Raw genomic sequence first — 268,024 nt, forward strand, 5'->3', positions numbered from 1 at the left:
TTTGGTGATATCAGCTGTCTTAACTTCTACACAGCTCCTCTCTGCTCACTGCTGCAGCTCTGTCTCACCCCGTCTGTGACACAGTGTGTCTGCTGATTGATTGATTGATCATGACTTCTAACCAATCAGATGTGCTGCTGTAGGCGGGACATTGAGCCAGACTACAGAGTGTAGTTATGTATTATACTGTACAGTGTATAATGATCTAATATATGTATAGTATATACATAGTACAGCACTGTATAAGTTTGAAGTTTTTAATATTATTACCATTGTCATTATTATTACATTTCATAACTATGGTGATAATTACAGACAGACAAAGATCAAAGACAAGTGCGTTTTTAAAACAATTTAACCCTAATCCCACCACTTTTTTCTTTTTTGCTGATCCGAAAAATGATCCAATCCGTGACTCAAAACTGTGATACGATCCGTGAGCATCCTGTGTGTGTGTGTGTCTCACTCTGCATACACCTCTCATAAGTTACAGCCACTAGTTAACCACACACAGTGTGCTGAGGGGGAAAAAATGTCAGGCTTCTTTTTGTTTCTATATGTTTCTTTTGTCACGGGCAAAGTGCATTAGAGATCTGTATCATTTTACTGTCGAGTGAGTTGCAGTGTTTTTCCTATGTTTCTAGAGGCAATGAGGCATAGGCTGTTATTTCACTAAAACTATGCAATGTACATGCATATTCACATAATTTTGGACTATTACAGTATGAATACAACAACAATAATAATTAGAAGAATTTGAATTGTGATTTTCTCAACTTCTCATTTAAACATATCAGTACTTGTTTCTAACATTTGTATATATACACACAAATTCAATATAATATACATAAATATAAAATATATAGCTTTTATAACCTTGCTGTCTTGCGCAAAGTGGATAGTCAAACTGAATAAAAGCACAAATACATTTAAATACATGATTTCTATATCATTTAATTATTTTTTACTTTATTCTTAGCACTACGAATAATAAAGGGCAGATTATGAATCAGCACCATGGAGCAAATCCGTGGCCCCCTTTTAACTTTGAGCACCTGCCCCTCCAAAGGTCTCTGCACGGCCCTGCATCACCTCATTCTATCCTGGTAGATATATGTCTGAAATGTTGTCATAATTAGTGTATGAATTCTTGAGTTATGGCCTAAAACAAGTCTAATCAGTTCATCTTTGAGTCCAAGTGGTCTTTCATTCAGTATGAAGAAATTCCCTTCAAGCATGCTTGAGATACTTTGTTCCCAAGAATGGGATGACATGAAAACCTAATGCCTGTGGCTGTCTCTGGCTTCTAGGCATAAAAAAAATTTTTTTTTCAAGGTTTTCCCAAAACTGTGAATCACAGAGGTCCTTCAGCATATAGTCATGAATGTGCTCAAGAAACACAAGGCTGATTGGTCCAGTAGTATGGTCCTCCAAATAATAATAATAATAATAATAATAATAATAATAATAATAATGATAATAATGATAATAATAATAATACAAATATAGAAAAAGTCAATTGAAAACAATAAATTCTATATTCTAAAGTGAATGAATCAGCCAATGCAGAAACACTGTATAACGACCATATCATCTAGCAGACACTCATGTAATTTGTTCCATTTATTTTTTGCAAAAAAGCTTAAAGCTAATTTACCCAGATCAGAATTGACCTGAGGAGTATTTGATGACAAATTGATTTGGATTTTAAAAGAGAGGTGATATAGAAGGGTAACTTGCCTGTCAGTGCCTTTCCCCTCCATGAGAGAAATCATGATACTGGAAGTAATATTGCACATGATATTGATATTAATCTTCTTATTGTCAAATAGCTGCTATGCTGCATTCATGTCAGGAATAACACTGGGAGATTCTATGTGTAATGTTTCAGCAGCAGCAGCAAAGCAATGCAAAGCCATTTTAAAATCTTTTTCTAAACTCTGTCAATAATTAATGCAATGTTGGTTTAAGGGTACTAAAAGGCAGAATATAGATGTAAGATTGTTATTTGAACAGTGGGTGGGTCAGTTTTCCACACAGTGGAATCAGGTTTCAGTGATGAAGCCAAACATTTACACACTGGAAGACAAACGTCACCATCACAATTACTCTAATGTAATGTGATGTGAAAGCAGACTTGGAACGGGTGAGGATGATCATCACAAAGGAAACTCTCCATCAACTGTGACAGAAAGGAACACTCAGAAACTGATTAGTGCAAATGTGAAAGAATACACTTGAATGTGACAGTCAGAGTTGCTGAAATTAGAAGATTTTTCTTAGTTAATCTGTTTATCTCATTCTCCTCTCACATAAAGACTTGCTCCCGTTTCCTCCCTCACTGGTTTATGTTTTCCAGGAGGTTGAAATGAGCCATGTGTCCCGTCCAGCAATCCAATTTTCTTGTTTGCTCAACCACCAGGCCCTGTCATCTTGCTGTGGAGTAAACAAACATGAACATCTTTGGAAGAGATGACTCACACAGAGTTTTTTCTTTTACACTTTACATTTCTGTAAGTTAATTACATTCTGGTGAATGACAGAGAAGCTATTCAGGGCAGTGTCCTGCATACTGAATAACCTTTGGCATTTAAAAAACACAAACTTTTAATCTAATTGGTGACTTCTCAGCTCAGTCAAATGTTTGCTGTGCGACTAGAGTGAGAAAAATCACTGCAGTTCATCACAGTCTTGTCATTTCCTTAAGTAGACATGTGACATGTCTAACTTAAAGGAGCAGTGTGGTGTTTAGTGGCATCTTGTGGTGGGCTTGCATATTGCAAACACCGTATCTCACTCTCCCCTTACAAGTCTGTAGGAGAACTTACTGTGGCTGCAAAACTCAAAAGACAATATCCAGAGCCTGTTTTTGGATTGTCTGTTCTGGGAGTTACTCTAGAAACAGTTAGCAGTTAGTGTTAACAAGTTAGCACTGGTTAGCCCAGAGGTCACAATGTCCATGATTTCTGAGTACAATCTGACATGTGGATTTGTCAGGCCACAGCACACTTTAACTTTAATCAGTCCATTGCTGATGAGCTCAGGCCCTGAAAAGGCTGCAGTGTTTCTGGATGTGGTTGGACAAACGTCACAGGTATTCATTGTTGAGTTTCCGCCTTGCTCCTTACATGCAGAGAATTCTCTGGATTCTCTGAATCTTTTAATGATACTATGGCGTGTAAATGGTGAAATCCATAAATTCCTACAGTTTTATGTTGAGAAATGTTGTTCTTAAACTGTTGGAATATTTAACAACAAAGTTTTTTGCAAAGTGGTGAGCCTCACCCCATCCATACTTGTGAATGACTGAACCTTCCACTTTAGTACCCAATCATACTATCACCTGTTACCCATGAACCTGTTAACCCGTTGGATCTTCCAAACAGGTGTTTTTTGAGTGTTCCAAAACTTTCCCAGTCTTTTGTTGCGCCTGTCCCAACTTTTTTTTTTTTTTTTTTAAATATGCTGCAGGCATCAAATTCAGAATGAGTTTACCAGTTTGAATATTAAAGCCTCAGTGCTGTATTCAGTTGAATACAAGTTGAAAAGTATTTGCAAATCATTGCATTCTGTTTTTATTTTTTTAATTCAAGTTTTACATAGCGTCCCAACTATTTTGGAATTGGGGTTTTATAAAAGGGTCACTCTAAAGAAACAAAAGCACAGCAGTTCTTATTTTCATGATTATACACCAATTAAAACATACTTATTATTTTATATTATTTCTTTGCTTTGTGGCAAGGTGCATTATCCTGCTGAAAGAGGCCACAGTCTTCAGGGAATACCGTTTCTATGAAAGGGTGTACATGGTCTGCAACAATGCTTATGTAGGTGGTACGTGTCAAAGTAAAATCCACATGGATGGCAGGACCCAAGGTTTCCCAGAAGAACATTGACCAAAGCATCACACTGCCTCTGCCGGCTTCCCATGATGCATCTTAGTGCCATGTGTTCCCCAGGTACATTCTTTCATTGCTCTGTGTTCCAGTTCTGATGCTTACGTGTCCATTGTTGGCGCTTTCGGCGGTGCACAGGGGTCAGCATGGCCACCCTGACTGGTCTGTGGATATGCAGCCTCATATGCAACAAACTGTGATGCACTGTGTATTCTGACACCTTTCTATCAGAACCAGCATTAACTTCTTCAGCAATGTGAGCAACAGTAGCTCGTCTGTTGGATCGGACCACACGAGCCAGCCTTCGCTCCCCACGTGTATCAGTGAGCCTTGGCTGCCCATGACCCTGTCCCCGGTTCACCACTGTTCCTTCCTTGGATCACTTTTGATAGATACTGGCCACTGCAGACCAGGAACACCCTACAAGAGCTGCAGTTTTGGAGATACTCTGATCCAGTCGTCGAGCCATTACATTTGGCCCTTGTCAAACTCACTTAAATCCTTATGCTTGCCCATTTTTCCTGCTTCTAACACATCAACTTTGAGGACAAAATGTTCACTTGCTGCCTAATGTATCCCACCCACTAACAGGTGCCATGATGAAGAGATAATCAGTGTTATTCACTTCACCTGTCAGTGGTCATAATGTTATGCCTGATCGGTATATGTTGTACACTATATGCCTGGAAGTTTTGTAAAGTTAACTATATTTGGTATATTTTACAAACTTTGTGGAGTTTTATCTCGGACACAGTTTTTATGTTACCTGGTGTCATGTGTCAAACTGAGTGGGATATATTTTATGTTATGATACATACTGCTACTGAAGAAGTGTCCTTTACCTGTCCATGAACTTATACTGATTGCATTATTAGTTAGCTCTTATTACATGGCTTTGTTAAATACTTGATTCTGATTGGTTAATTACAACATTCTATGGTATGTCCTTTCTTTATAGCAGACTGTTGCAATATAAAACAAACTGTTGCTATGAAGAGTAGTCCATTGCTATGGACACAGTTCTAATTTTACAATCTGGAGGACCAATAAAATCACTTTTAAAATCAACAAAATCAATTTTATTTTGAATCAATACTTTGTGTCAAAGTATTGATTGAAGTATGTATTTTGGTGTGAATATTTTGGTAAGAAAAGACCCCGACACAAAACATCACTGTATATTATCCCTTAAATATTGATGAAATATTACTCATACATATGTATTTTTAAAGCTTAAAGGTATAATGTTTTTTCTGACCAGTATAAGGCTGATGGTTACATTCAAGTCAGTAAAACAAAGTTTTCCTAAAAATAAATATCAGTCAAAAAAGGTTGTATGGCTGCACTTACAGATGTTTAAAGATATTTTAAATTTGTAAATGTTTGTTAGATGCCAGATAAGTGGAAATCCCCTAGGATAACAAGAACCTCAAACAGTCTTTGAATTTGATGAGAAAACAAAGGTTTGGCTTCAGCACACTCAGTTCCTGCAGCTATCTTCCAGTGTGTGCTAGCATGAAATTCCTCCCATTTTATCTTGGCTAACACCCAGCGCAAACAAGCTAGTGTGCCTAAAAATCCTGGACGGGACATTATCAGCATGCACACATCTCATTTTCACTGTCCCTGTTCTGGCCTGCAGAATACCCACCAGATATTTAAAGCAATTTGAGACTTCACACACAGTTTTTACATTTTGTCATACATTTTATAAGACTAAAAGTGAAATATTACATTTTGGAATACATATTGGTTGGCATAGCCTTTCTAGTACTTATTATACATGTTTGTCATCACATCCTGTTTGCTCCATCCACTTATAATAAAAGAGTTAAAGTGTGCAAACACTGCTGTAACAGACATAAGCCAAGATAAGTTGGCAAACTTCATTAGTGGACACACACACACAATGTTGATGCATTATTAAAGTGAATGAAATGAATGAAAAGTAAATGCTATTGAATATGTAATTATTATCATTTTAAAAATTAAAGTGACGGGTAAAAATAGATTATGACGGGATTTTTATGACCCTGTCAGTCAAAATGACAGACAACGAAAAAGTCTAGCGCAACCTCTGCTCCAAGCTGACAGGACACAACACACAAGACTCTTAAAGGACAAGGGGAGGATGACGCTGTGTTTTTGCATCAGTGATGACCATTTGATGCTCAAACACAGTCAAAGTTGATGGACGATGTGTCCCAGATTCTGAAGTTTTAATGTGAAAATATCGACCATATTATCATCACAATCTTGTTGCTGCTGTTCACTTACAACCTGAAGCAAATTCATAAAAATACACTCCAGAAAGATTATTTTATTTTATTGTGTTTTGCATTTTATTTTATGTTTTATTTTATTCCACTCTGAGTTTAATTGATTACCTGTATATGTTGTATTTTGTGTGTAGCGTGAAGGAACTGCAACTCTCATTTCATTGTACAACGCTGTGTTGTATAATGATATTAAACGACCTTGATTCCTTATTGTAAGAGCAGCACTTCCCAGACAAGAGAACATTGTTAAGCCACACTACAGTGGCTTCAATGCAACACTCCACCAATACAACCATGTCAGTTTGTGTTGTTAGTGTTACATCCATTATAAACTCATGTGTCACAGCCATAATCATAACATCCAAAGTGCAGCCATGGCTACAGCCACAAACTACGCAATAGCAATGGCCAAAGCTCTGTCATCTCATGGCTAAAAATCACAGCTACAGCCTGCTTCAGACAGCCTCAGCAGCAGTTGGTTACAGAGCTAGGTTAAATAGGCCTGGTGGATATCTGTAGTGATACACACATGCTCCTAAGCCAGCCACAGCCAAAGGTGTGCTCCCTTTTGCTATGGTCACAACCAGCAGGTAAAAAGTATGTCATAATATAGCTCAGCCCTCAACTACGCTCAGTTTTTAACTGAAAAGTAACTTGTGACTGTAGCCTTTATATAAATGTCAAGTAAATTTCAAAGACCTAAAAACAGCTCTTGACTTAAATACAATACATGAATAAATACATTTTAAAATTAATCTTCATTTACACTATATCATATATTTGTGGAACACTGTAATTTGTCTTTCTTTTGCATCTATTACTCTCGTGCCAGTTCCAATAAAGAAAAAAAAGAAAAAATTCCGGATTCTGGAACCATATGATGTTGCCATAGTTCTACTCCTTTTGATGACATCATATCTGCAGATACCTTAAATATTACATAGATCTCAGAATAAACTCATAATTCAAACGTAGACACAGGTGTATCAAACCTCTTGCTGAAACTGCATGTTGACTACGAGCAATGAAAGTACGACAACGAAAATGGATGACACATTTAATAGACAAGGTACCCATGAGGCCATGGATGAGGATCTAACCCAACCGGAAATGTCAATGTTTCCCTTTGAGTATCAAGATTTTCACATTGATCCCAATTATATAAACTACGCTCTAGACCTGTTGGATAATTCTGACAAAGATTCTGATGAGGAGAATGATGAAATCTTCCAAGATGACGATAAAGAAGTTGGTGCTGAGGCAGAGATTGAGGTCAGCCAAAATGCTGGTGCTCAGGAAGAAGAAAAAGAACACACACCCCTTGGAGGGTCCAAGAAGAGGGCTAGGGAGGAAGATGAAGATGAGAAAGAAAGAATCCTCAGACGTTTCAGATGTGACTGCAACCAGCCAACAGTTTGTACTGAGGCTGGCATGGAAGCCAACCAGTCTGATGCAGACATGATGGACGACCCTCTGCTTGGACGATCCAGGAGATGGTCATGTAAAGACAATGCTGTGGATGAAGAGGACAGTAAAATGTTCAGATGGGACTGGTATGATTTCCCCTTGAGCTGTTCGGAAAGCAAAGCAGAGTGTGATACAGACGATGGTTGGGTGTCCTACAACAACACACAAAACCAGCCAACGGTTGGTACTGAGGCTGGCATGGAAGCCAACCAGTCCAATGCAGACATGATGGACGACCCTCTGCTTGGACGATCCAGGAGATGGTCACGTGAAGACAATGCTGGGGATGAAGAGGACAGTAAAATGTTCAAATGGGACTGGTATGATTTCCCCTTGAGCTGTTCGGAAAGTGAAGCAGAATGGGATACAGACGATGATTGTCTGTCCTACAACAACACACAAAACCAGCCAACGGTTGGTACTGAGGCTGGCATGGAAGCCAACCAGTCCAATGCAGACATGATGGACGACCCTCTGCTTGGAGGATCCAGGAGATGGTCACGTGAAGTAAATGCTGGGGATGAAGAGGACAGTAAAATGTTCAAATGGGACTGTTATGATTTCTGCTTAAGCAGTTCGGAAAGTGAAGCAGAATGTGATACAGATGATGATTGTCTGTCCTACAACAACAACACACAGATCCAGCCAGCAGTTGGCACTGAGGCAGGCATGGAGGCCAACCAGTCTGATGCAGATATCATGGATGACCCTCTGCCTGGAGGATCGAGGAAAAGATCACATGAGGATGATGATGAAGATGACGAGGACAGTAAAAGGTTTAAATGGGACTGGGATTATATACCCTTACCTGACTCGGAGGATGAACAACTCACTGGCTAATGTATGGACTGTACAGTCCACAGGAGTTTGCATGTTCTCCACATGACTGTCTGTTAAGGTTTCCTCAGACAGTACAAAGACATGCAGGTATGGTTAATTTAAAAATTATAAATAAATGATTGCAAAGAAAAAAAAAATCATTTGACTTGCTGACTCATTATTTTTGCTTATCAGTTAAGTAGGTTATGTCATTTATCAAGATTGTAATGATTTGTGGAGGGATTTGCAGATTTAATTATTTTATATCAGTGTAAAGTGCATGTCAGGGTTTCCCACAGCTCAGGCAAAGTGTATCTGCTTAACTTCAGTTGAAATAAAAAAAACAGAACAAACCAAAACAAACAAACAACAACAAACAAAATACGTGAAAAGGTATTTTCAATTTTCCTGGAAGAAACCCTAAATGTTTTTGGGTTTTTAACTGCTGGTTTGACAAGTTTCAAAATGTCACCTCAAAACCCCATGTATATAGCATCAAATAAGTAATTTATCAGAAAAATAAACACTTGAACGTACATCAGTGTGATAAGAACTACCTAAAATGACAGAAACCATCTTTATAGTTTTTGGTTTGGTCCATGTCCTATCAGCTAAAATGTAGGACCTATACTGCAGCCAGCCACCAGGGGTCAGCCAAGATGTTACGGCTTCATGTTTGTGGAGCTGTCATGTTGTCCATCTTTATATATATATATAAATGGTTGAAATACACACAGTGGTGTCTGCCCTTCTAAAGTACAGCAGGACAGTAAATCCCAGGGCTAAAATGTTTTCAACTTGATTTGTTTATTTGTCTGTCAGCAGGGTCACTGACTACTACAAGCCCAAGTGTAGCATGGGCTAAAGAAGAACCTTCTGAATTTAGAACAGATCCGAATCACTGGGTAGATAACACAAATTATTTCTCACTTTTGTTAACATTGCAAAATATTAAGAGATTTGGCCTTGGGAGAGGTCTGCACACTCTGATTGCCTTTAGTTAGACGTAATGATGAGTGAGGATAGAAGAGGTATAGATCTCACATGACAGGAATCATGACCTGGTTTTAACTAGATCTCTGACCAGAAATGGAACCAAACTATTAGACAGAACAAGTGAAAGGGATTAACTACATTTTTTCTTCTCTTGACTTGATAGTGATGACTACTGTATATGGTTTGGAGCAGGTGTGGCTGGTGCAATGCAGCTATACCAAAAATCAGTTAATACTAAGGTATATCATCAGTGTATTTAAATAAAAGAGGTTTATATTTACTGAGCTGAACAAATATAATTAATCATACTTTGTTAAGGGGTGCTTGGATACCTCAGTTGGTAGCAGCCGTGGGTTCGACTCCTGCCCATGGCCCTTTGCTGCGTGTCATTCCCCGACTCTCTCTCCCCATTTCCTGTCACGTCTTCAGCTGTCCTGTCATTAAAGGCACAAAAAGGCCAAAAAAAAGAGTAAGAAACAAAAAAACAAAAAAAAAACATACTTTGTTAAGATAGGTTAAGGTACTTGACAGCTGAAATCAATTTTGCCATACAAGACTTGTGTACTTACTTACTAAAATACGGTTTTAACAAAGGACTTGTAGTGGAGTTTTTTCTCTGTGTGGTATTAGTGCTTAACTAAAAGCAATGACCTATATAAGCAAAGAAGACCATCAGTGAGAAGGCTGGCTATTCTATATTCTTAAAGCCTGCCACCGGGTCCAATTCTCCATGAAATGTGATGAAACGGGCCTGTGTTAACATTTTCCCAGGCAAAGTTAGAGTGAGTAGTGTTTTGGCCACTTACAATAAAGCAGGATGCCATTTTTATTTCCATATTTTTATTTGTGACACTATATTTTGTGGTTATGGTGATGGAAACACAAGAACTCTTGTCCACACTACTTTCTAAGAGTATAATGCCTGTTGTTGGATTATGGGCAGGCTGATCGGTCGGCCCCTCCTCCCCAACTCAACCAATGAGCAAGACAGCCAGAGAGAGACAGCAGCTGTGGTTGTGTTAGTACGTGAATCAAGAGGCGGAGCGTCATTATCGAGAACAAAGCAGTGAATTACAGACATAAAATGTTATTTTCTGATTGTTTCATTGTGGTTAGTGTGCGTGTACCTCAGCACTGCCCTCAGTCAAGCAGAGACAGCAATGTAACCTGGTCACTATGTTTTTTTTTTCTTTTGAGTTCCAACCTCCCACCCTGCATGGGTTCAGTTGTTGATTCTGATTGGTCAATTACAGCAGACTGTTGCTGATCATAGACTCTGAAGAAGCAATGACATCATTTTTTAATCCATGCAATAATTTTTAAATTAATATTTTGTATCAAAATGATGATTTTGTTTGGTTAGTGACAGTGTAATAAGCACGATAGTGTACAGAGAGCAAGTCATTATTGTGAGTAATTATGTCTTATTAAATGAATAAGGATGTGGGAAGTGGTAGCGGGGCACCCTAGCACCCTCTATTGGCCAGCTGCCACTCTTTTGGTATCTCCTTACTTTGCCTTATTATTCCCCCTCTTGTGAGATTAGGCCCTTTTCGTATAAACAATCACTTTGAATATGCCTGCTGATTATTTCTTCCTTGTTTATCACTGGAAAGCAGGAAGAAGCATTCTCAGTACAATACTGTGATGAAGCCATAACAGCAGGAAATGGTTACATTCCCCCAGACTCTAAAAACCCAACCCAAACCATCACACAGGGTTTTACTGTACACAGTAAAACACCCTCCAAGCGTAGTTTGTTTTAAATACTGAGTGCTTGAAAAGTTTTTGGTTTTCTCATAAATCTGACTGTTTCCAAGGTCTAGCATCACATGGTAGGTGGAGACTGTTTTCAGCATTAATTTGTGGTAATGTGTTCACTGAATTTTTTGGATGGTTGCATCCTACATGACTGTGGACTGAGATATCAAATATATACTATATTCAAAGGTTCTTTGTGTGTCCTCTAATGTGGATTATGGAGCCAGCAGTTTCATGGGAATCCCCCGTTTTAAAACGTTGGAGGCTTTATGCTGGAAAAGTTTCCTTTCACACATCCAGCTGGGCACTGCTGGCAGTCAACACATTTTTTTCTTGTGCGAAAGCTGCTTGGAGCAAATGACAAAGGCTCATTATAGAGACAGTTTTAGTGCTGTAGCACACATGGGTCTTTTACAGAGTCACGTGTTCCTTACAATAAGGGAAAAACTACAACTGACACTGTTGTCTCATTCTTTCTTGTGTGACAGATTTTGTGTTTTTGTTAACTATTCTCAAATTAGTTAACACAAATAAAATTAAAATACATGAACTGCCAGCCCTCCTTGCATAGTCTGTCATTTTTAATATATTCCATTCATTCCACATAACCCAACTGTCCTCTGTCTGTCCTCACAAGAAAAATGACAGCATCAGTCATTCCAGCAACAACATATGTTTATATTCAAATCACAAAGTGGCTGCAGGAATTACGAATCCGTGAATCCGTCTGGAGCAACAACATAGCATTTTGACATGGGAACCCGCTGTCTGATTTCCGTTTTCTACCAGCCATCAGTGTTGGTTTCTTTTAACCATTACCACAATACTTTCCAAACCCACGCCAAGTCGTTTTGTGCCTAAATCTAGCCAAACCTTAACCAATGTGGTTTCAGATCGGAAAAAAAAGAAATTTTCTGACAAATGACTGAAAAATTATGTCCCTGTGCCCACTGGCGTACATAGAGGATGTTTACAAAAGATGTATTTTTTTTGTCAGCTTTTGGACAACTTCTTGCATTACCCACCTAGTAGGTTATAGGGCTGGATCATATATTGTTAATGTGGTGGTCAAAACTGCTAGCCACATTGCTAGACCAGTGAATGGTAGAGTCTTTGATGTCATTTATCATTATTATATCCAATTTTAACAATCTATGTTTCATGACAAGTGGTTCAGAATTAAGCTACAGTTGATGTTAAAGTGCAGTCTCTCAATAATCAGTGTTAGCGCATCTTGACCTCACCAATATGGCAACCATGCCAACGCATAGGAGTACAACAGCAGCATCCAATCAGGTATCTTTTCTGGCTTCAAGGGTACAGTCAAGATGAGCAAGAGAGACTTATTCAGAACAAAAACTTTTCTATGGATATTGTTTTTTTGAACCAGAAAGGCCAAAATGTGGGCTATGACATCAGGTGAGGCACGCGCTATTTTTAGCTTAGCAGTTGTTGACCGTGAGTGAGGAGTCTGGGGATGATGAAAATGTCATATGTAGTATGTGGTAGATATGAGATGTGACTTGAAAACTACATTGCAACTACTGCTGTTAGGTGAACAAAACACATTCCCAGCATACATGTGAGAATCAGTTAATTTGAAAACCAGCTGGGAAACGATCAGCAATTTGTAATAAGATTCTATGTATCTCAAATCTGTAACTGTTTATCTATGCTTCAAGCCACTGACTGACAGACAAAAACACAATTATTTACACTTTCTTCCGCTCAATTACAGCTAGTGAAGCATTTCACTTACCAAAAATGATCAGCAAATTCAGAATTCATTCAGAATTCATTTTGAACTATTCAGTTATTATTATTAATATTTGAAAGAGTAACAACCAGTGGGGAAATTACAGCACAGCCGACCAATGGTCTAACCTCATCACTGACTCAGTAAGTCAGTCAAACTTTTGGGTTTACAGGGCTGGGCCTGCGCTTTGCTGCGGTTGAGCAAAAAAAACAAAAGAACAAAAACGTTTAAGCTTGTCGTTCCTTGTCTGTTAGTTTCAAAGTATCTTGCTTAGACTTAAATATAATTGACAGCACTGCCTCTAATACTATGTGAAAGTTAATAAGTGACACGTCTCTGCTATACTCAACACCAATACTAAATAATGTGGTTAAACACTTACAGAAGGAATTTGATGATTTGTGATATACTACTATTCACTTTCTTGCTAAGAGTTAAATCAGAGCAGTGTTTCTCAAACTTTTTACAGTGTACCACCTCAAAAAATGTTAGGTTCTCTAAATACTACCATTACAACTGATAAATACAGTACTGTAGGCCCACGCAGCAGGAGGCCAGTTATTTCCAAATAATGTTATTTATTGTTGACTGTTATTACAGCTACAGCCACACTGCCTTCATGGTAAGGCAGTGGCTTACTACCATTACAGTTTCATTCGTAACTAATTGTGGATGACATATATGGATGCTATGTGCATGAATGTGACTACGTAGCAGATATTGCAGGAAAGATAAAATTACATTTCAGCAATCACATATTTTAAGTATTTTCATTTTTTAAATTTTAAGAGATTCCCAACAAAGGTAAACTTGAATACCACCAGTGATACTAGCACCTTAATTTGATATATGAGGTATTAGAGGATTGATACAACTCTCATGTCTGTATGCTAAATATAAAGCAGTGATTTAGCTTACCTTATCTTAAAGACTGAAGTAGGAAACAGGTCACCTGGTTCTGTCTTTTTCAGTACAGATTAATCAAACAATAGCTATATAATGTGTCAATTAAGCTGCACAAGCTGTTTCCCTGTTTTTTTAGCTGTGAAATTATATTCTAAGAACAGATAGAAATCAACTTTTGTTTTTTGTTAAGTATATTTCCCCAAAATGTTGAAGCATTGTTTTTAACATTTTGAATACAATACACTTGACATTCAGCTTGGCTAGACACATTTAGATGGACATATGTATTGAAATTATTGCAAGAATAGCAGTAAGGAAGTCTGGGTGATTCCTAACATACATTAGGGCTGTGTATTGGCAATAATCTAGCGATATGATATGTATCATGATTCAGCAGTTATGAGTCAATATATTGCAACACTGATCTTTCTTTTTTTTTTTTGAAAAATCAGACTTTAGAGAAAACTGTCATATTATAAAGAACTCACCACCATAACACAACACAAAATGAACTACTGCCATGAATCTTAAAATGTATCACAATATTACCATGCAGTGTTTTTGAGAATTGATATAGTATCACAAAACATAATATTATGACACTAAAGTGTATTAATATTTTCTTACATAGTATTTATGAAACCCTCCCCTTCAGTTGATTGAATCCCTTTAGCCATCTGCAGGCAGCAGGACAGATGTGAGTGACATCTGCAGCCTTGAATTTGAAATGCAGCACTAGTGCACAGCAGCATTATGTGCAAAGATTTACCTTCACTGTGAACCACATGTTCCAAATAACCACACACACTTCTGTACAGCACAGCAGTATACCAGCTTCATGTTGAAAATGATGGGGTGTAGGACAGGGACATCTTGGGAAAGAAGTTTGATAGGAAAAATCTGAATAAAATTTAAAGTTCCCTGTACACTCCTTATCACTGACCATCCTCAGGGTGCAGTGTTCCCACAGACACTCTCCAAAAGCACTGGGTTACTGGGGGCAACAGCTGTGTGCATCACTGAATTCTTTCCAAGTTGTCTGGCAATAGGGCTCAGCCAGAAGATCTCTTGCACTGATTAGGCTGTAATCAGTTCATCTCTCAGAGAGTATAAACAGGCTGGCAACGGCTTTTTACACTGACTACAGATGGGTGATGTTTATCGTGCTGAGTCATGAATTGAAGGAGTTTCACTAACTGGGCTTGGAGAAACACGAATAGACTTCTCCATGTCTGAATGAAAGAACTCCAAATTGTGCTGACACGCCTTAGCTGAAAAAAAAGCAAAAAAACAAAACATAATAGGTCTAAATATCATCCCATAACATTATAGTCCTCAGACTTTGATACATCTGCAATAGGTTTGACCATAATTTCCATTGGTCATGCTTACAGTATACTCATCAGGCTAATTTGCAGAGATCTGGGAACCAGATCCATCTAAAATGTGACCACGTTGCTAAAAATAAGTGTAATTTGGAAAGAAACTCACACTCAGACGCAAACTTATTTGGAAGAGAAAACTAATGTCAACTATGAAATTCTCATCCAATATGTCCACTGTAAACATCCATAACAGTCCAGACTTTGACCAACCATACTTGCTGTACTTGTGCATGCACACAGACTTCATGAGCAACTGGAAGAGTGCACTCAGTAAAGGAAAGAGGCAACAGATGGTGAAGCACCTACTGCACTGTCGCTGCAAATACCAGATGCAACCAACATTAACATGACCCCCACGTACATTGTCCCGAGCTGAAACAAGATTTCAAACAGGCAGTTGTTGATCACTTGCGGCCCCAAGCGGCAGGAGGAAGAAGAAGAAGAGTGAGAAGTCAGCTATCGATGGTCGTATAAAACGGAGCAATCAGAGCATAGAATTACTGCCTCGCAGTTGTTTGTCTCCACCAACCAGTCAAGTCACAGTTTACATCCATGTCTGTCCAGACTCATTGTACGTAGTAAAGATTTTGAAGCAATTTAATACGGAACTTTCTACTATATTGATCTGTAGCTTTGAGGGAATTTAATAAAAGGTGTTAAATGTTTTTTTTTTTTTTTTTTTGCCAAAATGTGGGTTCTCACTAAACACATTTAGACATTACAGTGAATAATTTCCAGCGAGAAACATGCCGTCTTCACTTAGAGACTATTTTTACAGAGGAGCAGAAGACTGATGAAGAGCTGAATATTATGATGTCACAGTGAAGTTGACCTTTGACCTTTTGGATATAAAATTTCATCATCTCATCATTTTATCCCATTTGTGTGAAATTATGTCTGTATGAATGTATAATGTCTTGAGTTATAGCTAAAAATATGTTTAGTGAGGTCAGAGCAAATTTTGACGACAGAAAAAATCTGATCAGTTCATTCTTGAGTCCAATCAAACATTTGTGCCAAGTTTGAAGAAATTCCCTCAAGGCATTCTTGACATATCAAATTTGCATAATGCCTCTGGCCATGGCTGTTGCTACGTGGAGCCATAAAAAAGGTTTTCCAAAGTTTTTCCAAAGTTATTAATCACAGAGCTCCCTTAGCACGCAGTCATAAATGTGCACAAAACAATTAGGCTGATCGGCCCAGTCGTATTGTTTGTTCATCATGCATGCACACACTCATGCATGCTTTTACGCAGTCATGCATGCACACACACCCAGACACACACGCACACACACAGAAAAGCTATTTACGTACACCAGACATGACATATAGCGCTGCACTTTGCATCTGCAAGTCTCTGCATCCCCTCTTGTGGCAGCTCAAAATGTAAAGTTGTAAATAAGGGTGTTGATTCCCAGCGGGATTGTCTGCATTATGAGACCTAACATGTAACCAAAGCATCGTGTTTTACTGTAAAAAAAAGTTGCTTAGTGTGGCCTTAAAGCTTGAGCTAAGTGGGTTTTATGTGGTGTAGGTGTTAATGGGTATGTCATTAGAAAATACTCCTTGTGAGACCTTGATACTTCTTAAATAATTTCCTATAAGGCCACTTGGAAAAATGTTAGCACTTAAGTCAGTTTTCAGGTCATACAAGGAAGGACCAAACTAGAATAGAAAGTATTTTACTACAGAACACATCTGGAATTAGGCACTAGAGGAAGCATGAAATAGAGAAGACAAACAGAATGCACTCCAAGATTGAGTGTCCAATGGATGTGCAGTGACACACTTAAGCACCGCTACAATTAGGAAAAATAGTTAGAGAGAGTAGTCAAGGTTCAACCACTGAGCCATGCTTATCCAAACTGGAGAGTGACCCTTGGACCTGCAGTCAAACCATCATCCTGAAGTGGTTGTTCTTTCTTAAATACAGCACTGAGAGCAGAACCAAATGCGGCTCTGGAATATACAACATAGCAATCGGTCCTTTCAGAGTGGTGTTTGCTTTACTTCCATGTTGAAGCGTTTGTAATGCCTGTGCCATTACGTAACAGCTGCTTCCCCAAGCGAACCTGTAAAGCAGAACATCCGAGGTCTTAAACATTATTCCACTCTGTCAGACGCTTGGCTACATCCTCTCCACCACACTGTACACCCTGCTACATAGTAAAGGCTTTTCATGATTACATGGTACGGATTGTAGGATACCTTTTGTGTCATGACAGTGATTTGGATGCTCTTTTAAAATGAGTCATCTTGGGTTGCAAACTTTGTCCAGCTGCAAACAGCTGGCTCAACTTTAGTTTGATTTACAGCAGGAGTTGAATACATATTGCATGGTAACAAAACGAAATGGAGTTTTAAAGAGCGTAATGCTTCAGATTTGCATAACTATCAATTTTAAGCATGTCAGCAGTCAAGTCTTGTTATCTAATCCCTCTTTATCCCTGCCTCAGTAGTGTGAAACACAGCACTGTTCTTGACATTAAAAGAAATGGGAGAACAAAACCGTAAGCCTGATGAGAAAAAATTATTCCCAGATGTCAAGCGAGGCAACTCATTTATCCAAATCATGGAAATTATAACTTCTCAAGGTAAATACCACTCGTGGACCAGGGGTGGAAAAGGCGACGGTATAGTGAGTCAGCCTCTAAACATCTGCAACTGTGAAGGGCCTTTTCAGGACAACTTTAGGACTATGAGACAGAGCCTGACCATGTTTCCATCTAAAATGTGGCTGAAAATGCATTTTCATTCATGAATATGTACGTATGCAATTTATTGTGGAGTAGCCATGGCTACTGGCTACAGCATTAATATATTCCAGCTGTCAATTAAAGACACCCATTGAGAGTTCAATGGTGGGCATTGTTCGGTTGGATTGGTGAGTCAGAGAAACACCGGGGGCGGGGGGGACTGTGCGGCTGCACTTGGCAGAGCAACAGGGAGATGTGATACACCAGAAGCAACTTAGAGCAACAGTTAAGTGTTGGAAAGACATTTAGTCCCTGCCTCTTTTGTGGGGACGAGTGGGAGCCAAAGAAACTGCAGCCACTTTTTTTGCAGAATAGACATTTGTGGCAAGCTCATATAAGAAACTAGGTATGCCCTTGAGTTATCAGAACCATAAGTTACGATTTGCCTAAATATCCAAATGGAAAACTATTATTAACTCTAATTCTTCAGGTAACATGTAGTCCACAAGATAACTTTGAGGGATTTACTATTGATTGTACATTTACTGTATCTGGTCCTGTTTTGAGTTTACCTCCCAGTGAGATTGAGTGGGTGTTGTGGGAAGAAGGTGTGGTTAGTTACTCCATCGTTGTCATGTAAGAGGAGGTGTAACAGGGGCCTGAGGTTGGCCATGGGAAAACTAAGAGAGGAATATTCCAGAAGGGCTTTCCAAACCCAAAATGGCTATGGAAATATGTGTGTATCACGTGACTGGCCATGTTAGTGAGCTCTTTAGCACAAAGCGGTTTGCTGGAACAAAAAAAATACTGTGGAGCCATGTGAATGTATTTCAAAGAGAAATAATTGAGTACTGACATTTGGATGGAGATGACTTGCATTTTCTACGGCAGTAGTAATCCCCTCATCCAAGTAAAAATCCAGACAAGAGACATATAAAAGTTAAGTCTTTTAATTTAGTTAAAGGATTCACTATCAGAGTTAACGCTCTTCTGTGTAACACAAATGCATAGCGACTAAACCGTTGAATTAAGGGTCGAAAATATTTTAAATATGTCTCAAAAATCACTATGCAGTGCTAAATTCAAGTGCTAAATTCATAGTGTGGCTGCCACCACTTTTATGACCAAATAGCTGCAAAAATAATAAAATTCCCATCAGGCGCATGTACTTTGTGTATTTAGTGCATGCAAACATGCAATGTAGGATGTTGAAGATGATGAACATAACTACTCAGCATCAGTCTTTCAGAATTGTCATTAGGAGCATGTAAAGACAGAAATATACTTGTCTTTAACTATGCATTCGCAAACACACCCCTACGCATCGCTACGCTTCATGGCTGCCTCGCGCATCCTACGTCTATTTGGAGCGATGGTTGTGCACGTCCTCAGAAATTAACGCTACAGATATGCGAATGCAAACGCACGGTTAAACAGCAAGTATATCTCCGGCCTTAGCGTGCTGATGTTAGCATTTAGCACTAAGCATTGCTGTCTATGGATGTATAAAATAACTAGATTTTGAATTACTTCTTAGCCTTACGTCCAGATTTTCTCTTTGGCCACTCAGGGCATTGCAGTGAAAAATTCCCCTGTGGCCCAAAAAGCGTTTTTCTCATAAGCCACGATTATAAAAGCGACCTCAGTAAAATTGTTAACAGGACACCTTGAACTTCCATGAAGGTCAATTATGGTTCATTTTATTATATAATAAGTTAAAGTTTATTTCCGCTTAAATGAAGTTTCACCACATAAAAAAGCCTTCATTGTCATCAGCCACATTTTATGTAACTTTTGAATGAGCTTTGATGGTTTTCATTCAAAGCCAGACCTCAGTTTGCAGGGTTACTGTCAGGTTCTTTCTTTTAATTGAATTCTTTGACTATATAATTTGTATTCTTTAAAGCTTATTAATGACACATTTGAGCACAAAAGGTTGAAAGGTTGAACTCAACTGAAACAGTAGCTATACTTCACTTTCTTTTCCCGTTTGAGTTTGTATTACCTTACTGTTTTGCAGTGTCAGCACAAATGCGGCAGGCCGAAGATCCGGTACGGTAATAAAAAGCCACGTCACTGTGATGTCCACCAGCGAGGATCATATGGACTGCCTGGTGTCATTCCAGAATACCATTGTTTAATCCTGATAAAGAGCGAGTGAAATCAAAGGAAATGGGATCAGTGAGGGATGGTACGCAGCTGTGCTCCTCATGTGTGCAACACATTTCCATTTTATAACTCCTTGTGGGCCTAAACATTTTTGCTTTTGCTTTTTTCCTTCTCTTGGCCAGCTGTTTGGCTGTCTGCTTCCTATTTAGCTTGTGTCTTTCAAAATTCCTCCATTTCTTAGTGATATAGATCAGTTGTTCCCAACTGTTGTTTTTGTACATACCCCCACCATAAATTCAGCTACCCCTTGGAGGGATAGTTTGGATTACTTTAGACGGGGTTATAGGAGGTGCTTATCCATGGTCGATGTATTACCTACAGTTGACATGCCTTCAGTTAGGAGAAGCAGCAGGAGTGCAGGTGTAGGAAGTAAAGAAATTTACTGCTATGGACAGGGTCAGCAGCAAACATATTTTATCCACCTGAAAAAAAAAATCAGCATAAGTGTATTTTATATTTACAATATTTCAGCTGCTTTACCTTGACATCAGACAACCTTTTCTGACAGGAAACAGCCGATAAATATCACTGTCTCAGACTCCATTACCAAAAACAGCAATTTTACCACAGAACACAGGAGTTTCTGGTCTACACAAATGAACTGAACTGATCAAGGCAGCAGAAGACCAGCAGCTCTACAGTTCAGGTGAGGAAAAATGACTGATTTCACCAAAGGAATCAGGTTTAGTGACAGAGAAAGTAATATTTGGCTTATATAATGGTGGTTTTTCATCGGAAAAAGCTGCCTGACAGCAAAGTAAACAGTAAAAATATTCTAGATATAGTGTTCACTTAAATCCATTTAGCTGCTGACATCATCATATCACGAAAGCCATGCTCTATGATATGATTTTGTTTCGCTGCGTGAAAGAATGTTATGTATTAGAATATTTTATTTCTCAGCAGTAACATGCATCCTTACTCTATCAAACTCTCCTCATGACTGAAACCAAATGATCTACACAGTTAATGAATAATTAACAGCTCAGTGCAGATCATGGATCATTCACATATGTTTAAAGACACCCATGTTTTTCCAATTGTGGTTGCCATTGTTTATTTCACAAACAAAACAACATGCCTAAAAAATAAAAGACTTTAAAAGCCCCAAATCAGAGGTAAGTGGGAGCCTCCCACTGTGCAGAAATAGCTAAATAAAAGACTGTTGTATGCCTTCCTCCTACTTTAGTAATGATTATATGTTTCAGTGTTTGTCTATAACTTCTTCAGATGTTGAAAAGCTGAGCCTTAAAGTTCAGGATGACAAAGCAGAAAAAGGGACAAGCCTCTCTGTGCCTCTCTCTGATCGCCTCTGCTGATGTGAAGAAGTTCAGATAAGATAAAGTGCAGCTTTCTGAGGATATGAGATGAAACAGATGCTTACTGTGATGAGTTCATCTACAACAGAATGTCAAGTCTTTTGGCAGATTTAACGGGCTGGGTTCATCCCTGCAGAGGAAATGGCCTGTATAAATAGTTTTTTGCCTTTTTTTTTTCTGGGCTTGTCCCTTAGCAACGCCTCACACACAGAGACACAAACACAATGACAAACACATATGCATTAAATGCAAAAACATATGCATAAATACGCACTGACAGTTTCACACACAAACATTTCTAGGTCTGTACTTGTGAGTATCATGAATCACTTAAAAGGACAGTTCGCATAATTTGAAGTGGGGTTGTCTGAGTTATTTAACCATAGTGAGTGCGTACCAAAAAGAAAATCTTGTTTCTCACAACATGTCTTATCTTATGAGACAAAAATAAGATTCTTATTTTGAGCTTACTGAAGTCTCATCTATTCCTCCAAAACCTTAGCTGAGGAGAAACAGGGAGCAAAACAAAAGAAAAGTAGGAGCTCTTTTGCTGAGCTTATGGGTGTCTCAGAGGGATCTCATGACGACCATATGGACCAACAGTACTTTAATTTGACTACTGAGACAAATTTAAGATGAAGTAAATTACTTTGGCTTACATAATGTCAGTCTTCCATCAAAAAGGCTGTCTGACAGCAAGGTAAAGTGGTGAAAATACTCTAAATATAAGCTAATCCTGCCCACAGCAGTACATTGCTTAGCTTCCCACACTGGTTCTCCTGCTGCTTCTCCGAACTGGGGCCTTGTTGACAACCATCTACTGGAGGCAATACAATGGATAGATACCTGCATTCTTCGACCCTAACCTTAGAGGAAAAGTTTGATATTTGGGGGAATACACTTATTCACTTTCTTACTGAGAGTTATATGAGATAATTGATAGCGCTCTCATTCACTCTTGTTAAATTATGAAGCTGCTGCCAGCAGCTAGTTAGCTTAGCTTAGCTGAAAGACCTGAAACAGGGGGACAAAAAGACAGTCTGGTTCTGTCCAAATGTAGCAAAATCCAGCTACCAGCACCTCTTAAGCTAATTTATTACCACACTATATGTCATGTAGGTAATGCAACATATTACATTGTTCTGTGGCAGTGGTGGATCAGGCTGTCTGAGGGGCGGGGGCGAAAAAATAAAAAGGGCACCACCTATATGTGCTGGGGCACCAACACAGCGCAAATCATTATGCACTTAAGGTAAAAAGTTCCACTTCCTGGTTCAGATTAAAGTTGTTTAATTGTATAACAGCTTCAACTTTAATAAAAACACAAAGGCAACTATTTAACTATTTAAAGGCACACAGAGGCCAAATAATTTTCAGCCTATATGGCACTGCATTGTGTTTTTTCCACTGGAAGGGCACCCTAGAGGGCACTTTACCATATTTTGTCCCTTAGAAAAGAACCTTACACAGCACTTTATTAAGTTTTATTATTTTATTTATAAATTTAGACCACTATTAAACTATTAAATTATTTAGTGTTAAACTAATGTTTTAGATCATAACAGACAGTGCTACTGTTGAATCTTGATAAATGTCTTATCATGATCTTATTTTCCATCATAAGGCAAGCCAAGACGTCTGGCCAGAATGACCTCGCTTGACAAAAATGTTGTTATTTTAACGGTCTGAAACCAAAATTGGTTTACATAAGGATAGCAAAACACTCATGCGCTCAAGTACAACCCATATAGAAACACGAATACAAGCATTCACAAGCACAAACTACAGTTAAAGAGAGATTGCAGATTTGAAGTTTTCAACAAATGCCTGTAAGGAGAGATACATTTCTGTTTCCTCACTCAGGGTGGAGCAGTGTGTGTCCCCCCCCCCGCCTCTGCTGCCTTCCGCTGGTCTCTGCTCTCCCTAACAGTGTCATCTGTAAGCAGTTTACCTCAACACCTGAACACACACACACACACACACTGGTGCACATCTGGTGCATCTGTCAGAGTTATGAGGTCCGTCCAACTCTGTATCTCTAGCCTAATGGAGATTGCAGACGTGAGTAACAGCTTTAGGGTAAACTTAGTAAGAGCACTGAAAAGTATTTACATTTCAGCTTTGTTGTACATTTTTGCTGTGTCAATTATTTGTGTCAAAATGAGATAAGATGAAAAGTAAATGATAAGCATTATATTCAGCAGTACTATATTTACTTCATTGCACCACATTTAACTTTTATGTCCATTTGCTTCCATGAAAACATTTTTCTTTAAATTTATTGTTATACATTATATTTACAAGGCCTGTCAGTAAAGCAACATTAAGTGGATTTGGGGCATAGTTCAGTGTATATTTTGGTTATTTGGGTGTGTCGCTTGTCAGGAAGTTTGTTTTTTTCTGAGCTTCTGTGACTAATCAGAAGTGTGTGACTTTAATAGACAGATTAACAGATAAACTGCAGGGGTTTCCTCACCAGCTCAGTGTCTGCAACTCTGCACAGTCTTGATAAGAGAAATGTGCTGATAAAATGTTTTATGCCTTCACAGCAGTAACTAATTACTTGTTCCTCGTGGCTTTGTTAAAGGGACAGTTCACCCAAAAACAATAAAAAATACATGTTTTTCCTCTGGCCTGTAGTGCTGTTTATCCATCTATTCTGTTTTGGTGCAAGTTTCCTAGTTTTGGAGATATCGCTCATAAGAGTATTCTACCTTGTCTCCAATATAATGGAACTAGATGGTGCTAGTCTTGTGGTGCTCAAAGCACCAAAAATAGATTTATTGTGAGCATTTTCACCTAGAAAATGCTTTCTTTCTGTAGTAGAATCTACTGGGACTTTGGACCATTGAGTCATGATTTTTTTTTTTTACGAAAGAGAGACTGGTTTTGAATTTTTCAGATGTATTTATTTATTTATTTATTTTGCAGCTTTGAGCACCACAAGTTAGGTGCCATTTAGTCCCATTATACTGGAGAGAAGGCAGACATCTCTACAGCTGATATCTCCAAAACTAGATGGACAAACTGCACTATGGGTGTAGAAAAATCATGTATTTTTTTATGTTTGGGGTGAACTGTCCCTTTAAATGCTCCATTCAGATAGGTCTGTTGGTGATCATTGGTCTGATGATCATAGACTCTGAATGAGCAATAAAAGAATTTATAAATACATAAAATCATTTGACTTTGTTTGGTCAGTAACCTTGTAATAAATGACATAATGTACACTTAGAAGGACCTGCATCATGCTGTCGGGGTCTAATCCACAATAATGACCTGCTCATCCCACATTATATATTTTCCCAAAATTAGTTCCTGTGTTTTCAACAAAATGCTGTGCACTCATTCAGTTTTGTGAAATATTTCCCAGCAAGAGGATTTTAGAGATGTCACTATTTTTATTTTATTTTAATTTGTGATATCTACGGTGAAATGTATTTCTTTACTTTAGTGTTGTCCATCACAAGTCCCTTATTCAAAAAACAAAACACAATAAAGCTAAACAAAACATGAAACAATGAACAGGCCTGTGTCATATTTTAGCCAAACCATCTCATTGTTGAACAAATCAAATACACAACAGAAAGGAATGGAAAACACTGGAAGGCATAGCTCTCTGCTTTTGTTAGGACTAGCCACCTCGCCACCGTCTCAGCCCCATTCTAGACCAGTCTGTCCACCGAACGCACAGAGCTGAAACACATTCAGCTCCTCATAAGACAGCAAACAAGTTGGCCTCTGGAGATCTCTGGAGTGTTACTGTATTGCAGGATGAGAAACTAAAGTGGAAATTATAAACTACCGGTTACTAAAATAGTGTTTGCAAGCTAGCAGCCTGCAGGTTTTAGAGAGAGCTGCATCAGGTGAAAACTGAGGGATGTCAAGTCACTTATTTATATAGCGTCAAATCATAAGATAAGTTATATCAGGGCACTCTTCATTTACAGCAGGTCTAGACCACACTCTTCATTTGAATATACAGAGATCCAACAATCCCCAACATGAGTAAGCATTTTGCAACAAGAAAAAACTTTTAATGTCTGTGTAAATGGAAAAGGGAGCTTTCCTTCTAAATAAATTACACATGTTAGAAAAGAGTCGCTGACATGTGAAAAGACTGAGAACTATGTAGTACTGAATTGTCGAGTTAGATCCATAAACTTTTGTTCTGGATTTTGGATCTGAAACATGGTGACGTGCCGGAGCCATGGTCCCCAACACTACGTAAATGAATCAACACACAAACAACACCACCTCCACCTCCCCTCATCCTGCCTAATGGTCAGTTATGAACATACCTTCAGTAACTCTCTCAGTTCAGTTCCATCCAGCAGTTATTCAGCTCACTTCAGTTTCAACAACTGGACATGGAAGAAAAAAAAAAAAAATATCTCGTCACCGTCCTCTGGCTCTGGTGGTGCAAGTGGGTTTTAACATGTCCAATAAATCTGCTAGACAGAGTGTCCATGTTTCAGGTCATAGTGGAGTTTGATACTGAAACAATGGAGCGGACACACCACCAGTGTTTCAGAGCAGAGAAAACTGATGATTTTTCCATGACTTTGAGACCTAATTTGATGTATTTAGTGTTTTTTTAATCATTCAAATATGGCTGGTGAATAACATGTGTCTGTGGTGTAACAAACTAACTTTTATTGTTGCTTTACACAGTTTTTAACAGGCAGAAACCTCATGCTGAACCAGGCTCTTGGTGGTCAGCCATCTTCCTCACTCAGTTGGGTTGACTGAGAAAAAGAGAGAGGGGGAGTAATTCATATTTTTGCCTAATGTTTCACACTCTTCAATGTTTCCACACTCATTAAATGTCTATTGTCCAATCATATTACTTGGTTTGAACTAACTGCTGTGTAATAATGTATGAATTCAGTGTTAATTGTGTTTTCATTTGACAACATTACAAATTTGTCAAGGTACTCTCAATTCTTCCCGGGGTGAAACACCTTTCAGTGTATGAAAAGGAACCAAGTCACTGTTTTGTAAGTCTCAAATAAGTCTCAAGTATTTGCACTCAAGTCACAAGTCAAGACAAACAAATTTTAAAATATGAGTTTTGAGTGCTAAACAAGCCATAATGCAACAGTGAGTTTCCAGCCTCATTGATTTCCAAAGTTACTTAGCTCTAAAGTTAACATTATATAAGCATTATTGTGCTCATTGTCATACAAACTTTGGAGATTTTGCATCTGTAATTTTCTATCCATACATTTTGCATTTGCAATTTATGTTTTGTTGAACACCATGCAGTTTTGATACTTGAACAAAATTGTCTTTGGTATCATTTTTTGCAACTGGAGCTCACTAATGTAACAATTGTTCTTCGTGGGTCTTGTCTGTAACTTGATTGGATGCTGTCTGATTGGTTCAAGTGATTGGTTGATTCAGAAAATGAAAAGAAATGAATTCATGGCACACTTTTTAACATAAAATAACATACTTTTAAATCTTCAGGTATCAAATATTTTCATGTCAAAATGTCCATGTTCAAGTGAAGTCCATGTCAAGTTGGCTTATTTGATTTTGTCAAGTTGAGTCTAAAATCAATAAATTCCACACCTCTGCCCAGAATATCTTGTTAATATTTGTATAATGTACATCAATTAATTGCTGCTTTAACACCATGCTCAAATTGCCCCTCAAACAACGTAAAAGTGTCTTCAGTGCTAGCTTGGACTCTATCACCCTGTCAGGCGACCCTGGAGTGACTACTCAGCATTTTACTGCGGATGAATGAAGCCTATAATCTGGCTACTTATTCAAGTCAGGGCTCAACAGAATTGTCTTTAGATAAGTTCCATATTTAGTCTTATGCCTCGGCTTGCATGTCCAGATGTGATCGCTAGATCCCACTTCAGGAAATGAACAGTAGCCTGGTTTCTGGATATGGCCACCTGCTGGAAGCACAAAAAAGTAACTTAAAGTCCCACCCGCCCTGCTTGCTTATAGTACTTTTATTGTCTTTATTCATTATTCTGATCAGTGCATTACCACATGTACCAACCCAGTACTAGCGCCACTTCTAGAGTTCATTGTGCTGCATGATGGCTTGAAAAGTAAATATATCCTTTTGTAAAATAACAAACAGTGCTTGTCTCATATTTTTATGACTCATTGGGTGTTACTGAGTCAAAATCATTCAGAAAGTGGAAAGTACAGCACATGTGCCGGTCAGTATCATACCATGCAGGAATATGAAAACCACAGAAAAGATCTGACTATGATGAGTATGATTTTGTGTTGCAGCCATCCATGTTTCTGCTCTTCTGTCAAACACAGCAGACCAGTATGATTACTCAAATGGTTATTATGGACTATTTTGTTGGATTTAAGCTGACTTGAGGCTTGCACTGTCACCCCATAAGAGACTGAGCAGTAATGCTTGTATGATCCAGCTCAAAAGAATAAAAAGCAGATCACCTCACCAGGCCTAACGCTGGCTTTGATTTAAATGCTCTGCAGAGCTCTGGCGTACTTTTTGGCCCAATCTAAACCTGAATATTTGGCATCTGACCTCCTACCCTGAACTTTGTTAGCTCATCAGCACACACACATTTGTCACTTTTTTCATTGCAAGCTGATTTTGATTATGTCATGCTGTCCAGTAGATCTCTGATTACATGGTTTTGAAAAGTCTTTTCATTTCATTTTGAACTGAATGTTCTTATGCAGTAATGTTGTATTCAAATCTTACAGTACAGTGTGCATCATAGTGTACATTATATCTGCCTTACGAAACATAACTAAAGTAACACCTTTACAATCTACACTATTTTTTATTGCTTGTAGAATTTAGTTTTAGAACTTAGTAACTTTGCTTATTAATACTTTTCTCACCTTTCTTGGCTGCATAAATGAGAAATTCTGGGTTTACTTGATTGTGGTTTTTAAATATATGTTTAGAACATTGGCCAGTTTTGCCTGGCTCTTTTGGACTGGTGTGAAAGTTGTCATTTGAACTCTGATGGGGACTAAATGACTGGATGGCAACCACATGAAAAGGAGGGTCAGAGTTACAAGTGGAGTCGTGTGCAGTTTCTTTGTGGTGTGAAAAAGAAATGGGCAAACCACAGGACTTAATGAGAGTACATGTGTTATTTACCATGAATTTAAAAAAAAGACATATACGACAAATACATCTAGCTGCTGATTGTGAACATAACACACAGATGTATATCTTCGCTTGGTTCAATATACTTACAGCCTTAAAGTCATATTAACAGCTTAAAAATTTAAAAACTTTAGAAATTCTGTAATCAGTGACTTGCCTTCACTCTTAAAACCTGTAAAAAGAGGAGAAAATACTGTTCCCAGTTCCCTCTGCAGATTGTCCTTATGCTCACTATGCATTTCTATTGGGCAGAGGTGTGGACAACATGACTTGGACTTGAGTCATGAATTTGATTACTTCAGACTTGACATGGCAAAATCAAAAAAGACTTGCAATTTGGACTTTAACTCATGATTTGGGCTTTTGACTTTAAAATACTTGATACCTTCCCCCAAGCCCAAAAAAATCTATAATTTAAAAAGGGTGAATCCACCAAACCTTTTTGATTGCCACTTGTTTCACCTGTCTGATTAATTCCACCTGGGTCTGATTAGTTGCTTGTGTATTTAAACCTTGTATTCCTCTGTTTCGGTGTCAGTTTGTCATCTTCCTTGTGTGTCATCATGTTGACTCTGGTCATGCTTTCATATGTTGGACCTGGTATTCGTTTTCTTAGACTGTTTGTGCATTTTGCCCTCTGTGGAATCTTTATGGTTTTTTGGACTCTGGTTGTGGCCTGACTGCCTCTATGTAGGCTTTTGATAATTTTGTTTTCTTAATTAAATAAATCTGAACTGGTTTCTGCTTCGCTCTTTGCATTTTGGGTTCCACCATCTTATTTTATTTTGACATATTCTGACAGTTTAACGCTATTCATCCTCAGCATGTTGACACTTAATTCATTAGATCCACTTTGTTTGAACCAGTCTGACTGCATCCAATCAAGTTGCAGGAGTGAACTGTGAAGAGCTGACGTTATGTTTCTGAGCTCCAGTTAGAAAACAATGATACCAAAGATAGTTTGTGTACAGAAACTACGAAGTGATCAACAAAAAACTAATTGCTCTATGTAAAATGTGTGGGGTGTGTGACAGCCCTACTTGGGACTTGGTACCACCTCTGTAGTTCTATGTGTGTACGAATTAAGGGAGGAAGCTGTCTTAGTGTTGTTCTCCCGTTTGCACCTCCTTCTGTTGAACATTTACCGTTACTGTAAGTATTAATACTTTCCTCATCACACGGCTGGAGTGAGGTAAGGCCAATCCATCTCCACCCACGTGTTTGCCAATGCTTCAGTGGAAATACGTGTGTCGTGGAATGAACACATGCATTTCCCTCAAAGTGGCTGGTGAACAGTTTGTTCCAAACGGTAACGTCTTCACAGGCGAGGAAAGGAGCTTCCAGATTGAATACTCCAGTTATGTGGAGGGGAGTCTCCTGCTTTTATTTAGGACTAGAATAAACACTGACTGTGTGTTCACGGTTTTATAGAGCTTAAGGACACATTTCCTATGCTTTTCATAATTTCCACATACTGTAGGAACCTTGTGACATACTACAGCCACACCCAAAACACAATCTAGTTTTTGTGTTTGAAGTGATAAAAAGTTGAGTGAGTCTGTCTTACGTCACATACCTGTCTGTAGTATGAGAGCTGGCAGTTATTAATGAGAGAAACAAGAGTCAGGGCAGCTTTTAAACGCATCACAGGAAACAATCTGCACTTTCATCCGCCCACATGAAGTCACCTTGGTGGCATGCATCAAAGAATCCCTTAATCGCAGATGTCAGCTCTGCCCTGCCTTGACACCTCAGACAATTATTAAAAGCTGTGAGTGTGACAGCAACATCACCCAACAATTTCATTATTAGCCTTTGTCACAGTGCGAGTGTGAAAGGTTTTGATTTTGAAGGGCCTGTGCTGGGTTAGTGCTGCCTCACAAGGGAATATATGTAAGACATGTTTCCTAAATGATGAAGGAATATTTGATCTTAACTCACAACATGACTGCATTAAATAAGAATAGATTTTACCAACACGTAGTCACCAGCTTTTGTTCACAAAGCAGTTTTGGGACAGTTTTGCTGCTTATCAGATCTTCATGTTCTCTGAGAACATATAACAGCTTGTAACTCAATGAATATTACAACAGTGGTTGCCTAGCACCACCATAACAGCGCAGAGCTTTGCAGGAAATATTGGTGGTGTGAGTAATGACCCTCAGACAACAGAACATGGATGCAATGGGCCAGTGTTATAAATACTTCCATATGGTGCAGTTTGGAGTTTTTTTGCATTGATCATTTAAGAGATACAGTATAATGCAAAGATAGCTCAGTAGTAGTTACCTTGCCTGGTAAGTACCCAGTGTTAGAGCCCAACTGTAAAGGAGTTAATTTCACAGTGTACTGTCCTCTTGAAACATAGTCTGTTTTAGCTCACTGACAGTAAAATCCGCCCTTTATCTGGCATGGACTTCAGCATTTTTTTTCAGTTCAGCAGCAAAGTCCTGCTGAGGGTTCTTTCCTGTTGACATTTAGAGTATTGTGCAGTCAACTGTGTATATTGTAACACATTCATGCATTCTTTACTTTTACTTTTTTTGTTAAAAATAGCTCATTATTAGATTTTCCCAATGTACCTGTTGTGAGTCAATATTGGTGAGTTCACACATAAATTGAAGGAGACTGTCATGTGAAAATGTTGGTAAAATAAAGACTGAAATGTCTTTTGCATTATGGCTGTGAGTGTGGGACTATTTTCTCCCACAACCTGTGTGTTTTCATGGTGTGCACCTCATCAGTATTGGTGTGTGTTCCTCCTTCCAGCTAATCCATACAGAAATTGAATAAATTTTCACCTAACCCTGGCACCGAAGGTGTGTGTTCGTGTCCAGTTCAGCCTCTGACAGAACTGCGCATTCAGAGACTCCAATTTTTTCTATTATTTCCATCCATTGCTTCCCCTACTGTACTACTACTACTACTACTCTACTGTTGGTAGAATCATGGGCATTATCAGGGCAGTCTAAATACCTGATATATGAACACTTCACACATCACACACCAATGATTTGTCACTGCCCCTCAGCATTTGTTATTGAAGCATGAGGTACCCTTTAGCATCAGAAAGCTGTTTTAACATGTGGTTAATGTTGTGAAATGGTTGCAGTTTGGTTAGGTTTAGGGATATAAAGGTAGGTTTACGACCCTGTTTGGAGTTACCATAACTATATTATTTTACATATGTCACATGACGTCACTGAAGCGATTGACAAGACAAAAGCCAAATAACAAAAGTCACATGACAAATGTCACTGAAGTGACTAACAACACCAAAGTCACATGATACAGATAACATTATGCACCTTGAAACTTTGAATAATGCTTTGCTTTCAGCTGGGACATAAACCTCACTCTCGTGGGCGAAAGTGCTACATTTGTTTGAACCATCTCCAAAACACGCCAATTCACACTGAAACTATCTAGATGGATGAATGGCACTATAGGTAAGATGAATAATATGTATTTTTTTTTATTTTTGTGGTGAATTATACCTTTAAAAGCATTCATATGTTTAAATCTGCCAGAACACGGTCTTATATGCTCATGCTGCATGTTTTTGAGTTAATGTGTTTAATGTGTTGAGACAAATACAATGAGACAACATGTCATACTGACCAGCTGTCGAGACCATGGGATGTAAATTGACACAGTATATAACCAGTCATTGATGAAGCATCTTAAGATGAACTTATGTTGTGTAAATCATTTTATCAATCAATGGTAGTTACTAAACCACAAAGTGTCATTTCAGTGTAATAATGAAAGGAAAGGGTGGGAAACCTGCAACAACTTGATTTTTTTTCTTTGGTTTCTGACACAAAAAAACAAAAAGAAACTCCAATGTAAGATTGAAAGTGTAAGAAAAAGGGCCCTACAGAGGTTGATGGAGAAATGGCAAAATGAAGGAAAAGGTAAGCAGAAATTCCCGCTCCGGATTTGTGACATCATCCTCCCCACTGCTCACATCCAGACCAAACAGGGCTATGTGTCTGGTTTTCATTTTCATCCCCCCCTCTCGCTCCTGCTCACACTCTCCTCTCCCTCCTCTTTTTCTTTTTTTTTCCCCTTTCTTTAGAGAAAGTGGGAGGAGGAAGAGAGAGGTGGCAGAACTCCAGGAGTTTGGAAGTTTGTCCCATCCCAGCCTTGAACTCAGCACCACAGCTCCTCTGGTTTGAGACCGGGCGGGTGTCTGCCTCTTTCTGTCTCAACCGTTTCCTCCCTTCACTCAGGACCCCTCTCTCTCTGCACATCTCCTATCAGTGACCTTATCACTGCCTTGTTCGGCAGCCTTCCTCTGGGAGGTGCTGGAAAAGCCAGCAGGGGGAATTTACCAGGAAGATAATGACCAAAAGTCCAGCTTGCATTCTAAATAACTGATATTTTTTTCTTCAAAAACAAATAGTGTGGAGTACAGCTCCGTCAGCTCAGGGTAAGTTTGAAATCTGCTCTGTTCTCTCCTTGCAGAAAGAGGTTTTACAAATGCATACTTGTTTTTACTTCTCTAAGCACTGACCTTGATTGCACTCTAAGTTGATTATAAATAGTGCACTGACCATAGCATAGTTTCTAGTCATAGCATGTAAGCTTATGACTGGTGTCATAATCACAGGGTTGCACAGAGTTTTTGGCTTATAGCTCATAAATATCAGACAGCATGCGTTTAGCAGCTTGGCTGGAACCTATACTTTAGTGGTGAGAGTGCTGCAAGGGCAAGAGGTGAGCCGCAGTTAGGGTGAAGAAGGAGACCTCAGCAATGTTATGTACGCTGCATGTGAGTGTAGAGGGGTGTGTGTGCTCTCTTTTTCTCTTCAAATGCCTCCATTCTGTCGGACATTCTTGGTTTGAGCAAAGTTTAATTTGTTGCACAGGTGTCAAGTATCTGGTGAGAGAAAAAAAGATGCTCAAAAGTGTCAAGTTGTGACCCCAGACCTGTGTTGCTCTGAGCAATTTATTTGTTAATCTGCTAAATATGTTGTACACTGTAAAAATCCTGTCTGGTTGAGTTGACTGAATTTGAAAAGACAAGTTTGGGTAGTCTTTTAATGACTGAAAACAAACAAACTTTTCTAGTCAAATAAACTTAACATTCAATCAGTTGTACTTGAGAAAACATGTTCAGTCTCTTCAGTCACACTGACAAACATTACAACCAAATTGAATTTCCTTTCCTTTTTTTTCATTTTTTAAGGGGTAGTTCTTCATGTCAATCTGCTAATATGATGAACATGTTTCTGTAGAATCAAGTTGATTGAACTCTGTATGGTACATTCTTTCAACTCATCAATTCAAGTCAAAAGACTTCATGTTTATAACTTTTGAATTGTTCTGACAATAGATACTGGAAATTAACTAACTCAAACAAATAAAACTTGTATATTTATGTTAAGTTAATGAGAAAAGATTAGTTCATTCCACTGAATTCCTGTATGTTGTTTTTGCAGTGTATCTTATGTCGAGAAATGTTTGGGTGGTGCTTTTAAATGCTCTTTTTTGTGCACTTAATTAGTCTTCCGTGATGATCTTTTGCTCATTCAATTAAATCTAAAAAGGGAATCTGTTGGTAATGGTGCAGTCGCATCCAAATGTTTCAAATCTCCACACCCACATGTGAGCTCTAAAGAAGACTAGCTGGATGGCTAGATGTTTCCACTGCAGCAGTAGCCCAAAAAAACCACACCCTCTCTGAAACGAGTACAAGAGTGGAAAAGTGTGAAGAAAGTTTTTTCCACACTACTGGCCAGATGAACCAGGAGAACCAGAAGGGGTTTGGTCCATTGGACAAAAGAGGCGGAGTGGGTGGTGGTGGTGGTGGTGGTGGCAGTGGGCTGCAGGGTTTAGTGGACCAGGTGTGAGCCATTAATCTTCCACCTCTCCTACAAAGGCTGTCCGAGCAGGGCCAGAGGAATTCAGCTGTGTCTTCAGTGCAGTGTTTCATTGCAGGCATGTGGGATTTGATGCACAAATTAAGTTATTTTATCCCTCCAAGTCACACTTTAATGACATTAGATTGGACACTTGTCATGAAATATGTCTCATGAGCTACCGTTTCCATGTAGTTTTATGTTTGCATGTAACCCGTTGCTATGATACAGAGAGGAAGAGCTTGGTCGTCGTTCAAACGCGAGAGGAAACTTGGTGTGCGCTCCAGATTTGGTTTTTATGTGTTTGAAGTATTTTCACATAATTTACAACCTGCATTATGTTGTAACTCCCCTTGGAAGCTAGTATCTAGAATCTTATTGGCACAAGGAGGATTTTTTAATAACAAAGGACTTTTAGATATATGTATAAATCAGCATCACTTTTATTACTGCTCTGCTCTGTGCAGATTTTAGTTTTTTTTTTTTTCCATGACGCAGCACAGATGTTGGAACAGTTTTCAGAAAGGTCTAGTCTCACTGAACAACTCCTCCAATGTTCTCTTTTTAAGGAAATGATAATTGTAAGGGATGTAAATGAGGACTAACCATTCACACTGATATGTATTGGTTATAGAGCATCAAGTTTGTGGGTGTTGATGGCACTTAAGGGAAAAATATGCAGGATTTTCCCAAAAAACAAAAAAAATAATCCCTCTCAGTCATCACCCAAAACCCATCAGAAGTGTGTGGCAGTGCCTGCATCCGCAGAGACCCCGTCCTCCGTCTGTACCCTCTTATTTTCTCATTATTTTGCTGTGCTTAGAACAATTTACATTGCAAATGCAAACATTGTCCCTACTTAAATTAAATTGTGACTGTAGCTTAATTCATACTAGTCTTTTAATTTTAGTTGCTTATACTGAGTTTCCAGTATTTTTTGCCCTCATGCTTGTTTCATTCTGTAATATTTTCTTGGTTTTTCTGAGTAAGTTGGTGGCAGTAATGCACAACTTGACAAAGTTATGTTTTTTTTTTACTTACTTTTCCAAAGGTTATCAGTGTCCTATTTTTTTTTAAGTAAACTTAACTTTCAAATTTTCAATGTACCAACCCAAAATATCATTGACATCCTGGGAATGAGACTCATAAATGAACAACCTGACAAATCCTGCATATTCTTTCTTTAAGGTTGGGTAAGCAAGCAGATCACTTCTATTGGGTCATATGTAATGATTGAGAAGGACTATATTTCTGAGTTTATATACTGTATCATCAACATTTGGGGGTAAAATGCCTTCAAATTGACCATAACTACCACCATTTATTCCTCAATTAGACAGGAAATTCTAAAATTTAGTAAGTTACTGGTTTTCACTTAAAAAAAACTTTCAAGATTCAGTGACACAAGTTCTAGTCCAGTTGCTTGATTATAGATATACATCTTTAATAAATGTATTGATTTATAAAAAAGTCAAAAAGCTTTATTCAATACAGTCAAGTGGACAAGATGCTTTGTACAGGTTGCTAGGCACGGCTGCAGCTAATTCTGATGAACTGAAATAGATATCTGACACAAAGAAGTTAAGAGGTAACATTATTAATAAAATAATGTTACACTTGAATCACTTGACCCTTGTGAGGAACAGTTTTCTTTGGCAGTGCTATTAATGAACTAGTCATCTCATGTCATGTTTAATACTTGAACCTATCGCTGAAGGCATAGATTTGCCATGTGTGCCTGAACACACATCTGCTAGGTGTCAGACGGACTAACACACACCAGCTGTGTGGAAACGCCCGCGCAACCTGCCGCCCCCTCTCTCCCTTAACTTGATCATTGATCCTCCTCTCATCTGTACAGCACATGTCATGTCACCATCCTTCTTCCAGCTGAGGGGTGGGTTTGGTGGGTGTGCTGGTCCACACAGCCTATTTATACATGTGGAGGCTGACTGCTCACACATACAATATGTGATATTTCCTTGCATGGTGCCAGTGAGTGGCAGTGTCGAGTCGTCTCACCCTCAGAGGCTGCGTTGCAAAGTAGAAATGACTCACATACCCTGTGACTTCACTTATTTAACTGATCACTTGATTCATGCATGTGGTACTCAGTAAGTGCTGTTGACAGTATAATTGATATAAACAAGGCTGCAGTCTGTAATCAGGCATTAAGGGAGCTGCTAAAGTTGAGCCAATTTGATGATATGGCCTCTTAAGCCCAGAGGATAATATGTGCACTGCACATTAAAGGGATAGTTTGGTTTATTTGAAGGGTTATATGAAGTACTTATCCATAGTCAGTGTATTACTTTACTCACTTTGAAGAACCTGTTGGAGTACTGGTGTAGGAAGCTAAGCAATGTACTGCTGTGAACAGGGTCAGCAGCAAAACGTATTTTAAGTGTATGCTATATTTATAATATTTTCACCACTTTACCTTGCTGTCAGACAGCCTTTTCTGACAGGAAACTACCATTACGTAAGCCAAATATTGTTCTCTCCAAACCACCCAGGCCTCTACGTTGCAGGACATGGGAGTTTTTGGTCTACTGCTGCCTCGATCAGTTAGTTAGTAAGTGCTATTGTGTGACTTTGGTGTTTTACAGAGCTAGTGGTTGATTACACTGGGCACGGCACCCACCCACGGTTCTTTTGACTTGCTCAGATTTCGTTGATTTGGTCCACTTTTCTTGTTTTGTTGTGCGCCTACCTTAGGTAAGAAGGCTCTGTAGTTCAATGGTTTCTTTTTTTCCATTTTTTTTTATTATCATGAGTCTGTATGGGGACTTGTATTTTGAAAACTGACCAGATTCTTTATGTATTTTCTGCATCTGACTTCCTGCCCACTCAATCTGCCTTGTGCACACTGAGGCGCAGCACCTGTCAAAAATATGCTTGACGCACATGTGAATTGGAGTGGAGAGCCACTTCTGGGAGGCGTTGACACACTGCTGGCAGAATCACAAGAACTGTACTGAATGGCATTGATCAGCAACCTTGTGGAATTCACAGATGTCACGCGATAATTCTGGCTGGCTTTCAGTTCATCATCTTCATTTTGTTATGTGTGGAAATTTTGATGTTTGGGTGTGAAGTCTCTATCATCTCTATCTTGTAGATTTAGCACAGTGTCATCTGAGGCTATATACACAGTACTACTAGTCCAGATTGGTGTTTTAGCACCATTTCAGCAGTATCCTCCATCCATACAAATGTCCCCCCCTGCCATGTCATGGTGTCCACAACATGTCATGGTGTCCACAACATGTCATGGTGTCCACAACATGGCAGACAGTCGAACAGTGTTGCTTGCAGCTAATTGAACTTGATGTCAATTATGTTGTTTTAGTTGCCGTCAGTGGCTCAAAATGGCTGGAATGAGACCCAGTTAGTCCAAGAGTGATGCTGAAATGTAGATCAGTTGTTGGTCAGTTGTTCAGCAACCTCGGAATAGATGAACGTGTCTTTTCTTTGTAAAACAGTAACATTAGATAATGGCGGCTGTGGCTGTTGACTCGGCTGACAGCAAAGTCCAGAATGGGTTAATCAAGGCACAGATTACAAGATAGATGAAGATCAGTTACAAACTTGACTTCCGGAGACATTTTTTGAGAAAGCACTAAGATCTGTAGCTTGTGGTGTGGTCAATCAGGGAATGACATGTTGTGACTGATAAGAACCAATCAGGAAGCCTGAAGAAGTGTCTGCATCATTGTTTCTAAAAGTCTCTGTTTCTGCCTGCCCAGACTGAAACAGAACCCCAGAGTTTTTAAACTGAAACAGGGCTGGCTGCATTTCTAAATGTCTCCATCTTAGTGTGGATGTAGCCTGAAGGATGCATTTGGTCTGACTGTACTTAAACCAGTGTTGTTTAGCTCCCTTTAAGCACCTTTTGTTGGTGTGAGGTGACTGAGCCACTTCCTTCCTCTTAACCTTGGGGGGTCCACTTGGAAGAGTTGTTGAACTGGTATCTTGTCACTGAAGCTGATGGAGTTTTGTGCTGCACTGCACTGCAAGCTTGTGTGAATGTGTTTATGTATGTGCATGTTTGTGTGTGGCCTTTGCTATAAATGAGTGTGTGTGAGGTCCAGCTGGTAACATGCTTCAAAGTGCTCGTAGGCACAATGCAGTTTCTATCTTGCTCTGTAAATGCAAACCGACAGTGTTAACTCTAAATAATACCACTGAGCCAGACAGTGTTCTAGGCAGGAGGCCTATGTTCTGCTCACTGTACAACATAAACTCTTCACTGCTACTGCTTCTACTCTTTGAAGCCTGTCATTTCAGTGGTGGCTGGCTTACATATAAAGATTAAGTGGTGACTCAGTATATAGAGCAGAGGTTCTCAATCTTTTTTTTTTCAGCCACAGACCCCTTACAACATACAGAACACAGGGGACCCTGTCATGTATGTCCTTTCATTTTAACACTTCTGTAGTCTGAGTTACGTGAAAGAACAACACAAGAGAAATGTATTAGAAAGATATTAGACACTCATTAAAACATTTCAACACAGAATACCACTGTTACTAAACAAAATATCAAAGGCAACTCAACAGAAAGTGGCTAATTTTAAGGGCATTTCTGAACATGCATACATAGACAGAAAGTGTTTCACTCTTAGTGCATATATAAGATAAATAAAATGCAGGCTTCATTGCTTTTTTGGTGAGATACTGCAGACACAGAACTCGGCTCCCTTAATCCAACAAAGCCACACTGGAGATGCTCATCATCGTATTTCCACACCTCATCATGCCTCATTTCTTACCATAACCATATGTTTTAAAAATTTGCCCATCTTTGTGATTATCAATCTCTGACTGGCTACATTGTTGTTTCCATGGCAACGGGTGACGAATGCTCGAATGGAGGGAGTGAAGATTTTAAGCCTTGGATTAGAACATAATCGATTTTTCCATTTAATTATAACTCCATTTTAATAAATAAATAAATGAATAACTAAATATAAATAAAATGTATGAATCTGAAAACTTTTCACAGATCCCCTGCCACAGACCCCACTTTAGGAATAACTGTCATAGAGACAAGTGGACCTCAGCAGGAGGAAAAAAAAACAACTCCTACGTGTGAGTTAAAAATGTTCTGGTTTTGGCGACCCCTAGTGGTAATAACAGAAAAGACACTCTAATAAACTGCAGTGCATGCTGATATCCCCCAACATCATATGGGTCTTGGCTGATGACACTGATGTGGAATGAGCTGAGAGCAATTGCACTACTTGTTACTGTCATTGTCTGATTTTTCTCAAGATAAAAACTTCAGAATAACTCTTAAGACACTCCTCATGTAGTGGCTTTACGTTTGGAGGGGTGGTGGTTTTGAGGCTGTGACCTGTGTCTTATATGTGGCTGAATGGTGCATACAGTGAGCGAGTGAGAGTACAACTGACACACAAGTTTTTCTGGATGAAGAACATCTTAACAATGGAGTCATTGAGTTCCCGAGGAATGTCAGAATGCATGTTTGGTGCAAATGATTTGGGCTGAGACCTCATAATCATTTTGGGACGCTGACAGGGAGTGAAATTTATACCAGACAGTATATGTAATAATAAAATTAATCGGTGAGGAAATTAAAATAGTTTTTTTTTTTTTATTTAAGCAGCACTTCTAAATATTTTTTATTGAAAAGGATTAATAGAAAGGGATTCCCCATAGTGACAAACCCATAAAGAATTATCAACCTGCTCTGCTCTTGATCGTATTTTTGCATCAAACCAGCATCAAACAGCAGACAGACGCAGTTAGCAACTAGCTGGTGAATGCAGTTGAGCATTTAACAGCTAAAGAGACAGATGTTTCCCTCAGGAGTTGGTGAGGACCAAAAGGTTACCATAAACACAGTCCAAATGAACGCTAATGTTGACATGACAGCTTTACTTAAGGTGTCAAAAAAAATGTACATAATGTCCAGCTGGTTTTAAAGTTCTGCTCCCAAATGGAAAAAACAACTAATCTTTAAAGGGAAAATTCACCCCCAAATGGAAAGTACATATTTTTCCTACTACCTGTACTGCTATTTGTTCACCTAGATAGCTTTGGTGTGAGTTGCCAAGTTTTGAAGACATCGGCATAGAGTCTGCCTACTTTTTTTTTTAAAAGAAATTAATTCCTACATGAAACACATTGAGGTCTGTGGATCATCTTGAGTAGGTTTTTTGGTGCTCTGAGGGCCGTGTGCCAGGTTCCCTCAAGTTCCATTATCATCAGAGAGAAAACAATAGCTGATATCTCTGAAACTCTAAAACTCATGAAAAAAAAAATGTAGATGGATAAATAGCACTGCAGGTAAAAAGGAAACTATGTAGTTATGATTTTTGTGTGACCTGTCCCTTTAAGATAGTTAAATAATTTGGACAGAGCATAATTTTACTTTCTTTCTTCAAATAATCCCCTATTCTTCCATTATTTTGGCTGCACTTCTCAGTGACAACAGGACTCGACTGTGCTATGATGTTTTCCTCTGTGGCGGCGAGGGGAAGCCATAGTGTTGACACATTGGCCAGGCCTGGCGAACGCTGCAGAGAAGTGGCTTTTGAGTGACCTGAAATCACATGAGCATGAGTGGAGAACACAAACATCTGTTGCAGTGTCCAAGAGAGCTTAGATTTCCTTGAAATAAAGGAACTTAGTGATTTAAGCCCTATATCTGGACAGTGACAGCACAGGGGGACGGCAGGGACACATATTTCTCACTGCAAGTGGGAATTCTGTCTAGAGGACACTTTTAAACTTTCTTTGCTTGGTTGAATATATTCTCCAAGCACTTTACATGTTTGTTTTATAAGGAAAAGATTATCAACTAAGCAGTCATCACAGTCTTGTTGGCACTATAGCATGACCACACCCAGTTCTCAATGTGTTTGCTGTACACTCTAAGAATAACTGGCACTGATATTTAAAGGAGAAATCTGTAGTATATTTACTATAACTTATTATAAAATGACCATGACATGCCACCAGAGATTAAGGAAACATGCAGAGTTGAAATCCTTACTTATTCTGTCACGGTGTCCTATTTGGAATTTTTTATTGTGGGATGGAAGTTTTAGTTTGCCCTAACTTTACATTTACAGACAACTGACAGTGATGAACAGTTGATCAATTTAAAACAGAGGACTTGGCATCGCTTGTTATTGTCAATTTACAATGGTGCACTTGTCTTGCACTCCTGCAATGTTCCTGCAGCCTGCCTAAACTTATTCACATCTGGGGGTGAAGGGAAACAACTCGCTTCAACCAAAGATCTTATATTAAATAGGGATTCAACCTATTCAGTATATCATCTATGGCTCCAACTCGCTATTTGAACTGCTGTACTTATTTTTGAGAATGCAATTGCTACATATTCCTTTAATGTGACACAACTCTGCTTCTGCCGTCTAATTTTTTCAGTTTGTTAATTTATGGTCATCCACTGAATGGCTGCTGCAGTTTTTTAAGTTTTGTTTGGACTGTGTGTTTTGATGAAACACAGCCTGTCTAAAAATGAGTACAAATACACTGTTAGTTTTTTCCTCCCACTAATCCATCAACTTCATCAGCAAAGTGTGGCTTGCATAAACAGTGAACACAGCAATGTATAAACACATTGACTCCAACGATCGAAAGTCACTGCAGCGCTGCATTTAAAACAACAGCCATGTGTTTATCATTAATTATTGCTGTGTATTGTGCATGGCTTTGATTCAAGCCTCAGTGACCTAGGCTTTCCTATCCCTGTGAAAGGGTCTCTTTTACTCCAGAGCAAAAAATCGTTTGATTTAAATAGGATTGAGGTGCACATTTGGTAAGATCACAGACTGACTTGGTCCAGACTCCGCTGTGTGCAGGGACATTTTACACTACTGAGAATTAATAATATTTGTATGGGTTGTTGGCCAAGATTTAGAATCAGACACAAAATAAAGTAAGCAACATCACTGTTTTCTATTTCAGTGCATTACATGTGCAGCCTGCACCCTGTCATAATTTCCTCTCTCTCAGTTTTCATTTACATTAGCTGCAATGAGAAGCCCAATTAGCAATTTGAAAAACACTAGATGTGATTCAGTCATAGAATCTTTGTGCCAGAATTCATTTTGTTGTGTTCATACTACTGTCAGTTTTTCCTTGATCTCCTTTGGGCACAGGTGGAGTAGCCTAAAGTTTAGGGAAGCAGACTGGAGGGTTGCCAGTTGGACCCCCGGACCTGCAGGATAAATCTGGGTCAGGGTGGTACCCTTGAGCAAGGCCCTAAATCAGGGGTTCTCAAAGTATAGCACATGGGGCAATAGTGAAGCCCCAGAGCCTGACTTGATACATTATATTTTAATCATCAGCCCATTTCAGTATTTCACTTTCACCTACATCAATGTTACCAGATATACAATAATTATCATCAAGGGCCACCACTTAATCATGTTTTCTGTATCACAGGGGGATCGAAGAGGACACTTTTGCTTCTTGCTGTAACAGCACATGATGTCACTGGTGCAGTAGGGTCTCATATTCAACCCCACTGAGAATAATTGTTGTAGAAAGCACAAAGTAAGATGGACAGAATTTTCAAAGTGAATCTTCATTCTGTAAGATTTGCATTCATATCATTTTGTAGCCTCACAAGTCCAATTTTCTGTTACATCAGCCTCATGGTTAATTCATATCCCATCAAATAAACTCACAATAAAAGACAGATGAACAGAACATTATGAGCAATTTTATGTGATACTAGCTTGTGGAAAATGAGGCTCTATCACACTCTGTTATACCCACAATATCCAGTAGAGGGCATTAGTATTTTTGTGTTGTCACAGTTGTGCTTCATGATGCCCTCCTCCATCAATGGATAAAGAGAACACAAATTTGTAAATATTTTTCGGCACCGGAAAATGCAAACATCTTCCACATTCTGGAAAAAGTTCTCTTTTATTCCCAATAAAGTAGGCGTACATTAAATTACTCACATACCGCTTTTCCTACAGTGCACATTAGAGCTGCCCCTAATTTTAAGCTTTTATTGTGTCTGTGCCAGCAGGAACAGAGGCTGTTAAAGAGAGTCCTCTGGCTCCCTAAGAGTTGTCTACCGTCACTCTCCTGTCCTAGTCTAATGGTGAAGACTTTGTTGGTCATTTCAGGCCATTTTGTTTTTTAGGATTCCTTCTTTTTTATATGTATATAAGTCTGGGGTTGCCAGGTCACAGTTAGATGTTTGTGGCATTTGTGTTTCTCAGATCACAGTTTTATGTTTGTTCAGTGTGTTAAAATGTAATTGCCCTTGTTTTTTTTCCTATAAAAATGCTCTTGTGCTCCTGCTCTGGCTGCTCTTGTGTCTTTTTGGACTTATTTTATCCCCTCAGTGTGGTCTGAGATTTAAAAGGTTATGTGTGTGTTTCATCAGCCGACTGCCTTTGTGAGGACTGTTGTGAGTCGATACCAAGAGAGTGAGAAAAGTGAGGGCAATCCTCCCTTCTCAAAGGGCTGTTTGAGGGGTAAGACTTGGTTGTAGGTTAGGGTTAAAGTGAGGATTGGTGTGTGCCAAATATGTGTGGAAAAACAGCTGTATGATCAAAAAGTGAGGCTGAAAAAGCACGTGTATGCTCATGTGGGGGTGCAGCTGCTCCGTTTGCTCCATTACTCGGGCACCTATATTATTTGCAGTATTTGATCATATGTGAGTTAGGATTAGATTTAATGATGGAAATATTTCCTGTACTATCAGCTAAATATCTCTTTCTCCTTCCCACCTCACACAGTTACTGTACGTGTTTGCATACTTTCTATATGAGCTATATTTATAAGGTCAGCGGTGAGCCATATGTGACCTTCCTTTCATTTCCTGTGACATTACTTAACATCACAATGGAGGAAAATCTGACTAAATAGAAAACACACACCCTGCTGTGAAACCCGACTTTCCAGTCCAACACCCCTCTTAAGAACACATTATTTTGTGAGTTGGAAAATACAGTCGTTGCCAAGCAGAGTTCATTACAAAAGCACATTGGCTGGTAGTTTTAACAGGTGGTTTTCATCATTACCACTCTGCAGGTCTGCTACTGATATACTGACACATGCTGAAGCTCCCTCACTTACAAACCAAAAAGTTGGAAAAGTGCTGGTGATTTAATTTTACTTCATGATTCAAACATGGCAGACTTTAATGACAGATATCATGCATGTTTTTAAGCTTGGGCAGGGTGTGCACACCTTCTTACTGCCTGGCGTTGATGTGAAATATGAAAAAATGCTCATCCCAGTGTTATGAAAACTGGGACATGATGACACTTAAGCAGTAGCAGCAATAGGAGATCTCATATTCTTGCACACACTGCAAGAAAGGCAGACAGGAGGCATGTTTTCTTTCTCTCGTGCGGTGTGTCAAAGATTAAATGCTGCAACACTTGGCCGATGAAACAACCTCATGCAATGCTGTGTGTTATATTTAGAGAGGCAGTGCAGCAAAAATAGGGAGTACAAAAAAACAGGATATCCCTAAGTCAAACTATTCTAGAAATACAACTGCGTAGAGCTGTGAAAAAGCACATTAAAAATGTTAAGGGGATAGTTTGGATTATTCAAGTGGACTTGTATTAGATAGTAATTGATAGTATTATGTACAGTAGGTGGCGGTCGAGTACCTGCATGGAAGCTAAGCGATGTACTGTTTTGGAGGGGACAGGGGCAGAAAGTATTGTAACATCCAAGCTTGGTCAGAGCCCAAGCTGAATAGCCAAGGGTTGAGACCTCAAATGATGCCTAGACTAGAGGCACAACTTGGGGGACTTCCGTGACCAGAGAGATGGCACTGGAGAGATCCAACCGCTGGCACCATTGTAACATCTGAGCTTGGTTAGAACCCATCCCGAAGAGCCAAGGGTTGAAACCTCAGGTGACTGGGGATCGAACTGAGGTTCTCTCATAGCACAAGCAGCTGCAGCATCCATCCAGCTGGAGGGCCAGGCCCATTAGGGAATCGTCATGCAGCTGTTTTCATGTGTTATAGCCAAAAAAAAAAAAAAAAAAAATCCATATCAGTTTAAGTGTATGTTATGTTTAGAATATTTTCACCACTTTACCTTGCCATCAGATAGTCATTTGCAACAGAAGAACCACCACTGTATAAGCCAAATATTGCTCTCTCCAGAGTGACCAGAAACCTGAAGGAAAAACAGTAATTTTATCTTACTGTACACAGAAGTTGCTGGTCTCCTGCTGCCTTGATCAATTTACTTCAGTGATTTAGATGTCCCAAAAACAAACTTACCAATCAAGGCAACAGTGGTCCAGCAACTTCTGCATTCTGCGAGGTGAAATGACTGTTTTTTGCCAAAGGGCTCTGGTTGCTTTGGAGAGAGCGATATTTTGCTTATATAACAGTGCCTTCCTAAAAAAATCATAAACCGACATTGACTTTTGGGTGGACCTTTTTTAAGTGGCTAAAATATATTTTACGGTTTATCTTGTCAACAGCAGATCATTGCTTAGCTTCCTGCTGCTTCTTGTAACGGAGTGCATGTCAACCCCCCATTTATTGTAGGTAGTATACTGACTATGAATAAGTACTTCTTACAACCCCACTTCAAATAATCTAGACTATTCCTGTTAGTCTTAAAGCAGGCCTAGTTTATTCTGGGACATATTTATGTAAAATGTATACCATGTAGACACAAAATAAGAATATTTTACCTTAACTGACACTGGCTCATTAAACTTTTTCAGTAGACTGAAGTATGGGATGGGGCTTTTGGTATTAAGATAGGACTAACATATGTGCTTTCTTTTTTAAATTCATTCATATTTTTTTCTGTTTTACAGGTGACCCCTTTGCTGTTTTGGTGGTAGAAGATGAGGAGGCATCGGTTGTTACCGTTATGTGCCCTCCTGGGCGTCCTGTTCGCAGGACTCCTCCCTAACCTCGATGCTCAGGATGGTAAGTTGAATTAAAGTTAATGTGCTTGTTTTGCAGATAATACATCTGCTTACAATTCTTTTTCCAGTTCTCAGCAATGCTCAGGGGGATTTGTGTCATGTTTTTGCTCTTCTAGAAACATATAATCTACTTCAGAAGAAAAATAGGATTTATCAAAGCACTTACCACACCCTAGCAAACTGGTTATTTTTAAATAATTATTGTCTTAAAATCTGGTTATAAACTTTGTATATTAAGGTGGAACAAAATATTAAATAAAATCCTCAGGAGTGTTAGAGGAGTGCAAAGTCCAGTCAGATGCTTTTTATGTAAACAAACTTAGAAACAGGAAGTTTTTCCTCATGACTTTCACCTTAGTGCTGGTGTTTGGTGGGAACTGTTGGGTCTCTGTAAATAATATTATAAAGAGGGTGGTCTAGACCTGCTCTATATGAAAAGTGCCCTGAGACACCTTGTCATTCAATTTCAAATCAGTTATGTTTGTGTAGTGCCAAATCATAACCAAGTTATATCAGGGCACTTTTAAAGTAAAGCAGGCCTCTACTGTGCTCTTCATAAACCCAGTTGTTCCCACCAAGAGCAAGCACTGAGGCGACTGTGGTGTTATGATTTGATATTACACACATAAAATTGACATTGATATTGACAATTACCAAACACCAAGCATCTTTTCACTTCTGTCCTCCAAACACTCTCTTCTGAAGATTGTGCACGAGGGTTGGCAGCTGATATATACTTTCTAGTGGATTCATCCTGGAGTATTGGAGAGGAGAACTTTGAGCATGTCAGACAATTTCTGTACAGCTTGACACAAGCACTGCACCAGGTTGGAGGGGACAGGTTCAAATTTGCCCTTGTGCAGTACAATAACAGGCCTGAGACTGAGTTCCAGCTGAACAGCTACCCGACAACACAGGGAGTCCTGGCACACATCAAGGCTATGTCTTACCGCGGTGGGGGCACCCGTACTGGCCTGGGCCTGGATTTCCTCATTCGTACTCACTTGACCACTGCTTCGGGCAGCCGTGCTGCTGACGGAGTCGCCCAGGTGGTGGTGGTACTAACAGACGGGCGTTCCCAGGATGACGTGGCCGTTCCAGCTCAGGTGCTGCGGCTGGCAGGCGTGGAGCTGTTTGCAGTTGGCGTTCAGGATGCAGTGGACTCAGAGCTCAGGGAGATGGCTAGCCAGCCCTATGACACTCATGTGTTCAATGTAGACTCTTTCCTTTCCTTGCGGGCTATAATTCAAGATTTAGTAGTGGGGCTTTGCGGCGCAGTGACCCGGTCAGGGGGTGCTCCGGTGGCAAACGAGGCCCCCGTGGCTGGAGGAGGGACAGGTAATGAAATGGGACCAGTGTCACTACCATACTAATGTGTCTACATGTGCAGGAAGAAGCTGCTGCATATGTGGTCGTGACTGGATTTTATTATTAACACAATCAAGTATTTTTTTTAACCACAATAACCTTTCACTACCCACCTGCAAAATTAACATCACTTGTTTTGTCTTAATATGCCCTTAACGCTTTAAAAATCACAATAGGATCTGCATGTGATTGACACCCTTACGGCATCTTAGATTAAGGTGCTCAGTAGGGTGTAACAGTGGCACAGATATATGCTATATGTGCAAAGCCAAAACAAATATAATGAGTGTGGACTGAGAGAAAGACATTTAAGCGATGATGGTGCCTTTAAATTTGTTAGTGATTTAAGTTCTGTGTTGGCATACTCATAATTTAGACACCATTTTTTGATGATGCCTGTATACATATATATATATATATATATATATATATACAAGAGGGGGAAGCAGGAGAAGCAGAACAGAAGCTAAGCAATGTACAGCTGTGGACAGGGTCAGCAGCAAAATGTATTTTAGCACCTAAAAAATCAACACCAGTCATTTCTGATGGGAGACTGAAGTTATATCACTCATTATGTTGCTCTCTCCAAAGCAACCAGACTCCTTTGACAAATAGTAATTTTACCCCACAAAACACAGGAGCTGCTAGTCTACCATGCCTCAATTGGTTAGTTTGTTTGTGTTATTGTGTGACTTTGGTATTTTAACAGGTTATTTCATATTCACCAAAGTAACAGAAACACAAAAAATCATACTAATTGTGGCAGCAGTACACATCACCTCCAGTGTTCTGCAAGGTAAAATTTGTCGTTGTTTTTTTTTTTTTAGCAACGGAGTTGGGTTACTTTGGAGAAGGTGATATTTGGCTTATATAATAACAGTTTCTTGTCATCAAAGGCTGTCAGCAAGGTAAAGTCATGAAAAATATTCCAAATATAGCATACACATAAAAATGATCTATTTTTTTTATGTGACTAAACTACGTTTTGCTTCATCAGGGATACCTCTCTTCTTAAAACCTCACATCTTACAATCCAATAAGGAGCTTTTAACAATAGCTAACCATGCACAGCTGCTTATGTGTCTTGCATTTTGTATGTTTGTCTTTATCAATCACAATGTCTATCTGTGTACAATATGTGCAATATTCTGTATTTGAAACAGTGATGAACCTGCCAGAACTCATCCTTGACCTGCAGAAGAAGTACTTTGAGAATGACTATAGATGTGCAGAAATGTTGTATACTGGACATTATTGGGATGAGAAAATGCATTCCTATGAAAGTACCCACATGAAAAGTCATGTGTCCAAAGAAGAACTCACCTTTCCACACATGATTAAAATTAAAATGAATTGGAGACAAATTTGTATTCATTCTCAAGTACTTCAAACTTGTAGGCACCAAGGATGAGCCACAGGATCATGACTGGTCACTTTATCTGAGGTCCGTAACAAGAGTCTGCATGGGATGGCTGAACTCAGTGGAGCTTATTCAAGGGACGTAAAATATAAAACAGCTTAATTACATTTTTCTTACATGCATAGTTTTGGGTTGTATTGTAGATGTCATAGTATGACCTCATAATGGATTACCCTTGGCCCCCGACCAATTGTGGATGATTTTGTCCTTTTTTTTCAAGTATAATTTTAGTTATTATAACTATTATTATTATTATTATTATTATTATTATTATTATTATTAAATTTAAAAGTGTTTGAAAGATCAAACTGCAATAATATGCTATAGTGTATCATTTATGTTTATAAGAAATTATTCCATTTCAGAAACTTAGAACTTATAATTTGCTATACTATGCTGGAGCATCTCTTAAATCAAATTTAATGGCTTCAATGATGCATTATAGACTCAATCTTCATATAACGTTTTACTAAAAAAAATCTTATTTCAGTGGTTGCTACAGACTACACCAATACTGTACTGTACCTAACCAGCCAGTGTGTCAGTACAATTAATATCTAATCCAAATAAGCATTCTGTCATAGGGTAAAATCACACTCCAACTTACACAGTCTTGAAGAATGAAGGGGGGGTTGTCAACAAATTAGATCACTTTAGGACTTCTCCTTGGTTCAGCCTACATGCAGTATGATGTGTTTTGCAATGTTGTTATTGATTTGTTCACTTTGAATGTCACTTGACACATGCAATGATTTGCTAGCACGTGTTCTTGTCTCTGTCTCACTATGTTAACGCTTTCACAAGTTCCATTTTGTTTTGTTTTCTCTCTCTCTCCTTAAAGCACAAGATTCAGCTGACCTAGTACTCTTAATTGATGGATCACAGAACGTTGGAGCAGCAAACTTCCCCTTTGTGCGTGATTTGGTTTTGAGAATCATTGAACCCCTTGATGTGGGCAGGGACACTGTTCGGGTGGCCTTGGCCCTGTACAACGGCAGCCCAGAGATAAAGTTCTATCTAAATAGCTATGACAGCAAAGCATCAGTCCTGGAAGCCGTGAAAGGCCTGGCCTACCCAGGGGGCGACGAATCTAACCTTGGGGCTGCCCTGGAAGAAGTGGCCGAGAGCCTTTTGAGCCAAACAGCTGGGGGCAGGGCAGACGATGGGGTGCCCCAGATGTTGGTGGTTGTCAGTGCTGGGCCATCCACTGATGATACTGGTGCTGGTGACCGGACCCTTAAAAGGGCCAGCGTTATCACATTCGGCGTGGGGATTGGTGACACTGCCACTACAGATCTGGAAGCAATTGCTACAGATAAAAGCTTTGTCCTGTCAGCCCCTGATTTCAGAGCAGTGTCAAACATGGGCGACCAGCTGCTTCCATACATTAACGGGGTGGTCCAGCGCACCATTATAGTTCAGAATGAGTTCACAGAAGGTATGTAACTTCTCTGTAAATGTTGGCGGGACATTGTGGTTGTGGAAGGGGAATTAAAAAGATTCAAAGGCCCATAAAGCTCATAATGACTGTAATTCAGTGTGCAAGGTAAGATATGCTTGTGTTAAACAAGAATTTACAGTCTTCTCAATTATAATAGAGTGCTGTAGGGCTTACACATTTTTGTGGGTCAACCTGGAAGTAAACATTGCGCTGGTTCCCCCTTCTGGATCAATTTCCATTGGATTTAGAAAAGGTTATGGTAGTTGCACACTGTGTTTAGCAAGATACTCACTACTTTTATCTACTACTTTTTTTAAGCATAAATGTAATCGCCAGAATTAAAAAGCTGACGATAGTCTATAAATGAACTACACCTCAAGTGCACAACCTCACGTCACCACCACTAAGTGACTAGTGTCTAGTGTGATGACATTTTTAATGTCCTCGACCACCTGTGTATTTTCATTTAGCCACTTGTTAGCAAAAGCCTTTTTTAAAGCCACATAAACGCCTTAAAATTTACAAGTCAGATGTTTATTGATGTATTTTATGTCACAGAACAAAACACTTCAGATCTCTTAAGCTTACCTGATCAGGCCATTCCTGCAAAGACAGCCTCACTCCCAGTGAACTCTCCTATGAATAAATAAAGATTAAAAAAAACAAAAAAAACAGGTCATACTCACCCTAACTTGTGAAATACTGACATTTTGTCGCCATCCCTCAGTGTCTTCTACAGGCACACAAGGTACTCTTGAGCATCTGTATAAGGCACAGCCAGAAAGCCTTTTTAACAAGTGGTTCACATTTTGCAACAGGTTGCTTTTGGGTAGATGTTATCACAAAAACTACTTAGGCAGGATAAGATTGTGTTTGGGGTTACATCACCTAAGTTATGTTATTTTCCTTACTGAAGCAACTCATAAGATGCAAGTCACATTACAGTCATGTGATGCACATAACAATGTACCTTAAAACTAGGGCTAGACAATTAATTGCAATTGCAATAAAATTGCAATATGGCCAAGTTCCATATCCAAATTGCAGAACCAGACCCAAATTGCATTTTTTTGAAAACAGCCTTATAATGAGGTTCTGGCATTTTCTCAAGATGAATAAAACATGTTTGCCTGGTACAGACCTCAATAAATATCACATCATCAGTGAACATAAAAACTGTAATACAAAAGTGGTCATTTCCACCAATTGTGTTCCATATTGCAGTCGCAATTTCAGTCGAAATCATTGCAATGTGACTTTTTTATCAAATCATGCAGCTCTAACTTAACTTTTAAAAAATGTTTATGTTGTCACATCGTGACAAACTTTGGTCTCTGAGTCAAAGTCCTGTTTACTCAAGCCATCCATCCACTCCACCTCTTCCGGACACAGACTTTCTCCCTCTTTATAATACATTGACAATCTACCTATCAGTGATGGTATATATTGAAAAGATGGACAATGTTTCCCCACTTCCTCCCACTGTACAACACTGAAACCAAAGTATCCTGGATACGAGCGCTGCCATATTGCACTGGTGATGTCATTTGGAGCCAGAGTCTGTGCAGTATCGACCAGGGTCGGAGGCACGGTAGCTTCCACTCACACAGCTGGCCAACTCAATTGCAAATAGAGCTGTCATGGCATAAAACCCTGTTTCATCAAATAACTAATTAATACAAACTGATTAGAAAAACAAAGACTTAAACATCAGTCAATTTGTTTGATGTGTACTTATGTTTTTTATTTTGTGTTCTATCTACTAACTTTGGGAGACAGGAATTATGACTTGTACTGCAACCTCCCACCAGGGGGCAACTGTGCATTTCTAATATATGCCATTGGGGTTTACCATTAAGTCACTTGAAAGCCATCACTCTCCGCTCTGTCACAGCAGCACAGAAACAAAATGTCTGCATTTGACAAGTTGGGAATAAGAATGAGCTAGTTGACCACAGACCCTTTTTTGGGCATCTAATCAAAAACACATTTAAAATACCCATTGATTTTGAGAAGAGGGAATCAGAGGTTTTATTCTTGCAGCACTCTATACCGGCTTTTAACAGTCAGCAATAACACAGTAAAGGAGAAAAATATTAATTATTATTAATGTTCTGTACTTGGAATTTGAATTGGCTGACTAAGCTGCTGCAAATTTCTAAATTTACAAAGTTTGATTAACAATCCCTTGTAAAAGTAAATAGCCTAATTGTTAACAGACATCCTTCAAAGAAAAGGACTTTGAAAGAGGCTTTGCCACCTTACTATACCTTCCAGAATCTGGTTTATCAAACAGTATATTTTTTGAAGTGGTGGGACGTCATTTCAGCTACTGCAAAATAATGGAAAATAGTATTAAAAATTTGTTTTCATGGCTATATGGCAAATGATTGATTTAAAAACAAGCTCACAGTGACAAGCTTTTACTTGTACTCCAATGACAGTGTGGTGAACATGTTGTCAAACACTTGTCTTTACCACACACAAAAATATCTAGGTCTGTTTGCCTTGCCAAAAGTTTGATGCTTTAAATCAGCTACTCGTTAATACCAGCACTCCGCCATTTTGTGCTGGCAGGTAGAGTACAATCGGCTGGTGTGAGCTTGTGATGTGATGGGACATGTTACCCACAGTTTTTTTTAATGTGGACCCTGTGGGCGTCTTACCACACCTACTCCAGGCTCAACTAAAAAGCTGAAGCTGAATTGGAGAATGGGTTCTGCATCATATACGTTAATTGATACAGCATTAAGTATTTCATAGTTAGATGTTCCTGTATTCAAGTAAATGTGTGTGAATGCAAAATGTGTGCAATTTACTTTTCAGTAGTTTTTAGTTGTCAAACAAGAAAGCTGAAAAAGATGAGAAGGTTCCAACAATCATGGCAAACACAAAACAAATGCAATTTAAATCCATGGCCAACCTATAGAACCTTTTAGTACCTCACAGTGTTAGCTGGAGGCAAATCAAGGTATTAGTAGGCCACATAGCCAAGCAAAAAAAAAAGTCATCCTGCCATGTTGCTGGGTTCCAGAATCTAAGTAACAATGGTTTATTGCAAAGTTTTATTGCAACTGCCACTGCCAGACAAAACAATTGAAGACAATTATGGTTAAATGAGATAAGACAATAGGTGGAGATGTGATCGTGTTGCAACAAAATTAACAAAAATAAACTCACAAAATCACTCTCCAATTTAATACAACCAATCACTGTGAATTCAAATTTCTCTTTTTTTACCACAGACAAGCTTTAACTGCCTTTAGACTCCCTACAACATAGTAAACAAAAACGCTTAAAAGACAGAAACAAATACTGTTTTCTAAACAATCACCAACTCTGCTTTGGTGGAAATAAATCCTAAATTCACTGTGTTGGATGTTAAAATAATCTGTCTCTTCAGGCTGTTTTCCTCTCACTCTAGCACAATGCACTGCCCTCAAGACCTTTGGGTGTGGACTGTGCTGCTGATCACCTGTCACTCGTGTAGATCATTAAATTGGCAATATAAAATGATAAAAATCACCCCCAAAAAAACAACAGGTGATAGACTTAGCCAAATGTAGATAGCTGACATATTTGTCCATCGACTGAAAGAACATGTTTGGGTTGGCCAGTCAAGTCCTACTGGTTAATATCAACTTTTTCAAATAACACTCGTGGTCCTGGAGAGTCAATGACCATATATATTCAGAAGAGCTCACATTTTGTTCAGCTATTGTCAAGAAACAAGCAAAAAAAAAATTGCAAGCCCAGAAAAAAGTTCTAATATTTATCCACAGAAAAAGGGTCTATATTAGGCCTTGTGAAATAAAATGATTTTATGAATTATATGAATGATTGAAGACATAAAAATCAGCTACCACCAATGGAAATAGTAATTCACTAAGAGCCACTGCCATGCAAGTCTCTGCAATATATGTTTATTTACAATTTTGCTGATTAATCATTAATGTTATTGAACATTTTTATTCATATTGTAACCTTAATTGATACCTTCTAGGGAACCTTATGAGATTCCATCTTTAAGATAAATCATTTAGAAAGTTTTCATCTTTTCTTCTAGTATTTTCATATTAGTTAACACACAACCCAAATAATCAAATGTAAATATAACATATAAATAAATAAATTACAAGCTATATTTGGTTGGCTTTGTTAGCAGTTACTATTTAAAGATTTATTTTTAGAAAATGTATTAAAATGAGACTTTATTCTCGTATTAATGTTTTTCTTCTCTTCTCAGTCTTGACAGTTGAAAAACGAGACATCATTTTCCTCATCGACAGTACCATGGGTTCACAGAGCGTGAACGCAGTGCGTGAATTCATCAGGCGGTTTATCGACACCATGCCAATTGGTCCAGATGAAGTTCAAGTGGGTGTGGCCCAGTTCAGCAATATCCCCCGATTAGAGATGGATCTCAACTCTCATGCAACCAAGGAGGGAGCAATTAATGCTCTGGCCGGTATCAAGCCAAGACCTGGACAGGCAATCAATATCGGAGCAGCCTTGGATTTTGCACGAATCAATATGGTGCGACCTGACAAGGGCAGTCGTCTTCAACAGGGGGTGCCCCAGCTCTTACTGCTGCTGACCAGTAAAACATCCAGTGACAGCGTGGAAGAACCTGCGCAGGCCCTGCAGCGAATGGGTGTATTAACTCTAGCTGCAGGCTCCAAGACTGCTAATGAAGAAGAACTGAAACAGATTGCCTTTGCTGAAAGTCTTGTGTTCATGCTGAAGGACTTCCGTGGACTGCTTCGCAATCCAAAAGCAATTCTTAATGCACTCACAACACTAGCTGGGATTGTGGTGACTGAAACGCCTACCGAGCCAGGTAATACTTTGTTTTCTAACCACATTCAGTACTTCTTTCAAGAGTAATTCAATGAATGAATGGTCTGATCTTGATTAAATGAATAGAAATAAACAAATGAGTGTCAGATTTAAGTAAAACCATGTTAAAATTGAACATGTAGGAAAATCTGAAACATGTCATATTATTTCCCCCACTATCACTACCAGACTACCAAAAGAGGAAACCCTATGAAACATATGTATACTGTGAGACAGAAGACATAAAATACCATCAAGCAAGTTAATTCTGAGTAACAGATCAGAGCACTTTGATCTTTGATTCATTGTGCTTTCATTTTATTTTTAATTTTTCTTTTCAAATCAGTTTAGTCTCAGTTCCTTTCCAGAGTGGGTTGTCTCCTTTCAGTTTAGTTTTTAAATTGTTAAAAAATGTTTAGTTTTATTATGTTTATTTGACTATATTTGTAATGAGACAGATTAAAGAATGTCAAAATAGATATTACACTACAAAGGCATGTGGCATCCCAGTCTTGCACAGATTCCACCTAATGCTGTTGTGCAGAAAGATTTGACCGATATTTGACTGAAGACTCAAACTTGAGACAGTTCCTTTATGTTTTTATTTAATTCAGTTAGTTTTGTAAGTACACACTATATAGTTTCAGAAAGTTTTTGTTCTTATAGGTAGTCTATTTTTCATTTTATTACACTAAGGTCAAATGTTTTATCACACCTAGTTTCACTTTTTACGTAAAGTCCCTATGAAGTCCAACCAGATGTTTTGTGTTTTTATCACCATGGGTCTTGCACTCTAGACCATCCCAGCGACTGCATTGTCTGTTCTGCCATGTAGCGGTCCACGCTGTGGTGTCACTCTCGGTGTCTACTTGTCATATGGGAACCCAAGTTTTGCAAAACTCTTCTGAGATCTTTTGCGGTTCTGGGCTTTCCTGCTACTGCCTGATGACAGTGACAGCATGAATAACTGAACTGATGACGTCAGACTCTGACCTTCAGTAACTGATGAGGGGTTTTTGGATTGACAAGGACATTTTTGGATGGCAATATTAACGTCCTTAAAACTTTACATAGTTGTTACACTTTGGTTGAGACAATAGCCAGAAATAAATAATGGAGAAATAGAGAAAAAAATGGACCAGCTATGCCACATTAAAGTGAACGGTGCTGTGTAGTAAATTTTAAAATATGATTTCCTGTTTTTCATAGCTATTAATGGTTTTCAGGAAAAAGTCTTTTTTGTTAACACTAATGCGGTAATAGCAGCTTTGTTTACCTTCAGTACTTCCCCGGATTCATCTATACATGACCTATACACCAGTATCTGGCCAAACAATGACAAAAAAACATGATTTTGTAGGTATACCTAGGTGTTTTCAATGGTATTTCATAGTCTTTCATTAACTGCCAAATGATTTGAACTTGTTAATAACTCACCCTTCACCTAGTAAATTTGGGACCAGTGACACACTCTCTGCTTTATGAAGCAGTGGAGCATAGAAGGACAATACATCTGTTCACCAGAATGCATTGGAGTGTGTCTAGGGGACAGGCCTCACTATACAAAAGGACAATTTTATAACTTTACTTACAGATTTGGAAAAAACAGGATCATATTGTGTGGAAAAAATATTTTCTGGTTTCTCTCAGTTATTTAATTAGAGAATTTCCTGATGGACAGATGGCTTTATTTTACTTGTTGCTAACGTAGCTGACTGGTCACCGTGATGAACACAGCTTCTGAGACTGACAGGGAAATAAGTAAAGAGATTGTTCAGATTAGAGAGTCTCCTAATAGAAAGATCAAGCTGACCTCCATCATAGAAAGGTCAAGCTGACCTCCATCACTGTATGGCTATGTATAGTCATGGTCCAGCTGTGTTCACTGAGAGGCTGCTGAGCCTTTTTTCATTGCCCACAATAAATGCTCCAACAGTAAGCTGAGCTGCAGATCTGGCCTGACGCAAGTGTTGCCACTAGTATTGCATCATCTAGAGCCTGAAATGATACGCATGCTGTGTTAAACAGAGGATAATTTTTTGTTTTTGTGCTTTTTTACAGTGGTGGAGATAACCACAGTGCAGACTCAAAAGGTGGTCCGAGACATTGTCTTCCTTGTGGATGGCTCAGACTACATTGGCAGTAGTAACTTCCCCTATGTGAGAGACTTCATCATCAACGTGGTTAACCAGCTGGATGTACGTCCTGAGAGAGTACAGATTGGTCTCCTACAGTTTGCTGATCGTCCAAGAATTGAATTTTATCTGAACAGTCACAGCAACAGGCAAGATGTTGTGGACAAAGTCTCTCAACTAAGGCTCACTGGAGGCTCAGTTTTGAATACAGGAGCTGCCATGAATTATGCCCTTGCCAACATGTTCCAGCCATCAACTGGCTCACGCAGGAGGCAGGGAGTCCAGCAGGTGTTGGTTCTTATCACAGGTGGCCCAGCACAGGATGAGGTTAAAAAAATAGCTGATAATTTGGCTGTGGCTGGTGTTTTGACCTTCACAGTCAGTTCTGGGCAAGCAGATGATACCCTACTGAGATCAGTGGCCTTTGTTCCAGATTTGGCTTACCATGAAACAAGATTCTCTAATTTACCAGCACTGGCTGAACAAATCATGCCGAAGTTGATAACTGTGGTTGGCGATACAGATGTGACATTACCATTTCCTGGGGAAACTGAAATTGGTGAGTTTAGTATTTTTCTGTTTATATTAATAAAATACATGTGATACACATAATGTTTGACTGGTAACAATTCTTTTTTCGCCCTCAGTTGTTCCTGGATCTGAAAGGGATGTCGCCTTCCTCATTGATGGCACAGACAGTGTTGGAGCAGATTTTGCCTACATCCGGGATTTTATCATTAAAATAATTGAACCGCTTGACATTGGGATCGACAGGGTACGAATTGCTGTGGTTCAACACAGTGAGAGGCCCACTCCAAATTTCTACCTTAACACTTATCGCACCAAAGATGAGGTGATAAGAGCTGTCAATGCATTGACACTGGCTGGTGGGCGTACTCTAAACACAGGATTAGCTCTAACATTCATGAAAGACACCATCTTGTCTGAAAGGCAAGGTAGCCGGGCTGCGCAAAATGTCCCTCAGTTTCTGATCGTTTTGACTGGAAGCCGGTCCAGGGATAACGTGAGGGATCCTGCTGGTGAACTGAAGACAGGGGGAGTCGTACCATTTGGTGTTGGTGTCAAGGATGCAGACCCAAGGCAGATCGAGGCCATTTCACACAACCCTTCGTTTGCCTTCACTGTGAAGGAATTCAGTGAGCTTAGCACCATACCACAAAGGCTCAACAACTACGTTGGCCTTCCAACAGAACAGCTGAACCAAGTCCTACTGCAAGGTAAGACATTTTTTTTTATTGGCGTTGGTGTGCTTGCTGTAAGAAAAACATTTCTACTGATATTTTTGTTGTTTTACCAGAATAACTGAATCTTATTTGTTTTGTCTCAGTACAAAGCAATGCTGTAAAAAGAGATATTGTGTTCCTGCTTGATGGCTCTGATAACACAAGAAATGGATTCCCAGAGATAAAACTCTTTGTTAAAAGCATAGTGGAGAGCCTCTCTATTGGTGAGAGCCAAGACAGAGTGTCTGTGGTGCAGTTTGCTGATACCCCTGAAGTCAACTTTGATCTGAATTCTCACAAGGAAAAGAATGACATTTTAATTGCCATAAATAATTTAAGGCACAAGGGTGGGATGCGCCTTAATATCGGGGGAGCTCTCCAGTTTGTGAGGCACAGTGTCTTCACCTCCTCAATGGGCAGTAGAAGACTTGAAGGAGTGCCCCAGATTTTAATTCTTCTAAGTTCTAAACCATCCACTGATAATGTCAGAAGCCCAGCTTTTGCTCTTAAAGAGCATGACATTGTGTCAGTGGGGGTTGGAGTGGGAGATGCTAAAGTTTCAGAGTTGGAAATGATTGCCTTCAAACCTGGTTTCATATACAAGGTCACTGATTTCTCCAAGTTGCCCTCAATCAAATCACAACTTGTTGCTGCACTGAACATAAACAAAGACACTGAGGAAACCTTGACTGGAATCTCTGATTTAGTAGGTAAGAATTCCACATTTAAATACATGCCTAAAATTATAGTGCAACATTACATTATTTGTCTTCAGAATAACAAGTTTAACTCTCTAATATACTTTTTTCTCTCAAGAATATTTAACATAAGTTCCAAGTGTTATGATAATTCATGATTCATACATTAATAAACAATAATGAAATGTTTTGGCACATTTGTTTTGCATTGTATTCATGATTGTCTGAAAATCTATTCTGTTGTTCAATCAACTGCTCTTTATTTCTTTGGCTTTCAAGAACGTAGCCTCCTTTATACCACTTTCCTTTTTGCAGTGTCCACCTCAATGTTGAGGATGAGTCTACAAATCTTTCATACATCTTTTTGATAAAAAGATGGTTCCTTAGCAATTCTGCTTGAAGTAACCGTTTCAGAGCTCATCTTTCTTTTTATTTCTCTGAACTTGCTCATGCTGATAAATATTTATCAGGATGAGCGTAGAAAAGACTTCAACACACAGATCATGAATTCTCTTTTTATCTATCAATGTATCACCTTGTTGATGCAGGGAGCAACAAGAGGGACATAGTATTTCTTCTTGATGGGTCGGATGACTCCAGAAACGGACTACCAGCTATTCGAGAGTTCATCAGAAGAATGGCAGAGGAGCTGGACATACATGAAGAGAAGGTTCGAGTCGCTGTTGTACAGTATAGCAATGAGGCCACAGTTTACTTCAACCTACAAACTCATAGATCTAAAAAGGCTATCATCTATGCTATAAGAAGTCTTCGACATAAAGGAGGAAGTCCTCGGAATACTGGTGCTGCTCTACAGTTTGTGCAAGACCATATTTTCACGGCTTCATCTGGGAGTAGACGCCTGGAGGGAGTCCCTCAGATTCTGTTTTTACTGACGGGTGGGAAATCTAATGATGATGTGTCCGGACCTGCATTAAACTTAAAACAAATCGGTGTTCTGTCTTTCGCCATTGGAATGAAAAACACCAAACAGGAGGAGCTTCAAAAAATTGCCTTCTCCCCCAGATTTCTTTTCAACCTTCCTGTCTTTGGTGAACTTTTGTCCATTCAGCCCGAGATGGCTGCATTTGTCCAGGCAGAAATACAAACTGAGCCTCCCACTGTTGTAGGTAAGAATTGTCACTCATAAGTACGTGAGAATCAAACTGACTGCCTGCTTATATTTTAGTATATTTGATCTTGCATAGTTTGAATTGCAATGAAACTGCATCAACATCTGAAGAATGTCACTCGATCAGTTTCATGTCTCTCAAACTGTCGCCACTGGCTAGAGACATCTTCATGGTTATCTTGTCTCTTGTTTGGCTCTCATTCTTCCTTGTTTAGTGCCCTTGAGAGTCTTTTCTTGACAGCTCCAAGTCAGCGAATGTCCTTTCTGTCTATTCTAAGCTCTTCCTTGAGCCAATGATAATCACATCATTGACCAAATCTTTAGAAATTAGAATATTGATTTTTTTTCCCCTGCTTTCTCCATCTTTCATTTGTGAAAGAGGAATATGCTTATCTTTTAGTTATTTCCAAGCTTCTCAATAATTTCTTAATCTACCAGTTTTCTTAAATGTTCTGGCATCTAACACCTTGTTCACTTTGTTTGAATTTTGATTACCAGCTCTTATGGCTTTACCAACCATGTCATGTGAAATGCTTTTATCACAATATGTTTTAGCTCATGCTATATGACTGATTCTTGAACAAAGTTTTCCTATTCTTTTCTAGTTGAATTAGAGTCCCCACAAAGAGACATAGTGTTTCTATTGGATGGGTCCGATGATACACGAAGTGGCTTCCCAGCAATGAAAAGTTTTGTCCAAAGAGTTGTAGAGGCACTCAGTGTTGGTGAGAACAAAGACCGTGTTTCTGTGGTCCAGTATAGCAGAGATCCACAGACAGATTTCAGTTTGAACATCTACACAGAAAAACAAGATGTACTTGCTGCTGTCAAGCAGCTGAACCATAAAGGGGGCCAACCGCGCAACACTGGTGCAGCTCTCAACTATGTGAGGAATAATGCTTTTGCTGATTCTTCTGGGAGTCGCCATCAAGAAGGTGTCCCTCAGATACTGATTCTGTTGAGTGGGGGAAGATCTCAAGATGATGTCGCAAGTGCTGCTGCAGCTCTAAAACAGGACAAAGTTGTTTCATTCTGTGTAGGTACAAGAAATGCTGACATACTTGAACACCAAATGATTGCACATAACCCTTCCTACGCCTTTTCTGTGCTCCGGTTTGATGATATTGGGAGCATCCATCAGCAACTTGTGTCATTTGTGAAAAGGGTGCCTCGACAGCAGCCAAGACCAAAACCACAGAATGGTCTAGGTAAGACTATCTATCTATCTATCTATCTATCTATCTATCTATCTATCTATAACTTGATGTGTAACTCTAACTGAGGATCATTCTTGTGTCTGTCAAAGTTTCTGCAGCTCAAACAGAATCCATTCAGCGTGATATTGTAGTTTTACTGGATTCCTCGGATGAAATGCAAAATGACTTTGAAGCAATGCTTGGCTTTGTTGAGAGAATGGTGGAGAAACTCAATGTGGATGAGAACAAAGATCGTGTTTCAGTAGTGCAATACAGCAGAGAGCCCTCTGTTGAATTTTTTCTGAACACACATAAAACACAGCAGAGTGTTATTGACAATGTGGGAATTCTGAGGCATAAAGGAGGCAGACCCCTCAATACTGGTGCAGCCCTTCAGTATGTTAAGGATAATGTTTTTACAGCCTCTTCTGGAAGTAGGCATCAACAAGGTGTCCCTCAGATTTTGGTTCTCTTAACTGGTGGACGGTCCAGTGATGATGTCCAAAATGCTGTCGAAAACCTGAAAGGAATTGGTGTGATGGTATTTGTGGTTGGAACAAAGAATGCAGATACCCTTGAAATTCAGTCTGTGTCACAGGAAGCTAGTCGTACTTTCTTTGTGGCAGACTCCAGTGATCTACCAGACGTTGAACGACAAATACTTTCTGCCATCAAAAAGGGTGACACTCCTGCTATCAAACCAGCATTGTATGGTAAGACTGTAATAACTGTAATGACTTCATGTTGTATGTTGTATGCATGCATAACGTCATGCATTGTCAGATTATCGTAAATTGGGCTAGGTTAAAAAATCAATGAAGGGATTCAATTTTCCATTGTCATTCAATTGGTCCAATATGAATTCATAAAATCCCCAAATCAATCTTTTAATATGTCTTTTCTCATGTGGTATAGTCTGCAGTTTTAACCCCACTAGTCTCGTGTCGCCAGCCGTTGAGGCTGATGCACTGCAAGGTGGTGGGAGGGGGTTGACCACTACATGGCTCCGGTCAAAAACCAGAGTCATCAGTTGTATTTCAGCTTTTTCGTGCATATTTGTGACTTGTAACTGACATTAGCATTAACTAAAGCACTTTAGGGCTGTAAAGTGAGAGCTGCATACTCTCTGTGTAACTATGTGAATACTAAACAGCTGCTTCAGTGACCACATTAACTGTGTGTTCACAGTGATACTGAGCAAGCTACCTGGGCAAGCCAGTTAGCTTATCACTTGGTAAGGCAAATTTCCACAAGATTAATTATTATTAATTATTAATTACTGAAATAAGTCTGTACAGACATTAAAGTTATCACTGTGAAAAAATTAATTAAGTTAATACTTGTCATTTAATAATGATTGTAACAGTTAACATTTTCAACCACTTTCCTCTATTCACCATTGTTGGCCCACTTCAATAATGATGAAAACCAAGCTAAGCAAATCAAGCTTATCATTTTGGTCACAGTAACTGTTAAACTAGACTTCTCCTCCATGCTGTTTTGGCAGTTTCATCCAAGTTTGTCAAGCAAAGAAACTGCGGCATTGTTTGTCTCAATAAAATTGTGCACTAAAATAGCAGAGCAAGTTACTTGCAGGGATTAAACATTTTTCATTACAAAATTGCAACATCACCCAATTTGTTTGAATGCCTGTGTGATTACAGATCCCAGCAGAAGAGACATTGTTTTTTTGCTCGATGGCACTGATGATTCTCAACAAAGATTCCCAGACATTAAAGACTTTGTGCAGAAAGTAATGATGGACCTAAACATTGACGCAAACAAAGATCATGTGGCTGTGGTCCAGTACAGCAACACAGCAGAGACTAATTTTAACTTGAGACGTTACACAACAGAGGATGATGTTCTTGATGCAATAAGAGGCCTGAGTCACAAAGGAGGTTATCCTCACAACATTGGAGCAGCTCTTCAGTATGTGCGGGACCATGTATTTACCTCTAATTCAGGAAGTAGACTCCTTGAGGGAGTTCCACAGATACTCATACTGCTGAGTGGTGGAAGATCTGAAGATGACATAAGAACCCCTGTCAGAATGCTGAAAGAGATTGGTGTCATTCCAATTGCCATTGGAACAACTGATGCTGACACCCTAGAGCTGCAGACAATATCTCATGAGCCCAAATATGCACTCTCAATAAGTGATTACGAGGAGCTTCCAACTGCTAAGCAGGATTTGTTTTCATTGCTAAGAGAGGCTTCACACAATGTAGAGCAACCCACTCTCACAAAGGGTTTTGGTAAGATGTTATGTTGTTAACTTTTAAACTTTTAAACTGATTATTGTTTGGGCTAATGGCTTAATTATGGGGGACTGTCACTGTAGCCACTTACCTGTTAACTGCAGAAAATCACAATGGCTTTGTTTCTACACTTTTGTCTTCGTTGCAGATTCTAAGAAACAAGATGTAGTATTTCTTATTGATGGATCATATGACTCACGAAATGGTTTTGAAGACATACGGAGTTTTGTTGAAAAAGTTGTTGAAGGTTTAAATATAGGTGAGAACAGAGACCAAGTGGCTGTTGTTCAATACAGTCGTGATACCACAGCCAATTTCTATTTGAATTCCTATTCATCCAAGAATGATGTGCTCAATTCCATTGGAACAATGAGGCATAAGTTTGGAAGACCCCTCAACATTGGCAAAGCACTTCAGTTTGTCAGAGACAATGTCTTTTCCGCTTCAGTTGGAGGCAGACATGCAGAATCAGTCCCGCAATATCTGTATGTATTTAGCGGTGGGAGATCAGGGGATGATGTCAGAGGACCAGCACAGTCACTCAAAGAAAACGAAATTAAGACTTTTACTTTTGGAACAAAGAATGCAGATACTTTGGAAATGCAAACCATCTCTTTCACGCCAGCACACTATTTTCATGTCACAAACTTCAACAATTTGCAAAACATCCATCCATCTGTGGAAGCCACATTAAGGGGTGCTCAAGAAACAACTGAATTTCCAACTGTTATTGGTAAGAAGTAGAGACATAATTTACATTTTAACATTCTAGAGATATCTTCTACATTGACATGAAAGTTGTATTGTTATATACCGTGGGTTTTAAATGGTCTCTCTTTACAGCAAAGATGTTGGTTTTGTAAAATGTATGTTTCATCCATTTCAGACTCTTCCACAATGTCAGAATTGGAAGTTAAGAGTGCTGATATTGTTTTTCTCCTTGATGGATCTGATGATGTGAGAGCAAAGGAAAGACAAATTTTGGATTTTGTCAGAGAGTTTGTGAAGCAAACAGAAATTGGGCCAAGCAAAGTGCAAGTTGCTTTGACTCAGTACAGCACAGAGCCCACTACTGATTTTCTCCTGAACACATACTCACAGAAGGACGATGTATTGAGTCATTTGAGCAATGTCAAACTGAAAGGAGGATTCAATTTGAACACTGGTGTAGCCCTTGATTATGTGACGAACAATGTGTTCACTGCTTCATCTGGAAGCAGAGCCCAGCAGGGAGTCCCACAGATACTGATACTCTTAAGTGGGAGAAAGTCAGAAGATGATGTCTTTGGTCCAGTGGACCGACTGAAAAATGCAGGAATTGTCCTTTACAGTGTTGGAGTGAATAATGCGGATAGTTTGGAGATGGAGCAATTAGCACACAGTCCCAGAGCCAAGTATTTTATCAAGGAGGTTACTGACTTTCCTCTTGTGAGAGAGCAGTTACTCTCAGGCATTGCATCTCACAAAGCCATCGTCAGCCCTGGTGTAGGTGAGTGAAAGCAAGTATTAATTCATTGATAGTATATATGTACAGATTCCTGCTGAATTGTTAACTAACGCAGTTTACACGATTGTGGACTTTTCTAGGTTCCACCTCCAGAAAGAATAGAGATATCGTCTTTCTCATTGATGGATCTGATGACGTCAGGAGTAGATTCTCTGCTATACGTGAATTTGTTGCAAAAATGGTCGACAGCTTAGACCTAGACCAAGGAAAAGATAAAGTTGCTGTTGTACAGTATAGCAATAATGCTGAACTCAATTTCAATCTGAATACTTACAATACAAGAAATGATGTCCTTAAGCATGTTGCCAACCTAAAACCAAAAGGGGGAAGGCCTCAGTACATTGGCTCCGCACTGCAATTTGTGAGGGATAATGTATTTGTTTCAAATGCTGGAGGTCGGCAACATGAAGGTGCTCAGCAGATACTTGTTATACTGGCTGGTGGAAGATCTAGAGATTCTCCCCGAGGCCCAGCAAGTATGCTAAAGGCTGCAGGGGTTATCACATTTGCAGTTGGGTCAAGAATGTCAAATTCAGCTGAGATGCAAGTCATTTCATCTGACCCTAATTATGCTTATTCGGTCCCTGACTTTGTAAATCTCCCTCGTATTCAACAAAGTTTGATGAGTCGTCTCAGTCAAATGGGAGTTGAGGAGGAAACTACAGCAGGTAAGCATTTAGATTATTTAAATATTTTTTAAATAAATAAACTTTAGCTGTGAATGTATTTTTAATGATTGGGACTAACATAATAAAAAATGCATCTTCTCATCAACAGAGCAAAGTGATGCAAAAGGAAGGGACATAGTCTTTCTTTTGGATGGATCTGATAATACAAGAGATGGATTTTCAGCCATTCAAGATTTCCTGTATAAAGTAATAGAAAGACTTGACATTGGACCAAATAAAGACAGAGCTGCTGTAATTCAGTACAGCAATGTGGCACTAGCCAATTTCTTTCTGAATTCATTCATGAGGAAGGAAGATGTCCTATCTGCTGTCAGAAGGCTCTCACACAAAGGTGGAAGACCTCTCAAAATGGGTGCAGCTCTAAAATATGTTGAAGAAGATGTATTTACGGCTGCTTCAGGGAGCAGATATACTGCAAATATACCACGAATCCTTGTTGTTTTAAATAGTGGGCCATCAAGTGACAGTGTGGATTTGCCTGTTGCTTCTCTAAAAGAAAGTGGTGTCACAATACTAACCATTGGAACAAAAAATTCTGACCACAGGGAAATGGAGAAGCTATCACATGATCCAAGTTACACTTTATCAGTTTCTGAAATGGCTGAACTTCCAATTATACAAGAGCAAGTCACTGCTGCAATTACAGGAGACAAATTGAAAAATGAAATTTCAAAAACAGGAGTGACTGGTAAGAATAATAATAAGAATTGTTAAGCATTTATTTTTCACTATCTTTTGTTCAACCCAATTTAACACATGACCATTTTTAAATATGAAAAACAAGTATCTGATGTATGAGTTCTCAGAACTAATTAAGTGATCATCAGAGGTGAGACCAAGTCATAGTTTTGCAAACCACAAGTAAATCTCAAGTCTTTCAACTCAAGTCTCAAATCAAGTCCCCTGTCCTAAACTTTTGGTTTTGAGACCTAAACCATTTATAATGCACTTCTTCACCAAAGCTAATGTCATTTCCATGACAGAGCCTTTACTTATTTCAAATGTCAAAGTTTTTTGTTGACCATTGCACAGTTTTTGTTCATGATCAAAATTATCTTTGGTATCATCTTTTCCAACTGGAGCTAAGTAATATAACATAAGTTTTGATGGTTCTCTTCTGAAACTTGATTAGATGCTGTCAGATTAGTTGAAACAAATTGGATCTACAGAATTAAGTGTTAACTTGCTAGGAATGAATAGCAGTAATGTTAGTTCATTCAGGAAATTTATAGAAATTAATTGATTAATGGCACACTTTTTAAACAAGATAGTTATAATCACTGGGCTTGGGGGAAAGAAGCTAACAAGTCATTCAAAGTCAAAATTCTCAAGTCTAAGTTAAGTCATGAGTCATTGGTGTTAAAAGTCTAAGTTAGGTTGCAAGTCTTTTTTATTTTGCGAAGTCGAGTCTAATGTTATCAAATTTGTGTCATGCTATGTCATGTGAATCCTGTGACTTAAGTTCACACCCCTGGTGATCACAGTGCAGTAGCGGCAGCAGCAGAGAGACAAATAGGGTGTGTTCTATTTTTTCAGTATCCATACTCAAAACAAGTATTGGTTGTATAATTATTGACCCACCTACCCCTAAAGGAAGATGTGTGAGGGTTACACTTTCCCTTGACCAAGAAATATGTTTTTGAGTTAGAGCATGTTCCCAGAGAAAGGTATGAATAGATTTTTACATGGGAAACACTGGACATGAACCTAAATATGTCTCAAATTTTATGTTCCCCAGAGGAGAGGCGGCCACAAGGAAGGGATGTTGTGTTCTTGTTGGATGGCTCTGATAGTTCTAGAAGTGGGTTCCCAGCTATGCGAGAATTTGTCCAAAGAGTAGTAGAGACACTTAGTGTGGATGACAACAAAGACCGTGTCTCAGTGGTTCAGTACAGCAGAGATCCAGCTGTCCAGTTCTATCTGAACACTTACACAACGAAAGGCGATGTCCTTGACTCTGTCAGAGGTTTGAGGCACATAGGTGGAAGACCTCTCAACACTGGAGCAGCCCTCCAGTATTTGAGGGACAACGTCTTCACGGCCTCTGCTGGAAGCAGACGCCTGGAAGGAGTTCCACAGGTCCTAATATTGCTGAGTGGTGGAAAGTCTGCTGACAGTGTTGATGAACCGGCCTCTGCTCTCAAACAGATGGGTGTCTTGACCTTTGCAGTTGGAACCAGGGGCTCTGATAGTAGAGAACTGCAGAAGATATCCCACAGTCCCAGTTATGCTCTATCCGTATCTGAATTCACTGACCTTCCCAGTATCCAACAGCAACTTCAGTCCTCCGTGGAGGATGTGGTTATTGATGTCACCCCAGAAACACCACCCGTAACTGGTATGTTGAAAAGCACAGCCTTTGTTGGCCTGAAACGCCACCTGGCTTGTTCCTCCTACACAGAGTTAAAAAATGTGAAGTCTGATTCCTGTTTAGCTCCACATGTGCATTAAGAGAGAGGTGCTAGTCTGCTTTGCTACCGTATAAAATTGAAGTAGGCGGTGCTAGTTGCTTTCAACAAAGTTGTCCACAATTCCATGATCAGTCCAGCAGTGTCAGTTTTGCAAAGGATTTTAATTTTTGTCCTCCTGTCTTTTCTCAGTTGACACAGCCAAAAAGGATATTGTGTTCCTTCTGGATGGTTCTGATAGCACAAGGAATGGCTTCCCTGCCATGCGTGATTTTGTTGAGAGAGTTGTGGAGAAGCTCAATGTGGGACAAAACAAAGACCGTGTCTCTGTGGTCCAGTACGGCAGAGATGCCGAGGTCAATTTCTATCTGAACACATACACCACAAAAGAGGATATTGTGGATGCGGTCAGAGGGCTGAAACACAGAGGAGGCAGACCCCTTTACACCGGGGCAGCCCTGCAATACGTCAGGGACAACGTCTTTACAAACTCCTCCGGGAGTCGACGCCTGCAGGGCGTTCCACAGATGTTGATCCTGCTAAACGGCGGAAGGTCTTCCGACAATGTAGATAGCCCGGCCTCTGCTCTCAAACAGGAGGGCATCGTTGTGGTTGCCATTGGAACAAGAAGCTCCGACATTAGGGAGCTGCAGAAGATATCATATGAGCCTAGTTATGCTCTGTCAGTGTCTGACTTCACTGACCTCCCAAATGTCCAAGAACAGCTCTCCTCTGTAATGCAGACCGTGATTGTGAGAGCCACACCCATCACACCAACAGTAACTGGTAAGGAAGTGACCCATTTTTATATTCCAACATCATGGTAGTGCGCAAATTGAACTTTGTTAAGGTGTATTTTACCAAGTCGAAGTCAGCCAGTGCCACTTTGACAAAACAGATGTGCCAGCATTAATAGAGCATGATAAAAACGCTGAGATTAGCTTTTGTCTTCTGACTTTTACCTAAGAAACACTGGACATGAACCTAAATATGTCTCAAATTTTATGTTCCCCAGAGGAGAGGCGGCCACAAGGAAGGGATGTTGTGTTCTTGTTGGATGGCTCTGATAGTACTAGAAGTGGGTTCCCAGCTATGCGAGAATTTGTCCAAAGAGTAGTAGAGACACTCAGTGTGGATGACAACAAAGACCGTGTCTCAGTGGTTCAGTACAGCAGAGATCCAGCTGTCCAGTTCTATCTGAACACTTACACAACGAAAGGCGATGTCCTCGACTCTGTCAGAGGTTTGAGGCACAAAGGTGGAAGACCTCTCAACACTGGAGCAGCCCTCCAGTATTTGAGGGACAACGTCTTCACGGCCTCTGCTGGAAGCAGACGCCTGGAAGGAGTTCCACAGGTCCTAATATTGCTGAGTGGTGGAAAGTCTGCTGACAGTGTTGATGAACCGGCCTCTGCTCTCAAACAGATGGGTGTCTTGACCTTTGCAGTTGGAACCAGGGGCTCTGATAGTAGAGAACTGCAGAAGATATCCCACAGTCCCAGTTATGCTCTATCCGTATCTGAATTCACTGACCTTCCCAGTATCCAACAGCAACTTCAGTCCTCCGTGGAGGATGTGGTTATTGATGTCACCCCAGAAACACCACCCGTAACTGGTATGTTGAAAAGCACAGCCTTTGTTGGCCTGAAACGCCACCTGGCTTGTTCCTCCTACACAGAGTTAAAAAATGTGAAGTCTGATTCTTGTTTAGCTCCACATGTGCATTAAGAGAGAGGTGCTAGTCTGCTTTGCTACCGTATAAAATTGAAGTAGGCGGTGCTAGTTGCTTTCAACAAAGTTGTCCACAATTCCATGATCAGTCCAGCAGTGTCAGTTTTGCAAAGGATTTTAATTTTTGTCCTCCTGTCTTTTCTCAGTTGACACAGCCAAAAAGGATATTGTGTTCCTTCTGGATGGTTCTGATAGCACAAGGAATGGCTTCCCTGCCATGCGTGATTTTGTTGAGAGAGTTGTGGAGAAGCTCAATGTGGGACAAAACAAAGACCGTGTCTCTGTGGTCCAGTACGGCAGAGATGCCGAGGTCAATTTCTATCTGAACACATACACCACAAAAGAGGATATTGTGGATGCGGTCAGAGGGCTGAAACACAGAGGAGGCAGACCCCTTTACACCGGGGCAGCCCTGCAATACGTCAGGGACAACGTCTTTACAAACTCCTCCGGGAGTAGACGCCTGCAGGGCGTTCCACAGATGTTGATCCTGCTAAACGGCGGAAGGTCTTACGACAATGTAGATAGCCCGGCCTCTGCTCTCAAACAGGAGGGCATCGTTGTGGTTGGCATTGGAACAAGAAGCTCCGACATTAGGGAGCTGCAGAAGATATCATATGAGCCTAGTTATGCTCTGTCAGTGTCTGACTTCACTGACCTCCCAAATGTCCAAGAACAGCTCTCCTCTGTAATGCAGACCGTGATTGTGAGAGCCACACCCATCACACCAACAGTAACTGGTAAGGAAGTGACCCATTTTTATATTCCAACATCATGGTAGTGCGCAAATTGAACTTTGTTAAGGTGTATTTTACCAAGTCGAAGTCAGCCAGTGCCACTTTGACAAAACAGGTGTGCCATCATTAATAGAGCATGATAAAAACGCTGAGATTAGCTTTTGTCTTCTGACTTTTACCTAAGAAACACTGGACATGAACCTAAATATGTCTCAAATTTTATGTTTCCCAGAGGAGAGGCGGCCACAAGGAAGGGATGTTGTGTTCTTGTTGGATGGCTCTGATAGTACTAGAAGTGGGTTCCCAGCTATGCGAGAATTTGTCCAAAGAGTAGTAGAGACACTCAGTGTGGATGACAACAAAGACCGTGTCTCAGTGGTTCAGTACAGCAGAGATCCAGCTGTCCAGTTCTATCTGAACACTTACACAACGAAAGGCGATGTCCTCGACTCTGTCAGAGGTTTGAGGCACAAAGGTGGAAGACCTCTCAACACTGGAGCAGCCCTCCAGTATTTGAGGGACAACGTCTTCACGGCCTCTGCTGGAAGCAGACGCCTGGAAGGAGTTCCACAGGTCCTAATATTGCTGAGTGGTGGAAAGTCTGCTGACAGTGTTGATGAACCGGCCTCTGCTCTCAAACAGATGGGTGTCTTGACCTTTGCAGTTGGAACCAGGGGCTCTGATAGTAGAGAACTGCAGAAGATATCCCACAGTCCCAGTTATGCTCTATCCGTATCTGAATTCACTGACCTTCCCAGTATCCAACAGCAACTTCAGTCCTCCGTGGAGGATGTGGTTATTGATGTCACCCCAGAAACACCACCCGTAACTGGTATGTTGAAAAGCACAGCCTTTGTTGGCCTGAAACGCCACCTGGCTTGTTCCTCCTACACAGAGTTAAAAAATGTGAAGTCTGATTCTTGTTTAGCTCCACATGTGCATTAAGAGAGAGGTGCTAGTCTGCTTTGCTACCGTATAAAATTGAAGTAGGCGGTGCTAGTTGCTTTCAACAAAGTTGTCCACAATTCCATGATCAGTCCAGCAGTGTCAGTTTTGCAAAGGATTTTAATTTTTGTCCTCCTGTCTTTTCTCAGTTGACACAGCCAAAAAGGATATTGTGTTCCTTCTGGATGGTTCTGATAGCACAAGGAATGGCTTCCCTGCCATGCGTGATTTTGTTGAGAGAGTTGTGGAGAAGCTCAATGTGGGACAAAACAAAGACCGTGTCTCTGTGATCCAGTACGGCAGAGATGCCGAGGTCAATTTCTATCTGAACACATACACCACAAAAGAGGATATTGTGGATGCGGTCAGAGGGCTGAAACACAGAGGAGGCAGACCCCTTTACACCGGGGCAGCCCTGCAATACGTCAGGGACAACGTCTTTACAAACTCCTCCGGGAGTCGACGCCTGCAGGGCGTTCCACAGATGTTGATCCTGCTAAACGGCGGAAGGTCTTCCGACAATGTAGATAGCCCGGCCTCTGCTCTCAAACAGGAGGGCATCGTTGTGGTTGGCATTGGAACAAGAAGCTCCGACATTAGGGAGCTGCAGAAGATATCATATGAGCCTAGTTATGCTCTGTCAGTGTCTGACTTCACTGACCTCCCAAATGTCCAAGAACAGCTCTCCTCTGTAATGCAGACCGTGATTGTGAGAGCCACACCCATCACACCAACAGTAACTGGTAAGGAAGTGACCCATTTTTATATTCCAACATCATGGTAGTGCGCAAATTGAACTTTGTTAAGGTGTATTTTACCAAGTCGAAGTCAGCCAGTGCCACTTTGACAAAACAGGTGTGCCATCATTAATAGAGCATGATAAAAACGCTGAGATTAGCTTTTGTCTTCTGACTTTTACCTAAGAAACACTGGACATGAACCTAAATATGTCTCAAATTTTATGTTTCCCAGAGGAGAGGCGGCCACAAGGAAGGGATGTTGTGTTCTTGTTGGATGGCTCTGATAGTACTAGAAGTGGGTTCCCAGCTATTCGAGAATTTGTCCAAAGAGTAGTAGAGACACTCAGTGTGGATGACAACAAAGACCGTGTCTCAGTGGTTCAGTACAGCAGAGATCCAGCTGTCCAGTTCTATCTGAACACTTACACAACGAAAGGCGATGTCCTCGACTCTGTCAGAGGTTTGAGGCACAAAGGTGGAAGACCTCTCAACACTGGAGCAGCCCTCCAGTATTTGAGGGACAACGTCTTCACGGCCTCTGCTGGAAGCAGACGCCTGGAAGGAGTTCCACAGGTCCTAATATTGCTGAGTGGTGGAAAGTCTGCTGACAGTGTTGATGAACCGGCCTCTGCTCTCAAACAGATGGGTGTCTTGACCTTTGCAGTTGGAACCAGGGGCTCTGATAGTAGAGAACTGCAGAAGATATCCCACAGTCCCAGTTATGCTCTATCCGTATCTGAATTCACTGACCTTCCCAGTATCCAACAGCAACTTCAGTCCTCCGTGGAGGATGTGGTTATTGATGTCACCCCAGAAACACCACCCGTAACTGGTATGTTGAAAAGCACAGCCTTTGTTGGCCTGAAACGCCACCTGGCTTGTTCCTCCTACACAGAGTTAAAAAATGTGAAGTCTGATTCTTGTTTAGCTCCACATGTGCATTAAGAGAGAGGTGCTAGTCTGCTTTGCTACCGTATAAAATTGAAGTAGGCGGTGCTAGTTGCTTTCAACAAAGTTGTCCACAATTCCATGATCAGTCCAGCAGTGTCAGTTTTGCAAAGGATTTTAATTTTTGTCCTCCTGTCTTTTCTCAGTTGACACAGCCAAAAAGGATATTGTGTTCCTTCTGGATGGTTCTGATAGCACAAGGAATGGCTTCCCTGCCATGCGTGATTTTGTTGAGAGAGTTGTGGAGAAGCTCAATGTGGGACAAAACAAAGACCGTGTCTCTGTGATCCAGTACGGCAGAGATGCCGAGGTCAATTTCTATCTGAATACATACATCACAAAAGAGGATATTGTGGATGCGGTCAGAGGGCTGAAACACAGAGGAGGCAGACCCCTTTACACCGGGGCAGCCCTGCAATACGTCAGGGACAACGTCTTTACAAACTCCTCCGGGAGTCGACGCCTGCAGGGCGTTCCACAGATGTTGATCCTGCTAAACGGCGGAAGGTCTTCCGACAATGTAGATAGCCCGGCCTCTGCTCTCAAACAGGAGGGCATCGTTGTGGTTGGCATTGGAACAAGAAGCTCCGACATTAGGGAGCTGCAGAAGATATCATATGAGCCTAGTTATGCTCTGTCAGTGTCTGACTTCACTGACCTCCCAAATGTCCAAGAACAGCTCTCCTCTGTAATGCAGACCGTGATTGTGAGAGCCACACCCATCACACCAACAGTAACTGGTAAGGAAGTGACCCATTTTTATATTCCAACATCATGGTAGTGCGCAAATTGAACTTTGTTAAGGTGTATTTTACCAAGTCGAAGTCAGCCAGTGCCACTTTGACAAAACAGGTGTGCCATCATTAATAGAGCATGATAAAAACGCTGAGATTAGCTTTTGTCTTCTGACTTTTACCTAAGAAACACTGGACATGAACCTAAATATGTCTCAAATTTTATGTTTCCCAGAGGAGAGGCGGCCACAAGGAAGGGATGTTGTGTTCTTGTTGGATGGCTCTGATAGTACTAGAAGTGGGTTCCCAGCTATGCGAGAATTTGTCCAAAGAGTAGTAGAGACACTCAGTGTGGATGACAACAAAGACCGTGTCTCAGTGGTTCAGTACAGCAGAGATCCAGCTGTCCAGTTCTATCTGAACACTTACACAACGAAAGGCGATGTCCTCGACTCTGTCAGAGGTTTGAGGCACAAAGGTGGAAGACCTCTCAACACTGGAGCAGCCCTCCAGTATTTGAGGGACAACGTCTTCACGGCCTCTGCTGGAAGCAGACGCCTGGAAGGAGTTCCACAGGTCCTAATATTGCTGAGTGGTGGAAAGTCTGCTGACAGTGTTGATGAACCGGCCTCTGCTCTCAAACAGATGGGTGTCTTGACCTTTGCAGTTGGAACCATGGGCTCTGATAGTAGAGAACTGCAGAAGATATCCCACAGTCCCAGTTATGCTCTATCCGTATCTGAATTCACTGACCTTCCCATTATCCAACAGCAACTTCAGTCCTCCGTGGAGGATGTGGTTATTGATGTCACCCCAGAAACACCACCCGTAACTGGTATGTTGAAAAGCACAGCCTTTGTTGGCCTGAAACGCCACCTGGCTTGTTCCTCCTACACAGAGTTAAAAAATGTGAAGTCTGATTCTTGTTTAGCTCCACATGTGCATTAAGAGAGAGGTGCTAGTCTGCTTTGCTACCGTATAAAATTGAAGTAGGCGGTGCTAGTTGCTTTCAACAAAGTTGTCCACAATTCCATGATCAGTCCAGCAGTGTCAGTTTTGCAAAGGATTTTAATTTTTGTCCTCCTGTCTTTTCTCAGTTGACACAGCCAAAAAGGATATTGTGTTCCTTCTGGATGGTTCTGATAGCACAAGGAATGGCTTCCCTGCCATGCGTGATTTTGTTGAGAGAGTTGTGGAGAAGCTCAATGTGGGACAAAACAAAGACCGTGTCTCTGTGATCCAGTACGGCAGAGATGCCGAGGTCAATTTCTATCTGAATACATACACCACAAAAGAGGATATTGTGGATGCGGTCAGAGGGCTGAAACACAGAGGAGGCAGACCCCTTTACACCGGGGCAGCCCTGCAATACGTCAGGGACAACGTCTTTACAAACTCCTCCGGGAGTCGACGCCTGCAGGGCGTTCCACAGATGTTGATCCTGCTAAACGGCGGAAGGTCTTCCGACAATGTAGATAGCCCGGCCTCTGCTCTCAAACAGGAGGGCATCGTTGTGGTTGGCATTGGAACAAGAAGCTCCGACATTAGGGAGCTGCAGAAGATATCATATGAGCCTAGTTATGCTCTGTCAGTGTCTGACTTCACTGACCTCCCAAATGTCCAAGAACAGCTCTCCTCTGTAATGCAGACCGTGATTGTGAGAGCCACACCCATCACACCAACAGTAACTGGTAAGGAAGTGACCCATTTTTATATTCCAACATCATGGTAGTGCGCAAATTGAACTTTGTTAAGGTGTATTTTACCAAGTCGAAGTCAGCCAGTGCCACTTTGACAAAACAGGTGTGCCATCATTAATAGAGCATGATAAAAACGCTGAGATTAGCTTTTGTCTTCTGACTTTTACCTAAGAAACACTGGACATGAACCTAAATATGTCTCAAATTTTATGTTTCCCAGAGGAGAGGCGGCCACAAGGAAGGGATGTTGTGTTCTTGTTGGATGGCTCTGATAGTACTAGAAGTGGGTTCCCAGCTATGCGAGAATTTGTCCAAAGAGTAGTAGAGACACTCAGTGTGGATGACAACAAAGACCGTGTCTCAGTGGTTCAGTACAGCAGAGATCCAGCTGTCCAGTTCTATCTGAACACTTACACAACGAAAGGCGATGTCCTCGACTCTGTCAGAGGTTTGAGGCACAAAGGTGGAAGACCTCTCAACACTGGAGCAGCCCTCCAGTATTTGAGGGACAACGTCTTCACGGCCTCTGCTGGAAGCAGACGCCTGGAAGGAGTTCCACAGGTCCTAATATTGCTGAGTGGTGGAAAGTCTGCTGACAGTGTTGATGAACCGGCCTCTGCTCTCAAACAGATGGGTGTCTTGACCTTTGCAGTTGGAACCAGGGGCTCTGATAGTAGAGAACTGCAGAAGATATCCCACAGTCCCAGTTATGCTCTATCCGTATCTGAATTCACTGACCTTCCCAGTATCCAACAGCAACTTCAGTCCTCCGTGGAGGATGTGGTTATTGATGTCACCCCAGAAACACCACCCGTAACTGGTATGTTGAAAAGCACAGCCTTTGTTGGCCTGAAACGCCACCTGGCTTGTTCCTCCTACACAGAGTTAAAAAATGTGAAGTCTGATTCTTGTTTAGCTCCACATGTGCATTAAGAGAGAGGTGCTAGTCTGCTTTGCTACCGTATAAAATTGAAGTAGGCGGTGCTAGTTGCTTTCAACAAAGTTGTCCACAATTCCATGATCAGTCCAGCAGTGTCAGTTTTGCAAAGGATTTTAATTTTTGTCCTCCTGTCTTTTCTCAGTTGACACAGCCAAAAAGGATATTGTGTTCCTTCTGGATGGTTCTGATAGCACAAGGAATGGCTTCCCTGCCATGCGTGATTTTGTTGAGAGAGTTGTGGAGAAGCTCAATGTGGGACAAAACAAAGACCGTGTCTCTGTGATCCAGTACGGCAGAGATGCCGAGGTCAATTTCTATCTGAATACATACACCACAAAAGAGGATATTGTGGATGCGGTCAGAGGGCTGAAACACAGAGGAGGCAGACCCCTTTACACCGGGGCAGCCCTGCAATACGTCAGGGACAACGTCTTTACAAACTCCTCCGGGAGTCGACGCCTGCAGGGCGTTCCACAGATGTTGATCCTGCTAAACGGCGGAAGGTCTTCCGACAATGTAGATAGCCCGGCCTCTGCTCTCAAACAGGAGGGCATCGTTGTGGTTGGTATTGGAACAAGAAGCTCCGACATTAGGGAGCTGCAGAAGATATCATATGAGCCTAGTTATGCTCTGTCAGTGTCTGACTTCACTGACCTCCCAAATGTCCAAGAACAGCTCTCCTCTGTAATGCAGACCGTGATTGTGAGAGCCACACCCATCACACCAACAGTAACTGGTAAGGAAGTGACCCATTTTTATATTCCAACATCATGGTAGTGCGCAAATTGAACTTTGTTAAGGTGTATTTTACCAAGTCGAAGTCAGCCAGTGCCACTTTGACAAAACAGGTGTGCCATCATTAATAGAGCATGATAAAAACGCTGAGATTAGCTTTTGTCTTCTGACTTTTACCTAAGAAACACTGGACATGAACCTAAATATGTCTCAAATTTTATGTTTCCCAGAGGAGAGGCGGCCACAAGGAAGGGATGTTGTGTTCTTGTTGGATGGCTCTGATAGTACTAGAAGTGGGTTCCCAGCTATGCGAGAATTTGTCCAAAGAGTAGTAGAGACACTCAGTGTGGATGACAACAAAGACCGTGTCTCAGTGGTTCAGTACAGCAGAGATCCAGCTGTCCAGTTCTATCTGAACACTTACACAACGAAAGGCGATGTCCTCGACTCTGTCAGAGGTTTGAGGCACAAAGGTGGAAGACCTCTCAACACTGGAGCAGCCCTCCAGTATTTGAGGGACAACGTCTTCACGGCCTCTGCTGGAAGCAGACGCCTGGAAGGAGTTCCACAGGTCCTAATATTGCTGAGTGGTGGAAAGTCTGCTGACAGTGTTGATGAACCGGCCTCTGCTCTCAAACAGATGGGTGTCTTGACCTTTGCAGTTGGAACCAGGGGCTCTGATAGTAGAGAACTGCAGAAGATATCCCACAGTCCCAGTTATGCTCTATCCGTATCTGAATTCACTGACCTTCCCAGTATCCAACAGCAACTTCAGTCCTCCGTGGAGGATGTGGTTATTGATGTCACCCCAGAAACACCACCCGTAACTGGTATGTTGAAAAGCACAGCCTTTGTTGGCCTGAAACGCCACCTGGCTTGTTCCTCCTACACAGAGTTAAAAAATGTGAAGTCTGATTCTTGTTTAGCTCCACATGTGCATTAAGAGAGAGGTGCTAGTCTGCTTTGCTACCGTATAAAATTGAAGTAGGCGGTGCTAGTTGCTTTCAACAAAGTTGTCCACAATTCCATGATCAGTCCAGCAGTGTCAGTTTTGCAAAGGATTTTAATTTTTGTCCTCCTGTCTTTTCTCAGTTGACACAGCCAAAAAGGATATTGTGTTCCTTCTGGATGGTTCTGATAGCACAAGGAATGGCTTCCCTGCCATGCGTGATTTTGTTGAGAGAGTTGTGGAGAAGCTCAATGTGGGACAAAACAAAGACCGTGTCTCTGTGGTCCAGTACGGCAGAGATGCCGAGGTCAATTTCTATCTGAACACATACACCACAAAAGAGGATATTGTGGATGCGGTCAGAGGGCTGAAACACAGAGGAGGCAGACCCCTTTACACCGGGGCAGCCCTGCAATACGTCAGGGACAACGTCTTTACAAACTCCTCCGGGAGTCGACGCCTGCAGGGCGTTCCACAGATGTTGATCCTGCTAAACGGCGGAAGGTCTTCCGACAATGTAGATAGCCCGGCCTCTGCTCTCAAACAGGAGGGCATCGTTGTGGTTGGCATTGGAACAAGAAGCTCCGACATTAGGGAGCTGCAGAAGATATCATATGAGCCTAGTTATGCTCTGTCAGTGTCTGACTTCACTGACCTCCCAAATGTCCAAGAACAGCTCTCCTCTGTAATGCAGACCGTGATTGTGAGAGCCACACCCATCACACCAACAGTAACTGGTAAGGAAGTGACCCATTTTTATATTCCAACATCATGGTAGTGCGCAAATTGAACTTTGTTAAGGTGTATTTTACCAAGTCCAAGTCAGCCAGTGCCACTTTGACAAAACAGGTGTGCCAGCATTAATAGAGCATGATAAAAACGCTGAGATTAGCTTTTGTCTTCTGACTTTTACCTAAGAAACACTGGACATGAACCTAAATATGTCTCAAATTTTATGTTCCCCAGAGGAGAGGCGGCCACAAGGAAGGGATGTTGTGTTCTTGTTGGATGGCTCTGATAGTACTAGAAGTGGGTTCCCAGCTATGCGAGAATTTGTCCAAAGAGTAGTAGAGACACTCAGTGTGGATGACAACAAAGACCGTGTCTCAGTGGTTCAGTACAGCAGAGATCCAGCTGTCCAGTTCTATCTGAACACTTACACAACGAAAGGCGATGTCCTTGACTCTGTCAGAGGTTTGAGGCACAAAGGTGGAAGACCTCTCAACACTGGAGCAGCCCTCCAGTATTTGAGGGACAACGTCTTCACGGCCTCTGCTGGAAGCAGACGCCTGGAAGGAGTTCCACAGGTCCTAATATTGCTGAGTGGTGGAAAGTCTGCTGACAGTGTTGATGAACCGTCCTCTGCTCTCAAACAGATGGGTGTCTTGACCTTTGCAGTTGGAACCAGGGGCTCTGATAGTAGAGAACTGCAGAAGATATCCCACAGTCCCAGTTATGCTCTATCCGTATCTGAATTCACTGACCTTCCCAGTATCCAACAGCAACTTCAGTCCTCCGTGGAGGATGTGGTTATTGATGTCACCCCAGAAACACCACCTGTAACTGGTATGTTGAAAAGCACAGCCTTTGTTGGCCTGAAACGCCACCTGGCTTGTTCCTCCTACACAGAGTTAAAAAATGTGAAGTCTGATTCCTGTTTAGCTCCACATGTGCATTAAGAGAGAGATGCTAGTCTGCTTTGCTACCGTATAAAATTGAAGTAGGTGGTGCTAGTTGCTTTCAACAAAGTTGTCCACAATTCCATGATCAGTCCAGCAGTGTCAGTTTTGCAAAGGATTTTAATTTTTGTCCTCCTGTCTTTTCTCAGTTGACACAGCCAAAAAGGATATTGTGTTCCTTCTGGATGGTTCTGATAGCACAAGGAATGGCTTCCCTGCCATGCGTGATTTTGTTGAGAGAGTTGTGGAGAAGCTCAATGTGGGACAAAACAAAGACCGTGTGTCTGTGGTCCAGTACGGCAGAGATGCCGAGGTCAATTTCTATCTGAACACATACACCACAAAAGAGGATATTGTGGATGCGGTCAGAGGGCTGAAACACAGAGGAGGCAGACCCCTTTACACCGGGGCAGCCCTGCAATACGTCAGGGACAACGTCTTTACAAACTCCTCCGGGAGTCGACGCCTGCAGGGCGTTCCACAGATGTTGATCCTGCTAAACGGCGGAAGGTCTTCCGACAATGTAGATAGCCCGGCCTCTGCTCTCAAACAGGAGGGCATCGTTGTGGTTGGCATTGGAACAAGAAGCTCCGACATTAGGGAGCTGCAGAAGATATCATATGAGCCTAGTTATGCTCTGTCAGTGTCTGACTTCACTGACCTCCCAAATGTCCAAGAACAGCTCTCCTCTGTAATGCAGACCGTGATTGTGAGAGCCACACCCATCACACCAACAGTAACTGGTAAGGAAGGAAGTGACCCATTTTTATATTCCAACATCATGGTAGTGCGCAAATTGAACTTTGTTAAGGTGTATTTTACCAAGTCCAAGTCAGCCAGTGCCACTTTGACAAAACAGGTGTGCCATCATTAATACAGCATGATAAAAACGCTGGGATTAGCTTTTGTCTTCTGACTTTTACCTAAGAAACACTGGACATGAACCTAAATATGTCTCAAATTTTATGTTCCTCAGAGGAGAGGCAGCCACAAGGAAGGGATGTTGTGTTCTTGTTGGATGGCTCTGATAGTACTAGAAGTGGGTTCCCAGCTATGCGAGAATTTGTCCAAAGAGTAGTAGAGACACTCAGTGTGGATGACAACAAAGACCGTGTCTCAGTGGTTCAGTACAGCAGAGATCCAGCTGTCCAGTTCTATCTGAACACTTACACAACGAAAGGCGATGTCCTTGACTCTGTCAGAGGTTTGAGGCACAAAGGTGGAAGACCTCTCAACACTGGAGCAGCCCTCCAGTATTTGAGGGACAACGTCTTCACGGCCTCTGCTGGAAGCAGACGCCTGGAAGGAGTTCCACAGGTCCTAATATTGCTGAGTGGTGGAAAGTCTGCTGACAGTGTTGATGAACCGGCCTCTGCTCTCAAACAGATGGGTGTCTTGACCTTTGCAGTTGGAACCAGGGGCTCTGATAGTAGAGAACTGCAGAAGATATCCCACAGTCCCAGTTATGCTCTATCCGTATCTGAATTCACTGACCTTCCCAGTATCCAACAGCAACTTCAGTCCTCCGTGGAGGATGTGGTTATTGATGTCACCCCAGAAACACCACCCGTAACTGGTATGTTGAAAAGCACAGCCTTTGTTGGCCTGAAACGCCACCTGGCTTGTTCCTCCTACACAGAGTTAAAAAATGTGAAGTCTGATTCCTGTTTAGCTCCACATGTGCATTAAGAGAGAGGTGCTAGTCTGCTTTGCTACCGTATAAAATTGAAGTAGGCGGTGCTAGTTGCTTTCAACAAAGTTGTCCACAATTCCATGATCAGTCCAGCAGTGTCAGTTTTGCAAAGGATTTTAATTTTTGTCCTCCTGTCTTTTCTCAGTTGACACAGCCAAAAAGGATATTGTGTTCCTTCTGGATGGTTCTGATAGCACAAGGAATGGCTTCCCTGCCATGCGTGATTTTGTTGAGAGAGTTGTGGAGAAGCTCAATGTGGGACAAAACAAAGACCGTGTCTCTGTGGTCCAGTACGGCAGAGATGCCGAGGTCAATTTCTATCTGAACACATACACCACAAAAGAGGATATTGTGGATGCGGTCAGAGGGCTGAAACACAGAGGAGGCAGACCCCTTTACACCGGGGCAGCCCTGCAATACGTCAGGGACAACGTCTTTACAAACTCCTCCGGGAGTCGACGCCTGCAGGGCGTTCCACAGATGTTGATCCTGCTAAACGGCGGAAGGTCTTCCGACAATGTAGATAGCCCGGCCTCTGCTCTCAAACAGGAGGGCATCGTTGTGGTTGGCATTGGAACAAGAAGCTCCGACATTAGGGAGCTGCAGAAGATATCATATGAGCCTAGTTATGCTCTGTCAGTGTCTGACTTCACTGACCTCCCAAATGTCCAAGAACAGCTCTCCTCTGTAATGCAGACCGTGATTGTGAGAGCCACACCCATCACACCAACAGTAACTGGTAAGGAAGTGACCCATTTTTATATTCCAACATCATGGTAGTGCGCAAATTGAACTTTGTTAAGGTGTATTTTACCAAGTCCAAGTCAGCCAGTGCCACTTTGACAAAACAGGTGTGCCATCATTAATACAGCATGATAAAAACGCTGGGATTAGCTTTTGTCTTCTGACTTTTACCTAAGAAACACTGGACATGAACCTAAATATGTCTCAAATTTTATGTTCCTCAGAGGAGAGGCAGCCACAAGGAAGGGATGTTGTGTTCTTGTTGGATGGCTCTGATAGTACTAGAAGTGGGTTCCCAGCTATGCGAGAATTTGTCCAAAGAGTAGTAGAGACACTCAGTGTGGATGACAACAAAGACCGTGTCTCAGTGGTTCAGTACAGCAGAGATCCAGCTGTCCAGTTCTATCTGAACACTTACACAACGAAAGGCGATGTCCTTGACTCTGTCAGAGGTTTGAGGCACAAAGGTGGAAGACCTCTCAACACTGGAGCAGCCCTCCAGTATTTGAGGGACAACGTCTTCACGGCCTCTGCTGGAAGCAGACGCCTGGAAGGAGTTCCACAGGTCCTAATATTGCTGAGTGGTGGAAAGTCTGCTGACAGTGTTGATGAACCGGCCTCTGCTCTCAAACAGATGGGTGTCTTGACCTTTGCAGTTGGAACCAGGGGCTCTGATAGTAGAGAACTGCAGAAGATATCCCACAGTCCCAGTTATGCTCTATCCGTATCTGAATTCACTGACCTTCCCAGTATCCAACAGCAACTTCAGTCCTCCGTGGAGGATGTGGTTATTGATGTCACCCCAGAAACACCACCCGTAACTGGTATGTTGAAAAGCACAGCCTTTGTTGGCCTGAAACGCCACCTGGCTTGTTCCTCCTACACAGAGTTAAAAAATGTGAAGTCTGATTCCTGTTTAGCTCCACATGTGCATTAAGAGAGAGGTGCTAGTCTGCTTTGCTACCGTATAAAATTGAAGTAGGCGGTGCTAGTTGCTTTCAACAAAGTTGTCCACAATTCCATGATCAGTCCAGCAGTGTCAGTTTTGCAAAGGATTTTAATTTTTGTCCTCCTGTCTTTTCTCAGTTGACACAGCCAAAAAGGATATTGTGTTCCTTCTGGATGGTTCTGATAGCACAAGGAATGGCTTCCCTGCCATGCGTGATTTTGTTGAGAGAGTTGTGGAGAAGCTCAATGTGGGACAAAACAAAGACCGTGTCTCTGTGGTCCAGTACGGCAGAGATGCCGAGGTCAATTTCTATCTGAACACATACACCACAAAAGAGGATATTGTGGATGCGGTCAGAGGGCTGAAACACAGAGGAGGCAGACCCCTTTACACCGGGGCAGCCCTGCAATACGTCAGGGACAACGTCTTTACAAACTCCTCCGGGAGTCGACGCCTGCAGGGCGTTCCACAGATGTTGATCCTGCTAAACGGCGGAAGGTCTTCCGACAATGTAGATAGCCCGGCCTCTGCTCTCAAACAGGAGGGCATCGTTGTGGTTGGCATTGGAACAAGAAGCTCCGACATTAGGGAGCTGCAGAAGATATCATATGAGCCTAGTTATGCTCTGTCAGTGTCTGACTTCACTGACCTCCCAAATGTCCAAGAACAGCTCTCCTCTGTAATGCAGACCGTGATTGTGAGAGCCACACCCATCACACCAACAGTAACTGGTAAGGAAGTGACCCATTTTTATATTCCAACATCATGGTAGTGCGCAAATTGAACTTTGTTAAGGTGTATTTTACCAAGTCCAAGTCAGCCAGTGCCACTTTGACAAAACAGGTGTGCCAGCATTAATAGAGCATGATAAAAACGCTGAGATTAGCTTTTGTCTTCTGACTTTTACCTAAGAAACACTGGACATGAACCTAAATATGTCTCAAATTTTATGTTCCCCAGAGGAGAGGCGGCCACAAGGAAGGGATGTTGTGTTCTTGTTGGATGGCTCTGATAGTACTAGAAGTGGGTTCCCAGCTATGCGAGAATTTGTCCAAAGAGTAGTAGAGACACTCAGTGTGGATGACAACAAAGACCGTGTCTCAGTGGTTCAGTACAGCAGAGATCCAGCTGTCCAGTTCTATCTGAACACTTACACAACGAAAGGCGATGTCCTTGACTCTGTCAGAGGTTTGAGGCACAAAGGTGGAAGACCTCTCAACACTGGAGCAGCCCTCCAGTATTTGAGGGACAACGTCTTCACGGCCTCTGCTGGAAGCAGACGCCTGGAAGGAGTTCCACAGGTCCTAATATTGCTGAGTGGTGGAAAGTCTGCTGACAGTGTTGATGAACCGGCCTCTGCTCTCAAACAGATGGGTGTCTTGACCTTTGCAGTTGGAACCAGGGGCTCTGATAGTAGAGAACTGCAGAAGATATCCCACAGTCCCAGTTATGCTCTATCCGTATCTGAATTCACTGACCTTCCCAGTATCCAACAGGAACTTCAGTCCTCCGTGGAGGATGTGGTTATTGATGTCACCCCAGAAACACCACCCGTAACTGGTATGTTGAAAAGCACAGCCTTTGTTGGCCTGAAACGCCACCTGGCTTGTTCCTCCTACACAGAGTTAAAAAATGTGAAGTCTGATTCCTGTTTAGCTCCACATGTGCATTAAGAGAGAGGTGCTAGTCTGCTTTGCTACCGTATAAAATTGAAGTAGGCGGTGCTAGTTGCTTTCAACAAAGTTGTCCACAATTCCATGATCAGTCCAGCAGTGTCAGTTTTGCAAAGGATTTTAATTTTTGTCCTCCTGTCTTTTCTCAGTTGACACAGCCAAAAAGGATATTGTGTTCCTTCTGGATGGTTCTGATAGCACAAGGAATGGCTTCCCTGCCATGCGTGATTTTGTTGAGAGAGTTGTGGAGAAGCTCAATGTGGGACAAAACAAAGACCGTGTCTCTGTGGTCCAGTACGGCAGAGATGCCGAGGTCAATTTCTATCTGAACACATACACCACAAAAGAGGATATTGTGGATGCGGTCAGAGGGCTGAAACACAGAGGAGGCAGACCCCTTTACACCGGGGCAGCCCTGCAATACGTCAGGGACAACGTCTTTACAAACTCCTCCGGGAGTCGACGCCTGCAGGGCGTTCCACAGATGTTGATCCTGCTAAACGGCGGAAGGTCTTCCGACAATGTAGATAGCCCGGCCTCTGCTCTCAAACAGGAGGGCATCGTTGTGGTTGCCATTGGAACAAGAAGCTCCGACATTAGGGAGCTGCAGAAGATATCATATGAGCCTAGTTATGCTCTGTCAGTGTCTGACTTCACTGACCTCCCAAATGTCCAAGAACAGCTCTCCTCTGTAATGCAGACCGTGATTGTGAGAGCCACACCCATCACACCAACAGTAACTGGTAAGGAAGTGACCCATTTTTATATTCCAACATCATGGTAGTGCGCAAATTGAACTTTGTTAAGGTGTATTTTACCAAGTCGAAGTCAGCCAGTGCCACTTTGACAAAACAGGTGTGCCAGCATTAATAGAGCATGATAAAAACGCTGAGATTAGCTTTTGTCTTCTGACTTTTACCTAAGAAACACTGGACATGAACCTAAATATGTCTCAAATTTTATGTTCCCCAGAGGAGAGGCGGCCACAAGGAAGGGATGTTGTGTTCTTGTTGGATGGCTCTGATAGTACTAGAAGTGGGTTCCCAGCTATGCGAGAATTTGTCCAAAGAGTAGTAGAGACACTCAGTGTGGATGACAACAAAGACCGTGTCTCAGTGGTTCAGTACAGCAGAGATCCAGCTGTCCAGTTCTATCTGAACACTTACACAACGAAAGGCGATGTCCTTGACTCTGTCAGAGGTTTGAGGCACAAAGGTGGAAGACCTCTCAACACTGGAGCAGCCCTCCAGTATTTGAGGGACAACGTCTTCACGGCCTCTGCTGGAAGCAGACGGCTGGAAGGAGTTCCACAGGTCCTAATATTGCTGAGTGGTGGAAAGTCTGCTGACAGTGTTGATGAACCGGCCTCTGCTCTCAAACAGATGGGTGTCTTGACCTTTGCAATTGGAACCAGGGGCTCTGATAGTAGAGAACTGCAGAAGATATCCCACAGTCCCAGTTATGCTCTATCCGTATCTGAATTCACTGACCTTCCCAGTATCCAACAGAAAATTTGGTCCTCCGTGGAGGATGTGGTTATTGATGTCACCCCAGAAACACCACCCGTAACTGGTATGTTAAAAAGCACGGCCTTTGTTGGCCTGAAACGCCAACTGGCTTGTTTCTCCTACACAGAGTTAAAAAAAAAAGAAAAAAAAAAAAAAGAAGTTTGATTCTTGTTTAGCTTCACATGCGCATTAAGAGAGAGATGCTAGTCTGCTTTGCTACAGTTTAAAATTGAATTAGGCGGTGCTAGTTGCTTTCAAAATTGTAGTCCACAATTCCATGATCAGTCCAGCAGTATCAGTTTTGCAAAGGTTTTTATTTTTTGTCCTCCTGTCTTTTCTCAGTTGACACAGCCAAAAAGGATATTGTGTTCCTTCTGGATGGTTCTGATAGCACAAGGAATGGCTTCCCTGCCATGCGTGATTTTGTTGAGAGAGTTGTGGAGAAACTTAATGTGGGACAAAACAAAGACCGTGTCTCTGTGGTCCAGTACGGCAGAGATGCCGAGGTCAATTTCTATCTGAACACATACACCACAAAAGAGGATATTGTGGATGCGGTCAGAGGGCTGAAACACAGAGGAGGCAGACCCCTTTACACCGGGGCAGCCCTGCAATACGTCAGGGACAACGTCTTTACAAACTCCTCCGGGAGTAGACGCCTGCAGGGCGTTCCACAGATGTTGATCCTGCTAAACGGCGGAAGGTCTTACGACAATGTAGACAGCCCGGCCTCTGCTCTCAAACAGGAGGGCATCGTTGTGGTTGCCATTGGAACAAGAAGCTCCGACATTAGGGAGCTGCAGAAGATATCATATGAGCCTAGTTACGCTCTGTCAGTGTCTGACTTCACTGACCTCCCAAATGTCCAAGAACAGCTCTCCTCTGTAATGCAGACCGTGATTGTGAGAGCCACACCCATCACACCAACAGTAACTGGTAAGGAAGTGACCCATTTTCATATTCCAACATCATGGTAGTGCGCAAATTGAACTTTGTTAAGGTGTATTTTACCAAGTCCAAGTCAGCCAGTGCCACTTTGACAAAACAGGTGTGCCAGCATTAATAGAGCATGATAAAAACGCTGAGATTAGCTTTTGTCTTCTGACTTTTACCTAAGAAACACTGGACATGAACCTAAATATGTCTCAAATTTTATGTTCCCCAGAGGAGAGGCGGCCACAAGGAAGGGATGTTGTGTTCTTGTTGGATGGCTCTGATAGTACTAGAAGTGGGTTCCCAGCTATGCGAGAATTTGTCCAAAGAGTAGTAGAGACACTCAGTGTGGATGACAACAAAGACCGTGTCTCAGTGGTTCAGTACAGCAGAGATCCAGCTGTCCAGTTCTATCTGAACACTTACACAACGAAAGGCGATGTCCTTGACTCTGTCAGAGGTTTGAGGCACAAAGGTGGAAGACCTCTCAACACTGGAGCAGCCCTCCAGTATTTGAGGGACAACGTCTTCACGGCCTCTGCTGGAAGCAGACGGCTGGAAGGAGTTCCACAGGTCCTAATATTGCTGAGTGGTGGAAAGTCTGCTGACAGTGTTGATGAACCGGCCTCTGCTCTCAAACAGATGGGTGTCTTGACCTTTGCAATTGGAACCAGGGGCTCTGATAGTAGAGAACTGCAGAAGATATCCCACAGTCCCAGTTATGCTCTATCCGTATCTGAATTCACTGACCTTCCCAGTATCCAACAGAAAATTTGGTCCTCCGTGGAGGATGTGGTTATTGATGTCACCCCAGAAACACCACCCGTAACTGGTATGTTAAAAAGCACGGCCTTTGTTGGCCTGAAACGCCAACTGGCTTGTTTCTCCTACACAGAGTTAAAAAAAAAAGAAAAAAAAAAAAAAGAAGTTTGATTCTTGTTTAGCTTCACATGCGCATTAAGAGAGAGATGCTAGTCTGCTTTGCTACAGTTTAAAATTGAATTAGGCGGTGCTAGTTGCTTTCAAAATTGTAGTCCACAATTCCATGATCAGTCCAGCAGTATCAGTTTTGCAAAGGTTTTTATTTTTTGTCCTCCTGTCTTTTCTCAGTTGACACAGCCAAAAAGGATATTGTGTTCCTTCTGGATGGTTCTGATAGCACAAGGAATGGCTTCCCTGCCATGCGTGATTTTGTTGAGAGAGTTGTGGAGAAACTTAATGTGGGACAAAACAAAGACCGTGTCTCTGTGGTCCAGTACGGCAGAGATGCCGAGGTCAATTTCTATCTGAACACATACACCACAAAAGAGGATATTGTGGATGCGGTCAGAGGGCTGAAACACAGAGGAGGCAGACCCCTTTACACCGGGGCAGCCCTGCAATACGTCAGGGACAACGTCTTTACAAACTCCTCCGGGAGTAGACGCCTGCAGGGCGTTCCACAGATGTTGATCCTGCTAAACGGCGGAAGGTCTTACGACAATGTAGACAGCCCGGCCTCTGCTCTCAAACAGGAGGGCATCGTTGTGGTTGCCATTGGAACAAGAAGCTCCGACATTAGGGAGCTGCAGAAGATATCATATGAGCCTAGTTACGCTCTGTCAGTGTCTGACTTCACTGACCTCCCAAATGTCCAAGAACAGCTCTCCTCTGTAATGCAGACCGTGATTGTGAGAGCCACACCCATCACACCAACAGTAACTGGTAAGGAAGTGACCCATTTTCATATTCCAACATCATGGTAGTGCGCAAATTGAACTTTGTTAAGGTGTATTTTACCAAGTCCAAGTCAGCCAGTGCCACTTTGACAAAACAGGTGTGCCAGCATTAATAGAGCATGATAAAAACGCTGAGATTAGCTTTTGTCTTCTGACTTTTACCTAAGAAACACTGGACATGAACCTAAATATGTCTCAAATTTTATGTTCCCCAGAGGAGAGGCGGCCACAAGGAAGGGATGTTGTGTTCTTGTTGGATGGCTCTGATAGTACTAGAAGTGGGTTCCCAGCTATGCGAGAATTTGTCCAAAGAGTAGTAGAGACACTCAGTGTGGATGACAACAAAGACCGTGTCTCAGTGGTTCAGTACAGCAGAGATCCAGCTGTCCAGTTCTATCTGAACACTTACACAACGAAAGGCGATGTCCTTGACTCTGTCAGAGGTTTGAGGCACAAAGGTGGAAGACCTCTCAACACTGGAGCAGCCCTCCAGTATTTGAGGGACAACGTCTTCACGGCCTCTGCTGGAAGCAGACGGCTGGAAGGAGTTCCACAGGTCCTAATATTGCTGAGTGGTGGAAAGTCTGCTGACAGTGTTGATGAACCGGCCTCTGCTCTCAAACAGATGGGTGTCTTGACCTTTGCAATTGGAACCAGGGGCTCTGATAGTAGAGAACTGCAGAAGATATCCCACAGTCCCAGTTATGCTCTATCCGTATCTGAATTCACTGACCTTCCCAGTATCCAACAGAAAATTTGGTCCTCCGTGGAGGATGTGGTTATTGATGTCACCCCAGAAACACCACCCGTAACTGGTATGTTAAAAAGCACGGCCTTTGTTGGCCTGAAACGCCAACTGGCTTGTTTCTCCTACACAGAGTTAAAAAAAAAAGAAAAAAAAAAAAAAGAAGTTTGATTCTTGTTTAGCTTCACATGCGCATTAAGAGAGAGATGCTAGTCTGCTTTGCTACAGTTTAAAATTGAATTAGGCGGTGCTAGTTGCTTTCAAAATTGTAGTCCACAATTCCATGATCAGTCCAGCAGTATCAGTTTTGCAAAGGTTTTTATTTTTTGTCCTCCTGTCTTTTCTCAGTTGACACAGCCAAAAAGGATATTGTGTTCCTTCTGGATGGTTCTGATAGCACAAGGAATGGCTTCCCTGCCATGCGTGATTTTGTTGAGAGAGTTGTGGAGAAACTTAATGTGGGACAAAACAAAGACCGTGTCTCTGTGGTCCAGTACGGCAGAGATGCCGAGGTCAATTTCTATCTGAACACATACACCACAAAAGAGGATATTGTGGATGCGGTCAGAGGGCTGAAACACAGAGGAGGCAGACCCCTTTACACCGGGGCAGCCCTGCAATACGTCAGGGACAACGTCTTTACAAACTCCTCCGGGAGTAGACGCCTGCAGGGCGTTCCACAGATGTTGATCCTGCTAAACGGCGGAAGGTCTTACGACAATGTAGACAGCCCGGCCTCTGCTCTCAAACAGGAGGGCATCGTTGTGGTTGCCATTGGAACAAGAAGCTCCGACATTAGGGAGCTGCAGAAGATATCATATGAGCCTAGTTACGCTCTGTCAGTGTCTGACTTCACTGACCTCCCAAATGTCCAAGAACAGCTCTCCTCTGTAATGCAGACCGTGATTGTGAGAGCCACACCCATCACACCAACAGTAACTGGTAAGGAAGTGACCCATTTTCATATTCCAACATCATGGTAGTGCGCAAATTGAACTTTGTTAAGGTGTATTTTACCAAGTCCAAGTCAGCCAGTGCCACTTTGACAAAACAGGTGTGCCAGCATTAATAGAGCATGATAAAAACGCTGAGATTAGCTTTTGTCTTCTGACTTTTACCTAAGAAACACTGGACATGAACCTAAATATGTCTCAAATTTTATGTTCCCCAGAGGAGAGGCGGCCACAAGGAAGGGATGTTGTGTTCTTGTTGGATGGCTCTGATAGTACTAGAAGTGGGTTCCCAGCTATGCGAGAATTTGTCCAAAGAGTAGTAGAGACACTCAGTGTGGATGACAACAAAGACCGTGTCTCAGTGGTTCAGTACAGCAGAGATCCAGCTGTCCAGTTCTATCTGAACACTTACACAACGAAAGGCGATGTCCTTGACTCTGTCAGAGGTTTGAGGCACAAAGGTGGAAGACCTCTCAACACTGGAGCAGCCCTCCAGTATTTGAGGGACAACGTCTTCACGGCCTCTGCTGGAAGCAGACGGCTGGAAGGAGTTCCACAGGTCCTAATATTGCTGAGTGGTGGAAAGTCTGCTGACAGTGTTGATGAACCGGCCTCTGCTCTCAAACAGATGGGTGTCTTGACCTTTGCAATTGGAACCAGGGGCTCTGATAGTAGAGAACTGCAGAAGATATCCCACAGTCCCAGTTATGCTCTATCCGTATCTGAATTCACTGACCTTCCCAGTATCCAACAGAAAATTTGGTCCTCCGTGGAGGATGTGGTTATTGATGTCACCCCAGAAACACCACCCGTAACTGGTATGTTAAAAAGCACGGCCTTTGTTGGCCTGAAACGCCAACTGGCTTGTTTCTCCTACACAGAGTTAAAAAAAAAAAAAAAAAAAAAAAAAAAGAAGTTTGATTCTTGTTTAGCTTCACATGCGCATTAAGAGAGAGATGCTAGTCTGCTTTGCTACAGTTTAAAATTGAATTAGGCGGTGCTAGTTGCTTTCAAAATTGTAGTCCACAATTCCATGATCAGTCCAGCAGTATCAGTTTTGCAAAGGTTTTTATTTTTTGTCCTCCTGTCTTTTCTCAGTTGACACAGCCAAAAAGGATATTGTGTTCCTTCTGGATGGTTCTGATAGCACAAGGAATGGCTTCCCTGCCATGCGTGATTTTGTTGAGAGAGTTGTGGAGAAACTTAATGTGGGACAAAACAAAGACCGTGTCTCTGTGGTCCAGTACGGCAGAGATGCCGAGGTCAATTTCTATCTGAACACATACACCACAAAAGAGGATATTGTGGATGCGGTCAGAGGGCTGAAACACAGAGGAGGCAGACCCCTTTACACCGGGGCAGCCCTGCAATACGTCAGGGACAACGTCTTTACAAACTCCTCCGGGAGTAGACGCCTGCAGGGCGTTCCACAGATGTTGATCCTGCTAAACGGCGGAAGGTCTTACGACAATGTAGACAGCCCGGCCTCTGCTCTCAAACAGGAGGGCATCGTTGTGGTTGCCATTGGAACAAGAAGCTCCGACATTAGGGAGCTGCAGAAGATATCATATGAGCCTATTTACGCTCTGTCAGTGTCTGACTTCACTGACCTCCCAAATGTCCAAGAACAGCTCTCCTCTGTAATGCAGACCGTGATTGTGAGAGCCACACCCATCACACCAACAGTAACTGGTAAGGAAGTGACCCATTTTTATATTCCAACATCATGGTAGTGCGCAAATTGAACTTTGTTAAGGTGTATTTTACCAAGTCGAAGTCAGCCAGTGCCACTTTGACAAAACAGGTGTGCCAGCATTAATAGAGCATGATAAAAACGCTGAGATTAGCTTTTGTCTTCTGACTTTTACCTAAGAAACACTGGACATGAACCTAAATATGTCTCAAATTTTATGTTCCCCAGAGGAGAGGCGGCCACAAGGAAGGGATGTTGTGTTCTTGTTGGATGGCTCTGATAGTACTAGAAGTGGGTTCCCAGCTATGCGAGAATTTGTCCAAAGAGTAGTAGAGACACTCAGTGTGGATGACAACAAAGACCGTGTCTCAGTGGTTCAGTACAGCAGAGATCCAGCTGTCCAGTTCTATCTGAACACTTACACAACGAAAGGCGATGTCCTTGACTCTGTCAGAGGTTTGAGGCACAAAGGTGGAAGACCTCTCAACACTGGAGCAGCCCTCCAGTATTTGAGGGACAACGTCTTCACGGCCTCTGCTGGAAGCAGACGGCTGGAAGGAGTTCCACAGGTCCTAATATTGCTGAGTGGTGGAAAGTCTGCTGACAGTGTTGATGAACCGGCCTCTGCTCTCAAACAGATGGGTGTCTTGACCTTTGCAATTGGAACCAGGGGCTCTGATAGTAGAGAACTGCAGAAGATATCCCACAGTCCCAGTTATGCTCTATCCGTATCTGAATTCACTGACCTTCCCAGTATCCAACAGAAAATTTGGTCCTCCGTGGAGGATGTGGTTATTGATGTCACCCCAGAAACACCACCCGTAACTGGTATGTTAAAAAGCACGGCCTTTGTTGGCCTGAAACGCCAACTGGCTTGTTTCTCCTACACAGAGTTAAAAAAAAAAGAAAAAAAAAAAAAAGAAGTTTGATTCTTGTTTAGCTTCACATGCGCATTAAGAGAGAGATGCTAGTCTGCTTTGCTACAGTTTAAAATTGAATTAGGCGGTGCTAGTTGCTTTCAAAATTGTAGTCCACAATTCCATGATCAGTCCAGCAGTATCAGTTTTGCAAAGGTTTTTATTTTTTGTCCTCCTGTCTTTTCTCAGTTGACACAGCCAAAAAGGATATTGTGTTCCTTCTGGATGGTTCTGATAGCACAAGGAATGGCTTCCCTGCCATGCGTGATTTTGTTGAGAGAGTTGTGGAGAAACTTAATGTGGGACAAAACAAAGACCGTGTCTCTGTGGTCCAGTACGGCAGAGATGCCGAGGTCAATTTCTATCTGAACACATACACCACAAAAGAGGATATTGTGGATGCGGTCAGAGGGCTGAAACACAGAGGAGGCAGACCCCTTTACACCGGGGCAGCCCTGCAATACGTCAGGGACAACGTCTTTACAAACTCCTCCGGGAGTAGACGCCTGCAGGGCGTTCCACAGATGTTGATCCTGCTAAACGGCGGAAGGTCTTACGACAATGTAGACAGCCCGGCCTCTGCTCTCAAACAGGAGGGCATCGTTGTGGTTGCCATTGGAACAAGAAGCTCCGACATTAGGGAGCTGCAGAAGATATCATATGAGCCTAGTTACGCTCTGTCAGTGTCTGACTTCACTGACCTCCCAAATGTCCAAGAACAGCTCTCCTCTGTAATGCAGACCGTGATTGTGAGAGCCACACCCATCACACCAACAGTAACTGGTAAGGAAGTGACCCATTTTCATATTCCAACATCATGGTAGTGCGCAAATTGAACTTTGTTAAGGTGTATTTTACCAAGTCCAAGTCAGCCAGTGCCACTTTGACAAAACAGGTGTGCCAGCATTAATAGAGCATGATAAAAACGCTGAGATTAGCTTTTGTCTTCTGACTTTTACCTAAGAAACACTGGACATGAACCTAAATATGTCTCAAATTTTATGTTCCCCAGAGGAGAGGCGGCCACAAGGAAGGGATGTTGTGTTCTTGTTGGATGGCTCTGATAGTACTAGAAGTGGGTTCCCAGCTATGCGAGAATTTGTCCAAAGAGTAGTAGAGACACTCAGTGTGGATGACAACAAAGACCGTGTCTCAGTGGTTCAGTACAGCAGAGATCCAGCTGTCCAGTTCTATCTGAACACTTACACAACGAAAGGCGATGTCCTTGACTCTGTCAGAGGTTTGAGGCACAAAGGTGGAAGACCTCTCAACACTGGAGCAGCCCTCCAGTATTTGAGGGACAACGTCTTCACGGCCTCTGCTGGAAGCAGATGGCTGGAAGGAGTTCCACAGGTCCTAATATTGCTGAGTGGTGGAAAGTCTGCTGACAGTGTTGATGAACCGGCCTCTGCTCTCAAACAGATGGGTGTCTTGACCTTTGCAATTGGAACCAGGGGCTCTGATAGTAGAGAACTGCAGAAGATATCCCACAGTCCCAGTTATGCTCTATCCGTATCTGAATTCACTGACCTTCCCAGTATCCAACAGAAAATTTGGTCCTCCGTGGAGGATGTGGTTATTGATGTCACCCCAGAAACACCACCCGTAACTGGTATGTTAAAAAGCACGGCCTTTGTTGGCCTGAAACGCCAACTGGCTTGTTTCTCCTACACAGAGTTAAAAAAAAAAGAAAAAAAAAAAAAAGAAGTTTGATTCTTGTTTAGCTTCACATGCGCATTAAGAGAGAGATGCTAGTCTGCTTTGCTACAGTTTAAAATTGAATTAGGCGGTGCTAGTTGCTTTCAAAATTGTAGTCCACAATTCCATGATCAGTCCAGCAGTATCAGTTTTGCAAAGGTTTTTATTTTTTGTCCTCCTGTCTTTTCTCAGTTGACACAGCCAAAAAGGATATTGTGTTCCTTCTGGATGGTTCTGATAGCACAAGGAATGGCTTCCCTGCCATGCGTGATTTTGTTGAGAGAGTTGTGGAGAAACTTAATGTGGGACAAAACAAAGACCGTGTCTCTGTGGTCCAGTACGGCAGAGATGCCGAGGTCAATTTCTATCTGAACACATACACCACAAAAGAGGATATTGTGGATGCGGTCAGAGGGCTGAAACACAGAGGAGGCAGACCCCTTTACACCGGGGCAGCCCTGCAATACGTCAGGGACAACGTCTTTACAAACTCCTCCGGGAGTAGACGCCTGCAGGGCGTTCCACAGATGTTGATCCTGCTAAACGGCGGAAGGTCTTACGACAATGTAGACAGCCCGGCCTCTGCTCTCAAACAGGAGGGCATCGTTGTGGTTGCCATTGGAACAAGAAGCTCCGACATTAGGGAGCTGCAGAAGATATCATATGAGCCTAGTTACGCTCTGTCAGTGTCTGACTTCACTGACCTCCCAAATGTCCAAGAACAGCTCTCCTCTGTAATGCAGACCGTGATTGTGAGAGCCACACCCATCACACCAACAGTAACTGGTAAGGAAGTGACCCATTTTCATATTCCAACATCATGGTAGTGCGCAAATTGAACTTTGTTAAGGTGTATTTTACCAAGTCGAAGTCAGCCAGTGCCACTTTGACAAAACAGGTGTGCCAGCATTAATAGAGCATGATAAAAACGCTGAGATTAGCTTTTGTCTTCTGACTTTTACCTAAGAAACACTGGACATGAACCTAAATATGTCTCAAATTTTATGTTCCCCAGAGGAGAGGCGGCCACAAGGAAGGGATGTTGTGTTCTTGTTGGATGGCTCTGATAGTACTAGAAGTGGGTTCCCAGCTATGCGAGAATTTGTCCAAAGAGTAGTAGAGACACTCAGTGTGGATGACAACAAAGACCGTGTCTCAGTGGTTCAGTACAGCAGAGATCCAGCTGTCCAGTTCTATCTGAACACTTACACAACGAAAGGCGATGTCCTTGACTCTGTCAGAGGTTTGAGGCACAAAGGTGGAAGACCTCTCAACACTGGAGCAGCCCTCCAGTATTTGAGGGACAACGTCTTCACGGCCTCTGCTGGAAGCAGACGGCTGGAAGGAGTTCCACAGGTCCTAATATTGCTGAGTGGTGGAAAGTCTGCTGACAGTGTTGATGAACCGGCCTCTGCTCTCAAACAGATGGGTGTCTTGACCTTTGCAATTGGAACCAGGGGCTCTGATAGTAGAGAACTGCAGAAGATATCCCACAGTCCCAGTTATGCTCTATCCGTATCTGAATTCACTGACCTTCCCAGTATCCAACAGAAAATTTGGTCCTCCGTGGAGGATGTGGTTATTGATGTCACCCCAGAAACACCACCCGTAACTGGTATGTTAAAAAGCACGGCCTTTGTTGGCCTGAAACGCCAACTGGCTTGTTTCTCCTACACAGAGTTAAAAAAAAAAGAAAAAAAAAAAAAAGAAGTTTGATTCTTGTTTAGCTTCACATGCGCATTAAGAGAGAGATGCTAGTCTGCTTTGCTACAGTTTAAAATTGAATTAGGCGGTGCTAGTTGCTTTCAAAATTGTAGTCCACAATTCCATGATCAGTCCAGCAGTATCAGTTTTGCAAAGGTTTTTATTTTTTGTCCTCCTGTCTTTTCTCAGTTGACACAGCCAAAAAGGATATTGTGTTCCTTCTGGATGGTTCTGATAGCACAAGGAATGGCTTCCCTGCCATGCGTGATTTTGTTGAGAGAGTTGTGGAGAAACTTAATGTGGGACAAAACAAAGACCGTGTCTCTGTGGTCCAGTACGGCAGAGATGCCGAGGTCAATTTCTATCTGAACACATACACCACAAAAGAGGATATTGTGGATGCGGTCAGAGGGCTGAAACACAGAGGAGGCAGACCCCTTTACACCGGGGCAGCCCTGCAATACGTCAGGGACAACGTCTTTACAAACTCCTCCGGGAGTAGACGCCTGCAGGGCGTTCCACAGATGTTGATCCTGCTAAACGGCGGAAGGTCTTACGACAATGTAGACAGCCCGGCCTCTGCTCTCAAACAGGAGGGCATCGTTGTGGTTGCCATTGGAACAAGAAGCTCCGACATTAGGGAGCTGCAGAAGATATCATATGAGCCTAGTTACGCTCTGTCAGTGTCTGACTTCACTGACCTCCCAAATGTCCAAGAACAGCTCTCCTCTGTAATGCAGACCGTGATTGTGAGAGCCACACCCATCACACCAACAGTAACTGGTAAGGAAGTGACCCATTTTCATATTCCAACATCATGGTAGTGCGCAAATTGAACTTTGTTAAGGTGTATTTTACCAAGTCCAAGTCAGCCAGTGCCACTTTGACAAAACAGGTGTGCCAGCATTAATAGAGCATGATAAAAACGCTGAGATTAGCTTTTGTCTTCTGACTTTTACCTAAGAAACACTGGACATGAACCTAAATATGTCTCAAATTTTATGTTCCCCAGAGGAGAGGCGGCCACAAGGAAGGGATGTTGTGTTCTTGTTGGATGGCTCTGATAGTACTAGAAGTGGGTTCCCAGCTATGCGAGAATTTGTCCAAAGAGTAGTAGAGACACTCAGTGTGGATGACAACAAAGACCGTGTCTCAGTGGTTCAGTACAGCAGAGATCCAGCTGTCCAGTTCTATCTGAACACTTACACAACGAAAGGCGATGTCCTTGACTCTGTCAGAGGTTTGAGGCACAAAGGTGGAAGACCTCTCAACACTGGAGCAGCCCTCCAGTATTTGAGGGACAACGTCTTCACGGCCTCTGCTGGAAGCAGACGGCTGGAAGGAGTTCCACAGGTCCTAATATTGCTGAGTGGTGGAAAGTCTGCTGACAGTGTTGATGAACCGGCCTCTGCTCTCAAACAGATGGGTGTCTTGACCTTTGCAATTGGAACCAGGGGCTCTGATAGTAGAGAACTGCAGAAGATATCCCACAGTCCCAGTTATGCTCTATCCGTATCTGAATTCACTGACCTTCCCAGTATCCAACAGAAAATTTGGTCCTCCGTGGAGGATGTGGTTATTGATGTCACCCCAGAAACACCACCCGTAACTGGTATGTTAAAAAGCACGGCCTTTGTTGGCCTGAAACGCCAACTGGCTTGTTTCTCCTACACAGAGTTAAAAAAAAAAAAAAAAAAGAAGTTTGATTCTTGTTTAGCTTCACATGCGCATTAAGAGAGAGATGCTAGTCTGCTTTGCTACAGTTTAAAATTGAATTAGGCGGTGCTAGTTGCTTTCAAAATTGTAGTCCACAATTCCATGATCAGTCCAGCAGTATCAGTTTTGCAAAGGTTTTTATTTTTTGTCCTCCTGTCTTTTCTCAGTTGACACAGCCAAAAAGGATATTGTGTTCCTTCTGGATGGTTCTGATAGCACAAGGAATGGCTTCCCTGCCATGCGTGATTTTGTTGAGAGAGTTGTGGAGAAACTCAATGTGGGACAAAACAAAGACCGTGTCTCTGTGGTCCAGTACGGCAGAGATGCCGAGGTCAATTTCTATCTGAACACATACACCACAAAAGAGGATATTGTGGATGCGGTCAGAGGGCTGAAACACAGAGGAGGCAGACCCCTTTACACCGGGGCAGCCCTGCAATACGTCAGGGACAACGTCTTTACAAACTCCTCCGGGAGTAGACGCCTGCAGGGCGTTCCACAGATGTTGATCCTGCTAAACGGCGGAAGGTCTTACGACAATGTAGACAGCCCGGCCTCTGCTCTCAAACAGGAGGGCATCGTTGTGGTTGCCATTGGAACAAGAAGCTCCGACATTAGGGAGCTGCAGAAGATATCATATGAGCCTAGTTACGCTCTGTCAGTGTCTGACTTCACTGACCTCCCAAATGTCCAAGAACAGCTCTCCTCTGTAATGCAGACCGTGATTGTGAGAGCCACACCCATCACACCAACAGTAACTGGTAAGGAAGGAAGTGACCCATTTTTATATTCCAACATCATGGTAGTGCGCAAATTGAACTTTGTTAAGGTGTATTTTACCAAGTCGAAGTCAGCCAGTGCCACTTTGACAAAACAGGTGTGCCAGCATTAATAGAGCATGATAAAAACGCTGAGATTAGCTTTTGTCTTCTGACTTTTACCTAAGAAACACTGGACATGAACCTAAATATGTCTCAAATTTTATGTTCCCCAGAGGAGAGGCGGCCACAAGGAAGGGATGTTGTGTTCTTGTTGGATGGCTCTGATAGTACTAGAAGTGGGTTCCCAGCTATGCGAGAATTTGTCCAAAGAGTAGTAGAGACACTCAGTGTGGATGACAACAAAGACCGTGTCTCAGTGGTTCAGTACAGCAGAGATCCAGCTGTCCAGTTCTATCTGAACACTTACACAACGAAAGGCGATGTCCTTGACTCTGTCAGAGGTTTGAGGCACAAAGGTGGAAGACCTCTCAACACTGGAGCAGCCCTCCAGTATTTGAGGGACAACGTCTTCACGGCCTCTGCTGGAAGCAGACGGCTGGAAGGAGTTCCACAGGTCCTAATATTGCTGAGTGGTGGAAAGTCTGCTGACAGTGTTGATGAACCGGCCTCTGCTCTCAAACAGATGGGTGTCTTGACCTTTGCAATTGGAACCAGGGGCTCTGATAGTAGAGAACTGCAGAAGATATCCCACAGTCCCAGTTATGCTCTATCCGTATCTGAATTCACTGACCTTCCCAGTATCCAACAGAAAATTTGGTCCTCCGTGGAGGATGTGGTTATTGATGTCACCCCAGAAACACCACCCGTAACTGGTATGTTAAAAAGCACGGCCTTTGTTGGCCTGAAACGCCAACTGGCTTGTTTCTCCTACACAGAGTTAAAAAAAAAAGAAAAAAAAAAAAAAGAAGTTTGATTCTTGTTTAGCTTCACATGCGCATTAAGAGAGAGATGCTAGTCTGCTTTGCTACAGTTTAAAATTGAATTAGGCGGTGCTAGTTGCTTTCAAAATTGTAGTCCACAATTCCATGATCAGTCCAGCAGTATCAGTTTTGCAAAGGTTTTTATTTTTTGTCCTCCTGTCTTTTCTCAGTTGACACAGCCAAAAAGGATATTGTGTTCCTTCTGGATGGTTCTGATAGCACAAGGAATGGCTTCCCTGCCATGCGTGATTTTGTTGAGAGAGTTGTGGAGAAACTTAATGTGGGACAAAACAAAGACCGTGTCTCTGTGGTCCAGTACGGCAGAGATGCCGAGGTCAATTTCTATCTGAACACATACACCACAAAAGAGGATATTGTGGATGCGGTCAGAGGGCTGAAACACAGAGGAGGCAGACCCCTTTACACCGGGGCAGCCCTGCAATACGTCAGGGACAACGTCTTTACAAACTCCTCCGGGAGTAGACGCCTGCAGGGCGTTCCACAGATGTTGATCCTGCTAAACGGCGGAAGGTCTTACGACAATGTAGACAGCCCGGCCTCTGCTCTCAAACAGGAGGGCATCGTTGTGGTTGCCATTGGAACAAGAAGCTCCGACATTAGGGAGCTGCAGAAGATATCATATGAGCCTAGTTACGCTCTGTCAGTGTCTGACTTCACTGACCTCCCAAATGTCCAAGAACAGCTCTCCTCTGTAATGCAGACCGTGATTGTGAGAGCCACACCCATCACACCAACAGTAACTGGTAAGGAAGTGACCCATTTTCATATTCCAACATCATGGTAGTGCGCAAATTGAACTTTGTTAAGGTGTATTTTACCAAGTCGAAGTCAGCCAGTGCCACTTTGACAAAACAGGTGTGCCAGCATTAATAGAGCATGATAAAAACGCTGAGATTAGCTTTTGTCTTCTGACTTTTACCTAAGAAACACTGGACATGAACCTAAATATGTCTCAAATTTTATGTTCCCCAGAGGAGAGGCGGCCACAAGGAAGGGATGTTGTGTTCTTGTTGGATGGCTCTGATAGTACTAGAAGTGGGTTCCCAGCTATGCGAGAATTTGTCCAAAGAGTAGTAGAGACACTCAGTGTGGATGACAACAAAGACCGTGTCTCAGTGGTTCAGTACAGCAGAGATCCAGCTGTCCAGTTCTATCTGAACACTTACACAACGAAAGGCGATGTCCTTGACTCTGTCAGAGGTTTGAGGCACAAAGGTGGAAGACCTCTCAACACTGGAGCAGCCCTCCAGTATTTGAGGGACAACGTCTTCACGGCCTCTGCTGGAAGCAGACGGCTGGAAGGAGTTCCACAGGTCCTAATATTGCTGAGTGGTGGAAAGTCTGCTGACAGTGTTGATGAACCGGCCTCTGCTCTCAAACAGATGGGTGTCTTGACCTTTGCAATTGGAACCAGGGGCTCTGATAGTAGAGAACTGCAGAAGATATCCCACAGTCCCAGTTATGCTCTATCCGTATCTGAATTCACTGACCTTCCCAGTATCCAACAGAAAATTTGGTCCTCCGTGGAGGATGTGGTTATTGATGTCACCCCAGAAACACCACCCGTAACTGGTATGTTAAAAAGCACGGCCTTTGTTGGCCTGAAACGCCAACTGGCTTGTTTCTCCTACACAGAGTTAAAAAAAAAAGAAAAAAAAAAAAAAGAAGTTTGATTCTTGTTTAGCTTCACATGCGCATTAAGAGAGAGATGCTAGTCTGCTTTGCTACAGTTTAAAATTGAATTAGGCGGTGCTAGTTGCTTTCAAAATTGTAGTCCACAATTCCATGATCAGTCCAGCAGTATCAGTTTTGCAAAGGTTTTTATTTTTTGTCCTCCTGTCTTTTCTCAGTTGACACAGCCAAAAAGGATATTGTGTTCCTTCTGGATGGTTCTGATAGCACAAGGAATGGCTTCCCTGCCATGCGTGATTTTGTTGAGAGAGTTGTGGAGAAACTTAATGTGGGACAAAACAAAGACCGTGTCTCTGTGGTCCAGTACGGCAGAGATGCCGAGGTCAATTTCTATCTGAACACATACACCACAAAAGAGGATATTGTGGATGCGGTCAGAGGGCTGAAACACAGAGGAGGCAGACCCCTTTACACCGGGGCAGCCCTGCAATACGTCAGGGACAACGTCTTTACAAACTCCTCCGGGAGTAGACGCCTGCAGGGCGTTCCACAGATGTTGATCCTGCTAAACGGCGGAAGGTCTTACGACAATGTAGACAGCCCGGCCTCTGCTCTCAAACAGGAGGGCATCGTTGTGGTTGCCATTGGAACAAGAAGCTCCGACATTAGGGAGCTGCAGAAGATATCATATGAGCCTAGTTACGCTCTGTCAGTGTCTGACTTCACTGACCTCCCAAATGTCCAAGAACAGCTCTCCTCTGTAATGCAGACCGTGATTGTGAGAGCCACACCCATCACACCAACAGTAACTGGTAAGGAAGTGACCCATTTTCATATTCCAACATCATGGTAGTGCGCAAATTGAACTTTGTTAAGGTGTATTTTACCAAGTCCAAGTCAGCCAGTGCCACTTTGACAAAACAGGTGTGCCAGCATTAATAGAGCATGATAAAAACGCTGAGATTAGCTTTTGTCTTCTGACTTTTACCTAAGAAACACTGGACATGAACCTAAATATGTCTCAAATTTTATGTTCCCCAGAGGAGAGGCGGCCACAAGGAAGGGATGTTGTGTTCTTGTTGGATGGCTCTGATAGTACTAGAAGTGGGTTCCCAGCTATGCGAGAATTTGTCCAAAGAGTAGTAGAGACACTCAGTGTGGATGACAACAAAGACCGTGTCTCAGTGGTTCAGTACAGCAGAGATCCAGCTGTCCAGTTCTATCTGAACACTTACACAACGAAAGGCGATGTCCTTGACTCTGTCAGAGGTTTGAGGCACAAAGGTGGAAGACCTCTCAACACTGGAGCAGCCCTCCAGTATTTGAGGGACAACGTCTTCACGGCCTCTGCTGGAAGCAGACGGCTGGAAGGAGTTCCACAGGTCCTAATATTGCTGAGTGGTGGAAAGTCTGCTGACAGTGTTGATGAACCGGCCTCTGCTCTCAAACAGATGGGTGTCTTGACCTTTGCAATTGGAACCAGGGGCTCTGATAGTAGAGAACTGCAGAAGATATCCCACAGTCCCAGTTATGCTCTATCCGTATCTGAATTCACTGACCTTCCCAGTATCCAACAGAAAATTTGGTCCTCCGTGGAGGATGTGGTTATTGATGTCACCCCAGAAACACCACCCGTAACTGGTATGTTAAAAAGCACGGCCTTTGTTGGCCTGAAACGCCAACTGGCTTGTTTCTCCTACACAGAGTTAAAAAAAAAAAAAAAAAAGAAGTTTGATTCTTGTTTAGCTTCACATGCGCATTAAGAGAGAGATGCTAGTCTGCTTTGCTACAGTTTAAAATTGAATTAGGCGGTGCTAGTTGCTTTCAAAATTGTAGTCCACAATTCCATGATCAGTCCAGCAGTATCAGTTTTGCAAAGGTTTTTATTTTTTGTCCTCCTGTCTTTTCTCAGTTGACACAGCCAAAAAGGATATTGTGTTCCTTCTGGATGGTTCTGATAGCACAAGGAATGGCTTCCCTGCCATGCGTGATTTTGTTGAGAGAGTTGTGGAGAAACTCAATGTGGGACAAAACAAAGACCGTGTCTCTGTGGTCCAGTACGGCAGAGATGCCGAGGTCAATTTCTATCTGAACACATACACCACAAAAGAGGATATTGTGGATGCGGTCAGAGGGCTGAAACACAGAGGAGGCAGACCCCTTTACACCGGGGCAGCCCTGCAATACGTCAGGGACAACGTCTTTACAAACTCCTCCGGGAGTAGACGCCTGCAGGGCGTTCCACAGATGTTGATCCTGCTAAACGGCGGAAGGTCTTACGACAATGTAGACAGCCCGGCCTCTGCTCTCAAACAGGAGGGCATCGTTGTGGTTGCCATTGGAACAAGAAGCTCCGACATTAGGGAGCTGCAGAAGATATCATATGAGCCTAGTTACGCTCTGTCAGTGTCTGACTTCACTGACCTCCCAAATGTCCAAGAACAGCTCTCCTCTGTAATGCAGACCGTGATTGTGAGAGCCACACCCATCACACCAACAGTAACTGGTAAGGAAGGAAGTGACCCATTTTTATATTCCAACATCATGGTAGTGCGCAAATTGAACTTTGTTAAGGTGTATTTTACCAAGTCGAAGTCAGCCAGTGCCACTTTGACAAAACAGGTGTGCCAGCATTAATAGAGCATGATAAAAACGCTGAGATTAGCTTTTGTCTTCTGACTTTTACCTAAGAAACACTGGACATGAACCTAAATATGTCTCAAATTTTATGTTCCCCAGAGGAGAGGCGGCCACAAGGAAGGGATGTTGTGTTCTTGTTGGATGGCTCTGATAGTACTAGAAGTGGGTTCCCAGCTATGCGAGAATTTGTCCAAAGAGTAGTAGAGACACTCAGTGTGGATGACAACAAAGACCGTGTCTCAGTGGTTCAGTACAGCAGAGATCCAGCTGTCCAGTTCTATCTGAACACTTACACAACGAAAGGCGATGTCCTTGACTCTGTCAGAGGTTTGAGGCACAAAGGTGGAAGACCTCTCAACACTGGAGCAGCCCTCCAGTATTTGAGGGACAACGTCTTCACGGCCTCTGCTGGAAGCAGACGGCTGGAAGGAGTTCCACAGGTCCTAATATTGCTGAGTGGTGGAAAGTCTGCTGACAGTGTTGATGAACCGGCCTCTGCTCTCAAACAGATGGGTGTCTTGACCTTTGCAATTGGAACCAGGGGCTCTGATAGTAGAGAACTGCAGAAGATATCCCACAGTCCCAGTTATGCTCTATCCGTATCTGAATTCACTGACCTTCCCAGTATCCAACAGAAAATTTGGTCCTCCGTGGAGGATGTGGTTATTGATGTCACCCCAGAAACACCACCCGTAACTGGTATGTTAAAAAGCACGGCCTTTGTTGGCCTGAAACGCCAACTGGCTTGTTTCTCCTTCATTCAGTGAAGGAAATAAAGTATGATATTCGTTTAGCTCCACATGTGCATTTAGAAAGATGTGTTAGTCTGCTTTCCTACCATTTAAATTTGAAGTAGGTGTTACTTGGACCTTTCAAAAAAGTAGTCCACAACTTAGTGACCACTACAGCAGTGTCATTTTTGCAAAGGTTTTTATTTTTTGTCCTCCTGTCTTTTCTCAGTTGACACAGCCAAAAAGGATATTGTGTTCCTTCTGGATGGTTCTGATAGCACAAGGAATGGCTTCCCTGCCATGCGTGATTTTGTTGAGAGAGTTGTGGAGAAGCTCAATGTGGGACAAAACAAAGACCGTGTCTCTGTGGTCCAGTACGGCAGAGATGCCGAGGTCAATTTCTATCTGAACACATACACCACAAAAGAGGATATTGTGGATGCGGTCAGAGGGCTGAAACACAGAGGAGGCAGACCCCTTTACACCGGGGCAGCCCTGCAATACGTCAGGGACAACGTCTTTACAAACTCCTCCGGGAGTAGACGCCTGCAGGGCGTTCCACAGATGTTGATCCTGCTAAACGGCGGAAGGTCTTCCGACAATGTAGATAGCCCGGCCTCTGCTCTCAAACAGGAGGGCATCGTTGTGGTTGGCATTGGAACAAGAAGCTCCGACATTAGGGAGCTGCAGAAGATATCATATGAGCCTAGTTATGCTCTGTCAGTGTCTGACTTCACTGACCTCCCAAATGTTCAAGAACAGCTCTCCTCTGTAATGCAGACCGTGATTGTGAGAGCCACACCCATCACACCAACAGTAACTGGTAAGGAAGTGACCCATTTTCATACTCCAACATCATGGTAGTGCGCAAATTGAACTTTGTTAAGGTGTATTTTACCAAGTCGAAGTCAGCCAGTGCCACTTTGACAAAACAGGTGTGCCAGCATTAATAGAGCATGATAAAAACGCTGAGATTAGCTTTTGTCTTCTGACTTTTACCTAAGAAACACTGGACATGAACCTAAATATGTCTCAAATTTTATGTTCCCCAGAGGAGAGGCGGCCACAAGGAAGGGATGTTGTGTTCTTGTTGGATGGCTCTGATAGTACTAGAAGTGGGTTCCCAGCTATGCGAGAATTTGTCCAAAGAGTAGTAGAGACACTCAGTGTGGATGACAACAAAGACCGTGTCTCAGTGGTTCAGTACAGCAGAGATCCAGCTGTCCAGTTCTATCTGAACACTTACACAACGAAAGGCGATGTCCTTGACTCTGTCAGAGGTTTGAGGCACAAAGGTGGAAGACCTCTCAACACTGGAGCAGCCCTCCAGTATTTGAGGGACAACGTCTTCACGGCCTCTGCTGGAAGCAGACGGCTGGAAGGAGTTCCACAGGTCCTAATATTGCTGAGTGGTGGAAAGTCTGCTGACAGTGTTGATGAACCGGCCTCTGCTCTCAAAAAGATGGGTGTCTTGACCTTTGCAATTGGAACCAGGGGCTCTGATAGTAGAGAACTGCAGAAGATATCCCACAGTCCCAGTTATGCTCTATCCGTATCTGAATTCACTGACCTTCCCAGTATCCAACAGAAAATTTGGTCCTCCGTGGAGGATATGGTTATTGATGTCACCCCAGAAACACCACCCGTAACTGGTATGTTAAAAAGCACGGCCTTTGTTGGCCTGAAACGCCAACTGGCTTGTTTCTCCTACACAGAGTTAAAAAAAAAGAAAAAAAAAAAAAAGAAGTTTGATTCTTGTTTAGCTCCACATGCGCATTAAGAGAGAGATGCTAGTCTGCTTTGCTACAGTTTAAAATTGAATTAGGCGGTGCTAGTTGCTTTCAAAATTGTAGTCCACAATTCCATGATCAGTCCAGCAGTATCAGTTTTGCAAAGGTTTTTATTTTTTGTCCTCCTGTCTTTTCTCAGTTGACACAGCCAAAAAGGATATTGTGTTCCTTCTGGATGGTTCTGATAGCACAAGGAATGGCTTCCCTGCCATGCGTGATTTTGTTGAGAGAGTTGTGGAGAAACTTAATGTGGGACAAAACAAAGACCGTGTCTCTGTGGTCCAGTACGGCAGAGATGCCGAGGTCAATTTCTATCTGAACACATACACCACAAAAGAGGATATTGTGGATGCGGTCAGAGGGCTGAAACACAGAGGAGGCAGACCCCTTTACACCGGGGCAGCCCTGCAATACGTCAGGGACAACGTCTTTACAAACTCCTCCGGGAGTAGACGCCTGCAGGGCGTTCCACAGATGTTGATCCTGCTAAACGGCGGAAGGTCTTACGACAATGTAGACAGCCCGGCCTCTGCTCTCAAACAGGAGGGCATCGTTGTGGTTGCCATTGGAACAAGAAGCTCCGACATTAGGGAGCTGCAGAAGATATCATATGAGCCTAGTTACGCTCTGTCAGTGTCTGACTTCACTGACCTCCCAAATGTCCAAGAACAGCTCTCCTCTGTAATGCAGACCGTGATTGTGAGAGCCACACCCATCACACCAACAGTAACTGGTAAGGAAGGAAGTGACCCATTTTTATATTCCAACATCATGGTAGTGCGCAAATTGAACTTTGTTAAGGTGTATTTTACCAAGTCGAAGTCAGCCAGTGCCACTTTGACAAAACAGGTGTGCCAGCATTAATAGAGCATGATAAAAACGCTGAGATTAGCTTTTGTCTTCTGACTTTTACCTAAGAAACACTGGACATGAACCTAAATATGTCTCAAATTTTATGTTCCCCAGAGGAGAGGCGGCCACAAGGAAGGGATGTTGTGTTCTTGTTGGATGGCTCTGATAGTACTAGAAGTGGGTTCCCAGCTATGCGAGAATTTGTCCAAAGAGTAGTAGAGACACTCAGTGTGGATGACAACAAAGACCGTGTCTCAGTGGTTCAGTACAGCAGAGATCCAGCTGTCCAGTTCTATCTGAACACTTACACAACGAAAGGCGATGTCCTTGACTCTGTCAGAGGTTTGAGGCACAAAGGTGGAAGACCTCTCAACACTGGAGCAGCCCTCCAGTATTTGAGGGACAACGTCTTCACGGCCTCTGCTGGAAGCAGACGGCTGGAAGGAGTTCCACAGGTCCTAATATTGCTGAGTGGTGGAAAGTCTGCTGACAGTGTTGATGAACCGGCCTCTGCTCTCAAACAGATGGGTGTCTTGACCTTTGCAATTGGAACCAGGGGCTCTGATAGTAGAGAACTGCAGAAGATATCCCACAGTCCCAGTTATGCTCTATCCGTATCTGAATTCACTGACCTTCCCAGTATCCAACAGAAAATTTGGTCCTCCGTGGAGGATGTGGTTATTGATGTCACCCCAGAAACACCACCCGTAACTGGTATGTTAAAAAGCACGGCCTTTGTTGGCCTGAAACGCCAACTGGCTTGTTTCTCCTACACAGAGTTAAAAAAAAAAAAAAAAAAGAAGTTTGATTCTTGTTTAGCTTCACATGCGCATTAAGAGAGAGATGCTAGTCTGCTTTGCTACAGTTTAAAATTGAATTAGGCGGTGCTAGTTGCTTTCAAAATTGTAGTCCACAATTCCATGATCAGTCCAGCAGTATCAGTTTTGCAAAGGTTTTTATTTTTTGTCCTCCTGTCTTTTCTCAGTTGACACAGCCAAAAAGGATATTGTGTTCCTTCTGGATGGTTCTGATAGCACAAGGAATGGCTTCCCTGCCATGCGTGATTTTGTTGAGAGAGTTGTGGAGAAACTCAATGTGGGACAAAACAAAGACCGTGTCTCTGTGGTCCAGTACGGCAGAGATGCCGAGGTCAATTTCTATCTGAACACATACACCACAAAAGAGGATATTGTGGATGCGGTCAGAGGGCTGAAACACAGAGGAGGCAGACCCCTTTACACCGGGGCAGCCCTGCAATACGTCAGGGACAACGTCTTTACAAACTCCTCCGGGAGTAGACGCCTGCAGGGCGTTCCACAGATGTTGATCCTGCTAAACGGCGGAAGGTCTTACGACAATGTAGACAGCCCGGCCTCTGCTCTCAAACAGGAGGGCATCGTTGTGGTTGCCATTGGAACAAGAAGCTCCGACATTAGGGAGCTGCAGAAGATATCATATGAGCCTAGTTACGCTCTGTCAGTGTCTGACTTCACTGACCTCCCAAATGTCCAAGAACAGCTCTCCTCTGTAATGCAGACCGTGATTGTGAGAGCCACACCCATCACACCAACAGTAACTGGTAAGGAAGGAAGTGACCCATTTTTATATTCCAACATCATGGTAGTGCGCAAATTGAACTTTGTTAAGGTGTATTTTACCAAGTCGAAGTCAGCCAGTGCCACTTTGACAAAACAGGTGTGCCAGCATTAATAGAGCATGATAAAAACGCTGAGATTAGCTTTTGTCTTCTGACTTTTACCTAAGAAACACTGGACATGAACCTAAATATGTCTCAAATTTTATGTTCCCCAGAGGAGAGGCGGCCACAAGGAAGGGATGTTGTGTTCTTGTTGGATGGCTCTGATAGTACTAGAAGTGGGTTCCCAGCTATGCGAGAATTTGTCCAAAGAGTAGTAGAGACACTCAGTGTGGATGACAACAAAGACCGTGTCTCAGTGGTTCAGTACAGCAGAGATCCAGCTGTCCAGTTCTATCTGAACACTTACACAACGAAAGGCGATGTCCTTGACTCTGTCAGAGGTTTGAGGCACAAAGGTGGAAGACCTCTCAACACTGGAGCAGCCCTCCAGTATTTGAGGGACAACGTCTTCACGGCCTCTGCTGGAAGCAGACGGCTGGAAGGAGTTCCACAGGTCCTAATATTGCTGAGTGGTGGAAAGTCTGCTGACAGTGTTGATGAACCGGCCTCTGCTCTCAAACAGATGGGTGTCTTGACCTTTGCAATTGGAACCAGGGGCTCTGATAGTAGAGAACTGCAGAAGATATCCCACAGTCCCAGTTATGCTCTATCCGTATCTGAATTCACTGACCTTCCCAGTATCCAACAGAAAATTTGGTCCTCCGTGGAGGATGTGGTTATTGATGTCACCCCAGAAACACCACCCGTAACTGGTATGTTAAAAAGCACGGCCTTTGTTGGCCTGAAACGCCAACTGGCTTGTTTCTCCTACACAGAGTTAAAAAAAAAAGAAAAAAAAAAAAAAGAAGTTTGATTCTTGTTTAGCTTCACATGCGCATTAAGAGAGAGATGCTAGTCTGCTTTGCTACAGTTTAAAATTGAATTAGGCGGTGCTAGTTGCTTTCAAAATTGTAGTCCACAATTCCATGATCAGTCCAGCAGTATCAGTTTTGCAAAGGTTTTTATTTTTTGTCCTCCTGTCTTTTCTCAGTTGACACAGCCAAAAAGGATATTGTGTTCCTTCTGGATGGTTCTGATAGCACAAGGAATGGCTTCCCTGCCATGCGTGATTTTGTTGAGAGAGTTGTGGAGAAACTTAATGTGGGACAAAACAAAGACCGTGTCTCTGTGGTCCAGTACGGCAGAGATGCCGAGGTCAATTTCTATCTGAACACATACACCACAAAAGAGGATATTGTGGATGCGGTCAGAGGGCTGAAACACAGAGGAGGCAGACCCCTTTACACCGGGGCAGCCCTGCAATACGTCAGGGACAACGTCTTTACAAACTCCTCCGGGAGTAGACGCCTGCAGGGCGTTCCACAGATGTTGATCCTGCTAAACGGCGGAAGGTCTTACGACAATGTAGACAGCCCGGCCTCTGCTCTCAAACAGGAGGGCATCGTTGTGGTTGCCATTGGAACAAGAAGCTCCGACATTAGGGAGCTGCAGAAGATATCATATGAGCCTAGTTACGCTCTGTCAGTGTCTGACTTCACTGACCTCCCAAATGTCCAAGAACAGCTCTCCTCTGTAATGCAGACCGTGATTGTGAGAGCCACACCCATCACACCAACAGTAACTGGTAAGGAAGGAAGTGACCCATTTTTATATTCCAACATCATGGTAGTGCGCAAATTGAACTTTGTTAAGGTGTATTTTACCAAGTCGAAGTCAGCCAGTGCCACTTTGACAAAACAGGTGTGCCAGCATTAATAGAGCATGATAAAAACGCTGAGATTAGCTTTTGTCTTCTGACTTTTACCTAAGAAACACTGGACATGAACCTAAATATGTCTCAAATTTTATGTTCCCCAGAGGAGAGGCGGCCACAAGGAAGGGATGTTGTGTTCTTGTTGGATGGCTCTGATAGTACTAGAAGTGGGTTCCCAGCTATGCGAGAATTTGTCCAAAGAGTAGTAGAGACACTCAGTGTGGATGACAACAAAGACCGTGTCTCAGTGGTTCAGTACAGCAGAGATCCAGCTGTCCAGTTCTATCTGAACACTTACACAACGAAAGGCGATGTCCTTGACTCTGTCAGAGGTTTGAGGCACAAAGGTGGAAGACCTCTCAACACTGGAGCAGCCCTCCAGTATTTGAGGGACAACGTCTTCACGGCCTCTGCTGGAAGCAGACGGCTGGAAGGAGTTCCACAGGTCCTAATATTGCTGAGTGGTGGAAAGTCTGCTGACAGTGTTGATGAACCGGCCTCTGCTCTCAAACAGATGGGTGTCTTGACCTTTGCAATTGGAACCAGGGGCTCTGATAGTAGAGAACTGCAGAAGATATCCCACAGTCCCAGTTATGCTCTATCCGTATCTGAATTCACTGACCTTCCCAGTATCCAACAGAAAATTTGGTCCTCCGTGGAGGATGTGGTTATTGATGTCACCCCAGAAACACCACCCGTAACTGGTATGTTAAAAAGCACGGCCTTTGTTGGCCTGAAACGCCAACTGGCTTGTTTCTCCTACACAGAGTTAAAAAAAAAAGAAAAAAAAAAAAAAGAAGTTTGATTCTTGTTTAGCTTCACATGCGCATTAAGAGAGAGATGCTAGTCTGCTTTGCTACAGTTTAAAATTGAATTAGGCGGTGCTAGTTGCTTTCAAAATTGTAGTCCACAATTCCATGATCAGTCCAGCAGTATCAGTTTTGCAAAGGTTTTTATTTTTTGTCCTCCTGTCTTTTCTCAGTTGACACAGCCAAAAAGGATATTGTGTTCCTTCTGGATGGTTCTGATAGCACAAGGAATGGCTTCCCTGCCATGCGTGATTTTGTTGAGAGAGTTGTGGAGAAACTCAATGTGGGACAAAACAAAGACCGTGTCTCTGTGGTCCAGTACGGCAGAGATGCCGAGGTCAATTTCTATCTGAACACATACACCACAAAAGAGGATATTGTGGATGCGGTCAGAGGGCTGAAACACAGAGGAGGCAGACCCCTTTACACCGGGGCAGCCCTGCAATACGTCAGGGACAACGTCTTTACAAACTCCTCCGGGAGTAGACGCCTGCAGGGCGTTCCACAGATGTTGATCCTGCTAAACGGCGGAAGGTCTTACGACAATGTAGACAGCCCGGCCTCTGCTCTCAAACAGGAGGGCATCGTTGTGGTTGCCATTGGAACAAGAAGCTCCGACATTAGGGAGCTGCAGAAGATATCATATGAGCCTAGTTACGCTCTGTCAGTGTCTGACTTCACTGACCTCCCAAATGTCCAAGAACAGCTCTCCTCTGTAATGCAGACCGTGATTGTGAGAGCCACACCCATCACACCAACAGTAACTGGTAAGGAAGGAAGTGACCCATTTTTATATTCCAACATCATGGTAGTGCGCAAATTGAACTTTGTTAAGGTGTATTTTACCAAGTCGAAGTCAGCCAGTGCCACTTTGACAAAACAGGTGTGCCAGCATTAATAGAGCATGATAAAAACGCTGAGATTAGCTTTTGTCTTCTGACTTTTACCTAAGAAACACTGGACATGAACCTAAATATGTCTCAAATTTTATGTTCCCCAGAGGAGAGGCGGCCACAAGGAAGGGATGTTGTGTTCTTGTTGGATGGCTCTGATAGTACTAGAAGTGGGTTCCCAGCTATGCGAGAATTTGTCCAAAGAGTAGTAGAGACACTCAGTGTGGATGACAACAAAGACCGTGTCTCAGTGGTTCAGTACAGCAGAGATCCAGCTGTCCAGTTCTATCTGAACACTTACACAACGAAAGGCGATGTCCTTGACTCTGTCAGAGGTTTGAGGCACAAAGGTGGAAGACCTCTCAACACTGGAGCAGCCCTCCAGTATTTGAGGGACAACGTCTTCACGGCCTCTGCTGGAAGCAGACGGCTGGAAGGAGTTCCACAGGTCCTAATATTGCTGAGTGGTGGAAAGTCTGCTGACAGTGTTGATGAACCGGCCTCTGCTCTCAAACAGATGGGTGTCTTGACCTTTGCAATTGGAACCAGGGGCTCTGATAGTAGAGAACTGCAGAAGATATCCCACAGTCCCAGTTATGCTCTATCCGTATCTGAATTCACTGACCTTCCCAGTATCCAACAGAAAATTTGGTCCTCCGTGGAGGATGTGGTTATTGATGTCACCCCAGAAACACCACCCGTAACTGGTATGTTAAAAAGCACGGCCTTTGTTGGCCTGAAACGCCAACTGGCTTGTTTCTCCTACACAGAGTTAAAAAAAAAAGAAAAAAAAAAAAAAGAAGTTTGATTCTTGTTTAGCTTCACATGCGCATTAAGAGAGAGATGCTAGTCTGCTTTGCTACAGTTTAAAATTGAATTAGGCGGTGCTAGTTGCTTTCAAAATTGTAGTCCACAATTCCATGATCAGTCCAGCAGTATCAGTTTTGCAAAGGTTTTTATTTTTTGTCCTCCTGTCTTTTCTCAGTTGACACAGCCAAAAAGGATATTGTGTTCCTTCTGGATGGTTCTGATAGCACAAGGAATGGCTTCCCTGCCATGCGTGATTTTGTTGAGAGAGTTGTGGAGAAACTTAATGTGGGACAAAACAAAGACCGTGTCTCTGTGGTCCAGTACGGCAGAGATGCCGAGGTCAATTTCTATCTGAACACATACACCACAAAAGAGGATATTGTGGATGCGGTCAGAGGGCTGAAACACAGAGGAGGCAGACCCCTTTACACCGGGGCAGCCCTGCAATACGTCAGGGACAACGTCTTTACAAACTCCTCCGGGAGTAGACGCCTGCAGGGCGTTCCACAGATGTTGATCCTGCTAAACGGCGGAAGGTCTTACGACAATGTAGACAGCCCGGCCTCTGCTCTCAAACAGGAGGGCATCGTTGTGGTTGCCATTGGAACAAGAAGCTCCGACATTAGGGAGCTGCAGAAGATATCATATGAGCCTAGTTACGCTCTGTCAGTGTCTGACTTCACTGACCTCCCAAATGTCCAAGAACAGCTCTCCTCTGTAATGCAGACCGTGATTGTGAGAGCCACACCCATCACACCAACAGTAACTGGTAAGGAAGGAAGTGACCCATTTTTATATTCCAACATCATGGTAGTGCGCAAATTGAACTTTGTTAAGGTGTATTTTACCAAGTCGAAGTCAGCCAGTGCCACTTTGACAAAACAGGTGTGCCAGCATTAATAGAGCATGATAAAAACGCTGAGATTAGCTTTTGTCTTCTGACTTTTACCTAAGAAACACTGGACATGAACCTAAATATGTCTCAAATTTTATGTTCCCCAGAGGAGAGGCGGCCACAAGGAAGGGATGTTGTGTTCTTGTTGGATGGCTCTGATAGTACTAGAAGTGGGTTCCCAGCTATGCGAGAATTTGTCCAAAGAGTAGTAGAGACACTCAGTGTGGATGACAACAAAGACCGTGTCTCAGTGGTTCAGTACAGCAGAGATCCAGCTGTCCAGTTCTATCTGAACACTTACACAACGAAAGGCGATGTCCTTGACTCTGTCAGAGGTTTGAGGCACAAAGGTGGAAGACCTCTCAACACTGGAGCAGCCCTCCAGTATTTGAGGGACAACGTCTTCACGGCCTCTGCTGGAAGCAGACGGCTGGAAGGAGTTCCACAGGTCCTAATATTGCTGAGTGGTGGAAAGTCTGCTGACAGTGTTGATGAACCGGCCTCTGCTCTCAAACAGATGGGTGTCTTGACCTTTGCAATTGGAACCAGGGGCTCTGATAGTAGAGAACTGCAGAAGATATCCCACAGTCCCAGTTATGCTCTATCCGTATCTGAATTCACTGACCTTCCCAGTATCCAACAGAAAATTTGGTCCTCCGTGGAGGATGTGGTTATTGATGTCACCCCAGAAACACCACCCGTAACTGGTATGTTAAAAAGCACGGCCTTTGTTGGCCTGAAACGCCAACTGGCTTGTTTCTCCTACACAGAGTTAAAAAAAAAAGAAAAAAAAAAAAAAGAAGTTTGATTCTTGTTTAGCTTCACATGCGCATTAAGAGAGAGATGCTAGTCTGCTTTGCTACAGTTTAAAATTGAATTAGGCGGTGCTAGTTGCTTTCAAAATTGTAGTCCACAATTCCATGATCAGTCCAGCAGTATCAGTTTTGCAAAGGTTTTTATTTTTTGTCCTCCTGTCTTTTCTCAGTTGACACAGCCAAAAAGGATATTGTGTTCCTTCTGGATGGTTCTGATAGCACAAGGAATGGCTTCCCTGCCATGCGTGATTTTGTTGAGAGAGTTGTGGAGAAACTTAATGTGGGACAAAACAAAGACCGTGTCTCTGTGGTCCAGTACGGCAGAGATGCCGAGGTCAATTTCTATCTGAACACATACACCACAAAAGAGGATATTGTGGATGCGGTCAGAGGGCTGAAACACAGAGGAGGCAGACCCCTTTACACCGGGGCAGCCCTGCAATACGTCAGGGACAACGTCTTTACAAACTCCTCCGGGAGTAGACGCCTGCAGGGCGTTCCACAGATGTTGATCCTGCTAAACGGCGGAAGGTCTTACGACAATGTAGACAGCCCGGCCTCTGCTCTCAAACAGGAGGGCATCGTTGTGGTTGCCATTGGAACAAGAAGCTCCGACATTAGGGAGCTGCAGAAGATATCATATGAGCCTAGTTACGCTCTGTCAGTGTCTGACTTCACTGACCTCCCAAATGTCCAAGAACAGCTCTCCTCTGTAATGCAGACCGTGATTGTGAGAGCCACACCCATCACACCAACAGTAACTGGTAAGGAAGGAAGTGACCCATTTTTATATTCCAACATCATGGTAGTGCGCAAATTGAACTTTGTTAAGGTGTATTTTACCAAGTCCAAGTCAGCCAGTGCCACTTTGACAAAACAGGTGTGCCAGCATTAATAGAGCATGATAAAAACGCTGAGATTAGCTTTTGTCTTCTGACTTTTACCTAAGAAACACTGGACATGAACCTAAATATGTCTCAAATTTTATGTTCCCCAGAGGAGAGGCGGCCACAAGGAAGGGATGTTGTGTTCTTGTTGGATGGCTCTGATAGTACTAGAAGTGGGTTCCCAGCTATGCGAGAATTTGTCCAAAGAGTAGTAGAGACACTCAGTGTGGATGACAACAAAGACCGTGTCTCAGTGGTTCAGTACAGCAGAGATCCAGCTGTCCAGTTCTATCTGAACACTTACACAACGAAAGGCGATGTCCTTGACTCTGTCAGAGGTTTGAGGCACAAAGGTGGAAGACCTCTCAACACTGGAGCAGCCCTCCAGTATTTGAGGGACAACGTCTTCACGGCCTCTGCTGGAAGCAGACGGCTGGAAGGAGTTCCACAGGTCCTAATATTGCTGAGTGGTGGAAAGTCTGCTGACAGTGTTGATGAACCGGCCTCTGCTCTCAAACAGATGGGTGTCTTGACCTTTGCAATTGGAACCAGGGGCTCTGATAGTAGAGAACTGCAGAAGATATCCCACAGTCCCAGTTATGCTCTATCCGTATCTGAATTCACTGACCTTCCCAGTATCCAACAGAAAATTTGGTCCTCCGTGGAGGATGTGGTTATTGATGTCACCCCAGAAACACCACCCGTAACTGGTATGTTAAAAAGCACGGCCTTTGTTGGCCTGAAACGCCAACTGGCTTGTTTCTCCTACACAGAGTTAAAAAAAAAAGAAAAAAAAAAAAAAGAAGTTTGATTCTTGTTTAGCTTCACATGCGCATTAAGAGAGAGATGCTAGTCTGCTTTGCTACAGTTTAAAATTGAATTAGGCGGTGCTAGTTGCTTTCAAAATTGTAGTCCACAATTCCATGATCAGTCCAGCAGTATCAGTTTTGCAAAGGTTTTTATTTTTTGTCCTCCTGTCTTTTCTCAGTTGACACAGCCAAAAAGGATATTGTGTTCCTTCTGGATGGTTCTGATAGCACAAGGAATGGCTTCCCTGCCATGCGTGATTTTGTTGAGAGAGTTGTGGAGAAACTTAATGTGGGACAAAACAAAGACCGTGTCTCTGTGGTCCAGTACGGCAGAGATGCCGAGGTCAATTTCTATCTGAACACATACACCACAAAAGAGGATATTGTGGATGCGGTCAGAGGGCTGAAACACAGAGGAGGCAGACCCCTTTACACCGGGGCAGCCCTGCAATACGTCAGGGACAACGTCTTTACAAACTCCTCCGGGAGTAGACGCCTGCAGGGCGTTCCACAGATGTTGATCCTGCTAAACGGCGGAAGGTCTTACGACAATGTAGACAGCCCGGCCTCTGCTCTCAAACAGGAGGGCATCGTTGTGGTTGCCATTGGAACAAGAAGCTCCGACATTAGGGAGCTGCAGAAGATATCATATGAGCCTAGTTACGCTCTGTCAGTGTCTGACTTCACTGACCTCCCAAATGTCCAAGAACAGCTCTCCTCTGTAATGCAGACCGTGATTGTGAGAGCCACACCCATCACACCAACAGTAACTGGTAAGGAAGTGACCCATTTTCATATTCCAACATCATGGTAGTGCGCAAATTGAACTTTGTTAAGGTGTATTTTACCAAGTCCAAGTCAGCCAGTGCCACTTTGACAAAACAGGTGTGCCAGCATTAATAGAGCATGATAAAAACGCTGAGATTAGCTTTTGTCTTCTGACTTTTACCTAAGAAACACTGGACATGAACCTAAATATGTCTCAAATTTTATGTTCCCCAGAGGAGAGGCGGCCACAAGGAAGGGATGTTGTGTTCTTGTTGGATGGCTCTGATAGTACTAGAAGTGGGTTCCCAGCTATGCGAGAATTTGTCCAAAGAGTAGTAGAGACACTCAGTGTGGATGACAACAAAGACCGTGTCTCAGTGGTTCAGTACAGCAGAGATCCAGCTGTCCAGTTCTATCTGAACACTTACACAACGAAAGGCGATGTCCTTGACTCTGTCAGAGGTTTGAGGCACAAAGGTGGAAGACCTCTCAACACTGGAGCAGCCCTCCAGTATTTGAGGGACAACGTCTTCACGGCCTCTGCTGGAAGCAGACGGCTGGAAGGAGTTCCACAGGTCCTAATATTGCTGAGTGGTGGAAAGTCTGCTGACAGTGTTGATGAACCGGCCTCTGCTCTCAAACAGATGGGTGTCTTGACCTTTGCAATTGGAACCAGGGGCTCTGATAGTAGAGAACTGCAGAAGATATCCCACAGTCCCAGTTATGCTCTATCCGTATCTGAATTCACTGACCTTCCCAGTATCCAACAGAAAATTTGGTCCTCCGTGGAGGATGTGGTTATTGATGTCACCCCAGAAACACCACCCGTAACTGGTATGTTAAAAAGCACGGCCTTTGTTGGCCTGAAACGCCAACTGGCTTGTTTCTCCTACACAGAGTTAAAAAAAAAAAAAAAAAAGAAGTTTGATTCTTGTTTAGCTTCACATGCGCATTAAGAGAGAGATGCTAGTCTGCTTTGCTACAGTTTAAAATTGAATTAGGCGGTGCTAGTTGCTTTCAAAATTGTAGTCCACAATTCCATGATCAGTCCAGCAGTATCAGTTTTGCAAAGGTTTTTATTTTTTGTCCTCCTGTCTTTTCTCAGTTGACACAGCCAAAAAGGATATTGTGTTCCTTCTGGATGGTTCTGATAGCACAAGGAATGGCTTCCCTGCCATGCGTGATTTTGTTGAGAGAGTTGTGGAGAAACTCAATGTGGGACAAAACAAAGACCGTGTCTCTGTGGTCCAGTACGGCAGAGATGCCGAGGTCAATTTCTATCTGAACACATACACCACAAAAGAGGATATTGTGGATGCGGTCAGAGGGCTGAAACACAGAGGAGGCAGACCCCTTTACACCGGGGCAGCCCTGCAATACGTCAGGGACAACGTCTTTACAAACTCCTCCGGGAGTAGACGCCTGCAGGGCGTTCCACAGATGTTGATCCTGCTAAACGGCGGAAGGTCTTACGACAATGTAGACAGCCCGGCCTCTGCTCTCAAACAGGAGGGCATCGTTGTGGTTGCCATTGGAACAAGAAGCTCCGACATTAGGGAGCTGCAGAAGATATCATATGAGCCTAGTTACGCTCTGTCAGTGTCTGACTTCACTGACCTCCCAAATGTCCAAGAACAGCTCTCCTCTGTAATGCAGACCGTGATTGTGAGAGCCACACCCATCACACCAACAGTAACTGGTAAGGAAGGAAGTGACCCATTTTTATATTCCAACATCATGGTAGTGCGCAAATTGAACTTTGTTAAGGTGTATTTTACCAAGTCGAAGTCAGCCAGTGCCACTTTGACAAAACAGGTGTGCCAGCATTAATAGAGCATGATAAAAACGCTGAGATTAGCTTTTGTCTTCTGACTTTTACCTAAGAAACACTGGACATGAACCTAAATATGTCTCAAATTTTATGTTCCCCAGAGGAGAGGCGGCCACAAGGAAGGGATGTTGTGTTCTTGTTGGATGGCTCTGATAGTACTAGAAGTGGGTTCCCAGCTATGCGAGAATTTGTCCAAAGAGTAGTAGAGACACTCAGTGTGGATGACAACAAAGACCGTGTCTCAGTGGTTCAGTACAGCAGAGATCCAGCTGTCCAGTTCTATCTGAACACTTACACAACGAAAGGCGATGTCCTTGACTCTGTCAGAGGTTTGAGGCACAAAGGTGGAAGACCTCTCAACACTGGAGCAGCCCTCCAGTATTTGAGGGACAACGTCTTCACGGCCTCTGCTGGAAGCAGACGGCTGGAAGGAGTTCCACAGGTCCTAATATTGCTGAGTGGTGGAAAGTCTGCTGACAGTGTTGATGAACCGGCCTCTGCTCTCAAACAGATGGGTGTCTTGACCTTTGCAATTGGAACCAGGGGCTCTGATAGTAGAGAACTGCAGAAGATATCCCACAGTCCCAGTTATGCTCTATCCGTATCTGAATTCACTGACCTTCCCAGTATCCAACAGAAAATTTGGTCCTCCGTGGAGGATGTGGTTATTGATGTCACCCCAGAAACACCACCCGTAACTGGTATGTTAAAAAGCACGGCCTTTGTTGGCCTGAAACGCCAACTGGCTTGTTTCTCCTTCATTCAGTGAAGGAAATAAAGTATGATATTCGTTTAGCTCCACATGTGCATTTAGAAAGATGTGTTAGTCTGCTTTCCTACCATTTAAATTTGAAGTAGGTGTTACTTGGACCTTTCAAAAAAGTAGTCCACAACTTAGTGACCACTACAGCAGTGTCATTTTTGCAAAGGTTTTTATTTTTTGTCCTCCTGTCTTTTCTCAGTTGACACAGCCAAAAAGGATATTGTGTTCCTTCTGGATGGTTCTGATAGCACAAGGAATGGCTTCCCTGCCATGCGTGATTTTGTTGAGAGAGTTGTGGAGAAGCTCAATGTGGGACAAAACAAAGACCGTGTCTCTGTGGTCCAGTACGGCAGAGATGCCGAGGTCAATTTCTATCTGAACACATACACCACAAAAGAGGATATTGTGGATGCGGTCAGAGGGCTGAAACACAGAGGAGGCAGACCCCTTTACACCGGGGCAGCCCTGCAATACGTCAGGGACAACGTCTTTACAAACTCCTCCGGGAGTAGACGCCTGCAGGGCGTTCCACAGATGTTGATCCTGCTAAACGGCGGAAGGTCTTCCGACAATGTAGATAGCCCGGCCTCTGCTCTCAAACAGGAGGGCATCGTTGTGGTTGGCATTGGAACAAGAAGCTCCGACATTAGGGAGCTGCAGAAGATATCATATGAGCCTAGTTATGCTCTGTCAGTGTCTGACTTCACTGACCTCCCAAATGTTCAAGAACAGCTCTCCTCTGTAATGCAGACCGTGATTGTGAGAGCCACACCCATCACACCAACAGTAACTGGTAAGGAAGTGACCCATTTTCATACTCCAACATCATGGTAGTGCGCAAATTGAACTTTGTTAAGGTGTATTTTACCAAGTCGAAGTCAGCCAGTGCCACTTTGACAAAACAGGTGTGCCAGCATTAATAGAGCATGATAAAAACGCTGAGATTAGCTTTTGTCTTCTGACTTTTACCTAAGAAACACTGGACATGAACCTAAATATGTCTCAAATTTTATGTTCCCCAGAGGAGAGGCGGCCACAAGGAAGGGATGTTGTGTTCTTGTTGGATGGCTCTGATAGTACTAGAAGTGGGTTCCCAGCTATGCGAGAATTTGTCCAAAGAGTAGTAGAGACACTCAGTGTGGATGACAACAAAGACCGTGTCTCAGTGGTTCAGTACAGCAGAGATCCAGCTGTCCAGTTCTATCTGAACACTTACACAACGAAAGGCGATGTCCTTGACTCTGTCAGAGGTTTGAGGCACAAAGGTGGAAGACCTCTCAACACTGGAGCAGCCCTCCAGTATTTGAGGGACAACGTCTTCACGGCCTCTGCTGGAAGCAGACGGCTGGAAGGAGTTCCACAGGTCCTAATATTGCTGAGTGGTGGAAAGTCTGCTGACAGTGTTGATGAACCGGCCTCTGCTCTCAAAAAGATGGGTGTCTTGACCTTTGCAATTGGAACCAGGGGCTCTGATAGTAGAGAACTGCAGAAGATATCCCACAGTCCCAGTTATGCTCTATCCGTATCTGAATTCACTGACCTTCCCAGTATCCAACAGAAAATTTGGTCCTCCGTGGAGGATATGGTTATTGATGTCACCCCAGAAACACCACCCGTAACTGGTATGTTAAAAAGCACGGCCTTTGTTGGCCTGAAACGCCAACTGGCTTGTTTCTCCTACACAGAGTTAAAAAAAAAGAAAAAAAAAAAAAAGAAGTTTGATTCTTGTTTAGCTCCACATGCGCATTAAGAGAGAGATGCTAGTCTGCTTTGCTACAGTTTAAAATTGAATTAGGCGGTGCTAGTTGCTTTCAAAATTGTAGTCCACAATTCCATGATCAGTCCAGCAGTATCAGTTTTGCAAAGGTTTTTATTTTTTGTCCTCCTGTCTTTTCTCAGTTGACACAGCCAAAAAGGATATTGTGTTCCTTCTGGATGGTTCTGATAGCACAAGGAATGGCTTCCCTGCCATGCGTGATTTTGTTGAGAGAGTTGTGGAGAAACTTAATGTGGGACAAAACAAAGACCGTGTCTCTGTGGTCCAGTACGGCAGAGATGCCGAGGTCAATTTCTATCTGAACACATACACCACAAAAGAGGATATTGTGGATGCGGTCAGAGGGCTGAAACACAGAGGAGGCAGACCCCTTTACACCGGGGCAGCCCTGCAATACGTCAGGGACAACGTCTTTACAAACTCCTCCGGGAGTAGACGCCTGCAGGGCGTTCCACAGATGTTGATCCTGCTAAACGGCGGAAGGTCTTACGACAATGTAGACAGCCCGGCCTCTGCTCTCAAACAGGAGGGCATCGTTGTGGTTGCCATTGGAACAAGAAGCTCCGACATTAGGGAGCTGCAGAAGATATCATATGAGCCTAGTTACGCTCTGTCAGTGTCTGACTTCACTGACCTCCCAAATGTCCAAGAACAGCTCTCCTCTGTAATGCAGACCGTGATTGTGAGAGCCACACCCATCACACCAACAGTAACTGGTAAGGAAGGAAGTGACCCATTTTTATATTCCAACATCATGGTAGTGCGCAAATTGAACTTTGTTAAGGTGTATTTTACCAAGTCGAAGTCAGCCAGTGCCACTTTGACAAAACAGGTGTGCCAGCATTAATAGAGCATGATAAAAACGCTGAGATTAGCTTTTGTCTTCTGACTTTTACCTAAGAAACACTGGACATGAACCTAAATATGTCTCAAATTTTATGTTCCCCAGAGGAGAGGCGGCCACAAGGAAGGGATGTTGTGTTCTTGTTGGATGGCTCTGATAGTACTAGAAGTGGGTTCCCAGCTATGCGAGAATTTGTCCAAAGAGTAGTAGAGACACTCAGTGTGGATGACAACAAAGACCGTGTCTCAGTGGTTCAGTACAGCAGAGATCCAGCTGTCCAGTTCTATCTGAACACTTACACAACGAAAGGCGATGTCCTTGACTCTGTCAGAGGTTTGAGGCACAAAGGTGGAAGACCTCTCAACACTGGAGCAGCCCTCCAGTATTTGAGGGACAACGTCTTCACGGCCTCTGCTGGAAGCAGACGGCTGGAAGGAGTTCCACAGGTCCTAATATTGCTGAGTGGTGGAAAGTCTGCTGACAGTGTTGATGAACCGGCCTCTGCTCTCAAACAGATGGGTGTCTTGACCTTTGCAATTGGAACCAGGGGCTCTGATAGTAGAGAACTGCAGAAGATATCCCACAGTCCCAGTTATGCTCTATCCGTATCTGAATTCACTGACCTTCCCAGTATCCAACAGAAAATTTGGTCCTCCGTGGAGGATGTGGTTATTGATGTCACCCCAGAAACACCACCCGTAACTGGTATGTTAAAAAGCACGGCCTTTGTTGGCCTGAAACGCCAACTGGCTTGTTTCTCCTTCATTCAGTGAAGGAAATAAAGTATGATATTCGTTTAGCTCCACATGTGCATTTAGAAAGATGTGTTAGTCTGCTTTCCTACCATTTAAATTTGAAGTAGGTGTTACTTGGACCTTTCAAAAAAGTAGTCCACAACTTAGTGACCACTACAGCAGTGTCATTTTTGCAAAGGTTTTTATTTTTTGTCCTCCTGTCTTTTCTCAGTTGACACAGCCAAAAAGGATATTGTGTTCCTTCTGGATGGTTCTGATAGCACAAGGAATGGCTTCCCTGCCATGCGTGATTTTGTTGAGAGAGTTGTGGAGAAGCTCAATGTGGGACAAAACAAAGACCGTGTCTCTGTGGTCCAGTACGGCAGAGATGCCGAGGTCAATTTCTATCTGAACACATACACCACAAAAGAGGATATTGTGGATGCGGTCAGAGGGCTGAAACACAGAGGAGGCAGACCCCTTTACACCGGGGCAGCCCTGCAATACGTCAGGGACAACGTCTTTACAAACTCCTCCGGGAGTAGACGCCTGCAGGGCGTTCCACAGATGTTGATCCTGCTAAACGGCGGAAGGTCTTCCGACAATGTAGATAGCCCGGCCTCTGCTCTCAAACAGGAGGGCATCGTTGTGGTTGGCATTGGAACAAGAAGCTCCGACATTAGGGAGCTGCAGAAGATATCATATGAGCCTAGTTATGCTCTGTCAGTGTCTGACTTCACTGACCTCCCAAATGTCCAAGAACAGCTCTCCTCTGTAATGCAGACCGTGATTGTGAGAGCCACACCCATCACACCAACAGTAACTGGTAAGGAAGTGACCCATTTTTATATTCCAACATCATGGTAGTGCGCAAATTGAACTTTGTTAAGGTGTATTTTACCAAGTCGAAGTCAGCCAGTGCCACTTTGACAAAACAGGTGTGCCAGCATTAATAGAGCATGATAAAAACGCTGAGATTAGCTTTTGTCTTCTGACTTTTACCTAAGAAACACTGGACATGAACCTAAATATGTCTCAAATTTTATGTTCCCCAGAGGAGAGGCGGCCACAAGGAAGGGATGTTGTGTTCTTGTTGGATGGCTCTGATAGTACTAGAAGTGGGTTCCCAGCTATGCGAGAATTTGTCCAAAGAGTAGTAGAGACACTCAGTGTGGATGACAACAAAGACCGTGTCTCAGTGGTTCAGTACAGCAGAGATCCAGCTGTCCAGTTCTATCTGAACACTTACACAACGAAAGGCGATGTCCTTGACTCTGTCAGAGGTTTGAGGCACAAAGGTGGAAGACCTCTCAACACTGGAGCAGCCCTCCAGTATTTGAGGGACAACGTCTTCACGGCCTCTGCTGGAAGCAGACGGCTGGAAGGAGTTCCACAGGTCCTAATATTGCTGAGTGGTGGAAAGTCTGCTGACAGTGTTGATGAACCGGCCTCTGCTCTCAAACAGATGGGTGTCTTGACCTTTGCAATTGGAACCAGGGGCTCTGATAGTAGAGAACTGCAGAAGATATCCCACAGTCCCAGTTATGCTCTATCCGTATCTGAATTCACTGACCTTCCCAGTATCCAACAGAAAATTTGGTCCTCCGTGGAGGATGTGGTTATTGATGTCACCCCAGAAACACCACCCGTAACTGGTATGTTAAAAAGCACGGCCTTTGTTGGCCTGAAACGCCAACTGGCTTGTTTCTCCTTCATTCAGTGAAGGAAATAAAGTATGATATTCGTTTAGCTCCACATGTGCATTTAGAAAGATGTGTTAGTCTGCTTTCCTACCATTTAAATTTGAAGTAGGTGTTACTTGGACCTTTCAAAAAAGTAGTCCACAACTTAGTGACCACTACAGCAGTGTCATTTTTGCAAAGGTTTTTATTTTTTGTCCTCCTGTCTTTTCTCAGTTGACACAGCCAAAAAGGATATTGTGTTCCTTCTGGATGGTTCTGATAGCACAAGGAATGGCTTCCCTGCCATGCGTGATTTTGTTGAGAGAGTTGTGGAGAAGCTCAATGTGGGACAAAACAAAGACCGTGTCTCTGTGGTCCAGTACGGCAGAGATGCCGAGGTCAATTTCTATCTGAACACATACACCACAAAAGAGGATATTGTGGATGCGGTCAGAGGGCTGAAACACAGAGGAGGCAGACCCCTTTACACCGGGGCAGCCCTGCAATACGTCAGGGACAACGTCTTTACAAACTCCTCCGGGAGTAGACGCCTGCAGGGCGTTCCACAGATGTTGATCCTGCTAAACGGCGGAAGGTCTTCCGACAATGTAGATAGCCCGGCCTCTGCTCTCAAACAGGAGGGCATCGTTGTGGTTGGCATTGGAACAAGAAGCTCCGACATTAGGGAGCTGCAGAAGATATCATATGAGCCTAGTTATGCTCTGTCAGTGTCTGACTTCACTGACCTCCCAAATGTTCAAGAACAGCTCTCCTCTGTAATGCAGACCGTGATTGTGAGAGCCACACCCATCACACCAACAGTAACTGGTAAGGAAGTGACCCATTTTCATACTCCAACATCATGGTAGTGCGCAAATTGAACTTTGTTAAGGTGTATTTTACCAAGTCGAAGTCAGCCAGTGCCACTTTGACAAAACAGGTGTGCCAGCATTAATAGAGCATGATAAAAACGCTGAGATTAGCTTTTGTCTTCTGACTTTTACCTAAGAAACACTGGACATGAACCTAAATATGTCTCAAATTTTATGTTCCCCAGAGGAGAGGCGGCCACAAGGAAGGGATGTTGTGTTCTTGTTGGATGGCTCTGATAGTACTAGAAGTGGGTTCCCAGCTATGCGAGAATTTGTCCAAAGAGTAGTAGAGACACTCAGTGTGGATGACAACAAAGACCGTGTCTCAGTGGTTCAGTACAGCAGAGATCCAGCTGTCCAGTTCTATCTGAACACTTACACAACGAAAGGCGATGTCCTTGACTCTGTCAGAGGTTTGAGGCACAAAGGTGGAAGACCTCTCAACACTGGAGCAGCCCTCCAGTATTTGAGGGACAACGTCTTCACGGCCTCTGCTGGAAGCAGACGGCTGGAAGGAGTTCCACAGGTCCTAATATTGCTGAGTGGTGGAAAGTCTGCTGACAGTGTTGATGAACCGGCCTCTGCTCTCAAAAAGATGGGTGTCTTGACCTTTGCAATTGGAACCAGGGGCTCTGATAGTAGAGAACTGCAGAAGATATCCCACAGTCCCAGTTATGCTCTATCCGTATCTGAATTCACTGACCTTCCCAGTATCCAACAGAAAATTTGGTCCTCCGTGGAGGATATGGTTATTGATGTCACCCCAGAAACACCACCCGTAACTGGTATGTTAAAAAGCACGGCCTTTGTTGGCCTGAAACGCCAACTGGCTTGTTTCTCCTACACAGAGTTAAAAAAAAAGAAAAAAAAAAAAAAGAAGTTTGATTCTTGTTTAGCTCCACATGCGCATTAAGAGAGAGATGCTAGTCTGCTTTGCTACAGTTTAAAATTGAATTAGGCGGTGCTAGTTGCTTTCAAAATTGTAGTCCACAATTCCATGATCAGTCCAGCAGTATCAGTTTTGCAAAGGTTTTTATTTTTTGTCCTCCTGTCTTTTCTCAGTTGACACAGCCAAAAAGGATATTGTGTTCCTTCTGGATGGTTCTGATAGCACAAGGAATGGCTTCCCTGCCATGCGTGATTTTGTTGAGAGAGTTGTGGAGAAACTTAATGTGGGACAAAACAAAGACCGTGTCTCTGTGGTCCAGTACGGCAGAGATGCCGAGGTCAATTTCTATCTGAACACATACACCACAAAAGAGGATATTGTGGATGCGGTCAGAGGGCTGAAACACAGAGGAGGCAGACCCCTTTACACCGGGGCAGCCCTGCAATACGTCAGGGACAACGTCTTTACAAACTCCTCCGGGAGTAGACGCCTGCAGGGCGTTCCACAGATGTTGATCCTGCTAAACGGCGGAAGGTCTTACGACAATGTAGACAGCCCGGCCTCTGCTCTCAAACAGGAGGGCATCGTTGTGGTTGCCATTGGAACAAGAAGCTCCGACATTAGGGAGCTGCAGAAGATATCATATGAGCCTAGTTACGCTCTGTCAGTGTCTGACTTCACTGACCTCCCAAATGTCCAAGAACAGCTCTCCTCTGTAATGCAGACCGTGATTGTGAGAGCCACACCCATCACACCAACAGTAACTGGTAAGGAAGGAAGTGACCCATTTTTATATTCCAACATCATGGTAGTGCGCAAATTGAACTTTGTTAAGGTGTATTTTACCAAGTCGAAGTCAGCCAGTGCCACTTTGACAAAACAGGTGTGCCAGCATTAATAGAGCATGATAAAAACGCTGAGATTAGCTTTTGTCTTCTGACTTTTACCTAAGAAACACTGGACATGAACCTAAATATGTCTCAAATTTTATGTTCCCCAGAGGAGAGGCGGCCACAAGGAAGGGATGTTGTGTTCTTGTTGGATGGCTCTGATAGTACTAGAAGTGGGTTCCCAGCTATGCGAGAATTTGTCCAAAGAGTAGTAGAGACACTCAGTGTGGATGACAACAAAGACCGTGTCTCAGTGGTTCAGTACAGCAGAGATCCAGCTGTCCAGTTCTATCTGAACACTTACACAACGAAAGGCGATGTCCTTGACTCTGTCAGAGGTTTGAGGCACAAAGGTGGAAGACCTCTCAACACTGGAGCAGCCCTCCAGTATTTGAGGGACAACGTCTTCACGGCCTCTGCTGGAAGCAGACGGCTGGAAGGAGTTCCACAGGTCCTAATATTGCTGAGTGGTGGAAAGTCTGCTGACAGTGTTGATGAACCGGCCTCTGCTCTCAAACAGATGGGTGTCTTGACCTTTGCAATTGGAACCAGGGGCTCTGATAGTAGAGAACTGCAGAAGATATCCCACAGTCCCAGTTATGCTCTATCCGTATCTGAATTCACTGACCTTCCCAGTATCCAACAGAAAATTTGGTCCTCCGTGGAGGATGTGGTTATTGATGTCACCCCAGAAACACCACCCGTAACTGGTATGTTAAAAAGCACGGCCTTTGTTGGCCTGAAACGCCAACTGGCTTGTTTCTCCTTCATTCAGTGAAGGAAATAAAGTATGATATTCGTTTAGCTCCACATGTGCATTTAGAAAGATGTGTTAGTCTGCTTTCCTACCATTTAAATTTGAAGTAGGTGTTACTTGGACCTTTCAAAAAAGTAGTCCACAACTTAGTGACCACTACAGCAGTGTCATTTTTGCAAAGGTTTTTATTTTTTGTCCTCCTGTCTTTTCTCAGTTGACACAGCCAAAAAGGATATTGTGTTCCTTCTGGATGGTTCTGATAGCACAAGGAATGGCTTCCCTGCCATGCGTGATTTTGTTGAGAGAGTTGTGGAGAAGCTCAATGTGGGACAAAACAAAGACCGTGTCTCTGTGGTCCAGTACGGCAGAGATGCCGAGGTCAATTTCTATCTGAACACATACACCACAAAAGAGGATATTGTGGATGCGGTCAGAGGGCTGAAACACAGAGGAGGCAGACCCCTTTACACCGGGGCAGCCCTGCAATACGTCAGGGACAACGTCTTTACAAACTCCTCCGGGAGTAGACGCCTGCAGGGCGTTCCACAGATGTTGATCCTGCTAAACGGCGGAAGGTCTTCCGACAATGTAGATAGCCCGGCCTCTGCTCTCAAACAGGAGGGCATCGTTGTGGTTGGCATTGGAACAAGAAGCTCCGACATTAGGGAGCTGCAGAAGATATCATATGAGCCTAGTTATGCTCTGTCAGTGTCTGACTTCACTGACCTCCCAAATGTCCAAGAACAGCTCTCCTCTGTAATGCAGACCGTGATTGTGAGAGCCACACCCATCACACCAACAGTAACTGGTAAGGAAGTGACCCATTTTCATACTCCAACATCATGGTAGTGCGCAAATTGAACTTTGTTAAGGTGTATTTTACCAAGTCGAAGTCAGCCAGTGCCACTTTGACAAAACAGGTGTGCCAGCATTAATAGAGCATGATAAAAACGCTGAGATTAGCTTTTGTCTTCTGACTTTTACCTAAGAAACACTGGACATGAACCTAAATATGTCTCAAATTTTATGTTCCCCAGAGGAGAGGCGGCCACAAGGAAGGGATGTTGTGTTCTTGTTGGATGGCTCTGATAGTACTAGAAGTGGGTTCCCAGCTATGCGAGAATTTGTCCAAAGAGTAGTAGAGACACTCAGTGTGGATGACAACAAAGACCGTGTCTCAGTGGTTCAGTACAGCAGAGATCCAGCTGTCCAGTTCTATCTGAACACTTACACAACGAAAGGCGATGTCCTTGACTCTGTCAGAGGTTTGAGGCACAAAGGTGGAAGACCTCTCAACACTGGAGCAGCCCTCCAGTATTTGAGGGACAACGTCTTCACGGCCTCTGCTGGAAGCAGACGGCTGGAAGGAGTTCCACAGGTCCTAATATTGCTGAGTGGTGGAAAGTCTGCTGACAGTGTTGATGAACCGGCCTCTGCTCTCAAAAAGATGGGTGTCTTGACCTTTGCAATTGGAACCAGGGGCTCTGATAGTAGAGAACTGCAGAAGATATCCCACAGTCCCAGTTATGCTCTATCCGTATCTGAATTCACTGACCTTCCCAGTATCCAACAGAAAATTTGGTCCTCCGTGGAGGATATGGTTATTGATGTCACCCCAGAAACACCACCCGTAACTGGTATGTTAAAAAGCACGGCCTTTGTTGGCCTGAAACGCCAACTGGCTTGTTTCTCCTACACAGAGTTAAAAAAAAAGAAAAAAAAAAAAAAGAAGTTTGATTCTTGTTTAGCTCCACATGCGCATTAAGAGAGAGATGCTAGTCTGCTTTGCTACAGTTTAAAATTGAATTAGGCGGTGCTAGTTGCTTTCAAAATTGTAGTCCACAATTCCATGATCAGTCCAGCAGTATCAGTTTTGCAAAGGTTTTTATTTTTTGTCCTCCTGTCTTTTCTCAGTTGACACAGCCAAAAAGGATATTGTGTTCCTTCTGGATGGTTCTGATAGCACAAGGAATGGCTTCCCTGCCATGCGTGATTTTGTTGAGAGAGTTGTGGAGAAACTTAATGTGGGACAAAACAAAGACCGTGTCTCTGTGGTCCAGTACGGCAGAGATGCCGAGGTCAATTTCTATCTGAACACATACACCACAAAAGAGGATATTGTGGATGCGGTCAGAGGGCTGAAACACAGAGGAGGCAGACCCCTTTACACCGGGGCAGCCCTGCAATACGTCAGGGACAACGTCTTTACAAACTCCTCCGGGAGTCGACGCCTGCAGGGCGTTCCACAGATGTTGATCCTGCTAAACGGCGGAAGGTCTTCCGACAATGTAGATAGCCCGGCCTCTGCTCTCAAACAGGAGGGCATCGTTGTGGTTGCCATTGGAACAAGAAGCTCCGACATTAGGGGGCTGCAGAAGATATCATATGAGCCTAGTTATGCTCTGTCAGTGTCTGACTTCACTGACCTCCCAAATGTCCAAGAACAGCTCTCCTCTGTAATGCAGACCGTGATTGTGAGAGCCACACCCATCACACCAACAGTAACTGGTAAGGAAGGAAGTGACCCATTTTTATATTCCAACATCATGGTAGTGCGCAAATTGAACTTTGTTAAGGTGTATTTTACCAAGTCGAAGTCAGCCAGTGCCACTTTGACAAAACAGGTGTGCCAGCATTAATAGAGCATGATAAAAATGCTGAGATTAGCTTTTGTCTTCTGACTTTTACCTAAGAAACACTGGACATGAACCTAAATATGTCTCAAATTTTATGTTCCCCAGAGGAGAGGCGGCCACAAGGAAGGGATGTTGTGTTCTTGTTGGATGGCTCTGATAATACTAGAAGTGGGTTCCCAGCTATGCGAGAATTTGTCCAAAGAGTAGTAGAGACACTCAGTGTGGATGACAACAAAGACCGTGTCTCAGTGGTTCAGTACAGCAGAGATCCAGCTGTCCAGTTCTATCTGAACACTTACACAACGAAAGGCGATGTCCTTGACTCTGTCAGAGGTTTGAGGCACAAAGGTGGAAGACCTCTCAACACTGGAGCAGCCCTCCAGTATTTGAGGGACAACGTCTTCACGGCCTCTGCTGGAAGCAGACGCCTGGAAGGAGTTCCACAGGTCCTAATATTGCTGAGTGGTGGAAAGTCTGCTGACAGTGTTGATGAACCGGCCTCTGCTCTCAAACAGATGGGTGTCTTGACCTTTGCAATTGGAACCAGGGGCTCTGATAGTAGAGAACTGCAGAAGATATCCCACAGTCCCAGTTATGCTCTATCCGTATCTGAATTCACTGACCTTCCCAGTATCCAACAGAAACTTTGTTCCTCCATGGAGCATGTGGTTATTGATGTCACCCCAGAAACACCACCCGTAACTGGTATGTTAAAAAGCACAGCCTTTGTTGGCCTGCAATGCCAATTGGCTTGTTTCTCCTTCATTCAGTGAAGGAAATAAAGTATGACATTCGTTTAGCTCCACATGTGCATTTAGAAAGATGTGTTAGTCTGCTTTCCTACCATTTAAAATTGAAGTAGGTGTTACTCGGACCTTTCAAAACAGTAGTCCACAACTCAATGACCACTACAGCAGTGTCATTTTTGCAAAGGTTTTTATTTTTTGTCCTCCTGTCTTTTCTCAGTTGACACAGCCAAAAAGGATATTGTGTTCCTTCTGGATGGTTCTGATAGCACAAGGAATGGCTTCCCTGCCATGCGTGATTTTGTTGAGAGAGTTGTGGAGAAACTCAATGTGGGACAAAACAAAGACCGTGTCTCTGTGGTCCAGTACGGCAGAGATGCCGAGGTCAATTTATATCTGAACACATACACCACAAAAGAGGATATTGTGGATGCGGTCAGAGGGCTGAAACACAGAGGAGGCAGACGCCTTTACACCGGGGCAGCCCTGCAATACGTCAGGGACAACGTCTTTACAAACTCCTCCGGGAGTCGACGCCTGCAGGGCGTTCCACAGATGTTGATCCTGCTAAACGGTGGAAGGTCTTACGACAATGTAGATAGCCCGGCCTCTGCTCTCAAACAGGAGGGCATCGTTGTGGTTGGCATTGGAACAAGAAGCTCCGACATTAGGGAGCTGCAGAAGATATCATATGAGCCTAATTATGCTCTGTCAGTGTCTGACTTCACTGACCTCCCAAATGTCCAAGAACAGCTCTCCTCTGTAATGCAGACCGTGATTGTGAGAGCCACACCCATCACACCAACAGTAACTGGTAAGGAAGGAAGTGACCCATTTTTATATTCCAACATCATGGTAGTGCGCAAATTGAACTTTGTTAAGGTGTATTTTACCACATTGAAATCAGCCAGTGCCACTTTGACAAAACAGGTGTGCCAGCATTAATAGAGCATGATAAAAACGCTGAGATTAGCTTTTGTCTTCTGACTTTTACCTAAGAAACACTGGACATGAACCTAAATATGTCTCAAATTTTATGTTCTCCAGAGGAGAGGTGGCCACAAGGAAGGGATGTTGTGTTCTTGTTGGATGGCTCTGATAGTACTAGAAGTGGGTTCCCAGCTATGCGAGAATTTGTCCAAAGAGTAGTAGAGACACTCAGTGTGGATGACAACAAAGACCGTGTCTCAGTGGTTCAGTACAGCAGAGATCCAGCTGTCCAGTTCTATCTGAACACTTACACAACGAAAGGCGATGTCCTTGACTCTGTCAGAGGTTTGAGGCACAAAGGTGGAAGACCTCTCAACACTGGAGCAGCCCTCCAGTATTTGAGGGACAATGTCTTCACGGCCTCTGCTGGAAGCAGACGCCTGGAAGGAGTTCCACAGGTCCTAATATTGCTGAGTGGTGGAAAGTCTGCTGACAGGGTTGATGAACCGGCCTCTGCTCTCAAACTGATGGGTGTCTTGACCTTTGCAATTGGAACCAGGGGCTCTGATAGTAGAGAGCTGCAGAAGATATCCCACAGTCCCAGTTATGCTCTATCCGTATCTGAATTCACTGACCTTCCCAGTATCCAACAGCAACTTCAGTCCTTCGTGGATGATGTCATTATAGATGTCCCTCCATACTCACCAACTTTACCTGGTAGGTTAACAGACACTCTCTATGTCCTGATCGGTTTTCCTCATTTTGGCATTAAGATATACTCTCTTCCCAATATAGCTGGAAATAACATTCAGGGTGCTGTTGTGTGTTGGTGATAAAACCATGGTAAACTGTTTCATATTTCCTTAATTTTGTGTGTCAGTCAAATGAGGAAGGTCAACTGACTTCTTTGCTTTTTGATGGAAATTTCATCTAAGAAAGGCTAATAACAGATCTGTCAAAACTATGTAAGGTTCTCTAACTGTCACTTCATTTTGGTGATATGATACAGGGACCATTATGTCTTGAAGGAACCTTTCAAATGTCATCGAACATAATTTAAACATGCAAATGAAGGATCTTAACTTCCCACCGTTTTATGGAAATACAGCAGGAACCGTCTGCATATATTGCTGGACCTTTTTTTAAAAATATTATTTAAACTGTCTGTCTTCCATAGCTGTATTCAATTCAGGTTTGATAAATCTCATCAGCCTCCTATTTGAGATGTTTTGCAATGTAGCGCTGTAGTGTTCTATATTTTTCCGTAATTACATGCAAACAACCTGTTAATGCCTGTTACTTATTACTTTTATTATTATTATTATTATTATTATCATTATCATTATTACTTGGTTTAGCAACATTTCATGTGAGGGATTCCAGACTCCCAGGACTGATTACTGTTAATCTGTTTGGGGATGGCATCACTTCCAACGTTATTCGTAAAAGTAATGCCCTATGTTTCTGAAATGCATTGTAATGCCACTTTGAAACAATTGTGGTATCTACAGCAAAACAATTAGTTGTGTGTTTTCTGCTTCATCCAGCCCTTTTGCATGTGTCACCACTGCACCTAATGAATGCTCACTTTTAATCATTAGTTTTTAATATGTTACATTTGTAGTTTGTTTTTTGTGATCTGTCTTGTTGGCATCAAAAAACATTGCCTTTTTTTGGTCAAGAAAAGGTGATATAAAGGGCATTTGAGATCAGAACTCTTCAAATGATCTGGATATTCTTGAGTCTGAGGATGCTTTTGATTCTTAGAGAGACAGCGGTGCAAACTCATACAAGGACATCTTTTTTACCTAAATGTTTTCCGTTGGCATAAACTAATTGTTCACTTAATTGTAATAAATTATGATTGTTGTCTTATTCGCTCAAGAGGGCAATCTTAATATTCTTTCCATTTCTGGAAACATTGTCAGGAGTCCTGTCTCTCCGCATTCAAGCCATTCTTCAGAAAGATCTTCTTTGATCTTTTCATTTCTTTTTGCAGTTTCATTTTTGAATTATGCACAGAATAATTCAATATACAGGTTATTGTTGTCAGGGGTGGATAGTCCAATAAATATGTTTATTTGTATTGACAATTTTTTTTTTTTAATTGTAGTGTTTATTTTATACAGGAATTATTTTGTTTTCTAATGATAGTTTAAAAAGTGTCCAGTTTTCTATTTTCATTCAGCAGAGACTGTCAATATAAATAATACAAAATATAAAATATGACTAGAACACTAATAGGCCAAGCCTGGGACTTAAATATAAAGACAGAGACAGTTTCCACCATTAATGAATGACGTGTGGGTGAAGTGTATATGACCGGTATATATAAGATTTATATATAAATTATATTTATTTAGAGTATCTAAAAATAAAAATAAATAAATCATAACAAATAAAAGAATAATAATAATACAAATTAATAAATAAATCATGTCAGTTCAAATGGATCTCTGAAACTTTTCACAAACCCCCAGGCAGAGGCACCCCCATTTGAGAACCAGTGTTTTAAAGAATTGATAATAGGGTTATCAAAGTCTGGGACCACAGATAAATGTGGAGCCGGTATAAACTTTGGAGCAGGTTGGTGCTTTTTAAGAATTAGCTGTAGCTCATTGGTGTTGTAGATGTGCTACCTGAAATATGAGAACTTGCTCTGACATAAAACCTTCTCAACACACAATACACTTTGCTTTTGCTTTTGCAAAGCAGATAAGATGGAAGTTATGCATTAATGTCATCACAAACTCCCACTAAGAGCACAACAGCAGCATTTGGCACTAACTGAAGCTATGTAGTTAATCCACTAAAATCTTTTAATTTTTTCAAGTAAATTCTAAAGTCTACAGCACCTTTATTTTAAGTAGTTTATAAGGTTTAGGATTATTTTGTATGAGAAATGTCAATCAAAACCCCTTTCCATAGCTAATTGGTCAGAGTTCCTGCTATCAGGGTCAGACTCTGTCAGTGGATATTTTCTTGTCTAAGGTAATGAAAACTTTGTCAGTAGGATTTGCCAGGCTTCTTCCCACATTAACTACATACACCACCCCCACCAAACCCCCTCCCATTGCAACAAAGGCAGCTAAGAATATATTTTCACTAAAGGATAATTAAAGACAAACACCTGAGGACGCACCAAATTACCCCAAATTTGGAAATAAAACAAACTGTATATATGGAGCAGATTCTGGGTTTCAGTTTTCTCTGTGTTATCAAGCCAAACGCAGTGCAACACTCTATTAAAAGACTATTACACATTGGTTGCATCAGTTACTATTGCTATGATTTCCTTTGACCTTTTTATCCCATTATTTTGATAATTTCTGTAGCAAAACATGTTGTTACCTTTTGTCCTTTTCTTTCAGCTGAGACACAGGGCCCGCGGAAGGATATTGTTTTCCTTGTTGATGGATCTGATGGTGTTGGACGGGAATTCCCTATCATCCAGGAGTTTATCCGCAGGATCGTAGAGAGTCTCAATGTGGGTGAGAATAAGATCCGGATTGGCGTGGTCCAGTACGGAGACTATGCTCAGGCTGACATGTATCTGAACACACATACGACCAAAGAAGGTGTTTTGAATGCCGTTAGAGGAATGAGGCAGCGAGGAGGAAGACAGCGTAATCTTGGTCAAGCCTTGCAGTTTGTCAATCAGGATATTCTGACAGCAGCACGTGGTAGCAGGAAGCAAGAAGGTGTACCGCAGTTTGTGATTGTCGTCTCCAGTGGGTCTTCAACAGATGACATCAGTCGTGCAGCCTCTGCCCTCAAGAAATCTAGAGTTCTTCCCTTCAGCATTGGAACCAGGGACGTTAACCCCTCAGAGCTCCGGGTGGTGTCATACGTGCCTAACTATGCTTTCACTGTGGATGACCTCCCTGGCCTGTACACTGTCCAAGAAAACTTAATCACTACTATCACTGAGTTGTCAGATGATGACATCGCCAGGATGCGTCCAGTATTCCCAACAATTGACGGTAATTTTACATTATCAAATTGTGTAGAAAATAATTTACTGCCTGAACACCTCACTTACTTTACTACAGTACATGTTGAAATTAAATTCCACATGTGACTTATTACTGCATTACTTAATACTGCATGTCCTCTAAATCTATTAGGAACTCTGTAATTTGTAATCATACCATGTTACTGTACTTGCATTCTTTCTGAGCAGTACCAGTACCAGTACCCACAGGAGGAGAAAGGAGGGATGTTGTGTTTCTAATCGACGGCACAACAGCAGTGCAAAGGGAGTTCCCTGCCATCCGTGAAATGATAAGAAGAGTCGTGGAGAAGCTGGATGTAGGATTGGATAATGTCCGAGTTTCAGTGGTACAGTACAGTGATGACCCAAAGCTAGAATTTCTTCTGAATGAATTCTCCACAAAAGAAGAGGTACGCCAGGCAGTGTCGAGACTTCGAAGCAAAGGAGGGAACCGTCTCAACACAGGTCGTGCTCTTGAGTATGTCTCCAGAAACATCTACCAGAGGTCAGCGGGTAGTCGCATTGAGGATGGTGTGCCCCAGTTCCTCATTGTAGTTACAGGTGGCAAGTCCACAGATGATGTTTCCATTGCAGCTGACCAACTTAAGAGAAACAAGGTTGCACCACTTGCCATTGGTTCTAGGAATGCAGACACTGATGAACTGAGACAGATTTCCCTGAAGCCCGAACTTGTATATAGAGTTGACAGTTTCCAGCAGCTTCCAAGAGTAGAGACACAGCTCATTGATTCAGTCAAAACAATATCCGCTGCTGATATCGTCTATGAACCTCCCACAGTGGACTTAGGTAAGCTCTATAATCAAGGTTTAAATTAATGTATAGTTTTATGTGCTAAAAGCCATAACTAACAGTTTTCATAATTTGCTTTTTAGTATTATTTTTCATTTGTCATGTAACTAAAATAAATAATTATGTCATGCAGGGGTAAAGTTCCTACCCACCAGTGCAAAGCCCCCAAGCTTGATTCTATTACAAAGTTCTATTACAGTACATGTTTAAAAAATGTATCAGTCATTTTCTTATATATCTCAAAATAAAGTATATATCCCTTTCCCCTTGTGCTTATTTTGCAGCCACCCTAAATCTTGGGAAAAAGGATATTCTCTTCCTTATTGATGGTTCAGACAGTACGGGTCCTGCTGGCATCGCTCATATCCGTGACTTCATCCACAACATTGTCCAACAACTTGATGTTCGGCCTGATCAAGTGCGTGTGGGTGTTGTCCAGTATGCAGACAGAGTTAAAACAGAGTTCTCACTCAACTCACACAACAACAAGCAAAATGTTTTGTCTGCTATCAAAAGACTTCGTCAGATGGGTGGCCGATCATCAGATCTGGCTGACGCTCTTAGGTATGTTATAGAGAATGAGTTAAAACCCTCTGCCGGTGTTCGTCTGGCTGACGCCTCTCAGCATCTCGTGGTTCTCACGGGTGGACGTTCACCCCAAGATGTTTCCATCTATGGACCTCTGCTTAAGGGTTCCCGGGTCAACTGCATTGGTGTTGGAGCTGGTGGTGCTAACACAAAGCAGCTAGCCCAAATTACCACCACCCCAGAAGATGTCCTTCAGGTTCCTACGTTCCCTGGCCTGCCAGCACTAACGGAGAGGTTCATTACCAGGTTGAGTGGAAGCTTGCCAGACCCACTAGGCCCAGACGACTATGAAGGTCCCAGTAAGTTGTGCAGAAATGTACACATGTTACAGATAGTTACACGTGTTTACCCTCAGCTAATTATATAATAGTATAGTCTAAGAATGTTAAAATCTAATGAATCATCCTTCTCCATTTCTTCTTTTGGTCTCACCTTTCTTCTCCTTGTCCTCCTCAATATTCCACCTTTCTTTTCACAGCATCAGGCCTGCCTCCTCCCAAAAAGGCTGATATAGTGTTTTTAGTGGATGGCTCCATTAACTTGGGCAGAAGCAATTTCAATGAAGTGATGTTGTTCATCAGCAACCTAGTTGATCTGTTCTTCAGTGAGAGAGACAACCTGCGGATTGGCCTGGCACATTATGCAACAGATGTGACTGACGTCTTCTACCTCAACACGCACAAGAACAGGCAAGACATTGTAGATGCCATTGGCCAAGCAGAGTACAAAGGTGGAAATAAAATCAACACCGGTGCAGCCATTCGCCATGTTCAAGATGTTCACTTTACCAAAGAAAAGGGCAGCAGGAAGGATGAGGGAACTCCTCAGATCTTAATGGTTATCACTGCAGGGAGCTCAGCTGATGACAGCAAAACAGCAGCCCTTGGTCTGAAGCAAAAGGGTGTGAGAGTCTTTGCTGTAGGAGTAGGCGACACTGAGAATGAGCTAGAAAACCTAGCAAGTGAGTCCTCTACTGTGGCTCGAGCAAGGACCATTCAGGAACTTTCAGAGCTCAATGAGCAAATCCTGGAGACTTTGGATGATGAAGTGAAGGGGAAGCTGTGTGTTGGAGCGCAAGAACCTGCTAGAAGTAAGAGGCATAGAATTTTTTTCTTGTTAAAGGATTTAATAGCTGAGCTGTTTCACATTTAATTTGCAACTTACAATTCAAAATGTCAGTTTGCAGATGTTTTGTGTATTTCACAAAAAGTGTCATGTTTTACAGCCTGCGAAATCGAAGTGTTGGTGGGCTTTGATGTCTCTGCCCAGAACATCTTCAATGCTCAGACCAACCTCCAGAGCAAAATGGGTGCCATTCTGCAGAGAATTTCCAAAATGGCAGCCATCAGTTGTTCATCTGGGCAGATTCCGTCTGTGCAACTGGGCATGCTGGCCATGGACTCTGCCTCTGAACCTGTTCAGATAGACTTCACAAATAATGCTGATGAGCTCTTTGAGGCCTTCAGAGATCTGCGGAGCCGTGGTCCCTTTGTGCTCAATGGCAAGACTATCCAAGCTTACACCAATAGGTTCAAAACCAGACAGGACACCGTTGTCAAGGTGGGTTACTGAAACAGTTTAAACTAGAGATATCCTGAGCCAATCCTCAGCATGGGGGGCAATTTTTAAGGGATCAGTATTGGCTTAAATGAAGCAGACTCAAATAAGATAATTTCCTCACTGAACTCTGCTGTGATAAGTCTGCCTCAGAATACTAGTGTAGTAGTATGCATTGTTTTTCTCCTTTACAACAGCCTGGCTGTACACTGCTGCAGTAAAATTATATATTTAAGCATATTTGTGAGTGACTCACTAGTCGAAGAGCTCTAAACTCCAGCTCTCTCTGTATCATTTGCAGAGGGTAGTGTACAAATCATCTAGGTTGAAGCCTGCACCTGTTTTCATCACTTTAGTGGATTGCAGGAGTCTCATTTTCCATTTTATCTTTCATTCACATCAAAAATTTAAGATTATCAATTTAACAGTTTTGAATCTGGACCTTCAGTAATTGGATCTAATACCTCATTAAAAATAAGGAATGCAAACATTTATAGCTCTACAGCAATTATTTCAAGTATTTAATCAGTCACAAAATCTGCAGATACCTAATATCTATAAGGTGTCAGATCAGGATTGCATCCAAAAACCACATCAGGACATCTGTAGTCTAAACTTACCAGAGAAACTCATTGGGAAATGTAAGTATGAAACTGAATTGTGCTCTTCCACTGTAGGTTGTCATTCATCTGACTGATGGTCTTGACGGTCCATATGCTGACATGCAAAAGCGGGTTGAGGAACTTCGGCTGTCAGGTAAAAAGATGATACAGTACAAACAGGCCTTGATGACTCTATATCCTTCAACTTCTGTTAAACTATAGCAATATCACATTCAGAAGTCATGGGTGAGTATACATCTGTTCCTGAAACTGTTTGTGCAAAACAGGAGTGAACAGTTTCATCCTGGTTGGGTTGGAGCGGGTGCCAAGATTTGAGGAGGCTTTGCAACTCGAGTTTGGTCGTGGCTTCAGGTACACTAGGCCCCTACGAGTCAACATCATGGACTTGGACTATGAGCTGATGGAAGAACTGGTGGGTATCAGGAGGACAGAAAATGTTTGTTAAATGTATGTTTATTTCCCCCCTTTAATTCCTTAACTTTTGTTTTCTTTTGCTTTATAGGATAATATTGCAGAGAGGGAGTGCTGTGGAGTGCCATGCAAATGTATCGGCACTAGAGGAGACAGAGGAGGAGTTGGCCTTTCTGGGTCCAAGGTATCTAATGTGAAATTTCTTTTTGAAAATGTACTTCAAATATAAAAAGACCCCTCCTTTAACCATAACGGAAAATAAGTATTTATCAGAAACTAACACTTGGCTGTTTTGTTTGTCAGGGAAGTTCAGGATTACCAGGAAGCCAAGGACATCCTGGAGATGAGGGTGGACCTGTAAGTTTGAATGCCTTGCTTACATATGTAGTTACAACATAACCATTGTTGGGTTTCCATGAGAAGCTTTGAGATATGTGTTGTAAACTGCCCATATCTATAGATGCCTTTTGTTCTCAAGGAGAATCTCATGTTCTTCATATCGCGACCTTCCTGTAATTGGTCAACATGTTTCACTGACTTCATTCTGTGATGACAGGGAGAAAGAGGTCCTCCTGGTGTGAATGGAACTCAGGGTTTCCAGGGATGTCCTGGACAGAGAGGTGTCAAGGTAAAGACTTTGACATTAGTTTCAACCTTAAACCCAAACAAATTTGTTATTGTAAACTGTCATTATTAGCATTATGTCATTATTTCATATAATGTTGTAACACAATTTTTTTGTTTTGTTTTGTTCAGGGTGGTCGTGGATATTCAGGAGAAAAGGTGAGTTTGTTTTTCTTCCTATTGTCAAGTTCTCATTATTAGATACAGCTCTAAAAAAGGGCTAATGCACTGATTATCTAACCAACTGCTACCATGTTGCAGGGTGACTATGGAGAAATTGGGCTCGATGGAATCAATGGAGAGGAGGTAAGTGTGTGTTTTGTTGTGATAGCATCATGTGTGATCACTTCTCATCTTTAGCTGTGTGGCATGGGAGTCCCATTGATGTCTTCTTATGAATATAAATCTGATCTGGTTTATGGATGATTGTGGGCTCTAACTGGCATCTGCTGTATGTTTTCAGGGCAAGAGTGGAGTGGCTGGACCCCCAGGAGACAGAGGAAATCCAGGCAGAAGAGTGAGTGTCTAGATGCATTTTTTTCTAACCATTTTAATCTTTTAATTTTATATAGTCAGTGTTCAGTAATGAATGTTCGCTAAACATATTTATTGCATTTAGGGTCCCAAAGGTACCAAAGGACATGCAGGAGACAGAGGAGAAATGGGAATCAGGGGAGACCCAGTAAGTATTACAGAAATGGATTACAGTGCCATTTACTGTCTCAACAACTATATTACATATCGTGTTAAACTGATTAATAATTACCAACTAAATGCAAAAACAGTCACAGCTGATTGACAATATTTTTCCAGATGTAGAACTTTCAATGTGAAGACGTCCACCATATTATCATCACCATGTTGTTGCTGTGTATACCATAAAGGGACTACAACTGTCATTCATTGTGCAACCCTGTGTTGTATAATGATAATAAATTACCTTGATACCTTGAACTAGGGATGCACAATAACAGTGGCCCGTCATTGGTATCGGCTGATAAAGACTTGAGCATCTGCCCTAAATTTCTGCTGATATGACAGGCCAATAAATTGTTTCTTTAATTATGCACATGTGACATGAGTGAGCCTGCAGGAAGGTTTTTGAAGTGTGCAAATGGATATCAGAGTTGCTGTTTGGAGCAATTGCTCAGTGTTGGTAATAGCGGAGGAGCCAGGTCTCATTCCTTCAACACTACAGAATTTATTGTCCATCTTAAGAGCTGTCATCCAGATCATTACAATGAATTTATGAAGAAGAAAGAGAGAAAAGCCTGTCAGCAGTAGTTTCCTTTTTTGCCCAGTGAAAGCATACATTTTTAAAAGCACTACAACAGACTTGATGTTCTCGCAATTAGGGGGAAAAATCTGGGAATATATCGGTCGTGGCGATTGGATAAATTCAATTGAAAAAGATTAGCATATCAGATATCAGTCAATTCAATCTAATATCGTACATCCCTAACCTAAACTGATCTTGGCTTATTATAGAGTAGTATTATGAGCATTATTTGTTGAGTGTTTGCAAATCTGTCTGTATTCATCATTAAGTCAGAGAAGCATGTTGTTTCTAATCACCTATTTCAAATTCCCAAACTAGTTTAGATTGCCATTAAGTTACATTCATCCATTCCTTGATGGCCCCTGTTCTACTTCAGTTGACCCAGACTCTCATTAGCAAGAAGTAAAGAAGTAAATATTCCTCTGTCTTTGTACAAATGAGAATGTCTTCTTGATAGGGATTTAATGGTAAAAAAAAAAAAACTACAAAAATACCACAATAAAAAAGTCAGAGTATTTATTGTGACATGAAATGATTTAAATGTGAAAGAAAAATGATTATTAAGTGTATATCAAGTGTTTTATCTGCTCTTTTTGATCATCCCTCCTGGGAAAAATGTGTTTTAGGGTGTTTCAGTGCTGAAACAGTGAAACTGAAAAAGTGATATCTGTCTAACAGGGTACAAGTGGACTAGATAACAACCGTGCAGGGCCTAAAGGAGACCCTGGTGATGCTGGACCAGCGGTAATTTTTTCCCTTCACACATTGTATGGCTATAGAAAAAAATCCTGTCAATGCATTTTCAACAATATACTTTATGCAGTTCACATTACATGGCTGTGTCTGTATGAGTTTGTCTAACTTTGATATCTGCTCTGAAATGCTAGGGAGAGCCTGGTGAGGATGGAAACAGAGGAGGAGCTGGTGAACCTGGAAGAAGGGTAAATAATTTTACCACGCATCATCTTTGCTAAATGCCAACTTACTTACTACCAGTTCTTTTTTGTTAATCAAGATTTATTTCTACTTGCACTTTACTAGGGAGCTGATGGCAGAAGAGGCGCACCTGGACAAGCTGTAAGTCCCTTTACAACATACTTTGTTAGACACTTATTGCAGTAACTCTTGTAATGGCAGTACTGTAAATGTTACATTTTGTTGCTGGCATGTCATTAAAGGGGAATCCCGGAAAGCCAGGAGCTGATGGTGTTGCGGGAGAGCCTGGTATTGGAGGATCTAGAGTAAGACTGACATTCTTTTCATTGTATTTTACACATCATTCAATCTTCAGATGCTCTGGCCAGAACACATATCATAGCGAATGTTGCAATTACTGTTAATACTTTTCTTGGCTGCATTAGCAGAATGACAAATTGTTTTGACTGGACTGTGACTGGATTATTTATATATCTAAAAATGTGGGTTCATTATTTACTTGTGGGTTTCAAGTTCATGCGCAATATGCAAGACACTGCTCTGTCTTTTTTTAAAGGGTCCACCTGGACCACCAGGTGCACCAGGATCGAGAGGAGAAGATGGGAACCCTGGACCCAGGGTGAGTGTAGCTGTTGGATGCACTTTATTAAAGGAGAAATATGTAATATACTTACTGTATAAATCATAAAATGCCCATGATATGTTGTGACATATTGAGGAAACATGCTAAATTGACATACTGACTTCTACATACAACAACACTAAAGCCAGCATGTATACCTTTTACATTTTTGTTTGTTTCACATTTATTAGAGTTCAAATTAATGCCAAAGTTAATTATAAGAAGTTATAAGAAATCAGCAATAATCCTTTAGGAGTAGGTGTTTAGAACAGTTAAATTGAGCAATATGTTAATGGAGTCTGGCAGGCTATAAGGCAGGCAGTCACTGAATTCCAACTCCAGAGTGTGTATTTTCAGAGGAGTGGGCTTTTGTTTTTAGATTTACATCGACATAGTTATAAACAGCTGATCAACTTACATTTTAAGAACCGTCGCTTGTCAGTCTCAAGGCATAATGTTGTTTAGCCATAGATCATATATTAAATAGGGATTCAACTAAAGCTGCACAGCTTGATGAAATAATGATTAATCGACTATTAAATTAATCAACAACTATTATGATAATCAATTAATCAGTTTGAGTCTTTTTTTTTAGGAAAAAATCTCTAATTCCAACTTCTCAGATGTGAATGTGAATATTTTCTGGTTTCTTAAGCCCTTTATTACAGTAAACTGAACAGCTTTGGGTTGTGGACAGGACAAGACATTTTAGGACGTCATCTTGAGCTTTGGGAGAGAATGATCAACTTTTTTCACCATTTTCTGTCATTTTATGGACCAAACAACTAATCAGTATAGAAAATAATTGACACATTAATTGATAATGAAAATAATTTTCAGTTGCAGCCCTAGATTCAAGCTATTTAATATACAGTATAGGATTCCAAGTTGCTATTTGGACTGCAGTACTCAGTTTTGAATGCTAGATCTGTGAACATTTCTCTTTTAAATAAAATCTTTTGCTTTACGTGTCACATATTAAACACATTAATTCAAGTCCAGCATAAGTTTTAAAGCATCGAAAAACACAGATAAATTGAAATGTCATTTCCCACAAACAAACAATAAGTTGCCACAACTGCAGTAGCACACTGGTAACTGATTAAAAAATCATGTGCACCATGTACATAATTTTGAGAAAAGGAATTGCTCCTAATGTTTTGTTTTCCAGGGTCCCGGAGGAAGCCCAGGTGCAAGCGGAGAAAAGGGAAGGAGAGGAGCTCTTGGTCGCAAGGTATTGAGTGGAACATAATTTGGCTTATTTCTTCCATAACAGCCTTGTTTCATTTATAAACACACTGGCCTAAGCTGAGCTCTCTCGAATTACTGGACACACATGTGTAGTTGATTTGAGCAAACATGAAAGAGCTATAAGAAAACATCAAGGCTCTGTTTGAGATCTGCTGCAAAAAAAAAGCATATGAATGTAATTAAATCTATAGAAACTGAACCGCCTGCTTAAAGAAACATTTTACTCTCTGAATCTTTAACTATTTCCGTCTCTATCTCTGCCTTTGTAGGGCGAGCCTGGAGAGCCAGGACCCAAGGGTGTTGTTGGACCTCTTGGTCCCCGTGGAGAGCCCGTAAGAATAAAAACACATCTTCTTTGCATGTGTCATGATGTAAAACTCATGAAATATGAGACTTATGTGGTTAGTCATATTGTTGGTGAAACCACATGTCTATATGTCATCATATAGTGGATGGTTATTTGATAATCTACTTAATAATTGTCACTGTGAAAGAGAGCACCTTTGGCAGAACTTCTGCTTCAGGCCACAAGTTGGAGAATCTTTTCTTTGTGGTTTATAGCAAGATGTATGTGGCTGTTCTGTTCTGTCTAAGAATGCATATGGTGTGTTTTTAATCAGGGAAGTGGTATTGCTGCTGAGTTTTTTCTTGAATGAGTACCATAAAATTGCTTAGTATTACATAACAGTATATAACACAGTTATGTTGAGATGAACAGGAGGGGGAGGAGGTGTTGCTCTTGTTTCCCCTTTACTACCCCTTACTACCAAGACTGTATGTAGCTGAATGAATAGCTCTTTACAAAGAAAACAAAGTGGTTTAGCAATCTTGTTTTTCTTACAGGGTGAAGATGGTGGAGATGGTTTTGGTGTTGCAGGACCTAAAGGAAGAAAGGCAAGTGAATTTTGAACTCTAGTAATAAATGGTGATCAGGCAGTGTCTCCTCATTTTGATTAAGATTATTGTTAAAATTAGATTTAGCCTCAGCTGTGCGTAGGGCACCAAGTGCCTGAGGGTGGAGTCCTGCCCTGGGTCAGGTACATGCAGTTACCTGAAGGGTGACCCACAAAAATGTCTTGTAATGGGTAAAAGAAAAAATGTATATAAATTCATGGGAAATAGCAGGTGGGCACCAGGCAAGAACCATAATATAACACATACAACACAGTAATATGTTTTTTTTCTCTAGTGAAATTATAAATGAAAATTATTACACAGTATTTTTAACATTTATATCCACCAGTATAGTAATATCAAGCCTAACAAGCCAGGAGGCTTTTATTGTGAAAGCCTGCAACACAACCTTTAACCCCACTTGATTTGACAGTGATGCAGGCTATCTGCTGGCTAAAACTGATGTCATACATACAAAATTAGCCAGCGGAGAATACCACATTTTGTACAATACATCGTCACAGGCCAAGTTGAACATTTGGGAGGATCATCATGCACTCAGCAAATGTCAGAATAAAATGTCAGTGACTGCTGATTGGAAAATTTTTCAAAAAGTATTAGCTTTTAATAGCTGCGAGTGAGGTTTGTCGTCACTATGGAAACTCATCGACAGCTACAGGAGCACAGGCGCTGCTCCAAATGAGAAGGTGTAGGTTGGGCCATGCACCGTTCCAGGCAGGTGCAGTTTTGGTTGAGAGATAATTGCAGGCAACAGGTCAGTTCTGAATCTCAGCTTTGTAGGTGTGGGGTTGGGCAAGTTTGCAAAGCAGTACTCGTGCAGGATAACAGCCCCTCACAGCTCTACTGCACTCTGCGGGAATGCCCTTGACATGCCAGCTTGTCAGGAAGTTGCTTAAATAATGCTGCAATCATGCAGTTTTGGGCTCTTTTTTTGTGTCCAGCATGAATATGTTGTTTTTGCGTATTTAAAAAAATTGAATTTGAACATTGTTGGAATATCATAAATTGGATCTGATTGGAAAGCCGAGACGGTTGTGGATTCAAGAACCCCAACTCTATTCATGTGTGATGATGTTAGTGTCCACAGTGGTGGTACTATTGCAGCAAGAGCAGACTTTGAATCTTGACTCACACTGTGTTACATTTTGCACCAAATCTGTGTAATATGATATCAACCTAAAAACTGCTGCAAAAATGTATAAAATATGATAGAGCATAGAAATGGACATTATACTTTAATTGCAACATTCTTAGCCCTAATATAACCAAATAAAACATTTATTACAGATTTATGACTAGTGGTGGGGGACACCACAAAACAATTATGCTTAAGGTACCCAAATGGCCAGTAGCCAGCATCATAAAGAATTCCATGGCTCTAACCCATTTGAACCATTACACAACTCTCAAGACAAAAGCAGTAATAAGCAGCGGGACAATAATGATACAAATAATACTTAAAGTTTGAATGTTTTTTCCTCAACAGGGTGATGAGGGCTTCCCAGGATTCCCAGGACCAAAGGTAAAAGAAAACACTGACCTGAAAGTGAAATTTCAACAGAGCTTGCAAATTACAGTGTTACATTGCACTGGACCTACCCACTCATTCTCTTTACCTTCATTATTTCAGGGGGCTGCTGGTGACCCCGGCACTAAGGGCAGACCTGGACCCAGAGGAAATCGTGGACAGAGGGTAAGTTCTTAGACCCCAGTCAGATTAGGTCAGTCTGGCAACAGCACTGTGTGGTTGGAAACCAATGGCCACATGTGTGTTGTGAAACACTTGAGAACCGGTTTTGCTTTATTTTTCAAATCTATAGTATGTAGTTTTGGCAGTGAACAAACTCAGTGAGCAAGTACATTAATGTTGACATAGTCTTTGAAATGTGTGAATCTTTTCAGTCAAACTCTTTTTTTGAACTGCTGACAGTAAATTCTTCTCTTACGGTTTATTCTTTCCAGGGTGTTTCTGGGAACATTGGTACACCCGGACAAAAGGGAGAGGTTGGATATCCTGGGCCATATGTAAGCAACTTAAAATTCTACTCTTTCCTTGTAAGCTGTGTAAATTTCATATAAGTAACATGGTGCCACCCTGTGATTTACAATAAGCTATATACTAATCTGAGTTGGAATCACATCTGTCAGTCTTATGACACATAGTATATAATGCACAATGTAATACTGTTTAAATCTTAAAATGATGTAACAAAAATAACATGTTATACAAGCAATACAAAAAATAAAGTGTTGGCCATGTCCAAGTGTTAACACACCTATTTTTGTTCCCACAGGGTCAGAAAGGACCAAGAGGACCAGGTGTCGTGGTATGTGCTCATTTATCAAACTGTTGAGAATTGTATTGAATGAACAGAGCAGAACTCATCTCTGGTGCCTCTGACCAAAATCTTTCAACATTTTTCTCCAAATTTCTCTTTTTCCTCAGCAATGTGAGCTGGTCAAGAAAATCAGGGATAACTGTCGTAAGTATAATTTAACAACAATCAATAATGTCATTTCATGACAATGAATTGTAATGATGTTTATGTGTTGTGTGCTACAAAAATGCCTCACCATGTTTTGTGTCTTTTTTTCTACCAGCTGGCTGTCATGGTAAGTACAAAAAAATTAGTATCAATTTATTTAATGACTGTTTTAATTACTGTTGATGTACCAGAGGTGTGGACTCGAGTCACATGACTTGGACTCAAGTCAGACTGGAATCACGAATTTGAAAACTTTTAACTTGACTTGACCAGACAAAAAAAGACCTGAAACTCGACTTGACCTTTAATACTAATGAGTCATGACTTCACTTGGACTTGAGCCCTTTGACTTGAAAAGAGTTGATACCTACAGATGGAGACACAAGTTTTGGTTTCATTCGGCATTTGAAGTAGAACAGAGAACAATACAGCTTGATTTGGGACTTTCCTGTCTTGACTTTGGACTTGAATGCAAAGACTTGAGGAATTGCAAAACAATGACTTCGTCCCACCTCTTGTAGATTCAGTGGCCATTACTATACAGTAAACAAAATCCTCTGTGTGTACACCATTAGGTAATCAGGAATGCCCACTCTACCCCACTGAGCTGGCCTTTGCCCTGGATGTCTCTGAGGGCAATGGCCGCCCAACCTTCAACAACATGCGTGACACAGTCCTGCGCCTAGTCAGAGACATCGCCATTTCAGAGAGCAACTGTCCAAGAGGAGCTCGTGTTGCTTTGACCCTGTATAACGACGAAGTGACCACTGAGATCCGGTTTGCTGATGCAAAGAAGAAACGCGCCTTGTTGCAGCACATCGAAGGACTGCAGACCCTGCAGACCAGGAAGAAGCGCAACTTGGAGTTGGCCATGAGCTTTGTGGCCCAGAACACCTTCAAGAGAGTGCGTAGTGGTTTCCTTATGAGGAAGGTGGCCATCTTCTTTGTCGGCGGGCCAGTCGGCCAGGCACAAACACTTACTAATGCAGCCCTTCGCCTTCATGATGCTGGAATTGCCACTCTGTTCTTGGTCAACCGTGAGGACAGAGCTCTCGGCAGAGCACTGCAGGTAAAACAAAACAAAAAATATCGAGATAAAATCGAGAGAAAAAAATGATAGGTGATATTTTTAGAGCAGAAGACCAGAGACAGAGATTAAAATAATGAAAGAATTTTGACTCCAGACTAAGCTGTTTGAGATTATTATGAAAACATAAATTTAATTATTACAGCCTCGACTTGAGGTCAAAGAGTGTCATTATGCCTGAGTAATTTGCAACCCACCTGCCCATTTTGGTGATTATAGAGCTTAGTTTTAGTGGAGGAAAAAGAAATGTTCACAGGGCAATCTTCGACTGATATGACCTAAATGAGCACTTGAAAAATATACCACATGCATGAATTGCTACGTTGTTGGCAAGTAGGATTTGACCACCTGGGGATTTGAACCTGGACACATGGTTTTCACACACCCTCTCACAAGCTGAGGCAATGATACCACACCATTTTTGTCTCTGACACTGACACCAGTCAAAATGTTGTTGACAAATTCTGAACAAAATCATGTCATTTTGCTGGTCAAATACTTTGGTGAAGTTTAAATCAAACATTTTGTGAAACAGAACAAAATTCAATATGGCAGAAAATTGATTTAGGCTCAAATAGGCATGGCTCATATGAATAACTTTTTCTTGAACTGTTTGTCTGGATTTGTCTGTTGCTGGGATTTATGATTCAGAAATTATGGGCCATCTTTTTCTTCTCTTTGTACACCAGGTCAACAACACAGCACTTGCCCAGGTAATTGTCCTTCCCAACCCCGGCAGTGCACAGTACAATTCAGCCATCCAAAAGATTATGAACTGCCATGTCTGCCTAGGTAAGAGCTTTGTGTTTGTGAACCAAAAATGACAACACAACTGTTTACTTTACTTTAATGTTGCTATTTTCCACCCAAAATATTGCCTTTTTGATCTGATTTTATTATAGATTTGAGAAAATTGAGATTATGAAAAAAACTTTTCTTTTCTTAAAAGTTTGAAAATTGAGGATTTTTTTTTTTTTTTTTGTATTATTCAATATTTTATCCCATTCTAAATTTTTAATTCTGTTACAAGCAAGTTTGGAGAAAGATAGTTGATTGCTGAGTTTCATTTCCTGGTCATCAAATACTGGGGCTTTGGGTTGGTGGCCAAAGAGTTGCTTGTAGCAGTTTTTTGAGTAAACTCATGTATATTGTCAGATTGTCATTTACTGTAATTATTATTTCTAACCTTGTATGACATAATCATTGTACAAAGAATCCCAGTGGTATAACAATACACTGATTTAAGGAAAATGTAAATATATCTTTTATTGATCTATTACCCCATGTAGCAATGAAAGTTACATTTCATGTTTTCCTTCTCTAGACATCTGCGATCCGGACCAAATGTGTGACTATGTGCCTCCAGTAACTAGCCGAGACAGGAGGTCCTCCACCACAGACGTAGACATCGACATGGCTTTTGTCATGGACAGCTCTGATTCTACTTACCCAACATTCTTCACAGAGATTAAACGCTACATAGCGCAGATAGTGGAGCAGCTCCAAGTGTCCTCAAATCCCACATCATCCATTCACCATGCTAGAGTGTCTGTGATCCAGCAAGCACCTTATGAGTTCATCCACAACCACACTGGCTCTCCCATCCAAGTGGACATCGGTCTGACCGAGCACCAGTCAGCTCAGGATATTGTCAAGTTTCTGCTGGACAAGACGCCGCAGTTAGAAGGTGGCCGGGCACTGGCAGCAGCTATCGAGGCGACAGTGGAGCAGGTGTTTGAGAAGGCGCCTCTACAACGTGACAGGAAAGTGCTGGTGCTCTTTGTAACAGGCAGTGTTGAAGAAGAGGAGCAGCAGCTGATTCGTATTGCCACTGAGGCCAAGTGCAGAGGCTTCTTCCTGGTCATCCTGGGTGTGGGTGAGAAGTTGAGTGCAGGAGATGCACGTGTCTTGTCACGCATGGCAAGCGAGCCATCAGATGTCTTCTTCAAGCGGTTGGAAAGCATCTCACAGTTTTACGACAAACACATCCTAGCCTTCGGCCAGCTGATGCCAAAATATATCAGCAGTAAGTTCAAGATATATATCAATCTGTCACTTGTTGATTTTCAGTTGTTTATCCTTAAAGGCATAGGAGTTTGCCTTTAAGGAATTTTTACCATTTTAACTTACTGTCAGACAGCTTTTTGCAACATAAACCTGACACTGAACACTGACTATCATTAAGTGCCTCATACAATTCCACTTCAGATAATCTAAACTAACCCTTTAATGTCATTAATTTAATCAGTTTAATTAGTCCTGTGAGTGACATGCTGTGTTCTGTCTCATTTTTCTTTGCAGTTGAAAATGCTTTCTACATGTCCCCTGAAGTCTCCAAAAACTGCAAGTGGTTCCAGAGTGACCAGCCACTGAAAAACCCCTTCACATCACCACAGCAACAGGAGTAAGTGTGGAGATTTTATGACATATCATTGGTTGCTGTTAATTTCTTGGACACATTGATGGTTTTATTCACTATTTGTTGATCAATTTATAGGAAGCATCAGAAACATCATGAAAATAACCAAGTAGTTCATCAAAGAAAACATAAAGGTAAGACGTTGGATGTGCTAAAATTAACTTAAAGCTACTACAAGGATTTTATTGGTATATTTTGTGGTTATTACAGTGGAAACACTACCACTTTTGTCCACAGGGGGCTCCAAAATCAATAAAAGACAAAGATTCCTTGTAGTAGCTTTAAACTACATCAGTTTAAAGTTGGACTGGTTGATTCTGTTTTCTTCCTCATGAGTCATGCAAAGCTAACTGCTAAGACTGACTGCCCATAAATCACTGTTCAGTACCATTGGCTACACTTCTGTTTCTTTTGTTTTCCGCAAACTGTGAACCTGTTCTGTTATTGTGCAACTTCCTGCTTTGACACCACTTTATCTTACCCTCTTTAGACACAGATGAGCTGCACATCTCCAACGTCACCTCCAGCAGCTTGAAACTGCGTTGGAGCAGCCCAGACCCCAAGCTCTTCGTCTACTTTGAGGTGGTGGTGACACGGTTGCACGATCATGCCCTGATGCTGAAGACCAACGTGTCAGGCACCGAACTTTCCGTGGACAACTTAGAGAGTTCTCAAACTTATCATGCTGTGGTCACTGCCTACACTGCAGAGGGTCGAATTGTCTCCACCCGCAAAGGCATCATGACTACCAGTAAGTCCACAAACACACCGACACAAATATGTTATTGGCTTACTTTAGATCCCACAAGATGATACATTATGTAAAAGAGCAATAGGAAACATTTTCCATGCACCGTAACAAATAAGATGTAATAAATATGTGGATCTACAGTAATTTGATCATCACCACCAGGTAATACAATAAGATGTTGGGGTTTTGAGACTCACTTTGCAGCTTTGTTTTTGAAAAATTGGTGAAAACTGACAATTGCAGACAAATTTTCCTTCTTCTTTTTTAACTCCTTTAATACAGGGGTAACATTTGCCTGGGAAAATGTAAACTCAGGCTTGTTTCATCTGATGTCAAAGAGAATCTGAGCTGGTGGCAACCATTAAGAATAACGACATAGAAATAGCCTTTTGATGGCCACTGTTGGTCTCATACTGTTTAATAATCATTTTAGGGCAACTAACAATTATTTTAATTGTCAGTTAATTTGTTGTTTATTATACCATTTAATCAACTACTTATTTGGTCCAAAAAATGTCAGAAAATGGTGAAAAATGTTGATTCGTATTCCCCCAAGTCCAAGTTGACATCCTCAAATCCCTTGTTTTGTTAACAACCCAAAGATATTCATGTTACTGTCACAGCGGTGTAAAGAAAACAGAACATATTTACAATTTAAGAGGCTGAAGTCTGAAAATGTTGTTTTTCTTAAACAATTCCTCAACTGATTATCAAAATACTTAGCGATTAATAATCGATTCAAACAATGAATCAATTAATTGAAGCAGCTCTAAATCAGTTAAAAAGTCCTTATGGTAGCTTCAGCAATAAATTCCTTGAGCACTGAATTCAACTGTTTGCAGTTCTCCTAATGGTACTTGCAGGAATTCACCACACCTAAACAAAACAAAACTAAACTAACTGTAACTAATCAAAGACAGCTTCCCACCCACAATGTTATTTTTGTTATTTATCTCATTTATGTGCTCTTGCCTTTACTGCTCTGCTCTGTGTGATTACATTACACAGAGGCAGAGGAGGAACAGGTGGCAGGCATCACTAAATCCAATATGTTCTCCCCCGAAACCCCTCGCTTACAACTGTACATTCAAATGTAGGCTTTTGAAAGTGAAAGCATTGAAATGGAGAAGAGATTATTAAAATGTACATAATCCATGCATTTTGTCTCATTTCGAAAACTAAAACTTAACATCTAGTTGTCTTGTACTGAATGTCAGACAACGCTTCATGACTGTTGCTGGTCTCACTTTGACAGAAGCAGCAGCGCCTAAGCCAGCTGGCCAAGTCATCAGTACTGTAAACACTGCACCACTGGACAAACCAGAAACTGGTGAGTAAGTGCACATGCACGTGCACATGCATCTGCCTGTGTGAACATTTTTTTTTTCTGCTGTGACCTGTATTCTGTAATTTTGAACGTAGATAATTATTTAACAGAAAATATGCTTTGTACAGTTAGCTTATTAGCTTGCTATATTGAGGAAAATTTGTACATCTTGCAAATTTTCTGTATTGCTTTGTGACATAGATATGCAGTACACAATGCCCCTTGCTTTGGGTAAGTTTGAGCTTGAAGTTATACTCTGAGAGTGTAAATAAGACTTTGAGTTCACAGCGGGGAAATAGGAAACATCTTTTAGATTTATTCTGCTGACCTCTGGCCTCATCAGCCACATATCAGAACAACGACCCAAAAAGGGTTAAACAGTGCGCTGTCTTTGAACTTTCAGTACCATTTAATATTTACTCTACGTTTGTGTGGTGCATTAATGTTAATAGTCTGAATGGAGTTGTACTTGGCTGTGTTTCCTAGGCAGAGTGTGGTTCAACTCAAAGAACATAACAAGCTACACTGTAATGCAGCTATATTTCTACAGCTACTACACAAATGTGCTATTAGTCAACTCATGAGTCCTTGCCAAAATATACCGTGGGTCATTGAGGAAAACTTACGAAATCTACTACTCAAGTCATGAAGTCTTGGTTTGAAGATTTAATCTTTTCCATAATGTGTTCTGACAAACAAAAGAGTTGAGGTTGCAATATCTGTGATACTTTGGGGAAAAGGCCTCTTGTTAGTGGGAGTGGAGAAGATTTACAATGCACACATTTGTTTTAGGAGTGAAGCCTTACAGCTGCTGCTTCTTACGGAAGACACAAAACTTAAGGAAGAACTAAAGCACGAGAATATCTATACTGGCTGTAAAATCCGGAGGCACTTTGAGGAGCAACCTTTTCATCTGCCTTACTCCCATTCAGTTAGAATAGCAATGCTGTCTTCATTCAAAGTGGCCATATTCTGCTTGTTTTTAAGCTCATACTTTTATGTTGGGTTTCTACTAGAACAGATTTACATGCTTACATGTTCCAAAGACACATTATTTTTCACATACTGGCCATAGCTGCAGCACCTCTACTCAGAGTCTGTCTGAAACACTACATTTTAGGGCCCCAAGCCTATTCCAAATTCCCGTCCACACTAGCTGGGCATACACTGTATGATTTGATATGAAATTATACAGTACAAGTAAATCGTCTGTGATGTAAAGCCAAAGCTCACATTTTATATGTAAAAGATTAAATGAAAAGGCCCGTCAGCCCCTGCGGACCATTCTGGCTATTGACAAAATCAATAAAGATTAATTTGAGGCAGTACTGAGTACTGGCAGTACTGTCAAGTTCTGAGGCAGTACAGATGTGGTTGCTAGTAATAATGCTAACAAAGCAGAAACATCCTGCCTTGATCTTCTGTGCCATCCTGTGGGTGCAAACTTTAAAAACAAACAAAAAAAAAACCTGACTGCGGGGTATATGGACTCGTAGGTGGCTAGGAAGATGTGAACAGTATGGTTTGCCCCTTCACATGGGTGCAGTGAGAAAAAAGGCTCCAATCTTGGAGAGTCGACCCATAAAAAAGAAATTAATCCAAACGTCCTGTGGCCAGTTGATTTGTCCTCCCTAGTCCACTAAATGACAAAGGATGATAAAGCTGAAACTTTGTCTGACTCTAAAGTGAGTCGTGCGGCTCAAAAATCAGGTCAGAAATGGGCTCAATTTGTGAAAAAAGCTTCATATAACACACCAAAGGAAAAAATCCTAAAAGCATAATATGGCCTCTTTAAAAAGTAGTTTGTAAGTGCTGCACTTTGAAACCACAGTGTGAGCACTAGCACTCTGCAATTGACATAATGCTCTTCCAGAAAGGAATTTATAGACAATGCAGTCAAAACTCCAGAGGATTTTTAATTGATAGATTTTTTGGGATTGATTACATGGAGATAACCTGGACCACACAGCCATGCAAATCCGTGATGACTAATTGAACTAACATAGAATAGTACCTGTAGTTATAACAAACTAACTTTTCAATTCGCCTTTTCAAACTGATTTTTAAACTTGTTTCTTTCTACTGACTACTTTTAGTTTTCAACCCCTTAATAATTCAAGACTCCTAAGCTACCTGTAGCATGTTATGCCATATTGTTGAATGCCATTTCTTTTGCACTGTAGGAATGAACCATATCAGCACTAAGACTCATCTTACCCGATTAGACCCCTTTGAAAACCCCCAGCCCTCTAATACACAATGAATTTACCCACTACCAGCAACTTTTAACAGCACAAAGGAACTGCTGTATGCCCTGTATAGTTGTACATTTATCCCTAACACAAACTCATCGTCTCTCCCTGTCTCTCGTCCATCACTGCTGTTTGTTTCTCTGCATGTTCTAGTTAATGAGTTTGCAGACCCATGCTCACTTGACTATGACCCTGGACTGCCGTGCAAAGACTATCAGGCTAAGTGGTTCTTTGACAGAGAGAACGGGATCTGTACACAGTTCTGGTATGGAGGTTGTGGAGGCAATGACAATAGGTTCGACACTGAGACCCTCTGCTTGAAAAACTGCATGAGGTCAGGTAAGTGGCTGTCAGTGCCAGGCCCTCTGAGGGAATGTGCTGCCCCCTGGTATGATGGTGCAATATAATGGAGCATATTATGAGCTTTCACTCCAGATACAAAACCAACAAATGACCTTGTTCCAGAATAATCATAGTCCAATCACAGCTAAGCAACCATAACAGGCATAACAAGTCTGTCTGGTTTTGATTTTGGAAGGTGGGGTCTTGTTTCAATCACCATTCCAAAAGCAAAAACAAAAGAGGACAACTGTAAAGAATGGATGTAGCAGTGTATTTATCCGCTCTAACAAAAGCTGCAAATGTTAGTATGCCTGGCTAGCTAGCGACCTACAACGGGTAACAGGAGATGGAGGAAATACAGAATTCTTAGATGCATTGTGATGCGGACCTGGAAGATTCTGAATCAATTCATAAAAGTTAAAAACAGATTTTCTAAATGTTATTTAACATGGTGTTCATGGAGCGAAAAAGGCAGAACAGATGTTGTGAGGGCAGCGCAGCACCCGGACCATCTACAACAGGACCATGCTAGAGCATTAGCGAGACAAACATGAAGTGTATTGTCAATACTTTTTACCATCACTCAGAGAGCAGAGCTGCAATCAGCTGTAACAAACAAGACGCACACCGTGGCATTACACAGCTTAAAACACCACTGTGATGAAGAAAATTTAATCTAATTATAGAGGATTAGCGGTTTCTTTACGGAAACATCTGCTCGCGGATGGAACATTAGTTGTCGCCTCAGTGCTTCCTCTTGGTGGGAACTATTGGCTCTCTGTTTATAATATTAGACCTGCTCTAGATGAAGTGTCCTGAGATAAATTCTGTTATGATTTGGTGCTGTATAGGCTTAATTGACTTGAACGGTAATAGCTGCTCTATTCACATCTTTTTTACTTTTTTAAATTTCTTAAAATTTACAGTCCAGCAACTCAAACTCAGTTTTTTCACACTATAAAAGCCTCCTCTCTTATAAAAATGAAGCATACCGTTGAAGGGAAATTAATTGCATTTTATGAGGATATTCAGTCAGTGCTGATGGTGAATGTAGTAAACTGAAGCAATAAAGTGACCTCAGTTTGTGCCATATTGACAAGAAAGCTGAGTTCTCCTGCTGCAAAATGTTGTTCTTCATCATCCAGTGATGTCAGAGTCATTTCACTGGTATTGAGGAAGAACTACAGGCTATTTCAGCTTGGATTTCTAATCTCCACCTCTGGGTTACAAGGGCACATGCTAGATGAGTATTTTTATCACCTAATGCAATGTCTGGTGAACAAAGTAAAGCACAACATGGGCATGGGCATCAGAAACTCTCTCGCAATGCATCCTGGTACATGTAGGGACACTCCAATAATGGGAGAACTCAACTTTCTTGGTCAACCTAGCACATATTGAGGAATTTATTGCTCCAGGTGACTGCATTTTTACCCTCAGCACAACAACTGAAAATATGAAAGTTTTCAACCACCTCACAAACTTAATCTTTAGCATCAGCTTTTCCTGGATTGGAAGCTTGACATCAGTGATTAAGGGGCCTGGGCTTAGCAAACAGTCAATTAAAATACACGCATGGAAGCTTAAGGAATTTTAATCTTATTCCTGAGAATGTTTAATCTGTTACTGAAACTAGGAAAATGTGAATTACATCTTCATACAGAGTAGTGATATGTGCCTGAGGGAGTTAAGGTAGGAAAAGAAGAACGACCTGCCAATGTGGATCATTTGTGACAGATAATGAGGATTGCATCTGAGTAAATATCTGTCTTTTAAATCCACATTGCAATACATGTTAAAAAATCCTTGTGGTAGTTTTTTCAGCAGCTGGTGAAAGTCTGTTCCCTTAAGCTGAAACCACATTTATATTTTCATATTTCCGCAGAGCCAGAGCCTCAGCCAAATGTGCAGCAGGTTGAACAGGTGAAGATCTTCCCGGCTCCTGGTGAGATCTGATGCACAGCTACTACACACCATGACTAGTTTTGTGTAGACCTACAGTATCATGTTACTGTTCCTTCCCTTCTTGCTACAGTATAACTGACTTTGATGTGTGTGCACATGTATGCTATGAACCAATAGGAAAGAAAAAGCACTTCCTTCCTGCTCTAGTTTTAAACAAGCAAATCCACTTCCTAAAAACATGATCTGAATCAAACCTTTCAGACCACCCCTAATCTTGGGCATGTACGTCTGAATATCAAGTCACCAGAGCCGTATGTTATATTTCAGTTACATAATTCCATTTCCACAAACTGTGCTCACTTTGCAAAACAACAAGTCCTTTGTGTTTAGCTGCAAACCCACCCACCTCCTCCGCTGCCCCTGAGATGATCCAAATGACTGACGGAACACGTAAAGCGCCAAGCGTGGAAAATGAGAAGGTTATGCTTTTGTCACAGGAGCGCGCCAAGTCATAACCACAGGGAAAATGAATGGAAAGCCTTGTTCACTGGTTTATTGTTATTTTGGCAGGCGTCCTCACACAGAGCAAGTTCAATTTGTCAGTACCTCATCAGCGTTGGAGTAAATTGGCACAAGATATTTTCAGTAATACAAAATCTACTCTAAATCTCATGATTGTGGAAGAATAAACGTCCACAGTGATGGAAGTGCTTTTGTTCTTTCCCTGAACCAGTTATAAGCTTTATACTGATTTCCAGTCCACAACACAAACAAGTCACTGGCACAATACTGCCATCATGTCTTCATTACTACTCATTATGTGTAATGGTAATGATACATTTACTGCTGATTGCACCATTCATTGTTGGTCATATTTAAAGTCTAAATTTGTGTATTTACAATTTGTTATAGGGAAAGTTCAAATTATTTGAAGTGGGGTTGTACAAGGTATCCATAGTAACTGTATTACTCACACTACATAGCGGCCAGCACGCCCCCAATTTGGAGAAGCAGAGAGAAGTACCAGCATAGAAACTAAGCAATGTACTGCTGTGGACAGGGTTAGCAGCAAAAAATTTTACCACCTACAAAATTAATCAAGTTTAAGTGTACGCTATATTTACCTTGCCGTCAAACAGCCTCTGAGATAACTCAAACATCACTTCTCTGACTCAGCTGGACTCCATTGGCGAAATCAATTATTCTACCTTGCAGAACACAGGAGTTGCTAGTCTAAAGCTGCCTCTTTTGGGGAGTTTGTCTGCTTTAATGTGGGAACTTGGTGTTTTAAAAGATCATTTCAGACTCATCGACTCAACAATTCCACCAGTAGAGTCTGGTAGCTTTGGATATTTGGCTTATATGATGGCAGTTTCCCATGAGAAAAGCCTGTCTGATTATTTTGATGTTACCTTGCTGTGAAGAGGCCAAAATATTCTAAATATAGTGTACACTTAAACTGTTCACAGTAATACATTGCTTAGTGTCCATATCATTACTCCTCTCTCCGTGTCGACCAGCATCTACTGTAGGTAATTAAAGCTGGGTATCAGAACTCAATGCTGTAACGTATAAATTGAAATAACCAGGTATCAAGTAGTGCTGAAACTTCTCCTGTTAAACAATACAATACCTGTATTCAGTCATTTTTGTACCCAAACCGATCAAAAATAGAAAAAAAGAGTAATTGTGTGGTTTTGCTTGCAGCACCACATCACCACAAGCGTTCTTCAGTTTAATGCAGTAATAAGCCACCAAAGCAAGCTACAGCTAGCAACTACATATAGTCTTTGGTGGTGAAGTCAAGCATGTGAATTTGACAGGGTTGGCAATTCAACATGCTGAGATGTCGCCAAAATGTTCAAAAGTACAGAAGTTTAAAAAAAAAAAAAAGTATTGAATAAAGTGCCCTCTTGGAGTCAGCTGTGGCTCAGTGGCTAGAGTGGATTGTCCACAAGTCAGAAGGTTGTTGGTTTGATCCCCAGCTCCCTGCAGTCTCCATTTCATGATATCTTTGGGAAAGACACTGAACCCCAAATTGGTGTGTGGTAGATTCTAAGGAGCAGAGGCACCTTACATGACAGGGTGCCATTAGTACATGAATATATGGGTGAATAGCTTATATCCAGCTCTATGGAGAAATACCTCATACAACCCCACTTAAGATAATCCAGACTGTTCCTTTAAAGCACGAAGCCTTGCCAGAGATGCGTGGTCGTCTAGCTGCATGTGTTCTCATTCTATCCTTGATTGATAATATTTGTCTCTCCTCTCACAGCGGCCTCCACAGCCGTGGACATTTGCCAGCTTGCCAAAGAAGAAGGTACTTGTGCCAAATTTGTTCTCAAGTGGCACTATGATGCCCCCAGCAAGAGCTGCACACGCTTCTGGTACGGAGGCTGCGGTGGAAACCAGAATCGCTTCGACACGCATGAGCAGTGTGTGAAGGCTTGTGGAAAACCAGGTACATGTCTCGTTCATAGTAATAACTCCTATTATCAGTCAGTGTCATTGCACAGGTAACTGACAGGACAGAGCACTATGCATTTTTCTGCACGATGGCTTTTCTTCATTTGAGGATACATTTAACAAGACATCAAGTCCCAGTAAATAAAGCAATCAATCATAGGGAGTAATCATTCACAAACATCATAAAGGCAGTAAAAAATATTAAACAACTTTATTGCACCATGAATGTTTATTTTGGCAGTTATCTAATACATCAAGCCAAATAAATCATGGCCTTGGAATCAGAGTTGGCGTGCAAAGTTGCAAACACGACTTAACAGAACACAAGTTTGCCATCTCTGAGGAAGCAATTACAGCATTCACAGTATATAGAATAAGTCATGCTTACACACTGCTTCACTGTCTTCTCATAGCCTAATTTCTATAGAGGAACATTCTGGTCATCAAAGAAAAAACTGAACATTTTCTTGTAATAATGTTGTGTCTTTGTATTCGTTTGTTTGCCCCATCCATCCACCCATGCGGACTTTCTTGCTTTAAATAGTACATTATCTGACACGGATGGGTTTCCATTGAAGTTACCTCAACTAATGGGTTTCTCATGTGTCTGTATGAGACAAAATATCTGTATTTGACAACATGGTAATAGGTTGATTAGATATCCAGCGTAAAATGCATGCCGCATTTCCTCAGTTAGTCACAGGCAGGGTGGTATGATAGAAGGCAGTTTGCAGTGACTTGATGCCTTTAATGACTTGCAACACAGGAAGCAAGAACTTTAAAACACACTTGAAAAATACAGCTGGAGTCAAGAAATGTGACAGCCACCTCACTGATCGTTAAAACTACAAACCAACATAAACCATCATGAACAGAACATGATGCAAACTAAATTCTGTGTCGATTAAACGCAAAATTTAATTTTGACTAGTCTAACACCAAGAAAACACTCAAGAAAACACACATAAGCAATTAAAATTGAGCAGAATTTATTCATTTATAACGTTAAACACTGCCCTCCCCCAAAAAACTGTGCCTATCAGGAGCTATTTGAAGCTGTTTATCACAGTCAACAATCGCCAAATTGTACTTTAAATGCCACTGAAGTGCGTGCTACTTTGTGCTGTGCAATACAAATATTACACATTAACATACAAAACATGACAACAGCTCACTAAATGCTTCAACTTTCCAGACCAAATAGGATCACAGTGTCTGCGGGTAAATGACCCAGAGCTGATGTTAGCTGCCAGCCTGACAAACAGTGTGGCTAACATTAGCAGTGCTAGCAGCAGCAGCTGCTCTGCTTGCAGGTTAATGTCCGTGTCTGTGCTGAATGTGGTCACATGTTGCTCCAGTCGAGTGATTATATACCAGTTTATTCTGTCACAGTCTACATTATACAGTATTTCCATTTTATAGATTAAAAAACTACCAAAGTGCGCTAGTTTTACGAGCTGTCATCTGTCCGACTGTGCTGATATAAACATCCGAGGGTGCGTGGGCCACTGGGGCATATGCGCTTGGCGCACGGCGAGAGGGGCTGCTGTCTGATAAGGCCGCAGGCGTGACTAGTGGTGGGCGGCTGCATAACATCTTAGAAGAGGCAACAGTTAACTGACATTGTGCATGAATGAAATATTGATAAATAGTTTAAACGACTGGTGCCGACTAGCAAGGTTGGCGATGTTTAATCGTATTTATCGTGCACATTCCTAATGCTAACGCTGAAAAAAACACATTTCTTTCATCTTAAGAAACTGCTCAGTCTAAGTATGATGAGAAATGTGGGCCCTCATTCCAATATTTTAAAACAAAGCCTCGTTTTGAGCCGCTCCCATTGGCCCTGTTAAAGCTACTGCATTATGCTGTTTATGCAAAATCAACTTGTCCTGTATCCATTTCAAAGTGCTCTAATATTTCAGTGGACAGTGCAAGTTTGTTATGCAGAGAAAACTATTATCAGTTTATAAATCTATATGTTGGGGCAATGCATGACATACTTTTATAAAGTTGGATCCTGTTTAGATCAAGTTTCTCTTTTGGGTCTTGAGCTGAAAAAGTTTAGGAACCCCTCAAGTACACTCTGTCAAGAAGATAGTTTAAGTCACTGAAATTATTTTTACGACAAATTGAATGTGCTAATCATGTTTTTGTTTTCCATTCATCACCAGCACCCATCAAACAAGGAATCATCGCTGCAGTAAGAACATAGTGACACATGTCCAGCCAGCCTTCACCTCAGTTCAGAGGATTCTGAGGGGATCCATCCAAAATGGCCGTACTGTCAGGATGCAATACCAAAGCAATGGTGGCTGCACTGGATTCCACTAAAAAAGGACTTTATCCCCATAATTCTTGAAGTAGTCTTTTTCAAAACAAGAAGGAAGGCAACACGATTTGCTGCATGATTTGTTTTAACCTACTGGTGCTACAAAGTATGTTTGTTTTACAGATGAGTTGTTAAGTGCATTCAGTCAAGTTTTCTGGAAGAATGACATCATATGAATTTTCATGTTTTTTGAAATGCCGTTTTATAATTAAGCAAGAAACATATATGAATATCTTGGACAGAGATTAGTGATAAATCAGTACATGCAGGACTGGCATTATTCAATGCAGTTATCTTTTTTTGTTTTATATTGTGTTTTTTTTTTTTACATTCCACATTCACATAGCAACATCGGCTTTTATTGATTTATACTGTTTTTAAACTCACTTGATCCCTGTGGAATCATTCCTTCACTATTTTACAGTCACAAAATCCACAGCAATGTTTACACAAGTCTTGTATGGCGGTGTGTGTATGTAAATGACAATGACCAACTGCTCAGATGCTAAAACATTACTGCAATGTTAAGTGCACTTCTGGATCCGCTGCCTCAAACACACACACACACACACACACGTTCCAGTTATTGAGAAATGGAATGTACTTGTCAAGCTGTTTTTATTTTTGTTTCATTTGGTTTTACTGAAATTTGTTTCATCGGGGTATAGGGGAAATAAAAATGAATTAGACTTTCTAATAAACATGAGCAACTGATTCTTTTCTTTCTTGTTTTGAATTAAGACTTAAGCATAAGAAACAGTAACTGATTCAGAAATAAAAAATATCTGACATCTTTTCAAAGGTGGCGCTCAAAGAGAAGATAAAGATTGTATAAAACCAGAAGCCAATAAACATCTATAAAGGTCATCTTTCAGTTATTAAGTATTATTTTACTGTCTTATATTCTTTCAGAATTCATATAAAGCCTGAGTAGACAGTTTCTTTTTTGTTCCACTGGGCAAAAAAATACTTTCAGCATTATGTAATTCAAATGGTTTGAGAGAAAAATGATCTGTTTTCAGGCTTTAAAAAAATTAGCTTGTGACCGGAGAGTTTGGCCAGTCTCTGGTCAGTAAAATAATGATTGTTAAGTCTTATTCCTCAGTCTTTGATAACCTGGGAATGAGACTAAACCATTTATTATCTCCAGAATCTCTTACTGAATCAATTACCTTCACATTTTTTTACATCAAGAAGTACAACTGACTGATAGAAACAGTTCCGAGTTATTAATATCCATATAACACCTTTAATACCATGCATAAGTTTAGAGTTAAGAATGTGATTCATTTCAAACCTTAGAAACTTTCACCAACATTTGAAACCTCAGCTGTGTTCAATCAGATTCTCTTTAGTTTATAGTAATATGGTAAATGGACTTATATAACACTTATCTACCTTTAGCAGACAAAGTGCCTCACAGTCGGCCCACACACACTCACACACACCGATGGTGACAGAGCTGCCATACAAGGCGCAACTTGGAGTTCAGCCTGAGGACGCTTTGACATGAGATAGCTCTGCCTCTGCTCTATTTATTCCTTGTCTAGACACAGCAGACAGTTGTGAATGTGATTCATGACAAATTTAGATCAACACCAGGCAGTTAAATACTGACTGCTTAACATTTATGTAAATGTTTGTTTCCCCGAACTAAGGTATTAAATAGTAAGACATTTCTAGATAGATATTTTCTCTGGGTGTATTAGTTATTTGGTCAAAAGATATGAGCAGTGGATCTGAAGGCCAAGCTCCAACTGAACCTCCCTGACTAAAACAGTGTAGAGACAAGAGTGTCTCTATGTGAACTACAAGTAAGGAACAGCTGACAAAGTGCAAATAGTTTCATGATTCCTGTGTACAAGCTGTATGACCATGAAGCAAATAATCTAAGTAATGTAAATATATATTTGTACAGTAAATGCCTATATTTAAGAATATATCTGACAATATATCAGACATGAACCATTATTTACATATAGCTGTGCTTCATGTAAAATATTTTCCAGATGGAAATACCCTGTTAATGTCAGTGCTCCGTTTAACTATAGTGTGCACATGATGCTGCTGCACACAGTACTTATCGAGGTCAATCCACAATGAGCAACTACACAAAATACTCAGCAAGTGACACCGTGCGCTCACATTGAATAAAAAAAAGAAAACCTTGATCAGACTTGTTAAATAGTGAGGGCGTTTTAACAGACTAACAAAACGTGTTTTGCAAGAAGCCAGGGTCAAAGCAAATGAGGACACTGATGTCATGTTCTCATGGTTTTATGGGAATTGGGAATATGGGGATGAAGTAACAACCTCAGCGGAAGTTTTGTTCTACAATTGCATACAAACTCCACTTAGTGAGTTCTCGCAACAATATCTTTAAATGTGACTGTTTTTAGGCAAAAACTGAAGTTGAATTATCATTAAGTGAGGGGAATAGGGGAAACAGCATTTACACTATCATGGTGCACACACACAGAATCTGATGAGGACGCATCTGGACACACCTGACTGCTACAATCTCAAGCTGGTGGGTGACGTACTGCACCATATGAGGAATAGTAAATATTAATTGTATGTCTTATAAGACTTTGATGTCTCATACTATGATTTACTCAGGAAAGTGGGCACTTTCACATTTTTCCCAAACAACATAATTATAAGAATTAAGTATGAATCAAGTTAACATGTATGTTATTTATAAGTAAAATGGATGTCAAAATAGGTTTTACAAATACGCTCCATAAAATGTTTGTAGTTTTTTTTTTCTCCATTTCTTTAATTAAAATCATATATATCTTGTAAGGTTTTAATATAAGATTTTGATTTCACTCATGCTTGCCCAATACTTATAGGTTTGATATTACAAATTACTAAAGATAAAGATATTGTATGTGAATTGACTTACTCATAAGTTTTATATTACAAGTAATCTTTAGTTGCAGCCTGACTGCTGTCAGTTGATGGATCTGTCAATGGATCCAGCATGTCTGCACCATGATACACAGAGAAAATATGGCTCAACACTTTAAATCAGTTTAAAAAATATAAAGTGTTGAGTGTGCAATCAAACACTTCTTGGGAGGGGGGGACTTTGGACCTCATGATAGAGGATGCCTGGCAAACATACTCGACCAAAACACTGCGTCTATAATAAATCCAGTTTTATTCACTGTCAATTCCATTGGCGTTAATGTTTTCAAGAATTTATTGTTTTTAACACTTTGTATGACAGCTCTATCCATTCATAGCACACACTGCAAGTTTGTTTCACTTTTTAGTGTGGTGGGTTTCATATGAAAAAGTGTGTAAGTATATGCAGTGATTATTGCCCATCATTACTCTACAGGCTGGACTGTTTGAACAAGGATGTACTGTAGACAGGGTTTGAGAGATCAGACCTAAATCAAACAAAGTAAAGAATCTATGATAAGTGTTAGCTTTGTCATTGTCTGGAGAGGAGAAGATTAAATATTTGGTCAGTGAATTTAAAATGCCTGGGGACGTGTTCTCTCTCCAACCCCAGCAAAACTTCCAGATGTCATTTCTCCGGGGTGTTTGAAAAAGTTCATTGTTTTGATGAACTCCCCAGATTTCCTCCAATATCCATCACTTCATGTCATTATTTCACCACCACGGCCCATTTCTTTTTCCCAACATGGAACACAGTCTGACATTTGAAATTAAGAGTAAATAAATCATACAGAGAAAAAACAAGAACTAGAAGAAGTTTGACAAATTTTACACAAGGTTATCAGATTATAGTTTGTGAGTACAATACCACATGTGCTAATGTGCCCATATATGAGCTAATGTACTCATCATATAAGATCATCATATGTTTGAGATATATATTGTTTATCACTAAATACCCCAAAAATATCAAGATATTATTTCGAAGCCAGTCCCAACTTCTCTAACACCAACTGAGAGCCAGACCTTATTGCCCACCATCAGTGTTGGACCTCACTATTGCTGTTATGGTTGAATGGGAACAAACCCCTGCAGCCAGACTCCAACATCTGGTGGAAATACTAAAACCAGAGGAGTGGAGGCTGTTGTAGCAGCCCTTTACCGCCCATGGTTTTGAAATGACACGTTAAGGCATCCACATACTTATGGTCATGTAACGTAATTAATAAAGGAAAAATGCATGATACACAGGGCTGGAGTGATTGGTCAATGTAATCAATGCCTTCGATTACAAATACAATGGTTTCACCCAGGGATCAAGCTGCAGAGAGCAAGCCTCACTGCGATCGTCTAAAGTGTGGGAGTGTTTTAGACAGAGACGCAACAGTCTGACTCTCTTTAAGCTTCACAAACTGGACATGTGTTATGACAGCACAGCTGCTCTTCACGAGTTCTGGAAGAGGAGCACAGAGCGACCTATCCTCCTCCTACAGCAGCTGCATGGTCCTGTTTTCTTTCTGTCAGCACCCAAGCAAGATATATTGAGGATTATCAACACAGAAAACATGTTTCTGTTAATAGAAGTTAAGATAGAGTTTCTAGATGTTTATACACCACTTCTGTTTTATAAGTAATGCTGCAATGCAACAGTATTTGATATAAAACAGTACTTTGGCACATGTTTCACCTTTAACACATCCTATGAGCTAAAAATTGCAGTAGACCAGATTGCAATTTTGCTAAAAAAAACTTCAATTAATTGTTCAGCCCGAGCAAATACACACTGCTGGTGATCATCCTACCTGTATATGACTAGAGTGATGAAATAATTTCATGTCATAACCAGTTTTAAGTTTTAAGTCAAAATACTGATTGTCCAGTTCTATAAAGACAGTGACATGGACAGTGATATGGAGTCTATTAAATAGGGTGGAAATTAGACAAATTTTATACCACTATCATCATTATTTACATGTGTTTTATGTGTCTATGTTTCAAGATTATGAGTGAATTAAATATTGTAATATTAATGAGACAAGTTTTCGATACGCATTAATTAATTGTGCAATTAATATTGGTGGGTAAATTAATTGTTACATGACTGAATAATAAAAAAAATCAGTAGCCTAATCAATAGCTTAATCGATTAATTGAAAAATTTATCATGAGATCATTAGATTTGATCATTAATCTTTTAAGAATAATCGTTAGGTGCAGCCCTAGTGATATATTTGATCAAATGAATCATAAAGTGACCACAATATGTGAGAGATTAAGGAAACATGCAAAGTTGAAATACTTGCTTTTCTGACAATGCTACAACTGCAGTTTCCTCCTTTGAAATTCCTATTCCAGGCTAGAATAATTGTTTTAGTATGTCCGTTTCACGTTAATTACAGTTCAAATTAATGCTGAATATTTGCTGAATGAGTTAACGTCTGTTTATGAGTCACAAGGAAACATTAACGATCTTTTAGAAGGAGTAGATGTTGATAATTGTTAAATTGAGCAATATGTTAGTGGAGTCTGGCAAGCAGTCACTTAACTGCACCTCCAGAGTGTGTATTTTCAGAACAGAGAGAACAGATGATCCACTTACAGTGTAGGACTCATCATCACTTGTTGTGTCCTGCGCTCCAGCAGTGTTCCTGCAGCCTAGCTGAGCTTCCCTGAGTCTGAGAAAGAGAGGGAGAGAGGAAACAACAGTTGTAAGTTGTAAGTTGTAAATTAAATACAATTTCAACCTATTCAATATAAAGTCTATGATTCATTATTTAGACTGATGTACTCATTTTTGTACACACAACTGCTACATTTTGCTGCTTTAATACGTGTGGCGGGCGGATGGAATCATTTTTCAGTGAAAAGTCTCACACTGATTTGGTTGTTCTGGTTTTTGCACACTTTGCAGCTCAAGCTTCAAAATACTGTGTTTTGAGTGTCCCACATCACATAGACTTAAATCTTGGTAGTACTTTAAATCATCATACTAGACGACAATTTTTCAAAGCCAAAACTCTAACCGAAAGCAACTGCTCACAATTAGTGGCGAGACTTGATATATTTACAGCAGTGCTGTGTCTTTGTCTCTGTGGGTGGGAATTTCTTCGTTTGGAGAGATGTGATAAAGATCTAAACAGATGTACGGGGCTGCCAACGAATGTAATAACATGCATTCACATGTACGCACATGCGTCGTCGCACATACTGAACATACATTAACGTGCTGCGCTGTACAGTGTATTCAGTTGGAGTTGATCAGTAACACACTTCTCTGTGTGTGTTTGTGTGTGTGTACATCCATCACTGCACAACCATCCCAGGCTGGGTTTCAATATTTGTTCAACATGCCCTCTGGGAAATCCCTGCCGCCTTCGCTCCATCTGTCTGAAAGACGTGAACATGGTGAGATCAACCCTCAGAGGGCTGAGGGAGCGAGTCATCATCGATGATCACTCAGGGGTGTATTTCACCCCGGCCTGGTTTTACTCCCTGCTCATCATATAGTCACCTACTGCATTCTCTTGGTTTAGTTGCTAATCAGATTGTTGTCAACCACCAGCACAGAGAAGGAGAATGAGAAGGAAGGAAGGAAGTCTTAAACCTTTACCAGGATACATGGGTGCCGACTTGAGTTGAACATCATCAAAAAATGTCAGCCTATATAACAACAAGGTGTGATGTGATGAGGAGTAGGGAATAGTATTTTCCCAAAAATGCCAAATTTTCTATCCTGGGAACAGAGGCAGGCTGTCTTGATGTATGTGAGTTCCTAACCTGAGCAATCAAGAAAAGATTAAATCGAAGGCAACTGGACTTGTTTATTTGTCTTTGAAGAAGTTTCGCCTCTCATCCAAGAAGCTTTGTCAGTTCATGCGTGTCAGACTAGTCTGACAGACAGATTACAATGACCTGGACGAATGAGAACATTCACAGACAAACCTGATCACTTTAGTGTTTTATCTGTTAGTATTAATTCTTACTAAGGCAGAAAAACACAATTTCAACATTAATCAACATTATAATGAATATAATAGAAACTCTGTAGGCTGTGTGCAGCTTGACCTTTGCTGTGGCTGCATGTGAGGATGAAATGCTAAGTTCAGCCTGTGATCTGAACAGCCTCATGGAAGTGATATTTTACAATTCTGCATATTTTAAACAAAAGAAATTCATCAAATCAGGTCATTTGGTGTTTTCAGCATCTTGTTATTGAGCTGAAACAGATTCCACATTCCATGAGCATTCAGAGGCTGAGCGCAGCAGAGGGATCGCACCATGTGTGCTTCACTGTTCAACATCGTCAGCTTAATAAAGTTAATAATCACTCAAAGTTAAAATGTAAAACTCTATTAGAACTCCCTGTCACTTGTTGAGAGGCTCTGATTGGATTCTTCGGGAGATTTGGGGGTCTTTCTTCAGTGAGGAGCTTTTTGCCAAACTGCATCAGTTTTTTGCCAAGCTGCTGAGGATAAATTCATCAAAATCTATGTCACCCAGATGTGTTTGGGATAAACTATAAATCTAGAGTTCTTGAAGCTTTGGAGCTGTCATCTGGAATTTTGTCTGACACTCCAAATATGGCAGCAAACCTCAGTCTAGCGGATTTTATCCCTCCAGCTCAGCGCACAATTTACATTTTCCCCGGTTTATTATTTTGAAGTATTTCCATGCAAAACTTTTGGCAGACATTGTGTTATGTGTCTCATTCAGACTGTAGAGCCAAAACGTTTCTGTATAAAGTACATTAATGATCAGAGGTGTTTGAATTCATGGCACTTTGTGATTTAACTGATTAATTAAAGCACTCAGTACGCTTGACCAGTAACACATAAGAGCAACAAAACACAAACTACATGAAAATGAAATCATGCTATGACTATTTTTTCCTTTCCTGTCAAATGTCAATTTAATTTCTTAGTGTGTGGCTATTTTACAACTGCATTTTTTCCTGCTGTGCCTCAAGATTGGGGGGTCACTGCACCTTACTGCACCCCCAACTTCAACTTTGGGAAGGCATAAAACCAAGGTTTCTGACCATCTGGATGGGCCCGACTTCTAGGTTAGGCAGAATTAGCAACCTGTTCTCATCCTTGCTAATCACATACAAATGTTTGCTTGCTGTCCTTCAACATTCAATACTGACTGCTGCACTTAGAGCTAAATTCCACCAGGTGTGTCTGCATCGCGTTACAGCTGCATCATATCAGCAGGATGTGATCGCAACCATTCTGTACAATGCTTGTGATTCGACCAGCAGCTTCAAATATGCCCCGAAACTATTTTTGACAGATGCCGCATCAACACAGAAAAGGAAGAGAGAATCAGGTTAATTTTCAAAATAAAGGACCTTGTGTCATCTCACGATCATAAAGACAGACAGAAAGGAAACTATTTAACCACGTAGCCTGAGGCCAGGCCAATGTAACAACCAAAATAAATGTTACTATCCCAAATTCTGTAAAAAAAAAAAAAAAAAAAGTGTGTGGTATATGACGTTGTGTTGTTTAGTGTATCTGTAAGGACTCACTTGAAATTGTGTGGAAAAAAAAGTCTAGTAGAAGTTTAAATTCACAATGGGAGTGTCTGCTGTAAGGTTGAGATCTGAGTAACTTCACCATATTTGGTGATTTGGTGCTTTGTACACCACAAGCCGAGTGCTCTAAAACTATGCAACTCACACTAAAAAATCCAGATGTATAAATAGCACTACAGGCCAGAGGAAAAACATGTATTTTTGATTTTGGGGTGAACCATCCCTTTAAATGCATCCATCATTTTCATGCTTTGTTTGATGTGATGTCTATTAGGGATACTTAAGCGCCACAAAAGTAAAAAAAAAAAAAAGAGAAACTTAAGAAAGAGAATGAAAAAAAAAGAAAAACGCTACCAGTCAACCGTTTACAAGAAAAAACAGAGGCCACAGCAACTGGCAATTCTGTGTCAGAATTTCCACAATGAGCAGAAAGTGACTAACAGCAGCTCACTCTCCTACACTGCAGAAGCATTCAGCACACGCCAAAGCAAACCGCCCTCTCTCTTCCAGCATGCAACCACCCAGCAGAATATGAATTAAACAAATAACCTCAGCACCGTCAAACATGGCAAATCATTATTTTGTTTTTCTTGAGGCAATGAATGGGTCGTAAAGAATGTGAAATAATGATAATCCTCACTCCTCCTTTCCTATTCCATCTAATTCATGCCTCCTTAAAAAGCTATAATTTCACACTGGCCGTTTTTGCCCTTTGTCAAACCTTTTTCTATCAGCACATTGGACATCCTGGGAATACAGGAATGTACTGCTTCCATTGTGCGGGCAGTTTCTGGATCGTCTGGGCCATTAGCTTAGCATGCATGGTTTCACATAATAAGCCACTGGGGGTAGTCCAGTCATGCTGTGATGTGAACTCCACTCAGAGTTTCCACAGTAGATTTCCCAGTGGATATTTGGATTCAGCTATTTGATAAGGAAAATAAGCTCTGAAGTAAACAAATACTTATGACACACACACTTAGTTTGAATTGAGCATCTGTGGCTGTATGACTCAGATTTCCTGGTGTCTCCTGCAATTTAAAAGTTAAAAAAAAAAATAGAAAATGTGATATTAGTTATCCATCTAGATTTTTTTGGTGTGAGTTGCTCAGTTTTGAGGTATGGCCACTGAGATGTCTGTCTTTTCTGGATTATAATGGGACTAAATTGTACTTGGCTAGTGGTGTTCAAAGCACCGAAAAATACATTTGGAAAACTCACTTACCAGAAATCATGACCAGGTGACTCAGGATAATCCACAGACCTTGTTGTGAGCAGTTTCATGTTGGAACTATTTTTTCCTACAACTAATGCAAGTCGAACTACTTTCATTCTACTAGAGAGTGCTGAGTGCCATCTAGTGCCATTATCTTGAAGAGAAGTCAGACAGCGGGTATATCCAAAACTTGGCAACTCACACCAAAAATTATCTAGATGGTTATTTAAGAGGAAAAATATGCATTTTTGTTTTGACGGTGAACTGTCCCTTTACAGCCTTTTCATTTACTTCTCTTAAATTCAAAAACAGCAGCATTTCCAGTCTCATGTTCTCATATAAAACATCGTCTTATCCTCTGTGACAGCATAGTATTATCAGGAGCCGAACAGACAAGAGTTAACTAAACAGGCTCCTCCGGTTCTGCCATACGGTGCCTTTACCAAACCAGTGGTTGTGTGGTCATTTCCACATGCTGATGATTCATACAGGGCCCTGCGAGTGCCAGGGTAAACATTGTTGGAGGAAAGGCCATTGCTCAGCTTTGTGCCACAAACTTTCACTGTTCAAAGACATAATTGAAAAATGTGTGGTCTCTGAACAACTCTGGAGAAACTTGGAAAACCAAAATGCATTGGTTTCATCTGCATGAACTTTTTTGAAGATGAGTGAAATAATAATTGGGGGGTTCAAGCTGTGTTTTGATGTTAGGAAACCCAAGCAAAAGACCCTTTAATGGGGCCTTGACGCTGAAGTGATCCTCCTGGTAAAGGATCATGTAGTTGCGGTTTTAGCTCAACTACTTTCCAATTGATGAACTTGGCAAGGTGAAACTCTGAGCGTGGGAGCTCTGCTCCATCCCTGGTGGCTTCATGCTCCATGCAGCCAAAAGAACAGGAGGTGGGGAAAGCAGTGAGGAGTTTTTACTGCTGTAGCAGCACACATGCAGTCGTTCCATCGATGACTCACACCGCTGGCTCTGCATCTTTCCGCAAGAGCCGTAAAAGTCAGGGGCCTGTAATGACTTTCACATTGCAGAGCAGCAGAGCTGTAAATGCACTCCCACTATCTACAGCTCCTGAGTCACAGCACAAACCACCAGCAGACTCATCTCTTCCCTGTCCCACCATCTCTTTTGGCCTAAACAGACATTCTGCGGCATCCTTAACATGCTGGTCAGCTCTTGCCCATTCATGGTCAGGGTAAATGCTGAGCATGCAGTCTGCAAATCTCCACGGACTGGTGAATGTTGCCAAGTCAAATGTCTAACATGAGAGGGCAAAGAGATCTGAGAGTTTCGCTCTTGGATTTCTTTTTCTTCTTGTCCTCAAAAATGCTGTTGTAACTTGGTGGTGACAGCAGGGTCAGCATTGTCCTCATGGCTCCCATAGATTGTCAAAAAACCAAATAGATGATAAAAGTGTTTTGAATATCTGTCAGCTGGCACTTAACATTTTTTGTGAACCAGAGAAAATTTTATTGTAGGCTATTTCTTTTTCTCATATAACTCCATAATTATTCTCATGTGATTAAATCCACTGTAGTTTAAAGTCCAAACTGAACATCAAGTTTGATTTGAAGAATGCAAAACATCATGCAATGCACTGTTTCATCATCATTTCACCTGTTTGAAGGGATTTCAAGTGTTCTTGACAAATACATATCAGAAACAGAAACTTGCTGTTGTTATTAATCAAAGTTTCATGACTCCAGGATCACATGCTTTTTGAGCTTCTGCTGGTGCAGGGTTGTCTCCCACATCACATTTGTTTCAAAAACTGATGCATTTTGCATCACTGCATCTGAGGGAGTGTTAGCTTGAGAACAGTGACACAACATGCTTGTCTCTACCTGTTGATGTGCAAATGTTACTTTTTGTTTGTGTTTGTAATGTGTCTGTTCAGAAGATGCTGATTAATGTTACTGATTGTCATTTTTATTCTGCATTATAGTTTTAACCATTTGTGAGGTGGCTTTACGTTTCTTCAACCCAATTTTGAGACTAAATGTCATTGAATGGATGATGTCACTGAAAGTTCTTATTCTTTCTGACGCCCAAAAATGATCTCGCAACCCCCTTGGGGGTCCCAACCCCCAGGTTGAGAACCACTGATGTAAACCTCTTGACACCGCACAGCTGGCAAAATGTTACGGCAGTTCTGATTCAACTAAAAGTCAGTGAACTCACCCACATTGTGTGACGTCCTCTTTTGAGGTTCGTGGTGATAGAAACTGTTCTGGCAGTAAAGCCTCTTCTGGCATTTGGCATTGACATTTAGGTTGTATTTCATGGGTAAAAGGCTGGATGGGAAGCTTCCAAACTGTTACACAATTAAAACAAATCAAACAGTTTACGCTTTCAGCATATTTGTGTGACACAACATCTTCACTGTTGCTCTGCAGCCAACAGGTGTTTTACATCAGTGGCTCAATGCAGACAAACTCAAGCACTGACCCTCAAATCTACACATTCCCTATCTGACAAAATAATTAGATGTTTTATCACACTGGTCTCTGTTTATTTAGTGACATTTATTTAATATTTTATGAAAAGCACACTTATAATAGGCCTAGACATTTTTACATGTGATAGCAGGAAAATCACAGGTATAAAAAAAAAGATTGTTGGCTGAATTCCATTTAGCTGCTTCAGTTTAAGGTTGTGGCAGTGGTCATGTTTCTACTCTCAGGCTGTCAGGACTTACTTAATGCTGATCCTTAGATATATGAAGAGGTCCTTCAAAATAAAATTTGCAGTGATGATGGTAATGAGTTCAGCCCCGTGTTAGGCATCACATGACCACAGTATAGTTGTAACGCAGTCACAACCCACCCCACACACAATACAGTAGGATAAGACATGTTGGAAATACAATGGAATAATAGCATTAGCAAAAAGCTTTTGAAAGACAGATAAGTATTGAGAAGTGATTTAACAGATGTTACTGATTCTGCAGCCTCAGATCCTGAGGCAGGAAGTTCTAGAGCTCAGGGGCTCTGACCGTAAAATCACAGTGGCCTTTAAGTCTTGAGGACTTAGGAACAGCCAGCAGCAGAGAACCGCCTAAAGATCTGAGGCTGCACTTGGGCTCATGGGGGAGCAACAATTCAGCAACATAACAATAACTATGGGCCTTATGCTATGAAAAGTAAAAGTGTTTTAAAAAGCTGGAATTTGTTCAGATTTCCAGAGTTGCGCTGGATTATGTTAATCACATAATGCAGGAGCAGCACACCAAGACAATAGCCAAACCAAGATTACTGTCACAAATTGTTTTGATAAAAGAAGTGGCTACTAATTATAAATTATCCTTTCATAAGAAAAGATTAACAGAATAATATGTCAAGTAATAATTCATTTAATAGTATTTCAGTATTTATTCTAACATAATATTTCTTGGAAATTCAAATATGAATGTATTTTAGTGCTGACCTATCAGTAGTAACTGGTTGCAGTGAATTATATTTGTTTATGATTTGCACTATAATAAACTCCATTGTGTTTATGCTCCATGAAACACACCTAATGCAGAATTTAAGAAATCATTTTAACAGTCTTTTATGAAGCACCGTAAGTTCTACAATCATATTCTATTAGTTTGGTTAAATGATCTGCATGTAGTTAAGATTCCCTGGAGGTTTCCAAAAATAAACACGGAACAGAACCGATTGATTATACTGTTTGGTCTGTACTCAGCTTTGTTCTTTAGGCAAAAACACATACATTAAAACCCATAAACGCAAAACATATGTTTGTTAGCACCCAAAACTGTCAATTCTCTGTGACAGTGAAGAAACCATATTAGCAGCGAGGACAAGAGATTTTATTCCCAGCTTATCACTCCTCATGGCCCTTGACCTCCAGTTAAGGTAACAGCATCATCATCGGAGGAATTCAGCGCCAGAGTGAGAGATTATAAACACGTTCTGATAAGAGGAATCTGCATTCCTTGGATTCTCTCGAGGGCGACAGATGTTTTCACTCCGACATCCCTCAAATGTGTGTAAAAATGTAGACAATCGCAACAAAACACTACATTATGCAGTTTATGAGCAGACTCAGCAGTGTTTCCCTGTTTAGTTGCACAAACATAAACTTGAAACTTTTACTGCTTATTAGGGTGGAATGTGTTTGTGGTCGTAAACGTGACCTAATACATCTGTGTTGATACAATAAAGCTTTTTTAAAATTGTGCATGTAGGCTGACCAGGTGAAGGAGCAGCCTCAGACTGTCGGAGATGCAGGGGTGAATACAGATAAAATGAGCACCAGCTGTGTGCTGTTGGGCACCAGGAAGTGGAAAGTTGTGATGTGTTTATGGTGAAACAGTTCCAGTCCCTTCATTAGATTAAAATCGTTTTATCGTGTGACTTAAAGGACATCAACCACTACATCTCTGTAATAAAGACACACAAGGAAATATTAACTCTTTCCCTGCCAGCAAGTTTCCAGCCAGCATCAGCATTTTTGACAGAATTCACAGACTTTTCAACACCCACAGAATATTCAGTTCTGTGAATATGTGAACATGGTGTACATCAAAAGAAAGAACAGATCTTCTAGTTTCAGACACAAAAATCATTTTGCACCAGCTTCATTCGTTCTTTTTTCTTTTTCATTCTTGAATATTGATTGGTTGATTGGTTCAAAAAATCTACTTTTCAGCCAATTTTTTTTTTTTTTTATCACTTAATATTTCATGTGTGTGACATCACTGACACCAGTGTTGTTAACATTAGGTGTGTGTGTCCCCTGCCACCCACCTGAAACACTCTGTCCAAGAGGCCCAGGGAATGGAGCACTGTCTGATCCAGCTACAGCGCGGGTCCCGGGGACTGCAGTGTGAGCAGTCCTGCTCTGTGTCCGGATCGTGACGCCATCTGTATGAGCAGCCCCATTCTGTGGCTGTGTCATGCTCTCTGACCTGCAGATCTAAAAAAACACTTTTTACTTTTTATTATTGATTTTTCATGAAAAATATATGTCATACACTTAATGATCAAAATTTACCAGATTTTAGGAACAACTCAATTCCATTCCCCATCTGAAAATATATAGTTTTATTATACAGTTATACAGTTTTTTTTAGAGGACAAAATTGAGGATGGGTATGAGAGAATGAATGAGATCATACGGGTGAGAAACAGGATCCCAATTACTAATGCTGACCTCTAGGCTGTTATGTAAGATTCAGACATTTTTCTAAAATCTGGCTTTCATCCATTGGCTGTGAAGAAAGCAGGGAATGCTTTCATCACAGTGTTGTGTTAGATGTCAATCACACTGTGTACACATAGGTCAAGTGCAGGTGAACCTGTCACACAGTCTTTGCTGCCTATCCTACACCCAACAAGAAAAACTGTGAATGACCTCAAAGTCACAAGCTATGCAGAATTATGCAGAATATGATAGAAACAGCCACAATGAAAAGGAAATGCAGCTACAACAGAGACTGAAAAACTATTTTGAACTGGTTCTCAGACTCTGTTCCAGTGTACATTGAAATCAATGGAAAAAAAAGTCAAATCCTTGTGTGTCTAGACATACCAAAAAAGCTGATTTAAACACCTGTTATAACAACACATTAATGTCCATAGTTTAAAATAAGAAGTCACGTCGACAGTCACATAAGGGTGGTTACTTTTTTGCAGACATTGTATTTAAAGTTCCTACACACCCATAGCTCACCCACACAGGTGTTTGACTAATTAGTGGTTGTGTAATGTCTGTGTTAATTCTCCTGTTGTTCATTTAGGTTATCTCTTCTCACACTTTTTCTATTCTTTTTGGTACATCAACAGTGGTGACCTTATGTAATTCCTGGCGCAGCTCTGCACGACTTTGACCTGAGGAGAAGTTTAATCAGCCAGAAGTGAAAACACCTGTGTAGGTGTGCCGGGGATTAAAGGCAGACCTTTATCACAGCAGTTTAATTAGTTTCATTGGTAACACCTGTGTATATGCTACTATTTCACAGAGGTGGGACCAAGTCATCATTTTACAATTCACAAGATTGTCCCAAGTCAAGTCCCCACCTCAAGACAGTTAAGTCGACAGTGAAGTCCTATGTCAAGACCAACAAGTCCCAAGTCAAGTCCTAAACTCAATCTCACTTGGTCAAATTGTAGCAGTGAGTCACAAGCCGCACAGTTATTTCACTGTTAAGCTAATGTTAGCTAAGCATTAACTCACAGACAACATTGATATTCTTGATTTACTGCTCTTTGTGTAACTTCAAATATCGAATGAATTTGGAAGTTGTTGCATCTCTGTTTGTAATTACTGGGAACGTCACTGCCATGGACCATAAACCCCTGCAGAGAGTGGTGAAGACTGTTGGAAAGATCTTCAGGGCGCCCCTACTATCTCTGCAGGACATTTACCACCACATGGTCCACAGGAGAGCCTGTAACCTCATCGGACTCCACCCACCCACCTCCAACACAGATAAGACTGTTCCCTCTGCCAGGAGGTACTGAAGTGTGAAATGCAGGACATCTAAAATAAGGAACAGCTTCTATCCTCAGGCTATCAGAGTGATTTACAGATCAAACCCACTGTCCCCACCCTGGGCACGTTTTGTGTATTATGTTTGAACATGAACAAAAAGTATCTTTGGTATAGTTTTTTTTTTTTTTTTTTTTTTTTTCAGATGGAGCTCAGTATTCTAATGTTCTTCCTGGTTCTCTCCCACGTCATTGAATGGTGTCGGATTGGTTCAAACAAAGTGGGTCTGAGTAATTAAGTTTGGACTCATTGAGAATGAAAAGCAGTCATATTAGCTGATTCAGGAAATAAAGGTAAATGAACTCATTCAGGGATCCCCACTTTTAAATAACAGACTCTTTGTGCTTGAGGGAAGGGATCAAGTTCACCAGTGTTATTACATCCAGCCAAATTTGAATGATAAAAAAAAATCCCTTAGTTTATAAAATTAGGTCTCAAAATCATGAAAAAAAACCTGCTCTGAAATGCTGGAGACATGTCTGCTCAGTTGTCTCAGTGTCAAACACCACTACGACCTGAAAATGACCTGAAACACTGACGCTCTGTCTAGCAGCTTTATTGGACATGTCCAGACAAACTAACCCTAACCCTGTCTTGGATGGAGGAAGGCACTCAAGTTACATTCGTAACTGACGGATGGGGAGGGTGAGGGGAGGGGGAGGCGGTGTCGAACACAGAAATGGCGGACAAAAGGTTACCGGTCTTACTCCAGAATTCAGCACTGCATAGTTCTCAATCTTTTCACATGTTTTCAATGACTATGTTCTAACATGTATAATATGTTTTTAAGAAAAACTCCCTTTTTCCTTTATACAGACTTTAAATTTTTAAATGTGTGACTAGAGTCTGACTTGAGTCCAAGTCATGTGACTCAAGTCAACACCTCTGCTATTCCAAATCAATGTGACTACCTCGAAAACATGAACTCTCAGACAGGTGGGTGTGCTGACCAGGAAAATACTGTCAACCTTTAATGAGGTGCTTCAGTCATAAACCACCAGAGATATACAAGAAAATCTGGGGTTATGCAGAGAGAGGACAGTCATATTAAATGTTGCTAGTACCAGCTGAAAGGTTCATAACACACCTAAGGAAATTAGAGAATATTAGAGAAGATTAACCAAAAAAAATGGAGAACTATTCTTTTGTCACCTTCGTGTCTCTGTTTTCCCTTTTTTCCACTTCATGCTCTAGCAGTTTAATCAGACAGCAGTAAAACTTTAGTTCAACCCGCTCCTCAGCTCTCGTCTGAGAGGAAAACATTCTTTCCGTCCTGAGTCAGTGGCGTGAAACGTGTTGTCAGGGAAGATAATTACAAATACTTAAATGATTAACGGAAGATGTCTTCATCTCTTTACCAGATAAATTAAACAGGAAGGATTGTTGATAACAAGTCACGTCACTGGTGTCAGGAGAACTGTCTCAGTCTGTGTATCGCATTAAAAACATTTTTAGTGGTGGATCCGAGTGGCCGTCAACATCATGGTTTCATATAAAGTTACAGTGCAGCTATTATGCTTGTGCCACAGCTATTGACTTTACAAATTAGACTGCAGTGACGTGTTGCCTTATTTACCCTCTGCTGGTCGGGGACGTTGTATTGCTCACAAATGGAAACAATCATGCAAACAAAGAGGGAAACTGGCACAGAGAGAACAGAGAACAACAACAGCTTTCTTATGAGCAGCTCCCTCCGTCAGTTGAAGTTTTTGGCTCGACAATATTAATGCCAGATTGCCAACCAGAGTGGACTCACATGTGCACAGGCCCTCTGGAAGTAGTTTTGTTGACTTGTTTCCTAATAACATCAGCCTGTAGTCCAGATTTTTGTCTCTATTGAATTTTCTCATTGCAAATAAAGCAGGCTCACCTGTCTTTCATGTTGCTTATATCAAAGTATTTACAGGTGTGGAAAAAAGTTTTTTGTGGCTTCAAAGGGACACACAAATATCCTCAAGTGATGTCACTTGAGTCAACATGGGTTTGAGCTGAGGAAGAAAACTTTTTTGGTGGTGAATTAGAAAGATAGGATTTTACCAGACCTTTGTAGCTTTTCCTCATCTCCACTTGAGGCTGAAGGATACGTTAGCCGCTACAAGCATAACACACTTGAATCTCCAGCCAACCTGACTGTGATCAAGTTGCATTGTGGGTAATGTAGGTGCAATGTTTTGACAAGAAAAAAAGTGGGGAGAATTGGTGGAATAAAAAACAAATTTTTTCTAGTTCTGCTGCATTGATTATGTTTTTTTAACTGTCCATCATTAGTTTAACAATGTTATTGGAGTGTAATGCTAAATCAGTGGAGGGTTGCAGTCAGTGAGCCTTTTTTTTTGTTGAAGCCTCCTAATAGAGTGAAATGACTCAGAAGAATCAAAGAGGCAGCCATGATAAGAGCTGGTTGAATTTGCTAAATGCTAAGGAAAGGTCATTTAGTAAATGTCCTTTAGGACAGAATCCTTTATGAATGAAAAGGAGCTACTGTTGTCCCACTGATCCTTGAAGCAACACCATTTAAAGCAACACTCCATTGCAGTCACCAGTGTGTGGGCGCACATAAATGTAGAAACAACAGAGCACCTATTTCATGCCTGTGACACATCTAAAACTTATGGAAAAAATTGCATGATTGCTCCAAATCCATAAATATAGATTTCTTCTCTGTCAAATCTATCCAGTTAAAAGTTATCTTGAAGTTCAAGTATATTGAATTTCTTATTAAAAAACAATTTTCCCTATTTAACAAAGGTCATGCAGAAAATGTACTTGTCTGAATATAATTTACTCCACCTTCTTGCTCAATTCCTTAATTTTATTTAATTATTACTCTACTGTATATTACTTTTACATTATATTGTTTGTTTTTGGTTTTCTTTTCAATAATATCCATTTTGTTGTTGTTTCCTTTGAGTAACTGATGGTTAAATATAGGCTATATGGCTTCCATATAAATAAAGTTGTTCAAAAAACAAACAAATGTGAATTCACAATAGCTGCGACCAGCTATTACAATGTATGTATGCACATGTATCCACCATATCCAGTGATGCATGCTGCAAGGCTCTGTGACAACATTTCATGAGTTATGGAAAAGGGGCATGGCTAAAGTATAGGAGGTGAGGAAAACCATTTCCAATGAAAAATGAACTCTGATTAGTATGATGATGAGTCCCACATGAGCCTTAAACAGGTACTGAGTTATGAAAAGGACATGGCAAAAGTATGTGGTGAGGTTAACTGGCACCGTTAAAATAGGAACTGAGACTAACTGCTGTGACGAATAATGACCCCTACAGGAGTCTACAAGAAGTAGCCCATGAGCTCATTGTAAGGGTGGGGCATAAGTCGCTAATGATTAAATAACTCTGCTGGGTGCAGTTCATGTTACGGTAACCTGTTTGGAGGTCACTCCCATTGCCACACCCTCTTTTACCCAATTGGCCTGAACGCAAACACACACCTTCATACACTGATTTGACCTCCATGTCAAATTTCAGCCTTCTTATGGCGAAAACCGTGGCCCCCAAGAGTCGGGAATTTTTGTGGACTGACCAACTGACCGACTGACTGATCCACAGTGCAACCGTTGATTCTCTGATTCTCTTAGCACCAGTCTGTCTTTCTTAATGTCCTTACGTATTCTCCCTCACATCTTTCCTTGACCTCCTGATGTTTTATAGCAAGGTTGAGGTAAAGTGTTCAGGAAAAGATTTAGGATAGGTTTTTTTTTTTTTTTTTTTTGACTACTTGACTGCAGTCAAGGACTCTTTTCTAACTCCCCGAAAACCTTGCCTTTGCTGACCTCCAGTGGCTTAGCTTCTCATCTGGCTGCACTGATGTAGAACATTACTCCTGCAGTGTCATACCTCTACCCACACCCAACCAGGTCAGTGGTACTGGCTGTGGAGATGAAACAGGCTTGGATTTTTCAAACCGTTGAGGGCTTGTCAGCCTGGTGATAAATTATCCCCTGCTCCTTCAGGTTGGCTCCAACTCATTATATAAGTTTAAGAAATGCACCGAACAAGAAGCAGCAACTTGGATGGATTAAAGTCACACAACACCTAACTATTTTTAGATTTTCTTTATTTGGAACCACTGGCATTGTACTTACTTTAATTAAGGAGCAGCAGTTACAGCAATTGGGTCCTCATCGCCTTGTATTGTAATTAGCCTATGATTTATCTTAATACAGCATAGACAAGTCACAGTAACCACAACTTAATTAAAAGGAAAAATGAAAATGACAGAATCTGTTTTGTGCTTGAGTTTTGCATTCATACTGTTTTTAGTGGACTCGTCTTCTGAAGTGTGTGACCTCGTCTGTGGGACTGAACCAGCCTACACATATGCCAGCTCAGCGCCTTCACAGCTTTTTCAGTTTATTTTTCCATCCCATCACAAATTGCAAAAATCTGTAGCATAATTTATGTAATTCAAACAAACTGTAAACAAAACGCAGCCTCTAATCTGTAGAATTTCCTTTTATTATACACGCTCATATGTTGTGCAGCTGTGCCTCCAAACCCAGCCATGGGAACCCTGTGAATGCAGGCCTAACAAGCATAAAATGCCAAGACATGGGGACAAACTACATGATGAGATTCTTAGGATCAAGATTCTTTTTGTTACAGATTAGTCAAGTGTAGGGGTTTTAATTAGTATAAGATACTAACCCAAACCTTGAGCATGTGGAAGGAAAAACTGGACAGATTTTCAAGAACAGAGAGAATAGCCTGGATTTTGGTTAGCTTAAGTAGCAGGCCAGCATTTAGCAGGTCCCTCGAACTGGGCCTCGTCAGCACTGATCCCTGCTTTTGTGAGCTGCAAGCTCCGCCTTGTTTCTTCAGTTCAGTTAAGAGTGGTGCTGGATGGATCCAGAAGTAAAAGTGCTGGTTTTCATGCAAATGTATCTGAGCTGGAAGGTAGCGAAGCTCATCTGATCTTTCCAACAGTTGGCATCTCTGCATCACTCATTCAACCGCCACACTCCCCACACACCTGAGCACCTGACTCATGTGATTAACTATTCCAGTAGGTGCTTACAGTAACGTAATTTAACAGATTAACAACATGTCATTACTATTTTTCAATGAAAACTAGTCAAAATGGTTTGGGGAAAAGGAAACAAAACTTATAAGTGGTCCTTTCATTTTCATAATTATTAGTGTGCCTGCATGTTTAAGGAAATATTCTCTTGACATTCACATAAATCAGTGAAATGCTGTGATTTGAAATGGCACACAGCTCAGCTAATGGTGCTGGAGTCGGTTTCCTGCGGGGGGAAGTTGGATTTCTGCCTTTGCACCTGGCGGACTCTATAGTGGAAAGAAAAAGCTGAAAAATCTCTTCAACCCCGGGCTTAAGGAAATGGCACAACCTGCATGTTGTATCTTTTCCAACAAAGTGGAGAATGAAGACAGAGTGAAATTTGATGTCTCTCGCAGACACTGAAGCTCACCATGAGGAACATCTTGCATCAAAGATAACCTCCTGTGCGATGATCCAAAGTTCAAACGGGTGGTGTAATGTGACGTTACGTGACATCAAGTTCCTGAGCCTCACTGGGTGAATCATACCTTCAAATATCCAAAGAATTCAGAGAAAGTGAAAAATAATAACATGGGACAGGGAGGCTGTGGCTCTCTGTAAACCACAATGAGATGTTTGGATTGAGTGCAGGATGGAGAGTTTAAGAAACTTAGAGTGCACAGACATACTAAGTTAATGTACTGATGAGCCTTTTTGCAATTGTTTCTTCAAATAGTTCCATCAGAGTTTTAGAGCTCCTGAAAAAAAAAAGGCTGGAGTTATTCAATGTATTTATTTTCACATCCCATTAAAACAGCAAAACCAGCAATGTGTTATTTTATCTCTCAATATCTTCCACCTGCCCCACCCAATCACTCCTATTGAGGCTAAAACTCCATAAACATATAGTTTCATTTTAAAGGTGCAATCACCACCTTACAGTTGTATGTCTCTGACAGTCAGTCAAGTTGCAGTTTATGTCTGTCCAGATGCATATAGTCAAGACTTTAAAGGAATTTAATAAATAAAAAAAAAATGTTGGCAAAATGGAAGCAGTGAACATACATGTGTGATCCCATTAAATAATTTCCAGAGAGTGACATGCTGTCAACACTTAAAGTCTATTTTTACAAAGGACTGATAGAGAGCTGACCATTATCTCACAGTGACCTTTCACCACCTAGTATCCAAGTGGACGTTTGACTTGTCCTTTGTCTTTGTAGCATGTGGTTGCGTGCTAGCCACGGGACATTTGAAATAGAATAGGTGAGTTTTGCAGGTAATAATGCAGTTGGTTAGACTGAGTTTGGAAGCACAGGTTAATTAACTGGCACTGAATGTATTAACTAGATCTTTTCAACCACAACTTCATAGATACACTTGAGTTGATTGATTTAACATATAAAAGCACCCACAAGGTTACTCTGCAGCCTTGAATTGCCTCTAGTCCAATTAATTATTTATTTTCTAAGAGATTGTACTGATATTTTACAAGGAAATATGTAGTTTTTACCTATTAAAAGGTCGCTCAGCTGCACTCATTATAATGGTTACACTCTGCTGTGGGCATGCTGCAGCAAACGAGTTGCGCCTCATCTGTGTCCCATTGTCACGGCGACACAACCCTGGGAAACTTGGCATACGCCTGGTTGTCTGTGCATATATGAAACAACGAAAAATTAGAGCATTTGGCTGCTCCTGCTCCAAAACTGACACTCATCGCTCAACCAGCTCTTCTTGGTCCGTCACTGCTTTTCATCAGTACTTCATTACAGTTCATTTTCTAGACATTACACATGCTGATAATTTAAAACACAACTTTGCATGGAAAAGTGTGATACTTTGGTCTTCCTGACACACGCAACCCTTTCCAGTTAACACCTGCTACATGAGTAGGTAAGCCCACAATGAGGCTCACAATGACAATGCCAACATACTGCTCTTTTGCCCATTCATCAGAAGGAGAAAGCACACAGGAGTCCAATATGTCCTATGCTGAAACTGCTTTAATAAGGAGAATGAAAGAATAATCAGTACGTGCTTTGTCCCGATGTTCCCTTCAACTCTGGAGTTTCGGTCCCCCGGGATAGTCTTTAAACATTCACAGATAGGGTCATGATGGACATATGCCCAAGTAAGGTCAGACCCAACACATCTACAACATATAGAATTAGCCTATTGGTCTGAAAATTCAAACACACAAAGTATGAATGTACAAGGCCTGAGACCACAGCTCAGCACCCTTCGCTTCCATTAGCTCAGGGTCAGTGTTATCCAAACCAGATTACAGTGACGTCTTCTCTGTTCAGAAAGACAAGACAAACACCTCTCCAACCTTAGCCGCAATAGCAACACTATCGGGTTTTTCCCTTGTTTATCTGAAGCAACAGCTGCATCTACTATGTAAAAGAAAGAAAGTATGTCTGTTCAGAATTAGTGTTGGCCCCTCAATGACTCCAGGTTTTAGTGTGATGCCTAAAATTGGAAAAAACGGTTTACCATGCTCACCATCTTAGTTAAGCTTTTTTGTATGCTAAGATTATGTTTAAGACTGATGGGAGTGTCATTCATTTTGCAGGTATTTGGTCATAAACCAAACATTTACTTGATGATTGCTTGAAAAGTCAAGACTCAGAATTATTACAATTCACCCCGAGAGGAACATGAATGTGTGCACCATTTTTCATGATAATTTGTACAGTAGTTGTTGAGATATTTCAGTCAGGAGTGGACCAAACTGACCGGCTGTCCAACACTGCCATCCCTAGAGACTAACCACTAGCATGGTTAAAACCACTGTATGTTTTAGCAAACCTCATCCAAACAAGAGTAAATCATGCATTTAGGGACTACTGTGAGGACACGTTTAGTGCTGTAGTGAGTATTTGTTGCTGCAGTTGTGTGTGACTGACTAAACTAGAGTGTATTCATTGTACTGCAAGAACATGTCGCCCAGAGCAACAGTGTGGCTCACTGATGATGTGTTTTTAATAATTTCTAAACAACAAAGGAGCTCTATGGCTCTGAGGAATAAGATACATACTAAATGCTTTGCATACACAGGCAATTCTTGTTAAGAATCAATCCATTGTTGGTTTTAGTATTTCCACAGGATTTACAATAAGACACACAGTAGATACAGAATAATTCCAGACTTAAAGACTAAAGTTTCCTATTGTTTCTGATATCAAACAAACAAAGAAAAGTGGAGTTGATTTAAGGGGATAACACTGTGTATATTCCAGCTGGCTCAGGCTACATACTGCAAGAGCCATCTCTGCTGTGTCCTTTGACCATGTCCTCCTCTCAGATTAATGCTTTCCAAAAACTCTTATGTAACACTGAAGCAGCCTTAATTTGAAAAATGTTTTTGGCATTATGAGGGGATGTATATTTAACTTTGTCTCTTTTTTCAAATAAGCGCAGGCTTTAAAGCTGAATAAAACGAAAACAGGCATTTGTGTGTCCTCACTCTGCTCTGACAGTGATCTGTATTCATTTTCCTCACGTAATTTCCTCTGCAATTACACCGAGTCCAAAGGTGACGTCCCCAGGAGCAGGACATGGAGTGAAGGGTGCATGGTGGGCTCATAAAAGACCCATTCAGTTTTGGCTGGCAGCAGAAGTGCTTTAAGCCAAGTCAAGTCCTGCTAGATATCTTGACGTTTAATAGTGGATTAGGAAATCTCCTGGATGGGAGATGTGAGCGCCTGGAGCCTGTGGCCATTATCTGGGAACTCTTACTGAGGTCACATGGCTTGGAAAACAGCTGCATCGAGAAACAGCATCTAATTCTCCATTCGTGAGAATGAATTATCACGTTCTGTTGGTTCTCATGAGGATGCACAACTCGATGCTGCTGAACAGATTCATGGAGTCCTCAAGTGTTTTTTTTTTTTTTCCTCATCTGTATATATGAGAAATTATACAAGAAAGTATAAAGGTAAACATAAGAGATTCACAAATCCACTCACTTGCACTGTGTTTGGATCGAGATTGTAAGGAGACTAACTGTATACCGTAAAAATAATAGTGTGCAGGCTGTCTTTAACTTTTAAGTTGACTGAATTTGAAAAGACAAGTTGAGGCAATTTTTTAATGATTCAAAACAAATGAACTTGTCTTGTCAAACTTGACATTAATTTAGCTGTATTTGAAAAAAAAAAAGCTCAACAAGCTTAAGATACATAGTAAAAATAAATTATTTGTTTCAACTTAAAAAAATATTAGTGTCTGGACTGTATTAAAATTTTGAGTTGACTGAATTTGAAAAGAAAAGTATAGGTAATTTTGAAATGATTTAAGAGAAATAAGCATTTCCAGTGAAATAAATGATATTAATTCAGTTGTACTTGAGAAAATTTGTTCAATAAGCTCAAGATATACAGTGAAATAAAATATTTGTTTTAAATCTTAAAAAAAGTTAGTGTCCTGGCTGCCAAAAATGTTAAATTAACTGAAATTGCTGAGAGAAGTTGAAGTAATTTTGCAATGATTCAAAACAAATGAACTTTTCTAGTCAAATAAACTTGATGCCACTTCAATTTTACTTGAGAAAACATTCAATAAGATATACAGTAAATAAAATGATTTGTTTTGATTTGTTAGTGTCCAGGCTTCCCTAAACATTTAAGTTGACTGAATTTAAAGGAGAAGTTGAGACGATTTTGTAAATCAAAAGAGTTGAGTCAGTTTCTTAAATTTGAAGTATAAGGGGGTAAGGACCCACTTACACAGATGAGTTCAGATGAGCCACTGCTGGCAGAAAGGGAGATGTCATCACATCCCCACTCCATAAAAACAAGACTCTACCTAGTTAAATACATACATTACTCCACTTGCATCCCTCTGTCCCCAAAACCCCAGCAGCCTTGGTACCACAGAAGCAGTATAAGAGGATGTGGGACAGATAGATGAGCAGAGGGAGAAACAAGCAACATTTGAATAAGGGTGCATATGTTACTGCTGAAGGCAGCAACACAGGAGAACTGAACCAAAACCTGGAGATGTGTAGCTCTAGGAGAGATGAGATAAGGCAGTTACTTGGTAAAAACCTCCACAGATGCTACTACTTCGCCTCAACAACCTGACTGTCACATAGACATACTGTATACACACAGTAGGGCTGCAACTAACGGTCATTTTCACAGTCGATTAATTGGTAAATGATTTTCTCTATAGTTGTTTGGTCAACTGAATATCAGAAAATGGTGAAAAATGTCAAAAAAAAATGTCTTTCCTCTTCTTTTGCCAACAACCCAAAGATATTCTGTTTACTTTTGCAGAAGAGTAAAGAAACCAAAAAAGAAAAAAAAAAACATATTTAAGAAGCTGGAATCAGAGTGTTTTGACTTTTTTTTCTTTTAAAAATGACTCAAACTGATTAATCGATTATAAAAATAGTTGACGATCAATTTTACAATCAATTAATCCTCACAGCCCTAATACATAGATGCCGCATTGGCCTTTGAATTGAACATCAGCGTCGTTGCAGTGTTTCCTAGGTCAAGACAGGCCTGTAAATAAATACATGTAAACGGGGGAAGCTGCTGTTTCTGAATAAAAAGCACTATACCATTTATTTCTAAACCGATTGTATTATATTGTATTATAATTGTATTATATTCAAGGATTTATGATCTACATGGAATGATAAAAAAAATCATTCAGAAAAACAGCAGCTCCGCCCTTTACATTTGTGTATTCACAGGTCTTGACCTGGGGAACTTGGCGGCAATGTCAACGTAACTCAGCCATAAGCCGAAGCGGTCAATGCGGTGTCCATGTATATATGTCTTTGGACTGCCAGCTCCTGCAGCAAGAGCTCAGATGAGCCACTGCTCACAGAAAGGGAGGGGTCGTCACAGTAGCAATACAGTAATCTAAGTTCCATAACTTCAAAGATATAGTGCTGAAAATTCACCTTTACTTCAGTTACATTTGATTTCCCGCCATCATCTTTCATCCTCTTTGCAGCAGATATCTGTCTACTTGGCGCTCTTGCAGCAATGCCCCTGCAATGTTTCCTTCACTCCCCTTCTCCTCATTCTTACTCTCACCACTTCTCTCCTTTTGGCTCTTACTGGCCCTTCACATGATCTTTCCTCTCCTCCTCCTCCTCCTCTCTGATCTCCCTCTTTTTCTCATCACCATCCTCTGTTCACTCTCCCACATCCTCTTGGAGACTTCTCCTGGTCTCATGCTCATGACTCATCATCCCACATGGAAACATTTTCTCTGTGGATGTGAAGGAGCTTTTACTGCTGTTAATGAAAATTTAAACAACGCCCCCCCTCAAGTTGGAGCAAAAGGAAAAACGGGGGAAAAAAGGAAATCTGTTTTTTCTCCTCTTATCCAAACATTGCTACTTTTGATGGAGATAATATAAACTTGTCTATGATGCATTTTAGTATCTGGTAATAGCAAGCAGTATGTGTCATGTCACACGACTGTGCACTCTTCCTCAGATCACACCAAGTGTCGGTGAAGACTGCCCCCTGCTGGTCATCTATTATGTGACCTCTTCTCCTATCCAAGGCAATCACTGTCAGGTTAAACCTCTCGAGCTATCTGCATCTGATTTAGATACCGCTGGACTGCTCTGTCATCAGTATATGTTAGAGACAGATTGTGTAAAATGCATTGTCACTGAAAGGAAAACTTAAGCACTTTTCATATATATTCAAGCTATAATGTGCCTGGCCTACAAACAGTTACTTAAACTTAGTGAGCATGATTTAAAGCTACAGTATGCTATTGTGGATTTGCAAATTCAGATCCACAATGGTTTTCTAACTATTTAATTTAGGGTCTCATGTAAATGAAAGTTAGCACCTAAAAGTATTATAAATTAGTTTTAATCCAAATTTGAAATATTGTCATCTAACTTTTAGTGCACTTTCCTGATATTGGGTTTGAACTGGCAGTGATTATGTTCTGACATTTATTATAAAAATTATGCACTTAATTCCATGAACCATGCCTCTTTGAGTTTGAACCAACTCAACAGTGAACTCAATCCGTTCTATCGCTCCGGACTCCAGTGACAGTGTTATTTTTCTTCAGAGAGCACAGGAGTTGCTAGTCTACTGCTGCCTCAATCCACAGGCAAGTAATGTCAGTTTGGATCAAAACGAATGTGTTAAAACACCACAGTCACAATAACAAACTAACACATCAAAGTAGCAGTAAACCAGCAAAGTACTGGAGTGAAAATATTATAATATATCATACACTTAAACTGATATTGATTACATTTTGCTGCTGACTCTGTCCACAGCAGACGATTGCTTAACTTCTGTGCTGGTGCTCCTGCCACACCAACACAGTCTTGATAAATGGTCTCTAAACAGCAAAATTATATTAAATTATATGGTTTTTTATTATACATAAAGACAAATATCCAGAGGCTTTAACAGGCTCAAAGGCCTTTCAAGTTCAGTGAATTACTACAACTATATGAGAAGTCCTTGAGGATACAGTCATAAATGAGCAAAACAAAAAAAACATTAGTCTGATGTGTCCAATAGTAAGTCAGATTAGCTGCGGATCATTAATATATAAACGTGGACAACATGACAGCTCCACAGTGAAGCCACAACAGCTCGATTGGCCCCTGGTGGCTGGATGCAATATAGGTCATAAACCCCCACCCCCTCCGTGTTCTTGTGGGACATGGGTCAAACTAAAACATCAAGGTGCACGTCAAATTTTTCTCAAAGATGGTTTCTGTCATTTTCAGTGGCTCTTATTGCACCAATGTTTGCTAAAGTGTTCATTTTTCTGATCAGGTTTATTTGCATTAGTTATTTGATGCTATATATTTCATGCCATGATTGACAGATCTTTGATAACATGATTCCAAATATGATCACTACTGCAGAGACTCCAAATGACGTCACTGAAGCAAGATGGCGGCGCTCATATCTGTTGTCATTTTTGTGCAGTAGGAAAAAGTGGAGACGCGACATCCATCTTTATTTATAGCCTATGCTGTGGACAGAGACTTACACTGACACATGCATAATCCATTAATTATAAAGATTAAAAGATTTGGAGTTTATTGAGAGGACACAGGATTTCAAGCTGGGGTGTGCCTCCCCAGAGAGGTGAAAGGATCAGGAGCACGCTGGTGTTACAAAAACAAACGATTAGTTTTCAGAGTTTGGCTGCTTGTCAGCACAGTCAGAAGTCGGGGCAGCAGCGGTGGTTGTGACACACAGCCCACGGAGGCAACAAGGGTACTATAAAACCCTTAGTGCTGTATTGCTGCAATTTAGTGTTAAGTTCATACTCCTACTCAGAGTCATAACCTGGACAAATCAGAACACATGATGTCATAACCCCCCCCCTCCCCCCCTTCTCACAACTCCAGAACTAGCCTGAGATCCATCACTTTTTAAAATTTTCCATGGTATCACACAATTAAAGTTGTCTATACACAGATGGGTACACTGCAAACAGGACCATACTTTTAATAGTGCCAATTTGCCAAAATGGCAACAAATAGTTGGCTAAAACACACAAGGCTCCAGATGTTGCCCGCAGCTAAGTGACCAACTCCATGGTAACTTTAAACCTCCAGTAAACAGGAAGAATAATGCTTGGGATGGAGGGGGTGGGTGGGGGGGGCACAGCTGTCTCGGTTTTGTCTGAGGGGTTGGGAGTGTGAAGAAAACCCCTCCTAAAGCAGAACTGTGTTTATATACCACCCTTGCAGTCCTCTGTAACATCATGTCAGTGGCATGTTCTATGATGTGAGGCAGAAGTCAACTCTGACCTCTGGAAAAAATTACCTCATCAACAAGCGCCCCGGGCAAAGGACGCTCAGCCACTGACTCAGCTGAGTTTTCTTTTTTGCACTCAAACATGGGACTATTTTTTTAAAGAAAGTCAGACAAAAATACAGAAGAGGTCCTAATTTTTCCTGGTGCGTTTCTGTTAATAGTTTATAAAATCTGCTATCTGTCTGGAGGCTCACTGCAAACAAATAATAGAAAACAGTGATGTCAGCCACTTGAAAGGCAGCAGGTCGGAGTGGAAACATGTGAATGACGTAGACAGGCCATCTGTACAGAGCTGTGAGAAACTCAGCGAGGCCAAGACTGTTTCAAAGTATCGACAACTATTTTTGTAGCGATGGCTGTTGTTCATCACGGAACATCTGCGTTGAATAGCACATGCTAGTCTTGTTAGTCTTGTTAGTATTTCATGGTACAAACAGCAGTGGCCAGTGAAAATGAAAAATTACACTTAAAGGGATAGTTTGGATTGTTTGAAGAGGGGTTGTGTTAGATACTTACAGTAGACGGCAGGCGACATGCCCCAGTCTGGAGAAGAGAGGTGCACCAGTGTATTCCATGTTGACATATTCATAGAACTGAATATTCTGTGTGTTAAAAAAAATCAGAGAATTATGTCAAAAATGCTGGCATTTCCTGCTAGCCATTGCTAGCCAGTTACAACTTTGTGTAACCACATCTGATACTTCAGAGAGCAGTTAAGAACAGTTAAGATAACAACTCCCATGATCCCAGGCTACCTACGTCTTTTGTTATTGTTTCAATGTGAGAAAACCCATGTTGCAGAATTTTGTGTGTTCAAACTGATACTGATTTTTAAACTGGCTAAAATACATTTTGTTGTTGACCTGGTCCACAGCAGTAAATTAACTGGGGGCGTGTCGACCTCCATCCAGTGTAGATAATCCATTGACAATAGATAACTACCTCATACAACCCTGCTTGAAAAAATCTGAACTATTCCTTTAAGCCCTTTTATTTTTTAAAGTGGAACTTTTTCCCCTTGCAGAAAGGGAACTACAACTTGGTCTTGTTACACACTGTGTTGCGAAATGATAAATAAGTCTGCCATGTACCTTTAGACTTGCTGCTGGACCCACAGCAGTAAAAATGCTAAAAGCCTGTTCTGGAAATACATTGTGACCTTGTGTCCTGACTTCAAAGCATTCTCCCAACTGGTTCACAAGAGAGCCTTGACATATTTTATGTATCATATGAACCTGTAAAACTGTGTTGGTTATCCACAAGCATCAGGTTACTCAGCACTAATGTTCTGAAAGGGTTTTAAAGAGCACCAAAATTGTACTGTAAAGACAGATTTAGTAGCCACATGCAGGATACAAGTTCAGTTTTTTTCCCCTTCTTTATTTCCTCAAGGATGTCCAGAGTTTTGTGCTATACAGGATTTCTTCCTGGTTTGTATGAAACCTGTTGGTGTAAAATACAAACATTTGAGCAAAACTCGTCATTCACAGCATTTCAAGTGCATTTGAAGTGTTAAGGAATGCTTATTCCTTAAGAGAAGATAAGATAGAACTTTATTAATCCCAAAGGAAATTGCAAATTAAAGTTTTGGATAAGTTTAAATTGTACTCAATAATGATTTAAAAGTAAGTAAGTAGATTACATAGTGTACTCTGCATACTTGAGTACAAGTAAAATTACAGACTTGAAAAAAGTACAAAAAAAACCCCAAAAAAACAACACAACTTCATTGCAGTTATTTGAGTAGTTGTAATTTGTTACTTCCACCCCTTATTAATAGTGATATAAGTAAAGACATGACTTATTTGTGTATGTGCTATAAATTGATATGCATGTTCTATCGCTACTATTTACATTGGATAAATCCGCTGGTTACTGTATGCAGGCTCTTCCTCTAGTCAAGGATTTTGTTAGAGGGCTTTGTAGATTTGAGATTGATATATCTGCATGATACCGACAGAAACATAAACGTGGCCCGTACGGGGATCGAGCCCACGACCTTGGCGTTATTAGCACCACACTCTAACCAACTGAGCTAACCGGCCATGATCACTTGGCAAATGTAACATCATACAAAAAGAGATGTCCCAGCAAGAAGGAGGAACAGTGTGGGTACAGGCAGAACAGAGAAACAAAGAAACAATCCCTCACCTGTTTCTTGATTTTCATCTCATACATATCTCTATCTATCTATCTATCTATCTATCTATCTATCTATCTATCTATCTATCTATCTATCTATCTATCTATCTATCTATCTATCATTACATTTCACTCGCCTTCTTAACTCAGGTTTCATGCATACTGAAGTTGAAACAGATTATTTTCATCCTCTATTTACCTGTTGATTATTTTTTCAGTAAGTCAGTTGGTTGTTTGGTCAATGTCATGAAATGGTGAAAAATGTCAGCCAGAGTTTCACAGTGTCCAAGATGTTGTTCTCAACCCAAAGATGTTAAGTTTACAATGATAAAGGAGTAATGAAACAACACTCACAATATTCACATTTAAGAAGTTGGAATCAGAGAATTTTGACATTTTATTGTCAAAAAATTAATCAAATTGATTGATTATCAAAGTAGTTGGTGATTCATAATTGATCAATCGTTGCAGCTCTAATATTGCTGTTTTTTTTTTTGGTTTTTTTAAATTTATAGTTATTTGTAAATATTAACAAAAACGGTCAAAGGTGACTGTTTCAGTGACCTGATATAATTTTGTACAATAAAATTTATTGTTAAGCTGGAAAATATCTACATATCTTTGTTTGTGTTTACCACTTTTGAAGGATCAATTCAGAAAATGGGTTTAAGTATAGATTCTGTATATTATCTTCTGTAAAACAAATATTAGCCATTATATCATTAGCAATGTCTTTTCACTCCCTAATATCAGTATTGCCAAAGGCCTCAAAAATCCAGTATTGGTCAGGAGATACTTCACCCTATCTTTTGTCTACCAGTTATCACAATCAAACATTGATATCTTGCTTATGGTTTTTTTTTGTAGCCACAGCATTGAACAGTAGCTGAGGGTCACAAATGAGTGGTTAAAAAAAATAAAAGTTGACACATAGACCGGGATAATTTACAAGACACTGACTTCAAAACATTTTTCCACAAAAGCTGCTGGTAAAGCTGTGTGTTACATCACATTTGCATCTGTCCCAAGGGAACTTGATCAGTTTCTCCTGTAGTACCCCCCCCCACCCCCGTAAAATAATTGCCCGCCCTTGTTCTAACATCCTTTTTTTAGTTTGACTCTTGACTTCCACGGCAGAATCACATTGACTTTGTCCATATACAGTACAGTTAAAATCTATTTCTGCACTGACGTACCTTTAGCTCAGCATGTCAGCAGTCCCACAGATTTGTGTAGGTGCATGTGCCTCTGTGTACAAATATAGTACCGCTGTGGTAGATTCGAGGTCAGCAGAAGAGTGATCGGGGTCAGTTACCTTCTCACACTCACGCTCGTGCTGACTGATTCTGGCAGGCTGTGCGCTGACATGAGGCCAAGCCTGCTTCAACACATGCCTGGACATGGGTTTGAGTCAACACGTGTTTATACAGCGAATGCACAAACATATACTGTAACATCTCTATATATAGGCGAGAGTAATCTAAAGCAGCCCGATGCATTCAATGCATGTCTGAAAAAGCAAAAAAGTCAGTCAATTTATATCAAAGGCAAGAAAGAACAATGCATATGCTTCCCATGTACATTTAGGAAGACATAACATGAAGAGCCAGCACAGCAAAAACAAACACAATGTCAATCTCCTCGTTTGCATTTCTCTCCAATGTGTCATTTTCAAAACAAAGGCAACCATGTCATGAAATTAAATGAGTTCCTCGCTTCCACAAACATGCAAGGAACGGCCCTGATGTACGTGGTTTCACACTAAATCACATCAAATGTCTGCCACTTCCTTTTAATGTTGAGCTACACAGCAGATCAAAGGCTACAAAGTAAATAAGTCACGTGTGTTTCGAATTCTTCTCCGTAACAGGATGCAGAAGGGACTAAAAACAATTAATATGAAATCACCACCAGACTTTTACTTCGTAGCATTCATGAACAGATGGTAGCCAGATATGCCTTTACAAAATAAAATGTCCATAACTTCTCCATCATGTTAATTCCTGCTGATTACAGATTCAGAGAGAATTAACTACAACAGTAGTATTTCATGATGACTTCATCCATATAGCAATTTTAATTTTGCACTAACTTTAATATTGCTTTGCCTGTTAAAGGTTTGTCATTGCAACTCCTTTAATTATCCAGAGCCATTCATACCATCTAAGATATACATGTGGACCAAAATAGCTTTGATTCTGATTATTGGCTCTTATATAAAGTTACCCTGCAGTCTAATGTCATTAATATGCTCCTTCACACATTAGGTTCTTCTCCATGTACGTGAATTGTTAATGCCAGGCCACAGAAAAAGGCAAACTTATTTTCATTGACTCAAATGTGACACCATTAAGCCCCGCAGACCAAACATAATTAAATACTCATCATCGTTGATGGAGCCCAGCCAGCTCCATCCAAGACCAAATAGCAAGAAGGAAAAATGATGCCAATATACAAGTGTCAAAAACTGCAGTCCCTCAGTTAGTGTGTCTTTTGACCACTGAATTTTCCTTTCATAAAGGGGTATTAAACAGAAAAGTGATTATTTGTTGATGGTGTTAGAATAAAAAAAAAAAAAAGAAAAACAAGGCATCTTTCTGTCAAAATAGTCTTTCAGTTCTCATTAAACTGAAATAAAATTACTAGAAAACAGAAGGGATATTTTATTTTCATACTTTCAGTCACTGACTTGATCAGGTTTTCGAAAATGATGGCTCACTTGGACTTTCTGCAGATGAAAGGTCATGTTTTCCCACGTTTTAAATCATATCATAGTACCTCTCCGATGACATTTTAGCCTGGCCTAAAGCAATACTGATAGATTTAGTGCTCATCTTGTAAAGGACCAATTCTGGTCACAGAATATGTAAAAACAGGCCTTTTTTCCATTTTTTTCTAATGATTTTTTTCTTTAAAGCTAGCTCATTCCCTTTTGACCACAGAAATGATAAGACACATTGTAGAAAATTTTAAAATGAAAATCAAATCACCACACATTTCTGAAAGAATAATCCAATGACTAAAAGCTACACTGACCCTTGAATGGTCATTTGAGGCTGGCGAGTCAATCCCCACAGACCTTCATAATAAAATGCTCAACTTTATAGTAGAAATATGATGTTTACAGCTGTTTGGGTTTCTACAGTTCATGTCCCTGCTCATGACACCTGTACAGGGGATGAATTTTTATGTAACTCACGTTTAAATTATATTAAGGCTTAAAATTACGCATAATTGATGGTATGCTTGTTTTGAGAGACAGGTTAGTGCCGTCACAGGTGGCTAGCTGCTAGATAGCCACTTCATATGGCCACCTCAGCTCCACTCATGCTCCACCTCTCTTTCATCTGTGGATTAGTTGGGAGTTAGCCGAGTCAGGAAGCCAAGATAGCGAGGGCAGGAACCAACACCCTGAGCTTCACAATGGCTCTTCAGAAACCCACGGGTGACATCATGGACACTGTGTCCATGTTTCATACAGTCTATGGTAAAAACCAACCTGAAACAAAACTCTAAGAAATAAAAAGAATACTGAATTACAAACAGCAAAATATTTATTCACCAGTCAAAACATTAACTTCAAAATATGAGGTCTGAAATCCACACGTTGATGCATGCATGCCAAGACTTCTGTTACCTGAAAAAATTGGTTTCAAGGCAACCTTTAAGTGCTGAAACAAGATGGATGTGCTGTACATACTAGTTTATGTAGTTCATTTGTGAGGGAAAGGTTTTTCCACCACATTTCCTGTGGATGACCACTAAGCATTGATGTTAAACATAGTTAACTGAAGAAATAAATTCCTCAGTGTGTGCTATGTTGACCAAGAAAGCTAAGCTCTCCTGCTCAAGGAGCTGTGCTGGCAGCACCTACATGTACTAGGGATCTACTAAGTTTTTAAGATTTTATTTATTCACAACGCCTGTTAAGTGTTGCTAAGATGTTATGCAGCTGCCCACAACTAGGTGGGGCTGAAGGCCTGGTAGATGACAGCTCCACTCCCCTGCACTAATGACTGATGTTGTAATGCAGCAAAGTGGAAAGTGGAGGGGCAAAAATGACATCTTGTAAAACCATTTTGATTTAGAAAATGAAAATAAGGTTGTATGTGGACATGAACCTGCAAGGAGAGCAGGCTGCTTTATGTTAGCCACAGACACTGTGATCCAGCACATTTCAGCGGCATTTAAAATAAAATTTGGTTATTGATGATGATTAATATCTTCAAATGACTATCAAAGAGGGTATATTTAAAAACTGAGCACAAGTTGAATTCAAACAAATAGGGGGCAGCATATCACCAGAAAGTTAAGCTGCCGTTCACTAGGTCACTCAGTTAGACATGCAGCTAGCAGCTCTATTAGCTGACTCTGCCTGTCTGTGAAGCAGGAGAGGAGTGAGGGGGAGGTCAAGCATCAGTCAGTGCATACCTCCAGAGGCCTGAGCAGGGGTAACAGAAGATCAGCCCCAGGAGTGAGGGGGAAATAGGAGCCAAACCTAGACAGAAAACTACTTTGGTGTTGTTGGACTGTGAGCAGATTGGACATTTCAGTGTCTCACTATGACTTCTTGAGGTACAAAGTGGTATTAGGTGGCTGGTTAACATGCTAATTTCAGTAGATATCTTTGAAACACAAGACCAATATCTTTGACATAATGTCAAAACTGTTTTTCTTCAGATTTAGTTGATACTTTTGGTACATTTTTGAATGTTCTACACTAAAAATTGACTGTTTTCTGAGTGATACTGTTAGACAAGTAGACTGGTCCTAATAGAACTTCCCTTTTAATTGACAGGGAAATTAGTCACCAGGAACACCCCTAAACATGTACCAGGATGCATTGTGTGCAAGCTTCAATGTTGCTATGGATTCCCACCCTAGCTGGCTACCAAGAAGTGGAGAGTAGAAATCCAAGCTGAAATAGCCTGTAGTTCTTCCTTAACACCTGTGACATCACTGGATGCAGGAAAGACAACAGATTTTGTAGCAGGAGAACTCAGCTTTCTCTGTTAACATAGCAAGTATGTATTGCCTCAATGGACTACATGTACCATCAACACTGACTGGACATGGACATGAAAAGTGATGAATTTTTCCTTTAGCTTAACAATAATGACACAAGCTTGTAATACGTCCTTCAAAATCAGACTGAAATTTATACATCAGGTGGGCTGCAGAGAGCAAGACAAAAATAATATAATACAACGTTGTGTCCGAAAGATAACTGATTTCAGCAAATTAATTAACAGGGGAAGCTATATCAGCCGATTGAACATAAATAGGCAGGTCTTGGAGAAGAGCTTGCAGCATTCATGCAAGATAATCGGTGTGTTTTTGGTACATCTTTATCAGGGGAGTGGGTCTCAGCAGGAAGGAGGAAGAGTCTATCCAAATTTGTTTTCTCCCTCTGTACCAAGCAAGCGAAAAAGGGTGGCAGTGGTTGTTGTAGGTTATCAGTTCTCGAGGAAAGCCACGTAGTCAGTGAGTCTGGCCAACTGCTGCTCGTTTGGAACCAATGAGACAGGGGGAGGATCTGTTGAGAGAGAGGAGAGGAAAAGACAGGAGAAAGACACGGAGGAGGAGAAGTTGAGTCAGAGGGGGATTCCTTGCTGTGCCAAGTGCTATCGATCTTCTTACATCTCCCCAGCTTTAGTTTGGCAGCTACAGCCCACGTGCTCCAACACAGAGGGACTCAACAGGCCGCTGGTTTTAAGTTAACTGCGCTGTCGACATCTGACCTCACTGCTTCCACCCCCAACCTGTTTAACAACACCTCCACATGTGACTGTGAGATATTTAGCCTGGGGATCATTACAACACTGAACATTTATCCTAACCAGAATGATTTCCTGTATGAGATCCACTCTACAACCAAAATTACCAAATGCTATTAAGTCCCAGTGGCCATGTGGAATGGAAAAAAAAAGCAGACGTGAGGATGAATGGTGAGCGGGTTAGCGTGTTGTGCAGGACATGTGTGCAGCAGATGCTTCAGCAGTAACGTCCGATGATTACAGAGAGTGGAATGGGCTGCAGCCTCCCCCTTTGACTGTTTGCATAAATCAATATGTTTCTCTTACAACAGGGGTCTTCAACGATTTTCAGAGCAGGATACATGCTACATATACTGCACTGATGCATGGCTAATGTTAGCAGCGTTAGCTTCATACTGTACTTTTGCCAACAGTTTCTGAGGTGGAGGGTATGTCCAAGATTTTTTCTCATAAAATTACAAAACAACCCACTGCGTCTCACAGAGTGTCCATCCACTCTGGATAACTGTACAGCTAATTGACCAATATGTTGCAATAATACCTAGCTAACTAGTTTGCCATTCTGAATGGATGCCACACAGTAATTTAATAGCTTAGCAAGCTCACATGATTGCAAGAGGACTCTTTTTTTTCCAAGATAGGCCACATTATCTTGTGGGATTCATGGGAATATGCATTTTCAGATATATTTTAATTTGATAGGGGAAAAAAAATGTCAAACACTAATCTGGAGGGCACTGTGCACTAACACTGAGGCCTATCAAAATGGCGGTCCGTGGGCCAAAATTGGCCCTTGGACAACCTAAATACCCTTGGATCACTTAAATATGTAAACAAAGTATATCCTTGTGACTGTATTTAAAGAAAATGCTTACATTCAAAGTTTATGGGCGTTTACTTTGTTTATTAGAAGATCATTAGTGGTGGAGTGGGTGATATGGACCTAAAATAATATCACAGTATTTCAGGGAGTTCTGCAACAAAAATATTCTTGATGATATGATGAAATACTGAAAAATATTTTGGGTTTAGAACTCACAATAGCTGTAACCACATAATGTGAACAACACTACAGCACACCCCTAATCAGTGAGCTAATGAACACATTCGTTGGTTACCTCTTGTTAACAGTACAGTCACTTATTATTTCCTAAAAAAAATAACTGTATAAGCAGAGGGAATTTAGGAGAATAAAACTGAATTTAAAAAATAAAAATGCAATTGCAAGCTACCTCTAATCTACAGTTACAAAGATGCTTTGTTTTTTCCTCTACTTTTGTACATATTGTTTCTTTTCCAAATGTGAAAACTAATAGACTGGAGAGAAAACAAAACTGATTTGTTTTAAACATTTTAATTCCTAACTTTACAGGTCAGACGTAGAAAATGTAGATAATGTAGAGAACAGGCCTAGAGGTCACTGAACCCCTGTTGAAGACCTGACCTGAATCTCCGGACTTGAGGACATGATGGTGTGACAAAAAATATGACAAAGTAAAGGAACATTGGAGAAGAAAAGAAAAGGGAGTGGTGAAGAAAATTTGGATGCTCAACAAGAGAGATTTAACAAATCAAAAATTTCAAAAGACATTCTTGGAAAATGTAAATGTCACCCATCTTTCATTGAGATTAAGATGGCTCCTAAATCTCTGCTCTCAACATTTTTATGTGCCTCTAATAAAATCTCAGAGGGAGAGTAGCAGAACAGTGGGTGCAGGTTTAGTCACGAAGGAAAAAACGTTTGGGCAACAGAAGACAGATGACGAGTACCTATGAAAAGAGCAATGCTGCCACCTACCTGGCTTTTTGGGCATCACCATCCTAGTAGCAGGGTCTGCCTGCCAGCCCTGGCTCACCACACCTTTTGACAAAGACAGAATAGAAAAAGAGATGAAAATACCCTCATTAGCAAAGTATTAAGTGCTTTGTAGTGGAAATTAACTTCATTACATCCATGTGAAAACACTGCAATTATTACACCTCTGAGCAGGTTGTGTAAATTTAATCTTACCTTTTACTGCCTCTTCCACAGAGTATCCCACAAAGGCAGCGAAATCTTCTGCAGTGATGGAAGTGTATGCCTGAGCCACTAGACTGTATGCCCTTTGCCGTGTGCTCTCTGTGAAAGATGCATGAACCACAAACACATTCATATTAGATAGGTACATGAGGAGTGCATGTATGCTTAAACTGGGCTCTAGTTCTATTCAAAGTGCACACAGTTCATGAACAGCAGTAACTCACTGTGACCTTACAATAGGTTATGTAATATAACATAGTATGGAAGAGTTATGTTTCTTGTGAACAAAGCTGATAATTAGCAACAGCAGTGGAGGTCTGACAATGAGAACAGCAATTCATCAATAGTGACAGGGAGGTTTTTCAGCCAAAAGCATTTTGGTAAAATACCAAGTGCTCGATGTCTGATTTATTTTTTATTTAATTAGTCTCATGTCCTTTCAAATGTCCTCTGTTAAAGGGATAGTTTGAATTATTTGAAGTGGCGCTGTATGAGGTACTAGGGATGCACAATATGGATAGTCTTCAGCCAATACCAAGACCTGATAATGACCTGCTTCTCATGGCCGATGCGGATAACAGTTTTTCTATGTTAAAGGGGCAGTGTGTAGCATAAATACACTCAACCAACTACTCTACCAAGCATCTAGGAGAATCTACAATGGCTGTGAAAAATGTGAAGGACAACATGGCGGACTAAGTGGAAGAGGACCTGCTCCCTCTGTAGATATACACAGCTCATTCTAAAATAATGAAACACAATTATTGTTGCCATTATACACTAATAAAAACATACTTCTACATATTCTATTCAATTTCTTTCAGCAGATACTCTTTTTTTTTTTTACACACTTAACCTTTAAAATAAGTTTATATAACCTGAAGTTTATGCACACCTGAGGGTAAGAAAGGCTGTAGTGAGCAAAGATGGATAATTTAATGTTCCATATTCTGACTTACACAAATCTAACTAACATCACTATGACAACAAAAACAAAGAACAGTTCTGACTCTTTAAATGATCATTTTATTTTAATGGTCAAGTACATCAAAACTTCACAATTGTACTTTGGCTTTTATAGAGCATTTTGTCTGAGAATTCAAATGAAATGCTTTGACACAATCTGGAAAAAAATTAAATTATCAAAATTTCACTATCAAAATAATATATAAAATTTCCATTATCATATGATAATTTAACAGCCCAGATATTTATTGTGTATCCCTATGAGGGTATCCCATACGTGTATTATCAACAATTGATGGCAGTCGACACGCCCCCAATTTGGAGAAACAGCAGGAGTACTGGACTAGGAAGCTAAGCAATGTACTGCTTTGAACAGGGCCAGTGGGAAACATATTTTAAGTGTACACTATATTTACAATATTTTCACTGCTTTAACCTGGGTTCAGACAACCTTTTCTGACAGGAAACTGCCACTTTATTTTGGTGAATCCAAACTAAACCTTTAAAGCACTGAAGTCACACAACACCACAAACAACTAACAGATCAAGACAGCAGTAGACCAGCAACTTGTGTGTTCTGTGAGGTTCTACTGTTTCTGCCAAAGAAGCCCGGTGGCTTCAGAGAGAGCAATATTTGGCTAATATAACAGTGGTTTCTCATTGGACAAGGCAGTCTGACATTAAGGTAAAGGGGTGAAGCTATTCTAAATATGGCATACCCTTGAACATCTGAACCATCTGCTTAAGGTAATTCTGTGTATTTGAGTTTATGAAGTCACCTCCTCTCATCACTCCATCTCCTCTTCAGCCAAAACAAGCACAAACAACTTACAGGAGCTGGTTTGAGATTTAAATAAAATCAAGCTATTTTGAACACAAAGTCCAGGTTGTCTACCTTTAATTGCAGTTAGCATCTGGATTTGTTTTATATTAAATGGTGCACTTTGTTTGATTGTGATGGACTTGTGAGCTAAAACAAATGAGAAACTAGGATTTTCCGTTATCAAGAATAATTAACAATAAATCTTGTTAAACGAAGCATGCTAAAGATTAATCATTGCCATTATATGCTGTGCAGGGCTTCCACTACAAACCACTGAGGTCTTTATCAGCAGGCTCTGGCTTAGGCTTCCAAAACATCAGTGCTGCCCTATTTATCACGCCTGACTTGACATGGTGCTGCAGTTTGTGGAGATAACTTCAACAGGCACAGGGCCTCATGACAGCTTAGAACAACATACACCGGCGTGTATTTGCTGCTGCTCCTGCAGCCATCACCTAAATGCCTCAGGGCTGTGGCCTTTTTGTTTTTTATAGCCTAGCAACGGTTCATGTGTACCAACAGTCAGCCCCAAGTCTGTTGAAGCAGCTAGCAGCAGTAACAATAACAAGTGGGATGAGAAAAGACAGCTGTGAGGGGAAGGCCAGAGATTTGTCAAGAGTGCTTTCCCACTCTGTCGTCCAACGGGCTTCCTGTTCTCCCTGTTATTGTACTTGTCTAAAAAGTGGACAAAGGTCTAAAAATATTAACTTAAATGTCAAGGCAGCGTTTATATATCAATTGTGTTTGAAGGTACTTAAGTTTTATTTTGTTGTGGTTTTAATCAAAGTTGACTGCAGAGTAATAGCAGCAGTCTTCAGACACTGCTGATCAAAACAGACTATTTTAATGGCCTGGTTACAGAAAAATGTGGATGAAATACTATTGTTTTGTCATTTTGGTGTCTCACCATTGATGCATGACTACAGAAGAAACTAAGAGAGTTGTTTTTCCCCTCTCTAGTCAGTAGAAAAATCCCATCTGTTAAATGTGAACCATTTATCACACTTCATAAAACTGCTTCTTGTGTTGGAACAACTTTCTTGCACCTGACTGGCTGCATATTGGTAAAGAAATGAGGTCTCTGAGCAAATGTTCCCAACACAGCCAAGCAGGTCATCTCAAGGGGGTTTTTGTAACCCAGTCCCAACAGGCAGACGTGTATTTTTACCACTGGCCTCTTGACCGTTAGAGATGACTTGTGTGGCAACTGGACCATCCTTTCTAAGTTTGCCCTTCTGATACTCTGGAGTTCAGTTGGAGGTGCTGAGCAAGACGTCCATGAGTGGGAGGACGGGAGTTTTATGGAGGAGAAACAGGACCTGGCCTGTCCTTCTCTGGCAGTCTATTCCAGGGCGGCTATCATTTCTCACCCTCTCACCTCTTAAAAATAGCCCCCACTTTTCACCGGCAAAGGCAAAGCAGACAGGACATGGCAAGGGCTTTTATTTTTAAATACAGCCCATTGCCAAGTAAGAGGAGCAACAGACTGGGCAGCGTTTTGATGGAAGCACGCCACACTGGGTCTTCGTGTTTATCCCTTAACTTAAATTTGATGTTTTGGTTTAGCAATAAAGCAAATGGATGCTTAAATTCATGCAGCTTTATTCCACGTTCCATTAAAGACAGAGTTGGTGATTACAGGCAGATCAGCTGGTCACCCATTCAACACAAACTTAGACAAAGTGAGAAAAACATTTCCATAAGCTACATATGAGGAAAATGATGTGTAATCAATCTTCAGACATTCTGTATTTACATTTACCTAGACCCATGTTTTCCATTCAAATGGCTTAGAAGTACAAAAGTATAAAAAGAAGTTAAGAAAAGGTACGAATATGGTAATAAAATTAAATATTGCACTGAAGGTAAGGGCAAGCCATTTCAGCCCACATCCACCGTAACCTGATATTTCTTTCAACATCAAATGCAGAGTCCCTGCCATAAACACTTGTGTCAAAAAACCTTCAAAAGCACACATTACAGTATTTCCTACATGTCCATAACTATTTCAGTTCTCATTATTCCTCCTCCTCTTCCTCCTCCTCCTCCTCCTCCTCTTCTGCATCCTCAAATTCATCATCATCAATCAGTCCAAAGTCCATTTTTGACAGGACTGCCTCAACATGCTCTGTTGATAAAGTGAAGTGGTCCATCTTCTCGAAGCCTGGCTCTGGCCTCTCTTCTCCCAGTGAGCATTTAGCTGCATCTTTGGTCTGCGTGATAAGGCCCTTGGAGGCCAACAGAAACTCAGCAGCGCCACCCTGCTCCAAAGCCCTCACAGCCGTATCTGTGAGCTCTGTGCTGGATTGCAGTCGTTCCCCGTAACGTTGCGCCAGTGCTCGCAGAGCTGCCACCTTTTCATCTTGCTCTTTACCAATCTGCTCCAGTAGAATGGTCTTGCGCTCTTCCAGGACAGCATATAGCAGGTCAAAGCGTTCAGCTAGCCCTTGCTTAGCTCGCTGGGCGTTGTCCTGCACAGTACGGCAGGCATCTTCCATCTGGTTGAGCAGGGCCTGCAGGCGGCCATTGCTGGCCACCAGGGTATCGATAGCATTACTCAGTTCACCCTTCTGGGCCTGGTACACACTTGCTAAGGGTGCCACCTCACAATCCTTATGCTGGCCAAACACTTTGCACATGGAGCAGGTGGGTACTTGGCAGGTTACGCAATAGATGTTGATTTTCTCATCCTCATGTTCTTGGCACATTGGTTCTTGGGATTTTTGAGGCTTCAGGTTGGTTTCTGGGCTTCCACTGCCACTACCTTCCTGCTGCTGCTTATAGATGTCGATAATATTTTCCACCAACAGGTTGCGCTGGAGCCCATGGACCCCATGGCGGTCAAGCACAACCTCAAACCGGCAAGTAGGACAGCGAAAGACACCTCCAGAAAAGCGGTAGGGGTTGCGAGAGTCGTAGAGGTCACTGGCACAACTACGGCACAAGTTGTGCTGGCAGGGCAGGATGACCACCGGTTTGGTGAACATGTCCAGGCAGATGGGGCAGCTCAGCTGCTTCTCGAGGCTATCCATGGGGCTCGGGGGCCGAACCATAGATCCTGTCCTCTGGACATCCATGATGGAAAAGTCTTTCTCTGCCTACAGACTAGTAAATTACCTAATTTTCACAGGAGAAACGAGAAGCCTCACCCTCTCTTTGTTGTTCACAAAAAGTCACTCAAATAAAGGGCAGACTCTGCAAACTTATCCTTAGTGTGTGCTCTAACTCAAGAAATGCTGATATCTATTCTGGCTGAGAGCTAGCAGCCCTGTCCTTTATACCGGCCCCTCACAGCTGGTGACATCCGATCCTTCCCACCAACCAGAGCACACATTCCTGCCTGCTTGCTGCCTTGGGATCTTTTCACAGAAATGGCCCCCACCCACCCAGTGCTGCATGTGTCACATGTCCCAGTGGGCACTGTGTACCTTCTTACAGTGACAGAAGTGAGGGACTGAGCAGACAACCAGGGTCCATGTGACTGGCTCAGAGGGGCCCAAGCTAAGCTCAATCTAATTGGTAAACAAGTCAATGTCAACATCCTGTGACTCCTGTGATGTTTTGACCACCTTATCTTCTTTGACTTGTTGTCACCTAGTTCGCCATTCATAGAACCTGTTTCGTTTATCACAAAAAACACAGCAACTTGTTGTCGAGGCTTATCCTTAAATACTTTTGACATCAGTGTCTAAAGTTGAATCAACCAATGGTATTAACCACAGAAAACTGGGAGCTTTGATAATTTTGTCTGTATCAAGTAATCTACTAAATAAAGATTAAGTCTTCATCTAAAAAAAAGATTTAATCGTTTACCTTTGTTTCTTTATAAATGTATGTTGGACTTTTCGATTGTCTATCCAACAAATTAAGAAATTTTAAGACATTTGGGATTTAGTAATTTGTGATGACTTTTTGGTGTCATTTTTGTTATGTTAAAGTGTAACGTTTATGTTACGTTTATGGCCAACAACCAGTTAGGACTTGCAAGATGTTTGTTATCATTTAGATATACTGCAGAATGTTATTTTTGCACAAACAATGACAATATGATGGTCTTAATTTAGTCAATAGAAAGTATAGATACAATAAATACCAATCTACTTGCTAATAAGATCTTTATTTTATGGACAATTTCTTTATGGAAAGATTTGCTGTCTTATTTATTAAAAAATGTAAATATGTGCATTTATATTCTTTAGATACACTCTGAATTTTCCACATTCACCTTGTCCACTAACAAAGTATCATTAATGGTTGCCCAAGTCTGATGACGTAACTGTACGTCAGCATCCATGGCAGATCAACAAGTGCTGTAAACATGAGGGAGAAGCTATTCTTAAACTCTTACACAAGGGAACAACACATGATACACATGCCCCAACGATTGTGAACATGAGGGAAATCATTTCAAATTTCAAAATGATGAATTTGAGATAAGAAGTTGAAAATCAAGACAGTAGTGAAATATTTAGATATTCAGTTCATTATGAGAGAGAATCAGTGTAAGTTTATAGTACATATAAACTGATACCTTACTCAAGAGTATTACAGGAACTGGAACCAGCTGAACTAGCCTTCATGATACCTCTATGTAAATGCTGGAAACTAAAAGGTATAATAATCAGTAAAATGGAGTCCCTTCATTGTCCAACATGTTATTTCCCCTGTGTTCCATCATAGCTGAACTGTGATCAGCTGGTGCCCCCTGCTGATTATAATTCTAAATCATGCAGATGAAATGTAGATATTTAATTCACTTCAACGTCCCTACAGCGGATCTTGCTACAGTTTCCCTCGAGCCAAATGTGTAAAGATATAAATATTATTTAATGTTTCCATTATCTAAAAAGCTACATGACTTGTAAAGTAATCAAAGTGAAATGTCAGATTAGACATAATTATTGTTGTTACCTCGAAGGGCCTCCATGACCGGAAGAATATTCTCTGACCACTGGTAAGCTGCGATAGCTGTGTAGATCCCTGGAAAGTCTCGCTGCCAAATGCGTTGGCCAACAGCCCAAATAGCTGTTAATTCAGGATTTGCCTGTATACAAGAAGTACAAAAGCATTTCAACAATTTTCAGCATGCTACATTTGACAAGGCAGTGATTTCCATGTTACTATAAAGAGCAGTCACACCCAAATACTTAGGAGACTGAACCACAGCGGTTCAATGTTTTGATTGTCCTGTCTACTCTAAAACACCAAATCATGTAGTGTTTACAGGATGAAGCTTTTCCTTATGTAATCGGAGAAACTCTGGCCTCAGCTGAGCATCTGTCAAGGACTTATGATCCAATTATTGTTGTTCATGATTATTCCATAGTGGTCCACTGATATGGGATTTAATACTTCTACTACTACTACTACTAATTATAATAATAATAATGCTGATATTTAATGTGCTGATATTTGTAAAGCAGAGCCAATATAAGATGTAATGTCTAATCCCATCAATTCACGGACATTAGTATCTAATATAGATGGTTAACTTAGACAGTGACATGCTGTTTTAGAAAAAATACATTGGGTTATGCTGTAGATTTCAGAACATATTTAAGGGAGAGCAGGGTGCAGTATGTCAGAAATAACCTCATTAAGCTGCATTATTCCATACATTCTAATATATATTTAAATATAGCCAGCTTTAGATTAGATTTGCTGTCATTTCAGGTGGATAAATGAGTTAATATTTAGAAAAAACAATGGTGACTGAGGACATTTAGACAAACTTTCACAGCAGGATGACTGACAGCTACTTACAGTGGTAAATTTTTCACCACTTTCCGAAAACTCACAAGTGGTAAGGTAGTAGCATTAACATTGTTTCACAACAGCCACACTAACATGGCTGCAACGCCCTCTTGAGAGCAGGCATTGGCGCAATTTATCTCAAAATGCCACATTAGCTGGCTGACTGATTAAGTGGTCTACCACTATTCCATATCTTATTTTACATGTGAATCCATTAGCAAAACAAAAAACACCCCAGTGTCCTGTGGGACAGAAGACAGTGATGGTACAGTCTATTTTAACCATGGTTACGAATTGCCAGGAGCTTCAACTTGATTAAAACACTTTAGCTGATGCCAGACATCAACCTATGTTGATGTAATTATCATTACATATTGATGTGAACAGTATTTTCAAATATGTATGTATCACACAGCTCCTCAGCTATGTCTACAGTGTTTTAACAAACTTACCGATTTTATTGCCTGGGGAGTCCGTTTCCAGAGATACCTGGCATTATTCCTGTTGGATGCACATCAGCAAGTTAGAAATTACACAGAATAAAGTTTCAGGTGCAGGCAGCAATAGAGCACAAGGTTAGCAGTCACAGCTAAACAGAGGTCAGGCACCCCCTGCACTTTACCAGACACATATTCATTACCAAACCAAAGTTATCCATTTCATTCAACTATTGTGGGGGGACACCCACTTGAGTTCGTACTTTTTATAGCAACTTTAGGAAGGCATCTCATTTCACTTCTAAGGAGGAGGGTGGATTATGGCTTTGAGCGGAATTTGAATTATGATGTTTAACATTTAACAGAGGTGCAGCCTGACAATATATTACAGTTAAAATGCTCAAGAGACGACCTGAAATAATTAAATTATCCCACTTTCCAAATCCTGACCTGTTTGTCTTTACAATAAAATACAGCCACAGTGCTTCATATAATCCTCATAATATTGATTTGCAAATGGTCAGAATTTAAGTCTGATGTTACTTTAAATTAAGTCATTAGAACCGGGCAATATATAATATTATATGGTATTGTGATATGAGACCAGACATCATGATATATTTTGGATATAGTTACATCATGATATGGTATAAGTGTTTTTTCCTTTTTTAAAGGCTGCATTACAGTAAAGTTGTGTAATTTTCTTACCTTACCTGACTGTTGTAGCTGTTCTATCATTTGTCTTTAGCCAATTAGTCATATTAGTCAGTAATTCTCAAAAAATATCATAGGGTTATTATTTTGTGAAGACACCAATAGTCATTCCTACAATACTGTTACAATCTCAAGGTATGTGGTCAAAAATATTGTGATTTTCTACTCAGTTTAACATCTAAGCTACCTCCACCCTTTGGAGTATACAACAAGTATTCAGTCACAACCTACATGATCAATAATTACTGATATAGAGTGATATCAAACTTCACTTTCATGATAGGTTTTTCAGCTATATCGCCCAGGCCTAGTCTATACATTTTACACCCATTTACATTATTGATTTAGTTAATTCAACATGAAAATGTGGGTTAAAACTCTCCTGTCCTGAATTTTACCCACTGTCATTTGGTCATGCTATGCATTATGCACTATGATATGCATTACAAAAGTCACAGCATAGAAAACCAAAGAGCTAAAGAGTAAAAAGGACATCTCAGGTTTGCACTGCTTTGTATCAAATTAAATACTGCGGAGATTAAACAAGAATAAAAAAAGAAGGCTCATGAGTTTGTCCCCCTAATGAAAACACTGGATTGAAAGACAGTAAACCCTGTCAGCTCCTGAAGACAGACAGACAGTTCACTTACATGTCATTATGAAGTAAATAGAGCGCCAGCAACTGAGCGTAGACTTGAGGTGTTGCAATGCCCCCTGGAGCCTGTTCAAAATAAATACAGGCATGAGGTTAAAAATCAGCAGAAAACCAAGCTCTCCTTACTTCCAGAAACAAGGCATCTTGCACATTTTAAGGATTATTCTTTGATAGACATTAGTTACAGATTATACCTCCAACAGCCAGCACGAGTCGCCCAGTCAGTCAGGCTGTTGTTTATGTTATGTTATGTTCTGCTAATGTTTTATCATTGATTCTTTACATTACAATAGGTCTATATTTATGAAGGTAAATGACCGGTCTTCATGTTACCTGACACACAGTTTAACCTGGCTGTAGCTATTACGTTAAGAGACCATAAATAAAAACAGAAGTGTTAGCTGTAGGTATATTTACCAACAGAACCAAGACTAACATGTTAGCTGACCAGCTTCCCACTATCTGCTAACAGCAGCAGCATAGCAATGCTAATGCTAACTCTGCTTCTTAACGTTACGTTTGAATGAGGACTAATTTTGATGGCATTGTTGGCTTTGCTGGCACGACACTGGCTCCAGCTAAGTCGTAGCTTAAGTTATTTTAACAGTGCTTAAAAGTAACCGTAGCGTTAAATTAGTGAAAACAGACTAGTTTCTTAGCTATAACGTTAGCCTTAACTGCTCATGAGCTAAATGTCAGAAACACTACTAACGTTACCACCAAGCCCGTCAGAGACAGAAGGCCTGGAGGACTACATTTATTGTTGGCACAAAACAATAATGAGATTCAGCGCTTACCTCGAGCTCCTGAGCTTCACATTGCTCTAATAATTTATCAAAATTTTCCTCCATAATCACAGCAGTAGGCATGATGATGCCTAGCTGTTGCAGCAGGAAGTTCTTCTTCCGTGTAATAGGAGCAGATTAGCAGCACGTCAGAGGCGGTGCTGCCCTCCACTGGATGAAGCACAAACAACAGAGTCGAGGGTCTATCAGTCTTTCCCAGACTGGTGGGTCACAAGAGATTTTATTTTCATTTTTATTATCGTTATTTTTATTTTGGGTCCCCAGATAAATAAATACTATAGAGGAAATTAAAAAAAAATATGTCTGCAGTACACCTTTTATATGGCACTTAAAAGTGTGTATTGTTTTATTGATGAGAGGAAAAAGACTGTTCATTCCATCTAAATGCACTCATTTTGTCTCATTTATGAAGAAGACTAAAATGTCATATGATATTTTCCTGATAAGAGGAAATAAAACCAATGCGATGGCCTCTTAACTCAGTCTAAATGATTTTATTTCTCATTTATAAAGTTTTGAAATGTCTATTTATTTTCAATAAAAAGTGTCAAGATGATATGGGCAAAGTAAAATTGGTCAGGAATGGAAATCGGGTCACCAGGAAAAAAAAATCTGGGAGACACTGGTCTATGCCACCTAACAGCATTTTTCATCAAAGCTACAATCAGGGATGGACAAACATGAAAAAGTATCTTGTTACAAATTACAAATGCTTGCTCATTTAGTGTATCAAAATATCAGAGGCACATCAGAGTAATTGTATTAAGTGTGATTTAAGTGGTGCATGTTGGGACACAAAACAGAACCATTACAAGTAGCCTATGATACAGTACAAATAGTAGAAGAGAAAGAAAAGCAGCCTCCTTCCCCCATTACCAACAATCTAAAAAAGAAAAACATTCTCCTTTGTGTAACTCCTAACACTGCAGTCCTGTCATTTCAGTTTTTGTGGTTTTTCAGCACAGTTATTTTCTCCATCAGTTCAGCTGTTAATTGTCTTCTGTCATGGCAGTAAAGTAAAGCACTGTTGGCAGTACAGAGAGTACTATTCAAGGGAGAAAAGAAAGATCCACATCTCTCTTTACATGATCCTCAAAACCTGAAATATTCCTATTAAATATGCATACTAAAAATCAATGAGGGAATTCAAATTCTTCATTTCAAAACGTGAAAATCACCATAAGTGGATCTTATATTGGACTCTCTGAGACAAAACAGCAGTTAGAAAATGAAAGAGAAATTAAATTGTATTATTCAAGCTCAAGTTCTTTCCTGATGCACAACAATTACAGTGAAGCAGTCATTGGCAGTGAAATTCTTGTTCTCAAGCTGCATCCAAAAATTCTCAAACAATATGTATGAAATATCATGCAAGTAAAAATTTTGAATCTAAAAGATAAGACACAGAATAGTGTATAAGTTAAAATAATATAAAATGCAATGCACATAAAATGTAATAAAGTTTCATTTAATGTTTTATTTCATTGTTCTTTTAAAGCACATTGAATTGCCTTGTGTCTGAATGGTGCTATATAAATAAACTTTCCTTCCCTTGCCTTAAAGTAATTGTGGTAGACTGGTATACATAATGAATAAACGTTAAGGTAGACAAGTTGTGCAGTCGTGTAGTTCATATATATGCTTAATGAGAATGGGTTAAGGACAGGTATGAGTGGGATGTGCTATACAGGACAAGTAGCCTCCTTCAATAAAAATAGTATGAATGCAAAGTGCACCCATGCACTGTACACAGTAATGACCTTGAGAACACAACTTCATTGTGGATAAACCCCTTGAGATGAACCATCTCATTTTTAAGGGGTTTGTAACATTAATATATGTAAACTACAGGACATAAAGCAAAACAGCACAGATACATTCACACATATAGAGACATAAGCCCTCAGGCATGGCCACTCCAGCACCGACTGACTCCCCCCTTTTGCCACAATCCATGCAATAATGTGAACATTTATTATTATTATCATATTATAAATTGTAATTAGAAAGGAGGAGAAGGTCATTTGAAGATGAGTAAAAAGAGATGCGTCAAAAGCATGAGATCTAAGTGACCAGAGTAGGCTGCTTCAATCAGATGGAGCTTTAAATTTAAAGGCACGTCGCCCAGTTTCTTTAGAATATCTGGGAATGAAAAGTAATACAGCTACAACAAGTCAAAATTACAAAAGATTGAGAGGAAATTCTCCAGACCTTAAAGGGTAACCAGTGCTTTTCAACCTGGTCCATATTTTCCCATGTTTTTGTGGTTAAGTGACTAATGAGGACAGCAATTTTTGAAATCGGTTCAGTATTTAGGGAGAGTGCCACAACTGGCAGAAGTAAAATGAAACTACAACATAATCCCTCGCTCAATGTATGTCCACTGAACATGCGTGTTTTGCCACGGACAGACTGATTGTTTTTCTAAGTGTCTGGCAACATTATGGAAAGAATCTTTACTGAGATAAACCTTTTTTGTTGGAGAGAAATATGTGTTTTTTGTTTTTTTTTTTGTCAGAAACAGCTGTTTTTTGCTCTCGACAAAGTCCAGACTCCACTTGCAGAGTAATTTTATCATTGTCATTGAAACTCGTCAGAAACAAAATAAAACTCACCAAAACCATCATCTCATCTTTCACCTGTTACAACAATTACCAACTCTGTTTGTTTGGTTGAAATAAATGCTTAATTCACTGAGATTGATAAGCAAGTATCAGGAGAGGAGCGAGAAGGAAGTCGCGTATCAAGCTGTGAAAACATACCCTATACAGCCAGAATATTTTCACATCTAAGGTGATGAATTAAAACTTTATTTCAACCAAACCAGAGTTGGTGATCACTGGAGCAGTGGAAACAGAACAAGATGCTTTTGGTGTTTTATTTGGTTTCTGTTGAATCTGAAAGTGTGTTTTATGATGATTAAATCACTATTTCTTTAAGGGAAGTCTGGATGAGCTGAGGAGAGCACTGAAACTGCTGTTTCTGGGAAAACATGTATCTCACTCTTTGAAAAATCTCTGAAGGGATCATTTCAATAATGTTATGAGACACTTCAGCTGCAGTGTTCTCACACAATACTGAACCAGTTTGTCCCTACACAAAAACATGGGAAAAATTAAATCTGTGTGATTTTGGCTCAAGATTGTCAAAGATTAAAAGGCCAGTTCATCCCAAAATAAAAAATACGTATTTTTGCTCTTACCTGTAATGCTATCTAGATAGATATATATTAGCAGTTTTTATTGGTTGTGAACTGTCCCTTCAAAAACTCTTTCCACCCAGTTCATGAATGTGTTGGCCTGCACAAAACGCCAGGCTAGGCAATTTCTTACACTGAGGGTCACCACTTATACTACATTGTGCAAATGTGATGCATCAAAAAGGTAAAATTCATTATAATATTGTGATGTTAGTTGGGAAACCCAAGAACTAAATGAAATTTCATCTTGAGGCAAGGTGTGATGCTATGTCAAAAAAAAACTAACTAACAGAGAAACCTGGCTACACGTTCACATATAAAGAATCCAAAAGTTTATATGGATCATTCTCAGTTGCAGTTGTCAGTTCTTGATGTGGTCCTGTGCATTTAGATGTATCTTTTACTTCTCATTTCTCCCTGGGAGATTTAGAGTTTCATTAAGCTGATTTTTTTTTCTTTAATAAGTTACAATACCATTTTTGAAGAATTCAGTCTGTTTCTGTAAACTCCTCAGCGCTGAAAGAGATTGTCTTTCTCCTTAAATTCACTAATGATCCTCTGCTGGCTGCTGATGCCAGGGATTCCTGTATTTTAATCCTTTTTGATCTCTCTATTTTCTTTGATGCTGTTGACGACATACATCTGTTCCCTCCATTTCGAAAAATGGCTCGGCACCACAGGCAAAGCTATAATGTGCTCCATTATTTTGACGTCTTTAGATATTTTCTTTAGTTGTTGTTATGGAGAATATGTCTGCACTCCGAGTTCATCTTTCCTGCTGTTCCTAAGCTTTGGGTCCTCACCAGCATTAAGGGTGAGATTCCTTTCAATTTCTTTTTAATGACAGTAAATATGGGAGTTTTATTTTGCTTTTCAAAACTTCTAGTTTTCTCGCTTCAAACGTCTCTTCAAAATAATGTTACACCTGCTGTTTGAAACTTCTTCTAAAGTCACATCTCTTTCATGATGCTTCACTTTAAAGACTTGTGCCATACTGCCCCCCCAGGTAACAAATAAAATGTTTGTTTTTATCTTTTGTGGAAATACTGCATACAGTCAGTCATTTTTAAGCTTCACAATCTAGTTTTCATCTCTAAGGGCAACAATAAAAACATGCCAAAATAAAGTACAACATTTGATTTACTTTCACTTTATGCAGGTTTATCATTTTTATTCAGATTACTTTGATTTTTTTTTTTCACCCTTCCTGCCCAATGAAAAACATGTATCTCAAAATTACTATTAATTTGAACTGAACATGTTCCTTCATGGGTTGAGAAAATTCTCCTACTTCTTAAACCCATGTGACTTTTACATAAAAATAAACATGCATTACATTGAAGTCCCTGCCAAATAAGTTCACACAATGCTGAGTGAGTTCATCACGACAAGGTAAATCTCTGTATTCTGTAGTATACTGGAGCTAAATCCGGCGTGGTGACATTCCCATGCTGGGGAACTGGCAATGATCCGCTCTACATCAACCACTGCTGGTTTGCCAGAGCTGAAGGGAAGAGGTCCCCTAGCGACTGAGCAGGCTACAGTAACTAGCATGGTACAGGATCGATGTACCTGCTAACCGCTATGACCTGCTGGATCTATATGGGTTGGTCCATGGACTGCAGGTCTTCACGAACAAGTTGGAGGCACCTTGCTACAGACATGCAAGCCCGGCCAGTGGAGAGCCGCAGAAGTTCATTATTACTAAGAGGACAGCAGCATTGCAACCCTATGCTGTGGCAGCAGTGTTGAGGAATATCACCTTCACACAGGAGCACTATGACAGCTTCATTGAGCTGCAGGAGAAACTCCACCAAAACATCTGGAGGAAGGAGAGCCTGGTAGCCATTGGGACCAATGACCTGGACACCATCTCTGGTCCTTTCACATTTACAGCCAAACTTCCCGAGACATCTGCTTCAAACCCCTCAACCAGACCAAAGAGTACACTGCCACCCAGCTTATGAGCCTTTACAAGACAGTCACCTGAAGCGTTACCTGCAGATTATTGAAGACAAGGCTGCTTATCCCATCATTTACCTCAGCAACAGTATCGTCCTGTCCATGCCTCCCATCATCAATGGGGACCATTCAAGAATCACTGAACATCTTCATTGAATGCACGGCCACAGACCTGACCAAGGCAAAAATCGTGTTGGACACGATGGCGATCATTTTCAGTGAGTATTGTTCATAGCCTTTCACAGTAGAGGAGGCTGAGGTGGTGTGCAGAGACAACAAGACCTGCATAAATCCAGAGTTGGCTTACAGAAAGGTTTAAGGGCCCGTGTCCACATAGTGTCTTTTTCTTAGCAACATTTTTCTGGGTGCCTTTTCTGTGCAGCCACTCCATGTGTTTAAAGCTGAAAATCTCTGAACTTTTCAGAAAGGCGCTAGTGTCACATTTGCTTTTTTTTGTCTGGCAAGCAAAGACGGGGGACTGATCACCCTGGTAACCAAGAAAATATAGCCTTTTCATTTTTTTCTGATGTGTGCCAAAGAGGTGTGACTCAACTCATGTCTGTGCAGGAGCCCAGACAAAAAGACATTTTTAAAAGTATGTGTTCAACTCTCAGTGCTTTTGTAGCTTCTTATAGACCTGTGTATGAATGACTGCTCTAAGGTATCTGCTTCATTTCACTGTTTCATATCACTAGGAGTCCTGACAAGTTAATGCAGGTGGAAACCCAACATTTCCTTATTTTGCTGCTTCGTAATAAAAGCTTTTCGTTAAGAAAATATCTGGGAAGCTTGACTGTGAAGAATTTATAAGAAGTGGCATGTGGGCAACAAGTCGGCTTGTTGGCTGTTTTTCCACCAGGTGTGTCATACAGATGCACCAGGCTATCAAGTGACTTCAGTGTAAAGCCATCCACATCAGGGGAACTTGTATAAAGAGTGAGATGGAGGAGGTAAGGTGGCTGGGTGAAACAAACACAGCCTGAAACCAAAGGTCAGTGTGATCAAAGTTTTAAGATACTTATTCAAACCCAAATCAGGATCTTTTTCCTAAATGTAACTAAGTAGCTTTGTTTCCCAAACCTTATCAAACTGCAAAAGTTTTCCAACGTTAACCACGTGTTGAAAAAGCTTCCTGCCAGCGTTTTGTACAGACACTAACGGCTACCTTGTGCGTCAGTATGAGACGACAAAAATGTTGTTAAAATGACCTCAACTGTAAACATCTACAGCAGTAAAATACAACATACACATTAATGTAGCAGTAATGTTAATTCAAAAACATAATATGTTACAGTAAAACGCTGGAAGGCAACATTTTATGGCACAATGATGATCAGTTTCCCTTTTTTTAGGCTTAAAATATGACTGCTTCAAGCACAATTTCAACACTGTGCCAACAGATATAAGATAAAAAACTCAGTTATAAAAAATAATTTAATTTAAGTTTCATTTGTTAGTCTCATAATTAATTGTGTCTGTGAAGGTTCTCACTCATACAGGCCATGAAATTTGTAAAGGGTTATCATAGGCAACCAGACTTGCTTAGGTTCTTGAAGATGTTTCGCTTCTAATCCATGAGGCCCCTTCAATTCTCATAATTATTCCAGAAACTCTTGGGTCCCTATCCATGTCCATGTCAAGGCCCTTGTAACTACTGTGCATGCTACTTCCTGTGTTACCAAAAAGCTTCTCCTAGTGCACACAGCATATTTAAACCTGCATTTAGCTTTTTAAAATAAATGCTCAATCCTTTGACAACTAGCCTTTTTTAGGAGTCAAAATACTGATATTCATCAGTGACAATGTTCCACATTCCAGGCAGAGAAGCACAGTTACATGATATAAAAGGTATATTTGATGTTTGTGAGCTCCATCAGAGCTCCAAATGTGTGCCTTTAGGCAGGGTGGTCAGGTGGTCAGATTGTGGATGTGTAAACACACCACTCTCTACTGAACATGAAAAAATCCACATGAAATATTACTGCCTGCTACTGCCTGGCTTATTCGACAGCAAAAAGAACTGAAACTTAATTTGAATTGTAGTCTTGTAACCCCAAAATTGTGCAAATGTTTTTGCATGATTTAAAATCATCCATGTGATCAATCATGATTTTCATGAGTTTTAAATGTGCATAAACTAGCACCTCATGCGTACACACAGACAGACTCCACTGTAAATTGTACAGTAGTGTAGTGCATAAAATCTGCAAAGTCACTACTTGCATTGTGGTTTACAAAGTTTTTTTAATACCACTTCAGTTCTTATCTCCCTGTGTGCAAGAGCAGTGACTGATACCACTTGTGGTTCACAGTATAAAAGCACTGAAGGGATGAAGGACAAAATATGTTTCTGATCTGTTTCAGCAATGTGAACCATCCAGACCTCTCAGACAGTCTGGGACAGGTCTGCTTATTGTCCCGAGGCCAAAATGTCTCTGTTTCCCATTACCTTTAAGTAAATCATATTTTGGGCTATTCATTTATACCTTGCCTCAAACTGGAAGGTTTTATTCTTCTCTCTATTCCATGTAATTCAAATGTAGCTCATTTCAGCTTCTATTTGACTTTAGACTTTTAAAATCATATTTATTTGTGTCTTTTATCTTGCCTTATGTTTCCTTTTTATCTTAATGACTTTTCATCTTATGTAAGGCTCTCCGTAATGTTCCCAGAACGTCATGCCCGTAACGTTCCCGGAGCGTTATGCTCGTGACATTCAAGGAACGTTATTTCCGTAACATTCCTGAAACGTTAATCCAGTAAAGTTCCTGGAACATTATGCCTGGAATGTTCCCAGAATCTTATTCTGTAATGTACCAAGAACTATATTCTGTAACATTCCCAAAAGGTTATGCCCGTTATGTTACCAGAATGTTGTGACCATAACATTACCGGAATGTTATGCCCGTAACATGTTATTCCCACCCATAATAAGGCATTATTCCATATCACCAAGGGCAGTGGTTCTTAGCCTTTTCAAACTGCGACCCCAAAATAATCAATTTGGTGTCTCTAGCGCCTCACCTGTTTGCCATGAAAGCTACCAAACTCATATTTTCAAGTGCTTGCCCCTTATGAGGGCCTTTTCCACAAACAAGGAATCTGTCATGTTCTGGTTCACAAACCTAATTTTGAACCATTCTGAGTATTTCCAACATAAATAAATTGATGTGGAGGTTCCATGAATTTTGAACAGAACTGGTTTCGTGAACCAGTGATAATTTGGTGGAAGAAGGCCCAGGCTGAATGTCTTTTAGAGGCTGATGTCACAGAGAACTGTTTTGTGGCTCTCATTCTCCTGCCAGAGAATGTTTCATTTTATTCTCAACGGCCATCTCCAGAAATTATCTTGGTACCCACTTGGGGGCCTGACCCCCAGGTTGAGAACCGCAGGCCTAGGGCATGATGGTACGGTAAAGATGCTCCATGTGTCTGTAAAGATTTAACTGTATCAAACACAAACGGTTATCTGTTTTAAAGCTGATTTTTGTGTAAAACCATGATGCTGATTTCCAACTGCAAATATCACTCTTGCATGTCTAGAGTCATGACAAAGGGAATCTATTCTTCTTGGTGTCATCAGTCTAAACAAATAAGGGGGATCAGAGTATTATAACTGATATCAGAAGTGATAATCTTGGTAAATAATTAAATTATCTGAAGACCAGAATCCCTGTTGTGATATAGTCTAATGGAGATGATCAGAGGATGAATCAAACATTACCACAAGAAAAACCTCTTTCCTCTCAAACAGTTAACTAGTCGTGACCAGCCTCTCAGACTGTTACCATGGAGGGTTAAGCATTCCTGGATATTCTTTACAGATGTGTAGTTGGAGCCTGCTGGAACCTGCTTATAAAGTAGAGGTAGAGACAAATAATAATAACACAGGCTTTTATTTAAGCTTCTTTATTATAAACGTATCTCAGTATTTAGCTTTGTGAATCAACCTCACAGTCTGCAGCATCAATGGAATTATTCTTCATATAAAATGCCAGTTTCCCCCCACTGGGAGCTCTCAGTTTACAGCGCTCTCGCAGTTCACTCTGTATATACGTACATCTCTCTGCCGTGTGTTTCAGACAGAGAGGGGGAGAATGAGAGAAAATTAGCATTTTTTTTTCCTCACACTACTTAATTAGACCAACCAATAAAATGTTATATAAATATGGAGAGCAGTTCACAAAAACAGATTTTTAGGGAGTTGTGAGGGAAAATGCTGCCAAATATACACATATCTAATATCCTAATATAGAAGAAAAGACACTATGCAATAATTAAAAGCATGATAAGAATTTTTTTTTTTTTTCACCTTTGAAAAATGTTATGCTTCACTTAATATATATAACTGAAGAAGTGTTGCTTTGATCCTTGAATATGTAAATAGAGTTTAGTGACACTAAATGCATGACTAGGTTTTTGAAAGAGAGGATATGGTGAGGGGCATTGCTGGGTTCTTTGACCTTTACTTCATTGTCAAATAAAGTAAATTGAGGCGTTGCCTTTTTCTAGACAACATATTATCATTTAATCATTCATTTAAATGAAAAAGTCTTTTCTCATTAATTTAACATATATATACAAATTTAAGTCATTTAAGTTATTTATTTTCAGACTTTATGAACAAGTTCTTCTAATGTCTTCTTTTGACTTGAAATAAGTTGAATGAATGTGCTGTTCAGAGTCAAATTACCTCAGTTAAGTAAGTTTCAAGAGAGACATGATTAGCATATTATAAATCCCAGCATGCATTGTTTGAGAGTTAAAACTCTCTCTTCTTTTTGGGTTTGAAGAAAACGTATATGATAAAAACTTGCTCTGTGTGTGTAATACTCTTCAAGATAAGTCCTGGTTCCTTGTTTTCATAATACTGAAAAAAGTTTCAGTATAAACCATGATGAGGGTCCTTCTGTGAGACTGAAGACTTGTTGCCTCAACTTAATATCTAGAGTTGCTGAACATGTTTTCTCTGGTACAACTGATTTAATATGTTGTTAATTTGTATAGAAATGTTTGTTTTGAATAATAAAGACCATCAACTTGTCTTTTCAAATCTTGTCAACTGAAAATTTTAAGGCAGCCCACACACTAACCTTTTTAAGTTAAAACAACTTATTTATTTTGCAGTACTGTAACTTTAAAAGATACATACATGAAATTTTATTTGTCCTGTTGAAAAAAAAATAGATATGGCCTTTTTGCTTAGTGGAGATGTTTTTCTCTCAGGATTAACACATAATGTAACAATCATTTCAAATCTTTATGTGTCTGAAATTGTCTTTTATGAATGTTTTTGCTTCTTGACATCAGTACTGTTGTAATTTCCAATTTTGGGAACCATTACTTGTCGTAGAGTATTTTCACAGGGTGGTAATGCTACATTTACCTAACGTACAGTATGTAAGTTTTGTTATTTAACCCTTAAGAGATCCTTTAATATTCTAACACATTTATCCCTAATGACAAAAAAATGTCAGCTTCCCAAAACCTGCTGTAAAAATAATGTATATTAATATTTTTCCCACTTTAAACGAGTCAGTCTTTTAAAACTACTTCAGCCTGAAATATATATATCAAATATTAATTATATTTTTGGGATTTTAACCCTTTAAACGCCAGTATGTTTACATAACCACTGTTTTTTTTTTTTATAAAAAACAACAACTACAAGTAAAAGTTTTTTTTTTCCCCACTAAATGCTTATTACCCTGTTGTGTTAAAATAAAAATACAACACAAATACACATCAATTTGAACCAGAAAAACATTTATCTTATAAAGACATTGAACACTGAATGATGAACACTGAAAGATGAACCTTGAAAGAGAAACATGGAACATTTAGGTATGTTGTTGGGGAAGGTTGAGAGGCTGAGATGGGGAGAGAACAAAAGAGAGAGAGGGCGAGTCCAGTCCATTTTAGGCTCAGGAACTGAGATGACAATTAGAAATGTTTTTTCAAATGAATATCCTGTGGCAAATCTGAGCTACATTCATTCAACACAGCCAAAATGGCTTGAAAATAAAAAACTGAATGGCACAAAATGACCCTAGGATATCTTAAAGCAATAGTTCACCCAAAAATAAAAATTCACTCAACATCTACTCACCCCTGTGCTGATGTGAGGATGAGTGAAGATCTCCAGTTCACAAAACACTCCCGGAGCTTCAGTGGACAACAGTGTTGCAGCCAAATCCAGTACAATTGAGGTGAATGGTGACCAGTTTTACAGTGTAAAAAAAGAACACAAAAAAAACATAAAATGTCTCCATACTGCTTGTGTGGTGTAAACCAGGTGTCTGTAAGCTGTGACATTAAAATTTGACCCAAAAAGACACCATTTATTCCATATTTTTAGCCTAAATGTCAACTGTAGCCTCTCAGACTGGATCTGCGTGCACACGCCTGAAGCGGGTACACAAGCTCTCACCCAAGCATCATTTTTCATCTCAACCGATTTCAGTCGTCACACATTTATATCGATTTTTAACTGTCTCATGTTACATCCCTACATATTTGACAAGCTGGGAGCAGATAATCCATCTATCATCTCTTAAGCCAGACATAGCCAAACCACTATTCACCTCTTTTCTTTTCCCACACAGTCTAGCGTCACCATTTACTTCCATCCATTCACTTTTCATCCAAATGGCAGGGGAGCCTGAGGTTTTTAAGAAGGGCTAACAGATATTATTGATTCATCCAATTGCGTTGGGTCCCTTTAACACATTCAATTGTAGTGTCACCACAGCTGTATAAATCATTCAGTCTGACTGCTGGTCCCAGCAGAAAAGCAACCTGCTCTCATCTTTTAAACAAAGTGAGACATTTGTTTGCATGAAATCGGGTCAAGTAGCCTGTTGTCACTTCGCATCCACCACTGAGGTCATCTCAATCTTACTTGTGTTAGTGTTGCGGGTGCTCCCTGTAGATGGTGTAAGGCTTCCACTCCATCTGTTCCTCATTTCAGTGTTAAACATGTTTTCTAAGATGCTGCCTGGTGGGTTTTCAGAGCGAGAGGATGGAAGAGAAGAAAAGAGGAGGGAGGAAGGGTAAACAAAAGCAGACAGATACACTGCACACCTTATTTTTTATTCATCGTGAGATGTGCAGAGGTTTTGTTCGTCATTTGTTTGCATGCATTACTACTACTATCATTACCACAGCTCCATTTAACAATGTGTTGCTTCAGTGAGGCGATGTGAAGGCTTTAAATTAATCTTTCACCTTTTCCAATTTCAGTTTACACCTCAACATTCATACTGTATAAATCAATTCTAACAAGGACACTGGTATTTTTATTGAATAGTTGCTTTTCAATTAACAAAAAAAAAAGTGTCCTCCTTTCACTTTCTCTCATTTTCAGGGCCGTCACCTGCTTCTGCTTAACGGTCCGATGGCCTCTGGCTGTCAGGCAAAATGAATGTTTCAGTACCTCAGACAAAAGGAGAATAAGGCCTGAGGAACTTTTCTTCATTGCTTCCAAAGTCTTCTCTTTGGATTTTACAGTTTGTTTTCATTACATGTCATTTTATTTCTTTCAAATTCCACCATTTATCCAGGGCTAAGGTGTGGTGGCTGTAGCCTAATCATGTTGCCCCACATACCCTCTGTAAACACTTAAGGCTGTACTGGATCTGTTCCAGGGTCTTTTCTTATTCGACATGGGCTGGTACCTTCCAACCTGTCAGTTTTGCTTAATGTGTCTTGACAATTCATGATAGCTCCCTGCAACTATTTTCACTGACAGGGCTTTTTTTTCAGTGTAAGAAATTCTACTGTGTTGTGTCAAGGTTAATTTATGTTTAGTGCTGAGTGTGCAGTGTGTGCAGAGTTCACGGCAGGACTGTTATCTCCACACAAATAAAGCATTTTATGGACAACTGTCAGTTTGTCAGTTTGCGTGAACAGAATAACTCCTACACATTGGTCCTTTAAGTCACTGGGCTCCATTTTTGTGAACCCAGCAGTATGGTGTAGATCCCAGTCAAGTGCTCCCTGCTCAGTGCATTACCAGCATTATAGTTGGGTGTGTTAGAGGCTTTGACAGTCACAGCCAATCAGATTTACTACTTTAGTCCCCTTTTAATACAGAACTGTCATGAGGAATGCTGCAATTCAGTGTATTCAGAGCTCAGAAAAAACAACCTCCGTAATGGAAAAATGCAGTGGAATGGTCATTCAAGCTGGAATTTCAAGTCAGAAACTCTGGCAAGATCCTTGTAGCCCAAGTTCACTGACATGAAAACACCTGACATCACTATGGCAGCACACACAACTGACAGCAAGCAGAGCTACCTTTCCATCAGCTTATACTTTTTCATGTTTTTTTGTTATGAAATGTGCTGTAACAACTTCGTACTACTTTGCAAGATTGGAAGTCAGGAATGCCCACTTGGACCTATCGACTTCTGACTTGTAATGGATTGCAGCACTGGGCTGCAGATCAAAACATAATGGAACAAAAGTATGTTGTTGACCTGGCCAGAGCTGGTGGGCAGTGGACTGTGAGGGACACATTCATTTATGGCACCAACTTAAAGTGGATACTGGATTGGTATCACCACACCCTCTACCACGCAGCTCCTCCCACTGGGGCGCACCAACCAGCACAGTTGAGGAAATAAACTCAGTGCACCCTAGGAAAGTACCTGTTCGCCTGTATGAGACTGCATTCTGTGCCAATGTGTAAAATACAGCCAACAGTTGACTTTTTCAGTATTTAACCAAGATCACAGTCTTTTCCTAAGACAGGGGTTGTGGATTTTCACTCCTGTTCCATCCCAATCCCATGATAGAGTAAAACAAAATCCTGACCCGTCCCATCCGCAGTCCAACACATCATTGTCCATTTTTTCCATGTTTTCATAAAATTTATAAAAATTGACCTATTATTGTTATAATTCCCATTCCTGCCCACTCCCATTTACTTTTTTTCCTGCCCTATCCCAATCCCATGATTAATGGTGAAATTGACTCCCACCCTGCGGGGTCCCACAGGATTTCTGAAAAATCCCACAGACCCTCAACAGTTTAGCCAAGATAGCCTAATATTGCTGTTTGACTACACCGAAGATTTTTTTTTTTTTTTTTACAAAAAAGGTCTATTCAGAGGTATTTATTAGTGAGAAAAACAGTAAAATTCTCCAAAGACTGTATCTCTGCACCTGCCCTACGCTGAACCAACCGCTGTGCATGCCTAAAGGTAGCTATAAAAATTCTGTATGGGCTATGAGCACATAAAGAAGGAGAAGAAGGAGAAGGAGAAGGAGAAGGAGAAGGAGAAGGAGATTTTGTGCAGATGTGTTCATTAAAAAAATTTCACAAGAAATATTCACACATTCAACTCTCTGAGAAAAAACAAGATCTCGCACACTGCTGTTACTCAGCATCACAATTTATTGATCAAACCAACATTTCAATTTTCTCCAGAGGTCAAACTGAGTGAAATACTACTTTTGAGCCCGGTGTTAAATCACTCTTTAGCTTTAGTAAGCTTTAAACTTGAAAAAAAAAAAAAAAATTTCTTTTCCTTAATCCTTACTGGACCAGTAACTGCAGTGGGTTTCCCAGTGCTTGCCACGAATTAGATCCAACATGAAGCTCGCTTCAGCTCAACCTCATATCATATTTCATCTTGGCACAGTCCCAAACGCCTTTGATCCTCCAGTTTGTTATGTTCTCTCGCCAAGAACGGCGCAGTTCATCACCACTCAAGTTCTTTCTAAGAGGTGAAAATCACAGATGGTAGGTGGGTGCATGTCAACATCTTTCTGATATTCCCATTAGGGATGGAAAGATGTAATATTTATGACTTTTCTGTGTGTGTGTGTGTGTGAGTGTGTGTGTGTGTGTGTGTGTGTGTGTGTGTGTGTGTGTGTGTGTGTGTGTGTGTGTGTGTGTGTGTGTGTGTGTATGGTGAATGATGTGTGCCAGACTGGAAAAATGAAACGTGTTTGATGCGTTCAGTCAGTTAATGAACTGTTTCTTGAATTGCTTCAGTTGTTTAATGCATGCGTTTAGACAAACACACCTACAGACATATGCAAAACATCTGAATAATTCACAGTTAAATTCCCTCAATCCTGAACACACATTGGTTCTGGGGATCTTTACTGTAATATGATCAAATGAGCATTGGTGTGTGTGTTTTCCTATAATGTTATATTTTTATTTAGTAGAGCCGTTTTCTTGCACCTGACTTTGCCTTACAGATGCAGTAGGCAGTTCTGGAGAAACATAGTTGATCGTTGAGTGTCATTCCCAGGTTGTCAAGAAATGTTTTGGGAGACTATCTTACTCTTCTTTGATTGGCCAAAATCTTCCTTCACAGGCTAAATTTTCCACAGCTTGAAAACAGGACAAAAGGAAGTCTGTTTTTCTCTCAGAGCACTTAAACGCTTTAAGGTTACTGTGGAACTTTTGCCTAATTAATCAAAAAATAAACTGTGTACGCCAGCTGTAAACATCTGAAAAACTTTGAAAATGTCATTAGATCCCTATACCTCGACAGAAACAACACTTAATGTAATGATCGTAACTGAGGAGTTATCTTGCAAATAGCCTGCTGACTGTTTGCCAGCTAGCTAGCTAAGATGAGTTCATGTGATAGCTTAACATAATGCACAGTGCGATGCAATGTGACAGTGACAAGGTGTGCATTGTCTGGAAGCCTATTGGGAGATTTTCATTCAAAGGGCAACGTGATTGTTATGCCACATGTATTTAAGCAACAACACACTTTGTGTCTTGTCGGGTTTCTTTTGGCATGTCGATAAAAAAAAATCAATTGCAGTTGCAGCCAAAACGTAGCTCCTGCTTGCTTGTTTGGTGAACTGGATCTAAGCAAACTCATGAAAGAATTTATAACTTTCGTATTTGCTTTTATAGCATCCAGCAATGACCTACAAGGAAGATAACTATGTATGATTTGGGTTGTATGAGTTACTTATCTATAGTCAATATATTGCCTACCATGGCAATCAACATGACCCCAGTGTGGAGAAGCAGAGAGGAGTACCATCATAGAAGCAAAGCAACATACTGCTGTGGACAGGGTCAGCAGTAAAACATAGTTTATTTAACTTTTACGACTTGCCACCAATATATAAGCCAAATATCACTGGCTTTCACTCACCCAGACTTTTTTGACCAAATCAATAATTTCCCCTTGCAGAACACTAGAGTCGCTGGTCTCTAACTAGTTTGTGCTATTGTGTGACTTTGGTTTTTCAAAAAGTTAGTTTGGATTTGTTATGCTGTTATTATAAACTTTTCTTACTCTTGACAAATCCCATGAAAAACACCAAACCCAACAATGTGTTAGTCTGGCATCCCTATACTCTCTCTGTGGCTCTTAGACCCAAGCTCATTAGTTGCTACTGAACACATAAAAAAGTCACAGTTTCAGTTTTTACTTGTAAAACACTCAGAATTTTCTTTAAAAAGGTGGCCACTGTAGTTTTTAGCAAATGCTATTCAAGCAGGAGGAAATCATTAATTTGTTGGGGCCTATTTTTAGCTGCGCATTAATTCAGTGCTCTGGTCATTATTTATGGCAGCTTCGCACACAAGTCATGTGATCACAGACCATCTCCATGACAACTGAGTATTTTGAAAAATGAAGCTGGAAGCTTTGGACACACTGAAGAAGCTGCTGTTTTTTTTAAAAAGTCAAGAATGAGCTATGAAGCTCTAATGAAGGAATATGTCACCAAATGCAACAGTGTGCTCAGTAAAACATGTTAGGATGATCAGTTCATTGTTGGTTTTGTTCATATGATGTTTGTTGAAAACTGAATAATATGGAATAGCACCAGTCATATCCTAAAGGCTTGATGTGTTGTCAGACTGAACATGGTTATGTTGTACACAGCAGCAGAGGTGTGAGGATGATGAAACTGAGCTCTACTGTGCAGAGATGATGCATCTGAGAGGCACTTCCAGCCTGTGGCTCAACACCCTGCTGTGTTTCTGTTGCACCAGACCAGCCTCATCATCGTTTTTTTTTTCTCTAATTTCTTTTCCTTCCCTTTGCTTCCAATTATCACAGAATCAGCAGAACAACAGAGAAAATTTATTCTTTATGTAGGCGACCTTCATTTCTAAATGACTTATTGATGTTTTTTGAACAGAATAATCATGTGGATAGACAACAAGATACTTCCGTACATTGTCATTCAGCTGCTTATATGGTACGTCACTGTAAACATGCATTTTTTCCCTGTTGTTATAATATCTACATTTTGACATGTTTTTTACAATGCATGTATGTGATGGATTTTTTCAGTGAATATAACACATTAATTACACAACAAGATTGCTATAACAAGATATTTTCCTGATGTTAGAACATGCAAACTTTTCACATTATAACAAGAAACATTTCTTGTTATAACAACATACAATTTCTTGCTCTACCTGAAAAGTTTTATAACATGATTATAAATACAAGAAATTTTTCTTGTTATAGCAATGTACCATTTATCTTGTTATAATGTGAAACATTTCATGTTGTAATATGATACAGCAATAACACTGAGCTTCTTCTACAACAAGAAACATTTCTTGTTATAACATGATAAGTACATAATGTCATGTTAATACAAGACACGTGTCACCCAGTGGGGAACCCTTCAGAGAAGGCCTAACATTTCAAATGTTATATTTAAATATATTAAATTTCATTTATTTCATTTAATTATCAGTCCATTATCGTCTAAATCTAATTTAAACCTAATTTTCTACCAACCTTGCTTCAGAAATATAGGGGTACTGTCCTAAAAACAGTAAAATATAATTACCCATTAAATTTTTGTGTTGTTGTCTTTAGGCAGAGAAAGGTTAGAGCTGACTTATTCACAGGTTAGGACTCTGTCACTGGGACAGAAGGCCACAGTCTGTGTGTTTGTTAAGAAATAATATTTATCCCTTTATGCATTCTGGAAGGCCAGTGATTTCTTGCGCCAGATGACGCACTCAAGATCAATGCTGTTGCTAGGTGGTGATGGCTAGGGGCGGATCTAGGAGTTGAGGAGATCTGGGGCTAAGGCCAGAAACTAGAGGTGCATTACATTTTGGTGTGTTTTGAAGCAAAAAAAATGTTAAAGAACTTAAAGTGGACAAAAAGTGAGTGATCACTAATAAATTCACAACCATTAATGATATAAACAAATGTCTTAACTCACTTAAGATTCGGTCAGCAGCTGGTTACTGTTCAGATCACTGTCTTGTATGATCCAGAAGACATGTCTCACATCCACTGAAAGAAGAAAATATAACATTTCAAAAAGTATTAAGATTGATCATAAACTTAAGATGCAAAAATATTAAAATGCTTCTTATTGTCTTACATGAACTCCTGGCTGCAATTCTGCTCTTCTCTTCTTTCTTCTCAATACATTTTCATCTCTTCCCCCTCTTCTTCTTCACCTGCTTTCTCCACAAGTTTTTACATCTCAATTCCTGTTCTTTTCATTCATTTTTTCATTTTTTCTTTCACAATCCCTTCATCTCTTCCTCACTCCTCAAATATAAACTAAATAATATATAAAATGTCAGAAAATGGTGAAAAGTATTGAGTATAGTATTATAACAAAACCATCAGTGTTGTATGTGGTCCATTATAATACTATTAACCAAAATATAAGAAAGGATATAGAAAGATAGAGATGATGATGGCTTTACAGCTAGATGGAAAGAGACTGAGACATATATCTCTGACTACCACGCCCAAGCACTTTGTAGAGACAAAATGCTCCCTGGACATATCAAGGGAATGATGGATCCAATAACAACATTTACATTAGAGACCTGGTTCTATCTTATCAGACAATTACCAAACAAAAAATCAAATAAAGGACAAAAAGCATTACAGTGGGTAGCCTTGGATAGTGACTTTAAACAAGGGATATAACATCCAACATTTAAGAAGTGGATAAAAAAAAGCAATGACTGCATTATGTTCTGTTATTGGCAAAGGAGGCTTACAAAGTTTTCAAGACCGATTTTCAGATTTGCACTTAAAAATCAAGACTTGTTTAGATATTTACAATTGTTATAACAAAGAACTTAAAAATGTGGCACTAAAAGTAATCCAGTAGTTGAAGTGGTGGCCAGTGCATATTGAGTGTCAGGCTAAAACTATTCTCTATGTAAAACTTAGGTGGGAAACGGTATTGACCATCATAATGTCAGAGGAAGAATGGTATCATATGTGTGACACTACAGACATCCACAAATTCACTTAAGTGAAGAGAATTTAACTGTAAAAATCTCATGTTTCTTTATTATACTTAGCAAAAGAGGTAAACGGCTCCTAAGGCAACAGTTGTGCTGGAGGCAGTGTGGTCATACTGAAGGAAACCATGTACACATCTTCTGGAGATACCAGAAAAAAATAAAAAATGATAAAATAAATTAAATTCTGGGAGAGAATGAGGTTTTAGGATAAACAATACCCAGTAAATGTTCTGTTTCATACTTGGGTAATATGAACAAAGTGGTGCAGAAGGAGGATAATCATTTGGTCAAAATTCTACTTTGAGGTGGCAGGAAGGCCATCACAAGGAACTGTCTTAATAAAACTGACAATAAAAACTAAAGTGAAAAAAAGGAAGCAAAGAATTTAGATTGTTTTTCCTTAAAGAAAAATTACTCAAGCCGGTAAATAGATTATCAAAATTAGTTGGCTTTGTTTATTAGTTGTTATAGCTCTAATTATGTCCATCTCACTCTTCTTCATTCTCTGTTCTTCTCTCCACTCCTTTCCTACCTTATGTGCACCCTTGCTTCCATTTCTTCTTAGCACTCCTTTCTTAGTGCCACTCTCCCCATACCTTTTCTCCCAACCCCTCTCAATCTTTGCCCTGACTGTTTTTCTCCTTTTCTTTTCATTGTGGTGGCAATATAAGGCTTTATCGACGTGGTTTCAAGTGACAGATTTGTCAATAATTTTAAGGTTTTGGCATCCAGGTTGTCCTTTCCAACTGACATGACGACCAGGTCACTGAGTCTGTCTTGGCCCATGGTGCTCCTTAACCGGGTGTGGAGACGACACAGGGCACTGAAGGATCGTTCACAGCTGCAGCTGCTAACTGGAATTGTCAGGGACATTTGTAAGACAGCCTTCAGGTGGGAAACATGTCTTCATCAAACAGTGGCTGTGTCAGGGACCGTCTCTTTCTCCATCCTTCTCTTGATGAAATTTTTAGCCACCAGGACTTCTTCTGGCTTCAGTTGAATCTTATAATGAGTAGTAATGCTTTTGAGGGCTTCTTCAGAGAGAAAGTTCTTTGTGGTTGGGTTGCAGGCCTGAATACCAGACATAAGCTCTTCTCCCACATCTGAAAACCGATGGGTGAGCTCCTGCACATCCTGTCCAGGCATGGATAAAAAAGCTGATTCCTGAAATCATCTGAGGTGGTTGGAATGGAGGTTGGCCCACAGGCTGACTCCACCACAAAAGCATCAGATTTTTGTTTGTGCCTGGGACCAACATGGAGCTCAATGCCATTTGCCTCGCACAAGGCCATGGCCCCCTTGAATACATCTTCAGCATCAGGGTCTGTGTGGAGCTCCATCAAAGTGTGAAGGACTGCTGTCTTCTACTGAACTCCTTTGCCCAGTTCCAAACTTTCCCCCTGCAGGTGCTGATGTAGCCCTTCAGTTATGCCTAGTAGTTTGGAAAACATCACCAGCATGTACAGTGTCTTCGGTTTGCAGAGCTTTGACCGGATCCCTTTGGGCCATGGATGTCTTCATGGTGCTGACACATGTCAGAATGGCAGGAAGGTTGTCCAGGAGAGCATGGACAGACCTCACCTGGCACGCCCATCTTGTTGTGGAGAGCTGTACAAGTTCAGATGGTCTTAATCCAAGTTGTTTCTGGATTTCTACAAACTTGTTGAGGTTCACAAGAGAGTTGCTGAAAAATATGTACATATTTTCCAGCAGTTCAAAGAAATCAGCAGCTTCAGGTATAACTTTACATGTGTGGCAGAGGACAAGGTTGAGCTCATGTGCATAACAGTGCACATAAGTTGCTTAGAAGGCTTGGACACCCCCGGATGCTCCATCATAAGTTTGTGCAACACACATCAGATCGCCTCTGTGTGGGACTGTAGCACTCCCTCTATCCCATCTGCAATTGACTGCATTAAAGACCTGTAGCTTCCGTAGCCCAAGAAAAGACTCTGTTACTTAACCCTCTTGTGTAACAAAACGCACACAGACTGCAAGCTGCTGTGTGTGTCTGGCTCTGGCTTCATCTGCCATCACAGAGAACATTTCTGATATCTTCATTTTCTTGAAAATGCTTTCTGTGATTTCATGCTGGTTATCACATCATTTTGGGCCAAATGACAGAAGTAAGTGGCATTAGAAGGGGGAATTATACTTCTGTAGAAAGGGGTCAAATTGTTTTTCATGCATTCAATAAATTTGCCCCAATTCTGGCTAGACTCCTGTTCCTTATGCCCACGGAATGGGATGCCTTGCTTTCCTAAAAAGGTAACTACACCCACAATGTGCTGAAGATACTGGCGCCTCTCTGATATCTCTGCTGCACTTGCAGTTTTCAGCTGCTCAAGTACATCCCCCTGAGTTTTTGTGTTTAAAACTCTGCCAACATGTCATGGTGGACATGTGGACAGTACTTTTCTCATGCTCCGGTAAGGTATCCAAAGCCCTGTTACAATTTGAGAACCCGAAGCTACAGAGGCGGCCATCTTTATTGGTACGAATATTCTGCCCTCCATACAGCCAGTATGAAAAGCGAAATGTGGAGTTTTTAGCCACAGAGTACTCCAGCCATTTAAACTGCTCAACCCAACTCTTACTAAATGCTGTTTGTTGAGCTCCAAACTGGCTGAGGGGGTACTGTGGGAGGTGCACCTGCTTTGAAACACTTTCTTGAGTCCCTAGATCACCAAATTCAGTTATTCCACCTGCTGTCCCTTTTATGTGAAGTCTGCTCTTGCTCTTGCCTAGCTGACTCAGCTGTTGGACAAAAATGCAGTCACCTCATATCACATCACAGTCAAATCAGCTAGCATTAGCTGGCTAGCCAGCAAACCATATTGGGATGGTCGCCTCACCAACTACTAAGTCAAGTCAGTTGCCAATTCATGACAAAAGTTATCTCTTGACACTTTTCATATAGAGCCAGTCTAGAGGTGTGAGGCTGTACATAAAAAATGACAGGGGTGGCTGTTTTGACGCAGTGTGCTGTAAGCTTAAGTCTGATTAAAAACTCCTTACTTATGGTTTAAGAAAAGGTTAAAAAAGGAGTTACCATGATAACCTTGATATCACGATAAAGTTAATCATTATAAACTTTTTTTTCATCTGGCAAAACTTATTTTTCATATACACATTACTATCCACAGAGTAAATCTTACATAACTTGCTCACACACAATGTATGTACCTTGTGTTTACAGCGTGTGAGAGAGATTAAAACAGCACCTGGAAGAAAACATGAATGCTTTGAGTCCAGATTAGAATATGGAGTAGCCTCTTCAGCCTCTTGTGGTCAAAATGACGAAACAACCAACACTTAAAAAGATGCTCCTGGAAAAACACAAAAAAGAAGAGTTATAAACTCAGGAGAGAAAACATTTTATATTGGACTTACAAAATAAATGGATAACCAGAATTTTTGTGTGTTATTGTGTATGTAGGAAAATGAATGACTGGATTGTTTGGTCCATTTTAATATCATGCTGAGTCAGAGTCATTGAAGAAGAAAACTTCCTTACTTAGACACATTTTATATATATTGTGCATATCGTCTCACTCTCTCTCCTTGTTCCCTTGACACATACGCGCACACACACACACACACACACACACACACACACACACACACACACACACACACACACACACACACACACACACACACACACACTATTTGTGAAGCTTTCAGCTCTCACAGAAGGTTGGCCATGCGTTTCGTGATAAGATGTGATAGTGACCTGAAAACTGCACAGAGGAGACATGTGCAGACACACTGAAACACACACAGTGGAAAATGCAGCGGCCTGTTTATTAAAAAATAGTTGGTCTGAGGCTCTTACTAAAAACAGCCTTCTGGGTCTGTGCAAACAAAACTTTCTAAAAATAAGACTTGCTTCTTACTGTCTGATTTTTAACCACAGCCTAAAGAATAAGAAGTGTTTTTTCCAGTCTGCTTCACAATTACCATGGAATTAACCTTTTTTTAAAAAAAATAAAAGTAACATTTTGCACAGACCTCTAAGCTGTAATAAAAATAATCCTGCTTCACTAAAATTGATGGCAGTTTCTTTTTGTTCACCACTTGATGAAAACTGTCATGCTCTGAAGCCTTACTTTAAATGTATTTTTGATTTGACACGAATCATAAGCATTTCTGGAAAGACATTTTTGATAACTATACTTCAATGGAATCACACTTGGTACAGCTTTTATACACATTTAAATGAAGTCTTGTACTCTTCTTAAAAGCAGCTGCTGGTCATGTACATTTGTTTGGCATAGTCTGTTGAATTTCTCTTGCTCTTGTGGACAGAGCTGTAGCTACTACCCTCATGTCTTCTCTTTTATTCTCAAATTCAAACTGAAACATGGGATAGAATTTAGAGAGTGACTGGAGTTTGAGTGGACTCAGTATAATAAATCATCTAATCAGTTCATCCTTGGAGTCCAAGTGGATGCTTCAACCAAGTTTGAAGAAAGTCCCTCTGAGTGTTCATGATAATGGGATGGATATAAGGTCACAGTTACTTTGACCTTTGACCACAAATTCCCTCAAGGTGTTCGTTACATATCATGTTCACAAGAATGGGATGACCTGAAAACATAATGCCTCTGGCCATAACAGCAAAAAGGCATAAAAGATATCAAGAATGTTTTTCAACAATTGCGAATCACAGAGTTCCTTCAGCATAGAATCATAAATGTGCACAAAAAATAGGCTGATCAGTCCAGTATGCAAGATTAGCTACAGACAAGATGCAGGTCTGCTGACCACATACACACAGACACACACACACATGGAAGTGGTCACATGAGCCCCTGAAGGGGATAATAATAAAGGTTTCAGTATTTACAAAAACTTGGGAGTCTGGGAGCGGTTTTAACAGATGACCAAAGGGACTTAATACAAACATCATCAGCATCTGCTAAACATGGCTTAATACATGTGAAAGTGGTACAAAGATTTCATTTTACTAATGCAAAGATAAGATTGGCAAAGACTTATCCGAACATTGAGCTGTAATGCCCTCAATGTACAAGCCAGCCTGAAGACTTAATGCACATGTTCTGGCTTTGTCTGAATCTCTCCGTCTTCTGAATGAGTATTTTTAAAGCTTCTGCTGAGATGTTTGAAATACAATTAAACCCTGACCCAGTGTGTGCTCTATTTGGTTTAACATCAAAAGGAATCCTGTGCCAGCTGAGTGGTCATAGCCTTCACTACACGCCGTGTGAGACATTTGAGCTTGATGATTGACAATTGAATTCATAATCCATTATATCATTGGTCTTCAACAGGTAGACCTTGACCCCTGGGGGGGTCCTCAGGGTTATTGCAAGGGGTCCCCCAGATTATTGTTTGATCATTTTTGAATGTTCCGTTGTTGTTGTTGTTGTTGTTTTTAACTCTTTCTTCACCAGAGTTTTTAAAAAATAGTTGTCAGCCAGCGCAGCCAGTCAAACTTTTTTCAATACCCACAGACTATTCAATTCTATGAATATGTTGAAGGGATCGTTCACTGAAAAATGAAAATTCAGCCATTATCTACTCACCCTCATGCCGATTGAAGGTCGGGTTTAGTTTTTTAGTCCACAAAACACTGCTGGAGTTTCACAGGAAGACAGTGTTGCAGAATCTCCCAAACAATGGAAGTGGAAGTCATGGTGCTCTCTTCTTCTACTGCTACTCAATTCCAGCGGTTCTCTTCTTCTTAAAGTGACAAATTTTTGTCTGATAATCTATCACAGTGTCCCCTACTGCCTGACAATGAAATCAGCTATCGTCATTGCCGAGGAAGCATTGTGTCTTAAATGACAAGCTATCTTTGTCAGTGGAGGGGGCAGAGTTAAAATACATCTGGACATACACATTAACATGAATCCAACAAATTAAAAAAGAACAAAAACATTTAATTTACACAACACTGACAAAAGGTTACCCATGCGCAATCATGTGATCTAGCTAACCTACTAACTACCTACTTACTCACTCTGCAGCACCTAACTAGTTAGCTACATTTTATTGAAACATATTGACCAATCAGCTGCATTATCATCCTACATGTACAGACACTCTTGTGAGCCACAATGGATCATTTTGTATCTTCACAAGCAAGAGAATCTGATAAAGCCAACCCTCTACCTCTGAAACCAAGTGCGAAAGTAGTGGGTGAGGTTAACACAGCTAACATTAGCTGTAGCATCTGCAGATAAGCGCAAATGAAAGAAAACCAGAAAATATTCAATACAGTTTATATAACAGGGGTCCCTGCTCCATGTCTCTATCAGCTAACGGGTCCCTGATTTGAAAAACATTTCAGACCGCTGATTTAAGTCATGTCTACAATGTTTTATCACCACTGAGAGTGCATCAGAAATCAGTATGTCTGTTGTGAGTGTAGTCACTAAGCATTATGAATGCACTATGAACTCACTATGAATGCCTCCACAGTGCACTATGGTCTTCATAGAAAGTGTTACCACTCTATGCTATAGAACTGTGTAAACAAGAACACACACAGAGTGGGGTCTGCAGGTGAGAGAGTTCATCCCTTAACTGGACAGTCTCTCACTTCTCTCAGTAAAAAGCTTCTATATCAGTCGAAGCATTCTGAAGTGACACCATTACGTAAAACATAATCATTCATTCTCAGCTGCTCTTAAACAAGATGCAGAACCTGGCAGCATTATACTGTATGTGTTGCACGAGGTCTCGCAGTTTCGAGGCACCTCCTCAATTTACCGAGCTGCAGTCACATCTCAGCATGTACCGAGGGACTGGCTGTGGCAGCTGGACGCATTGCCTGGATTTGAGGACAACAGAACCTTAAAAAGCTACCGGATCATCCTTAGCTTAGAACGGATTTGCAACTGACCCAAATTTTGCGCTGAAAGTGTAAATAGCAACTCTGCTCCAGTTTGCACGGGTTACTGCTGAAGTCCTGGAATGTTTTGCTGTAGTTTGTCTTGCCTCATGCTCAGTAATTAAATGAGGACATACAGTAGATAATCCATTAAACATGCTGTCAGCGGTGCTAATAATAGCACAATGCGTATCATTAGGGCTATTTTTGTGCAGTGATTTTGATTTATTCAGCTTCTTTCATTGCAGCCATTAAACTGATTTGACAATTTATTCCTTGCTGGAAGCTGTGTAAAAAGACATTTTACCTGTAATGAGGATTTTGAAGTACGCAAACCTCCAACTTAAGTCTCAGTAATACAGGTGTTTCCTTTGACAACTGAAACATGCATGTACATGAGAAATGTGTTAGAGAAATGAGCTGTCTTTGCTAAAAAATATACAGTACACTGGAAAATTACCAAGTAAATGTACCAAAAATGTGCAGATGCTGGAACTGCATTAGTGCAAACCTAAATCTCTTTGTGGATTACAGTGTGTCACAGCTGTTTCTGCTCCGACTGTTTTATTTTCTGTGTCGCAGCAGCGGACGAGAGACAGAAGCTCTTTGGTTGCTTGCCAGTCAGCGCTGCAGCTCAGCATGTGTCAATCGAAATCAAAGTCTGTGTGCATCAATTCGCACATTACAGTTAGCGGGCTCTCCGGCAGCAATGATGGTCGTGGCTATTGATGACAATCTGGCAGAGGGCATCAATAATGCAAAATCTTATCTGCACTCTTCTTGAACTGTCTGCAGATAAACAGAGCAATGTGAGGACACTATTGGAAACTGTTTTCTCTGAAGGTAACTCTACAGACAGATTTCCAATTACTGGTAGCACAGACGAAGCAGACAATCCTTCAAAAATGCTGCATGTTGTATGTTGAATGTTTTATTCTACATTGGCTGCTGTCTTTATGTGAGAACCCCAGCACTCTACAGTAATTTAGACCTAAGTGATTTAAGGGACCTTAGGCTGGAATGATGGGGTGTTTGGGTTTGTTAGATTCAGGTAGCTACCACAAAAGTTTACCTATATTGGGTGAAACTCAAATTTCCCTGCTTATGAGCAAAACTGTTACACTTATAACTATTCACCTTTATATTTAAATGACTGGACCCATTGGACTTTTTTTAAATAAAAAAATATAAATTTACTTAAAGTTTAGTTTTATACAAAATTACAAAGTTGCCCTTTAATTTAAATGAAAACACAAAAAACACAAGTAAGACCTTAAAAAAAATACTAATGTATCCTTTAGAAAATACCAGTAAACCAAATTACATTGACCCAAATTAAAGCAATCATTTAATTACTGAAAATTATTCAATACTTAATTGCCTTCTACCCAAATTATACCACAAAACTGCAATATTACCCCAAGCTCAGGCTTACCAACACTTACTTGTTACTGCTGTTTACTACCATTCACTAGAACAGTTAGCTTCAGATCATGTGCAGACATTCACCTTTATTAACAAACATGGGCCCACCCATACACACACGCCCAGGAACACACACGCAAGCGCACTGCCGCAACATAAAAAATGTTGCAGGCCTGTGTGTCGTCCTTGCGCGGTGCTGCCATTGGAATCTTTATTCACGGAAGAAAAACACAAGAGAAAATCTCACCCACAGTTTGGCGTTCAGGTCAGGTAGAGAAAGCTGGACGTCTGAAAAGTGGAAAACAGGAAGTTACCATGAAGAAATCTAGTCAGGAGTCCTCCGGAAACAAAAAGCAGTCCTCGTTGGTCAGCAGCATCGTCCTCTGCTCCCACTGTTTCCGAACATGGCGTCCTCCCTTGGCGGGCGTCTTCCCAGTTTTAGTTGAGGCACACAAGCACAGTCGCCAGCGAATGTGCCGCACAGTCCAAAGCTACAATCTTCTGCTTCTTACTTAAACTTTGACTGGCTATCTGCAAAAGCAAAACTCCGTATTTCCACTGCTGTTTCTCCCTCTTCAGTCGAGTCTCTCCTCCTCACAGTTTTGCTTTGTCCTTTGCATTGTTCTTTTTGACCCCGCCCCCTACTGTTCCTTACCTACAATTACCACAGGTGAATCTGACTGACAACTACATGAACCAATGAAACACTGACATAACATAGATGAAATTAAAGCCATGCTATGCAGGTTTTGACCTAGTTCAGTTTACACTTCTGTTTATCACTAATATGCCATTTATGAGTTTATTTTAACATTATTTGAACAGATTATTTTAACCATTAACTCAACTATTTACACAATACTTTATTTCTAATTAAATTAATTTAATAATTCAGTTAACCATTTATTGTTCTTTATAAACCTAATTTACTTTCAGTTTAAACACCTTACTGTAGGGATTAGGAATTAATTAATTAATTTGTTTTAACCCCTTATATTTCCACCGGGCTACACCTGCATTCAAAATATACACTGACGTACAACAACAGTTTGCATTTCCATCTCCTTCCTCATTTGAATGCTTGAATACTGGCTGCTTTGTGGATGACTGGATTTAATAATGAGATTTTTACAGTGCCCTTATAAGAACAGTTTTCCAGCTGTATTACTACTCATTGTATATATAGTAGTATGAATAAAGGCAAATCATGACTATCTTCTCCTGAAAGAAATAAAAGACATTTGTGCATTCTACTCAATAACAGAATGCAATTGTCCATGGGAATTTTACATTTGTTTTTACTTTTATCCACACATGGTAGAACTATGGTAATTGCAGCTAAAGCTAAAGTCCATGGATGTCTCAGTAGGAGGGACAGCAGAAGCTGACTTTTCCCAGACTGAGAACTCCCAGTGAACACAGCCAAGACTGGGATCAAGACAGCCTCAGAGACCAACGCAGGCTCATTTGACTACAGGGAATATGCTACAGTACTAAGGTAGTTTTCTTGATGGGTTTGGCTCCCAGCCCCCTGAGGCTGGCTAACCAAGCTAATGGCATATACATAGCAGTTAGGTAAGTTACATTAGGATCAAGAATGCAGGGTTCTTAATCATGCTGCAAAACAGGTGGGTGGGGGAACAATATTGCAGCAAGGAGATGACACGTCAGAGTCAAACCCACAGCTGCAGAGGACGCACAGCCCTTGCAAATGGGGCAAATGTTTCACCAACTGAGCTGCTAGGCCACCGAGTGCTATATCCCTAAGTGTTTCATGAGGCTGCTGCATTTAGCCTCAGTTTCAAGAGATTTAGTCATGTGAGCCCACACTTGAACATTTATCCCAGTCAGCCATGACTGTAGAGCACAGAATGTAAAACACACAAGTATGCAAGGACAAACATAATTATATAATATATAATAATATAATTGCCTGATGCTGGCAATTTTGTCATCATTATGGGACAGTTAGGAGTTTGAAAATGCCGGTTTAACTAAAACAAATGAATGTTCCATAAATACTAACAGCAGCACATTTGTCCAGGAGCTTATTTCTCAATACACATCTCTGCCAGGGACTGAGGCATTGGCAGGGCCAGTGAGGGTCTGAGAGAGATCCAAGGGGATTGACTTGAGCAGGAATCCGGATATAAGCAGCAGGGTGAAGGCTGAACGGCAGGCTTGGCCAGATGAGAGTGAAGAGACAGGAAACAGAGTCAGAACAGGCAAGGACACGAGGGAGATGGAGGGCAAGGTGAGTCTCGGAGAATAAGCAAAAAGAAATAGCAAAAACTGATAAATAGCGGCTTGATGCATAGAAAACACTAAGTGGTATGAGAGTGTGCAATCTATCAGAGTAGAAGTGGCAGGGCTGAGTATTTGCAGAGGTTTTATTATGAGATGAGATTCAGCTGGTGTGGCTGTGCTCCGACTTCTGTCTCTGCTCAACCACACCCACACCCACGCAGGTTAGGGAGGGACTGAACTACAGGTAGAGGGCATGGCAGACGATGCCCTACAGCAGATGTAACAACCTCTGGACAGTCAAGCAGTAACAAGAATTATATACCTTCCTTCCACAAGTGATCTGAGCTCACACTGTGAAGGACCGCTATCAAAATATCACCCAGACATTTCTACACAAACCTCTCTCTCTCTCTCTCTGTGTGTGTGTGTGTGTGTGTGTGTGTGTGTGTCTGCCTGAATACAAAACCAGGGTATGCGAGCGCTTGCAGTTGTCTCCCTCTCCTCAGTCATCCCAGCTGTAATTAAAGTATTTTTAAATCTTTGAGTAAGTACGATAAGTACATCACAGTGAGAGTACAAACAGTCCAATTCTGTAACACACACAATCACTGGACTTTGAGTTGAATTGTCCCCTCCATTAAATATAAAAAGTGACATACAGAAACTTAGAGACCATTATAAATGATTTTTCTTTTTTATTTCTGGGATCTCTTAAAGAAACTCTTTTGAACGTGAGGTGTGTCACATCTTACAAAGACCTCCTATTTTTACACTGCCGAGTTTGTCTTCAGCACTGAAGATGAATGTGCCCAAAATAGTAACAGGATGACAGGCTTTCTGTGTGAAGATTGGACATTTTAACAGCTTTATTTCCTGGTAAAGTGGTGATTGTTTCTCAGGAAGGAGAGTCCTCCCACACGTAGCAGTACAGTATATCTTTTGTAGACCGGTTATGCAAAACCATGTTAAACCATGATGACTTTTTCTCCGCTTTAGTGTTTTTTAAAACATATAGTCTATGTACAACATACTGTCTACTTGATGGTGGTGACGGTATACTGTCTTAATGCAGTTTGACCTGACATCACACCCCAAGCCACAGTGTTGTAGTAGGTTTACTTGTGCGTGGTTCACTATACAGCTCATCTGGACTTTCCATATATTATTGGGCTGAAAGGATCATTTTCAGGGGGCTGTGACACTGACAAAATGTCATCACTGTTCTCCATCTGGTCCTTTTCCAATGATTGTATGTGGGGAAAATTGCTTTGTGTCTGTCACATGATTTCAGAAACTGCCCCCCACCCCCCGCAACTCATGTTGTCGGAGGCTATATTCCTTAACAAAATGTTGCATTGCTTGCTAACTTGCTAAAAAAGTAACACAAAACTAAAAAACACAAACCAAAAGAAACAAACAAATTGTGATATCATTTGTTATTTAGCTAAAAAGTAAAAAACAAAAACAAAAAACAACATTACATTACTTGCTAGCTAAAACATTAACAAAGTGTTACCTTGTTTGCTAGCTACAAAAAAAATTAACAAAATGTTACATTGTCTGTTAGCTAGCTAAGAAGTTAACAAAATGTTACACTGTTTGATGGCTAGATATAAAGTTAGTTGGTTTTGGTGCATTGGAATTAAATTTAATAGCAGTTTAAAATAAAAACTAACCTGAAGTTAAAAAAAGAGGTTTCAATTTAATCTTTCTTAATGCTGAGATAGCTTTAAAGCTTGGTACAACATAATTTAAAGGATTCAATCTGGTTCAAAAATGAATCCTTGTTTGTGCAGCCAAGCCTAAAAATACTGCAGACCAGCATATTTCCAACATTACTTTGAGAGCTGCTGAGTAACAGAAATGTTCAGGCATGGCCATCCAGGACTGTGACGCATAGAATAACAGCCTTTATGATGAATTGCCTTGGCAACATTCTTTCTTTTGTGAAGCCTTTGTATGAGCTGTACATCTCCCAAATAGAGGAAAGTAGTTTATGTCTCGGGTGACAATCTGACAAAACTGTTTAAACTGGACGTTGAGTGGAATTGTCCTTACTAACTTACACTGTTTTTTATTAATCTTTATTTCTGGGATCTCTTGAAGAAACTCCTTTGAACCTGAGGTGTGTCACATCTTAAGAGATCTTATTTTTACTCTGCAGTGTTTGTCTTCAAAGACAGAGACATACTAACACTGAAGATGAACTTGCCCAAAATAACAACACAGTGGAATATTAGCACTGCATAAATTTACTCTCTGCAGGTGCATATTGCTAATTCATTTACACACCATGCCAGTGGGATGTGGAAGTAAACAACATGTTGAAAACAGGAATAGCAACAAGACTTCAGAACAACAACACTGGCTGCAGGGAAGATTGAGAGGAGCTGGGAATGTGAAGCTTTCGAAATCATTTGATCTGTCAGAAAGGTGCAAATATCCTCTCGCAGGCTCAGGAAGTCTGATTCATTTCAAATATATTGACAGAGAAATAAGGAAGCGATTAGGCTTTATATCATAACTTGAACCAGTCATCAACAGTATAATGCAATGGTGTGACAGTATGAGGTAAATTCCTGCATGGATCCGATTTTGCAAACCCGCACCCACAAAAATTAAGTACTGGAACCGCCCATATACCCAGAATTATCTGCAAGTCAAATCTGGACCCACTTGACCTGTGATTAAACACACACATGCTGCCACTCACTTGTGTTCTTGGAAAAGTCTCTGACATCACACATCAGATGCTGTTAGCAAAAAGATAATGTCATACTGATGTATTCATGTTGCAAGTAGTATCAATGTTATCAAGTCACTGACTGATTGATCAGCATCTCAAAAGACAATAGAGAAAATCCAGAGGGACATTAGGGAATATCTCAACGTAATTTGCAAACCCATTAGCAAAGGTTAGTATTCAGCCACTCCTTAGCTAACATCACCATTTGATAGCGTTATAGCACAAGGAAAGACATAAATGAAGTTTTCTGTTGATATTTCAGAATTAAGTGACCCAACATATTTAACAAACAGAACTGTTAGCTAGGAGAATGTTAGTTGATGTATGTCTAATGGTAGCTAATGGGTTGTCAAATATGCTGTTTTACTTTGAAATATGGCCTGATGTCCATCCAGATTTTCATTACCTTCTACTGTCTTTTCAACCTGGTGACATGTTGGTGACATGGTGACCCCTGAGCATGATGTTAGAGGAAAATGGCCACCGTGAGAATATGGTGAATAGAGTTTAACAGTGAACAATTCATTCAGTTCCTTGATGTTTCAGAAAATCCTTATATAAAGAGTTTTAACCCTGGAACCAAGCCAGCCAATTATGAGGTGAATCAAGACTATAAAACATTTATTTTGGCTCAAAAGATAGTGTACATACACCTCATCCCAGAAACCATTGCAAATGATAACTTAAATTGACCCTATGTCATTATTATAGTGTTTATATTGTTGATGTGATGTAATTATTGTAGTTGTGTCCATATATTATATTCACTGTAGCATAATGATACAGTGACCTGACTGGTAGTGATTTTCATTCCTTTGGACATTTCTGTCCTCATTTCTGAAAAATGTGGCACGTCAGAAAGGAAATCAGGGTTGCTCTGTGGTTGACATAAACATTCATAAACATGATACAGTTGTCCTTGCAGAGACTGAAAATGTTCTTCAAAGTATGTGAATATTGTCTGCTGTTGGTGCAGTAAATAGAGATTGAAAATAAACAAAGTCAAAACCCAGATTATGCATTTTAGAAAGAAGGGAGTGGTGCAGACTAAGTTTAATTTTCATTTTGGTTTAAGTCCTCTGTCATATACTGAATACTATAAATATTTAGGTCTAACTGTAGATGTTCATCTTGCCTGCAGGCAGGGCACTGGGAGCTGTCTTTAATAAGGTTAAATTATGTAGGGATCTTTGCTATAAAACCTATGCTCAGTTGTATAATTCCTGTGTTTGTCCTATTCTAGATTATGGCGTGGGGGTCTGGGGTTATTGTAAACAAACAAAATGTGATGCAGTCCAGAACAGAGCTATGCGCTTTTTCTTGGCGTGCATAAAATGGCCCCAAAACTCGCTGTATGTGGTGACATGGGATGGGAGCCATGTGAAGTGCGGCATAAGGGTGTCATGTTGCGATTATGGAATAGATTAATTAATTTGTCTGATAACAGACTCACAAAACAGGTTTTCTGTTGGGACTTTTCAAATAAATATTTTTGGACAAGAGAGATTGCAAAAATATTTGATAAAGCAGGTCTTCAATATATCTTCAGAAATAAATTATCTTGTAATGTCAGTCAAATTAAAACAATTATATTTGAAAATAAACAGAAATGGTCGGAAAAAATTCTGTGTAAACCAAAATTGAGAATGTATAGTATGATTAAATGTATTTATCGTCCTGAGCACTATGTCACCCTTGACCAGATGTGGTATCTTGCCTTTGGCAGTGGAAACTGGTCGATTCCATTCAGTTCCAGAAGAGAATAGAAAGTGTCATTTGTGTGACTTGGGAGAGGTTGAAAATGAAATACACTTTTTGTTCTATTGTCCATTATATCATAATCTTAGACAGGCTTTTTCTTAAAATGTCTGATGATTGTAGACTTAAATACCTGTTTACACACAAAGTGTTTCTCTTAGTTCAATTTGTGTTAAATGCCTATCAACATGTGGTATGTGGTACAGTTCTAACAAGCAGGTCTGAGACCAGTATTTGATTTGAGATTGTCATGTAGGACCTTATTTCTCTCTTTGTATCTCTGTGTTTGCTCCTGACTTGTCTTGTTTTGTTGTTTGTCATGTCTTATAAGCCCATGAGGGCTGGGCACCTTTTTGGTGCATGACACTTTGAAAAATAAATTACCTTACCATTCAAAAAATGAAGTGGCAGTAGAAGCTTGCTGGCTGTTTGTGGGTTGGTGGGGCCAGTAAACTTTTCCATGGTAACAGCGAGCTCCACTGATCATAGACTTTGATGTTGGACAGTTCCAGCACCATAGCTAATAATCAAAATCCTTAATTCAGAATAGGAATCAGATTTGAACTTCCTCACTGCCTCACTGATGCACACAGTTTGACTGCAGCTGTCGATATGTTTACTTAGTGATGATGTGCCTGGCCCATGGCTATCAAAAGCTAATACATTCTGGCACTTTTTACAAGCAGCCAAGTCACTAACAATGTTATTCTCACAGTTCCTGACCACTGATGTCCTCTTATTTACATGGCCAGATGCAGGATCAAAGGTTTTGTCATAAAGGCCCCAACACATGATCAGTGGTAAAGACGCCTTGCGCAGGGGTTGCCAAACTCTGAAACACAACGTTAAAAACAATCTTGGCAGTAAACAATGCCTGGTGAAATGTCAGAATGGATTATAAGATTTGTGAATCATATAGTTTATGAACTTAGCTACATCCAGAGCTAAAGTTAGCTCAGCCATTTGTATACCAGGCAGACAGGACGTAGCGGTTGTAGCGCTGTGCTTTGCCTCCCTGTGCCCTACCTTGCAGTGAGTCCAAACAACAGATTTTTTATCATGTGAAGGCCCCTTAAGCTTTCACAATAAATAGTCCTGGTGGCTGATTAGGCTGGATAGTATTTATATTTTGTTCTCACCCACTGCCCACACACATTCAGTCCATTTTTTTATCCACATGCACCATCTATTTCTATTTTTTTTTTTGCCTTTGTTCAAAATTTTTATCAATTATTAATTTACTTCAGCCATCATGTCACACAGCACAGTCCAACAGCTTGATTCCACCAGGTACAGCTGCACTGTGTTCCTGACGCGATTGCGGCCATTCTAGAAAATGTTTGTGATGCCGCCAGAAGCACTACAACAAGTCCTAGAAGTGGTTCCCTGTGGTGAATCCGTGCAGTCTATTTTTGACAGAAGCTGCATCAAGCTGCACAGAGCAGATCGAGCTGCTCAGGAAGTCAGACACAGTAACGGCACAGAGATCCCAATCATAAAAAAAAAACAGACAAAAAAGAAACCATTTAATTACAAGACCTACTTACCCATCGTAGAAACTCACAAATCTGAGCAGGTCAACAAAACCAAGCAGGCAAAATGCAGCACCTCTTAAATGTTCTTGGTTGCTGTTGCACTTTAGGATTGTTAGGCTAAACAATGCTTGTGATGCTACGAGATGTGGCGCAAAAAGTCCCAGAATACGTGTGAAGTCTTTTTTTGCTGAGAATATGCGTAGATTGTATTTTTGACAGAAGCCACGTCAAGCTGCACAGAGCAGGAGCAGGAAGTCAGAAATGAAAAAAAATGAAACACCCTGTGCAGTGTCCCCATCATAAAAAATGGCAAAACTAACACCATTCAACTACGTAGCCTAACTACCCATGGTAGAACCACAAAGATCTAACAAAAACAGAACAACTCAGCAAGTCAACAAAATCAGGGCAAAACATTTTGCCTCTAAAACACAGGACATTAAGCCATGTGGAGGATGGATCAAAACTGCTCTGCAGATACGACCTGCTCAGTGGAATCAAAGCGTAAGGCAAAATCCTGTCTTTGCTTGCTTGAATGTGTCTTTTTGGCCGAAATGAATCTCTGCAGCATGTCCACTGTGGCCTAACGGCCTTACAACAGCAGAGTGAACAACATGCAGTCAGGTTTTAGGGATCAACACGAGTTAATGAATCCCGACAGGGTGGAAAAACATACGGCCTGTGCACAAGTTTGACTGCATTACCTCTCGTCCCTATAGATCCATGCCCGGGTTGAAAACCATATGTTTTGTTCTCTTTCAAAACAGATCTAGACTCCACATTACCTCTGTCAGTCATCTCTAATTCAACTGATTTTTTTTATGTTTGTGAGCTGCACAGAGAACTGCTCCTGCTCAGCATGTTGTACTGTAAAACAACCACTGAGTAATGAAATGTGTCAAAGCAGGCAGCAGACATCTTTATACATGATCCATCTGCAGGCAGGGCGCTAATCAATTAGCAGTAGAGGGTCTACGTGCTGAGAGAAAATGGAAGTGTTGGCCAGATGATATATGTGCTCTTCACCCAGCTTAATGAGCAATATATTGTAATGGTATTGGATAAACATAAAAGAAGAGTCCACTTCCATTAGCTTTGATTTTATTCAAACTTACCCCAGTGTGTTAAACTGTATGACCAATAGATTATTTTGAAGTCTGTCTGCATTCTGCTAACATGGCAGCGTAGGTTGCTCTTCTGATTATGTATTTCATTTACCTATTCAACATTTAATACACTGCTATAAATGCTGCTCACTCTTGCAGAATTTATTTAGTATGAACATGATTCTTTTCCTTAATCTTCCAGTATTCACTCACTGTGATTAATTATTAAATGTGGATTTAAATGGCCCCCAGTCAAGACAGCAGTCAGACTCGCGGCTGTAAGTACTGCACACTTCACCAGCACGCCGGCCTTTTTAAGGTCCCGTCTGCACTGGAAGCAATCATTACAATTAATAGCTTGTTTGATTTTCGTATATTTGCACAAACATGAAAGTGAGGCGGCGATGAGGAAAAGGGGAGATGAAATACAATGATTATAAGACATGGGCTCAGATCCAGGGGGTGCTGCACCCCAGGAATTTTGATGAGGCCAGCAGGACACACACACTCATACACACAAGAAATTCTTCCTCTTGATTGCGACTGAATCATCAATACACATGCAAAACAGGTTCACTGCTCTGTCAGACTTTTTGAAATCCTCTCATTGGCTGAGGCTCAACGGAAGTCACACCATTTTTTTTTTTCCTCTTTGTTTTGGTTTTTATTAGGAGACATTTTTAGCCAAAAAAACGTCTGGTCCGTCTGGAGCAGAAGCTTTTGGATTCTTTAATGTCCTTTGAGACTTGTTTTGAATTTGGCATCCATAGCTAGCCTTGACTCAAGATTAGCCACGGGTAAAATTTACAGGAAAAAGTGCTTGCAGACAAGTCAAAAAAAAAAAAAAAGAATTTGGAAAAATGTTGACAGATTTGGAAATAAGACAATTAATTGATTTCTAATATCACCTGTAGGTGTTTCTGTTCAATGCTTTACTTGTGTGCCACAGTCATTCAATATTTTTGAGTGAAAATATCTTAATTCGGGGCTTTTGTCAGTAAATACTGATAAATACTTTTTATGGCCTATATATACTTTTCTTGCTATGAAGAAAAAATGCAGTTTGGTGGTGCTGACTCTACACACAAGCGCATATTGACGTCAGTAAGCGCTAATCAGCACTTCACTGGAGACTGGCTAACAATGTAGCTGACCATGTTTGGCCATTCTGTAGCCAGATCATTGGTAGCATGAACGTACAGTTAGGACGTCCTTCCAGTTGAGAAAACACAGTGCAGTGCCTTATACTGTAAGCTGGCCTAAGTGCTAGAAAATGAGTTGATTTAATAGATTTTATTACAGAGCTTTAGTAGTTTTACTTAATTGTGAGTCACATAAGTCACAGGGTTGACTGCATCATGGTGGTGCCCTTTTTATTTTGTTTGCCCCTGCCCCTCAGATAGCCTGTGTCTACCACTGAAGTCAGAGCAAAACACAAAAATGAAATCACACAGTAACAGATGTGCAGGCAGAGACAAAAATCATAGCTGAAGAGGCTTATTGTGCGGCTCTCCTGAAGGAATAAACATCACATTTCCAGAGAAGAATAACTACAGACAAACATCTGTGCACACTCGATTCTACAACAGCTGAAAGATGTAAATTGGAGTACTAACATCAGTTGGCAGTGCATTTTGTGTGTTCACTGTGTTTACTGAGTATGTTTGCATATTACTAAATTGTTTTCATAATTCATAATTACTTTATTAAAAACTCTCTGCTGGTTGCATCTGGCAGTTGTAGTGGCATTGCAGTAGGTGCTTCACTATCTGTTGCCTGGCAGAGATCTGCACTCTATGGAGTCCACTCCTCTAGTTGCTCATGGATGACACACGTTGTAATCTATCACATTGCATAGTAATTGACTTTTCTGAATGTATGGAGAGCTGACCATTTGGTCCAGCTGGTCTCAGTTTTTTTCTTCCAGTTGATTCTGGGAGGAGAAAACAAACTGGAATTTGGTCTGTCACTAACTGTGGATGTGACAGAGCATCCACTGGTTTCTGTCTTCTGATTTTTTTTGGCTTGTGGCAGACAGCAATAGCATTAACCTATGCGTTTTTGGTTTTTTTTGCGCTGATTCATGGATTAATTCATTGCTGTAGTTTTCTGTATTTATTATACTGACTGTTGCCTGTGAGCCAAATTGCCCCTCAGGGACATTAAAGTTTTACTGTTGCTTCTTAACTGCAATTTGCTTACTCCTCTGGACCTCGAACAGCAACCGGATGATCTTTGTCAACACAGGAGTGCTTTAATAAATACCATTAGCCAGTTAAATAATGTAAAGGCAGTTCTCGCTTCAAATGCAAAATTACTAGAGCATTTTTATGTTATGCTTGCCGTAAAATTTGGTAATTAATTTTACCTCTAATGTGTGTCTTGGTGGCAATATTATTGTTCCATTAAGAAGATATTAAATTTTAAAGGTTTTGGCAAATAAGTAATTACTGTAAGTCTAATTGTGCCTTTGTTTTGCTGCAGTGTTATGACATGTATATAGTTTATTGCAATGATTTAATATCATAATATATACTGGATAGTTCATGAACAGCAAACTATATTTGATTGGCATCTCCTGTCCCATGGTCTCTGCTGTAACTGCTTAAACATTAACTTCCACCATCCAGGTTTTATAGTGGAAAAGAGAACCTGAGTTTGTACAGGTGAGATTTTTCTGCAATGTATGACGACGGTAATGATAATCATAAAGTTTATAGCCTTGAAGCTGAAGGCAGAGTTTACAAGGTGGATAAAAGCAAGAAACAAAAGAAGAAGAGAAAAACAAGTCTATAACACAGCTCGACTTAAGGCAACTAATAAAAATAAAAATGAAAATGGAAAGAGGGTGCACATAGACCTTGTTCTCTGTGCTCTCAACAAATAATAATCAGTAAACCTGCAGAGCAGCTTTGGTCACAAGGTTGTACACAAACACACACACACACACACACACACACACACACACACACACACACACACACACACACACACACACATACAAACAAAGTAGCGCTGACATGATATGCTCTATCTTTGTTGTACCCTCTCATTTTGTTATGTAGGCTGTTATCATCTATTATTGAGTTCCACATTACTTTGACACTGAGGCGCAGCGATTATGATAGATGTAGTTGGAAATATATCAAACAGAATATAACATCAAAACATCTGCTGGGCATAAGCCTGGAAGGGATCATATGTTTGGTCCTATGTGTATCTGTCCACAGCTCATCTTGCATACTTCTGTACCTATCAGGCTAATATTATATTATTTGTGCACATGACTTTGTGCTGAACGACCTCTCGTGGATGCAGATAGAGGTGGACAGAGTTGTCATTATTGGAATTTGTATAACCACGAAAATTATCTGTATTTGAATAGAAGACCAGAAGTGGGTGTGATTTCACATTAAAAATAAGCAAATATTTAACTTTCTAACCTAACAGTCATTGACAGTCCAATTGTCGTGCCTGCAATTGGCATATTATTAATTATAAAATATACTTCCACATCTGCATGCTGTACTTTTCATCTCTTGCTCTCTTTATTTCTAGCAAGAGTTGAAAGATAAATTGAAATACTCTATTTGCATTGAAAATAGAAAATCTAAAGTAAAGATATATCTACAAGTGCATAAAAATATCCTTCAACTGAAGGGAATAATCTTGGTGTATTAAATGAGTGACTGAATAAGGTAGATGGGACCTTTATTCACTATGCCGAGGTAATCATGGAGCTGACTTAAGCAACTTTGTATAGAAGAAATATAGGTTTCCACTGCATTATTTGTGCTTTCCCAAATTCTCAAGGCTGCATTAGACTTTTTTTTTTTTCATTTGTTAATGAGACATAGCCTATTTAAGGAAATCTTGGAACATGCGCTCCTCCCCAGTGATCATACATGCACTTCAAGGCCTCCATTCTGTTGCTCTTCAACGCACTCTCAGCATCTGGATAGTGAGATGTGTTGAGTACAGTGTTGAGGTCAGCAATAATGCCCATATGTTCAGAGAGGAATCTTTTTTACATACAGTAATTACCACAGTGATGTACTTTGACAGTTTTGTGTGTGAATTAATTCAAGTAAATATGCTTTACTGGCATGAATGTATTAAGGACAATATTTAAATATTGTTTGTGTTTGTGAAAGACTGTGGAAGTGTTAAAGTTGTGTACCTGAACACATTGGGAGCTAAATACACAGTGAGTATCAGTGGTTTTGAGCAAGAAATTATTCAGTCACTTAACATTTCAGTTGAATGCTCTCAGTGTTTTAATCTGTCAAAATGACAGAGGGGTTTCAGATTTTTCTGTCATTGTTAAAAAAAATCAATGAAATTATTTAACAGAACCCCTCAAGTGAATTACAGTGTTTGAAAAAACAAAGAATTATTCAATTTTGACAGTGTTTCTATTTCAATCAGTGCGCTGTCAATCATCTCACATACTACTACTACTACTAGTAGTAATATTCAGTGAAATCTGTGCATTCAGATAAGCATTATGAATTGAGTCGGTGATTAAGATACACACACATAAGTGAGATGAGGTGAGAGACAAAGTTGGAGAAAAAGTGGCTCCAAGACAAATAACTTTCCATGCCTCTAAAAAGAGAAAAAATCAACTGCGAAAACAGAGCTTTAACTCAAGAACATACTGACTCTTATGTGCTCATTCTCGCCATATGCAGGACAAAACTAATATGGCTCATATGTTCCAAGACTGCCCTGCAATGAACTGGCAACTTGTCCAGGATGAACCCTGCCTCTCGCCCAATGTCAGCTGGGATGAATGAATGAATGAATGAATGTATAGCACTTATCTAAACAAAGTGCTACACAAAATACATGAAAATAAAACAAACAATTAAACAATCAATACAAATATACAATAAAAAAGATAATTATAAAAAATAGAGACTGTAATGATTGTTGAAAGCATCTGTGTGAAACATCACTGCGAAACATTTAACAGAGATCCCAAGCAGTATGGAGTGTATGTGTGTTTGTATTTCTGTTTTCTAAAATCTAAAATTCAGAATTTGTAAATAACCTGATCATACGAGAAGATTGTTTTTCATGGTGTTTGGGGCAGGCAGCCAGTGCAGGCAATGCTGTCAAGGTGACAAGCCTGTCACATGGGGAAAATGTCTCACACTGTCATTTTACAGTTTAAAATGTCCCAGAAGGCTTTTGTATTATTATTTTTTTTTTTACATTGACCAGTTATGGAAGTTAATGTCAGATGCCCTGAATCACATTTTTAAGTTTTTTATTTGTTTCAGGAATCAATATTATTATTGTGATGCACACAAAATGTTTGGTCACATTCTTTTGTTTTTGTTTAATTATTAATTTATTTGATTTTGGTCATGTTTCATCCTTTCAAATGTACTGTCTTATTTGAAGGAACAGCCAGAAAGCACTTGAAATAAATCTCTAAATTATTAACTTCCAAAGAAGTGTAATGAAACCTATGGACAGTAGGTGGCAGTGCAGTGCTGTGGTTTTGCTTTTGGACCGTGATTGTCTGTGCGCCGGCTAGGTTTTCTCAGAGCTGGAGAACGAGACGCCACGCGTCTGCCTGCCCCGTTGTTTTCCTGTTTTGTCATGTCAGTGACATGTTTAGTGCGCAAAACACCTCATATACAACTTTGAGACGAATATTCACCTATCTACCATGGTTAAAAGTGTTTCTGTTTGATGTTGTGTTTCTGCTAATGTGAGGTTGACGTAGGGAGCGCTAACTAAAAGTACCACAACACAACAGTGCACTGCTTCGTGGTAGAGGGTGATTTTCTGGCTCCTGCACATCGAATTATTTCTCTCATTAAGAAGGAAATTTAACCAGTATGTTCCAAAGGGTCATTCTGTGTAAGTTCTGTTGATTATTCTGTGTTGCTGAAAACTATTAGTGTTTTAATATAATGTTAAGTGTTGACACGTTAATAAGCCTATTATAGCCTCTGTCAGCTGAGGTGGGGATTGTTTTGTTTTAGCAGCACCGCCGTGTAAACTGAGTCACATTTTTGTTATTGTCTCCCTTTTTTTAAAAAATAATGATAATAACAATATCTTTTTATCATGTATGTTTTTATCATGTCCTACTTGGTTTTATCTATGTAATACTTTATTATTTTATATGGTAAATTGTGTTTTGTCATGTACGATGTATCTTGAAGCACACTGAGTTTACCCTTATCTTATTAAATGTGCTATATAAATAAAGTTGACGTGACTTGACTCTAACTGAATAACTCTGACACACTGGCAGAGATCTGATTTGTGGGATGGCATCGGTCAGTTTTAGAAGGAGAATCATATAGTTTTCTAAAAGGCCCAAAGAGTGTTATTTTCTATAAAAGGCTAGCTTTGATCAAATTGTAGATTTCTGAATGTTAAACTAAAGTATGCTGTTGCAACTTGACATTTCTCAAAGTCATTTCATAGTCATAGCCCTTCTCAATAGGAATGAGATATTAAGTGGGGGCATTGTGGTTTAATGAGTGCTATTAATATGAAATGAAAACGACTAAATTAAATATATTAGCATAAACTCCCACTGTGGTATTCTTTTATTTTCATATAATCAGTATGGTTATCCTGTTTCCATAGCTGTACTCATAATACAGAACTTTCTCAAATACTAGGTCAAACATCATTAAAATATTATACAATTTCTCTGTGGTACATGTGTCGCAGGCTCAGCGCTCAATTCATCACAGATGTCTTTCTGCGAGGGTTATTCCCTCTGTGGATTTAGTTTCTTTCCTCTTATTCTCTCTGTAATTACAAAAAGTCTTAAATAGACCTGTGCATTAATCTTTTCCTGTCAGCCAAGCACCCATACTGGAGCCTATGGTGAAGTGTGTCATGGCGTCAGTCCCATACGCAGCAGAGCATCCACAGAAGAGAGGAACTGTGACCCTGTTCCTCAATGTCAGTCTGGGTTCAAGGTTGAATCTGTGCCTGTAATTGGTTTGATTATTTTTATTCAAATAGTTGCCTTTATATTTTGCTTTGTGTAAGGCAGATAATAAATGAATTGGTTAATGTAACACATTTTTTCATTTGAGCAGTCGTTATTTTTCTTTTTCAGTCTTTTTCATGCACAGAGAACATTTCAATGAGCATTTGTAAATGGGGGAAATTATAAACATGACTGGTAAATCTATTTAAAAAAATCCTTGTGACCACATGGGCTCGTGGTTAATTAATGAGAGGTTGGTAAACAAGTTGCAGCTCTTGTTTTTTCATTGTACACAGCAATGCAGCAACATTACAGGCTGTGAACTTAGCAAACTGAGTCTCTAAATTATCACACAACACAAAACAAACTGATGGAGGCAGCGAATTGAAACTGAATGGGAGCACAGGTGACACGCTGTTAGCCACCTCACCCCAGCGCACCGCGGTGCATGCGGGGCAGGCGACCCCACTGACAAGCTCAGATTGTTATTTTAGAAGAAGAAACAAAATAAAAGTCGCCAAAACAATCTTGGTTTGTTTTTTCCCCACTGTTGGTCTGGTTGAAATGAACCCTTAATTCACAGAATGAATGAGCGTGGACTGTGCGGGGCAGGAGCTGCTGCATCAGCCAGCAGAAAGAAGCACTTATCTTATAACTGAACTCCAGGAGAACGCACACATTTACTTGTGTGAAGATCTTTTCACATCACAGATAATGAAGAAAGCATTTACAATGAAAGTTGTAATTGTAAAACATACTTGTATAGAATGATACAGGAATTTATTGTGGAAAAAATCACTGTCTCAACATTTTTTTTAAATTTAATCATAGATGCCACTGAAAAGAAGAATTATGCTGAACATAACTTTTAAAGATACAAACTTTTTAAGACCGAAAATGTGTGCATCACTACAAGATGGATAATCCAACAGAGGGCAGAAGACATGTGCCAGATTGCATACAACAGTGTTTTTTAAGTATTGATCATATTGATGATGTAGAGATCTCAGATACTCTTGTATAAAATGATGTGAGGACTAGATAGGGCCTCTCAGTTTTGCAGCCACGGTACAGCATTGGAATTGTACTTCAAGCTCCATAACAAAGCATAGCTGCATCACTGAGAGACTTCCTGAGAAATTAGTGTGAATATAAAGCATAGAACACTTGGACATGCAGCGCTGCAAGACCTCCTCTCTCTTTCCTCTTCAAGGAGGCGCACAATCCCCCCGTTTCTCCCTACCCTTGGCCCCATCACCACTCCTCTGACTCTACAGAGACCTCCGTCTCATTCATAATTAATGGGTGACATATGAAAAGGTGAGGGGAAAGCCCCCCCAGAGAGCATGTTGAAACAGAATGGTAATGTAAGAACGGTATAAAAGGGGAATTAGATTGTGGAGATTCATGGTCCAGCTTCTGATTAGATCAGCTTCCACTTTAAGAGAAGCCAGAGAGCGGAGGCGGGAGGGTCGACCCACCTAATTCACTGTTAACACGGGTACGAATGGTCCCACTCGTCCTTTTTACATCAAAGTAAACCTTTATAAGTGGATGATGTACAATACTGTTTAAGTGCTGATTCTGTGTAGAGAGGAGGGAGGAATGGCTTTCTGGTGGCAATTATTTTCTCTGCTCATGTCTGTTCGTTACGGAGGCTGAGAGCAGCGGTGGTTGCTGGTTTCTTTCAGTGCCCTCTATTTTGAGACCAGCTTGTTTATATACTTCTAAAGCAGCAAATTTGTTTTAAAGGAGGAGTTCTTCAACTGATATTCAAACAGAAATGGCCATTAAAAATTGCACATTTTAACTTGTGTCTATTCTTGAGCACATTTAGATATAAAACTGTCTAAATTACACCACCAAAAAATGTTTGAAACAGGCTGCTGATGTTGTGGATTACTTTACATAATCAGGAAACTTAAAGTGTCTGGCAAGTTGCAAAATGTTTCCCCTGAATGTACAGGGAAAATGTTCACTAACAACATATTTAATTTGTTTTTTTAGACACTCACAACACTTGGTAATGGTTAGGGGGAAAAAAACAGAGGGAAGGACATTTCCTGGATAAAATCTATAAAATTTCAATCGTTATAATGTTGGGATGTTGTTGATTTGTTGATGCTTTGTTGTCATTTCATATAGGTATTCATTTTTGATAGCTAGTGAATGTCAATACTAAGCTAATTATTAATATAATTACAGGTGTCTAAGTAAATAATTACAAATACTCAAATTACTCTAATCAAGTAGATTTTTTAGGTAACTAATACTCTGAGTAGTTCTTGAGATGAATACTTTGTACTTTTAGTAGTACTTGTACTTGTAATTGAGTAATATTTTAGTAATATAAGAGTACTTGAGTACAGATTTTCAGTACTCTTTTCACCGCTGTATAATTATAGTAACAGTTAACTTGACAATGGCAGTGATCAACTATAGAACTGGTTTGATTGTGTCATTCTAAGTGTGAGGCGCCGCTGTGACAGATGAAGGTCAGATCCACTCGTCTCCACTCAGGAGTATTGATAATGTCTTGTTCAAATAAATTGTATGGATTATCATTGAACTGTCTGCTCCTTGCACTATGTCTGCTACATCTATTTATCCAGTCTGAGCAAAAGTAGGAAAAACATGTACCCCCACTGAATGACCACAGAGGGGGAGATCAAAAGCAGAGACAGGGAAATCCCCCAACCCCCCTCAGCAAGTCTCACTCTTTACTTTTTGTAAAACAGAAAAAAAGTCTGCCATGACTTGAAATGGAAGATACAGCACGTTTAACTGATATTTAAGCACTTTTTCCCCAAAAATCATATTCTTTAAAGTGAGGTTGTATGATACTTACCTACAGTTACTGTAGTACCACAGTAGATGGTGGTTGACTAAATGATCAGGGCAGCGGTAGACCAGCAACTCCTGTCTTCTGCAAGGTAAAATTACTGTATTTGTGAATGGAGTCTGGTGGCAGGGAGGTAGTTATAAAGGGGACAATTTAACTTTCCCCATTGTTCACCATTAGAGAAGGCTGCCTAACGAAAAGGTAAAGCAGTGTAAGCAGCAGCAAAGTGTAGCTAAAGTACAGTTTGCTGCTGACCCTGCCCACAGCAGTACATTGCTTAGCTTCCTACCTAGCTTGGTGATCGCTATCTACTGCAGGTAACACACTGAATATAGATAAATATAAGTAAGTAACCTCATACAACCCCACATCAAATAATGTGAACTATCCCTTTACCCAAAAAATGTTCTTAGCAATGATTTAAAAGCAGGTAATCAGCTGACAAGCCTTATCTCCTTGGAAAGATAATTCCACAACGTTGGGGCCCTGATGACAAAAGCTCATGAAGCAGCCTTGACCTGGGGTATAATCAGCGATGGCACACTGGAGGACATCAGGTCATGACATGGGGCGTGAGGGCTGTACAAACCAGCTGAATGTAAAAGGGTGCTACCGTGCATTTTCAAATGAGTTACCTCGGATGACTGCGTGCAAAGTCAGTGATCGGAAACACTGATGTAACGTACATCTTGAAGATGATGTTGGAAAAAAAAGTTTTATCCTCTTCCAGCATTCCCCATGTATTACAGAACCTACTTGCCGATAGAAATGAGTAGAAATTAATAATATATAGACATAATTTCTCAGATTGTTATCTTGTTAAGATAGAGTAAATGGTGTTCTCATATTTGAGACATAAATCATGTTTTCTAGGCCAATGGTTCATTACCTTAGGACGATATGATGAGCCTGTGCACCCTTTCCAGTTGGGTTTTGTCCTTTAGAGAAAGAGAGGTCCATAAATCAATCCTGTCCCCGCTTTCTATGGACCTGCAATCGGGCTACAATTATGTGTAAGGAAAGGGAGAGAATGACTTACACTGTGTCAGAAAACAGTCTGATTAAACAAATTAGGTCAAGGAAATAGAGACATTCATATTGTGAGGTTTCATTATTGTGGTAATTTTTACTGTACAGACTTAATTTACCAAAAGACGGGAGCTGAATGTAACCAGAGTGGCTATAAAGATGATTTGGATGGAAGAACACATACTGCAGTAATACTTCTCTATTTGGGGAAATAACAATTTCCTATGACAGAAAAAAAAAAAAAAAATAAGAGTCCAATGATTAACTTCTACCAGGAGCACTGATGATTCTGGGAATCCATCAAAGAGAGAAGACGAGCACTTTGTTCGTCTGTCTGTCATCTGTTTGGGGGAGCAGTCGCATCTGTCTCACACTAATATCCCTCGGCTGTACGGGAGGTATAAAGAAAACACATCAGTGGACTCGGTCACTGCTAATGAAAGCACCGGGCACAAATAACGCCGGCTGGCATCGTGGGTAGCGGAGGTGGAGATTTATTTAATGATTGTGAGCGGCTGTCGGGCTGGCTTGCTCAAGTGTAACACATCAGACGTGTGTGTAAATTGTGTTTCTTCAGCCAGGGACTGAGATGCTGAGAATTGTTTAAAAAACTGAAGCTGTGACAGTTGCAGAACATACAAATAAACATGCCAGCTCTCTGTGGGAACAGATGAAAAGATGAGTGATGATTGAAGGAGAATTGAAGGAGAGATGCACCTCGCTTTCGTATTTCCTGAAGCTGACTGGAGGAAAGTAGAGACAAGGGCCGGCGGGCTGACGGACAGGCCGTGACGTTGGGAGGCGAGCTCGGACTGACACGGCACTGCTCTCTGACAGAGGCCCCCGTGAACCTCCTCCTCCACATGCGCTGCAAAGCTCCTGGCTGCATCAGCAGGGTATCATTCTGTCATGTAGATCAAAGAGGAATCGATCATCGTACCGTAAAAAAGAATACACACGCTGCGTATGAATGAGAGCAGAATAGCACCCAGGAATAGATGAGACAGATTAAAAGGAATTTCTGAGTGGACAAAGTCAGACTTGTGCTGTGCTTTCACTGTGGGAACATCGTACACATCATCACGGCAGTCATTTAGTGAACCTGCATGAATGTGTTGCTTTCTGGATACAGATTTGGACTTTATTTTCAGTCTAAAAATAATCAAATATGAATCAGAGAAAGAAAATCCGTATTTTGTACAGGATGTGTGTGTATTAATATTGCTTAGTGAAAAGAAGCAGAAATAGAGTGACTGCAAGTGACTGAAATAAGAAAGAGTTTTCAAGAAAAAAAAAATCATTGTTACGTAACATCAGGCGCATTATCCACAGGCCACAGATTATAAAAGAGTCAGGGGGATTAGTACACTTGGCACCCATGTGGGCAAGGGCAGTGTGGCAGGACTGAATGCACAGAATCAGCGTATTGTTGGATAGAAAGCTTTGTGTGTAAGCATATCATCCATAGCAGTGAATCTCTTTCAAAAGATTTGATGTAATAGTGTAGTGTGGAAGAGGCATTCATATTTCTTTATTTTCTAAAAGGGACAAACATTCAAGAAAAACGCAACAGTATGTGCAAATTGTGAGTGGATAAAGAAAAGAAACGATTGCTGGAAGTCTAGCAAAACATCATGTGATCCCTCAATGAAGCTGTGCAGATAATGATCTTCTTTTGTACAATCTGAATTTTGTGTCTGAGCTCTACCTTCAGACGTGTGTCTCTGTGAGGAGCTGACTCATGGATGGATTTCTGAATGGGGCTGCTGGATATGATCAGGCCCAGGGGGCTGCTGGGCAGAGTGACTGTAAATGTTTCTGTTCATGAAATGACCTCCAAGAGACACAAAAGACATAGAAACAAAAGTACTACGAAAAGACACAAAAGTACCCTAAAAGTAGTGCCAAAAAGATACATAAAACAACACCATAGAAACTAAAGTACTACACAGACACAAAACAAAATAAAAATAAAAGTACCACACAAAGATTGAACAAAAAAGAGACTTAAAACTACCACAAAGACACACAAGGGTACCACAAAGAGACACAAAACAACAACATACAAAAGTACTACTGAGTCACAAAAACATCACAAAGATACACAAAATAGCATCATAAAATTCACAGACACAAAATGAGAACATAGAAACAAAGTACCACAAAGAGAAAAAACAACATAGAAAGTACCACAAAGAGACACAAAATTTACCACAAAGAGACACAGAAGTACCACAGACAGCAACATGACATTATAGAAACAAAAGTGTCACAATGATAATCAAACAAACATAAAACTACCACAAGGAGACCAAATCGACTTCTACCAATGAGATGACTGCTGACTGACTGTTGAGACTGATGGACGAGGCAGAGACAGGTCCGAGTCACAACAGCCACAAGTTTGGATTTTGTTTACTTACTCCTGCCTTTTGCTTCCCATTTCACTAAAAAATAATGTACAGTTTCTTTTGGCTTTTGGACCTTTGAATCTATTTGGGAGCACTATTCAGAGAAAATAAAGAAAAATTAAAGCTGCAAGCAGCGTTTTACGGGCCCTCGCACCCCCGCGCCACTCGGGGGGGCCGGCGGCCGCGGCCTCGTGGCAGGATTCACCCCGGGCGAAGAGGCTCTGTGATTGTCACGGCCTTTTGACGTCCCCTTAAGGAATTCGACGTCGCTTCCTGACGCCACTAGGTGGCGCTGTGAGTATGTCTCCTGCTTGTCACGTGGATGTGTTCAGACCAGGACTTCTATGACACTTGTGAAGTTTGGTGGGGATCGGACCATGTCCGCCCAAGTTATGGCAATTTCGTGTTTCATGGCGAGACATCAAACTTCGCCGCCACCTGACGGCCACACCCTTCAATGAGGGCGTAAATCTTTAATACCTTTTGATCACAATGTTGTCTAGATGGTACACAGTGATTTTGAACCCGTTCTGATCAATCCTGTAGGAGGAGTTCGTTAAAATACGACACGTGAGAAACGCCAAAAATGGACGCAAAATTCAAAATGGCTGACTTCCTGTTGGGTTTGGGCAATGGGTCCAAGAGGCTTTTTTGTGCGTCTGGGTGTGATACATATGTGTACCAAGTTTCGTGCATGTCGGTGAAACGTGCCGCAGGGGCTGATGTTTAAGGGGCGTGGCCAAACTATTTGGCCACGCCCATTAACGAAACTCGTATCACATGTTCAGGCCTGGACCGTTAACGCACATGTCAAGTTTCAGGCAGATTCGACTAAGTATAGTGAAGTTAATGCTAATTTTTCATTTTTGGCGAAACATCAACTTCGCCGCTCCGTCACGGAAAGACAGTGTGACATCATGGCACGATTTTCATAATACACGATTATCAACATGTTAAAGACGGTTTGACCAGATTTGAGTTGGATATGGTCAACGTGCTTGGAGCAGGACCTCAAAGAGTAAAACATGTCATTTCCTGTCGCCACCAGGGGGCGCTATGACAATCACAGAATATTGTGACATAGATGTGTTCAGGGCGGGACTATTATCCATCACAGCAAGTTTGGTGCAGATCGAACCATTTATGCTAAAGTTATAGCAATTTCGTGGTTTTTGATGTGGGTGTTGCGAGATATCAAAATTCGCCCTTCCGCAGCGACCGCGCCCTTCAACGATACGAAGATCTTTTAATAACTTTTGATCACACAGTTGTGAAGCTCACACAAACCGATTTTGAAGTCATTTCGATGAAATCTGTAGGAGGAGTTCGTTAAAGTATGACGTGTGAAAATGGCCAAAAATGACCTTATTTTGAAAATACAATTCAAAATGGCCGACTTCCTGTTGGGTTTAGGGGGTTGCTCCAAGAGGCTTTTTTGTCTGTCCCGGCATGATACATATGTGTACCAAATTTCGTACGCCTAGGTCAAAGTTAAAGCAGGGGGCTTCAATTTTGAAAACTGTTAGGGGGCGCCATTGAGCCATTTTGCCACGCCCCTTTGTAACGACCATAAAATATCGAATTTTTCGCAAGACCTGATGAGTGTGCAAAAATCTGGGACTTTTTGAGCCTGTTTAGGCCCTCAAAAATGCGATCTTAGGGGAAAAAGATAAATAATAATAAGAAGAAGAATAATTCCTTCAGTTTCAATAGGGCCTCGCACCGCCTTCGGTGCTCGGGCCCTAATTAAATACCCCAAGGCTGAGAACAAATATAATGGCTCAGTATACCAAGATTACAGACAGAACGTAGCAGGCAGAAGTCAAAAAAGGTTCAACAGGACAAAACAGGCAAAAAGGCTCAAACACTAGAGAAGCATCTCAACAGAAAGACTAGAAGCATGAAAAAACAACCAGATACATTCTTTTTAAAATTACTGGACCCCATTTATCAATTAGACCAGCCTAACACAAACTAGTATACACACACACACTGACACACTCTCATCCTCCTCTACTCCTACTGCCAACATCAGTGCTCCGACCCCCCAACCCAATATTTCAACTGTTGTATAGACGGCCACACATCCAAATATAATATTTTATGAGTAGATTTTCAAGTCTGTACTTTTACTTATGTATTAATTACACTATGTAACAGTTTCAGACTCATCTGTTCAACACCACTTTCAACCATTGACAGTTTCTTCTCCTCATCCCTTGTTTGTTTTTTTATCTTTCCTTTTTGTTGTTTGCTATATTGTTGTATGTTGTTTCTTCCTTTCTCTTTTCTTTTTGTCAAGCGTCTTTGAGTATTTTGAAAAGCACTATATAAGTATAATGAATTATTATTATTATTATTACTTCTACTTAGTTACTTTAGAAATCATAATTGAGTACAAGTTCAATTAATAACCAAACCTTTCGCCTGCATTTTAGTAGCCAATCAGGTGACACAAGACAACAAGACATGTGAACGGAAAACAAAACAAAACGCTGCAGCAGCAGGAGGTTTGGAGTGTGTATGGAATCATCAATTAATTAATCACAGTCAAGAAACTAACCAATTAACATGTATTGATGGATATTTCATCAATAGTCGTGGC

General features: G+C 40.8%; 6 protein-coding genes and 1 non-coding gene across 7 annotated transcripts; 4 read left to right on the forward strand and 3 right to left on the reverse strand.

Moving 5' to 3' along the window:
* The first annotated feature begins 32,737 nt into the window (after nt 1-32,737).
* Nucleotides 32,738-77,340, forward strand: LOC146322494 (uncharacterized). Its single transcript, XM_084725352.1, has 27 exons — nt 32,738-33,013; nt 46,268-46,382; nt 47,087-47,719; nt 50,011-50,607; nt 54,857-55,450; nt 57,511-58,143; nt 58,232-58,822; nt 58,933-59,538; nt 60,075-60,656; nt 61,264-61,866; nt 61,965-62,567; nt 63,519-64,112; nt 64,264-64,848; nt 65,002-65,604; nt 65,703-66,290; nt 66,400-66,999; nt 68,912-69,505; nt 69,735-70,334; nt 70,597-71,190; nt 71,420-72,019; nt 72,282-72,875; nt 73,105-73,704; nt 73,967-74,568; nt 74,792-75,401; nt 75,652-76,245; nt 76,475-77,138; nt 77,337-77,340. The coding sequence occupies exons 2-27, from the start codon at nt 46,298-46,300 to the stop codon at nt 77,338-77,340; spliced, it is 14,553 nt and encodes a 4,850-aa protein (XP_084581478.1). The 5' UTR covers nt 32,738-33,013; nt 46,268-46,297.
* Nucleotides 77,341-77,407: 67 nt separating this feature from the next.
* LOC146322495 (uncharacterized) lies at nt 77,408-96,608 on the forward strand. The gene is made up of 23 exons (XM_084725354.1): nt 77,408-77,938; nt 78,162-78,759; nt 79,022-79,615; nt 79,845-80,467; nt 80,724-81,312; nt 81,552-82,133; nt 82,396-82,989; nt 83,219-83,830; nt 84,081-84,667; nt 84,906-85,503; nt 85,766-86,359; nt 86,589-87,139; nt 87,418-88,068; nt 88,292-88,889; nt 89,168-89,761; nt 89,991-90,590; nt 90,869-91,462; nt 91,692-92,291; nt 92,572-93,165; nt 93,395-93,994; nt 94,273-94,874; nt 95,098-95,707; nt 95,974-96,608. The coding sequence occupies exons 1-23, from the start codon at nt 77,408-77,410 to the stop codon at nt 96,606-96,608; spliced, it is 13,731 nt and encodes a 4,576-aa protein (XP_084581480.1).
* A 265-nt stretch (nt 96,609-96,873) lies between these two features.
* Nucleotides 96,874-105,193, forward strand: LOC146322496 (collagen alpha-3(VI) chain-like). Its single transcript, XM_084725360.1, has 10 exons — nt 96,874-97,396; nt 97,675-98,268; nt 98,498-99,090; nt 99,317-99,974; nt 100,214-100,788; nt 101,031-101,667; nt 101,897-102,489; nt 102,723-103,361; nt 103,600-104,197; nt 104,469-105,193. The coding sequence occupies exons 1-10, from the start codon at nt 96,874-96,876 to the stop codon at nt 105,191-105,193; spliced, it is 6,135 nt and encodes a 2,044-aa protein (XP_084581486.1).
* Nucleotides 105,194-105,357: 164 nt separating this feature from the next.
* On the forward strand, nt 105,358-165,866 carry LOC146322497 (uncharacterized). The gene is made up of 74 exons (XM_084724495.1): nt 105,358-105,895; nt 106,157-106,750; nt 106,980-107,579; nt 107,857-108,416; nt 108,686-109,283; nt 109,555-110,148; nt 110,382-110,981; nt 111,260-111,853; nt 112,087-112,686; nt 112,965-113,558; nt 113,792-114,391; nt 114,670-115,263; nt 115,497-116,096; nt 116,375-116,968; nt 117,202-117,801; nt 118,080-118,673; nt 118,903-119,502; nt 119,774-120,367; nt 120,601-121,200; nt 121,462-122,055; nt 122,285-122,884; nt 123,162-123,755; nt 123,989-124,588; nt 124,850-125,443; nt 125,673-126,272; nt 126,534-127,127; nt 127,357-127,956; nt 128,234-128,827; nt 129,061-129,660; nt 129,922-130,515; nt 130,745-131,344; nt 131,622-132,215; nt 132,449-133,048; nt 133,310-133,903; nt 134,137-134,736; nt 137,391-138,002; nt 138,203-138,820; nt 139,108-139,710; nt 139,896-140,501; nt 140,637-140,971; nt 141,646-141,724; nt 141,858-142,003; nt 142,094-142,186; nt 142,306-142,359; nt 142,559-142,630; nt 142,759-142,785; nt 142,888-142,932; nt 143,090-143,143; nt 143,246-143,308; nt 144,584-144,649; nt 144,793-144,846; nt 144,947-144,982; nt 145,084-145,146; nt 145,398-145,460; nt 146,635-146,697; nt 146,984-147,046; nt 147,558-147,608; nt 149,116-149,151; nt 149,260-149,322; nt 149,592-149,654; nt 149,924-149,956; nt 150,076-150,112; nt 150,231-150,242; nt 150,691-151,184; nt 151,892-151,994; nt 152,527-153,228; nt 153,504-153,606; nt 153,700-153,755; nt 154,112-154,372; nt 155,628-155,702; nt 158,105-158,290; nt 160,179-160,238; nt 162,477-162,662; nt 164,842-165,866. The coding sequence occupies exons 1-74, from the start codon at nt 105,373-105,375 to the stop codon at nt 164,880-164,882; spliced, it is 27,162 nt and encodes a 9,053-aa protein (XP_084580621.1). The 5' UTR covers nt 105,358-105,372; the 3' UTR covers nt 164,883-165,866.
* Nucleotides 165,867-196,960: 31,094 nt separating this feature from the next.
* On the reverse strand, nt 196,961-197,034 carry trnai-aau (transfer RNA isoleucine (anticodon AAU)). Its single transcript has one exon. It is a non-coding gene; the product is annotated as a tRNA-Ile (tRNA).
* A 4,865-nt stretch (nt 197,035-201,899) lies between these two features.
* cops8 (COP9 signalosome subunit 8) lies at nt 201,900-215,211 on the reverse strand. The gene is made up of 7 exons (XM_084724497.1): nt 215,075-215,211; nt 214,273-214,343; nt 212,924-212,972; nt 211,629-211,761; nt 204,920-205,027; nt 204,707-204,769; nt 201,900-202,667 (listed from the first exon to the last, which is right to left on the reverse strand). Exons 1-7 carry the CDS (start codon nt 215,144-215,146, stop codon nt 202,588-202,590), a joined length of 576 nt encoding a protein of 191 aa, XP_084580623.1. The 5' UTR covers nt 215,147-215,211; the 3' UTR covers nt 201,900-202,587.
* Nucleotides 208,303-210,045, reverse strand: trim63b (tripartite motif containing 63b). The gene has a single exon (XM_084724496.1). The coding sequence runs from the start codon at nt 209,792-209,794 to the stop codon at nt 208,736-208,738; it is 1,059 nt and encodes a 352-aa protein (XP_084580622.1). The 5' UTR covers nt 209,795-210,045; the 3' UTR covers nt 208,303-208,735.
* Nucleotides 215,212-268,024: the final 52,813 nt, after the last annotated feature.

The sequence above is a fragment of the Lutjanus erythropterus genome, chromosome 8 (assembly GCF_056507025.1).
Source record: "Lutjanus erythropterus isolate fLutEry1 chromosome 8, fLutEry1.hap2, whole genome shotgun sequence".
Lineage (NCBI taxonomy): Eukaryota > Metazoa > Chordata > Actinopteri > Lutjaniformes > Lutjanidae > Lutjanus > Lutjanus erythropterus.

Bases quoted from the DNA above. Each gene is read 5' to 3' on its own strand.
- LOC146322494 (XM_084725352.1), top strand. From the start codon at position 46,298: ATGAGGAGGCATCGGTTGTTACCGTTATGTGCCCTCCTGGGCGTCCTG. The intron at 61,867-61,964 runs GTAAGACTATCT...TGTCTGTCAAAG, and splicing joins AAAACCACAGAATGGTCTAG to TTTCTGCAGCTCAAACAGAA. The intron at 64,113-64,263 runs GTAAGATGTTAT...TCTTCGTTGCAG, and splicing joins CACTCTCACAAAGGGTTTTG to ATTCTAAGAAACAAGATGTA.
- LOC146322495 (XM_084725354.1), top strand. From the start codon at position 77,408: ATGCGTGATTTTGTTGAGAGAGTTGTGGAGAAGCTCAATGTGGGACAA. The intron at 87,140-87,417 runs GTGGAGGATGTG...TCAGTCCAGCAG, and splicing joins AACAGAAAATTTGGTCCTCC to TATCAGTTTTGCAAAGGTTT. The intron at 93,995-94,272 runs GTATGTTAAAAA...GTCTTTTCTCAG, and splicing joins AGAAACACCACCCGTAACTG to TTGACACAGCCAAAAAGGAT.
- LOC146322496 (XM_084725360.1), top strand. From the start codon at position 96,874: ATGCGAGAATTTGTCCAAAGAGTAGTAGAGACACTCAGTGTGGATGAC. The intron at 101,668-101,896 runs GTAAGGAAGTGA...TATGTTCCCCAG, and splicing joins CATCACACCAACAGTAACTG to AGGAGAGGCGGCCACAAGGA. The intron at 104,198-104,468 runs GTATGTTAAAAA...GTCTTTTCTCAG, and splicing joins AGAAACACCACCCGTAACTG to TTGACACAGCCAAAAAGGAT.
- LOC146322497 (XM_084724495.1), top strand. From the start codon at position 105,373: ATGCGAGAATTTGTCCAAAGAGTAGTAGAGACACTCAGTGTGGATGAC. The intron at 142,004-142,093 runs GTGGGTATCAGG...TTTGCTTTATAG, and splicing joins ATGAGCTGATGGAAGAACTG to GATAATATTGCAGAGAGGGA. The intron at 151,185-151,891 runs GTAAAACAAAAC...TTTGTACACCAG, and splicing joins CTCTCGGCAGAGCACTGCAG to GTCAACAACACAGCACTTGC.
- trim63b (XM_084724496.1), bottom strand. From the start codon at position 209,794: ATGGATGTCCAGAGGACAGGATCTATGGTTCGGCCCCCGAGCCCCATG.
- cops8 (XM_084724497.1), bottom strand. From the start codon at position 215,146: ATGCCTACTGCTGTGATTATGGAGGAAAATTTTGATAAATTATTAGAG. The intron at 214,344-215,074 runs GTAAGCGCTGAA...TATTTTGAACAG, and splicing joins GTGAAGCTCAGGAGCTCGAG to GCTCCAGGGGGCATTGCAAC. The intron at 211,762-212,923 runs GTAAGTTTGTTA...TCTTGTATACAG, and splicing joins CTCCCCAGGCAATAAAATCG to GCAAATCCTGAATTAACAGC.